At 43.5% G+C, this 288358-nt stretch overlaps 1 long non-coding RNA gene across 1 annotated transcript; it reads right to left on the bottom strand.

Annotated features, from left to right (window-relative positions):
* Positions 1-12625: 12625 nt before the first annotated feature.
* LOC128352494 (uncharacterized) lies at positions 12626-196189 on the bottom strand. Its single transcript, XR_008320449.1, has 4 exons — positions 196053-196189; positions 191880-192029; positions 135320-135484; positions 12626-13831 (listed from the first exon to the last, which is right to left on the bottom strand). It is a non-coding gene; the product is annotated as an uncharacterized LOC128352494 (long non-coding RNA).
* Between the last annotated feature and the right edge of the window lie 92169 nt (positions 196190-288358).

Raw genomic sequence — 288358 nt, forward strand, 5'->3', positions numbered from 1 at the left:
ACATTAATTATATCCCTAAATGCAGTGCTTACAGTAAGAATGAAAAATGAAGTGGTGTAGTCTTGAAGAAAGTAGAATTATTTCAAAGTAATTAAAATAAGGAACTGGTATAATTAATCCATAATCAATTATGTCCACCTTAAAAAAACAAACAAAAAAAAAAACCCAAAGGATGCTTTGAGGTCCAACTGAAAAGTTGGCACCCACCGTGCTTCACAATTACTGCCTAAACACAAGTCGATTTCTTCCCCAAATAATTTTAATTTTGAAGCAGTCAAAAGGGATGTGTTCACTTCATATACCCTTTTTACTATTTCTTTAAACTACTTTAATTTCTTCAAAATCAACTGGAGTTTTTGTGCAAGACAGCATCATTGGGCTGCAATTTTAGACAACTTTATATGAGAGTAGTGGGTATGGCTAACACAGTCAGAGGTGTTTTGCAAAGTTTTACTGCAAATCACCTGGCTAAATGGGGAAGTCACTTTTCCTTTTAAAACCAGCTCGTTTCTTCAGTCAGGTGACTGACTGCAGTGAGCACTCTTAGAATATCTCTGGCTGCATATGTTCTACTTGCCTGCTGCACATATGGCAGCCTAGGATTGTGGCCTTAATGTCTTATGTACCTCAAAGACATAAAAGGTTTGTGAAGCACCTGAAAAAGGAAAAAAATACAGTTCTTTCCTGAGAACTTTCGGGAAAAGCTCATTTTCTTTGATTGAGAAAAAGCAATTGGGTTTGAATTATACATTGATTGTAAACAGCAAATGAGCATACACCTAAAATATAAGCATAATGGAGTCACTTCAGATGATTTTTACAATGAACAGGTATTTTATGTGCTTGTTCCTTTCCTGAACTACATTTCTCTCCTGTTTTGCTGAACTAAGGGCTGCCTCACGTTAACATTTTTTTAAAAAAAAACATATACAGGGTTTCAAATTGAGGCTTTTTATAGGTATATGTGGGAGGTGTAAAATAATGTCTCAAATGTTGTCTCTTAGAATGCAATGTGTAAAGTGAGAGAATTTACAATAGATTTTGCTGCTATTGCTTTGTAAGTAGAAAAGTTTACTGCCTTCTTACTTAATCCATTTAGTTGTGTGTAAGAAAAAATTTGAGCCTCAAATACTGTTCCTTTTCTAAGTGCTAATTTTTCTCCAGGTGTGATCAAGATGGTTTATTAAGGCTGGAAAACTTTATATTTCCATTAAAAGGAGCTCTTTCTCCACTAGAAAAGCAACAATTCACAATTCTGCAAGATTTTCTTTATTTTATTCCATTTGATTATCAATTCGCATCTTATTGATAGTATGGGAAAATTACAGAAGAGCTCTTTTATGTTTTCCTCTTTTATGTTTTCATGTTTTCCTCTTTTAAACAAAAGATACTTATTACAAAAAGTATATTTTTCTCTTATAATATTTCCCCACAAAACTTCCTTTAAAAAACTCAGCTTAGTCATTCCTTCCCCCCCTCTAATTTGCTCTACAGCTCCATCTTCTCTTTCTAGAGATGTGCATGAATCGGTTTTTGTCATTCAATTCAAGCTCAGATTGAATTGCAAATACTAGAATCGATTCATCAAAATGGCTGGCCACTGCCAGTTGTTTCAATGAATCCACTCAAAAAAATTGAGTGATTTGACCATAGGGAACAATGAACAATGGGAACTCAAATCACCCAATTGTTCTCCATGGGTAAAGCGAGGATGTCTTGCCTGGCCACAGCCCCAGAAGGGCCAAGCGCATGCCTCACGACCAGGTTCAGAGTGTGTATCACACAATGGATGGATACAAAACGGAACCTGCTCGGCTGCCCTAGTTATGTTGGTGGCATTGTCAGTGACCATGAGCCCTTGCTGAGGGTTTGGCTGCCTGGACAGCCATCCCCCCACCTGGCAATCTATGTTTGCCAACAGCTCACCTGCCATGTGTTCAGTGTCCAGCACCTCCACATGCAGCACAGTCCACCTGTGTTTAATTGCATGGGAAGGTCTGGCCACGCCACCACCAGCAAATGTCCCCTCGCTCTCCTGCCCCCATCAGTATGCTGTGAGAGACAGGAAAGAATCATGCCTCCTACTGGGACTGGTCCATAGATCTGCAGTGAAGTGCACACTGGTGGCCTGTGCCTCTACGTGCAACAGCCCCGACATGGCCTCCCCGCATGATCAGTACAGGAATGACACCACCTGCCTGCTAAAAGTGGTACATGAAGGGATCCTGTAGTTGGGGGCAAGCAGTCAGAGCAGCAGGCAGAAGCTGGCATTCTCCACCAACTGGAATATAAACTACTTTGGGAACTTTTGTTGAAAAGCGGTATATAAATATTTTACATATTCATATCCGGATCTCCCCAATGGCCCAGATGATGGGATGAACCAGACTGCTTGCCCACCAACGGCAACCACCATGCAGGCAAATTCCCCCCCTGCTTGGGAGCAGGAGCAGGTGCCTTGCCACTAACCGAGGACACACCAGGCCTATTGCTGCCAGCAGGAGAAGGCACCCCCAGGTGATGCCATTGCAGGTGCTGTAGCATCCACATCTTCCCAAGATGCTTAGGGTCCTTACCCCTGCTGACCTGTACCCTGCAGTGGGTTAAGACAGCATGGTGTGGGTCACCATGGTAGAGTCCCACGCCATGCTGTTATCAGTCTGGGACCATTTTGGTTGTGGTGGTACTGGCCACAACCAATGAGAAAACACACAGACATGAAAATAATTCCAAGCAGCACCCAGTTCAAGCCAGTGAGGCTGCTGCTTAAAAGAAGAAGAAAATAAAAGCAGTTGTTGGCAACACTGCAAATTAAAAGGATTTTAAAACACAGAGAGAGTCAAATAAGCCCAGCAGGCACTGAGGCTATTCCCACGATCAGCTGAAATTGGGCTAGGGGAGTACTAGGAAGGAGGCTGGCCTTGGCCCAGATAAATGTATAATGTAGCGTAATTTAGAATTTCTGTTGGTGTTATTGGCTTTCCATTAGTTCTGAGTCAGTAAGGGCTCAAAGAAGAAGAAACAACCTGCAAGGGTTTTTGCCCCCCCCCCCCACTACATTTCCTCTGTTGGCAGCAGACAGTAGCATTCTACACTGGCTGCACTGATTGCAGATGGAAGTCGATCGTAGATGTGCCAACACAGCCTCCTGGCTTGTCACTGTTAGCTTTTCCATTGTAAGTGCAGCAAACAGTGTTGCTGCATAGGCCAAGTACAGGTTGATAAACCTCCAAAGCCAGGCATAAGAAAACATTGCCGTTAGGCAATGGTTCCAAAACTCTGTATGAATGAGGTTCTTCCCTGGAAATAGGGGCTTTATTTGCTATTGTCTACTACTGTCTGTCTTTTACAAAAAATTAGAAAGACATCCAAAGCATTTCTCAAGCATCTGTATTGTGGCTGGACACTTCCCCAACTATGATGGATACAAAAGCCACGGAAAAGGGATTGGAACATTCCTCTGTGTCAAGTTCACTTCTGCCTAGCCAGGTTTTAACCGAAATGGTTATTGTCACCACCTCTCAATGCTGGTGGATCTTGCAGAATTGAAGCAATGGCACAAATTGTCATGTGTATTGGTTTGCTTTGTGAATTTTGACACAATGGATTCACTGACCTCCAAATATCTTTCAGAATCAAATAGCATTCTCTGCTCTAAAGATTCAGACTGATAGCTTCCCTCTGGGATATGATGAAAGTCACAGGACCTTGCAGGCTGAGACCAAGTAGGTTTTAAAGGAACCCAAGGTTTTTGACTCCAAACCTGATTTGGAACTTGAGTTTCGCCGCTGGAACCTCAAGTCAGAAGCTGGCACCATGTCATCCAAAGGCAGCTGCTGTGTAAAACTGGAGTTGAGGATAGGAAGCTCCTCCCTCCTCCTTCTATGATTGCCTGCCGCAACATATGAACCCTCTGTGTGTTCAGCACTGTCCTCTGCAGACAACAGACAACATGGATGCCCAGGGGCATAGCTAGCTTATTCTTTTCCCTCCCTCATTTGTTCCCTGATCACATGGAAGTTGATTGATGCATACTCTCCCCCCACCCCACCCTGCTGCTGCTTTTGCTATTCAGACTCTACGACTAAATTACTGTTGAACCCACTGGTGTCAATAATATTGTTGAACTGACTGCTATCAATTGGCTGAGGCCAAATCCTGAAACCTGTTTAAAAATAATAAAGTACCTAACTGGTTAACAAACCAAATATATATCCAAGAGGAATATACAGTTTAGAATCTTTATACACTTTGCAGTGGAGTGGGGGGGGGTACTAAAAATGCAGAGAGAGAGAGCACGCGCAAATATTATTGTACCTACTTTTTTTTGTTTAACTTTGAGACTTTGCTAGTTGAAATCCAGAACATGGCACCATTATTTAGCCTCTGTTCGTGGCATTAATATTTAAAAGAGTGAAAAGAGTTTCTTTATCCTTTGAAAAATTCATGATGGTTCTTCTTCTATGTGAAACAAATTGTCAAAGGAGGCATTCCTAATTCGTTTATGGGCCAATTCTCACACTGCATTTCTTCTTGCTTTGTGCAGCACTTGTAACTTTCCCCAACAGTTGGTAGGTTCATGATTGACAAGAGGAAATCGTTCTTCATATAACATAAGTTTAACTTATACGATTCCTTACCACAAGAAGTGGTGATGGCCTCTAGGTTAGGACAGATTAATTCACAGAGGACAGGTCTCTCAGGGGCTATTAGCTAAGGCAGCTGGATGCAACCATGCATATAAAGAAATATAAGGATTTTTTAAATATGGCCACACATAGAAAGCAGCCTGGTGTTTCAGTCAATGACCTCTACTCCCTGAACATACTCTAATAAGAGGTAGGCAAACTTAAGCATGCTCATTTCAATGGGTTTAAGCAAGCTCTATTGTTGCCCTTCTATCCTTTCCTGCTATTGTTTTATTACATATGTTATTGTTCAGAATCAAAATGCAAGTATTTTCTTTGAAAGCCCTTGACCATGCAGTTTATTTCTTGATACCTCATGTATTGAAGCAGAGTGTTGGAGTTTCTGTGATGAGGGAAGTACGTGAAATTAAGTCTAGACCAGTGATTCTCAAACTTGGGTCCTCGGGGGTGTTATTGGACTTCAACTCCCATAATCCCCAACCAAAGGCCACTGAGGCTGGGGATTATGGGAGTTGAAGTCCAATAACACCTGAGGACCCAAGTTTGAGAATCACTGGCTAGACATTAGGAGCAGTTTCCTAACAGACCGATTAGGGATGTGCGTTTTGTTTCGGATACAAAACATTTTGTGCACAAAACAGGCCGTTTCGGCTGTTTTGCAGCCAAAACAAAACACCCAATGCTCAAAACAGAAAATTTTGTAGCCAAAACAAAATGTCCCTGTTTCAGATACAAAATGTTTTGTTGTTTCAGCTGTTTTGGAACTCCATTTTGCAATTGCAAAAAGTCTTTCTCCTTCAGTCTCCATTTTGAATTTTGACATCTGTTTGAATTTCCAGCCCACAGACTGGCCAGCAAAAGCATGGGCTGATCTGATGGCAATTGCCTCCTTATTCCTTTTAAGCAAATTTAAGGGTAAATTTTACCCTCATTGGCTAGTGGGGCAGTGTGCATTTACCCTCATTGCCTAGTGGGGCAGTGTGCATTTCATTGTTGTTGTTTTACACTGTTGTGTATAGATCAATTGCATTTTGGGCAGGAGGGATGTGGATGTGCATGACCTTTGGAAATATGCCTGATTTTTTTCCAAAGTTCTGCTGTTAATGTGTGATGTTGATGTTATTTGTGGTGGATTCGGGGCAGAAAAGGGGCTTTGGGGGCATAAGAGTGGTTCAGGTGGTAGTGCCCCAATGGCTGCCTGCTGCCACCCAGATTCCAAAGGAATTGAGAAAAGGGCTGATTTTTAAAGAATTTCTGAAGTTGACATGTCTTTGGGGCAGATTAAGGGCAGAAAGGGGGCCTGAGGGGCAAAACAGTGGGTTGGGTGGCAGTGTTCCAAGGGGTGCCTGCCACTTGCCCTATTCCAAAGGAATAGAGCAAAGGGCTGATTTCTTAGGAATAGTTGAAGTTTACGCTTCTTTAAGGTCCCCCACCCAGGGAATAAAGGAGGTTTCAGAAGACCCATAACTCCACCTGGGGGGCACTGGGGCAGCCGGGAGCGAGTGGTGGTGTAGTGTACACAGGGTGCCAACCACACCCATGGGTTGCTAACCCATGGGGTGCTGGATTATGTTGTTTCTGAGGTGTTCTGAGTATAGATTCTCTGGTAGCATATGAGATTTTCAATGACAAACCATGAATCCACTCTCATATGCTACCAGAGAATCTGAATCTACACTCAAACATCTCAGAAACAACAGAACCCAGTACCCCATGGGTTAGCAACCCATGGGGGTGATTGGCACCCTATGTGCTCTACACCACCACTCGCTCTGGGCTACCCTGGTGCCCCCCAAGTGCAGTTATGGGGCAGGAATTATGGAGGTCCATCATTCCCTATGGGGAAGAACTTTACAGATGCGCAAACTTCATTACATCTTTAAAAATCAGCCCTCTTCCCAATTCCTTTAAAATAATTCTGGCAGCTTCCTTGCCCCCACTGGGCACTACCACCCACCCTACTCTGCTTTGGGCCACCCCTCCCCCCCCAACATGAAGCTATACTTTTGCTGAAACCTCCATTCTTCCCTATGGGAAAAATCCTATACTTCAAAAATTCACCAAAAATCAGCCCTTTGCCCAATTCCTCTGAAATTTGGGTGGTAGTTTCCACCCATTGGGCACTACCACCCCCACCCACTAGTTTTTCCCTGGGGCCATTTTTCAAAATCCAAAACGTTTCAGATTCGGATTTTGCAATTTCGAACAAAGAACAAAATTGGGGTGTTTTGGATTGGCTGATTTTGAACAAAGAACAAAATGGGGGTGTTTCGGATTTGGACCAAAAACAAAACAGAAAAACAAACAAAACGCACAACCCTAAGACCGATTTGACAGCAGAATCATCTGCCTTGAACTGTAGGAGGCTCTTCTTCGCTGGACTGGCCATCTGTTAGGGATGCTATAGCAGAATCCTGCACTGAGCAAAGGGTTGTACCAGAAGACTTCCAAGGTCCACTCCAACGCAAAAATCCCATTATTGTATGAGATACAAGCTGTGCTATTCTTACAACACACACTTTTCTGCTGTGCTATGCTGCCAACACACACTTTTCTGTGTATCCATTATACTATTTAATCCCCTCCATTAATGTTTGCTTGTCTTTGACCAAAATGAACATGATTATTCTAAGAGGGAGGAGGGGCGGAGAGGTAGTATGGTAGCTAAGGATCCTGCTGGCATATTTTTCCAAATGACTCTAAATCTGCTTCCATTTGCAGCCAATTGTTCAAGGAGCAAAGAGAGCAGGTGTGCTTCTCCTTCTATGTGATGGTGCTTCAGACATCTGAAGATGGCTATCATATCTCCCCTTAGTCTTCTCTTCCCCGGGCTATACCCACCTCCTTTAACATTTGATGCATCTTACGTGTTTTTATTGGATATTTTAATGTTGTGTTGTGAACCGCCCAGAGAACAATTTGTTATGGGGCAGCTAACAAATAAATTATTATTATTCAACCTTTGGGATAGTCCAATAGCTGGGCCAGTAGATCAATAATAATAATAAAAATAATAATGAATATTGGGTTAGCTTTGGCCTGGCCTGGGCTGACATAGACACTGGCAATGCTGCAAAGAAAATGTTCCATCTCCCGTTGTTGTTCCCAATCTACCGAACCAGTCCCTGCTCTCACTTTTGCTTTTGTTCTCTTGTTTGCTTGGCCACATTTCAAAAGAGTGTCACAGGATGCTGATGCCAATCTGTACAAGAATTTCATCCAGCAGCCTCAATCAGACTCTCTAGCAGGCTCCATAGGCAACGGGGTTGGCAGCACGAGGCCTGGCTCTCGCTCTGCCACTTAATTAACTGTTGATGGACCATCTGGGCTCCTCTGTCTTTCTGCCTGCTATTTGCTTTGATTCACCTTGGGGAGTGCATCGTTCAGGCATATTTGCACGTGCATGAATAAGAGCTCCGTTGCGCTGTACAAGCCCGTCCTGATTGATTTATGGAAAACACACATGAAAACACACACACACACACAATTGCATGGGTATGTTTGGCCAAATCCTTATTATTATATATTTTAAACCTATTTGCAACTCTAAAAAAGTTAGGCTTGAAGGAAATTAAGTCTAATTTTTCAATGTACTCCTTGTTATTTTATTTTACTGCTTTTTTAAAAAATCAGATCTCTACAAAAGGAGTAATTATTATGTCATGGCTCTGTTTCTTTCTTCTTCATTTCAAGTTGATGCATATTGTTGTATTAGTGGTAAATAATAGTCCCAGCTCCCAAGGCTCTTTTGGCAGCAGCAGCAGAAGTAAAAGACTTTTAGGTTATAGGTTGGTATCCATGTTGGAAATGCCCTTGTACTCCTTGGGCAGACAGGTAGCAGGGGCTTCCTTCTGAAGCCGGAACAAATGGTTGTCACCTTGAACAGAGATGCCTGGAGGAAAGAGGTGAACAAGTTGTAGAAATCCTACTTCAGGGATCAGATGTATCTGGGGAAAATACCCCTAGAGAGGAAAATGAGCTATCCTGGTTTTCTAGGTTCAGACATTTATCCTCAGGAATAATTGCTGTGCACTCAATTCATTCTCCTTGCTGTTCCTCCTTGGCATCATGGTCCAGTAAAGATTTAGCAACCACAAACCACAACTCTGGCTGTCTCCTGATTAGGCTACAGCCTCCTTTCCCACCTCTAAGTATTTCTGGAAGCCATGCTTTAAACCAGGGCTGCTCAACTTTGGCCCTCCTGCAGATGTTGGCCTACAATTCCCATAATCCCTGGCTATTGACTGCTGTGTCTGGGGATTATGGAAGTTGTAGTCCAAAAGCAGCTGGAGGCCTGAAGTTGAGCAGCCCTGCTTAAAACACATCAACAGCAGGTGGCCTCTACATTAAGGTCATTCTAATGACCAGTCACAACAGAGTAGGAACGGGAAAATCTGGGTAGAGAGGCTTGTGTGGAGCCCCGGGACCTGCTCCTACCCTGCTGCTCCAGAGCATAGCTACCCTGTTTTTAACCTTCCATTAAACCAAAGTAAGAGAGGGAAAGCCCCATCTTACCTCAACAGCCCTGATTGTGCACATGATTGGGGCTGTTTGCAGCAGCTCCCTGCAGCCTGACTGGCTTTCACAGTTCATGTGGATGCACTGGAGACCCTTTGCTCATGTGGGGTGGGGAGGATAAGTACGTATACTCCTGCCTCTCCCCACTCAGCCTTCTCTATCTTCAGGGATTTTGGTCATGTGAATGACCTTATTGTGTTTTTTCTCCTGCCATGTGACTGGCAAGAGACTGTCACCCTCAGTGATGTGCAAGTTTTGGACATCAATGGAACCCTCTTCAGACAATATCAGCACGAGCAGTGCTCACAATTACCATGGGGAAAGCAGGGAGAAAGTCCTGCTGCCCAGCTATCACTCAGCCTCCCCCATGAAAATGTTTACAGTGCTACTTATCTGAAGGGGGAGGCACCATAAGCACATTCACTGGTGATTCTGTGAACTGCAACCTCAATTTACCACAGTCGCAGCTCACAGAATCGCCATGAACATGCTTATAGCTTCTGTGTCTTCAAACGGCACTGCAAGCGTGTCCGCCAAGCAGGGAAGTGTGTGACAACAGGATTTCTTCCCCACTTTCCCTCTGTAAGCATGAACACTGCTTGCATTGATAACGTCTGAAGAGGACTTGGATGTTGAAGCTTTGCTGGTGAGCAGATACATGAATTTCTGAATTGCTGAAAGTAAAGTAAGGAACTTATATCTACAAAATGTCTTAAGAGAGGAAGAAAGACAGCCATTTCTGAACTCACTATTAAATTTGTGACAAGACGTTTCCTGAAGCATTAATTATTGTTTGATGGCTATTTCCTTAGAATTTCAATGATCCCTAGTTTTTGAGGGCATGCTATTGAGAAATATTCCCCATCTATATATTTTCCACATTTCTTATAATACTAGAGCCATCTCATTATAAGAGAGAGAGAGAGAGAGAGAGAGAGAGAGAGAGAGAGAGAGAGAGAGAGAGAGAACGGGAACAAGAGAGAGAAGGTGGGCCAAGCCCAAAAGTTAGTGCAAGTGACCACGACTCAGGGGCGTAACTATAATAGGGCAAGAGGAGACAGTTGTCTGCCCACTGCCTTGGGGGCCTCCCAGAGGCAAGTCACATGACTGACTCCCCCAGCCACGCACCCGCCCAGGCTTCCTTCAGTTGTATTCATCCTCCGAAACTGATGTGAGTGTTAAGACCTGCAGGTACCAGAACAGCATGTCTTTCTAGTACCATTAAATGACTTGCATCGTCCACAATTTACAAAACCTTTAAAAAACTAATTTAGGATTATGTTCTATTGTGGCATATGCTTTTTGTTACCACTATTCAGCCTCATTTAAGATTTCTTTACTTCATGAGCTGAACTTCAGTGGGGGGGGGCATCTTGCCTTTGGGCCCACTCCAACCTTGCTACGTCCCTGCCACTACTTACCTGGCACTATTGGGCTAGGTGGAAGGATGGGACAAGGAGTGACTCAGCATAATGGCTGCTGTGGTAGGGGAGCAAGATGGGCCTAGAAAATTTGAGGGAACTCTTGTGAGGTCCGGCTGACCTCTCACAAGAAGGCTGGGAGGCCTTGCAAGATTATTGGCTGTGCAGTAAGATTTTTATATATGAATATATGATGAATATTTATATACCACTTTTCAACAAAACTGTTCCAAGAGGTTTACAAAGTTATAAATAAATAATGGCCAAACAGGGCCAAAGAGGACAGCATTGAGAAGGAGATGAGAGAGGTCGGGGGGGGGGGAGACTGGTACTTTCGGACAAGAGTTCCACTGAATCAATGAACATGATCTGGAGGAAGAGGATAAGGGATGTGACTAACCCCTTTCCCTCCCTACTCGAAGTGCTGGTGAAGGGGGAAATGGGGTTGTGGCAGCCCAGGCAAGCAAATCTCAGGACTCCACCACAGAGCGTGTGCATCTAGAATCCACTATCGCTGTTAGTTCACATGTGCCAACCATGAGGCCTAAGGTCTGTTCAGTGCTCTGCCGGAATGGAGGACCAAAACAGATGTGATATGGATCACTTTCTGGGACACACTCAACACTCTCCTGGAGCTGTCTCTCAGGGAAACTTGTTTACCATTATTGATAATCTCACTGAGGAAAATCCTGATAGGCTTTTGAAAAACCACTGATGTAAAGAAAATTTCTACCCTTTGGCAAGTTGGAAAATAACATGTGAAGCACCATTTTTAGACAGTTTGATAAAACTACTGAGAATCATTGCAGGTGTGTAAAGTAATGATTAGACTCCTTAGTAGAAGAGAATGTGGTATCATGTCAGCTGTTTGAGGGGCATTTTCTTATATTTTTAGCATTGAACTCACAAATAATGTTTGGTGTTGGTCCCATAGAGTAATTGGCTGACTTTCAGATGCTTTATTTTAATGGAAAGTTAACTCACTGAAAAATAAAGGACTCATCTCAGCAGAAAATTCTACTTGAATGAACAAATTCATTCCCCATGCATATTGTATTAGCTTACTACAGAATTTATATACTAAACTCTTTCAAAAATATAAATGAATAAAAGGTTAGGCAATGCAAATTGAGATTAAAATTGAAACTTCCCCATTCCCAATAGCTTAGAAATACAGCATATTAATAAGAGCATGATTATATTCTGAAGCATAAAATTATTGCAACTAAAATAAAGGTTCATAAATGGGATACATAATAAGGATCTACAGGGTACAGCTGTATTGCCATAACTTGGATGTTGTCATTAAAAGAGCTATGTAGATCTTTGCTGACAATTCACAAATTAAGTATGGCTGTAATCCTGCACACAGTTAATCAACATATGTCTCTCTAGTTCACAAGCTACTGGGCCTTATGAGATCCAAGCACACAAGCTGCTGGACCGGGTCTCATGATCCGTGAGATCTGGTTTGGGGTGGTGAGCGGGAAGAGCAGGCTAAACCTGCTCTCCCTGCTCACAAGCAGGGAAGGAGCCCCGAGCGGCGGGAATGGCTGCCCAAATGATTGCTGGCTGTGAGATGGAGCCGGTGGGGGCTGGGGAGCTCGGGGGCCATGCGGCCCCCAGAAGCCCCAGTATGCCCTGTGCAAGCATGCAGGGCATACTGGGGAGACCCCCGGAGCTGGGAGGTGGCTTTTTGCCTCCCCTCCGGGGGTCTACTCATGAGTAGGTGTGGCACAAAGCCGCGCCATGGCTACTCATTATTCTAAAAAACAGGTTTGCGCAGCGCTTGCTCCGCAAACCTGGTTTTGGGGCAGGGGTTTTTGAGTGGGTTACCCGCTCCAGAACCACCGGGCTTGCAGCCGAGCCCGGTGGTTCTGACGATCGGCAAAAATTGGGCTAGTGGAGGCTAGCCCGATTTTTGCTGATCGTCAGAATAACCCCATTGTGTGCTTGGACTGTTGCAGAGTAATTACTTATTCTCTATAAGTTGTTGTTGTTGTTTACCCATCCAGAGTAATTGAACAAGAAGCCAACTTTAACTGGGAAACAAGTTTGATATTTATTACTATCTAAACATAGGCTAAGAAAACAAAACCAAACAAAATAGAGAGGGAGAACTTCTCAGTTTGAATTCAAGGCAACAAGTAAGGAGCAGACAAACAAACCCTGACTCCACCCAAGCCAGTACAGAGAGACATTCACATAGAAAAGCATGCCCCATATAAAGAACTGTGGAAATACTTGTGGCAAATTCCCAACATGGACCTCATGACCTCCCCCACCCATTGAAAAGCAGTATATACTGTAAATATTCATCATAGTAGTAGTTTACATATGTAAGCCCTGATAGTTGCAAAGCTGTGGGGAACCTCACTGATGAGGCATAGTATAAATATTAAATAACAGGGGCTTGGCCTTCTGCCTTTGCCTAGCAACAGAAGAGTGAATTCTTTTAATTCACTCCAGCTCTTCAAGTTCATGTCACTGATCTAAGATAATCCAGATATGCACACCAATGGCCTTGGTCTAGTCCTAACCAGTAGCATAGCAAGGTTGCAGGTGACCCAAGGAAAAATCTGGCGCACTAAGTAATTTTGGTGCCCGGACCAGCCTTGCTGCAAGGCCCTTGCCCCCACTGTGAGCCCCACCAAAGCCTTCTTTGGGGGGCTTCCTGCAGCCACCCTGCTGTCAAGGGCTTGTAGCAATCTATTTCAACTGCTCAGGTGCGCTGGAGTGCCTCGCAGTTATCAAGAGCCAATGGGCTGGGCAGACAGACCCAGGGGTCACGCTGGGCACCATGGTGGGGGGGGGAGGAGGACTGCTTGGCTCACCCCCTGGCCACCACCCCTTGGCCACGCACATGGCAGCTGAAATCATGGGTAGGTGGATGGAGGTTCAGTGGGGCAGGTGCAGGGTGGCTGCAGGAGACCCCCAAAAGTAGGTTTCGGGGGGGGGGCTCATGGTGCTGGTGGTTCGTGGCAGGGGCCTTGTGGTGGGGGAGGATCAGGCACCAAAATTATCTAGGTGCTCCCCTGATGCCATCAGCAGGATGCCTGGTTTGAAAGGGCCCTCATCAAAGTCCCCTTCAGTTGGTCCCCTCCTATGTGCACCATAAGCAGCAGCAACAACGTTTCTCCTCCATGGACCCCATTTCTCTTCTCTTCTCTTCTCTTCTCTTCTCTTCTCTTCTCTTCTCTTCTCTTCTCTCTTCATGGGTCCCTTTCCTCAGCTGAATGTCAACTGGGCAAAGAGAAGCACAGAAGAGTCATGCTCTGACACTATTAGTAGCTCTTCTCTCCCCTCAACTCTAGAAATGGATGCTTCCCCCCTGGCCATTAGAAGGCCACCCCGGAACCTGGAGGCCATGGACTGGGGCCCCAAGGTCTGAGGGTAAGAGTACCTCTGGATGGCATGTCAGGAGTAGGGTTGCCAGGTACAGATGGTAAAAAAAGTCAATATTCCTCACCAAAAAAGTGGAAATAGAGAACGCTTTTTACAAAACCAAACAAAAAGTCTCCCAAAAGACTCATAAAATGTGCATAGAATTTGCATATGTTTATTAATATTATATATGCATATTTTGATAAAAAGTGGGTAATTTGAGTATAAATAAAGCTCAGCTGATGACCAGGTGAGCTGTATGTCTGCTCAGTCTGCTGTCTAGGTGCAGAGTTCTCAAGGCCCCTGCTTCTTAACCATCAATTCACCTCCTGGTTAGATTTACCATACACACTGTCCTCCTCCCCCATGGGTCACCCAGCCTGCTCTCCCCAGCCAGGCCAGGAACTTCACCTCTTGGCTTGAGCCAGCAAGCTGCCGAGCCAAACTCTTTATATACTGGTGAAGTGGTGTGTGCACGGTCTCCTACTCGCTTGCTGTTCTCTGAGACACTGGGGCTATTCTCACGACCAACAAAAATCGGGCTAGCAGAGGCTTTTTTTTGGTCATCAGAACCGGTTTTTGGTCATCAGAACCGGTTTTTGTTAGTCATCAGAACCACCGGGCTCGCAGCCGAGCCCAGTGGTTCTGGAGCGGCTAACCCGCTCAAGAACCCCTGGCAAAAAGCAGGTTTGCAGAGCGAGCGCTCCTGCAAACCTGCTTTTTGCAATCGTGAGTAGCCGCGGCGCGCCTTCGCGCTGTGCCTACTCACGAGTAGACCCCCGGCTGGGAGGCTTAAAAGCAGCCTCCCGGCTTGGGGGTCTCCCCAGTATGGCCTGCGCGCTTGCGCAGGGCATACTGGGGCTTGCTGGTACCGCGTGGCCCCCGCTCCCCCCACCTCCTGCCGGCTCTGTCTCAGAGCCAGCCATTGTGTGGGTGGCCGATCCGGCCGCCCAGGGCTCCCTGCTCACTCGTGAACAGGGAGAGCGGGCTTAGCCCGCTCTTCCCGCTCAGCGCCCTAAACCGGGTCTCACTGATTGTGAAACCTGGTCCACTAAACATTTATACATTGCTTTTCAACAGAAAGTTTCACAGTGATTTTCATAGCAAAATAAATAATAATGTGCTCCCCTGTCCCCAAAGGGCTCACAATCTAAAAAGAAGTGCAAGTTAACACCAGCATCAGCCATTGAGGAAATGTTGTGCTGGGTTTGGATAGTGCCAGTTGCTCTCCCCATGTTAAATAGAAGAGATTAACCACTTTAAAAGGTGCCTTTTTACCAAGTTAGCAGGGGAGCTGCTAATTGAGGAAAGTCAGTTTGCTAACTGCTAACTTTTCACAGAAGGAGACAGAGGAAGACGTTTGGTCCCCAAAATAGTCTCTATTCCTCCAAACACCATTTTATGGTTGTTTTTAAACTGTTGATTTGTTTGAACTTTTATATGTGTTTTATGTTAACCATGCAGAGATGAAAGTTTGGGTGGTATATAAGTTTGATGAATAAATAAATAAATAGATAAATTATGAGGAGGGAAAGGAGGGGGAGTCATTTGGTCCCCCAAATAGTCACATGTCCTCTGTAAAAGTCCCTAGCTGGCAACCCTACTCAGGAGGGTGAGGCTTTCCCCCCCATGCTAATTGAGAACACTTATCAAAAACTGGCCTAATCCACAATTTATTGCCATGTTCAAAATGTTGATTTGTATTCTTTGTCCAGAGATAATATTCACTGTCAAGCAGTCCTTCTTCTATTGGTGACCCAACAAGCCAAATGCAGCCAGTATTATGATTTGCCAGGTGCTTGTCAACCCCCTGCCTTTTCAGTCCCAGGCAGCCAGCAAAAACAGGAGGTTTGTCAACTCTCAGGTGAGCCATCCTGTGTATCTGTTGGCCTGCATTCAGCTTAGGGGGTCACAAGCTGTGCAGACTTGCAATATATACGTAAATCACCTTCCATTTAGTGAAGAGTTGAGTTGGGGTGGTGGTGTTACTGCTGAATTTGCCCATGTATCTCTCAGTCAGTGTGTGTACACTGTGCTAGTTGTAAGTAGAATACCCTACCAAAGTGCAGATTTAACTGTGCTTCTAAATATGTGCAAGTATTACTGGCAAGCCATTACTCACGGAAATTGCAGATTTACTGGAATCAAACATATTGATGCTCGAAGTGGGCATAAATATTATATGAAAGGCGGTTTCAATCAAATATTTAAAGTGAATCTAGACAGTTGTATTGTTCAAGATACTACTGAGCTTAATATGTCATTCTTTTAGTGCCTTAATCTTGACTCACCAAAACAATACCCTCTTAGAGTGAGGTTCTTCGATTAACGTGATGGTCCACAGTATCCAAATTTTTCCTGCTGAAATAGCATAAAAAGCCCCAAATCACAGGGGAGAAGCAGGAACTGTGGTGTGTCTGCATACCCGTGTCTGGCTTCAAGAAACAGGGAACTCTGAGACCAGAGGCGTATCTAGGGAAAATAGCGCCTAGGGCAAGCACTGAAATTGCACCCCCTGTCCAAACATCTGACGCCCATCTTTCAGATAACTTTACCATAATATCAGCTGAAAAATACAAGTCAAGCTTGTTAATCTTTTAATATTTCAAAAACTATTTAGCGGTGGATGTAGCCAGACCAAAAAATGCTGGAAAACTACAAATTTCAGTATGCTGGGGCTCATGAAATACCCAAATACTATGTGAAGGTGTACTTGAAAAACTAAACAGAAGTGCCTGTCTAATTCTCTACTATGCATTGTAGCATAGCTATTACATAGGTTTTAAAAATAAATGGAGAATTTGACTTTTCCCAGATACTCTGTAAATAATTAAAGGATATGCAGAGTAAACTGTGTCACTACTTGGAATATATTCTAGTATTTCAGAAAGATAGTTAAAATGAGAGAAAGAGAGCAAGAAACTCCTGGTGGGCCTTAATACTAAGAATTTCACACTGATTCAAAGACAAACTCAGCATTAATAGCCATATTATTAAGACATCACATTTAACTCACTTATCACAAGAAGCAAAGTAAGAGCAAATGAATACAATACAAGCTCATAAACTTCAGCTCAGTATTCACAAGCCCTGATTCTCTGTACTTAGTGCCAAACTAAATATGTGTACAGTGACATATAATATATATATATTTTAAAAATTGCCTGTAGCCCCTTCAGGGGGGCTTCCTAAAGGCCATGTGTGGGGTCTGCAAAGTTCCCCCCTCCCCCTGTTGGCCTCTAGGGTCTCACAGGGACCATTTGAGCATGTGCGGTGGCCATTTAAAAAAAATTTTTTTAAAAAAAAAAGCTGCTGAAAACAAAATGGCCTCTGTGCATGCTCAAATGGCCTCTGCAAGGCCTGGCATGGCCTAGGGGCTCACAGAAGCCATTTGAGCATGCACAGTGGCCTTTTTGTTTTCAGCGGCCATTTTTTAAATTTTTCAAGTGGTGCCTGGGGCACCTGCCCCGCCTGCCCCACACTAGATACACCTGTCTGAGACAGTCTAGAAGATTTTGTTTAATCAGGCCCTCTGAAAAGCCTTGAAGTATATTGATATACAGTAAGTAAAACATATCTTCAGTGCTCCTTCCAAGTTCATCCTCTCATAGTTTCTTTCTCTGTGCTCTCCCTCCTTCCTTTCCTGCATGTACATGGTGCAGGACATCTCAACTTACCCTGATGCCAAGGATATGAGCAGCTCCAATGCTGTCCAAGTAACAGAAGTACTTACGATTAGGGCTGCTGCACAGATTGCATTTTACAAATATGAGGACAGCTTCCATTAGATCTTTTTGCATCCCAAAATGGATGCAGAAATGTTGTCTGAATATTTAATGCACCCCATGATCTCTTACTTAGCCATTAGACTACCAAACTGCTTTATATTTAGAAATACCATATTTTCGTGCATAATTCCTGCACACAGCAACCGCCCGCAGCTGCCTAGAGCCCACACCTGAGAAGGATCCTTGTGAAAAGGGAATTTGAAAGCCAGCACCCAGCTGCAGGGGGCCATGCTGCTGGCTGGCAGGGGGCCTCCTCAGCCTCCTGCTGGGGGCAAGACCCCTCAGCAGATCCAGGCAGCAGCAGGAGGAAGAGGTGCAGGAACTTAAACTCATGTCCAGGCCCCACTGTCACTCTCCCCCAACCACCCACCAAGCCAGCAGCCAGAGAGACAGGATGGAGGGAGCAGTAGCAGAGGCAGTGCATGATTTCTTTTCAAAGAACCACTCTTTGTCCTTTCAAGCACCTGGTGTCAGCCTCTGTGAACCGGCAGAGGCTCACTTGGCATTCTTTGGGGAGGCTGTCCTGCCTCCACCACACAGTGAGCCTCTGTGCAGGCATCATAGAGGTGTGCTATGGGGTTGGGGGAGAAGGGGGAGCAGGGCCTGGGGAAGCACAGAGAGCAATGAAAGATAGTGGGAGAGTAACAGAGATGGCGGGGAAAGGTAGACAGACCTCATGCCACCTAATGGCACAGTGGGGAAATGACTTAACTAGCAAGCCAGAGGTTGCCGGTTCGAATCCCCCCTGGTATGTTTCCCAGACTATGGGAAACACCTATATCGGGCAGCAGTGATATAGGAAGATGCTGAAAGGCATCATCACATACTGCGTGCGAGGAGGCCATGGTAAACCCCTCCTATATTCTACCAAAGAAAACCACAGGGTTCTGTGGTCGCCAAGAGTCAACATCGACTTGACAGCACACTTTACCTTAGACAGTCCTCACCCTTTTAAGTCCCCACTTCCATTTGTAAAAAATAATATTATCTATGGGTTATTGGTGTGAATATATGGTAACAAGGACCATGAGTACAATTATCCCACAGTTACCTACAAAGAGCACTCACTTTACATTAGCTAGGGAGAGTGCATGGATACTTTTCTCCTCTACAGGAAAGCCCAGTAAACTTGTGCCTACACAGTCCCTGGGAAGTCAATCTTTGGTATTTTGTTTGTTTGATTGATTTAATTCTTCATTATGTGCCCCACCACCCATTGAGGTCACTTGAGGAGCTCCATCTCCTGTTATCACCAGCTCATCTGGTGGCCACATGGAGACGGGACTTCTCGATTGCTGCCCCAAGATTGTGGAATGCGCTCCCTGCTGAGATGCAATCCTTCCCATCTCTAACTATACTTTAAAAAACATTTGAAGACCCATCTCTTCACCCAAGCTTTTTCAGCTTTTTAAATTTGTAGGTTTTAATTTTATGCTGTTTTTAAATGGTTAAACTGTTTTAACCTTTTATATTTGTTTTAATTGTTTAAATGTCACTGTTAACCGCCCAGAGATGAACGTTTGGGCAGTATTTAAGTTAAATAAATAAATAAATAAATTTAAATTTACTTTGTTGGATCATGCTAACATTTTGGAACTAGTACCACTTATAAAGTCATTCATGAAGCTTCACGTCAGATAATGTATTACAATGTGTTTTGGATCTTCCTAGTCACCCCCAAATGGGAGCATAGGTCAAGCTGGACTTTGAATTTCAAGGGGGGAATTATGCCACATAAAGTACATAGATGATACTAAGTTGTGAAAGCTCATTAATTAATGAAGCTATCACAGTATAGTAGGATGGATTCAGAGTCGCACAAGTGTATGTCCTTTCATTGAAGAGGGCATTCTTGCTCTCTTCTATTCATTGTAACCACCTGTTCTGCCCCAAAATTTTCTCCAGAGAGTCAGAGGATCCTTTGGAAGGGTGTGGGTGTGGGAGAGGGCATAAGTCCTGCAAGGGGAGGGAGAATTTTCAGCATTCAAATGGAACCTCCTTGTACAAGTGAGAGCTTTTCTCATACAAGATGCCTCCGCCTGGTCAGATTCTCGTTAGGCTAAAGCTCTGAAACAGTGGTGTAGAATTCAATTTCACAAAGGCCCACAATATTATGGCCTTTTATTGTAGTGGTTAGATCTGAAACTGAGTCACCTTTCTATCCATGAAAACACTTCCTTTTAGCTCACAGCTTTGCATAGAGAAGGTCCTACATTCTCGGATTATGTTCTTATAGGATCTCAGTAAAGTTGGGAAGAATTTCCTAAGACCTTGGAGAGATACAGTATGTTCAAGACTTAGGAAAACCATTTCTAGTCAGAGTAGACAGTCCTGGAATATATGGATCGGATTCAAAATATGGCAGCACAAGACCATTTCAGTTGCTCCTCAGAATAGCTGTTTCAATATGGCAAGTTGTTCATGTACAGTGTACCATATGAGCAGAATGGTCCCCCCCCCCACGCTTCCTTAAAACAGTTAAAAAGAAAATGGCCTGTGGTACCATGGAGAATGGCACCTGACCAGTTATGTCACTGTACATGAGCTCACCAGGAGGAGACTACTGTCAGTAGATTGATTTAAATTGACTACAGACCTTGGAATATGGACTGACTAGGGGACTGGGAGATTAAGAGTTCTTGGTCTTAACTTCTGAGCGCTTCATTGTCTGACACTTATATACCTTAAAGAGCACCTCTCTAATATGAGCCCATCTGCCTGTGTATGTCATCTTCAAAAATGTTGCTCTTCATTCTCTTGATTCAGTAAACAAGACCATCTGTGGTGAGGAGCATGGCTTTCTTGGTGGTGGCTCCAGGATACATTACCTTCCTCAAAAAGTGCAGTTATGCACTTCCTTCCTGGTCTTCAGAAAGTTGCACATGGCCTACTGTTCAATTAAGCACCCCAGTTCTGAGAATTGCTGTCAACAGTAGGTTTGCTTGTAACTGGCTAACAATATTTTAAATCAATCAATGCATAAATAAAGTTGGGAAAAAACTATATTGCTTACAAAAGTATTTCAAGAGTACCTAATTATGTGCTGGATTGTGGCCAACATCTCAAGTTCTTATTTAGCCATTGTTTTGATAACTAGAGTGCTTGTGTATTTCACAATCTTCTCTTTTAGATAACAGAAAGTTGAATTTGCTGGTGGCAGTGGAAACTTGGAGTTTTAAAGTGGTAAAAATAGAGATAACTCTTCAACCAGCTTCATTAAAAAGTTTTATTGAGCTGCTCAGGGAAACAGCAGGAAACAAAGAGTATGAAACAGCTTTTCTAAAATAAATATTAAAACCTCCTCTCCATAGATTGGCTGGGGAAAACAAAACAAAAAAATCTTAAACTTCGATATAATTTTCTAAACTATGGCACAGCTGGAAACAGCTTTTTAAAAGCCTTTCAATAAACAGAAATGCTTTAGAGCAGGGATGGAGATAAATTTTCTTTTTTAAAAAATGATTAGAACACACAGTATGAAATAACACAGAGAAAAATTAAAGAAGACATCATGAAACAATAGTGTGTTAAACCAGCAGGTTAAAAAGGAAATTAATAGAGAACACATCAACTAGATAATAGAGAGCACATCAACTAGTTTTTTGAAGAGGGAAATCAAATCCCATAAATATTAATATTTAGGAATATTGATCTGGAAGTAACCTCTTTTCCCCTTAGCACAGATGCTTAAATGTTCCATTAATTTTCTCCTGGAAGTTGTTGTATCATTTATAACATGTTTATCCTGCCTTCTTTTGAGGAGCTAAGGATCATCAACATGCGTTTCCCCATTTTATCCTAACAACCATACTGTGAGGTAGGGTAGACTAAGACGCAGTGAACAGTCCTGGGTCACTAATCTTCAAGTCCAACACTCTACCCTGTCTACTATACCACACAGGCACAATTTAACCATAGCTCCAGGGTTCAGACAACACACACAGTTATGGTTTAGGAAGCCTGGATTTCTTTATGTGTGGCATGAGCAGGAAAGTGGGGAAAGAAATGTGCAGACTGAGCACTTCTTTGGCTCATGCTCCCAGTCCAAGATCATTTGAACCCTTGTGGGACCACTTGACACTTTTAAAAAAAATGTGTTCATACATATATCCTGACAGGTGCAAAAACTGCAGCAAACAATTTGAATACTATTAAATGTAATCTCAATTGCTTTCAAGTGACATATTTCAAAATCATATTAAGCACTGCCAATTATGTGACATCTTAATGTGTATTTAAAAAAAATAGCAGTGATTTATTACATTGCACACCAGAAATATTGATGCATTTAATATTAATATAAACTAATCCAATATTAAACAAAGACAAACTTACACTTGGTCTCACTTTCCCTGTCCTTTAATCCCACTGCACTTTACATCTCATAATGTTTTAAAGGAATGATGCCTGCCAGAATCTACTTGAAACAAAACTGTCATCAAGCTGATCTTTGTCGTCTTTTAATAGTCATGTAATCAAGCAGTCCTTACATCATGTGATGTTTGCTGAAAAGTATTGCTCCTTGCTCTACTGAAGTAGAAGCCCTCAGGTGTTTTGTTTTGTTTTTAAAAAACTAATCACATGCAGGTGTCTGGTCAATTATTGGATCAGGACCTTATTTGACTGCATTTCGAACCCCCATGGAAGAACAGGCAGACATACAAAGCAACCATTTTAAAAGAACTAGGGAAATAGGTAAAGAAACACTGTGAAAAGATAAGGCCCAACTAAATTTTAGCTGCTGTGGTTTTCCATACAAAGTACAGGGAAAGAAGATAATTTTTATTAGGAAAGTCTAAACCAGTTGGATAAAGGAATAAAATATCCCCTCATGTGCCAAGCAGTCCTGAAGATACGGCAAGCATGATTACTTTGAGGAAGCCTCATGAGGCAAAGTCTGCTTTTATTTTTTGGGAGCTTAATGAAGAGACACAGTTGGGAGAAGCTGCAGCAGATGAGTAAGGGCCCCAGGTCTGCAGATCTGGCCAGCAGGGACAGCTTCATTTGATTACTTTGCAAAGATGAAGAGTCTCAAAAATGAACTTCTAAATTTACAGAACTTATAATTGAGGATATTATCACACTATTATGTACATATAATTTACCCACTTTGAAAGAAAAGCTGCCTTTTCAGAGAAGTTTTCCCTAGGAGTATTAGCAACTTTCAAGAGACATCTTTTTGACGTCACATTTAGTCACATTTCCTTCATTGCCTAAATCAATGGTTTTCAGACTCTTTACCTACAAAACACCCTTTCCACACTACCTTCTCTGACAATGAACCTTGTGCACATTTGCCACAGAACCTTTGTGCATAGAGAATTCTGGGGCATTCTAGAGTGTCTATGTAGCTAATGTGGGGCTTCATGGTCCTTCCCAGAACTCCCCAGCTTCTGCATGTCATGTGGGAAGCTCAACAATGGAAGGTCAGCTTCATGGGAGCTTCATGGAAGCTTGTCAGCCATTCTTGGTCCTTTCTTTGAGAAACCCATGGTACGATCCACACAGTTTCAAAACCACTGGCCTAGACCATACACGTCACTTTAAATGCTCTCTCTCTCTCTCTCTCTCTCTCACACACACACACTGGCGGGTGGGGGGTAGGAGTAATGCAGATAGCCATAAATGTGTAGATAAGGAGGCTCTTCTCATGATGGAGAGAAACCGGGCTAAGGGGGACCACATGGTTTCTCCCCCATCGTGGAGATGGATTCTCCCCCATCCTGAGAACCACCAGGCTCATGGATGAGCCCAGTGGTTCAATGGCAGCTAGCCCGCCAAGGAACCCCTCCCCTAAAATGAGGTTAGCAGAGTGAATGCTCTGCTAACCGTGTTTTACTGATCGTGTGCCACCACAGCATGGCTCCGCACTGTGGCAACACATGAGAAGACTCCCGTCCGGGAGGCTACAAGCAACCTCCTGGCCTTGGGGGTCTCCCCAGGATGCCTCCTGTGCTCATGCAGGGCATCCTGGGACTTCTGGGGGCCGGGTGGCCCCTGATCCCCACTGCCCCTACCAGCTCCGTGACAGAGCTGGTAAAAGTGTGGGCGGATGATCCAGCCACCCAGGGTTAGCCTGGGGAACATCTGCAGGGAGTCCTAAGCCCGCTCTGCCCGCAGAACCCACTAAGGCTCTACACATGGATCGTGCGTAAAGCCTAAAGGTCTCATATTTTTTAAAATATCCAGGTCTTTAGCTGTGGATCTCTAGTCTATATACTGAGTTAGCAAGAAGAGTATAAGAACAAATACATTAGCTTGCCTTCAGTTCCTTTGATAGTGGACTCCTGTCTCTCAGTGTCTGCAAGCTTATTCACTAACATCTACACAAGAGATCTTCATTATTGCATTTGCCCAAATAGAAGACTGTGAATTTAAGCCAACCAAAATGCTTGACAAACAAGCAGAAGGTTGCCAGTTTGAATCCCCGCTGGTATTATATCGGGCAACAGCGATATAGGAAGATGCTGAAAGGCATCATCTCATACTGCGCGGGAGGAGACAATGGTGAACCCCTCCTGTATTCTACCAAAAGAAAACCATGGTGCTCTGTGGGCGCCAGGAGTTGAAATCGACTTGATGGCACACTTTACCTTTACCTTAAAAATATAGGTTATAGCTGTATTTATAAGAAAGAAAGAAAGAAAGAAAGAAAGAAAGAAAGAAAGAAAGAAAGAAGATTCTGAATTTAATATCACTTCCCTCACCCAACCTGTGGCATCCTTTGGACTAGACTCCCAGACCAAAGTCCAGTTCTCCACCATCTGGGGTGGGGTGTGTGTGTGTCCTGACTGGTGGCTGTGCCACGGCCAGGTGCTCCATTTTCTGCCTGCCTGCTCGATCCTCTCTGTTGCACCACGGGTTGGTGGTGGTGCTGAGGACCAAGTGTGGCTGGGCTTGCCCATGCCTGCAGAATCACTGCCCGTGAGATGTTATGCATGTGATGTGATGGATTGCTGCATTGCCAACTACAAACACACACGCGCTCCAGACCACTTATGAGCAAGAACTTCTGAAGAAAAACAACAGGTAAACTGAATTCTCATGTTATGCTGGGGGATCTGTTGCTTGATTCCAATGTTATGAGCTGTTTTATGGGTGCGTTCTTGTGGGTGGTGATGCAGTCCTGAGTTCTCATGTTATGCTGAGGGTTGGGGTGTTGAAATGTTTCTGCTAATGCATGTTTGCAGAAATATACTTGTTTTGCATCCTTACATTCTGTGAGTTCAGTTGCTGTTTGTGTCCTAAAGAACCCATGTGTTAAAAATACTGCGTGTGTCATGCTGTGTGTGTGAGTGTGAGTGTGTGTCTGTGTGTGTGTAGGTAGATTATGCTTATCTTGCAGCAAGCGGGGGTGGGGGGACAAAATGCCTTTAGGTCCAGGATACAAAATGAGCTAGGCGTATCTCTGCACACCATTTATAATGTAAAAGAACTCGGAAAAGACCTAGTCTTGGATTCAGATAAATATGGTTGTCAGACTCCGAGGGGATGAGGTGGGCTCCTAGCCCTTCTTGAACTCCAGAATGACTGGAGCACCCTGAAAAAGGTCACCCTCAGGAACAGCCAGGGGAGGAGGTTAGTTTGTCACCTGAGTCCTCCTCCTGGCTTGCTGCTTTCAGCCAGTTCCCCCTCCTGGAGAACTCCTGGCTGCCATACTCAGAAGCAGCCCCTCATCATCGGCTGCCTTGTCTTTAAATACCCGAGTGCAGAGCTGACAGGGCTTAAAACCTACTTCCAGCCCCGCCCCCTTCCTGACCTTGCTTCCTGTTTCCTGCCCCACCCAACCTAGCTGTCTCCCTGGAGCTGTTTCCTGCAGCTCTCCCTGCCTTGCGCCCTCAACCCCACTGGGATCCAACCAGCCTGGGCCCTTCTCATCCCCACTGCCCCCTAAAGGGAACAAAAGCCACACCCTTCTCCAGACTCCACAGGGCCACCCAAGCGACCAGGTAACATGCCATCCCAACAATGGTATTTTTCAAGTGGGGGCCACTTTGGCAAACAAAAAACCCCAAACAAACAAAAAACCCTTCATTGTGACAGCCGTTTCCTAATGTGTTGACTTCCTCACATTACTGTACTTTACTCAGTGCTGGGAGGACCCTTTAAGAGAGACAGAGCCCTTTCTTAAGAGCTCTAGGAGGAAAGCACTGGGAAGGGTTACACTTCCCATCACTCTGTGTATGCTTTCCAAGATAGTACATGGGCTCAAGAGGGCTCTGTTTCCCCTAAAAGAGCACCATGGTATTGTGCAAAGCACAACACTACACAGTGAATGGCAGATTATCTGGTGAAGATGACAGAATTTGATTACTACCATAGCTAAATTGGCATTATTCACAGAAAACAGCAGCATCCCCTGTCATGTGTACAGAGTTTACACACATAGCCTCTTTCAGCTATTATGGAGAAGGAGACACTCTCACTTTACTCACACCCACTTTAATGTACTTGCATTGTGACATATAAAGAGTCCTTTCACCAGTGCACCATTTACTAGGGGTGTGCACGAACAGATTTGTGCAATTTGATTGACCTCAAATTGAATTGCAAAAATTTGAATTGATTCGTCAAACCAGCCAGCCATTACTGGCCGGTTCAATGAATCAAATCAAATATTTGTGAGAAACTCATGATTCGGCTATAGGGAACAATGGGCAACTCTAATCATGTCATTGTTCCCGATGGGTATGTCCTAGAGACACCAATGTGGGTTGGGTGGTAGGACATGATATGTAGTGATGTGCATAAACCTGTTCGGAGGCCCTTTTATTGGCCTCTAAACAAGTTTGAACACAGGGCCCAGTTCAAAGTTTGAATGCAGCGGGGGTGCCTCTTTAAGTACGGGGCAGGGTGCACTTACCTGTCCTGCCACTTTCCCCCCCACCAGCGCTGATTACTGTTAAAAGACTTCAGGGCGGCAGTGTACCTCCCTGCCACCCCGTTGCCCTCCTTGGCTGGAATGCGAGGGGTGCACATGTGCCCGGTAATTTCGGCCACTTCTGGAGGGCAATGGGGTGGCAGGGAGGTATGTTGCTTTCAAACAGTAACGAGCACTGGCGGGGGGGGGGAGGTGGGAGGGGTAAGTGCACCCTCCCTCGCCCCCACTGCTTTCGAACTGCCCAGCAGCGGTTCCATGCACATCCCTAATGATAGGTGTTACATACCAGCCAACTCACCTAAGAAACGGGTAAGCAGGTGATTTTTTAAAATAAAAACTTTCCTTTAAAAATCCCACAGGATCCTATGAGGGTTTAGTTTTGGGTTTGTTTGTTGTTGTTGTTTTTTAAAAAATAGGAATCTCCCACTTGCCCTTTTCTTTTGTGGGTAGGCTGGTAGGTAGCATACATCATGCAAAACAATTATAGCAGCAATATAGCAGTGGGTTTTTTTGGTCTATCTCTTCAGGCATGAGCTGAAATTAAGCTGCAGGCTTTATCACATTTGTTTGTAACCTTTCCTTTTCCTTTTTCCTTTTCCTTTTCAAAATTTTTATACCGACTTTCCAAAAGGCTCAGGGCAGTTTACAGTAAAACACCATTAAAATCAATTAACAATTAAAACAAAAATTATAAACTGCATAAAATAATAATTAACAATTAAAACATCATGAAACACCAATTAAATAGCCAAAACAATTTTAAAACAAGTTTTAAAAAGCTGAGAAAGCTTGGTTGAAGAGATGTGTTTTCAGAAGTTTCTTAAAAATTGCCAGAGATGGGGAGGCTTGTATCTTAGTAGGGAGCGCATTCCACAATCTTGGGGCAGCATCTGAGAAGGCCCATCTCTGTGTAGCCACCAAACAAGTTGGCGGCAACTGGAGACGGACCTCCTCAAGTGACCTCAATGGGCAGTGGGGCACAAAGCGAAGAAGACGCTCTCTTAAATACCCAAAGCCTAAGTCGTTTAGGGCTTTGTAAGTTATAACTAGCACTTTGTATTTTGCCCAGAAACCTATTGGCAGCCAGTGTAGCTCCATCAACAAGGGAGTAATGTGGTCTCTCTGAGATGACCCAGACACCAACCTGGCTGCCGCATTCTGGACCAACTGAAGTTTCCGGACTACATAAAAAGGCAGCCCCTCGTAGAGCGCATTACAAAAGTCCAGTCTGGAGGTTACCAACAAATGTACCACTGTTTTGAAGTCATTGATCTCAAGAAACTGGCACAGCTGGTGTATCAGCCGAAGCTGGTAGAAAGCACCCCTGCCCACCACCTCAACCTGAGAAAATAATGAGAGGTGTGAATCTAGAAGTACTCCCAGACTGCGAACCTGTTCCTTTTGGGGAAGTGTGACCCCATCTAGAACAGAGAGATCAAAATCGTCTCTAGAGTTCTGACCCCCGCACAAGAAGTACCTCCATCTTATCTGGATTCAGCTTCAGTTTATTTTCCCTCATCCAGTCCATTACTGCTTCGAGGCAGGTATTTAGGGAGGATATGCCAACTCCTGAAGAGGTTGACATGGAGAAGTAGATCTGGGTGTCAGCTCCAAATCCCCTGATGATCTCTCCCAGCAGTTTCATGTAAATGTTAAAAAGCATATTAGAGAGTATGGAGCCTTGAGGGACACCATACTTAAGCTCTGATTTTGAAGAGCAGCAATCTCCAATCGACACCTTCTGAAATCTGTCCAAGAGGTAGGAATGGAACCACTGTAAAACAGTGCCTCCCACCCCCAACCCCCTCAGATGTTCCAGAAGGATACTATGGTCAATAGTATCGAAAACCGCTGAGAGATCCAAAAGGACCAACAGAGTCACACTTCCTCTGTCAACTGCCAATTGGAGATCATCCATCAGGCCGACCAAGGCAGTCTCCACCCCATAGCCTGCCCAAAAACCAGTTTGAAATGGGTCTAGATAATCAGTTTCCTCCAAGACCAACTGGAGCTGAAAGGCCACCACCCTCTCAATTACCTTGCCCAACCATGGGAGGTTGGAAACAGGCCTATAATTGCTTAGCTCCGAGGGATCTAATGCAGGCTTCTTTAGAAGAGGTCTAATAATTGCCTCCTTAAGACAAGGAGGCATCCTGCCCTCCCTCACAGAAGCATTTATGATTTCCGCCAGGCCGTCTACAACAACCTCCCTGCTAGATAGAACAAGCCATGTTGGACAGGGGTCAAGAGAACAAGTGGTAGGCCTCACTGCTTCCAAGAAGCTTGTCCATATCAACAGGAGTCACAAACTGTAATTGATCCAGTCGAATCGTATAAGAGGTTCAGACATCAAATTAATTGTGGAGTCTCCATCTAAGTCAGCCCGAATCAGAGAGATTTTATCTGTGAAAAATTCTTTAAACACATCACAGCAGGTTTGAGCTGCCCTGAACAAGTTGGTCCCGAAACAAACACTGAAGTCCTCCAGTACCAGAAGTCTGTGAGACTCCAACGCAAGTTCCACGACCAAGTCCGCGAGCTCAGTAAGGGATTCCGTTGGCCAGCGGGGCAATCGGTACACCAACAGAAATCCCAATCTATCCCTGGTCCCCAAACTTAAGTACACACATTCAGTATGGTCTGATACCCTAACAGGGACCCTGATAAGGGAGATGTAATCCTTATAGACCACAGCCACTCCACCTCACCGCCCACGTCCCCTCACCTGCTCCTCTACAGAATAACCTGGAGGAAGAAGCTGGGACCAGACTGGGCCACCAGCCCCCCCCCCCACCAAGTCTCAGGGATGCACATCAGGTCAGCCCCTTCATCCATAATCAAATCATGGATGACTTCAGGTTTATTTTTGACCAACCTGGCATTACAAAGGAGCAAGGTAAGGCTATGTGGGTTGCTGGCAGTGCTCCCCAAGGTCAAAGAGCTGTCAGGGCAGCTGGAAAGGGAGACGGCTATTAAATTTCTGGCTCCCCTTCCCTTGAAATGGCCTGCTGACTTGCCAACGTTACTTCTATTCCCCACCACCACCACCGGATAGCTGCCCCGCATTCCACGAAGGCGCCCCCTGTCTCCCCATCTCCAGACAAACCCAAACACATTACAACTACATCAACCAAGTCTCAATAACAAAGCTGGCACACTTACTACAACAAGTCTTCAAACAGACAAACTGAAAATAGTATGGCCCAACCCTCAACCCAACACCGAAGGCCGGCACCAAATGCCACCCCCCTTTGGCTGCCGGCTTTGGCGGCTGCCTGCACGCTGGCCGTGCTGCCTGCTGTGATGCCTGCGGCAGCCCACTTCCTTAAAAAGCCTCCATGGTCCTTCCTCTCACGAAGGATTCTGGGCAAGGCTGATGTAATCAGTCAGTTGCTGCAGGTGGTAGTAGTTCAGGTACTTGGAGGAAGGAAGGTTCCCAATCAGGCAGCAGGGCTGTGCTGTTCTTTAAACAAATCCTTGTAGTTCTTCCATTCTAAAGAACTGTCTCAAGACCTCTTGCTTTACTACTTTCTCACAAAGCTGATTTTGCTTTGCTACTTGAGGACAGGGGTGTACCTAGGTAATTTTGGTGCCTGGAACAGCCCCACCATGAGGACACCCCCTGCTTCTGCAAGCCCCCCACTTGAGGGCCCCCAAAACTACTTTTAGGGGCCTCCTGCTGTGGTGAACCTACGTGTTGCTTTTTAAAATTAAAGCCGCCATGCAGCTGAGGGGTGGCTGTCGGGGGCGGGCGGGCGTGGAGGTGAGCAGACCAGCTGAGAGAGAGAAGCCCAGGACAGACTTGCAACAATCTTTCAACTGCACAGGCACACCTCACAGTTCACAACAGTCGCTGGGCCAAAAGGACGTGCCCAACACGAAGGCAGCAGTGGGTGGGCATGGGGTGGCTCTAGGAGGCCCCACCAGATCTTGGAGGCCAGGGACTGGGTCCCCAAGGTCTGGGGCTTAGAGCGCCTCTACTTGGGGACTGAACTGCCATTCTTCCCCTAAACTGTCTAAAATGGTTCTCTTATTGTATGCCAGTTATATATTGAATTTATTAATTACATGTAATGTAATTTGTTTGTATGAGCTACTTTTCTGCTCCAAAAAAGGCCGTCAAAACAGCATACAACAATTTAAAATGAACACAATAAAAAAGAATGAATCCGTTATACATGATCTGAGTGTCCAAGAAAATGTCCCTAACTTAATAGATGTGTGACATGAATGGCTCAGCTCTCTTGTGGTGGTTGAACTACTTAGTTGAAATACTGGATCAACATCTGTGGTTCAATACTTCCAACTGTGAATTAGTGTAAGGGATAGTGAGGGATGTATTGGCAATGAGGCCGTGAAAAGCCTAAGGCAGTTTCCATTAGACAGGAAATAACAAGCCACACTATTCTGAGCTGGAATCTCTCATCCTATTATCCCTGTTCTTCCAAAGGCTCCTAAAATGTTAGCTATCTGTAATGTAATTATATGTGTCTTTGCCAGTTTATCTTTCCTTTGTGCATGCCTGGGTGTGTGTGTGTGTGTCTGTGTGTGTGCACGTGCGTGTGCTTCCATATAATTCTCTGCCAGATAAATATGATTAGTGCCTTACTATTAGAGATCTTTTTGGTACCCATTATGTATGGGGAAAAATAGCTTGCATTTTCGGGGGGGGGGGGACTTGCATTCTGCCTTCTATATTTTCTAAAACAGCACTATATATAAAATGGAGCATTTCCCCTTCCATTTTACCATAGTGTGATTTCAGCAAGAGGGGATTAGGGTCCAGTGGTATCAGATGTTTTCTGCAGACTCCTGCCTCCACCAAACATATGTTTTAAATAAAAATTAGCTTAGGTCTCACGATATTGCTTGAGTTTTGTTTTTTTTAAAAAACACCCCTTAATTCTGTTGTAATAGTTATTCTATCCAAATGTTATCTTCAAGCAATAAATGTAAAACTTAATTTAAGCTACATCAATTAGATCTGGGTTTGTGATTTTTATCTCCTAGTTATACATTAAATAGTTGATTTAAACTATACAAATTGCTTCAGATCTTGGAGGAAGGCGTGTGTGTGGTGCTGAACTTGAGAGAAAGTGGAAACCTAGTCAGTGTGTTAACTCTGGCTCTTCCCCACCCAGCATGCTATATTTGGGGGAAATGGTCCCACATGTGCTTCTTAATTATACATAGGCAGCAATATTGGGCAGATGAAAACAGGTAGAACAGCTTTACAAAATGCCAGTTCACATGTCCAATTCAGTGGATTTGACACATTATTTATTCAATCTATATTGCATTCCATTCAAAAAGCTCTGGGTTTTTTTAATTTAAATAAAAATATTTTATGTAAATATTTAAAACTTGACATTGGGGGGAAACCTGATTTCTAAAATCTGTTCTAAATATTCCTTATTTGTAAATGTCCCATGCACATCTGTGGCAATAATTCTACTACAGGATGACACCTTCTTCCCTTGGTCAAAAGCAAGAACAGTTCTCCCACAGGGTATTCAAGACAAAGGGAATTGGCATGGTCTGCTTTTACTTATTTTACTTCAGGGAAACATTTGGATATTCCTTTGAGTCCACACCATCCAATATTACTATTTTTGCTTTCAATCTGCATAGTGCTCAAAATAGTCACAGAAAAGGCTAGCTGTGGGTGGGACAAAGGAATGCGTATAGTGCATTTTTCTGAAATGGTTTATTTCTTCATCCCTCTGTCTGTTGGGAAAACAGATGGCTCGATTGGCACAAAACTTCAGTTAAAAATGATGATGTATAATTGTTTAGAAGCCTACTTACTTGAAAATAGTTTTCCCCCTTCCATTGCTGCAGCATATAGCATACTTAAAAGAAACCTGCTTGTGCATAAGAACTTGGTCACTGATGCTCCCAAGCACTAACACATGCCCCCTCCTCAGTATACATAGAGCCATTTATCAAGATCAGTGAGAAAGGGCTTGAGGGAGAGTAGGGAAGAAGGCTGCTTGCACTTACCTCCTCGCAAAGGATCCCTCTTGGTTGCCGGCAATCATGTGGATGGGTGATCCACATGATTGCTGGCAACCAGCATCAGCATGGAGGGTTGGGGGCTGAGACGCTTCATCCTAGCCCCTGGAACTCCCATAATGCACTGTGTGAGGGTGTGGTGTATTATGGATGCCGACCGGAAGCCCCGCAGTCCCCCAGCCCTGGCTGCAAGCAGGCAGGGCTGGCAGACAACTAAAAATGGGGCAAAGGGAGTGCTTGCTCCCTTAACCTCATTGTAAAGGCGGGCTGCAGAGGCAGGTTTGCCGACAGGAGCTGCACAGCTCCCAGCAGTTCTGACGATCAACCAAGACTGGGCTTGGCTTTCTTAGCCTGGTTTTTGCTGATTGTCAGAACAGCCTCATCGCTTCTGTTGCCACAGGCTCAACTTACTGCACATGCTCATTATCAGCATAACAGCTAATAGTGTCAAATACTGGAGGGACACACAGAGTTGATGTGGCAGCTGGTAGGCTATAGATTGCTCGCATGCCTCATCCCACACAGGGTTTGCTGTAGTAGCCAATGTGTTCTTTTTCTACCGTAAGAACTGCCTTGATGATAGGACCAAATATTCATCTAATCACTTTGTTCCCAACATTAGCCAACCAGGGTGCTTTCCAGAGTCCCCACTAGAACTGTGGTAAAATGCTTCGGTTTGGCACGATCGAGTTGAAAACAATCCCCAGAATCTACAATGAGAAAATTTCGCTACAACAGGAAAATTGTTTCCTACAACAGGAACATTTCCCCACAACAGGAAAACAGCTACTTTTTTCAATGGACTTACAACATTATAGGATTAAATTGCAGCACTAAAATCCAAAACAAGGCATCCGAAATGTGAACGGCACCCTGCTGACGGCCTAGGGACTGCGGTGTCACAACACATCCCCACTGCCAGGGGGCTTCATTTTAAAAAATGAAATGTAACAATTTTGCTCGCCAGCAGGATGTTTGGAGGAGCTCCTGCCACTCCTTCTCCTACTCCTCCTGTTTGGAGGAGTATCCATCACCGCAGAGGCCACCCCCGCCACTGGCGAGGCTTCATTTAAAAGGTAAAGAAAAGCATTTCATGCACCCCCAACCACTTTAAAGTTGTGAAAGGAAAGCCTTTTTAGACTTCATTTAAAAGGTAAAGAAATGCATTTCACCCCCTCCCCCACCCCAATGCTTTAACATTTTAAAAGTAAAGCCTTTTTAGGTTAGGAGATCCCCTTTACAATTATACCCGCCCCCTGAACTGGCCCATGAGCCAGTTGCATGAACTGGGGGTGGTCCAATTCAAACTTGGACTGGCACCCCCACTTTGGGGGCCAGCCTGATTCTAACTCGGACCACCCAAACCAGGTCAGCTCAATGGTGAACCTGGCTTCATATGAGCTGACTCGTACATCCCTACTCCCAAAGTGCTCTGTAAGAGAGGAAAGATGTTGCTGAGGGTCAACCATGTGTTCCCGCTGTTACAGAGTTCTTCTGGAACATGAGCAGCACTCGGAAGTATGAGCCCTCTTATGTAATGGTGTAAACACAAAGGAGGACTAGGAGAATTGTGCAAGGGCTCTCAGTGTACCCCCACAGACCCTCCTAAGGCATGAATGTGGTTAGGATGTCAGCCACTGAAATCTCTCAGGGCAAGTGTTGTGCAATTCTATGGTCATCTATTTTCACTCTCATCTTTTTCACATTCATCTCCTGGGACTTTTACACACAGCAGGCTTTACTACAATTTTACTGGGAGGCTTTACTGCAAACTCCAAGTTGTCCCCCCAAAATGACACAAATAGTTGATTCTTTTATTATCCCAGATATAAACTGGGCTACAATCTAACACACTGTGAAAAACCCGAATTGCATGTGAACTGCTTCCTAATAACTCGCAGGGACTTTGTGGTAAATCAGGCCGATATGTGAACGCATCCCCTCTATTCCAGAGATGTGAGTTAAAGGGCTTTACACTGTCTCTTGTCTCAAAGACAGTGGAGGACAGATTAGTGAGTCAGAGGGCTAGAGGGTCAAGACATTGGTCATCCCTTCTCTACTGCTCTGGCACTATCCCTATGGAATGTAGATTGCTACTCTCAGGGACTAACTTACTTACTTCCCACTTTGCACTTCCTCTCTCCCTTCTCTTCCTGTTCCTTCTACCTAGAAACATTCAAGCTCCTCTCCCTGCACCATGTGTGCAGAGATGCAGAATCCATCTGCATCCAGCTAGCTAGCTAGATTAGACATCCCATCTCCTCACTTTCCTATCTAGAATGGAGTTCTCTAATAAATGCCGTATATATTGATTTGAAACTATGAACTGGCTCCAAGTTACTTTACTCTCAGCATACACGCATGCCTAACTAAATTCCGCTGTGTTGTGCCTCTGTGCACTCTGCTATAATGAAAAAGGGTTTCTCCTACCAGAGAGAATTCCCAACAAAAGCCCCGTGTGAAAAACTTCCTGCTAACTTAATGCTGTTTAACTTCTGTGCTGCTTGAACTATACAATAAGCTTTTTGTTGATGCATTTGAAATTTTTAAAATAAACTTGTATTAACGAATTGTATCTATATTAGTACCACACTAAATGTCTGCCTGCTTCCATTTCAGGGCAAAAGAATGCCCCCTTCCCTAAATAACTCACACTGTTGAAAATGTTTGCCTATTTTCATGCCTTATCATAACCTTCTTCTCCTCCCAGTTTGCTGCAGCTTTGGTCACTTTTTTACCTTCCTTAGGACCTTGTTCTCTTTCCCTTTGTGACCTCAAGCAATGAAGGATCATATAGAGCAGGGCCAGAGGCATAGCTAGGGGAGAGGGGGGCCGTGCTCATCCCTCTCTCTGACGGCCCTCCAGAGTGAGGGAGATAATGAAGAAAATGGGGAGGGATGGAGCTGGAGGGCCCTCAGGAGCTGGGGGCCCGTGTTTTTTGAACCCTTGTGCTCAATTATAGCTACGCCCCTGAGCAGGGCTTCCCAACCAGATGTTGGGAATCAGATACTCCAGATGTTGCTGAACTACAACTCCTATCATCTCCAGCTACAATGGCTGGGGATGATGGGAGTTATAGTTCAGCAACATCTGGAGTACCACAGGGTTGGGAACCCCTGATACAGAATATGATATGAAGGCATCATGTTGTTATGTGACCATTCAGATATGGCTATGTGCCAATATCATTTAGGGCAACAAACTAATTTGGAGTGAAGATTAGTGCATCATGCATTGGTCACATGGATAATCCTAACCAATTAAGAAGGTGAGGGCAATGATGCCTTTTCAGGGCAATATTTGAATGCAGATGAATACTTTCATTCCTGTAACTGTGATACCCAAAATATAACTGAAAGGGTGTATGTGCCCTTTTATTCTGACAAAAGCAATTTGTGAAAATATACATAAATCTCATTCTGTCTCAGTCTTAACCTACATAAGTTATAGGACCCTGAATTCTGGTGTAATTAGAACAGAGGTGAAGATCTCCCTCTCAGCATTTGAGGAGTTCCCCCCTCATTTTACTGAACTCTCCCCAGACATATTTTTCTCCCCCCACCCCCACCCCCAAAATTAATTAAGGAGTTGATCCTCAAGTTTTTCTTCTGTCTGCATTCCTGAATCAGGAGAATATGTCAACTAAATGCAAGTATTGGAGCATGCCACTTTCACTCGCTTCCTTCAGTTCATTTACATTTTCCCCTCCCTCTGCATTACCACTGCGCTCACACACATTGATAAAACACTGCAAAATATTCATCTTGATGTAAGCTTACATATGACTGTATCAAGATTCTTTGGGTGCCATATTTTATTGAAGCACACAAGCACTCCTGAACATTGATTTAAAACAAAACAAAACACCCTTGATACAACTAATACAATCACATCAATACTGCTTTCTTTGGCCATGTTTTATTAATACACATAAGTGGGAAAGTATCAACAACACACACAAAAGAATAGTGTGGTCAACATAGGACGAGAATATAACGTTTCCTTTTTTTGTAGTGTTTTCTCAATGTGTCCATGGGCTGGTTTGGATGAGAAGGGCCACAACACATGATCAGGAAAGAAACTGGCCGCAACACATGATCAGTCATGCTGAGAATGTGCCCACATTGATTTCGCTACAGGATGTCCCATGCTGTCAGGGCATCCCTTAATCACATGAGGGAGGGGATCATCTGAATCACTCCTCTAAACATGCTCTAAAAGCCTATTTAAGTGGGGTTTTGGAGCATGTATAAAGGGGTGAATCAGTTGAACATCCCTTTAGTAATGAAAGGACATCCTCCAGTAAGATCAGGGTGGAGGAGCTCTCAGCACAAGCTTGTTCTGATCATGTCTTGCAGCCAGCGTCTCATTCGAACTGGCCCTATGTGCACCGTTTATGTGGGCAGGGAAGACACATAAAGGAACTGGGAGCAGCAGCAAACTGTTTACATTCAGTGTACAGAAATAATAATTAAAAAAGGATACCTAATGCATCATTTCCAGTTTGGAAACAAGACCAAGTCATTTTGAACTCAACATCAGGAGAGAAAGTCAGATGAGAAGGATGTTTTAAGCATCCTTACATTCCTTTTCATCTGGAGTTGTGGCAGCTTTGGTGATAGATGTGAAGTATTAGTTATAAGCCTGCAGGAAGCAAACATCAAAAGCTCAATTTTGCCAATTTTGCATCATGCCTTGAAGACTTTAAATGTCAGCTCTATGCACAAATTATTTTAAATGCAGTTCTGTAAATATCTTGCCCTGTGATTAGTTTGCTTTGCTGTATCTGTGTCCCATTGAACAATGAAGCCTAAAGAATGAACAGGCCCTTCAGGGAGAGATTAGCTACGTGACCATAAAATGTGAGGGAGGAAACTGGGGATACAAAGCAAACAAGGCAAGAAAAAATGGGAAGTCTTGGGTAGCTGGGAGTCTGTGGTGAAATATTAAAATATTAGAGTTTCTATAGGAAAGCAGACAGAGTGAACTGATTAACGGTAGTGGAGGAATCATACGCAAGTAATAGGTACAAAACATAGAGATCAATTTTTTAAATGTTACAACTCAATTATTTTCCTTAAGGGAAAATAAAATACACACTGGCCTAAGCCAAGAACATGAAATATAGTCCTTCTTATTTATGGATTACTGACAAAGCTCACTTGTGGAGACATATGATTTATAACATTGTGATTTATGTCACATGGAAATACATTCCATATTCCAGTATATAGCAATGTCCTTTACCAGATGATGTTGGAATGCATATGAAAGTTTGATGTAAAAATATTTGAGAATAGTCAGGAACAGGATCTCACAGGTTTGCCATTGTTTAAAGGCCACATAAAGCATAATGTCAGGTAATACAAGAGGGCTTATGCACAGTTAGCTATGTGCTAGATCTGTGGCCAAAGTACTTTCTCTTCTAAAGTACTTTCTTTTCTTTCACCCCAGAGAGAATGGGTGGTAGCAACACTTCTTAAAAAGCAATGATGCTGACAGAATAATTTGATATAGCAGTAGTTATTTAGAATTACCATTACACACACTCTCTCTCTCTCTTTTGCATCAAAGGTGCTTTGCAGTCCTTATAGAACAGCCCTATAACCACCAGGTTGTTCACAGTTGGAGATGGTGTTCCAGTGCATCGATCTTTTGCACTGATTATTTGCTAAATAATCACAAACCCCAACAGGGTTATGGGCCCAGCAGCCCAAAGGTCTGTAGCAGAGTTTTTTCTTTTTAAAGTTCAGCTAAGTGAGTGAGTGAGTGAGTGAGTGAGTGGATCTGAAGGTGAGCACTAGTGCTCTTTGCAAGCTGAATGGGAGAAATTACGAACAATGGCTATGAAGATGCAAGTGTTTTTAAAGGCAAAAGGAATGAATAAAGTCCTCACACAGAACAGGCCACAAGTTGGCGCCCCTGACCAGGAGGCATGGGATATGAATAACAGAGCAATCAGCTTAATTCTCTTAAATGTGAGTGATGATTTATTAATGCATTTCAAATATATTACGATTGCCTCGGAAGTGTGGGAGAAAATTAAAAAGCTCTTTGGGAGACTATCTACAAATGCAGCGGTCCTTCTAATTCAAAGGCTCTGCAAGTTGCAATTATAAGAGGGAGGAGACCTATCCACTCATATAAACAAAAGGCTGGAAGTCCACAGATTACTTAGGCAACATGAATCTGCTCTGAATGACAAAGTGTTAATTGGATTGATTCTAAGGCATTTGCTGCAAAATTATGCTCATGTCAAGATAGCTTTGGAAGTTTCAGAAAAAGACCTCAAACAGGATAATGTAATTGCAACTCTGGAGGACTTCAGTCTTACCAAGGCAGGAACAGATGCTACAGAGAAAACTATTACTGCTTTTTGCAGCACACACACAAAGAGTTGTTTCAACTGCACTGAATTTGGTCACTTAAAGGCTGATTGCCCAGAACTAAGAGGCATAAAAAGTGGAAGGAAATTCAAAGGTGGGAAGCCTGGTTACCATAGCTACAGAGGTGAGGAGCCTGATGGTGCAAGAGGGAGGGGGATGAGCTTTACCCACAGACCTTGTGGCCACTCTGAGAACAAAGAAAGGGACAGCCAAAATACTAAAAACTACAATGTGGGAATGAACACAGATGAGAGAAATGATTTTATTATTGATTCAGGTGCTACCCAGAATATCCTGAATTCTTCTGAGCTGTTTGTTGATTTAGACATGAATTACAAAGTTTCTGTTCTTAATGCTAATGGGAACACTGTTTATTCTTGGGGGGAAAGAGTTCCCAAAGTGATCTGTAAGCAGCCTAACGGGGAAATTAAAGAGAACTTAATCAAGGATGCCCTCTTAGTCCCTAACATGCAAAGTAACTTAATCTCTGTGGGGCATGGAGTTAATAAAGGCTACAAAGTGACTTTTTGGGACAAAGCAAATGATTTAATAATTACTGGGTATATGTATGAAGATGGACTTTTTCAATTAGACTGTGTGACTGAACAGGAAAATCTCACAGGCACATGATTACACAAGAATTGTCCTAAAATATGCAATAAAAGGTTAGGGCATCAGCAAATAGATGCAATAAAAGACTTCAAAAGAAATGGACTGATTAAGAATTTTTAAATGGAGTCATGCAAAGAAACGACCATTAGATGCCACTGTTGCTTAATTAATAAAGGAATGAGACCCAGTTTTCCTGCGAAGTCACAAAAGGAATCACTACATCCTATGGAATGAGTACACTCGGATGTCTGCGGTCTGATCCAAAGCAGCATGGCTCACATTTATTGATCACTTTTCAAGATTTACTTATGTATATCCACTGAGAGAGAAAAGCCAAGTGTTTGAGAAATTTAAAGAATATGTTGCACTTGTCAAAATAAATTTGGAAGAAAGCCCCTGCATTTAAGGTCAGACAATGGAGGGGAATCAATGTCAAATGACATGAAAACATGAAAGGAAAATGGGATTTCGCATGAAACTGGTCCTGCATTTTCACTGGAGCTTAACAGTGTGGCAGAGAGGAAAAATCACTCTCTATTAGAAATGATGAGGTGCATGTTATATGATGCTGGCTTGGCATTTAAATTCTGGTGAGAAGCAGTAATGACTGCAAACTACTTGCAAAACAGATTGCCAACCAAAGCAATAGACAAGACACCTCTCTAAACCATATCAGAGGGTTCGGATCACAAACTTATGCATATGTCCCAAAGGCCAAATGAACCAAACTCAATTATAGTTGCAAACTGGGAGTATTGGTTGGATATGCGCCTGACCAAAAGGGATACAGAATCCTTGATCCTGCAAATGGAAAGGTCAGAATTCACAATGTGGATGAAAGATAAGGGCCAACTAGAGGTGATGTACTAGAACTTGTGCCAGAAATCCAGGCGAAAGAGGAACCATGTGACTGGTCCCCCATTGAACCCAAAGAATCTGTGCCAGAGGCAGAAGCAGATTCAGAAGGGTCTCCACAGCCTGAGCCAGAACTAAGGTGCTCACAGATGTCCAACAAAGGGATTCCACCCAAAAGGTTCTCACTCATGACCAATGGAGGAGAGATACAATAACCCACCATGTGGAGAGATATAGAAAAGATGCCAGCTGATGAAATTGAGAAATTGATTCCCTGCACAAAAATGAGACTTGAAGACTTGTGGAACTACCAGCTGGAAGAAAGACCGTGGGATGCAAGTGGGTCTTCAGACTCAAAGTTTGACACACAAAGTCAAGCAAGATGCAGAAGGGGATGTACAGCACTAAAAAGCCAGGGCCAAAGGATACTCCCAAATCTATGGTGAGGACTACAATGAGACCTTTGCACCAGTTGTAAAACACACTTCCATTAGGACACTGCTCAGTGTGGCAGCATCCAGAAAGATGTAAGTTGACCATCTGGATGTAAAGACTGCCTTCCTTCATGGGGAAATTGATGAAGACATCCTTCATGGGGAAACTGATGAAGACATCGACATGCAACAGCCACCAGGCTTTGAGGTACCTGGAAAGAAGGTACAAACTACAAAAGATCATCTGTGGCTTAAAGCCAAGCAGCCAGAGCCTGGAATGAGAAGCTGAATCAACTTCTACTTAAGGAGGGGTTCACACAAGGTTCACACAGGCCCCTGCCTATATTCAAGATTCAGAGACAATAGATGGATTGACATCTTAATCATTGCATACGAAGAAAAACAAGACAGCCATGACATTGTACAGCACCTGAACAAGCAATAGAGGTGAAAGAACTCAGAAGCATCTCCTATTACCTGGGCATCCAAACAGAAAGGAAAGGGGATGAGACATTCCTTCTCAACCAAAAGCAGAAGATAAAGAATCTTCTAGAATGCCTGGGACTGACAGATGTCAATGAAGTCAGTACACCAATGGATGCAAATTTCTGGAAGCAAGATGGAGACAGTGAGCCTTTACCAGCCAACAATCAATACAGAAAGGCAGTTGGGAGGCTTCTGTATATAGCCACAGTAACAAGGCCGGTTATTGTTTCAGCAGTGGGAATCCTGAGCAGAAAAGTAAGTGCATCAATCCAAAAATTATTGGATTGCAGTCAAAAGACTGGGAAGATACCTAAAGGTTACTTCACACTACATGTCAGAGATTCCAACTAGCAGCAATCCCAGACTACTGGGATATATGGATACAGACTGGAGTGAAGACAGAAGAGCCCGCAAGTCCACAGGTGGACACCTGTTCTTGTATGGAGGTAGAGCCATGAGTTGGGCTAGCCACAAGCAGTCACTTGTTGCACTCTCATCCACAGAAGCAGAGTATGTTTCCGCAGCTGAAGCATGCCAAGAAATGGTGTGGCTACATCAGCTACTATTGGATTTTTGGATTGAGGAACCAAAGCCCACAACAATGTCTGAAAATAACCAAAGTTGTATCCAGATCTCTCAGATGGAGAAGATGAAGTCTCAAACTAAAGTATCAATATTGTTGATACATGCAAAAAAAAGGGGGTAGTCTAGTTGGAGTACTGCCCAACACATGGATTGACTAAGCCATTTCCCAGAGACAGATTCCACATGCTTTGTGAGAAGTCGTGAGCCAGTGCACAGGCAATGAGAAGGGGTGTTGGAGACAGAGTTCCAGTGCATCAACCTTTTGCAATCACTATCCTAATGACCACTAGGGGCATTGGGAGTGGAGGTAGTGAGTGAGGGTCTCCTTACCCTGTCCCTGCTTGTCTCTACTCTATGACCCCTGCTATGACTGCTCAGGTACTTCCTATAGTGAGTCAGTCCTCTTCCTTTCCTCTTAGAGAGCAGATGGAAATCTCTCTCTCTCCCTACCTATTCATTATGTAGCTGATGGATAGCATAGGTTTTTTCCTATCTCAAATGTACTTCACCAATAGATCTATTTAGCTTAGATTGTACAACAATCTCCATGAATGTCCTTTAAATAACTGCCACAACAAAACACTGCACTCTACTTTGTAACTAGTGTGGATAGCTTCTTTTGGCGCTTTGCTAAATCATCACAAATCCCAACATTCACTACATCCTCAATCAGCATTGAAGGCCATTCCAACCACTGGCCCAAAACATCAACATCATCATCATCATCATCATCATCATCATCATCATCATCATCATCATCTATTGAATGTATATACTGCCTAATATAAAAATCTCTAGGCGGTGTACAGAATTAAAAACATAACACATAACACATTTAAAATTCATAAAAAGACAAAATCCTAATAGATAAAAACAGATGGTGGATAAATAGATAAGAAAAACAGAAGGAATAGAACTGCCTAATGGAAGCAACATCAAGAACTTGGAAGAGAAAGAACATTACAAATACTTGGGCATTCTCCAGGCTGATAACATTGCACACGCTGAAGTTAAAAGAAAAATTGGAAGTGAATACATCAGGAGAGTTAGAAAAATCCTCAAGTCCAAACTCAATGGCGGGAACACCATACACGCCATAAACACCTGGGCTATACCTGTTATCAGATAGACTGCAGGAATAATAGACTGGACCCAGGCAGAGCTAGAGATGCTAGATCGTAAGACCAGGAAAATAATGGCCATCAATCATGCTCTGCACCCCCGCAGTGATGTCGATAGGCTATACCTCCCTCACAGCTCAGGTGGAAGAGGAATGCTGCAAGTCCATCAAACAGTAGAGGAGGAGAAGAGGCCTTGCAGAATATACAAAGGACAGTGAAGAAGATGCACTTCAAATGGTCAATAATGAGAAACTATTCAACACCAATGAAACAAAGTAGGCCTACAAGAAAGAACTAGTCAAGAACGGAGCAGAAAAATGGAAAAAGAAGCCACTGCATGGTCAATATTTGCACAATATAAGTGGAAAATCAGACATCACCAAGACCTGGCAATGGCTTAAGAATGGCAACTTGAAGAAAGAAACAGAGGGTTTAATACTGGCTGCGCAAGAACAGGCACTAAGAACAAATGCAATAAGAGCAAAAGTAGAAAAGTCAACAATAAACAGTAAGTGCCACCTTTGTAAAGAAGCAGATGAAACACTGGACCATCTAATCAGCTGTTGTAAAAAGATTGCACAGACTGACTACAAACAAAGGCATGACAAGGTAGCAGGGATGATACACTGGAACATCTGCAAAAAAATACAAGCTACCTGTAGCCAAAAATTGGTGGGACCATAAAACTGAAAAAGTTGTAGAAAATGAAGATGCAAAAATATTATGGGACTTCCAACTACAAACACACAAACATCTGCCACACAATACACAGATAGAACTGTAATTGAGAAGAAAGAAAAACAAGTTAAAATAATCGACATAGCAATACCAGGGGATAGCAGAATAGAAGAAAAAGAAAAGATCTACAAATCGAAATGGAAAGGCTGTGGCAGAAAAAGACCAAAATAATCCCAGTGGTAATTGGCGCCCTAGGTGCAATTCGAAAACAACCTGAAGAGCACCTCAACACCATAGGGGCCACAGAAATCACCAGCAGCCAATTACAAAAAGCAACTTTATTGGGAACAGCCTATATTTTGTGACAATATCTATAATAAACAACAGTATCGATGATAAAATGCAGCCATCCCAGGTCCTTGGGAAGGACTCGATGTCTGGATAAAACAAACCAGTCAATAACACCTGTCTGACTGTGTAACCAAGGCAGGGGCGTACCAAGGTTGGAGTGGGCCCAGAGACAAGATTTTAAAATGGGGCCCCCACCCCTAACCCACTGAAGCTCAGCTCAAGTTTTGTAAATTGTGGACGATGCGAGTCATTTAATGGTACTAGAGAAAGACATGCTGTTCTGGTAGCTCCAGGTCTTAACACTCACATCAATTTCAGAGGATTAATACAACTGAAGGAAGCCCGGGCGGGTGCGCGGCTGGGGGAGTCAGTCATGTGACTTGCCTCTGGGGGCCCCCCCAAGGCAATGGGCCCCCAGACAACTGTCTTCCCTTGCCCTATTATAGTTACGCCCCTGAAACAAGGAATAATCAGAAGCCACCCTTTCTTGGCCACAGTCTGCAGTATGGTAAGGGATGGGTGGAGACAGAAGCAACAACCTTCTTTACCTGGGGTTGAGTTCCAGATTCTGTTGATTGAACTGAGATAACTTCTATTCACAATTCAGTTTTTCAGTAATTATTGAGAAGCTTTTTAAAGAACTGCCTCTTCTATATCTCCAAAGTATAAATTAATGGTTTGGAAGGTGAAGCTAAGGGAGAATTAAGACTCCAAGCAGCTGACAGAAAAGGATAGCTGGTAAGGATTCCTTTAAAAAAACAAAAAACTATTATCCTTACATTAAGAAAAACACAAAAAATAATAAGCTACTGGTGGGGTAGACAATATAGTAAAAATATCTCTAAAATATATTAGAGAGGTGCTTCATGCGATTGCTGTGAAGTGCCTCATTGAGGTCTGTGGGGCGTGTGGGCTTAGCCTGCTCTCCCCACAGACGATTGGAGACAGATCAGCCACCCACACCACTGCCAGCTCCATCATGGAGCCGGCAGGGGTAGCAGGGATCAGGGGACAGCTGGCTCCCGGAAGTTCCAGGATGCCCTGTGCAAGCACATGGGGCATTTTGGAAAGACCCCCAGGGCTAGGAGGCTTGTTTTAGCCTCCCAGGAGGGTCCTCTCGTGTGTTGCCATGATGTAGAGCCGAGCCGTGACAGCACACAATCAACCAAACAGGGTTAGCAGAGCACTCACTTTGCTAACCTCGTTTAAGGGGAGGGGTACTTTTGGTGGTTTGCTGCCAGGAGCCACATGGCTCCCATGGCAGCAGATGACCAGGAGAAATCAGGCTAGGCTCCCTTAGCTCAATTTCTCCTGGTAGTGAGAATAGCTTCAGTATCAGATAAAAGTAGATTCATTTTAATATGAGCTATGAACTGAGGAAAAATCTCTGGTTTAGATCTTGCCTCTTCTCCGAACTCATCAGAAGACCTTCGGTCTTCTGATTTAGTCCTGTGGCCAGCCCAAAGAGTCAGATTCTGACCCAAGCGGGCACTATTGGGAGGAGCCAGGACTGTCCCTCACAAATGAAGAGGTAGGTCAAGCCAGAGATCTGATGGCTGTGTTGGATCCTCTCCTTGCCACCTCCTCCTCCTCCTTTCCCCCTGAATCTCCAGTGGAGTTCTACCATGGCAGCAGGGATGAGGGTTCTGACTGTCAGAAGCTCGCTGCTGTTGTGGCAGAACTTCATCCAACAGTTCCTGATATAGAGCAATTCTGAGCCAGCAGCTCTGTCAAACCTGATTCAACAGACAGCCCTAGTGCCCGCCCCCCCCCCGCTCAGCCTCAACCTTCATTCTGCAAATACAGGCCTAATTGTTGTTGTTGTCATGACAGTCACAAAATAATATACTTAAAGCACTTTGCATTAGGCTAGAGACGTGCTACTGGTGCTGTATCCTTAAGTTTTGGCTAAAATTGGTCTTTGCAGAAGTGGGTTTAGCTTCCTTAATCATGGCTGATAGTTTTAAATTTAAATGGAAGTCTTTGGTGTCTAATAAATTATCTGATTATGGGCTCTCTCCAGCAGGACTTATCAATTTAGGATTGGATCAGGCCAAGAAGGTTGCAAAGCAATGTATCCTTGATATGGAACTTCAAGAGGAAGTGGCGGGCATTAGAAGTGGTATCTATATAGGGAATCAATGTATCAACTTCAGACTAGCAAATTACCTCGGTGAGGTTCTTGTCCCTAAATTTAGATGCACTCTTACACTAGCACGAGTTGATGCCCTCCCCACGGCGGTATTAGAGGGTAGATTTAAAGGCATACCACCTTCCTTGAGGCTTTGTCCGTGTGGCTCCGGAGCTATAGAAACCACTTCTGACTTTATATTATATTGTGATTTTTATAGAGATATACATCAAAGATTAATTTCTCGTTTGCTGGAAAATTCCCCTGGTCATACTGATGATTTTTATCTTAACTTTCTTTTAACTAACGCCAATGTTGAGATCACCTTTGGAATGGTAACGTTTTGTTATATTATTTGTAAAATGCATGTGGATGTGCTGTAAATGTTTTATTTACTGGTCAACAACCGAAATAAACCTCTGAATTCTGAAGCACTTTGCACATTAAAAAAGCTATTTAAATATGCAGTATTAGTTTAAATGCTTAATAGTATTAAGCAGAAAACACCTTGAGGCCTGAATGGCAGAAATAACAACATTGTTCTCAATCACAGAATCATAGAGTTGGAGTCCATCTCCAATTAGTCTAATCCCCTGCAGGAAATCCAGAGCATCTCTGACTGAAAGCTTATAGGGATGTGCGAATGGGTTCAGTATCACACCCATTCAACATCAAACAGTGCCAGTTCGGTGGTTTGATACTGAACCACTCCCAAACTGAACTGGCTCATTCAGCCTGATCATTTGGACTGAACAACCCCTGGTCCAGGTTTGAGGGTTTGTTATTAAGAATATTATCATTATTATTATTTCTTGTTTACACAGTCAGACTGGTGTTATTGACTGGTTTGTTTTATCCAGACATTGAGTCCTTAACAAGGACCTGGGATGGCTGGATTTTATTAGCAATATCATTGTTGTTATTATTATAGATATTGACGTAGAATATAGGCTGTTCCCAGTAAAGTTGCTTTCTGTAATTGGCTGGTGTTGATGATGATGATGATGATGATTAGAATCGGAGGTTCTAACCTGGAGTGGTTCCGATCCTTTATTGGGGGGAGGGTCCAGAAGGTGGTGCTGCGGGACTACTGCTCAGCTCCGTGGCCACTGGCCTGCGGGGTCCCACAGGGTTTGGTCTTGTCCCCCATGCTGTTTAACATCTACATGAAACTGCTGGGAGAGGTCATCTGGGAACTTGGACTGCATTGTCAGCAATATGCAGATGACACTCAGCTCTATCTCTCCTTGTCATCTGATCCTAGGGAGGTAGTGGGTGTCCTGAATCAGGGGCTGGAGGCCATGATAGGGTGGATGTGGGCTAATAAACTGAAACTGAATCTGGACAAGATGGAGGTAATGTTGGTCAGTAGGAGAGTCAATCGGGATGAGGAGATTTTACCAGTTCTGGATGGGCTTTCACTCCCCTTGAAGGAGCAAGTACGCAGCTTGGGGGTGCTACTGGACCTGGCACTGCTTTTGGAAGCTCAGGTGGAGGCGGTGGCCAGGGGTGCTTTTGCACGGCTTCCGCTAGTGCGCCAGCTGCGTCCCTTTCTCGAGAAGGCAGATCTGGCCATGTTTACCCATGCCTTAGTCACGTCATGGCTGGATTACTGTAATGCGCTCTATGTGGGGCTGCCCATGAAGAATATTCAAAAACTGCAGCTAGTGCAAAATGTGGCAGCTAGAGTTTTATCGGGAGCTGTCCAGTGGGAGTACATCACACCCATTTTGAAAGAGCTGCACTGTCTACCAATTTGTTTCTGGGTCCAATTCAAGGTGTTGGTTTTGACCTAAACAGTTTGGGCCCTTAATGATTTGGGCCCAGGGTATTTGAGGGATGGCCTCCTCCCAAGGGTTGCTGCCTGCTTGACGAGGTCATCTGAGGGGGCTCTGCTCTGGGTGCTGAAAATGGGGGAGGCTCGGTTGTCGTGCATGCAGGACAGGGCCTTCTCTATTGCTGCCCCCAGACTCTGGAATGCTCTCCCAGTGGCTATTCGCTCCTCAGTCTCCATCACAGTGTTTTGAAAGCATGTTACATCTTGGCTTTTTACCCAGGCTTTTAGATGATTGTCTCTGCTGCTGCTTCTTTGTATTTTGTACTGTTTTTATGCTTGTGTTTTAAATTTTTAATCAGATTTGTTTTATATTTTTAGCTTAATATTTTAATTGTTTCATTTTTACAATCTTCTTTTTAAATTCTGTGTAAACTGCCTTGGGATTGTTTAATGAAAGGCTGTATATAAATTTAACAATCAATCAATCAATCAATCAATCAATCAAATTATTTTACTTTTAAAAAGAGAAATATAACTCACCACCTCCCGGTCCAGGGACTTCTGTGTGGCCGTCGGGAAGTGTTTGTGTGTGTGACTCCAGAGGTTTCCCTTCCCCTGTGATGGCCTCCATTGTTCCCAACAGCCCGGTTTGGATGGTCTTTGGCCCATTCTGGGCCTCATCTCCATGGCCGCAGCCATATTGGAGGCCGCTGCACATGCATAATGGGCCTCTGCATGGCCACCTGGCCATGGCCATGCAGAGGCCCATTCCAGGAATAAACTGGAATTATTACTTCTTGTGACCTGGAGAGTATGTTTCTATTACTGTGAACCTGAATTGCATTAGCTTTCCCCCACCAACTATGTCACTGTTTGCTATAGCTATATGCTGTCTCCAACTTCAGAGGCAGTCTTCCTCTGAATATTAGTGACTAGGAGTGGGCCAACAACAAAGAAACATAGGACACTGCCTTATACTGAGTCAGACTATTGGTCTATCAAATCCAGTGCTGTTTACTCTGACTGGCAGCAGAACCCCAGAGTTGTAGATAGGAGCTCTATCTGGAGATGCCAGTGATGGAAACTGAGACCTTCTCAGGGGCATAGCAAGGTTCTGCACGACTGGGGGACAAAGTTTAGGCATGGGGCCTCCTCATACATGCAAAATGTGTGTGCGCCCCAGAGCCCCAAGCCACACCCCCTTCATCTAACATCAAACCACCATCTGGTTAAGGTTGGACTTACAACCACTTCCTACCTCCGCAGGGGCGAGGGGCCTATTAGAATGGTCCGCCCGAAGAGGTTACTGGATCCGGTAGGATTCCAAGGATCCTTGGAGGGATTTAATTTTGGCTCTGCAGGTGATCCTGTTGATGCCCTGGTTGAAAACTGGAACAACTTGCTCACCTGGCAGTAGACACGATTGCTCCTAAGCGTCCCCTCCGACCTGCTTCAAAATTGGCCCCTTGGTATACGGAAGATCTACGGGGGCTGAAGCGGCAAGGTAGGCGACTGGAGCGTAAGTGGAGAAAAACTCGACTCGAATCCGACAGATTACGACATGGAGCACATTTAAAGATCTATGCTCAGGCGATATGTGCGGCAAAGAAGCAGTTCTTTTCTGCCCGTATTGCCTCTGCGAGTTCACGTCCAGCGGAGTTGTTCAGGGTTGTCAGGGGACTAGTATCTGCTCCCTCTCCCTTGAACCAGAATTTGGAAGCATCAGTTACCCGCTGTGGTGTGTTTAATGAATTTTTCGCAGAAAAAATCTCTCGGATTCGGGCCGACCTAGATGGAGACTCCACAATTAATCTGATGTCTGAACTGGAGGTGTCCGACAACCCCTCTTATACGATTTGGCTGGATCAATTTCAGTTTGTGACTCCTGAGGATGTGGACAAGCTGCTTGGAGCGGTGAGGCCTACCACTTGTCCTCTTGACCCTTGTCCAACATGGCTTGTTCTATCTAGCAGGGAGGCTGTTGTAGGCGGCCTGGTAGAAATCATAAATGCTTCTCTGAGGGAGGGCAGGATGCCTCCTTGTCTTAAGGAGGCAATTATTAGACCTCTTCTAAAGAAGCCTGCGTTAGATCCCTCAGAGTTGAGCAATTATAGGCCAGTTTCCAATCTCCCATGGCTGGGCAAGGTAATTGAGAGGGTGGTGGCCTCTCAGATCCAGGCGGTCTTGGAGGAAACTGATTATCTAGACCCATTTCAAACTGGTTTTCGGGCGGGCTATGGGGTGGAGACTGCCTTGGTCGGCCTGATGGATGATCTCCAATTGGCAATGGACAGAGGAAGTGTGACTCTGTTGGTCCTCTTGGATCTCTCGGCGGCTTTCGATACTATCGACCATAGTATCCTTCTGGAACGTCTGAGGGGGTTGGGGGTGGGAGGCATTGTTTTTCAGTGGTTCCGCTCCTACCTCTCGGACAGATTCCAGATAGTGTTGATTAGAGATTGTTGCTCTTCAAAATCTGAGCTTAGGTATGGTGTTCCTCAAGGCTCCATACTCTCTCCAATGCTTTTTAACATCTACATGAAACCGCTGGGAGAGATCATCAGGGGATTTGGAGCTGGGTGTTACCAGTATGCTGATGACACCCAGATCTACTTCTCCATGTCAATTTCTTCAGGAGTTGGCATATCCTCCCTAAATGCCTGCCTGGAAGCAGTAATGGGCTGGATGAGGGAGAATAAACTGAAGCTGAATCCAGATAAGACGGAGGTACTTATTGTGCGGGGTCAGAACTCTAGAGACGATTTTGATCTGCCTGTTCTAGACGGGGTCACACTTCCCCAAAAGGAACAGGTTCGCAGTCTGGGAGTACTTCTGGATCAACGTCTCTCCTTGGTTTCTCAGGCTGAGGCAGTGGCCAGGAGTGCCTTCTATCAGCTTCGGCTGATACGCCAGCTGTGCCCGTTTCTCGAGATCAGTGACCTCAAAACAGTGGTACATTTGTTGGTAACCTCCAGACTGGACTTCTGTAATGCGCTCTACGTGGGGCTTCCTTTGTACGTAGTCCGGAAACTTCAGTTGGTCCAGAATGCGGCAGCCAGGTTGGTCTCTGGGTCATCTCGGAGAGACCACATTACTCCTTTGCTGATGGAGTTACACTGGCTGCCAGTAGGTTTCTGGGCAAAATACAAAGTGCTAGTTATTACTTATAAAGCCCTAAATGGCTTAGGCCCCGGCTATCTAAGAGAGCGTCTTCTTCGCTATGAGCCCCACCTGCCGCTGAGGTCACTTGAGGAGGTCCGTCTCCAGTTGCCACCAACTCGTTTGGTGGCTACACAGAGACGGGCCTTTTCAGCTGCTGCCCCGAGATTGTGGAATGCACTCCCTGCTGAGATACGATCCTCCCCATCTCTTGCAATTTTCAGAAAACACCTGAAAACACATCTCTTCAGCCAGGCTTTCTCAGCTTTTTAAAAATTTGTTTTTAAATTGTTTGATTGTTTAATTGTAGTTTTATGATGTTTTTAATTGTTAATCATTGTTATGTTTTATAATTTTTATTTTAATTATTAACTGATTTTAAGGTGTTTTAATGTAAACCGCCCTGAGCCTTTTGGAAGGGCGGTATAAAAGTTTTAATAATAAATAATAAATAAATAATAAATAAGGGGGCAGGTCCACCTTACCCCCACAAGCCTTCCTCTCCCCATCTCATGAACTCCCTGTTCAGTGAGTCTTTCGGGAGGGTGACTGCAGCAGCACTGGCTCGACGGCACAGATTGTGGCTGGGTGCAGGGCTGGGGATGCCATCCTCTGTTTGGGGGCAGTGGAGGGTTGGGGCCAGGAAGCCCCTCCTATGGCAGCTCCAGCATGGCAGCCAGGCCTGGGGGTGTAGCAGTGGTGAGCGTCTGGGAAGAGGAATTGCCAAGGAAATAACTGTGCACCCCAGTAGCACCTGCGGCAGCCTTATGGGCCCCTTGTGCTAAGAAGATGATCTGCTACTCAACTATGGCCTCATTGTCAGGGAAGAGTGTTGTCTTCATGTCCTGCTTTTGGTCTTCCCAGAGGCATCTGCGAAGCAGGATGTTGGATAGGTCACTGGCCTGTGTTCTTATCACACTGCTGAATTATGTTCAGATTGTGACTGATTGCAATTCTAAGACCTTTTGCACAGCCCAGATATCTCCCATTCTATACCTTTGCATATGATTATTATTTTTGCTTTGTGCAGAACTCTGCATTTTGTTTCTGTTGAATTCTATTTTCTTCGTTTCAGCCCAGTTTTCCAGTCTATTAATCTAGACAAGTTGGATAGACCAATCTATTAAGGCCATTTTTAATTGTATCCCTGTCTTCTAAAGTAATAGCTATCCTTCCTAGTGTTGGGTTATCTGTTATCAGGCTTGAAATGCCATCCTGACCCCTCACAGTTCATGCTACTTTTGTGAGGTCTCATACAGTTTCCCTTATGGGAGAAAATGGAGGCAAAATATGAGTTTTGTGGTTTCTCATTTTTATCACTGCTAACATTTCACCATTCTTACTGAACAGTGAACTTACTGTTTCTTCTGTCTTTCTCTTACCTGGGAAAAAGCCTGTTTTGTTGCCCTTACCAGCCCTTGTTCTGAGCTGCAGCTTTCCTGGCGATGTCCCTACAAGTCAGGGCTACTCATCTGTATGTGTCCTTGGTGACTGTTCTTCCTTCTACTTCTTATATGTCTCCTTTTTTTTTAATTTTAAGCTTTTTGTACAGCCACATTGGGGTTTTAAAGAAGCTTTTAAATGTTTCACCTGCAATGGCCATTCTGAGAGAAGAATATTTCAGAAAGAAACTTTAGTTTTCCAAAATTAATTTCTTTTTAGTTGCTCAAAAGAGCAAACCAGTTTAGAAAACTAAATAGTGGGCAAAATTCACCATCAAGTTATTTTAAACAAGCCTCACTGAGCTGACTGAGAGCTGCACAAGAAGCTGGCACTGCCCATTTGGGATTATACCCATCTGTCTCTAAAGGATTGTATAGTAGGATAATTTCATCAGTTCTTAACTTTCCATTCAGATATACATAGTTTTAATGCAGTTCTGTGGGTGATGGTTTATCAAGAATGAATCTTGTCAGATGGAGAGTTTCAGTCTATGAGTGATATCATTACCTATTGAAAGGAAACATGTTGTGTTATATGGCGCTTTAATAGAGCACTGAGAGTGCCAAACAAAATTAATTCAAAGTGGCCTGTAGATGAATACTGTCATGTAGAATAAAACTTGATTGGAGGAAGAAGGAAGAATAAGATACAGTTTTGCAAAAAGTGTAAGTTAATACATATGGAAAAGTAAAACCCAACCCGGAATTGCTCAATAAAAAATGACATTCTTTTAAAAAAAATCAAAAAAATCAGTAGAGTTCAATAAACTGTGAGAGAGAATTTACATTCCTGGATAGAAACTGGTATCTTTGCTGGCTGTTCTGCTTGAAAATAAAATAAAAACATTGGGTTGCAGAAGTGTTGAGTCATGAATTTGGTGGGTTTCTTTCTACCATCTCTGCTGCAGTCCTTAATTAAGAGCTGGACAGCTCTGAGCCAGGGAAACAGTGACACTTTGGAGAGCGTTCAAAACCAAATTATTAGGCATCTAGAAAGATTCACTTGCGAATTGTTACTTTAAGCAAATTACACATAATTAATTTGTAATCTTCTCTAAGAAAGAAGGGCTCCTATCCGAAAGGCCATGTAACGTGTAAATGCCAAGGATGGGATAGTTAATTAGAGTGGCATGTGACATACAAATCAGCATTTGGCGGTGGCAATCAGAAAGTGACATGTTGGCAGAATTAGTGGGAGAATGTCTGGCAATTAGATCTGATAGTTACTGTAGAGATTGTTTGCCAAGTAAAATGGGAAGTTTCAGGAATGGCCAAACTGGCTTGTGAAGTTCCAGGGAAGGAATAACCTTGCCCCCAGATATATCTATAAATTATAAACATGCAATCTGAAGGCAGCTGCTTACCTATTCCCTAATCAAGTCCATTCTCCCAACTGAAGAAAAAGGGGAAAAGAGGGGAAAGAGTTTGTTGTAGTGCAAGGATTGTGAATGGCCCTTTAAACCCTGCAGAAAACAAATTGCCAGACCCTGCCTAGAATTGTTCCTGAATTGGTGAACACAAGTGACATATATCTATACCTAGATCTACATTCTGTTTGCAGATTGATCAGTGGAAATTTTATCTGCATGTCCTTAACTTTCCAATATATCAACTAAGATTTGCCCTTTGTTTCCACAGTAGTAAGGTAAAATACTGGATAACTGGTGGCAGCTTTCCCCTCTAACAGGGATTCCCAAATGTTGCTGGCTACAACTCCCAGCATCCCCAGCAGCAATAGCCTTTGCTTGGGGATTATCAGAGTTGTAGTCAACAACATCTGGGAATCCCTGTTAGAGAGAACACTGACTGGTGGTCAAGGAAAATAATCCCGGTGGCTACATGATCCTGGTGGCTACATGGTGGCAAATCCGCCTATGTAGCCTCCAATTCAGTTCAATTCCTTGATTATGATCACAGAACAGCACAGTCCTAGTTAAACGAGGTCAAGTGAGCACTCCCTTGACCTCATTTAATTGATCATGTGTCAGCTTGCAGTCATGGCGGGCACACTTGGCGGGGGAGGAACAATGGAACATAGGAAGCTGTCGTATATTGAGTCAGACCATTGGTCTATCTAGACCAGTATTGTCTACACAGACTGGCAGCGGCTTCTCCAAGGTTGCCGGCAGGAATCTCTCTCAGCCCTATCTTGGAGAAGCCAGAGAAGGAACTTGAAACCTTCTGCTCTTCCTAGAGCAGCTCCATCCCCTTGGTGGAATATCTTACAGTGCTCATTTGTGGTCTCCCATTCAAATGCAACCAGGGCGGCCCCTGCTTAGCTAGGTAGACAAGTCATGCTTGCTACCACAAGACTGGCTCTCCTCTCATAGACCAGTTCATAGACCGGGGAATCCCAGTAATGCACCACTCTCACGGTGCATTATTGGGGGTCTGGGGAGTGGGGCACCACACGGCAGTGTTTCCCTTCACCTGACCCTTGAGCGGCCAGGTAAGGCACAGGAAAGCTGCTGCTCATCTGGGTGGGCGATCCGCCCACCCAGGGAAGGGTGAGTGATAATCTGTTGGGAGGTTCAGGCAGACCCACTCTCCCCGCAGACCTCGAAGGAGCTCTTCTCTGTGATTGTGAGAAGAGCTCCAATATGTTTACATGAAGGCCATAGAATCCAAGATACAATAACAAAACTACTATTTTGTCAGAATTCCCCAGCAGCGCAACCTCTTCATTCCTCTAATATGCTACAGTACATAAAAGGGCAAAATTCATGGGAAGTTTTGTACATGGTCCTTATGAAACTCTCACTTATTTCATTGAATCATTGCAAGAGAATTTCCTGGAAGTTTATCACACCCAGCTTTTAGTTCACATTTCCTCCAGAATGGAGGTGTGCATTCACATATTGGTCAGATTTACCTCGAACTCCCTGTGAGCTATTGGGGAGCAATTCACACAAAATTCAGGTTTTTCATTGCATGTTGTAGCCCAATCCGGTGTGTGTAGCCCAACCGGTGTGTGTGTGTGTGTGTGTGAGGGGGAGGAATCCACTTTGTGCATCTGGTTTTTTGGTGTGGTTTTTTTGTGCAACTTTGAACTTGCAGTAAAGCCTCACAGTAAACCAACAGTAAAGCCTGCTGTCTAGGAAAGCTTCTGGTGGAGTGAGTGCCAGCACACATCAGTATGGATATATGCATATATAATCTTGTTCTTTGCTATAAAGAGATATTTAATGTATAGGTTGGGCAGGGTTTGTCCAAAATTAGGTTTAGGGAAAATGTATTGGTTCTTTCTCATAATGTCATTCACAGGATAAATTGTTTGCTAGAGGATGAATACACAAAAAGGAAAAAAATAATAATTGTAATTTGTATCCACCCTTCCACCCACTGTTATGGTTCATTATCTATTTCATAACACATCTGCTCTCACTCAGACCTGTTGAATTAAATGGATAGGGTTGTGGGTTTTTTTAATGGTGCAGGAGCCACACCCCCTCTCTATGCCTCTTACCTGAAGTCAGGCTTATATCGGATTTAGTTGAGAAGAAGGGTGCGTTTTTGACACAAGTGTTCGCTTCTTTTTAAATTGTAATAATCCAGTGAAAAATTATTATTTCAATAATGGATACATTCTTATTTGTAATCTTGTCTCTCTGGAGAGATCATATTGATTTTACTCTTATTCATGGATTCAGCACCAACATTTGACTAAAGCTGCGTTTGTACAATGAACAAAGTTGTTCTAGTGCCAGAAGATTGTGTGTCTGTGCGAAATCACAAGGATTTTCAGAAGTGTGCTCTTGCCCAACACATATGAGGCAAAGACATGTTTGTGCTAATGCAACACTAGCCTGGAACACAAGCTCCAGACTTAGCCCAACTTGCTAGTCAGCATCCTTGTGCAAACACAGCATTAGGAAGTTGGTGAGTGTCCATAACAGCCCCTTCTAGAGATGTGCAAAATCTATTCCCTTATTTCTATCTATATTTTCACCTTTCTGCATGTTTACATGGCATGTTCAGGGCACACATGTGAAAAATAGATGCATGGTTTTCACAGTGCAAAGCTAAATCATTGTTACAGATTGCAGGTGTGCTGCACATCTGCAGCTGGGTTAACTGTACATTGGTTTATGCATGCAGACACCACCTTTTCTCTTTTCATACTTTTCATACTTGCAGGCTGTTCAGGACACTTATCCTCAACAAATATGGTGTCTTTCCATTGGGAGTGAAAAATCATGGGTGCTCGTTGTGCCCTCAGTTGCTTTCACCTTACATGTTTAACATGTACACAAAACTTTACATATTCACCTAAGAATACAGCATGTGCACACATCGAGCAAGTCCATACCACCACAAGTACTGTTCAGGTTGACATGCCAGGCTTGCTCATACCAAATCATTATGTGTATTTTTTGCTGATGTGTAATGTATTAAGCTTCCCTAGTTGTTGAATAGTGACACTGGGAAAGTATTTGAAGGTCACTAGCCATTGAGGCATAATTTGGAATTAGCAAATAAATCAGGAATTTGTGCTCCATTATCCATTAAGGATACTGGAAGATGTAAACAGTACAAAAAGCATTTTTCCCCATCCCAAATCTAAAGCTTTAAACATCAGTTTAAAATGCATGCTAACCTCAAAACCACTCACCCCATTAAAAACTGGTTTTTAAATTGTTCAGAGGGTGTGGGAACTGGATAAATGACAACTGTGACAAAATGATTTCTTTCAAAGAGGAGTTCTAATACTCCTTAATTCTAGCTTTCCCCCGTATTAAAAAAAATTACTAAAATTCTTTGGAAACAAACTAAGGTCCAATTTGAACAAGATGCCCGGTGAACAAAAATAACTTCTGTGCAGCATTGCAGACTATGGTGCAAAAACTATGACCCTTTAGCTGGGTCACCTTGCTCATGCATATAAGTAAATAGACCAATGATCTATAGTTTTAGACCCATGATCATGGCAACATAGTACAAAGTTTATAAATACAATATTAAAAAGACATTTCATCTCTGAAAAACTTATCATTATTATGACAACCCTACCCATGTAATCTGCTGAATTTTAGATGTGTGTGCATTGTAACAAGAGCAAAAGAAATAACCTTTTCATGTAAGCCTATTTTTTTACCAAGATAAATGGTTTGTTGTTGGTTTGACCACTGAGCAGTACTAGAAAGATACAGTTCCAGATACCTGGTCTTACTTCCTGTGATTGTTTGCTTCATATGATTCTGCTGGTAAATTGTTACATACTGAGGTCATTGAGACAATCAAAAACTATGTTCGATCTGGGTTTGGGAGCTCTGTGTGTGTGTGTGTGTGTGCTCCCAATTTTCAGTTGTGTGGAAGCAAGGTAGGAGGAAAACCTGAGCAGACGCGATTGTGTGGAAGCACGGTAGGAGAAAAAGCTTCCACACAACCGAAAATTGGGAGCACACACAGCTCCTAAACCCAGGTAGAGCACAGTTTTTGGATGTGTGAATGGCCTCTTTATATCTGCTCTCTGAGTGAATTGGAGCAGATACAATGTAAATTAGTGAAGGGTTTGTTTACTGCACAGGCTGGTTCTAGTTCTGTCTATATACAGACAGTGAGGCTCTCCACATGAGCAGTGTGGAGAGCTTTACCGGGCTCTGCAGGGAGCTATCCCTGGGCGGCTGAATTTGCCACCCACATGTCTACTGGCTCCGTCACAGAGCTGGTGGGGGTGGTGGGTATTGGGGGCTGCCAGGCCCCCAGAAGTCCCTGGATGCCCTGCGCAAGTGTGCAGGGCATTCTGGGGAGACCCACGAGGCCGGGAGGCTGCTTGTTTGGGGAAAGCGGTCATGGCTTTCCTGCCATGACTGCAGGAAAGCGGGCTGGGCTCCCTTAGCCCACTTTACTGCGGTAATGAGAGTAGCCTCAATATCTTCATTAAAACCTTAAGGGTTTAGATGGCAGACAAATAGAAAAGCTCCACAGGGGAAGGTAGTGCAAATCAGTTTCAAGGCTGATAACTGGACTATGATTGGCTAGTTCTGGCTGAAGATTCAGAGGAAAGGGGGATTTTCTTGGGAACAGCACCTCAGGAGTCACACAGAAGGCGCTTAGAGGTGAATCTGAGAAGAACTGAGGGGTGGCAGGGGGAGGTGGCTCAGGGATGAGAGTGTAAGGCAGACACATTGGAGCTGACCTCTGTGGAAAGCTGAGGGAGAGTAAGTTGTATGGCTCCAATCCACAAGCCTTCAAGAAGCAGGCCCAAATCCCTGGCCTAGTCTTCAGCAACTGAGAGCTGCCACCGAATCTTCAGGGCTCAACTGTCAACCACCAGCTGAAAATCAACATCTGACTGGAAGAAGGAAAAAGCAAGGTCACTTTATTGTGGGGCTTGAGTTACAATGGCTCCAGGGAAGAAATAGAATCTGGCTTGGGGCTTCAATAGGGAATAAAACGGAGACTTGCCATTTAACCAACCCCTTCACTCTCTTCAGTATATTAATCATCCCTCCTTTTCTCATTCTGTAACATCTGAACCGTGTGTGTGTGTGTGTGTGTGTGAGAGAGAGAGAGAGAGTGGAGTTAAGCATGAGTGTGTGTGTGTGTGTGTGTGTGTGTGTGTCACACACACACTCATGCTGAACTCCAATATTCCACCAGTGACTGATTGAAATGAATTCCATGCCTTAATACCACCTACTGCAGGAGGAGTGAGACTCAAAGGTGATTTATTACGGATAACTACAGACAGGCGGTATTGGAGTAGCATTAAGTGTACAGAGGAGGGTACAAAGAAGAGACAAAGAAGCTCTCCACACTTCCCCATAAAAAAGACAAATCAGCAGTTAGTGAAGTAAGTGCTCAACCATATCCTCTCCACAAATCCACAGCCTCAGATTGAATCGATTCTTTAGGCCCATTACGACACTTTGCTCCCCAAACAGCTCACAGTTACAGCTCCAAACGTGGGTATTCATGGTTACAGCAGCAGTTGTCTGCAGAGGAACTCACTGTAACCATGAGGGAAGGTGTCTCCATGATCCACAGCCTGGTGAGATCCAGGCTGCCAATCATGAAAGCACCTTCCCTCATGGTTATGTCAAGTCCCTCTGCAGACAACCCCTGCTGTAACTAGGGATGTGCAAACAGGTTCGACGTCAACTGTTCGGGGGGTTCTCATTCATATATATATATATATATATAACTTAAGCCCTTCGGGGGAGTTGTTGGAGGTGGCCGGGGGGGGGGTCCACAGAGGTTCCCCCTCCCCCCGCTGGCCTCCCTTCAGATCCATACCGTTTGGGCCTTCTCCCTCTTGCACCACTGGCCATTTTGGAGGCTGCTGTGCCTGTGCAATTTGCCTCTGTGTGGCCTGGGTCACCTCCGCAGACCCCCCACCCGCTGCCTTCTACAACTCCCCCGAAGGGGGTAAGATAGAGATAGAGATAGATAGTGAGAGAGAGAGAGAGAGAGAGATATTGAGATTTTTTTTAAAAAAGTGTTCACAACCCCCCCCCCCAGACCAGACTGAACAGTTAAGCAGTTCAAAGTTAGTCCACCTGTGCCTCTAATGTTTATGCCTCCACCAGCTTGAACTGGGGTGGATGACATCATCAGAAACTATGCCATTGAGGTGTCCCTGTGTGTAACTCACTACAACTGCACCTAATTTGGTTAAAATCAGTTAGGCAGTCCACAGGTTAGTACACATGCACCTCAAATGTTAACGCATCCACCATCTTAGATCAGGGAGGATGACATCATCACAATCTACACCGTTGAGGTGTTGCTATGTGTCTCTACAACTGTCCCAAATTTGATTCTTATTGGTCCAGGCGTTGAGAAGTTGATGGGTGAGGACACACACACAGAGAATGTCAGATGATCTCATAAGCCTACTGGAAAGCAGGATTAAAAAAAAGAAAAGAAAGAAAAATAATGCATATGCAGGCAGAGAGATGGTAGAAGATACTCCCACCCAGCCATGATGGTGGGAGGAGTGGACTCCCACCTCCATTTGGAGCTCCTAAATGCACCGAAATTGCCTGAACAGTGTAGGAGAACTCCGATCCAAACTAGGTTTTGGAAGATCAGGTTCAGATTCACTCCAATATCATCCAAAATGGTCCAAATCAGACCATTTCCAACCTTCCCAGTCTGACCTTGTTCAGTCCTGCTGTTAAACACCTTTCATAGTAATGACTTCATTTGTTGAAGTGATATTGTATCTGCATCCTGTGTTTGCACACCAGGAATCTAAGCCTAGTTGGGAGTGATCCTAGTGAACCAACATTGCATGAATAGCAGAAGGGTCGGTTTAAATGAGACATTAAGTGCAACCCATGCTACACAGTAAGTTTTCCTTGCCTATCCAGCATAATGTTGAAATTGGGACTAATTCAGGAATGTAAATAAAAGTAAGTCACACCAATATTAATAGCAGAAGTAGAAAGGACTTTAAAATGTATATTATACTTTAGAAATATAGGATGCTGAAAGACCAGTGCATTCACTCAGGTAGTATAGACTCTAATCAAACAATCCACAATAGATTATATAACTGGAGAACCAAGACTTATAAAAATTCAAAAGGTAACGTCACATCAGTATAAATAAAAATGTTAAATAATGATGTTCTCACAGGTATGAGTTAGCTACAGAGATTAATAAGAACCCAGATGAATAACCAAAACTGCATTTCCAACCACTTTGGCTTGAAAAAATCTGGCTTCCTATCCCCAAGAGAAGCAGTGGGTTCATACTTGGTTTTAGTAGCAAAGTCCATCACATCTCTGCCTTCCATCACAGAAAGAGTCTTCCTTTGCCCAGACTTAGCCACTCAGCTAGTCACCTGACTAGGTGTCAAGGTAGATAATTTTAAACTGAAAAAGGGTTCAGTTTGGGCTCTTCTCTTAATGATGAAAAGCTTTAAGAATCTGATCACTTTTTTCTTTTCATGGTGGACTTGGAAAAGTGCGCTGAAAATGCACTGGAACACCCAATTAGTATTTAAGAACTGCTGAGTGGTATGAACCTACAAAAGGAGTACATAGGAATCTAAGAGAAGGCCCATATGAACGATACCTAGTACATTAACTATGTTAGAGCCTGTGTTGTGTTCCTTTGTTTATAAGCAAGAATGCATTTAGAGCCATTTAAATGCTGTTACCATTTCTGCATCTACATTTTAATTTTTAAAAAACCAGTTTCAGGAAGTGTAGGTTTATATAAATATATTTGTTCCTTTACTTAGCAGGATCCTGGAGATCTGAACAACAGAAGGAGGAAATCATGACATAATTTCCAATTATTTATTAATAACCAGACTACTTGAAGCATTTTATATACATTATTCATAAAAAGCCACAGGACAAAGTATTTCATAATGGCTTTTCACTGTTTTGCAAATAGTGGTAAATGTGTTTAAAAAGCTTTGACCAAGCTAAAGGCTCCTCTGCCCCATGGTATGCTGAGCACACATAATCACTAAAGCCTTGCTTAGTCTTCAGGTGATTTACTGGGAGAAGTACCTAGTAGGCATTTCCAACTTATTATAAAAAAACAAACTCTATTAGTATCAAGTGAATTGTTAAGCCTTCAGATTGAGGTGGTAGCCTAACAGTTAAGCTCCTGCTGTGATAGAGATCTAGCAGGCTGTTGGGGGTGGAGTTGTTAGTCATATTTGGAGGAAAGTCCTGGGTGAACTGAGTGACCAAGCAGAAAACAAAGCTGGGCCCATCTCCACTAACAAAACCATTTTTCACCTCTCTCTTTTCCTCACTCCCCTCCTGGGTCACAGTGCTAGCAACAGCCGCCCAGAAGAAACTGGCCAGGAGAAGCAAATACCAACAGCTGAGAGAGAACAGCCAAGAGAGCCAGCGTGGTGTAGTGGTTAGAGTGCTGGATGAGGACTGGGGAGACCCGAGTACAGTCCCCATTCAGCCATGATACTACTGTAGCTGGGTGACTCTGGGCCAGTCACTTCTCTCTCAGTTTAACCTACTTCTCAGGGTTGTTGTGAGGAGAAACTTAAATATGTAGTACACCGCTCTAGGCTCTTTGGAGGAGGAGCAGGATATAAAATGTAAAATAAATAAATAAATAAATAAATAAATAAATAAATAAATAAATAAATAAAATAGTATATATAGAATATATAAAGGACAGTGAAGAAGATGCACTTAAAATGGTCAATAATGAGAAACTATTCAACACCAATGAAACAAAGCAGGTCTACAAGAAAGAACAAGTAAAGGATCGAGCAGAAAAATGGAAAAATAAGCCACTGCATGGTCAATATTTGCACAATATACGTGGAAAATCAAACATCAACCAAAACCTGGCAGTGGCTTAAGAATGGCAACTTGAAGAAAGAAACTGAGGGTTTAATACTGGCTGCACAAGAACAGGCACTAAGAACAAATGCAATAAGAGCAAAAATAGAAAAATCAACAATAAACAGCAAGTGCCGCCTTTGTAAAGAAGCAGATGAAACCATGGACCACCTAATCAGCTGTTGTAAGAAGATCGCACAGACTGACTACAAACAAAGGCATGCCAAGGTAGCAGGGATGATACACTGGAACATCTGCAAAAAATACAAGCTATCAGTAGCCAAAGATTGGTGGGACCATAAAATGAAATGAAAAGACAGACTGTGTTACAGACTGCGTAGCATTCCGACAGTGGCTTGGCTATGCTTCCCACACAATACAGTGGGTCTGTGGCTTAAAGAAGAAAAGGAAATCCTTTACCTTTGTTTCCAATATTGTATGCTGGGCCTAGCTTATCACACACATAATATAGAGCACAGACTGGACACAGCCTTCTGTTAGGCACTCACTTTTGATAATTAACAACTCTGCCCCCAACAGCCTGCTAGATCTCCAACACAGCAGGAACATAACCTTTAGGCTACCACCACATGTTTACAGATTTTGAGATAAAGGAACACGAAACTGTCCCTGATTCTCCACTGAAGAGGCTTTATCCAGTCATCATCATACAGGATGGACTTCATAAGTCTCTCAGCCTGATTCAGAATTGGTCCTGTACTGCCAGACTGATTTTTAATTTGTGCATCCATTTCAAATTGAGGCTTTACCATACTTACAATGATGTCCTTTTCCCATTTTTAAAAATAAAAATGATTTTATGCTGCAGATATGTGGTCATCCCTCCCACCCACTGCCTGCTCTCTATTTATATTATGCCATTGCAGGTGGCAATGGAAGTGCAAAGCCCCTTCCTGATGTCTAGCTTTGTCCAGCTGCCATTTACACCCTGGAAGTCCCTCAGATTGAATTATGTGACATCATGACATAGCAGTCTTCCACAAGTATTCTGGGAACAAAACTGTGAGCCAGAGGCTGGTTCTTTTCAGTATTGCTTCTACTGCTGAAAAGAGGAGGAGGAGGAGGAGGAGGAGGAGGAGAAGAAGAAGAAGAAGAAGAAGAAGAAGAAGAAGAAGAAGAAGAAGAAGAAGAAGAAGAAGAAACCACTCACCAAAAACAACAACCCAATCTCAAAAATACCACTGTTGTATCCATCTAAGAACAATGAACTCCCTCACAATTATACACATTTCTCATTCACCCCTGAAAAATTTCCTGTTTCTTTTATCTCCACTCCTTCCCCTCATCCTTTAATTTTGCTGAAACTGGCTCTAGGAAGAGAATTTCTGGATTAGCTTTGTATCAAATATTAGATATTTTTCTTTCATCTTTCCCAATAAATCTACTCATATAACCTAATACTTTCTCTTTGTGTGTTAAAACAGTTCACCAATTTTGTTGTTTTCCTGAAGATCTTCATTAAAAACTAGGAATGTCGAAGAAATAAATCAGTTCATTCTTCATTCTCCTTCCTGGAGAGGCCTGTCACAGGTTAGGATTTTATTAAATCTTCAAAGATACCCTTCTAGGCAGATTCAAATCCTTTGGTTAAGGCAGGTTTAAGCATTTGTCAGTCATGCATTCATTCTCATTTAATCTGAGTTTCCTCTGCAGTGTTTCATGAAGTCCAAGAGCCTTTATAATAGATTTTCAGCAACATGCATTCGGTGCGCATTGGTTGCTACATGCAGTGATCTTTATTTATGTGAGTACAACTGAAGAGCAGCATGCATGTAAAGATGGACGTTGCATAGCATGAGTTGTTTAACATGCAGCTTCTGCAGGCTAAGATGGGTGGGTCAAGTACAGGGCTATACAGGACTGGTGACTCACCCAGGACTGGTGACTCACCCACACACCCTGGGGGCCCCCAAATCCTCTTTAGTCTGTTCTGGGTGGTGTGGTTGCAGCTGGCCTGCACTGCACCAGGTGGATGAGTATGATTGTGACCTGTGCCACATGCTTTAGAGACAGCGGGGTGGCGTGGGGAAAGAGATGGGAGTATGTTAAAGTGCATGTTGAAATGTATCTGCTAATGCATATTTGCATAGATAAATCTATGTTATATTCCTACATTCTTGTGAGTTGAGTTGCTGCTTGTGCCCTCAAGAACCCAGGTGTTAAAAATACTGTGAGGCTATTCTCACGGTAATACCAAATCGGGCTAATGAAGCCTAGCCCGATTTGGTATGCCCATGAGAACCACCAGGCTCGCAGCCAAGCCCAGTTTTTCTCAAGCTGGTCACCCGCTTTAATACCCATCGCCTTAGCAGAGGTTAGCGGAGCAAGTGCTCTGCTAACCCAGGTTTTTAAATCATGAGTTGCCACGGCGTGGCGTGGCTCCGCTCCGCAGCAACTGACAAGGAGTCCCCAGGTGGGGAGGCTTAATGCAGGTTCCCGGCTCGGGGGTCTCTCCAGCATGCCCTGCGTGCTTGCGCAGGACATGCTGGAACTTCCAGGGGCCATGTGGCCCCTGAACTCCCCAGCCCCTGCTGGCTCCCTAATGTAGCCAGTGGTCGTGTGGGTGGCCGGTTCGGCCACCCACAGCTGACTGATGGGTTGTCTGTGAGGAGAGCGTGCTAAGCCTGCACTCCTCGCAAACCCCATCTCGGCAGTTCCCACTGATCATGGGAACCCACTGATCATGGGAACTGATCGTGGGAACGATCAGTGGGAACTGATCGTGGGAACCACGTGTGTGTGTGTGGTGTGTGTGTGTGTGTGTGTGTGTGTGTGTGTGTGTGTGTGTGTAGGGGGATGATGCTTACTTGGGAGGGGGGGGCTCCAGTGGAGCTGGGGCCTCCAAAGGCCTTTAGGGCCAAGCTCCAAAATTACCTACGTGCACCTATGCACTGACTAGTCCATAGGAGTCAAAATTCAGGAGCAGGAACAGAGGCTGAAAAGGCTGGAGGTGATCACAAGGGCTGATATACAAGTGTAGGGAGTCAAGAGCCTGCAGGTTACTGGGTTGGGGGTTTGTAGCACAACACTCCAGGAGCAGGTGCTCTAAAGGAGCTATTGCTTCCAGTAAGGTCTCAGAGGTATGAATAGGCTAGGAAAGGGCCACACTCTTTCTTTACTGTCTGCCTGCTGTACCGCAAATCCTACTCACAAGTAGGCCTTCAAAACTGCTACCTCTCCTCCTGAGAAGACCCATCAGTAGGCAGGTATCTTGCTGCAAGATGGGCACTTCTGCATCTGGCCTGAATGGCTTCTCTGATCCAACGGCATTGGTGGGTCAGGGGGCTTGGAGTGGTCTCTCTGGGAGTCTGTAGTGTTGGAGTTCGTGTTTTTGGGACCTCAATATCTGAGGGTATCTGGGGACTCACAAGTTATTTTCTCCTCTGGGACTTTGGAGATATTAGAGGGATCTTTCTTGCTGGGTCTGGTGCAGGGACCAGTTCTTCAGAGAGCAACCAGAACTGGAGTCATTCAGGGGTTCCTGAGGTGGTGTGATGAGAGGGTCCCCATTGAGTCAGGCTCCACAGGAGTGGGGGTGTTTTCCTTGGGGTCCCTGGGCTGAGGTTCCTCATGTGATGACATCCCCTTGTCTTGTGATGGAGAACTAGAGGATTCAGTCCCTACCCTGGTGAAGGTCCTGACACAGGGTGGTACATCAAAGTTAAATAATTGTGCTATTTTTTTCATAACCACATATCCTGAGATAAATGAGAGAGAGCATAGGATCCCCTGATTTTATCATGAATAATGGGATTTCTTTCAAATCAGATAAGAATAAACTAATCCAAGTATGAATCAGTTAGCCTTTTTAATCTAGGCTTATTCCACTCTGTCTCTCTGTTCTTATGTCCCATCTTTTCAACAGCCCTTTAGTAACTTTAGTCCTTGGACTCTACCACTCTCAGGTGCCCAAATGACTTCTGCTCCCTTAAATATCTCCACCTTTATTCTCTTGCTGCTCTTCATGCCTGAAACTGCAAAATTCCTATGTAGTACTATTTGGTCAAACCATTCCTCTAAATCCATATCTTCTGTGAAGCGTTTGGCTGGTTTACTCCTTCTGAAACTGAATCTAATTAACTATAACTGTATTTGCATATTGCCCAGTATCCTTACCTTCCCCCCACCCATTCCTCTGTTGTCTCCTTAACTGAGTAAATGCGTCCCATTTATTTACATGTCCTATTTATTTCAGTAAGACTGCTTATGTGTAACCTAGTGTGGATGTGACGTTGTGATTGAAGTAGTTAGTCTCCCTAACATAAGACTTAAATTTGTATTTTTATGTACTTATATGCAGACATACACACATTCAAATTCCACTTATGAGATGGGCTACTCCAGTCACTGACTTACATCCTGATTAAGTTATTCATAAGCAGTTTACTTATCCCATTAATTCTAATAGGAGTACTCATGGTGCAATGGGGAAGTAACTTGCCTAGGGAGCAAGAGGTTGCTGGTTCAAATCCCTGCTGGTATGGGAAACATCTATATTGGTCAGCAGCGATATAGGAAGATGTTGAAAGGCATCATCTCATACTGCACGGAAGATGGCAATTGTAAACCCCTCCTGTATTCTACCAAATAAAACTACATGGCTCTGTGGTCGCCAGGAGTCAACACCAACTCGACGGCACAAATTTACCTTCACTTTACTCATTAATAATGTGTGTGTGTGCGTGTGTGTGTGTGTGTGTGTGTGTGTGTACACACAATCTTTATGGGTTACCTGAAGGTTTGTGACAGAAAGGGTAAACTTGTTAAGAAAGGTAAGAATCCCTGGAATTCGCAAGTACTGAAAAGTCTTCAAGACCCAGACCACCAAGAAATACAAGAAAAACCCTGCACACACACAATGTCTTCTCTTATGTGCCCACCTACTACCATGTCAAATCTAGCATCCTACCTTTCTTGCAACAGAGTAGGTGGGTACAGATGCCACTGAGGTTGGCCTCACAGACCTAAAGGTGATTTTGAAAGAGTTTGATCTACAGTCTCCATCGGAACAAGACAGAGCCACATGAACAAAGCTGTATTCTAAACATTTGAGGAGGCTAGTTCCAGGAAATTATGATAAAAGAAAATAGCCCATAGATAATTTACTATTGACACAAGTTTTCTGTTCGCAGTGCTCAGTCTACGTGCAGATCTACATGGCAGCAACAAGGGTTGGTTTCAGTTCAAATTGTCTGTTGCTATTGTATTTATTTATTTATTTATTTATTTATTTATTTTATTTATTTATTCGATTTCTATACTGCCCTTCCAAAAATGGCTCAGGGCAGTTTACACAGAAAAATAATAAATAAATAAGATGGATCCCTGTCCCCAAAAGGCTCACAATCCAAAAGGAAACATAAGATAGACACCAGCAACAGTCACTGGAGGTACTGTGCTGGGGGTGGATAGGGCCAGTTACTCTCCCCCTACTAAATAAAGAGAATTTAAAGAATTTTAAAGAGAGATTTTCTCTGTCAAGAGTGCTTTCTCTTTAGTATTCCAAAATGAGTTACCCTGATGTACTACAGAAAGAGAATTCCTTCCCAACTCTCCTAAGGGAGCAATCTGAAAGGGAAATGGTTTATTTGGGGTGAAACATATGCACACTTTAAAGCCTTTCCTATGCTGTATTTTGGATTTTAATGGTCCTTCCCATATTCTTTAGATATACAAGAAAAATCACTCAGTAATAAGCATCTCTAATAGAAGCAAGACAGCTCCTGGGGGACCATGGTCTTTGCTGGATTAAGATGATACTGTTCTCGGTTCTCTAGAGAAATGTTGTTCTCAAAATGAGAGCCTAGCTTCCCTGGGGATGCATCAGCTGAAAAATGAAAGGGGATTTTTCTTCCTTCCAACTTTTTTCCTTTATTGTTTTCAGTTAAAACTCAGAAGAGGCTGATCCATAGAGATTATATAGAAAGACAAGCAGCGGGGAAAATACCCCACAGGGCAGTCTTCCTTCTCCTTGCATCTATCGTTTGTTGGCAAGATTTTAGTGAAGAATATTTCATTATTCCAAGCAACCACCTTATCATTTCTTATGCCCACACATCCATTCATAAACAAAACTTTGTGTGTTTCTGGAAAGCCATGTGCCTTAAGTCAGTAGGATACAAAAGAAAAATCTGTGAGAGAATTGGAGAAATCCTGCTTTAAAAAGAGCCCCATGTGCATACAAGATTCCAGGCTTTACAGTCAGGGCTGTTACCCAGAATCTCCTTCGGAAGAGAGTGTGTGCAATCACGCACCAGCCAAACTTACCCCAAAGACCCTTCGAGATCCATGGACCTACTCCACACACAAATTGGGCTTTGTCTTGTGAATTCTAGCTTAACTCAGTGTATTTTTGGGTTTTTTTAAATGCTGGTTTTAAGCTACTTTTTCTGAAAATGGCGAAGCAGATAGGGAGAGGCACTGACATAGAATCATTAGCATGATAAGAGGGATACTCTCTTTTAAAATGCCAATATAGCTCTTTAGAAAGCTCCCCGCCGCCGCCATTGGCTAGAAGGAAAAGATGGAGGCATGCCATGTGAACTTGTATCAAAACAAAACCCGAGAGCAGAGGGGAGGGGCTGCTTCCCTCAATGCCATGAGTGTGATTCGAAGTGTCTTCGCTCAACATTTACCCCACAGCATGAAGCCATGTGTGAATAACTCCCAGGTGCTTTAAAGCCAGATCTTTTCTTATTCCAGAAGAGCCTTGTACCACTCACAACTCAACACCTTAATATTACCCATTTTCTGTACACTTTATTGTGAAGGACCACTGTGAATGTTACCATATCAGTAACCTGGCCACTTCCTTGCAAGGGCTAGCCATTCACACCTGTGTTATATCCAGTGCTAGTGATGAAACTTTGCATGTGGTATGAAAGGCTTGCTCTTCTGAAGTTAGAAGTGACAGTACAAGAGTGCAGAGGCATTGCAAGGAAGTCACCGGATAAGGAAATGTGCAGTTCACCATTAATGTATAACTGTAACTCTGCAGCCATTCCTGTGCATGATATCACCAAGTCTGTATGGATCTTCAGAATGATAGCTGCCTTTTGAAACAATGCTGGAAGGTTTTTCTAGAAACAAATGAAGCTGCCTTACAGTGAGTCACACTATTGGCCTGTCTAGGCTCAGTACTGTCAATCCTGCCTGGCAGCAATTTCCCCGGGTTTCAGATGCTAATGATTAATCTGGGTCTTTCTGCATACAATGTATTCTTTCTGTGTAGCACTAGCTGGATTAAGATGTCAAAATGATTGCTATGCCATCAGACGGCATCCTTTACTCTGCTGATGGAGTCACCATGGACAGACTATTGGGCCCCAACCGCGGCTATGTGGTCTCAGATCCCAACTAGGACACACATTCTCTGGTTGTCCTTAGGGAAGATACTACTTGATACTGCAGGTCATGGGCATCTGGAATAGGGCAAGAGGAGGCAGTCCCCTCCCCCTCCCCAATTGAGCCAGTTCCCATTTAATTCAATGGGGCATACTCCTAAAATCCTTTGCACAATTCTGTGAGGAGGAAAAGGTGCTGATAAATTATCAAAAGATGAAAATAATGGCCTTGGCCAGGAGAGTTAAGGACAATAGTTGGTATATCAATGGCAACAAAATAGACCAGGTACACTGTTTTAACTATCTAGGAATAACCTTCCATTCTTCAGGTCAGAGAGATGCACACTTAGATTGCACCTCACATGTAGCACAGAGGAGTCCCTCGGCTATTATATCCTACTATCATACCAAAGGAGGGTGATATGTCCCTGTGGTTTTGAAATTATTTGCGGCAAAAGTAGTGGTGCAGCAAATATACAGTGCACAGTTACCGTATACTTGAACCTTGACTTTACTTGAAACTTACTTGAACCTTGCCCAAATAGAGACAGTACAATCTAAGTTTCTAAGATCAATTATGCAAGCCCCTAAATGCATCTCTAATGCAGCATTAAGATTGGAATTGGGAGTCACATGAGTAGCAACTCGAGTGTCGATTACCACCCTTAACTATTGGCTGAAGGTGGTATTCTCACCAATGGGTCTGGCCAGTGAGAATACAGCTCAGAGCAACACCAATAGCAGTTACGCTCTAGGGCTTACCCAGTACTCTATGGTGTGTTCCCTGACCAAATGTAGATTACTCCAGTAGATTACACATTAGGTGCCATCGTATATTCATTGCTATTATCCCAGACCTAGCCACATTATGAGTAACATGGACTTTATGGTCTGATAAGAGAAAGAAAATATATGCTTCATCTCCTCTGCCTGGTAGGTCCTTAATCAGGGGTAAAATTAATGATTCACACAAATCCCTCCTGTATTCTACCAAAGACAACCACAGGGCTCTGTGGTTGCCAGGAGTCAACACACTTTACCTTTACAGGTGAATAATCTATCAGTATACCAGTTTAGGTACCATTTTTGCCTGGCAGCAGGGGCTCCAGTTTCCCTGGGTTGCTCATTCACTCTCTTTCACACACATCCTTCCCAATTCCCAAAAATTTGCCTTTTACAAAGCCCACTTTTTCAGAGCTTATTTATGATATACAATCAAGGAAATGAATGAAGATGGGGTTGAAGCATTACTATGGGGCCATACATACCTTAGCTTGAAGCATTACTGTTGGGCCATACAAACCTTATCTTTCCCTTTTGTAAAAACATAAACTTTAATTGTCCCAAAGCCTGGGAAGCAAAAGAAGAAATTAAGAAATGTCCGAAGGCTGTTTATTTTTTAAGGTTCTCTCATGTACGGAGATTTGATTCATGGCTTTCAAATGTTGTCGCTGGCAACGCTGACAACTTAAGAGCAGAATAAAATATTTGCATAATTTTTCAGGCAGTTCCTTGCTTATTCGCCTCAGGGAAAAAATCAGACTAGTATGAGAACCAAATATTTCCCACAACAAGATATATGTTCTCCTATGCACAATGAGGAATAGAAGTCTAGGCGAGCTTCCATATGCCACCCACAATAGTAATATTAGCTTTAATTATCAGCCTTGTTTGACAGGATGATTTCTTTCGGTTTTTCATTTGGGCATCTTTTGACTTTGTCATAATACAAAAGGAATGATTTCACCCATCATGAATTAGGATTCATGATGGGTGAAATCTTCCAACAAGGACTCCAATTGTATTCAGTCTGAAACACAAGAGCAGAGTTACAGGTGGCAACAATGTGCCACCCTTCAGCCTCATGCTGGAGGGGTGGGTCTTTGCCCTGCCCCTACCTTGTCTGGCCACAAAGTGCTGCCCTGGTTGGGCAAGGGTCCCCAGGGGATGTGGGCTCAGTAGGAGCGTGGTTTTGGCACTCACCTCCCCCACCCCCATAGTCCATAACCGAGCAGGATTTCCCTACCTTCTGCCCTAAGGTACAGAACGGGCACTGTTGGTCATCCTTTTGGGGGCCAAGTAGGAATTTTTGTCCCCCGGCTGATTTGCCATGTTAAGAAGTGTTAGGTCAAAGTGGGGCAGTTGCTGTGTGGTCTGGGTAGATGTTTAGGGTTGGTATCAGTGAGCACCCTTGGGCATTTTCAAAGGGTGGAGTGGTCCATTGGTCCTTAGAGGCTTCATGACTCAGTGGCTACAATTGGCCATGACATCTATTTCAGGGCTTCACAAACCTTAAAGACAGTGCAGCTTATGTGGTGGTGGTTGAAGCCCTAGAAGTGGCCCTGATCTTCTGGGTTGGCAAGGATGAAGAGGAAGCAGGCTTACACTGCTTCTTGCTTTGAGCCAGCATGTGTCACCCATAGGAGGCTTGGGGAAGGACAGGAAATTCTGACACCCAGCCTTTGTCGCCTACTTTCTGCGTCGGCTGAAAGCTGCCGGAGCTGACATATGGTCACTTAAATGGGGTTAAACCTTGTTTAACAGCCTGGCTTCTTAGTTGGGTTTGCCACTGAAGTGCCGCCGAGAGCCATGCAGCTCATGGTGGTTCCCAGGTCAGCCAAGCCCAGGGTTAGCTGGCCTAGCCTGGTCCTGGTTACTCTTGAGAATAGCCGTATTGTATTAGAAGCAGCAGTAGCAGCAGCTGTGAGGCAGAGTTTATAGCAGGCATCCCCAAACTGCGGCCCTCCAGATGTAGCTGAACTACAACTCCCAGCATACCCAGCCACAAAAAATTGTGTCTAGGGATGCTGGGAGTTGTAGTTCAGCAACATCTGGAGGGCCGCAGTTTGGGGATGCCTGGTTTATAGGATGAACAGGAAGTGAAGGGGTGGAATGAATAGTCTCCGAAGATTTAGGAAGTTTCCTTATTAGTTGTAGAAGCATACAAAAAAATAAAGAGAAAGCTGTTATGTATTGTAAAATCTTGTGTAATATTCACAGAGAATAACTCTAGGCAGACACATAACTCTTAAGAAAGTATTTTCTGTGAGCAACAAATACATTAAGTAAAACTAACAGAAACAACAGCCTGGCAGATTTAATTAATTTCAGTGCAGAGTGAAACCCAAGTGCAGATTCCCTAAACAACATATCTAACAATTATCCCTCCCCTCAAAAATGCTGATACTAGACAAAAGTATATACAAGATAGTGATGAACCACCAGGAGAGCGTTCAATCACATCTAATTATCTAAAGTTGTTTCAGGGAGTCTGAAGTAGTATACGTGCGGAACATTGCTGGATGAAACAGTACAAGGCACTGTATCACATGTGAAAAGCAAACTGCTGAGAGGTTGAGAATCACAGTCCTTTTAATTTATTTTCCTTCTGCAATGCACAAGTTGAATATCAGCTAGCAGATGAAACCTTTTTATTACTCGCCTATCAAGTTCACAGTACAAAAGCAGCATGAGCTGACACCCACATCAACATGTATGCACACGCAGGCATACACAGAGGTCAAAAAATAAAATGACATGAATATTTTAAAAATCCTAGTCCAACATCTGCTTCATGCTTGCTATTGTATTTTCTACCATTGCTAGTTGCTCTATTTCAAATGGCTTTGGTAATCTGAACCATAATACTACTACTGCAGATATTTATTCTTGTAAACATAATTTGTATTCTGGTTTATAATTGACCGTAGATTGCAGGCAAGAAGAAGGGATGACTGAAATGAAGAGATAGAAGTCAACAACAATGTCTAAAGTAAAACTTAAGCTTTTCTTTTGGTCCTAACATCACCAACTGAGAAGGACAAAGCAAAGGAAATGAGACAATTGCTTCCACTACAGTAATAGACACATTTGATGGAACAATATATCCTTTTCCTTGGAATTCTGACTCATTACTTAAATATTAGTTTGATTTCATGAACAAGCAGTAACACAGATCACACATTACTTTTATTCACATTTTTAGTACTATCTTCTAGAGTTGTGCGAAAAACTGGCTGGCCTGGTTCGGTTTGAGTCTGAACCTGATCTGAACAGAACCAAGCCAGTATGGTTTTGCCCCCCATCAACCCAGCCCCCTGGGTTTGGTTTGGTGGTGGGGGTTCATGTGTCATTTGTGGGGTTTTTTTTTTTAAAAGTACTTACCCCCTCTTGGGGGCTTCACTGAGGCCAGGAGTGTCAGCAGAGGTTCCCCCTGCCCCTGTGGGCCTTCCTCATGCCAGAAATCACCTGGTTCGGGCATTCATCGGCTCTTTTGGGGCCTTTCCCGCTCATGGTGGCCATTTTGGAGTCCGCTGTGCATGCACCATGGGCCTCTGAGTGGCCTGTGTCATCACCTTTCTGGCGCCAAGATTGGCACATTAACATTTTCATTATCCAAACTATCTCCTTTGTTCCAACCCCCAGAGGTCCAGGGACCTTTGGAATTTTCCAAGCATATGGAATGCTTGGAAAGGAGGCTGCATTAGGCACCTTTCACTCTCAGGACCACCTGACCCCAGTTTCATGACATCACTCCAGCCCAACTCCTCAGCAGGTATATCAGAATATGCATCGCACAGTCCTCCCCAAATCTCTAGGGATTTTTATTTTCCTTCCCCTAGTCCCACTTCCCTATCCAGTGCATGAATGACTATGAGGCTATTCACACACACATGTGCAAAACCAGGGAGCCCAGCCCAGCTTTGCACATGCTTGTGAACCAGTGGGATTGTGCCCAATCCTGGTGGCAACATGGTGACAAATCCACTGAAGTAACCTCCCCTAAAAATAGGGTTAGGAGAGCGAGTGCTCTCCGAAACCCATTTTTAAAATCAGCTGGCAGCCATGGCTGCCAGACTGTGGGGAGCCCGAGAAGGGGAGGTGGGATCCCCATGATGCATTGTGCACTCATGTGGTGCATTATGGTATTTCCAGAGGCTTGGACAAAACATCCTGGCCCTCAACCCTCCCCACTGCCTCAGTGCATGGGGAATCATCTGGTGCAGATGATTCCAGCACAGGAGGAGCGGTTGCCTGCGGGGAAGGGAAGTCTAACCTGCCTTCTCTGCAATTCCTAGAAGCCCAGCAAAGGAGAGAGGAGAAGCCAATCTGTTTCCCCTTCAGTGCTACCCATGGTGGGTTATCGAGTATGTGCTGTCGGCTCCTTCTGCTAGCACCTGCCTGCTTGTGCTTCCCCCGTGAGACTGCAGCCTGCTGCTTCTGGGCAACATCTGGGGAATGTGTGCAGGACTGGGGCCAGGAGTGGGTGACTCAGTACTTCCAGGAGTCAGTTGCCCAGCTCTGGGCTTTTATAGAAATGCTGCATGTGGCAGCGGGCCTGCCACAGAAGGGGCGACACCAAAGGGGGTCGCCCCTTTGGAGGAGCCACTTCAGGGGGATAATGAGGGCAAGGGCCAGGCTGTTTGGCTCAGGGAGCCCTCGTGGTGTATGAAGGTGGGTGGGTATTTTAATTCAGCTTCTGCCCAAAATCCTGGGTGAATTGAGATGGGAGTATCCACTGATTATGGGCCAGCTATTCCAGTGGTGGTGGGGAACAGAAGAAGTAATATTGACAGGTCAGCAGTCCGTTGCAGGGGAAGGGAGATCAGAAACTTAATTGCAGTTTCCCCTTCTGGCTGTCCTGCCAGCTCTTTGACTTTGGAAAGCAATGCCAACCACCCACAGAGCCTTGAGGTGCTCCTTTGTAATGCCATGTCAGCCCAGAATAAGCCTGAAATCATCCATGATCTGATTCTGGATGAAGGGTCTGATCTGGTATGTATTACAGAGACTTGGTTGGGTGAGGCTGTTGGCCCAGTCTGGTCCCAGCTTCTCCATCCAGGGTAATCTGTTGAGGAGCAGGGGAGGGGATGTGGGCTTGGAGGTGGAGTGGCTGTGGCCTATAAGAATATCTCCTTTGCCAGGATCCCTGTTGAAGTGTCTGACCATACTGAATGTGTGTACCAAAGTTTGGGGACCAGGGATAGACTGGGACTTCTGTGGTGTACTGATCTCCCTGCTGCCCAACAGAGTCCCTAACTGAGCTGAATAACTTTGTCTCAGGCTTGGCATTGAAGTCTCCTAGACTTGTCATGCTCAGGGACTTTAGTGTCCACTTTGGGAACAATTTGTCCGGGGTGTTCATAGCAGCCATTACAACTTTGGGCCTATCCCAAGTGGTCTTGGGAACGACGCACATTGCTGGTCACACACTTGATCTGGCCTTTCACTCTAAACAGGGTGGTGTTCCATGGGTGGGGACTCCGGTGATTTCCCCATTGTCATGGACGGACCACCATCTGGTTAAGGTTGGACTCACGACCATGTCCCACCTCTGCAGGGGTGGAGGGCCCATTAGGATGGTCCACCTGAGAAGGTTACTGGATCCAATAGGATTCAAGGAAGCCTTGGAGAGATTTAGTGTTGGCTCTGCTGGTGACCCTGTCAACACTCTGGTGGAGAATTGGAATACAACTCACCAGGGCAGTAGAAACAATTGCACCTAAGCGTCCTCTCTGACCCACTTTGAAACTGGCCCCTTGGTATATGGAAGAGCTACGGGGGCTGAAGTGGCAAGGTAGTTGACTAGAGCACAAGTGGAGGAAGACTCAACTTGAATCCAAGAGATTATTACATAGAGAGCATTTGAAGATCTATGCTCAGGCGATATGTGCGGCAAAGAAGTGATTCTTTTCCTCCCGTATTGCCTTTGCAAGTTCACATCCTGTAGAGTTGTTCAGGGTCATGAATGGGCTAATGTGCTCTCCTTCCCCCTTGAATCAGTACTTGGAACCAACAATTACTTGCTGTGACCTTTTAATGAGTTTTTTGTGGACAAAATCTCTCGTATTTGGGCCGACTTAAATTCAAACTCCACAATTATTACAGAGTCTGATGCCAAGGTGTCCAGCAGCTCCTCTTATGTAATGACCCTGGATCAGTTTCAGTTTGTGACCGCTGAGGATGTGGACAAGTTGTTCGGAATGGTGTGGCCACTTGCCCTCTTGATCCTTGCCTGACATGGCTTATAATATCTGCTTGGAAAACGGTTGCAAAAACTGTTGTAGAGATCATAAATGCTTCTCTGAGGGAGGACAGGATACCTCAATGTCTTAAGAAGGCAATCATTAGACTGCTTCGAAGAAGCCTGCCTTGGATCCCTCAGAGTTAAACAATTACAGGCGTGCCTCCAACCTTCCATGGCTGGGCAAGGTGATTGAGAAGGTGGTGGCCTCTCAGCCTCAGGCAGTCTTAGAGGAAACTGATTATCTAGATCCATTTCAAACTGGCTTTCGGGTGGGCTATGGGGTGGTGGATGGATGATGCTCCAATCAGCGTGATGGATGAGTTCCAATTGGGAATTGACAGAGGGAGTGTGACTCTGCTGGTCCTTTTGGATCTCTTGGCGGCTTTCGATACTATTGACCATAGTATCCTTCTGGAACGTCTGAGGGGATTGTGGTGGGAGGCACTGCTTTGCAGTGGTTCTGCTCCTACCTCAGGGGCAGATTCCAGATGGTGTCTCTTGGAGACTGTTCTTCAAAATCTGAGATTTCCTATGGTTTCCCTCAGGGCTCCATATTGTCTCTGATATTGTTTAAGATCTACATGAAACCACTGGGAGGCACCTTTTAATGTGGCAATTCTCTTTACTTAGCAGGGGGAGAGTAATTGGCCCTGTCCACTCCCAGCACAGTGCCTCCAGTGACTGTTGCTGGTGTCTATCTTATGTTTCTTTTTAGATTGTGAGTCCTTTGGGGACAGGGATCCATCTAACTTATTTATTATTTCTCTGTGTAAACCGCCCTGAGCCATTTTTGGGAGGGCAGTATAGAAATTGAATAAATAAATAAATAAATGTTAATTGGTTTGATGTTTCAAGTGTTTTTTCATTGTAAACTTCCCAGAGACACAAGTTTTGAGCAATATAGAAATATTTTAAATTAAAAAAATAAAAATAAAATTCACTTTGGACCGCTTCTCATTGGCCATGAGAAAGAACTCTATGTGTGGATGTACAGGTTTAGATTGCTAGGAATAGGTTAGGATGATTTAGGATTTGCCCCTTTGATTTTGGTGCTATAGGATTTTTGTTCTATTTTTATACCAGTTGGCTTCCCTGGAGTAAAAGCATGCTCCATCTCAGCCAAACCTCATGAACAGAACTGTCCATCTAGAGCATGATTCAGTTACAAAAGAGATTCTTCATATGCAATAAAGATGGTTCCTGCTTGGGAAGGACCCACTTTCCCATGAGAGTGCCTGGCCATAGAGACACACATGTGGGCTAGAGGCCTTTTCTGCCCATCCCGGTTGAGAGTACCATCCAAGCCCCATGGAAGGGTCCCTCAGCAACCATCGGCCATGGTATCCTTCTGGGTCGCCGGAGGGAGGTGGAATTGGGTGGCACTATTTTACAGTGGTTCTGTTCCTACCTCTTTGGTAGATTCCAGATGGTGTTGCTTGAAGACAGCTGCTCTGCAAAGCAAGAACTAAAGTATGGAGTTCACAAGGCTCCATACTGTCTCCAGTGCTCTTTAACATCTATATGAAACCACTGGGAGAGATCATCAGGAGTTGGGTGCATGGTGTTATCTTTTCTTTTTGCATTTTAAAATGTTATTGGTTTTTACAATATCTTAACAGTCCAATTACATTTAATTAAGTAAATATTGACTTCCCGCTTACCAGTCTGCACGGTTCATATTAGTTATACAAATCTACCATTGCTATCATAATTCAAAACACATATACTCCACATTGCAAACTCGATTTTACCCTACCCAACCTGCTGTTACTAAATTTCAAACCCTGCTGAAAGGTCCATATTGGGGGGGAAATTCTTTAAGTAAAGTAAGAATGGCTCCCAATCTTCCTTGAAACATTCCAAATTTTCATCCCTTATGAGTGCTGTAAGTTTTGCCATCACAGCGTATTCCAAAATTTTTATCAACCAATCTTCTTTTGAGGGCATTATATTATCTTTCCATTTCTGCACATATACTATTCTAGCCACTGTGGTTGCATACATAACAAATGTTAAGTTTCTTCTGGAGAACTCTCCTTGCGTTATTCCCAGCAGGAAGGATTCTGGCCTCTTAGGAAATGTCATTTTAAAAATTTTCTTCAACTCATTATATATCATATCCCAAAAAGCCTTTGCCTTCCCGCATGACCACCACATATGAAAAAAGGTTCCTTCACATTGTCCACATTGCCAACATTTGTTTGGAACATTTTTATACATTAATGCTAATTTTTAGGGTGTCAAATACCACCTGTACGTCATCTTATAATAATTTTCTTTTAAAGTATAACATGCAGTGAACTTTAAATCAGTTTTCCATAATTTTTCCCAAGCTGCCATATCTATAGTATTACCCACATCTTGAGCCCATTTTATCATAGTCGTTTTAACCACTTCATTTCTTGTCTCCTCCAAAAGCAACAACTTATACATCTTAGAGACTCATTTTTCATCATTTTCACACAATTTCTTCTCGAATCTCGACATTTGATCCTCAAATCCAACTTTAAGATCCTTCTTGTAAATTTTGATTTTACCCACACTCCCATTAGACTCCTTCTTACATAGTGATTGAGAAAGTCTTTATGCACTTTACTTTTATCATACCACAGATATGAATGCCATCCAAACCTATCAAATCCTTCCAGATCAAGTATTCTGGGATTTCTTAATGTTATCCATTCTTTTAACCATGTCAAACAAGCAGCATCAAAATACAAGCTTAAATCCGGCAGGGTAAGCCCACCTCTTTCTTTAGCATCTGTTAAATTTTTAAATTTGATTCTTGGCCTTTTCCCTTGCCAAACAAATTTGGTTATGTCCTTTTGCCATTGCTTGAAACAAGTTAACGTATTAATTATAGGAATAGTCTGGAAATGAAACAACATTTTAGGTAGAACATTCATCTTCACAACTGAAATTCTTCCCATTAAAGATAAGTTCATTCTAGTCCATCTTTGCAAATCAATTTTTACTGTATTCCATATTTTGATATAATCATTTGAAAACAAGGGTGCAGGGTGTTTTCAATATGCTGATGACACCCAAGTCTTTCTCCATATCAACCTAAACAAGAAATAACTTCCCTAAATGCCTTCCTGGAAGCAGTAATGGGCTGGATGAGGGATAACAAACTGAAGTTAAATCCAAATAAGTCAGAGGTACTGACTGGGGTGGGGGTGGGGTCAGAACCCAAAAGATGGTTTAGATCTGTCTGTTCTGGTTACTCTGCCAAAAAGCACAAGTACATAGCGTGAAAGTGCTCCAGAACTCTCTCTGGATTCTTAGGTTGAGGCTGTGGCCAGGAGCACTTTCTATCAGCTTCGGCTGATACATCAGTTACGCCCATTTCTGGAGGTAAATGACTTTAGAACAGTGGTGCATATGCTGGTTATCTCCACACTTGACTACTGTAACACAGTCTTTGTGGAGCTGCCTTTGTATGCAGTCTGGAAACTACAGTTGATACAGAATGTGGTAGCCAGTTTGGTCTCTGGAACAACCTAAAGAACCAATTTTAAAAGAACTGCACTGGCTGACAATATGTTTCAGAGAGATATATTTAGTGCTGGTTATCCTATATAATAATTCCCTAGAGTGTGCGGCCGTGCTGCCCCTGTCTTTTTCGGCAGTTCTGAGCATGTGCGGAGCGCATGCTCAGAACTGCCGAAAAAGATACGGCCAGCCAGACACGGGCGGCCATGTTGGTCAAAATTGTCTGAATTGTCAATGCCGATTCCCTCCGTGACTGCCACCGCCGACCGTCCTTCCACCCTTCTTGCTGCCAGATTCCTCCATTCCCACTCCCCCACCCACATGACTAAGGGCCAAATTGGTCCGTGAAATTCCCGCCGCCGCCGCCGCCCATCCTCCCGACCTCCTTGCTGCCCGATTGCTCCATTCCCACTCCCCCCCCCCGCCAAAATGATTAAGGGCCAAATTGGCCCATGAAATTGCCGCCGCGGTTACCGCCGCCGACCACCCACCCGCCCTCCTAGATGGCCGAATCCTCCTTACCCGGATAAATCCAAAAACAGTGAAGGAGAGAGGAGCTCGCAAACAGAGCTCCTCTCTGTGCAAAGCCTCTGCCCATACTGCCGCTATGGACGCAAAGGACGCAATAGGCGTCCTTTGCGCCCAAAGCGCCAGTTCGGGAAGAGGCTTTGCAGAGAGAGGAGCTCTGCTAGCGAGCTCCTCTCTCCTGCTCTGAATATGCAGGAATGGAAGAATCTGGCGGTTGCGAGGATGGGCGGCGGCAGTCACGGAGGGAATCGGCATTGACAATTCAGACAATTTTTGCCAACATGGCCAGACGTGTCTGGGGCAAAAACAACAACCCACAAACAGTTTCACAAGCACTTCACAAATCCCCTGTCAGCCCAACCCATGGAGCAGAAAGCAGTCACCATTCCTTCTCCCTCTCCCCGGACAACCAATCAATGAGTTGGAAAACTGACCCCCCCGCCCCAACCAGCCAAGAGCGGGAAAACAGGCTGAATAAGTAACGGCAGCGCGCAGCAGCCGTTCAGACTAACGGTCACCCCTTCATCGGAGAGCAACAGACTTTGTTGACTACTGCCTCCACATTGAGAAAACTGACCATTAAAACTCACCAAAAAAACAGGGACAAGAGAGGGAAGGGGGGGGAAAGGAGAGAGAGAGAGAGAGAGAGAGAGAGAGAGAGAGAGAGAGAGAGAGAATGAGTGTCTGCTGCCATCAATCTTTCAGGGCAGATTGACAGTGTGTGCCTGTCGTGTAACCAAAAAATATGTAACCAAAAAAATGCTCAGAACTGCCGAAAAAGACACGGGCAGCACGGCCGCACACTCTAGGGAATTATTATATAGGATGAGATAAGGGAAATCCAAATATATATATGTGGGGCACCTGAAAAGAAGCCAAGGAAAAAGAGATGAAGAACACTTAAAGGGGGGGGGGAAGGGTAGAGGAAAACAAAGACAAAGAGAGAAAGAGACAGAGAGAGAGAGAGAGAGAGAGAGTCAGGATTTAAAAAAAAAACAAAAAAACCAAGGAAACACACAAACACAAAAACATAGGAAAAGAGATGCAGAACACTTAAGGGGGGGGGAGGGCTAGCACCCATTATTATAACGGGCTTAAAATTACTAGTTACTTATAAAGCTCTCAATGGCTTCAGCAGGAGCGGCTTCTTTGTCATGAACCCTGCCACCTATTAAGATCATCCAGGGAGGTCCAGTTATGGTTTCCCCCAGCTCATTTGGTGGTGACTCAGGACAAGGACTTCTCTCTGGCTGCTTTGGAGCAAGCTCCCTGTCAAAAAAAGAGCATCTCCATCTCTGATTGCTTTTTAAAAGACCCTCAAGTCACACCTTCTTTCTCAGGCTTTTAACTGAAATTAACATTGAACTGATTGTTTTTATATTGTGAAATTGTTTTGTTATATTTGCTGTGTTTTAAATTGTGTATACTGCCTAGTGATACACATATCAAGCAGTATATAAATATGATCTTTAAAAAATGCATATCCTTACCTAGGAAGCCAGCACAAACGCTTCCTCGAGCACTAGATAACCATCTCCTGGACCTTCTCTCAGTCCGAAGCCCGGTGCCTTCCCCAAGTGTTTCAAGTATGTCACCAAGTCCAGTTCCTCCACTTTATGCTCATATCAAAGAATCTAAATCCTGTTTGTTAATAGTCTACTGTTAGTTCACATACATGAATCCACTTTGCATTATTAGCAGTTAAGGTTTTTATTAGCAAAAAGTGTTAAACTGTGGTGTTTTGACATGCGAGTACGCCGGTCACATGGGAATACCCACTTATTCCTTGTTTCCGATCTCCCTTAATAAAATTGCATTATTGGACTATTGCTGTGTCTATAATTGTCTTGAAAAATTGTCTTGAACAACTCTGCCAGCTCCCTTGATCTTGGAGAGGGAAACCCCCTCATAACACTCAGACCTCATCCTCCCTCTTTCCTAGTGCTGAGCCTGTGGCTGAATGAAACTGCAGGAAGGCAGAAAGCTGCCATTCTCTTCTCTTTTCAGTGACTCAGTCTAAGCCTTTTCTTGTCTCTCCTTGTCTCATTCACCACACAAACTCTTATTCTTCATATTACTCCTTACAAATCTTCTCAGAAGCTAATTTTCCTCTCTGGGTCTCTTTCCTACAGTAGCCATCTGGACCAAAAAATACAACTCACTCCCCATCTTGAAGAACCCTACACACAATGAGAGACTTGGGGTTACATTTTCAAATGCTTGAAGATTGCCAAATTGTGTTTCACATAGTGTAGCAAAAGCAAGAGTTATATTGCTTCTACTTTCCCAAGAGGTTTTCTAATATTTCTTCTTAATGAGGTCAAAATTCTCCATTTTGACCTCAACTCCTCTATTGTTCTCTCACTCAGTTGATTTATCAATGATTAAGAAAAGTTTAAAAATAAATCCATTGGTCACACTACAGATATAATTCCCAGCACCCAAGGGAAACATTCTTGAAAGAAAGATTAGGTTATAGATTACAGGCCTAAGAGTTACAGATATTACTATAAGATTACAGTTCTGTTTACAGAGTTTTAAGAAAGACTAGCAAATTTGTCCTGGGGCTTCTATCTCTTTTTGCATTTTAAAATTTTATTGGTCTTTACAATATCTTATTGGTTTTTACATCATCTCTATATGGGACCCTCAGCAATCATTAATGAAGTCATCGGGCCGTGATTCAGCATACTTAGGAGGAGATTCTCTTCTGAAGTGAGTGCCTTCATTTTAAGCTTGTCCTGCTGTTGTTTTAAGCTTGGCGACACAGGGTGTCCTATTTAGTAGTTTCATTGTTTTAAGTGAGTCCCAATTCATATTATGTTAATGTCATATTGGGCTGGGACAGATAATATATCCTGGGCCAATCCCATTCACATACAATGTGACAAACCCAACATATTAAACACATGAGTGTACACATTCTCCTCCCCTCTCAGTACACTGTCCTGCAGCATCCTAATCATGGGGAAAGTGGTTTGTGATTTAAATTCTACATTAAAGTTGTATTTACATTGCATGCAAAGGTGGACCACCACCCCATGTGATTATGAGGATGGTGCTCCAGGAAGGGTGGGTGGGACATACACTCTCATGCCCTGCATTATGCAAGGCAGGGTCAGGCAAGACATCTTATGATAATGTTGTTACTATTCCAATATATCCCACCCAGGGGGGAAAAAATCTAGAGAGGGAGAACCTAGAGAGGGAGAACCCTCTAGGGTTCTAGAGAGGGAGAACTAGAGAGGGAGAACCAGGGGGGGGAAATCAGAGTGAAACAAGCAATGCATTTTAAAATGGAATACAGTAACTGGCAGCCTGGTTGAGGCCTTCTCCATCCCAGTTCAAGCCTCCACAACAAGAGGAGGCCATTTTAGTGCTCTTCATGCATGTGCAGAAGCCCAAACTGGGCTGGAGAAGGCCCAAACTGGGCCTCCACCAGCCCAGGCTATTCTGGAGGAGACCGGTGGGAGTGGGGAGAGCTGCTACTGCTCCCCACTTCCCCCCTCTGCTACCACCACTGATCCTTCATGTAGGTGCCCCTGACTCCCCTCCTGTCCCCTCTAGCCCTAGGGAAGCCCCACTGGCCTTTACTGGTAAAGGAGAATCCTCACCCAATTCGCCTTTACCAGTAGACACCCAGACAGTTCTGAACCAGTCCAGTCTGAACCGGGGCCAGTCCTGTTCGAACTTGGATTGGCTCCCCCTTTGCGGGGGCCAATCCCGTTTGAACCCGGACCACTCAAATTCCCTCGGTCAAACCGCAGTTCAAACCAGACTGGTTCATGCATCCCTATCTATACACGACAAGCTACTTATTCTAGACATAGCTGCTAGAGAAAGCCAAGCTACACAAACAACAGAATCACCTGCAATTAATACTGCAGGTGGGGGTTGTGACCCCTGTATAAAACATTCTGCATGCTTATAGAAATCTGCTCTACTCCTTGCTGTTGCTTCCTGTTTACTGGCCCTCTCCAAGTGTTAACAGAGAAGAGAAAGAGCAGCAGCTTCCCTGCACCCAGCCTATGCCCTCTGAGCAGCAGAGGGAGAGGGCAATTGAATGGAGAATGGTGACAGTGGTGGGGAGGACTGGAATATCTTCAGAAGGGCATCCACCAAGGCTCTCTTACCAAAGAGCTTACCAAAACCTAGAGATGACATTGCTTCATATAAGAATGTGCTGCCATACTGTGTCTTCTATCCATATATTTGAGTACTAATGGCCAGGCTAAGGCTTGATGATGAATCTATAAAAATTATTCAGTTGATTCTGAAACTTCCAATGCACTTTTTCCCAAGACTTTTTGGGTTGTTTCACACTACTTGCTGCAGCATTCATGGGCATAACCTCTCCAAAGAGGATTCCCAGGGTCTGAAAAATGCTTGAACAGAGGAAACAAAAAGATGCCTAGGAAAATCACACAGCTGGACAGACACAACCCTTCATCTCCAAATATATTTGGGGGGTGGGATCATCCTGTTTTAAAACGGTTCTCATCCTCAATATTGAATTCATGAATATTCAAGGAGTTTTCATTATAAAATAAGGGAAGCTTAATATTTCCCTCTAGTAAAAGGCAATTTTTAGTGTTGTCCAGGGGCATTCAGTGTGTCTCTAGTTTTAAATGAATTTAAGGTAATTATTTCATCTATTTATTTATTTATTTGTTTGATTTTTAGGAACATAGGAAACTGCCATATACTGAGTCAGACCATTGGTCTATCTAGCTCAGTATTGTCTTCACAGACTGGCAGTGGCTTCTCCAAGGGTGCAGGCAGGAATCTCTCTCAGCCCTATCTTGGAAAAGCCAGGGAGGGAACTTGAAACCTTCTGCTCTTCCCAGAGCGGCTTCATCCCCTGAGGGGAATATCTTGCAGTGCTCACACATCAAGTCTCCCGTTCAGATGCAACCAGGGCAGATCCTGCTTAGCTATGGGGACAAGTCATGCTTACAACCACAAGACCAGCTCTCCTCTCCATATTTTTATACAGCCCTTCCAAAAATGGCTCAGGGCAGTTTACACAGAGAAATAACAAATATATAAGATGGAACCCTGTCCCAAAAGGGCTCACAAAAATTATATTTTTCATTTGTAGTTTTAAATGAATTGAAGGTAATTATATTTTTCATCCCAAAACTGCTAAAAACGTTCCCAATCCAGTAGGAATGTACATGCACAGACGCAAACATTCTGTGTAGATATCCCTAGCTGAATCATGCACATCAGTCCAAGCCAGAACTGGGCCTACATGTTTCCCTTTAAACAAAGCAAAATTGAAATCATGTTGATCACTAAAGGCTGAAGCACTGTGATTTCCTCCTCCTTTTGCAGATAAACTGTTTCATTCTATTTTAAAAAGAGCTACAAGCACTCCATTTCTTACCCAAGAGGTCCTCAGACCTGGGTCTCTATGTGTTGGACCACAACTTCAATTCTTCCAAGCCACAATGAAATGGGGATGGGGACTGGAGCTCAGTGGCAGAGCATCCAAGGTCCCAGGGGCAATCCCTCTCATCTGCAAGTAGGGATGAGGAAAAATTCCTGCCTGAACCCCTGGAAAGCTACTGCACTGCCAGTCAGAGTAGACAATATATAGCTAGATGGACCAATGGTCTCACTCAGTAGACATCAGCTTCCTATATTCACAATGGCTTTTGACCATTGTGGCTGGGGATGATGGGAATTGTAGTTCAACAACATTTGGACCCAGGTTTGAGAACCCCTGACTTGGGTGTTCTGTTGGAATCACAGTGTACTTGCTGCCATGAATAAGTGAGTGACTAGGTAGAATGCTGAGAATGGCATTCACCAATAAGAGGAAAATTGTGGAGAAAGAGCTAGGGAATTGCTGATTCGTATGCAGATGCTTGACCCTAAACCTTCCTGAAGTTTTATTTTCCGGCTTCCTTTTTAAAAGCATACATCAATATGTGTTCTCTTGCACTTTGAGAGAAATTTAAAATGCAGAATGTGAGCATGTATTCCTTAAAATAGACTCACCCTAACTTTTAGTGTTAACTAAACTGACCTCACATAACCTACGGTAGTTAGACTGATGTATGATTATGTCTCATATTATCCAGTTCCAAGAGTCATAACAATCTCCAATAGGAAAAAAAAGGATGTTCAGTTTGCAAATTAATTCATATAGCCTTTTCTTGAGACCTTTGCAAGAATGAGAAGGTTTTTAAAGTCATTGTTAGCTCTTTTTTTTTTAAAAGTTCACTAGTAGATACAGTAAAAGCAATATGATTTTACCTTAGCTGACAGGTTGCTGACACTATGTAAGCATTTTCATATTTTACTATATCATGGTCATAAAAAGTAGCTGTTCCAGTTATGCAGAGTTTGGTCTTGATGTTTTGTCCTCTCCCATCATCATATATTTTGCATGTTGTGTGAGACATGCATGCAAAGCTGGAGAGAAGAATGCCTACCAACCTGATCTTGAGACGTGCTGAACCAGTGGTCGTTCTAAGGATAGGTCAGGCAGCAGAACATCATTAAAAGGGTATCACAGTGCTGTTGTAGGAATATGATGGGCCACAGCAGTCAAGCCTTGAAATGTGAGTTGATGGCATTTGAGTATAAGGAGACAGTAAAACCGCATGCCTGAATATCAGTATGCTAGTAAGTGGTGATTGGTGAATTTTGGAGTAGGTGGGTTGTAGTGAGGGTACGTGTGTGCTATCTGTGGCTATTTACACGTGCACATAATATGCTGCACATCACTTCAGGATTTCCCTTGTGCCTGTGCTTGCCTTTAGATATACATCCTTCTTCCTTTGTCCTGTGAATAATCACAGCAACCCTTAGCCCACTACAGGATTGTATCTACTAAATCACCTCCTGCACTGTCCTTACTTGTGACTCTGTTCTCTGCATATAGAAATGATAAGAAATAGGGGTGTGATAGCCAGCTTGGAGCAAGTGGGATTTGACATCGAACCAGCTCGGCCCATCAGGTTTGGGGTTGAACTGGACCAGCCTTGGCCAGTCCAAGTTCAAACTGAACCAGCGAGGAGCTCTACTGGTAAAGGGGAATCTGGTGAGGATTCCCCATTACCAGTAAAAAGACAGGGGGGGTCTTCCTTAAGCCTGGGGGGCGGGCGGGAAGGGAGTCAGTTAGTACTTTCAAGTACTATCATTGGCGGGGTAGCGGTAGTCACAGGGGGCAGTGGGGGTGGCGGCATCTCCCCCCTGCCTCTGCCAGCCTCCTCCAGTATAGCCAGGTCTAGTGGTGGCCTCGTTCAGACCGCCTCAAAATAAAATGGCCCAAACTGGCCGCCACTGACCCTGACTACTCTGGGGGAGGCCAGAAGGGTGGACGGAAGCCGCTGCCCCCCACTGATGCCCCGACACCACCACCCCGTAGCCACTGATGATGATAGAACTCATGAGTACTAACTAACTTCCCTCATGCCCCCAACAGGCTTAGGGAAGCCCCCCTGCCCTTTTACTGGTAAAGGTGGATCTGGTTTCCCATTTACCAGTAGAGCTCTGACCTAGTTTGAACTGGTTCTGGGTCTGGTTCAAGTGAATCAGGTCTGGTTTAACTGAAGCAAAATGGGGCCAGATCAGTTTGAATCTGGTCAGTTTGAATCTGGTTCGGATTCAAACCGAACTGGCAAAACTGGTTTTGTGTACATCCCTAGTAGGAAAGTGCCTCTAAATGTATTTAGCGGGAGTGCAATTCCCACACTACTTTACAGCCAAGCTATGTGTCCCCCACCCATTTCGGAGTTCATATCTACCAAATTAATGGCCTACTTTCTGAAGTGAAAAGGCTTATGAATTCACCATTACTCTTTGTGTGTTTGTGAGTCCCCTTAATAACCTTTCTGTTTACAATACAATACAAGTCAAATTTAGGAGCACAATGGAGGTGGTCCTTGAGGATACTAATAGGGGAATTTTCCTTCCCCATCTTGAAAGAAAATGGTGGCCACTGAAGTGTATGCAATGCCCCTTTAGGACATATGTGTTTAAGTCCAATACAACCCAAATGCAGAAGGTTCCAAAATATCTTGATGGGGGTATTTTTCCTCATCCGCCATCCTGAATCATGATGGCAACTAATCAATGAATGAGCAGCACCCCACTAGAAATTATCATTGCAGTCCAATACAGAAACAATTTCATAACAGATAGGGCAATGTCCTAGGATAATTATCCAGATGGAGGGTCTTTTTATTAGAATCATGCTATCTTGAAAATGGATGGTGGGTGAACATTATATGTGCCTCCCCTTCCCTAATGTGTCTTTGATATGGAAAGAAAAAGCAAGTAGTGCCTATTCTTTCTACTTAGAACTACTTCTTTTTTATCTGGATTATGTGTACATTTTACCAACCTATGTCAAAGACATCTAAGCATCACCCAACCATAATTTCCCCGGGCCCAGTTCAGATTTGTAACTTGTGTCCCTTCCCTCCATCACACAAAAGGCTTGTTTGTTTTTAAGAAGTAGAGTGCCGATTAGTGTCCTTTAGTTTCTTTATGCTCTTTTGTTTAAACTCCTTAAAGTTCTGAGTGCCTCACTTTTTATTTATAACCAATATATAGCATATAAATGTATATTAAATATAAAAATCTCTTAATTTAAGTTGGAATTAAAGAGTTTTAAAAGGTTTAAAAACATTGGAAGGCTAGGTCAAACAAATAGGCTTTAAGGGCTCTCCTGAAAGCTGACAATGAATTCAAGCTATGGATTTTTGCTGGGAGTGTATTCCACAACCCAGGAACAGCTACAGAGAAGGCCCGCCTCTGAGTCACCACCAAGAATATCAGTGGTAGCTAGGGATGTGCATGAACCTGTTTGGCATTCTATTCTTAGAATGCCGAACAGGCTCAGAACCACTGCGTTTGAACTGGTTCAAATGTGGGGATGGGGGTAACTTTAAGGATGGGGGAGGGTGCACTTACACACACCCCCGCTGTGCTTCCCCTTCTAGCGCTCTGTGGGTAAATAGCCCGGTGGGGCAGCAGTGTGACTCCTTGTCCCATTGTTTTACTGACTGGAAGTGCCCTGCGCAATCATGGGGCTCATGATCAGTGAACATTTCACCCTGCCTGGCAGGATCCACAGCAGGTTGCTTGCATAAGCAAGTGTTGGGCAATGTGCCTGAAGGTCAAGTTAGGAATCTGACTGAAACTGGATGCCCCCACTCTTTTCTTTTACAAAGAGTCCTCAGCCTGCAAGCAGACCCCCTTTCCAAAAGGGTATACCAATCAGGGAGGAATTTCCTCACCTGAATGAGATAACAGTTTGAAATGCTCCTTCCAGCAGTATCATAGATATGAGGTACACTTCCCAACTTGTCAAGAATTAACAACTTGGCTGGCTAGGACTCAGTGGTGAAGTAGCTCATAGAAACTAGCAATGTGTAATCTTTCAGCTGAAGACAACCCAGTCTTGAGATAAGCAATGGAGCTTAGCTCTGTTTACCACGTACATCACATTTACAGAGCTTCCTCTTGCCATTGTTAGACAAGCTACCCTCAGAGTGATCAAATTTGAGTGACAATATATTTCTTTGTCTTTCATAAAATCTGCTACCCTCTGAGAAAGCAGAACAGCTTGGAAGCTGTCTCAGGGCATGTTTCAAGGTATATATACCTCTAGCCAAAGCACATGGCCTTGGAATTTGCTTGGATCACTATCCTATAGACTCTCATACACACAAATTGTAGTCCTTCACTCCTCGCTCTTCTTCTTCGTTTTCACGCCTGTTCCCAAAGAGGAAGCTTCCCTTGCAATGTGCAATGAACGCACCAGCTTACCTGGGAAGGATAGGTAAATTAACTTCTTGCTTTTCTAAGTCTCCTCGCCACTTCTCTCCCTTCTCTGCCCCCCTCCCCACCTCCTAAGCACTTTCCAGAGCAAGCTTAAAGTCAGGGTCTGCTCTAAGAAGCTTAGCCAACCTTATTCACTCTTAATTTGGACTTTATCTAAACTATCTTTTGTAAGAATATCTGCCAAGTTTGATTGGCTAACCAAATGTTTTGCCTTCTGTATCCCCATTTTACCATTAATAAAGCCTTTGAACTGTATTCTTGTTTCCTCATTTTTCCAATATATCAAAACTTACTCAAATTGATATTGGAACTGAAATGCTCCCCAAGCCAATCTAATTTCCCCAATTCAAACAAAAAAACATAATTGAGGGGTCTAGCTAGCACCTCAGGGAAGTTCTGGTAACACTTGCTCAATCAAATTAAAGCCCCAGTGAAAAACTAGTTGCCAACTATGGGCCCATTGTAATGGGACTGTTTAGTTTAGAGGCTGCATTTCCAAACAGCTCCTGCTTTGTTCTGACAGGTTGTCATGTCAAAAGCTCTTCTTTGTGTGTGTGTGTGGGGGGGGGGGGGAATTATCGCCACCAATATTTTCCCAATATTTTTCATAATATCAAGCCATTAACATCTGTAGGCTTGCTTTCAATAGCCATTTGGACATTATGCAGATTCCTACAGAGGTCCAGGCCAATCCTGAAGAATTGGCAACTGTAGTTTCTGAAAAGTAAGACAGGGCCTTTGGAAGACAGGAAGGAGAAATGGAGAGAGACTGAAAATGAAGGGAATAAGAGATTCTGAGGGGGTACTGCAGCTTGATACATGGCCAGTGAGGGATAGTGAACCACCAAGGTGGACCTGAAGTGAAAGAAGATCCTTAGTAGCAGATTGACTAAGGTAGCTCTGGGATGGTTGTTACGCAAGATGACTATGCTGGTAAACTATGAGAAATAAGGGGCTAATATATTAGGAACATAGGAATTTCAGGAGCTGCCTTATATAAAGTCAGACCATTATATCAAGTTAGACAATACTAAATGTATTGTCAGTGTAGACAATACATTTAGCTCAGTATTGTCTACACCTACTGTCAGGGACTCCCTAAGATTTCAAGCAGGAGTCTCTCCCAGCTCTACCTGGAAATGCCAGGGAGTGAACCTGGGATCTTTGCCTGTAAGCAGATGCTCTGCCACTGAGATACGGCACCATCCCCTAAAGAGAATATTCAACAACAGACAACATTCATATGTAGTCACCCATCCAGATGCAGGGCCGGATTAAGCTAGTGCGGGGCCTGTAGCATATGTTATAAAGGGGCCCTAAATTTTCAAAATGCACATAAAAAGCAAGCATGACAAGAAATTTCCAAGAGCCAGGGGCAGATCCAGCAGGAAATTACAGGGGGTGCAACAATAATTCCCCCCATAAAAGATCACCCCCCATATAAAAATATTGGGGCTTGGATTTTATCTCTCTCTTGCAAATGCACTATGCCAGGGGGTGTCAAACTCAAATCTTGTGGTGGGCCAGATTAGATTCTGATGCACCTCTGGGGAGCCACACATAGCCTTGCACCCACCTCACACCACCTTCTGTCTTCCTCCTCCTCTCTGCTCTTTCTCTCATTCCTTTTCTTACACACACACACACCCCTTGCCCTGCCACTTAAATTAGCAGAATTCACTACTTTTTATACTAAAAAACACTCATGGAAAGATTCGTTTATTGGGGGGGGGTATTTTTAGAAGAAATTCTGAACATACCTGCCAATACCAGATTTTGCATGGACAATCCTGCCACTCTTCCCTCTTCTCTCCCTTACAGAGGTGTTGTGAGGTACTTAAAAGATCCAGGGCTTGGGTCCACAGCATCCCCACATTTTGATAATTAAATAATTAAACCCTTCCATGCTCTCTTAAAGATATCTAACACTCCCCTCCCCACTAGTTTGATTCACCCTAAAAATTAATCTCCTTTTCCTCCTGCCATTAGATTTTTTCTGTAATCAGTATGCATACGGTTGAGAACCAGTGTGGTATTGTGATTAGTGTGTTAAGACTATGAGTGTTAAGACTCCCCATTCAGTCATGAAACTCACTGTGAGACTTTAGCTCTCTCTCTCTCACACCTCCAAACCTGCCTCACACGATTGTTGTGAGGATAAAAGTGGGGAGGAAGATCATGTACACTACCTCTTTGGAGGAAGAACAGGACGTGTGTTGATAGACAGATAGACTTTAGCCGTATACACTCCAATCCTAGGCATGTAACTTAGAAGCAAATTCAAATAGCCTTTTTTATACCTATCACAGCAGCAAGCAATCCAATTTTATCTCTTCTATTGACTACATTTCATTTAAGCAAAAGTCATATGCAGCTATAGTGTATATCTATATACTACAGAATATACACAGTGTATAATATGTGTCTATACAGTACAGAAAGAAAAGCCACCAATTTGATTTCAAATAGGACAACAGAATGTCATATATGGAGTTACCCCAGTTTCTTAGACTTTAAAGACAACCAATCATTTTCATGGGCAAGGAAGTTTTAAAAATGAGTTTCTTGTGATCTGATTTGCAAAGTCTTTTTTTGAAGTAAGTATACAAAAATAGACTTTTGGTGGGGGAGCATGTTACAAGCACAAAGCAAAACAAAACAACAATGATTCAAAGGGGAAACATGTTGAGAGAACCATTTTCTCATATATTGCTATTTAAGCCATTTTGAGAACTCTGTTGCTAAAAAGCAGCATATAAATATTTTTTAAAAGGTGAGGGGTAGGGGGGAGAAAGAAACACACAGAGACCAGATTAGAGCTATAAACAGCCATTTTGTCAGAACATTCCCCCCGCCCCCACCGATTATTTTTAAAGCTTTTATAACTTTTGTACTGACTAATTTCCTCACAAGAAGCACTGTTGGGATGGGGAGGGTTTTTCTTACAAATTTGTACAGAACAGTTTTGGCATACTTTGAAAATGATTTAAAAGAAGAAGCTTAAAACCCACTTTCTCACACACACTCACACATACACGGGGTGGGACTTCTCTCACGTGTACACACACAGTTCATGGGTGTGTGTGCGGAGAGAGAGAAACACTTGACCAAAGGGAACAAATCACACACAAACAGAACAAACAGCAAAGGGTTGGTTTATACAAAATGTTTTACTTTCCTTCTTTGAGCAAAACCAGCAGTGTCCTGGGCTCTGCAGTTACATACCAATTTCAAGCAGGGGAGGAGCACAAGACTCCAGCAGAACCAATAAGGCTGGGAGAGGGCAAGACAGAATGAATGAAGCTGTGAGGGCTGGGTAACCAGTGAGCACTAAGACCGCAATGGCTCTTTTCCCGCCTAGGGTGGATTGCCGAAGCAGAGAGGAGGAGAGATCACCAGACACAAGAGGAGATTATAGGAATAGGAGAAAAGCTTGCAATGCAAACATTTAGTGTGGGGCCCTTGAAAGTGCAGGGCCCGTAGCAAATGCTACCTTTGCTAATATGTTAATCCGGCATAGTCCAGATGCTAATGAGGGTGTACACTGCTTAGCAAAGGGAACAATTCAGGCTTGATACTACAATATCAGCTCTCCTCTCTATATTGTAGAAGCTGTTCCTGCCTACTGTTGACCATAAAAGCCTACTTAAAGACCTAGCTTATTACATTGTGTATCCAACTCTTATGTGTCACTCTCAGGTGGCTGAGCGTTTCCCAGTTTTGACTGCCATATTGAAACATCTATTGCTGTTAATCATCTGTCAGTGTCATTTCTGGAACCTACCAGTTTTGGTATGGAGGCTGCTAATGCTGGAGTGCCTTCACATGAGTGCTCCTGAATCATACTTTTACTATATTGCACTATATACTATATTGCACTACTATATAAGTGAATTGGAAGTGTACTGAACCAAAAGCAAATTCATTTTCGGGTGCTCTTTTGTGTGTGTGCATTTTTCATTGTGTTAGCTACAAAATTCAATGGAACTTACACCCAAGGAAGTGTGCGTAGCATTGCAGCCTAAGTCTATATTGAATCATGACCTTTATTTTAGAACAGCCGAGTGTCTCTACCTTCCTGTCTCGGCCATTAAGCTGTTGCTTGCATAGACTTCCAGGGTTTTAATTCTTTCCTGAAAACTAGAATATATTAATGTGCTGTCAAGATTGCGTTTGTGCAATGAATTTTACTTGTCCATACCAATGAGCATCAAATATCCGTAGAAGTATAGCGAGGGTAATGACAAACTCTGGCTGCGTGTGATGCATTGACGTTTTAATTTAGTTCTGTAATTTGTATTTGAGGAAAGATTATGGGTAGAAGTAGACTTTCAAAATAAGGTTAAGGAACACATCCTGACAGGATGCACTACTTCGCCCTGAAAGCAACCCTCATATGTATTATGAGGAATAAGGCCAAAGCTAAGAGACTCTGCCTACTTAAGACGCGCTGCTGTGCCTAATGCTAGCGCCAAATACTGATGTTCTTATGATACGTCTTTTACCAATTTAATTAGGACGAACTGACAGTTTCTGCAAAAGAACTTGTCTGAAGCAGATCAGAATGTCAGTGAGCTGTGAGAAAGTATGGTAAGTAGTTCGCATATCAGCAGTTTCATAAGTAGCATTCTTACACTTAACATGGAAGAGCAACAAAAGTCAATGCTGTGTGGCTCTCTGGAAAAGGAGTGATGGTTCCCTGAAAAGAGGGTGGTTTTCAACTTGAAAGAAATGCTTTTCAGACTAATATGATTCCACAGGAGAGCATATATCCTTTGATTGTTTAAGACAGTCCTGCACATCTTGCAATCCATCATTCTGAACTTTGTGTACCAGACACATATGGAGTAAAATAAGCTTCTTGTATCTACTGTGTGTCTAGGACTGGAAAAACAGGTAAGTTGAGTCAAGCCGCCGAAGGCCACAATACATAGAGGTTGTTCACATGACTGCTGTGTGTGATGCTGGAAAGGGCGGGGGGGGAGGCAAGATCGCACCTACCTTCCCCCACACAACCGATGGTTCCTTTGCAGTCACGCTGCTCATGCAGCCATATGATCTACACTTTGGTAAGTAGTGCAGCCATCTGGAGGCCAGCGGGGGGCAGGGGGGGGGAGCCTGGTTTCCAGATATCCCACAATGCAAAGTGCAAGAAATGCATTGCATTGTAGAAATCCTAGAGGCTGGGTCACTCCTTCCCCTGGCCTCTGTGGTTTTAATGGCTGCCAGAAGCCCAGTCATCCACACGACTGGGAGTGGGGAAGGAGGGCACTTATATCCTCCTCATTTTTCGCCTGAGTAAAGGACACAGGCTACCCTGTTAAAGAGCACTGGGATTGGACCAATCCCAGCACTACCCAGGAAGAGCAGCCCTACCCGGGAAGAGCAGTGTAAGCCCAGGTAGGGCTGCTTGTATGAATAACCCTACACAGTAACTGATGTGTTGTGCTTAGTTTGGTGGGTCAACTACAAGCTGTGCAAGTCTGATATTAAGTTATACTTACAGCAGCTTGCACACAAGGCAGAGGCATGAAGGTGTATTCTACTTGTCAATTAAAGTCTGTAAAATAATAGAATATTCTGTCTGTCCAAATCTGTAACATGGAATTTACAAATCCGTGTTACCTGGGTGTCTTCTAACAGCCTTCATGATCTCAAACAAACAGGGTTACCAATTCCCTCCAGGAATTCTGACACCTCATATCAAATATCCCTGAACATGTAAACCATCTGTGTGACAATAATGGATGACAGAGCATACATGGGCCACCAAAATAGATGGTAGGCCCATGCAACAGCAGAAATATGGCATCAATGCTGATCTGACCACAATATGGAAAAATCTAACAGGGTAGTCAATAGAGCATCTCCAACACTACTGTATTGTTATCTGTGTCAGGATAGCATTTACCCAGTAATCCTTATTGGAAGCCAGCTTGAAGAGTCTTTCCACTCTGGCTCTAGAGGACTTTAAAGGACTGCATCCCCCAAATCAAGAAATGGGTGGGTGGGTGGGTAGGGAAGCTAACCCACTGGGTCAGTGGGTGTTTCCTGAGGATTTACTGCCCCCTATCCCCCAATTGTGTGGGGGCAGTGTCGAAAAACCAGGTCAGGAAATGACTTGGGCAGAAAGTCTCTTCAAGCTGGCTCCAGACCTGGACTTTAAGCACTGCACTTACAAAGTGAGGAATGAGGGGGGCAGGTTAACCCCCAGGAAGCACCCACTGACTTCCTGGGGGTTACTTGGCTCCCACCCTCAATTGGTGGGGGGGGGTGCCATCCAGGAGAGGAGAGCTGGTCTAGGAGAGGAAAGCTGGTCTTGTAATAGCAAGCATGATTTGTCCACCCTGGTTGCATATTATGTGTGAACACTGTAAGATATCCCCCTTAGGGGATGAAGCTGCTCTGGGAAGAGCAGGAAGTTTCAAGTTCCCTCCTTGGCTTCTCCAAGATAGGGCTGAGAAAGATTCCTGCCTGCAACCTTGGAGAAGCACCTGCCAGTCTATGTAGACAATTCTGAGCTAAATGGACCTATGGTCCGATTCATTATACGGCAGCTTCCTATGTTCCTATATGTGAGATAAAGTGTCTCCAAGTTGACTTTAGGCCTAGTTTTAAAGCACTGGTTCCCAAAATTTGGGGTGGGGTGGACAAGGTAACCCCCCAGGAAATACCCACTGGTCCAGTGGGTGCTTCCTGGCATTACCTTGCCCCCACATCCTTTTTCCTCTCCCCTCAATTTCAGGGGTGCAGTCCTTAAAAAGCAGCCCTGAGATGAGTTGCAGAAAAGGTCTCTCCAAACAACAGAGCTGTCCCCTTCATCCCCATAATATTACTGTATTATCAGAAGTAGAAGGATTTTTTATAGGACAACAGGGATTTTAGTTGGAATTCCAACTATTGGGGCTTCCTGCTGTCCTATAAGAAATCCTCCTAAGAATGCCCAATAGCAGTAATATCTTTCTGATATTCCTATTGGATGGATAGCATTGCACAGCCCTAATAAACTGCAGATTGGATAATGACTAGGGATGTAAGAATCGAATCAGATACAACATAATTTGTACCCAAATCTACCTGTTTTGGATGATTTGTGGACAAAACAAATCACCCCTGTGCTAGCTGGCCAGATTTGGGTCCAAAACAAATTGCCCAGATTTCAGACCTGAAAAATTTGTAGATTCAGACCTCCATTTTTGTGGAGATCTCTCTCGCTGTCTCCATTTTGTGTCAGGAAATATTTTTGATTTTCATATTTTCCCGCCCTCCCAAGCTTCAGATTGGTGACTTACAGTGTGCAACGATTGGCTGGCAATTCCCCCTGGTTCCAGATTGGCTCGTTTCCATTCAAATCTTGTTTTGCCAGGGTGACTGACCCTGCACTGCCTAGGGAAAGGGTCAAAGAAGGGATAAGTGTGGGAGGAGTTCAAAGGAGGGACTTTCAAATGTACTTAAGGAGGCAGCCAGCCACCATTACGCCTTTCTGCCTCGTGGGAGGAGAGAAAGGGGGGGGCAGAGGAGCTTTGCTTTGCCTTGCCTGCCTGCTGCCTGGAGTGAATTCTCTGCTTTTTGTTCCTGCTTTCCTGACTGAGGAAAAGATGAGAGAATTTTTTTCACCCTCTTCCTGCTGCTTAGAGAATCACTGCCTGCACCTGCTGTCTTTGTGAATCGATTTGGGACCAAACCTATTTGTACCTGAATCTACCTGTTTTGGGAGATTTGTGGACAGAACAAATCACCCCTGTGCTAGCTGGTCAGATTCGGACCCAAAACAAATCGGGGGTGATTTGATTCGGGTACAAATTGAATTGAAAAAAATCGATTCGTGCACATCTCTAAAAATGGCATGCCTCTATTAAAGGCTGGAATACCACATAGCAGTAGTGTCTACATGACTCTACACTAAAAAAAATTCAGTCCAAGTAGTGTACCTCCATGTTCTATAGTAGCACACACATGTCTATGACAGCAAGGAAAGTTGTGAAGACACACTGAGGTATTCTCATGATCACTGGAAAGCGGACTAAGAGAGCTTAGCCTGCTTTCCAGACATTGTGAGAACCAGTGGGCTCGCAGGCGAGCCCGGTGGTTCCCTGGTAGCTAGCCCGCCAAAGTAGCCCTCCCCTTAGCGAGTGCTCTGCTAACCGGGGCTTCCTGATTGTGTATTGCCGTGGTGTGGCTCCTCAGTGCGGCCACAGACAAGAAGACCCCCAGCCAGCAGGCTGCAAGCAGTCTCCTGGGCTCGGGGGTCTCTCCAGCATGCCCCGTGTGCTTGTGTGGGGCATCCTGGAACTTATGGGGGCCATGTGGCCCCCAATCCCCACTGCCCCTGCCGGCTCTGTGACAGAGTTGGCAGTCATGTGGGTGGCCGATCTGGCCACCCAGGGCTGAAGTAGTGATCGTCTAAGCTCACTCTCCCCGCAGAACGGCTCACTGATCATGAGACTCGCCTCACTGTCTGTCTGTTTGTCTGTTTTGGCTTTATGTCCTCCTGTTCTCACAACTAGTCAGGAAAATTCTTCGTGCACTCTATAGAGAATATTAATGCAAAAACCTGAGCTCATTATGCCAGTCTTTTATGGCATAATGGAAGATGATGAGTAATTTTGCTGCTGCTGGGAACTTCTCTGCAATTCCATGAGCTATTGTTTCTGGCGAGAAACTCTTGGGTTGGGCCATTAAACTAGTTTTCTAGAATTTTTTTTGTTTCACCTTGGAGGAAGCTGGGTCTATCTCTCTGTCCATGTTTCAGCTGACAAAGAAACAAAGTGACACATTATTCTTCAAATCTAGAATGAAATACTGTACCACTCTCAAGGTATCTTTGAGCCTATATCTATTTCTGTTAGGGTGGGAAGGGGAAGCCTATACATAGGGAAGTATAGGCCAGCTAATGCTGGTGTGGCAGAGAGGCAAAGAGACTCTCTATATCAGGACTTCCACGGTTTGAATCTTGCCTTTGCCATGAATTTATTAGATGACCTTAGGCCAGCTGTTTCCTCTCAGCCGCAGCTCGCCATCTGCAATGTGAGGAGAATAATACTTACTTTAAAGGGTTGTTTTAAGAGTCACATCAAGATAATACAGGTAACGCACTTTGTACACTCAAAACATCTCTATAAGAAGTTGCTCTGGTAAGAACTGATCTGCCTATGTTCCTTTCACTATCCCTACAACTGGACTAAATTTGATCCAAATCAGTTAGGCAGTTTGCAAGTTAGCCCACTTGCACCTCAAACATTCACATGTCTGCCACCTTGAATTGGGATGGATGACATCATCACAAACTATGCCTTTGAGGTGTCCCTATGTGTCCCTATAACTGTACCCAGTTTGGTCTAAATCATTTCCTACTTGGACCTCAAACGTTTATGTATCTGTCAACTTGAATTGGAGTAGATGACATAATTACAAACTATCACTGTGGTGTCCCTAAGTCTCCCTACAGCTCTTAGGGGTGTGCAAGAACCATTCACTGCTGAATCAGTTCACCTCGAACCGAGTTGGTTTGGCGATTTGATCATGGATTGAACCAGGGGCAGTTCAGTCTGTGATCAAACCAAACCAAGCCCAGTCCAGGCGAACTAGTTTGGCAGAAAACAGATGGCTGGGCAGAGGCAGAAAGAGAGGTAGTAAAGTTCTTACCCAGCCGGTGTGGCTGCTGGTGCTACAGCTCATCTCCCCCTGGTGAAGCCCTAAGTGTGTGCTATGCCTTCTTAGGAAGCCACCTGCACAGGGATGTGAGGATGCCTTGGATGTGAGGTCATTTGCATGCCATCTGAGCATGTGTGGATGCCATTTGCGTGGCCACACAATTTGCATGGCCACACAAATGGTGTCCGTGCATGCACACAACTGGTTCAGCAGCACGTGGTTCAGCTCAAATTCAATTCAAATTTGAGCCAAACTGTAATGTTTGGTTTGTACACGCCCCTAAGAGCAACAGCAAATTTGTTTCAAATCAGTTAGTTAGCCCAGTTGCACCTCTAACATTTATTCATCTGCCGTCTTGATTTGGGGTGGATGACATCATCACAAACTATGTTGCTGAGGTGTGCCCATGTGTCCCTACAACTGTACCCAGTTTGGTTCTTATTGGTCCAGGCATTGCAAAGTTGATGGGGGAAACAAACACACATGGATACAAAGACACAGACACACACTCATGCCTCATTCACATGTAACATGGAACTCGGGGTCCAATGAACCTGCAATTCCCCCCTCTCCCCTGCATACTTGCTTGTCAAAATTTGGACTAAATGGACAGATGGAAGCGGGGGACTTCCTCCCTTCCCTCAACTCCGGTTTTAGCTAGTGCAGCTGGCAGTTTCATATTCGAGCGTACAGAAGATGGCTGCAAACCTCGGATATGAGCAGTGAAACTCACTACAACCCAGGGTTTCAATTGGAATTTGGCAAGGGAATTTGGATGGGACTGTGGTTTAATGCATTCAGACATACAGGTCTGACAACTTCTGGCTTCTTCAACTCCAGTTTCCCATTATGTATAAATGCGGCCACAAAAGGAAGGGAAGTAGGCTAAAAATGCTAAGTGGCATTATTATTCACACAGGAGTCCTCTAGCAACTGAGCCACTCTAAAGCTTATCCAGACTAATGTTAATGAGACAACACAATGGGTGGATTCACACACTTGATCTCAAGTTTGTTTGATTGGTATCTGAGGTGCACATGCTCCCATGGAGTATGTTGTGTGAACCCTGCTCTTACCAAGGATCTCAGATTGGCACCACACCAAACCAACATGAAGCCAAGATCAGTAACTTTAGAGCTGAAGTTAGCATCCGGTCAGATTGATGCGGTGCCAGTCTGAGATTCCTGGTAATGGCTGGGTTCACACAGCAATCTCCGCAGGAACACAGAAATTTCAGATTCCCACCAAACTAACATAAGATTGATTGTGTGAACCTCCCCTATGTATTTTTAAAGTGTTATTTTGAATTGTCACACTTTATAGCTGAAAGCTGGGTCAATTAAATAACTATTTAATATTTCAAATGGCCTACCGCTGGCATTGTTAGCTCTAATGATAGAAGCTGAATGAGATAATGGCCGCATTCACACGAAACTCAGAAATGCGGGTCCAATGGACTTGCAGTTCTCCCCGGTCTGGCCAAATACAGCCTCCAGTCCTGCATTTGGACATAAAAGAGGCTCCGTGGAACCCCGGCTTTGAGCAACAAAACTCACTACAGTTACAATTTGAAACCAAGGGTTCAAATTGGAGCCTCCAGAACAAAAGCTCAAGTAGCAGAAGAAATGGGACCAAAGTTGCACACGTTCTGACATAATGGTAGGGCACCTCTGGCCCCTGCAACTCTGGTTCCCCATTATGAGCAAATGCGACCAATGTTACATAACAAAAACACCATGCAACCTGTTATTGCCCTTTACCATATTTTAATTCCTGATGTGGCTTAGTACTAAAGAATGAAGCCAGTAGTGTGCGAAGTTTCCATTTAGATGCACCCTTAGTCTCAGCAATTTTGTATGCGTAGCTTGAAAGAATTAACACACACAGTGCAGTTTTCCCCTAACATATTTTTCTCCCTATGTATCCTCTCTATCTGCAATGCATTCAAATTACAGCCATTTTCTAAAAATTCTCTTGGAATTGAGCCTTTAAGATGTGCTAGATAATGCTGTTGGCTCTGTGTGCTGACTCAAGAGCTTTTACGGTCTTAATGAGAAAAGTTATTCATTTTTAAAGCTATCTTAGGTGTAAGAATACTTATTTACAGAGACAATATCTTGATTGCAGCATTTGGGAGAGCTCTTAAGACTTCACGTCGCTGATGCATTTTACTGGCTAAAGACCATGTGGTAAACAGGGAATATTTTATGTCTAAGCATTCTTCAGCTTGCTCGACTTGTATGCAGTACTGGATTGAGGGCATCAGCTCCACGGGAAAACCCCAGTCACATACAAAAACCATGAAAACTATTCTTTCTGTGGCTAGTTATGAATTTGATTGTGGTATCATAGTATTTTAGAGCTGGGAGGTATTTTGGATGTCTTTTAGTTCAACCCCCGCTCAGTGCAAAAAACTGCTACAGCATCCTTAACAGATGGCTGACCAGTGTCTGTTTGAAAGCCTCCAGCAAAGAGCCTACCACTGTATGAGGCAGAAGGTTTCACTGTCAAAGAGCTCTTAGGAAGCTCTTCCTAATGTCTAGCATAAATCTATTTCCTTGTATTTTTAACTCATTGGTTCTAGTCTTCCCCTCAGGAGCAACAGAGAATAATATTGTCTGTCACATACAAGAAGCCTGCTCCTCAGGGGCGTAACTATAATAGGGCAAGGGAAGACAGTTGTCTGGGGGCCATTGCCTTGGGGGGCCCCCCAGAGGCAAGTCACATGACTGACTCCCCCAGCCACGCACCTGCCCAGGCTTCCTTCAGTTGTATTCATCCTCCAAAATTGATGTGAGTGTTAAGACCTGGAGCTACCAGAGCGACCTAGCAGTAGTTTCTGATGTACTGCTAATTGTCCTAGTGCATTTTTACACACACAAACGTATATATATGTATACATACTTTTTGTTACCACTATTCAGCCTCATTTAAGATTTCTTTACTTTGTGAGCTGAGCTTCAGTGAGGGGGGCCCCATTTTAAAATCTTGTCTCTGGGCCCACTCCAACCTTCCTATACCCCTGCTGCTCCTTCATTCACGTGACAGCCCTTCAGATATTTGAAGTTGGCTCTCATATCTCTCCTTAATCTTCTCTTGTCTGCTCTTCTCCTGGCTAAACATACCCACGACTTACAATTCTTCCTCCTAGGACTTGGTTCCAGGCCTCTCACCATATTTGTTGTCTTCCTCTGAACCTGTTCTAGTTTATCGGTGTACTTCTTAAAGAGCATTCCAAGTGTACTTCTTAAAGAGTATTCCTCACAGTATTCCAAGTGAGGTCTGGCCAGCACTGAACAGAGTGGGCTGCTTACTTCTTGTGATTGTCCCACTCTATTCTGTGCTGGTCAGACCTCACTTGGAATACTGTGTCCAGTCCTGGATGCTGCACTTGGAATACTGATCACATTTGTATCCAGATACTCAGGGCGTCATTTCTGGAGCTATCCTGTTTTATCCTCTCAATAACCCTGTGAAGTAGGTCAGGCTATTGGCCCTTGGTAGCTGAGGAGGAATTTTCATCCATGACTTTCTGGTGCAAAAACTTTGAGTATATCGGTGGTGGCCAGTGGGGTGGCTTGCTATGCAGATACTGCCACCTGCCACTGGTGGCAATTGAGGAGGTGGGAGAATTTCTACCCTACCTTCAGGCACTGTGAGGAGGTAAGGTGTTCTTCAGTCAACATTGTAGAAATACAGAGAGCTGCTGCGTGGACAGTCATCTTGGCACAAACATGGCTGCTGATATCAGCAGGGGCAACTGTCCACCCAGCAACTGAGCACTTGCACAACTTCCTTGGGGAAAGACTGTGGCTCACTGGATGAGCATCTTCTTTGCAAGCAGATGGCCCTATTCAATCCTTTGCAGCTATAGGCAGGGCTGGGTATTACCCATCTTGAAACCTTGGAACATTGTGAACAGTACAGAGCAAGATGGAGCAATGGTCTGACTCAGTATAAGTCAGCTTCCTATGCCTGAAGGTAAGAAATTATCCTTCCTCCTTGATTGCCGTGCAGTGACAAGAGACAGTTTCACTTAGAGAACCATCTCACTCTCTGCTACTGTAAGGAATGGGGTGGGGGTGGGGAGATGGCATTCACCCTATGATTGGTTCATGGAGTTTGAATATGCCCCATGGAGGAATGATGCCTTGGTTTTGGTGTACAATGAAGTGGTTTGGGGCTTGTCAAAACTTGTAGGCGGAGACCTTTGCCTAGACTCAGAGTAAAGAACCCTGTTCAGTCAGTGGCTGAACTGGTGGCCAGGCAGAAGGGCAGATTTCAACCAGCCCTGGGGCATACATGCTCCTCCTTTCCCAATCCGAACTGTAAATAACTCCACTCCAGAATTCAAATATTTCCCTCTTCCACTTTCATGCAAAGTACTTTCCATTCAGCATTCTTCATAAACACATTGCATTTCTATTTCCTTGCCTTCTCCCTCCCTCGGCCTCAATCTCCAATATGTATTTATATAAATGAATAATTTAATATGTGTAATTTTAATTTCTATTTTGATTGTGCATGTTTTTAATTATATTGTAAACCGCTTTGGGATTATTTTAATGAAAAGTGGTATAGAAATGGAAAATAAATAAAAATTAAAATCTATTGTGTGCTTTCAGATTCAGGATCTTAGTGTTGGTTGCTTCTCTTTGTACCATGGTATTGATGTATGCATAAGCAGCTGACACGGGGGCGGGGTGGGGGAGAAAGAAAGGTAAGGGTCTTTGTGCTTGAATGGAAGGAACTTTTCTATATCACAGGTGGCGTTTTCAGGGCTGCTGCACAAAGACCCCCTGATGATGCCTGGATAGGTTGAAATTAGAATGGCCGTGACATATGCACAGGGCTGCAGCAAGCAGACATGCTTATCCTCAGCATCTTATGTTTGTGTCAGCAGAAGCTACATTGCTTGGTCAGGGGATGGATGTCTAACTTTATTAGCATACACCTGCCTTGAAGGTATAACTATCATGGCTGACAGCCATAAATATCTTCCATGAATTTGCCTCTTTTAAAGCCATCGATGGCACTGACTATCACTACATCTTACAGCAGCCAATTTGATTCAGCATCCAGATATGTATATATTGTTAAGTATTTTCATATTTTGTTTGTTAGCCACCACTAGAACCATTTATTGGCCACTTGATGGTGTCTATTTTTCAAATGGATTATCATTCCATGAGCTTCTTTGGTATTTAGAGTACTACATGGGCAGCAACCCTGCATCCCGCCCCCCCCCCCACCCAGTGGCATGGAAAACACCAAAATCTGTCCAGATATTCCACTGCTGCGGGGAACAAGTTGTAAAAGTGTTCTTGAGCTAGGAAGGATGAGTACATTGCTGGCATGGCTCAGTTCCAGGTCAGTTTTCACTTCCCCGAGTACAAGTGGAATGCCTTGAACATTGCTTCCACTGATCACTGCTTCCATTTTAGTCTCACTGGGTCATTCAGGTCCCTCTCTGGAGAGGCATGTGACTGTGGGAACGTTTTTCTATCTAAAATTCACATAATTTATACGCTGGCTACTTTGACCTGCTCAGAACCATCTAAAACATCAATACAGAGAGTATTACAGAAGAAATAAACCTCTCTCTGCGTGTACAAATATATAGTTTTTATTTCCCCCTGCATTTTATGTTGTTGTATGTTTATAATTATAGCAACAAATGAGCATTTTTGTGAATTTCCAATTTGTCTTATATTTTCTAAACAAAAATCATATCTAGGTTGATCTTTCCTCCCACTGTTTGTTTGTTTTTTACGTGCCACCAAGCCTCAAATGATTTCTTTTCTTTTTAGTAATGAGGGTTGGGTGGTTGGGTTCCCAGCCTCATCTTTCAGCCATCTGAAGGCATAAATGCATTTTAAAACACTATAAAAATTAAGTGAAAAACAAAGATCAGTCTAAATTCCTAACGACAGCCATATCATATAAAATAATAAACCCAATTCTGCCTGCAGTGTCTAAAAAAAGTAATTTTAGCCTACCAGACCTTTTTTCCCTTTTCAACTCAATGGATGCTATTTTTTCCCTGTCGAAATACAGTCCCAGTATGGCTCTTCAGAGTTGCAATTTCTGCCTGTCAATAATTTTCAGGAACTGTGTTTTATTTAGAAGAAGAAATGGAAAGCCATATCTTGCTTTCTCCACCCCGCCCCAACCAACAATATTTTATTCTATAAACATAAAAGCGTGCAATTTCTGCACTAAAATGCAGAATCACGTGTTCTTGAATCATATTAATTCCTCCAAATTATTCTGGAGGAATTAATAATGTGCAAATTGCTTCTGTTGCATAAGTTAAGTTTCGTATCTGCAGCTCAAGTCAGTCTTTAGGCTCAAACCTCTGAAATCAGAAAAGCTTTTGTCAAAACAGAAAGAGAATTCTCTTGACTATCGTTGGCTTGAAGACAGCTGGTTTTGTGACTTCCTGTAGCTTCAATGTGTGCCTGAGTTAAAAAAAAAAATTCTACCTTTGATTCATATTAATAATTTATCATCAGCCATCTGTCACTTATCATTTGCTCTACATATTATAACAATCAGGTTACTTTTGCTAATAACAAATGATGTGAATCACGACGACTACAACACAGCACGTGCATTTAAACCCTATTGATTTTGCTGGGATTTAAGCATGCATAACCATATGATGGGTTTTGGTTAAATTCTTACAGGAAGTGGTCACTTTTACAGGAAGTGGTCACAATATAAATAGGGTACTGTAATAAATCATAGGACCGGGTCTCACGATCCGTGAGTCCCGGTTTTGGGAAGTGAGCAGGAAGAGCGGGCTAAGCCCGCTCTCCCCGCTCATGAGCGGGCAGGGAGCCCTGGGCGGCCAGATCAGCCGCCCACACGATGGCCGGCCCCGAGACGGAGCCGATGGGGGCTGGGGAGCTCGGGGGCCGCGTGGCCCCTGGAAGCCCCAGTATGCCCTGCGCAAGTGCGCAGGGCATACTGGGGAGACCCCCGAGCCCGGAGGCTGCTTTTAAGCCTCCTGGCCGGGGATCTACTCCCGAGTAGCTGCGACACAGAGCTGCGCCGCAGCTACTCACAAGCAGATAGCCCGGGTTTGCCGAACGCTCGCTCTGCAAACCTGGGCTAAGGGGTGGGCTACAGGAGCGGGTTAGCCGCTCCAGAACCACCGGGCTCAGCTGCGAGCCTGGTGGTTCTTATGATCACAAAAATCGGGCTAGGATTTTCCTAGCCCGATTTTTGTGATTGTAAGAATAGCCCCATAGAATGCCAGAGTGGGGAAGGGATTTTGGTGGCCGTTTAGTCCAATGCCCTGCTCATTGCAGGAATGTACAGAATCCCTGACAGATCCAACCTCCCTTTGAAAACTTCCAGTGAGGAAGAGCCCACCACTGTGATGTCATTCACAAAATCAAAAACTATGTTCCAGCTGTGGAGCTGTATAGCAGTGTGCACAAACCCCAAAACACAGTTCGGTTCAAATTTGAATTGAACTTGGACTGAACTGCATTCTGATGAACTGGTTCCAATTCCCCTTTACCAGTAAAGGGGTAGGGGAGCAGCAAGAAAGATTGTTTAAGGTCCTTACCTGGCTCGCCACCATTCACTGCCCCCCCCAGATGAATCGCCGGCTGGATCGCTCTTTAAACACAGATGGCCCATAGAGCAGTGGCATGGTTCTGGCCTCCACGCATGGCTAGTTGCATGGTCTCTGTGCATGCATGGAAGGCAGAACCACACCACTGCCATGTGGCCGGCCTGTGTTTAAAGAGCAATCTGGCTAGCAATTCGGCTGGATATGGGGGCAGTGGGGAGTGGCAAGCAGCGAGCGGCGAGTGTGGAGCGATGAGCAGCAGCAAGCTGGGTAAGAGCCTTAAACAACCTTTATTGCTGCTTTCCAGCCATCAGCTTGCTCCTCCTCAATGTAGAACCAGTTCACTTCGAACCAGGCTTGTTCCAGTTTGGTCATGAGTAAGTTCACGTCACGATCGAACCACTGAACCAACCCAGTTCAATGTGAACTGGTTCTACGTTGAATGGTTCATGCATACCCCTAGTGCTGTGGGTGCTTCCAATTTTTGATTGTGTGGAAGCAAGGTAGGAGAAAAGCCTGGGTAGAAGTGATTGTGTGGGAGATCAATGAAGGAGGAAAAGCAACCCAGGTTTTCTTCCTAACTTGCTCCCACACAATCACTTATACCCAGGTTTCCCTCCCACTTTGCTTCCATACAACCAAAAATTGGGAGCACACACAGCTCTCAAGCCCAGATGGAACACAGTTTTTGATTGTGTGAATGACTACAAGGAGAGACAGGCTGTTGCACCATGAAACACTCTTATGGCTAAGAAATGTCTTCTAATGACTTGCCTGAATGTGATCAGTCTAATGACTGTTTTCAGTAGGGGGTGAACATTGATCAAAATTTGCAGTTTGGTTCAAATCTGGATCAAATTTGAACTGAACTGCTGGCTAGTCCTTTCTGTTTGACTGAACCAGTTTGGCAGTTTGAGGGGCTATGCTTGTAAAGAGTAATCATGTGGGGATTTCCCTTTACAAGAAAAGGGGTGGGGGGATCCTTGAAAAGTCTTCTAAAGGGCGTCCAGGGGAGCAGCAGTGAGAGGGCACCTTTAAAAGTAAATTAAAGTTCTTACCGGCCCAGCAGATGCTGACGCTTCTTGAAACCCCCCTGGCACAGTCTAAGCATGCAGCTCTCCCTCCAGCAACCCGCCCACATGGCGTTGCGGTTCTGGCCTCAGCAGATGCCCAGAATCCAGAACCACGCCACTGTGTGGGTGGTTAACTGGAGGGAGTGCCATGCACTTTTGCTGTGCCAGGGGGGATTTGAGGAATGGCAGCGGCCATCACCAGGCTGGTAAGTACATTAATCTACTTTTAAAGGTGCCCTCTCACCGCCCCCCTTGCCCTCCTTTAGAATATTTGTCAAGGATTCCCCACCCCTTTGCTTGTAAAGGGGAATCCTCACCAGATACCCAAGCATAGCCCCTTGATCCTGAACCGGTCCACCACAGACCAGGCTAAGTTTGGTTCAATCGTGGACCAAACTGCCTCCAATGCGGTTCCCAATTGAACCTGGTTCAAGGTTCTGGCCTGGTTCAAGGTGAACTGGTTCGGGATCGAATGGTTCATACACAACCCTATTTTTTCAATAGTCTGCTTCTAACAGTGGCCAATCAGATGTTGCCAGTGACCCATTAAGCTGAATGCATACTACCTGTCATATACTGTGTTCTTTCTGTTGCTTAATTAAACTGTTTTTTACAGTGGCTGCATTTGCACATAACATAATCCAATGGACCCATGGTTCTACCCCGCTCTCCTGTCCACATTCAGACAAAACAGAGACTCCATTTTGTCCTCATTCAAACAAAACTGATTCTTTGCAGCAAAGAGAGGGGAACTGGCTGTACAGGCTTCCTTCTTACTTGAAGGACACTCTCACAGCCAATCACATCTGGAGAAAGGGAGGAGCTTCCTCCCTTAACTCCAGTTTCATCAGTGCTGCATTTGGACGACATGCTTCACTGCTGGAACCCTGATTATGAACAGTGAAACAGACTATAAAGAGTTCAAATGAGAGTCTGTGAAGCACAACCTTGGGTCGCTGGATTAATGGGAGCAGAGTTGCACACATTTGGATGTACTGGTAGGGAAACCTTTAGCCACTGCAACTCCAGTTCTGCGTTACATGCAAATGTGGCTAGTCTTCGGCAGACAGCAACAACAGGAGGTTTATCAGGCCCTTGTATGTGACTGGTGGATTATACTTGATAGGTTACAAGTTGTACAACTATAAATTGGTAGTTTAAATCATTGTGTGTGGTTGATTTATATAACATGGGCACTGAAGTTTAAGCATGATATATGGCTTGTGCATTAATAAAACTTGTGAAGGGTGCCTTTCTCTCAGGAGTAAAAAAAATAAACATACCTTCTTGAGTCTTGGCATCCTTTTTGTTTTACAAAAACCTCATCCTTAGAACATTTATTAGCTATGCATCATCGTGTTTGCAAATGTGTTTGATACTCTTCCCCAGTGCTTCATATGTCTTTTCTCTCATAAAAACATGGAGTAGAATAGTGGATTTGAAATGCATACATTGAATGGAGCTGCTAAAATAATCATTTTGAAAGCTCTAATTTATTTTTTGTAGGCTTAGCATAGATAGATATGAAACACAAAACGTTTCTATGTACAATACTATAGTTTATAATTGCTTAACTCTTCTGAAAGAACTTTTTTTTAAAAAAGAATGTACTATATAAATATTTGTTCCCTCAATTCCCAATTTAAATTTAGGGTTTATCTAATTTTTAAATTATAAATTGCTGATATGTAAGCCGTCTTTAAAATGCACTACCTGGAATTTCTTTAGAATTACAGAACCAGCCTACCTTTAATCTCCATTTTATTGTGCAAGATTACTTTCTTTGACAGCTTCTGGCAATAGAGACAAATAAAAGAGCAGAGGAAAGTAGAGAAACATAAAAAGGAATTTTAAGAGGCCCATATAATTAGCTTTCCTTTAAGAACTGCTAAGGCTATCTACCTGGGTCAGCCAAATAGGAAATAAATGAGGAAGAAAATAAGTCTTTTGTTCTATAAAGAGCCAATTTTGCAGCTATTTTGCACTATTGCAGCTATTTGCACCCCTCCCCTTCACCAGTTCACCTCAAAACCCTTTGGGTTTTTCAGGTGTTTCTGTTGAATGCTCAAAAATTCTGATGGATTCTAAGCATTCAAAAGGAACACTTGAAAAACCAAAATGGGTGAAGTGTGGCCTCTTCCAGTCCGCTGTTTACCCCTTAATTTTGTGGAAAGGAGGGGTTGACAAGTGGCAAGAAGAGTGCACTATGGCTTAATTTCCTGTGGAAGATCATGGGTTTTGTAGACTCGGCCCCGTCTTGAATTGGGAGGGAAAGAAAGCTACAAATGCCATTATTCGCAGTCATAATGTCCTTTAGGGCAGGGATCCTCAACGTTGGGCCCCCAGATGTTCTTGGACTTCAAATCCCATAATCCCCAGGCCCAGTGGCCTTTGGCTGGGGATTATGGGAGTTGAAGTCCAAGAACATCTGGAGGCCCAACGTTGAGGATCCCTGCTTTAGGGAGCAGAAAATTTAAGCAAATTAATGCAATAAGCACTGACCAACATCCTGAGCCTATTCCCATGATCACTAGATAGCGGGCTAAGGGAGCCTAGTCCACTTTCTAGTGATCATGGGAACCACCGGGCTCATGGCTGATCCCGGTGGTTCCAAGGTAGCTAGCTTCCTTAATTCCCCCTCCCCTTAAACAAGGTTAACAAAGCAAGCGCTTGTTAACCTTGTTTTTTTTTAATCATGTGCCACCACTGTGCACAGTGACACATGAGTAGACTCCCGACCAGGAGGCTACAAGAGCCTCCCGGTGTCAAGGGTCCCCCCAGAATGCCCTGCATGCACGTGCGGGGCACCTTGGGACTTCTGGGGGCCAGGCGGCCCCCGATCCCCACAGCCCCCAACGGCTGCGTGACGGAGCTGGTAGTCATGTGGGCAGCCGATTCAGCTGCCTAGGGCTAGGAGTTTTATCATCTGCGGGGAGAGTGGCCCTGTGTGTTGTCCCAGTGAAGCATCTCCTCAACTAATGAAGCACCAGCAGTCCATGAGGAGTGTGCCTCAAACTAGCAGTGCTGCACTGGTGGGGGGGGGGGGCAATTTTTGCATTGGTGCAAATGTATGTAGCATCCATATGTGTGAGCAAGCACATTAACATGGTTGTCCTGTTACTTTCAGCTTTTACCAGTGCTTGTACTAGGCCGCAGAAGAGAATATAAGCCCAAGTCTATACTTTTGCCCTCTTACTGTCATTGTGGCTGACAGGCATTTCCTAGCTCAAGATGTGGCAATACTGGTAGACAGGTAGCAATTGCACAGGAAGTATTAGGCTTTACAACATAGAGGGGATGAGGGGAGAGCCGTCCACCTCGGGAGCTGAGTGCAGCCGGAAGGGGGCCGCCTCTTGCCTATAGCGTACCACATGTTCACGGGGAACCTGGTGCTAAATCATTCGTATATGACCTGATTCTGGGTGAGGGTTTTATACATAGCACAGCAGCTCCCTTGCTGCTACCTATTGAAATCCAGCCCTCGGTACAAGTGCTTTGGATGATAGAGCGAGAGAGCCAGCGAGAGCCAGTGTGATGTAGTGTTTAGAGTGCTGGACAAGGACTGGGGAGACCCGAGTTCAAATCCCCATTCAGCCATGAAACTAGCTGGGTGACTCTGGGCCAGTCACTTCTCTCTCAGCCTAACCTACTTCACAGGGTTGTTGTGAAAGAGAAACTCAAGTATGTAGTACACCGCTCTGAGCTCCTTGGAGGAAGAGCGGGATATAAATGTAATAATAATAATAATAATAATAATAATAATAACAACTATAAATGACTACAAACAGACAAACATCTGCCACACAATACACCAGATATAACTGTAGTCGAGAAGAAAGAAAAATAAGTCAAAATAATCGACATAGCAATACCAGGGGATAGCAGAATAGAAGAAAAAGAAATAGAAAAAAATCACCAAATACAAAGATCTACAAATTGAAATTGAAAGGCTGTGGCAGAAAAAGACCAAAGTAATCCCAGTGGTAATTGGCGCCCTGGGTGCAGTTCCAAAAGACCTTGAAGAGCACCTCAACACCATAGGGGCCACAGAAATCACCATCAGCCAATTACAAAAAGCAGCTTTACTGGGAACAGCCTATATCCTGCGACGCTATCTATAACAATTGACAATAAAATTCATCCATCCCAGGTCCTTGGGAAGGACTCAATGTCTGGATAAAACAAACCAGTCAATAACACCTGTCTGACTGTGTAAACAAGAAATAATAATAATATGATCTATGCAAGTGGAGACCCATGTAAACTTGCAGTTATTTTCTTGTGCATAATACCTTTTTGTGTCCACTCTCCAATACATAAATGTCATCATTCACATGTGACATTCACATGCCATTCCCCCCCACCCACAGCACTCACATACACAAGGCCAGTTCACATTATTCTACTTAGTGCAGGAAACGCATCCTAACCAAGTTCAGGTTCCATGCGCACCTCGATTTCCCAATAGTCTGTGAGTAAAACGCAAGTTAGGAGGGGAGGAAGAGATCATCTGCTAAGCAGTAGCTGGGTCAGAGGGCTCCATCCTAACCACAGCTGTACCCAGCTCTTTAACATGGTAGGAGCCCTCTGCCCTAGCTGCTGCTTAGCAGATGATCACTTCCTTCCTCTCCTACCTTGCCTTTTACTCACAGATAACCAGGAAATGGGAATGTGCCGTGCATAGTTCCCGAACTTGGGTGGGATTCGTCTCTTACACTAAGTAGAACAGGCCTCCTCAACTTAGGCCACCCAGCTGTTTTTGAACTACAACTCCCATAATCCCCAGCCACAGTGGCCAATAGCCTGGGATTATGGGAATTGTAGGCCAACATCTGCAGGAGGGCCGAAGTTGAGCAGCCCTGAAGTAGAATCATGTGAACCAGCCCTCCAGTCTAAAGGTGACCAGTACTTAGAGAGTGCTGCTACTGCCTCCACTTCTGAACCCTTCCCCACCAACAAAAACTGACCTTAGGCAGTTTTTCAGCTTGAGCGTAAGAATGTTCATAAACATTTCATAACACCCCAGCTACTGAAGCCAAAGCCAAAACTCTTACAGCCAATATCTATGGATTTTTCAAAGACTTCAGCCTGTGCTTTCCTCTGGTAGTTTTCTTTTTGTCAAGCTGATCTGATTTTCTGTAGATCTATGTTCTCTGTGGGTGAATATACTACCTCATTTATCTCCTTACAACCACAAGGTGTTGTAAAAGATTATTTAAGCCTTGCTTTGACTTCAGAAATAGATATATAGATGGCAATTATGCTGCCAAGTGAGTGGAGGAATTAACCTCAGATTTCTAAGCAGAGAAATGGTGTAAATATTTAGGATCAGGACTTCTATCTTGTGCTATCACTGCATGTCGCTCACCTTCTCATCTTGTACAAGTGTCACAGATGAAGCTAACTAAATTGGGAACCTGCCTTATGAAATGGCTGCCTGTTATTTTTTTATCACTGAGGCCAGTGCCATTCAATGAGTTCCAGTCCTGCTCCCAGTCTTGAAGCTGGTGAAGTGGGTGAGGACCGTCTGGGCACTGGGCAGATATACAGCAACAATCCTCATCTCCTCCCCAGCTCTAGGGTTCTTTTGGCTGCTATGTGGCCAAGATGTTTGGAGTGGCATTACCATGCACAGCCACAGACAAACTGGCAACCCCCTCTGCATGCTTTCCTCCTCTGTGGGGGTAAAGGGTCGTGTCCTTGACTGCTGCTTGGCTGTGTCACCTGGGGCTTCTAAGCTAAGCAGCATCTGACTGTGCAAGCTCTGAACCATGGTGTCTTTGCTGGCCCCTGCCCAGCCAAACCAGCAGCATATGGGCAGACAACCACAACTTCAGCTTGGCAACCAAAGCCAGCCAAACAGAACCATAGATCATCATAGTTGTGAAATGATGCAAATATTGGTATGTGCCAGCCACAGCAAGGTTGCCATCCTTTGTATGACAATCAATGCAGTCAGGCTCAGCTTTGCCTCTTTCAACTCATCCACCTCCCAGCAAACTCTCCACTCATCGTTCCTCAGCACTTACTGGCAAAAAAGTCAAGCAACAAGTTGCAACACATTTATACTTCCAGTGAAGGAGAAAACCTTCCAGTAAAGTTTTGCTGGCCTTCATCTCACACTTCCTTATTTTTGGAAGTGTCTTGTAAGTGCATATACATGGGTGGTGACAGAGGACAGAACTAACCTTTGGAGTCTACACATATACCGTAGGTGCAAACACTGTGATAAAGGAGTGGACAATTGGGGACACAGTGGAGACAGGGCCAGCTGCTCTGCTGGCGATTCCTCCATATGATCAGTGGACATCTGCACAGAGAAGAGGTTCCTTAGAAGCGGTGAAGGAATGACTCTTTCTCTTTATGTGTTGTTGTGGCTTGTTTTATTTGGTTTGTTCTGTGTTACCTCTAAGCTCAGCACGGGTTGAAAGATTGCAGCCTCTGATTGACAGCCAAGTCTGAGGTAGCAAGTGTGCTGCAGAGTTTTTGGAGGGAATGTAATGAAGTGTTCTGGTTGGTTGTCTCCAAGCAGAGACAGAAGGTTCTGGATGCCTGAGGTAAGACTCAACATGATTGGTTGATGTACACCTCTTTGGGGTGGGGGTGGGGAGAGCAATTGGATAAAAGAACAAAGTTGGAGCGAAGGAGAAGAGTACTGTGAGAGCTGTAAGGCTGGAAATGTAATTGAGTGGGTTCGGGCTGAAGCTGCTGGGAAAGTGGCAGTGAGAGAGCTGGGCCTACTGGAACCTGCTAGGCCTTAGTCTAGAAGGCTATTTTTGTATTTTTAAATTGTACTCTTGCCTAAAAGAAATTTCCCATTTGTTCCTGTACGGTTATTTTGTATTTTTGAAGACTTTGTTTTAGTAAAGCTATTCTTGGTCCCCCCCCCCCCAATTTTACTGGTGTCTCTGGTGTTTTGCCCCAACCTTACGCCTACTTGCCCTATTTAATTATCATACTACTGTGTTTTTGTAATTTTTGAGAGACAGAGGGTTCAGTGACTGGGAGTGGAACCTGTCAAAAAAAGCGAAACATTTTTGCTCAGCTTTGGCCAGCTAAGACCAAGCCCACACAGTAGCACTCCCACTCATCCTTGCTTTAACTGAATAGCTTCTTTTCAAAGATGCCAGATATTGGTACATTTTATTTACTCCCAAACATAGACTGTCTCTTTTTGTTTCTAGATATGAGATTAATAAAGTATGGACAAACATGATGAATTAATGCTGCATAATTTTTAAAAAATCGATTTTCATTTCAACTATAGCACTCAGTGGATCACTTTAAATCTTAATACTGCATTAATTGTACTATTGTTTGCTTCTCTTCTTATTGCATTAACCTATTTTACTCATGTAGCTTTCTTAATAGGGCCAGGTCAGATCTGATCAGAACTTCTTGGTTCCATGTAATATTCTAATTTTCTGGGATTGTGGATTTGGGGTTTTCATGAGCTGTATGCCATGATCATCACAATTATAACAAATTAAGGCTTGACTTATCTCGCTTTGCATGTAATGCGTCTGTCTCATATATCAGTTTCACCTTTTAATTTGCATTACTGAATTAATGGACTTTTGCATGATATTCTGATTTTCCGAGTTTCACCTGTATATTTCCTGTCGCAGGGAGAGGCCAATGAATGATCCCTTAGGGCAAGGCTTGTCCAGGGCTTCAGTGGTCTAGGCATGTGCTGCAATATAGCAGGCTGCCACAGAGAAAACATCTCATGATACTTGGGGTACCAGAGAAAGGAACTTGTTTATTTCTCTTGGAACTTTTAAAGTGATTGGTGCACTTAGCAAGCTGGTGCGGGTGGGGGCACTGGGAGGTGCTGGACTTAGGAGCTCCTAAGGGGTATATCTGAGCAGCACAGTGGTGAGCCTGCCGCCTTTCAGGAAACTTGTCTACTTGTCTACCAAGACCATTGGCAAATTCTGGAGTTCCTTTTAAACCTATTAGCCATTCCTTATTGAGAAGGATAGTATGAGAAGTTTCTCTGCATCATTGCTTGTCCACTCCTGCCATTATTCCTGGATCTAGACTTGTAGATTCTGCCTATATGTGTACAGAGGCACTTGACATAGATAGTTTGGAGTAGCACACTGGCGGGAAGACCCTCCCTATTAGCGGGAGGTAATTGGGGCAATTGCCCCAGGCCTCAGACATGGAGGGGGGGCACATTCACTTTGAAAAATAGTACACTCCCAACTAAGAAAAGACTCAGCGTCTGGGTCTCTCTGACTCTCAAAAAGGTCCTGTTAGTTGACTGTTGCTACTTCAAGACCAGGAGAGCTGGTCTTGTGGTAGCAAGCATGACTTGTCCCCTTAGCTAAGCAGGGTCCACACAGGTTGCATTTGAATGGGAAACTAGAAGTGTGAGCACTGCAATATATTCCCCTCAGGGGATGGAGCTGCTCTGGGAAGAGCAGAAGGTTTTTCCTTCCCTGGCTTCTCCAAGATAGGGCTGAGAGAGATTCCTGCCTGCAACCTTGAAGAAGCCGCTGCCAGTCTGTGACAACAATACTGAGCTGGGTAGACCAGTGGTCTCACTCGGTATATGGAAGCTTCCTATATTCCAAATTATTAGGTGAATGCAGAGGACCATTTTTCAAATGAGAAATGGTTTGTCTGTATACGCACCAGTAACACGAGCAAGGTGAGAAGAATGTTACCACACTTCTAGTGAAGCAGGATGGTGGGAAAGTTCTGCTCACTACATTTATTTATTTGTTTTTATTTTTACATTTTATATCCCGCTCTTCCTCCAAGGAGCCCAGAGTGGTGTACGACATACTTAGGTTTCTCCTCACAACAAACCTGTGAAGTAGGTTAGGCTGAGAGAGAAGTGACTGCACCAGAGTCACCCAGCTAGTATCATGGCTGAAAGGGGATTTGAACTCTATGTCATAGTCATAGTCCAGTACTCTAGCCACTACCCCACACTGGCACCACATCGCAGGATGTTACAGTTAACCAGCTTACCAAGTGGTTGCAGAAATGTTTAAGCTTTCTGTGGATAATATGGTTGGCTATTTCCCATGTGATAACGTGTGATGGTGCGCATGTAATAATTCAATAAGCAAATTGCCTTTATTATCCTGCCAACTGGTTAGGTGAATGTTACCACTTTCCTGCTTACCTATATTTCTGATCAGGTATGGGAGTAGGATATATTTTTCCTCAGTGTGCTACCAAGTGGTAACATATCTGCACTGTGGAAAGTTAACACCTGTTAAATGGTTGCCTGTATTCATATTGCATAGGCCTATCCACTCTACACAGTCATTGCATCTTCCCAGGGAAATCCTGGAACGGTTGTTTCATTAAGAGAGAGGAAAGAGATTTCTATCAGAATTTTCAGCACCTCAGACAATAGTTCTCAGGATAGTGTGGGAAGCTGTGGCAGTTAAACTAGTAGAACCAATATTGGTTTGTAGTATATTCTTTTTCTCTAGGAAGATAAGTCAGAAGAGCAGTCTAGGAAGTGAGATCAAAGGAGCAGATGCTGAGCTGCATTTGAGAATGCTGAAAACTGAAGAGCTTGTTGATGACAGCAATAGATGTAGCATTAGGAAAAAGTTTTTAAATTGTTAATTGTTATGTTGTTTTTTAATTTGTTTTAGCTCTTTACTGTTTTAGTGGTTTGTTTTAATTGTAAACCACCCTGAGCCATTTTGGAGGGGCGGTATACAAATCTAAATAAATAAATAAATAAATAAATAAAGCAAGCAAGCAAGCCGCACCCAGGTGCTAGCCCTGAGCAGTGGCAGGGTGTTAACACAAGGAACAACAGATCCCTCCTCCAACAGTCACCTTGGAGGAGGAGAAAGGTTGAGCCCCCACTTTTACTCCATATTGGACAATGTGGGGGAGTGATTTCCCCCATAGTTAATTTCCTTTGCCTTATTTTCAGAGTTCTTACTGCTAATTTTTCCTATTCTACGATTTGTTTGTTTGTTTGTATACTTCTACACTACCTTTAGCTAATATAGCCTAAAGGCAATTTACAGCATATTTAAAACAATAAGGGTATTCCTATGATCCTCAGGAAGGTGGCCAGATGGCTGCGTCCCAGCCTTCAGGCATCCCACAATGCACCATGTAATGAGCGCGGTAGATTGCGGGATACTCCCATGAGATAGATGCTCTAGGAACCTGTCTCTGTGTGCACGTGGGCTGAAAGCAGCCCAAGCTCACACATTATCCTGGTAGCCGGATTAAGGGCACATTTGTGCCCTTAACCTTGGCTAAAGGCCGGGCTTAGAAGTTGGGTTTGGCTGGGCAGGAGTACCGGGATCCAAATGGATCCCGGCACTCAACAAGAGCAGTCTTTATATAAAACCGCCCATCTTGTAAACTGCCCAGAGATGTAAGTTTTGGGCGGTATAAAAATATGTTAAATAAATAAATACCATATAAATTTAATTTTGAAACACTGAGACAAAATCTGAATACTATTAAACGAACAGAGAAAGCACACACACACAAAGAAGTCATGCGGTATTAGATTTTTCTCATTCCCCAAAGGCATGTCTGAATAAAATAGCTGAGGAAATGGTTGTATGGAAGTGAATGCAAGACTTAACATTTAATTCATATTGTAGCAGATTACCAGCCTTCGTCTCAGAGCAAGCCCATGTGAGGTGAAGAAAAATTCTGGATCATCATCTCAGTGCTTTCCAAGCAAAGGCTTCTCCCAAAACATTCCTGTAATTTTGGTAGGATCTAGGCTGCCACCACCCAATTATTGGCAGAGTTTAACCCCACCCCCCAGGCTTCGGTAGAATCCCAGGAAAACTCTTCTTCTTTTCCTACTGGAAAAGTATACAGAAACCTTCCACATGCAAGCTAACATGTAGCGAGAAAATTGGTAGTTCCTGAACGTATGAGGCATGTTGCACCAGAGAAACCCCCTTCAGCCCCCGCCTTTCCTGATTCAAAAATCTGCTCAGTGAGGCTTTTTAAAATTGCAAAGAACAAAAGTCGGTGGGGGGGGGGCTTTATTCAAATGCTACAGTCCACTTTGGTCTGAGGCTCTCTCAGCTTTGTTACAGATAAAAGAAATACTCAGTAGGTTACAAGAATAATTCAAAAAAATGTGTTGGGGCGGCACACTTTAAAAATCATGGTTACCCAGTTGCAAAGAACATGGATGTAGGAAAATACAAAAGCACCTTTAAAAGCTTGCAGACAGACCATCCTAGAACAGTATCAGGGATTTCCAACGCACAGAAAAATTTCTAACACAAAATCTGACTAACCAACTGTTACCCAGGCTAAATCCCCCTTTCCCTGAAAACTTACCCACCATCTGATGAGAATCAAGCTTCCTGCAATCCTGTCTTTCAAGGATCTGCAGTTCTTTGCACAACCATCCTCCATGGCCACAGGTCCTGCCCTTACCCCAGCCTGCTCCTTTCTAACAAAGAAACTATTTTCTTCTTCCCAACCGCTCTTAGGTCCCAGTCACCAGGTGTGCTGATTGGCTGATCCCTGGGGTTCACCAGTCTGTCAGTCAGGACAGAGTTCACTTCCAGTTAGCATTTTAGGGAAGAGGAGGGGCTGATCAGAGGCTGATCACTACACATACACCCTTCCTGACACCAAAAGCGTGGCCTTCCTGACACCAAAAGCATGGTGCTTCTAAGCCCAGTCTTCAGTAGCAGCTGGTGCAGGTTCCACCAGAGGGGCGGCAAGAGGCAGCTTTAAGCATAAATTCATAGGGGCTTACTTCTGTTACTGCCTCACTGCTCAGAACAGCTTTCAGTGCTGCAGTAGTATATCCTTACTTAATTTATGCTCAAAGGTGCCTCACTGCCCCACTCCCGGCAGCACCCGCACCAGCCACTACTGTTAGTCCTGTGAGGGCTACTGAGAAATCCATCACTGCTACTGTGGATCTTCCCCTGCAATGTGCAATCCACAGTCACTATATATTGGCTGAGTTATCTGGCACATATTCAGTTCATGGAGGATAACAATGAGACTCAATAGGTCTCATATGAACATGAATGTACATCCTAAACTATTCCCAGAACACTATGCATACATAATGCACAGGGTTGTATGGCAAATATTCAGAGGCTCCTCAGCAGACAAGTCACTAAAAAAACCACTGACCTTATACTAGTTCTGCGAGTAAGTGCTAATTGGCTTTAATTACTGAAGCCTTCACAAACTGTAACACCCCCACCCCCACCTCAAGTTACAATTTGGGCAGACTTCAGTAATTAAAGGCAATGGAAACATAGTGGTGACATCCAAACTAACGAAGTGTTTCTGCAAATGTGTTGCATTAGCATAAGCCTATTGTGCTAGCTAGTTTCACTAAGTTTGGAGCCTTCATTCCAGACTGGGGTTGTGCTTGTTCTTGCACAACAAGGTGTGCAACCGGTGGCACATCTCGTGTTCTGCAGGAAACTTTAGTGCAATAGCACAAGGGCATGATTTTGAGTTTCCCCATGACTCTGTGCCACTTTGTTCATTGTACAAGTCCTTTGTTAACCTGGAAGCCAGCCAGCAATATTTGCTGCTACTCACAGAGCAACATTCCTACTCAAAATGAATAAGAAAAATGGAAATGAGGACTTTAAAAAAGAAGATCTTTTTAGTTAAATCATTTAAGCCATTTGGTGGTGGTAGTGGTGGGGGGAGATGGTGCTTTGAAGGATCCTTAGAAAAATATACGATTACTCTCTGTCATGCACCATTTAACAAGGTACTGGGTTCATTAACATTTCTCTTTTTTGTTCAACTTAACGTTCAAAAGATGTTCTATTGTAACTATGCAGGCAATTAAGGACTATAATTGTAATGTGCCTATTTTCTTTAGTTAAGATTTTATTATAAAAATGGCTGGCACGTGATTCATTTTACATAAGTCACATATTTGGAGACCATCTGTTGCAATAACATTCTCTACAGGGGAAATTTATCAATGTCCAACTTTTGTTCTATTTATTAGTAGACATGCAATAGAGAATTTTAACTTTAGCAATGCATTTTGCCCAAACTATATTCTACTAAAGATCAGCTTCCCTTTGACAGTGTTCATTAATCTTATTTTAAGGTAACTTCTGTGTTTTTAGAAATAATTACAAATGCTGCAATGCATAAAATCTGGTGTTTTAAAAATATTTTGCAATGTGATCTTTGGTAAACTTATCATATCATCAATTTAATGGATTTTTATGTTATTAAGTTTGGATGCCAGATGAACATTCGTACACACTGTTGACAAGAAATACTAGCCCCCTGTCTTTGATAATCATGTCATTGGATGCTCACAAATGCTTTATTTAATTTCTAGGCTTATTTTTTTGGGGGGGGGGATTATTCTATATCAGCCTTACTGCAAATGTGGCTCGTGAAGATAGGGATTAACAATATTTTGTTACTTCTGCTGCAAAGTGAAAAAGTGAAACAGTGAGATTGTATATCCTTACTTGTTCTTAACTTTTTCCTAATTGTATAATAAAATGAAAAGTGGTGCTTCTTTTTTTGGGAAAGCTAATGGTAAATCTCCTCTTTGCCCCACAACAATAAAAACATGTGACAAGAAAACACACACAAAAAATAAATTATGGGTTTTCACCCATTTATTTAAACTTAACTATGGAGACTGCAGTGGGTCTATGCTCCACTTTCAAGCCGTATGGGCACTAAACAAGACCAAACACAGCAGTCTCCCCTTATGCCTACTGATCACACCCTGGCTCACAACATAGGATCAGAGATATTCTTATTCTTGTTCCTCTTCCCCCCGCAAAGGGGGTCATAGTTGTTCAGAGGTATCACATCCGCTACACACAAGTCATTCAATGTACCTCCCCCTTTTAAATATGTCCAAGAATGCTCACCAAATAAGATTCATCCCTAAATCTATCACTTGCCCACCTTCATCCTGACAGCTGTGATCTAGAGTTAACAAAAGGGGACAGGATGGGTAGGGAAAAAAAATGCTCCTCAACTTAGGCAAGTTGAGGTTCCTTAGCTGAGAAGCAAATAAAAATCCTACACAGACCCTAAAAGGATGACCACCACATCCTGTTCCTAGGGTAGGATGGGGGCTGCCCAACAATGCAAATGGTGAAGAGAGTGGGAGAGGACCAAAATGGCTCAGCTTCCTAACTTCTCGCTGCCTTCTAAAAAACCAACCCGCACGAGTGATGTGCAGAACCATTTCAAACTGAATCCAGTTCAGTTCAAACTGGCCTGGTTAGGGTTGAGCTCAAACTAACCCTACCTCCCAAAAAAGGTGGCCGGCCCAAGTTCAAGCTGAACCGAGCCTAGTTCGAATCAAACTGATTTGACTGGTTCAGTATGCTTGCAAAGGGGAATGTTATAAGGATTCCCCATTACAAGTAAAGAGGATTCCTTAATTAAAATGGGGTTTGAGGGGTGGGTGAGAAGGCACCTTAATGGTTCTGGTGGCTTCGCAGTGGTGGAGGCCCTTCTTGGTCCCTCCAGTGCTTCCCTCCCACACAGACACACACCACGGGCCAGTGAGTGGCCTCATTTCACATGGAGGCTGGAACTCAGCCGCCTGCTTGCCTGCAGTGTGTGGGGAGCACCAGCAGGGCCAAGAGGGGCTGCTATTGTGGAGCTGCCACCGAGGAATTGCCACTGTCATGCTGCCACCACTGGTAAGGTGCCCTCTCACCCGCCTGCCCCTCGAACCCCGTTTTACTTAGGGAATCCTCTTTGCTTGTAAAGGAGAATCCCTACCTGATGCCTCATTGTAAGCAAGGCAGCCTAACCAGTTCAACCTGGTTCAACAGTATGAACCGAACTTCCAGCCAGTTCTAACAAACTGGATTGTGGACTGGTGGTTTGGTTCAAATCTGGATCAAGTTCAAAACAAGCTGCCACGGACAGTTCCATACTCACCCCTAACCCACACCCACTGCCTCAGGTGGCAGGCAGGGTGGAGCAAGGCCACTTCTCCCAGCATGAGTCTGGGGCTGAGTTGTCATTCCCAACACAAAAACCTACTACAGTGCATACCATTTCAGGACATCTGCTTGTGGTGATAGTTCAGACCTAAGCAAGGTAGGATCCATCAAGCCAAATGTGGATCATTGACCATACATCTATCATGCAAGTAGTTGATTCCCTGAGAGTATATCCCGCCCCCCCAAGCCTCTGCTGAGCAATAGCTGAGCCATGGCTTCATTTGGTTGTTTGCATCACACATTATGCAAGCTCCTGTGGTAGCCTGTGGTGACAGTATTTTGATGATGGAAGTTATTTTGATATGTATGTTTCACTTTTTAAGCAGAGAGGTGTGGAGGCTTAAATTTGGGAATTAAATTTGTACGAAGAATACAAACCATGCCCTCTGCCACTGAGCTACGATGGACCAATGGTCTGATAAGGGAACTTCACATTTTTAAAAGGATCTGAAAATGAGGAAATCTGATTGCTGAAACATGTATGGTCTCATTAAAAATGGGGACTTTGTTTTTATTATTGTTTGTGCTAATCTTTTTGTACAACAATGTCCAGAGCTGAAAGCAGCTCAACTGTGTTTACAAAAAGAAAAAGAAAAAAGGACCATGTAACCTGTACAAGCAAACCTCGTTATCCATGGTTTCAGCACTCTTTAGTTTCACGTATCCATGGATCGGCAATAGGCACCCAAACCTCGCCATACACGAAGAGAGAAAGAAGAGGGGGTGGGTGAGGGGAAAGGAGGCGGCTGTGGCAACAGTTTGGATTGCACATGCTCAGAAAGGCCTGAAATGGGATGCAGACTGGTCCCCGTTGCTGTCTCCAGCCCTCCACCACAATCCCTGCTGCTGCGGTGTCTCTGCAGTGATTTGAAAAGGCAAAATGCGCCACCTCCTCTATGCAATCCCCGCTGTTGCTGCTGCCTCTGCTGCCATCCGTGGTGATTTTTAAGGATTGTTTTTTTAAAGGCTATTTTTGCCTGATTTTTGCCCCCTTTTTGGTCCAATTTCTTTAAAACAAACACCCACCCAAAATACAGTGTTTGGCCAATTCCCCCCACTCCCAGGAACCTAACCCTCTACGGTTCCATAGTTCCAATTACCCAGTATTGGTGGTTTCGATTTCCATGTCACCAGCCAGGAACAGAACCCCCACAAATATCCGAAGTTTTCCTGTATGAAACAGAATTGACATTTTCTTTGGACCCATTGGTGGGGGAATGATGTAAAGCATGTGATTCTCAAAGGCTTCTTTTTGTCTGCAATTATATCAAGGCATTGTTTTAATAAAAGATATTTACTCTCCATAATATATTGGCCTTTTGATATTCACCTTTGCCCACCAATTCTTCTGTCAAGCAGCTTGATTCCAGCTTTTAAGGTTTCAGCTGAGATTTTTCTTTTTTTTTAATTTCAGTGTCCTCTTGATTTATAATAAATGTTAAGTGGTAAGTGTATCTCAAATGATCCCTGTCCAAGGCCTGCTTATTTTACAAAACATTCCCTCTCCCATGATAATTTCTTCTCAAATTAAATAAACCCAATCCTTAACTAGCACCAGCTCTATAGCCCTCTTAGAATCAATGGGAACAACAGCAATTTACACCACCAGAGAGTCAGCCGGCTCACTGATTTAAAACTGTAATGATCAGCAGTGTTCAGTAATGATTGTGGGGTAAGCTTTGTAATGGTTTATTAAACCCTGCTGAGGATTTGGCTTAATTATCCTAATATTTTTCAAGGGGTCTTAAGGGGAATTTCCCCCCATCTCCTAATCCCTGCCTTCCACAGCACAGTCCGCTCCTGTATCTTATCTTATTTCTTCTATGCTTGGGGATAGAGATACAAAATGGACCCCAGCACTCAAGGTGGTGGTGTCCTATTGATTGCATAATGATCTAATATTTCAAGGTGGTACACTTTCTGTTTCTTAATTCAGCCTAACATTCTCTTTGTGTGTGTATGTATGTTTCAGACAGCTTCAGTACTTCAGCACACTGAGCAGATGTTCTCACTCAAATGACTTTTAGAGGGGTTTTTTTTTCTTGAGTGGTTATTTACAATTAATTTAGAAGCCATCAGCGTGTATGAGTTGCTGAAATTGTTCCCCTCAAAGTACATTAGCTCTGAGTACTCTGTGGTGCATTGCCCAATTATCTGAGACTAACAGAAATACTTTTAGGTCATCCACATATGTTTTGACCCTCCTTCAGATCATTAGTGAGTACATCAATAGGAACCAGTCTTTCAGCTGTGCAAGTCTTTAACTTGCTTCTGCACTGAAAATTGACCATCAATTCCTGGCTCTCTTTTTTTTTTTAACTGTTTAACTGTTCTGAAGTACAACAGAAAATAAATCACTTGACTTTATTAGAAGAGCCATGTAGTAAAAATAAGACTGTTTGAGAAGAGGAAAATCCACTATTGGTCATTTCATTGAATTATTTAAACACACTGTAAATCTAAGAAGTCATGATTTAGCAATGGAGCAAAAGGTTTAAACATTCAGCTCCGACGCAAAATAGGCTGGCTTAAAATTGGGCCAAATGTAACAATGCTGATGAAGTGGCTTGTCCTCAGGAGAAGGAGGGGAGAGGTAAGGAGAGAAGAGAAGCTAATATAGAGATACCTATTCTTTATGGTAAGGATGTCAGGCAGAGATTCTCAAACTTGGATCTTCAGTTGTTGTTGAATGAAAATTTCCATCACCCCTGCCACAGTGCCTTTTGGATTATGGGAACTGTAGATCAACAACATCTGGGGACCCAAGATTGGAAACCCCTGATATAAGCGAATAAAAATCTGATTGCATACGTGGATGGCTGATCCTAATGTTTGCTTGAGCTCCACCCATTGTACACGAAAAAGCATGTGTATCAAAAATATGATACTTTACATATGAGTGTGTATTGTGCGACTGGAGAATGCCTGGCCAAAGCTTATATCATATTGATGGCAGACCCAGCAGTGCAAGGAATTTCATCAGAACAACTGCAGGCTGTATCTATTTGCTTACAAAAATTCTGTCACCAAGTGCTTTCCAAAGTTTTGTTTTTGAAAAACAGATCTAGAAACAAAGCAAAGCAACATTTTTTAAACAAATAATGGAGCTAAGAACAGAGTTCTTGGGTGCATGCAGAAAACCTTTCCCCTTTGAGAGTACCTCCCCGCCACCGCACTGCCACCCGCACCATTCTTCAACACAGCTTATATGGGATTCCCACCCACAAGTTGACAAGGCTGAGACCTGCTTAGCTTTGACAACAAAGAGCAACATGTGCCCTTAGGCTATTGAGGCAAGGCAGCCCTTAATAACTACACACCTTTAGAAATGTGTTTGAAAAGCAGAACCATCCCCACTTGGCTTCATGCAGTTTAGAAGCAGGGCTTCTAAACCCAAGTTAAGTATTCTGTCAACCACATCTGCCCTTCTTATACACCTACTGTTATAACTGACAATCCTTCTTTGCCCAAACTGTCAGTTTTAAATCCTCTCCCATAATTTGAAAGGTCTTTTCAGGCATCCAATACTATATCATGAAAGACAAAGATATTTGACAGACATTAAATGTTGTCAGTCAGCTGGAGCGGAGAGAATCCTTGCTGGCCAAGGCTAAATAGCCCAAAACCTTTGAGCAGATGCTGCAGATATTCCAGTTATTACTATAATTTCATTTTGCAGCTGAGACCCATATAATTACCTAGTGCCTCTAAACTATATATCAGTTCCAACTGTGGCAAAGTTTTCTCGGAATCTTGAAGACACTGGGCATCACACAGGATGAGCCAGCTCATTTAACCCAAGTCACTGAGAGCAGAGGAATGTCTGGGAGGGGCACATGAAAACTCTGTCCTGACTCCATACAGTCATGTGCCATTCAAACACACTTCTCAGTTCCCAAATAAAAAGAAAGAAAGAAGCTTATGTGGAAGAGGGAAATATGCAGACTTTTTTGATATGCATGTCAGAAAGTGAGGAGAAATCCATATTCACCCCCTGTCTACAGGATGGGATAAGAAGGGCTTGGGCTGCTGAAGATTCCTCAAAGAGAGAGAATTCTGCTTCATCCTTGCCCCTCTTTCAAGCACTGCTCATATATAAGCAGGGAAGGGAAAAATCAGTGCAGCATAGGAATGCCTTGCTGACTAAGGGACACAGAGGAGTAGATGGATCCAAGAGAATGGCTTTGTTTTGTAAAGCATACTTCGGCCCCGTCATAATTTGCTGGTTTGCCCATATGTATAGCTCAGGAATAACTGGCCTAGAGTTAATTTGCTTGCCACCCATTCTTTATTTCAAAGAACAGTTCTTTATTTAGCATTAACATGTACCTGTTCTTTTTCAACTTAATGAAGAACACAGTTTGTTCTATATTTTGAGCACTCTTGAGGTAGGCCAGTCACTGGCTGCAGTGAACACACAATGAACATAAGAACAGCCCTGCTGGATCAGGCCCAAGGCCCGTCTAGTCCAGCTTCCTATATCACACAGTGGCCCACCAGATGCCGCTGGAAGCCTACAGGCAGGAATTGAGGGCAAGCCCTGCCCCTCCTGCTGTTACTCTCCTGCAAGTGGTATTCAGAGACACCCTACCTTTGAGGATGGAGGTGGCCTATAGCCCTCTGACTAGTAGCCGATGATAGACCTCTCCTCCCTGAAGTTATCCAAACCCCTCTTAAAGCCATCCAGCTTGTTGGCTGTCACCACATCCTGTGGCAGAGAATTCTACAAGTTGATTATGCGTTGTGTGAAGAAATACTTCTGTTTGCTGGTCCTAAATTTCCTGGCAATCAATTTCCTGGGATGACCCATGATTCTAGTGCTATGTGAGAGGGAGAAGAATTTCTCTCTACCACTTTCTCCACTCCATGCATGATTTTATAGACCTCTATCATGTCTCCCTGCAGTAGTCTTTTTTCTCAACTAAATAGCCCCAGGTGTTGTAGCCTTGCCTCATAAGGAAGGTGCTCTAGGCCCCTGATCATCTTGGTTGTCCTCTTCTGAAGAGGCTGACTTCATGTTGCAGGCCTCTAGGAAGCAGTCTTCTTCAGCCCTGCAGGCTGGATTACAGAGTGCATTCCAGTACTACAACTCCCATGATGAAGCTTGTTTTTGGAGCCAAAAGTTCAAGTTTGCCCCTGCAGGTGATAGGAGGAGGCAGAGCCTTGTGGAGCAGAGACCACCCAGGCCTGTGAAGGCATGGCCCATTCTACAAAATCTCTCCCTAGAGTTGAGTTGCCTAACTGTCTGTCATCTTCTTCCACTTAACCTCCAGCAAAAAATGCAGGGGGATGCAAAAATATCATGAAGAATGGGGAAAGGAGTTCTGTTAGTTGTCTAAAGCGCAAGGTAATGCTTTGAAAGCTCATTGCAATATATGCAACATAGACTCTTTAGTTTTACATGGTGGAGTGTGTGAGCTGAAACAGCATGCAGCTGAAGCAGGTCACATTCGCAACATTCAATTGAGGGGCCAAAATCAAGCCATACCCAAGTTTCTAATTAATGAAAGTTCATCAGAAGCCAATAAGGTATATCTTTTTATAATCTCTTCTTGCTTTACCAGTTAAAGTAAAAGAAATTTGAAGATCCCTCTCTGGTGACAATGCTACTCTCACTTTATGTTGAGAACATAAAAATGTTAAAAACACTAGTATTTCTTCTGTGTTTCTAATATGTGTATACTGCTGAGACTGGATGGTTGCATCAAGCTTCCTGTTTTATTTATTCATTAAAACTTTTGCATCCTGCCTTTCTAGCAAGCTAGAACATAGGAAGCTCTCTTAAATCAAGTCATACCCTTGGTCCATCTAGCTCTGTATTGTCTACACAGGCTGGCAGCAGCTTCTCCAAGACTGCAGGCAGGAGTCTCACTCAGCCTTATCTTGGAGACGCTAATGAGGACCTTCTGCATGCAAGTGCTTTTCCCAGAGCAGCCCCATTCCTTAGGGGGATATCTTTTAGCACTCACATGTAGTCTCCCATTCAAATGCAAATTACTCATGAGAAGCACCACTGAAATCACTGAGTTATCTTTACTACCTTAAAGCCCATAAATTTAAATGGAACTCAGTTATGGCTAACTTAGTCTGAATGCTACTCATGAATTCTTAGGAAAGCAGTGTATAAATATATTACAAAAATGTAATACATTACACTACTAATAAATTGTTCATGTTCTGACGGACACACATAATGTCATTTAATTAAGGTCTTACAGTGAGGCTATTCTCATGTGCCACCTAACCAAAGTCAGGGATTCCCAGCCTGGGTTAGACTTTGTGGGAGAACCACCGTGATTGGGCCCTATCCCAGTGGGGCAGTATCACCTAGACGGGCTCTTAAGTCTGGCTGTTAGCTGAGGTTAAAGGAGCAAGCACTCCCTTAACCCCGGCTACCAGCTCGTGTGCAAACACGGTCTGCCTCCAGCCTGGCGCCACACAGAGATGGACATCTGAAGTACACATCTCTCAGGGGAATCCCCCATTGCATCACACGTGTTGCACGGTACATTGTGGGGTTCCCAGAGATGGGGATGCATCACTGCGCCCTCAGGAGCTTCACGCTGCATCACACAGTGCTGCTTGTCTAGGAGCATGGTCTGTGCTCCCAGGAACATGAAATTGCTCATCTGGGGGGAAGGTGAGTTTAAGCAGCCTTCCCACCTGCTGGCTGCCTCACCTGTTCTTTATTTTGGAATTCTTCAGGTGACAAGCCTACCTGGAGCAAAGGAGCACTTAGGTAATTTTGGAGCTTGGACCTAAAGACCTTTGGAGACCATCTCCTTCCTGGAGGCCCCCTTCCCACTGCAAGTTAAATATCATCCCCCTACACACACACACAAACACACACACACACACACTGACAAACACGGTATTTTAAATACGTGGGGTATATTTATGCAAATATGCGGTAGCAGAAACATTTCAACATGCAACTTAACATATTCCCATCCTGCATTTTTTCTTTCCGCACTCCCCCCTCTGTCTCTGAAGCACCCAGCACAGGTCATCATCACACTCAGCCTCCTGGCGCAGTGCAGGCCAGCAGTGACCATACCACCCCAGACTAAAAAGGATTTGGGGGTCCCCAAGGAGGCATGAAGGCCCTAGACTTTGACCCTGAAATCCAGGGGTAAGAGCGCCAGTGGCCTGGAGAGAGGAAGGTCTCTATTCTATTTTGCTGTTTGCCTTCACTGATATGAAGGTCTCAAACAGAATCAACTTATCACCATATATTCCAACCTATATTTGCACTAGCATTTACACGTGTCCACACACAATGCAACTAAGAAAAGGCATTAAAAATACCATCACCAAGCAATCTCTGAACTGATTAGTTCCCTTCTTGTCTTGAGTGGGGTCTTCTAAGATGTGATGGTAACTTAACTAAGATCCTTCTGTGATGTATAGGGTTGCCAGGTCCAAGTGGTGAAAATAGTCAAACTCTTGTCACCAAAATAGTGAAAATTTTAACTGTCCAGAGATGATGGTTTGGGGTGTTGTACAAATTTGACAAATAAAGTAAATAAATAAATAAATAAATAGTTGGTGCTGTTCACCAAAAAACCCTCTAAAACATCTCCATATTGCATTAAAAAATTGCATGAAATGTACATATGGTAATTGGTGTAATATATGCATGCTTTGCTAAAAACAGGATAAGCAGAGTATAAATACAACTCACACACACCCTTTTCCACACAGTTCAAAAACCAGCCTTCCTCTGACTGGTAGACCACAGAACCCTTTCCACACCATTCAAACACCAGTAACCTCTGAATCACTGAATCCCATGGGGCAAATGGTGCATTTTAATTTCATTTGTGTGGTGGGGGCGGGACACAGTTCAACACTAGCCTCCCCTCCACCATGGTGCAAATGGAAGAAGCATGGTTTTCCTGACCTGGAGGGAGCTTGCTGGCTGCTCACGCAGCTGTGGAGTAGTGGAGACACATGACACAGTCAGAAGAAGTCCCTCCTTGGGGCCACTGGGCCAGTCACAGTGAGTCACGGAGAAAACAGGAAGTCAGGCTGTTCTAAAAAAAATACTTGGCAGGGGAGATGGGATGGGAATTCCCAGCACAGCAGCAGCAGCATACAAATGAACTCCTCCTGATGCCACACAGCAAATGTTACACATGAGTAATCCCATTGTTTCCAATGGACCTACTCACAGGAAACAGCTGCTGAGTGATTTGAGTCACTTGGCACTTGCAGCAAGATTGCTAGAACTCCAGAAACCCCCTCCAGCACAACAATAGTTGCATAGGTTTTATAAATAGTTGCAAATCTGGGGTAAAGGCACATCTGGGAACCCTAGTGTTGTAAAGCTGCCTTGATGGACTGTTTCAGCGGAAAGGGAGTTAGAAGTTGAATAATAAATGAACAGCAAAGAACTGTGTTTCCCTCTCCGTATTAAATGTTCATCGGTTCCTACTAGGGGGAAAAGGCTACTGCCAGACACAGTAGCCTTGTACTTGAAGGTAGCGTAATGATCAGCCTGACTTTGACCTTACATTCGTAACACCCACTCTAGAAAAGATGTCTCTTTTTTTGTTTTTTGACTGGACTGTTAAATTGGTGAAACCGAGCCATGACTGTAAGAGCACGAACATGCATGTGAACACAAGTGCACTTCTATTGCTATGAAGTCAGGAGGTGACAAAGCTCCCTTTGTTTCTGGCAAATATAATTCTTTCCTGCTTGGGTAATTGCTTAGATGTTTTTGTTTGAAATTCTATTCACATTGACACTTTGTGTATGCATGAAACTGGTTTGAGTGATGTCTATATCCATTAGTTTGTCACAGGAACTATTTTCTTCTCAAGATATGCAATGCCAGAGCAAAGGAAAAAAGTTAACGGTCCAGAAACCTGATGGTGTTTTCTTGGGGGTTAACCCCCCCCCCACACACACACACCTTTTAACCACCAGTCCACATTCCTTTCATTAACTAAGTTCCTGTAATTCCTTAAGAAACACACGTTGTGTTGTTTTAATTAGGATTTTCAGTAGGTATGGCCTTCAGAAGCAGAAATTGCACTTCTAGGATTCTCGTAGGAAAAAGAGTGGGCCAGGTTACATTTTCAAAGACCAGATGCCAAAGCTGGAAATGGCTTTATTGACTTGCAGCCAAATATGAGTGAATGTAATTCAGACAATTGAACTTAAGTGTTCATAAACATTTACTGGAGTCAGTGGATATGTGCAAGGGCTGGTTGCTAGACCAAGAAGAATAGATGTGATGGATGAAGACAAGACTACAGTATTAAACAATCAAAATACTTGAAATGAGAATTCATGGTTGTAATGTAAATCCATTGGTACTGAAAAACCCACAAGCTTCCACAGAAGCTGAGCAATTGATCTTGTGCCAAGTAATATATGTATACAGAAATTCCAAATGATATTAATTTGCATAACAACCCTAGTGCAGTACATTTACATCTTTTGTACAATGCCTCTTTATTCATTGTTATATTGTATATTGGCTTCCTGACAATTCAGTTTCAGCATCCCTAAACTCTAAATTACAGAAGCAAAACTACAATTTCTTTGGATTTCTGAATGGTGATGTGTATGGTGAATGTGAACATTACCAGAATTCAGCATTCTGAATGTAAATGTGAACATATGCATAAAGCCTCATGGCTACTTATTGATAGATGGGTAGCATTAACGGTTCTTTATTCAACATTAGTATAATTGATTTGTATGAATAATTATTTTATCCTTCCTTGGAACTGAAAACAAATATTATTATAACTTCTCCACTCACTCATCAAAAGTATAAAAACTGAAACCCTGGAACAATGTAGAAAGTGGAAATCTTTGTATAAGATATTTATTCCTCCTTTATTTTTTAAAAAAAGAATTAAAAGTTGGTCACAATAAATAACACAGCACCAGGAGGCTTTAGACACGGGGAATCTCCAAACTTACCCTGAACTCCCAGTGAGATCCTTGGACCCACTCCACACACAAGTTGTGCTTTGTGATGTGAATTTTAGCTTATCTTGAGGTTTTTATGGATTTTTAAAACGCTGGTTTTAAGCGACTTTTTCTGAAAACGCTGGAGCAAACAGGGAGAGGCGCTGACGTAGAATCATTAGCATGATCAGAGACATGGTCTCTTCAGAAATGCAGATCTCTCTCTGCAGGGAACTCCCCCCCACCCACCATTGGCTAGGAAGGAAAACACTGACGCCTGCCATGTGTACTTGCAAAAACAAAACCCAAGAGCAGAGGGGAGGGGCTGCTTCCCTCAGTACCATGAGTGTACTTGGAAGTAGCTTCCCTCAAAATTTACCCCAAAGCCTAAAGCCAAGTGTAAATCACCTCCAGGTGCTTTAGTGTTCTAACAATGACAACCAGACCAAACAAAGAAACCTAAAAATTATTAAAATACCCAACACAACTCATTACGTATATAAACTATGATATAAACATTGAATAGTATCAAGGCAACAAAATTACTATAACATTTTTATAAACCAAAATAAGTCAAATAAAGCCCCATGTGGATTCCAAATCCTATATACTAAAAGACTGCAATTTAAAATAAAATAAAATCTAAGTCTGTTAAATAGTAAGATGATCCTAAAATCCCAAATCTTTTACCTCAGTTTTACTAGATTTACTCAAATCTGATTCCCAAATTTCCTTCCCAAATAGGGAATTATATGAAATCAAGACAGAAATTATTCACAAAATGCCAAATCGCATCTCCACCCAATATGATAAATCTCAGTTCTCGGATGAAATAAATATCTTTCCCAAGTGGAGTGAAAAATGAAATCACCAAAAGGAAAAAAAAAAGAAAAGAAAAAAAGAAAATGTTCATGGGAATACATATATAAAATAATACCAAATGTTGACTCACAGCTCCACCAGATGTAATAAAATCCAGTTCTCAGATGAAATGAATGTCCTTCCCAAGTAGATTGCCAAATGGGATCACAGAAAAATCTTCATGAGAATAAATGTTTTAAATGCCAGATGCGTTTTGACGAGTCTTCTTCAGTGGCATTCCATATACATCAACTATCTAAAAACAAATACAGTACATTGCTAATTATATGCAAGCTAATTACATGGCAAAAGTTGTAATATGTAACCCAATCTGTATAAGATTTGATGGTTTTATTTGTATGTAATTGGCAGTCTAGGGCTTCCCAAGACTGGGTTAGGGTGCATGTGAGAACAGCCTCTGAGTGTCATTAAAGAGAAGATATAGTAGAGGAGAGCTGTTCTTGTGGTAGCAAGCATGATTTGTCCCCATAGCTAAGCAGGGTGCACCCTGGTTGCATATGAATGGGAGACTTGATGTGTGAGATATTCCCCTCAGGGGATGAAAGCCGCTCTGGGAAGAGCAGAAGGTTCCAATTTCCCTCCCTGGCTTCTCCAAGATAGGGCTGAGAGAGATTTCTGCCTGCAACCTTGAAGAAGCCGCTGCCAGTCTGTGAAGACAATATTGCGCTGGATAGACCAGTGGTCTACTCAGTATATGGAAGCTTCCTATGTTCCTAGTATCTCATAAGCATGACTGCAACTCAGACCGTGGTGGTACACAGAGCAGGGCTTCCAAAAGTGACCCAAGTGATCACGAGTATTTATGCCAGCTGTACAGTTGCACATCTCCACTGACTGCAGCTGGTCTCGATGACTCCCTTTATACATTCCACTGTCATGGCCCACAGTGTCACAGTTGCTGCTAACAGTAGCTATTCTGAGTCAGGTGCTGAGGCGGTTGGACCAGCCCCAGCCCTGAATCTTGCCACCAGGCCAGAAACTGAGAGAAAGCCCAGGAGTTGGAGTCTCCTTGGGGCCTAAGTCCATGGCCTTTTCCATGCAATCACATCCCCTGGTATTTCCATGCTGGCACTGGCAACTAGCAGCAGATTTTGCTAGCAAAAATCAACTAGCAACTAGCTCAGCAACATGTTTGCTCTTTAAGGCTTCCACTCTACAGTCAGGCAGAGTCCAGGAGGGCTAGTCTGGGCTCAGTGATACTTAAAGAGTCAGTCTGCTTCTGGCTGTGATGAATCAATGTGAAACCTTCGATCTCTCCAAAGTCCTGTGGACTGGCCTCATCTTGCCTGTGCTTCGCTTCATGGGCAACCAGGACAGGGCAACCTTTAGTGTTGCAGTCCCTGACTCTGTCTCAGTAAAAATATGTGCACGAAACAGATTTTGCATTTTGTTTTAAGCTTGAAGCAAAGCGCAGATGGCCGAAATGTTTCATTGAAACAGTGGGTGAACTGGCTTTTTTTTACAGAACCAATTCAAAATGTTTTGAGTGTTTTTAGCCATAGGAAACAATGGGGGAACTTATAACACACCATTGTTCCCTATGGTTAGCTCCTAGGGGCACCAAAGGGGGTTGGGTGATAGGGAATGATGGGTACTATCTACCATCCAACCTTCAAAATAATTGGGCAAGCAGGTGCTTTTAAACAATTTTATAACCTTTTCCCCAAACCCCCATAGGATCAGAAGCCAGTATCAGAAAACCAATCAGCAAGGAGAAAACAGGCCTCCAAAATGGTACTCAAAATGGTAAAACATTTCAAATCTAAATGGGATTGTTTTGTTCCAAGCTTGAAACAGGCCCTTTCTTTAAAAGGCATTTTGTTTCCAGCTCAAAACATTTGAAATGCCCTTTTGAGTCAAAACATTTTGACATCAAAATGTTTTTCACATCCTTACTCAGTAGTTGCTTCCTGTACTTCGACCAAGCATGGTTGCCGTATCTCACAAGTCATGCTTAATCCCTCCCAAAATGTGTCACTTGCACAGAGGAATCACTGAAATATTTCAGATCAGGGACACAGATTATGGGATTTTAAAATGAATTTGTAACAAAGTATATTGTAAGAAAAGAAAAGAAAATGAAGCAATATGTTGTACCTCTAAAATGTCTAGTCAAACTATCAGCCAGATTTCTAGAATGGGCTACATAGAGACAGTAGGCACTGGACGGGGACGGGGACACACACACACACACACACACACACACACACACACACGGTTGGAAACGGGGCTGAGGGGAAAGAAAGGAGGAGAAAAGCACTCCCTAAATGATGGCATTGGATAGGATAATGAGCCTTACCTAATGGCACAGATGCCTCAAATCCATGTTGAGAATGTCTCTATGGGCACACTTGTTTTTGTTTTTTTTTAAATGATATTATTTTAAGTGAGTTGCATCCCTTTTTTGTTTTTGTTTTGACAATTGCTTTTTACATTTCCAACATCATTCCCTAGACATAATTTGCACTTGGATGAGGTTTTAATTTTTATACCTATTTATTTTTTGCAGACCAGAGCATCATTTCTTAAAGTGACAAAAAATGATTAATAAAAGCATGCTTTTAAATGTCATCAGTTGCGACTTTTCACAAGTGATTAGCAACAAGAAGAATCGAAAGTTCTTGATATTGGACAGAAAAAAAATCTATATTTTGTATTAAGCAACATCAACATTTCAGAGATGCCACAATATTCAGCACTCAGTGCCGAATATTTGCTTTCACTGTTAATATGAACTACGAAGTGTCCAATATGTCAAGCTTCTCTATTTTAAAGCTCAAGAAATGGGAAAATAATTATAGGGTTTAAATATATTTATGTGTATATGTGCACATATACACTAGAGGTGTAATCAAGAAAAAAAACAAGAATGCTTTAACATTTCACTGGCATTAACAGATCATACGTTCTTAATTCTCGTTGATTTCAATTGAACAGTGTGGTTAAGTTTCTCTGGATTGCTTCCAAATTGTATACCCACATGGCAGTCATTTCAAGAATGACAGATACCTTGTTGATAAGATTTTGCCAGCAATGACTTAGAAGTTCTTCAGCAGAATATCCAACTGCTGTCACTTAGCAGCTCATCTGGAGCACAGCTGCTAAAGCTGCCTCCTTCCTGTCTGCCCTTAGGTAATTAAAAGACCTTAAAGGGGAAGGGATTCAGGGGTGTGCAGCCAGGCAGTGTTGGCACCCAATTGCCAACAATCAGGGAGTGATAGAAGATGAAAAAGAGATAGAGAGCAGTGACTAGCTATGTAGTTGCAAATTCAGAAGTGCAGGCACTCTCCATGACAGCCCCCATGGCCGTGCCCACCCCAACATCCAAAGACGCCGAGAAGTACCAGCACTCCATCCCTGTGCATCTCCGCTCCACTACACCCCTGGCAGTGACCTAGTGAGAACTAGGTGATTTACAGAAAATATGCTCCCCCAAAGCAATATTAGGTGTATGTGTCCATTTTGTTTAAAAAAAAATTAAAAACCAAAAAGAATGGGATCTATTTGCTTCATTTGAGATTACTAAAGAAATAAATGCCAGAAGTGCAATGAATTCAGATTGGTCATATATTCATTCACGTAATTCATTTTCTCCTAGTAGCCCAACCACATTGGTCAGATGGAGGTTAAAAGGAATGGGGGAAGGGAGATTGGTCAGTTGACAATGGCAATGCTCAGCTCAAGCACATTTGCAGACTGGGCATTTGTAGACTCCTCGGTTGATCCTGTTCTTTGTTATTGAGCAAAACCAGTTTTAATTTTGTGATTTCCTTAGTTTTCATTATCATAAACTTAGCATTCCTTTATTTATTCACTAATTAAAATCATATTTGTGTTCACTATTATTTCATACATTTTCATTATGCCCATTTGTTTTGTTTTCTCATTGCTTCTAATGGGAGATCCATCTACTCTTCTGCTACCTGTAACTCCTGTTTTCCATCCAATTGGCATGAACTTTTTAGTACCTGCCAAATTTCAGAAGGACAGAAAAAGGGGTCCTTACTTTATAGGCAGTTTTAAAAGGTAGGGCAACATAATATGAAGTGGGTTGAAAATACTTAAAGGAACTGAAAGAGAAGAGTGGCTGAAATCCATCCTATTGCACACGTCAAAGCCATATTATTATTGCACATAATAGAAGAACCCTAATGCAATTAAATTTTATGTAAGCTATTCTGTGGATCCAAAGGCAGAAAATGAATAAAATAAATGAATAAATAGATCAATAATCTCTCTCCCCCACACACAAAAAAAAAAATGGCAAAAGAAGATTCCCATGCAATATTTAGGCTGCAGTTTTACATGTTGTGGCATGATGCCCAGGTATCTCTCTCTATTCAATCTCAATCAGGGGAGGTGGTTGAGGAGCTTGACCGTTGCCTAATGGGACCAATAAATTGAAACTGAATAAGGCAGGGGTGCTATGTGTCAAGGGTTCTTGAGTCCATGAAGTGGAGAGATATCATATTCTTGAGGGGGTGGTAGTACCCCAGAAGGAACAGGTGCATAGCTTGGGGGTACTCCTGGATTCGTTGCTGTCACTGGAGGACCATGTGGCAGTGGTGGCCAGGAGTGCCTATTTTCAACTCAGGCTTGTCTGCCAGCTATGGACCTTTCTGAACAGAGATAGCCTGGCCACAGTGATCCATGCCCTTGCAACCTCCAGACTGGAGGTAATGTGCTTTATGTGGGGCTGCCCCTGAAGATGGTTCGGAGGCTGTGACTAGTGCAGAATGCAGCAGCAAGACTGCTGATGGACACTTCTGGCCAGATGCACATCATGCCTGTCTTATAGGAACGGCACTGGTTGCCAATTTGCCACCGAGCACAATTAAAGGTTTTAACATTGACTTATAAAGCCCTGAGCGTCCTGGCTCCCAAATACCTGAAGGAACGCCTTCTCTCATATAGATCTGTAGGAGAGGCCCTCTTGGTCTAGACATTGTTAGCAATTAAAGGGGTAGGGGCACATGAGAGGGCTTTCTCTGTGGTGGCCCCTAGGTTGTGGAATGCCCTCCCCTCTGAGGTGCGCCAAGCTCCAACGTTGTGCACATTCAGGAGAATGGTGAAGACGCATCTCTTTACCCTGGCTTTTGATTAGAAATGTGGTGGTTCTTCCTCTCTCAGGCACTCTATTATTATTATTTTTTTTTAAATTGATTTTATGATGTTGTATTTGAATTATGTTTTATATTGGTTTTATTGTGACCCACTCAGAGACCTTTGGGTATAGGGCAGGCTAGAAAAATAAATAAATAAATAAGCAAGGTGTGGCATAACCACTGATAGAAACAACTACAACAACATACCCTCTCCTCCTTTATTGGGGGGGAGGGGTGTTGGTTGGTTCTGAGCATCCTGTATTTTGGCAGGTCTGTTCAAATAAATTATGGCTATTTTAGACAGCCCTCCAGACTTTGTAGTGCTGCTCACAGCCAATGGAGGACCCACTTTTGCGCTCTCTCGCCCTCTTTCTCTCTCTCTCTCTCTCTCAGACTATCTTCAATAGCTAGTGTACTACTCCTTTCTTCCTTGCCTGACATGTATTCTCACCCCCCTTCCCATGCAAATTGAGGACAGTGTGGTACATGAAAAAACATTGCCCCCAGTACATGGCTACATTTGCTTGTGGTAGCATTCTTACAATGTGAAATCTGATTGGCTATTAGACATTGTGAAATCTTCAAAACCGCAGTGTGATTCTTGATTGTCTGGGCTCATATTGTGAGGAAGGAGGAGGCCTGGTGAATGACAAAACAAAAAACAAAACAAAACACTGAAGCAGTTGCCCAGCAAACACTGAGTAAATATGAACTGAATACGCTTAAAGGGATCTGTAAAGGGAACATTTTAACCCACAAGCATCCCCCCACCCCACATACACCATTTTTATGCTGAAAATGTTCAAATTTGACAGAGTCCTTCTCTAAATGGAGGCATTTGCATAGACAAATGTCTCAGGCCCACCACATGGGAGAGGCCCAGGGTTGACACCTGTCCCCCTTGCCTGGCCCCAAACCTTTAAATCTTTTCTTTCTCCATGTGACGAGGATGGGAGTGATGAAAGTTTGGTGTTTTACCCCCACTCCTCCTCTAACCTGGCACTTTCCCCACCCCTCCTCCCATCATTGTGAGGAGGAGGAGAGGAGGAAGTCTGCTGCTTTCCCCATTTTCAGTCTTCCTCTCTCACTGTGACGAGAGGAGGAGTGGGTGCAAGTCTGTCACTTTCCCTGCCTTTTCATCCTCACCATGGTAAAAGGAGGCAGAGGCAGGTGCCTGGAGTGCGCCCTTCAGGGCACCACTGGTTTTGACACCTTTGCTTCCTGCTTCCACTGCAATGGGCAGCAAGAAGAGAAAGATGCCAAAATGCCTGGCAGCCATTGCCAAAAACTTTCACCACCTCCTCGTCTTGTTTCTCTCACTACCTGCTGTGGTTCTTGGAAGCAGTAGGCCACTGGCTGTTGCACGATGAAATGTCAATGCTCTTTGGTTCTCAGTGTATGATATGGCACAACAGAGCAGCATTTCTGGCACCAGGGCAATCTAACAGGGTGGCCCTGCAAGCAGATGTGGCACCTCTCTGCAACTTGCTGTCCAGATATGAAAGAGGAAGACTGTACTTGTTGTTGGATTCTGAGGGAGATTGGGAGGAAGGACAGTAGGAGCCTTGATCTTGATGCTCTGATTTGCAAACAAAGACATCAATCAAAATTGATTTCTCTCCTTATGTGTATTGCACTTTTAAGAACACAAAATGCTGGAACTAGAAAAAATATGAAATAAGAAAAATATGTGGGATGCAGCTAAAGAGTAATATTATACATTTGAATGGTATTTGTAGCCTTTGCTTTTGTGAAATGTGTTTTGCACCCCACCCACTTTCCAGCAGGATAGCTGCCTCTCTTTACTTATATACAGCAATATTAAAATAGTGGGTGTTCGGCGCTAAAATAAGTTATTGGCAACAAGAACAGTTGTTGCAAATCGAAACAAATAATTTGGAATAAAAAATATTCAGACTTTCCAGAAATAAGTCTTGCTTCTCAGCAATCTGCTCTTTTTGGCTAAAAACAAAGGTATTGATGCCATAATAACATATCACCCTTGATAAAAAGAGCTCATTTAAAAGAATTAAAGAAATGATTGCTGGAGATAAAAATTATACTTTAGAAATAAGCTGCCTGTGTGACTAATGAAAGCCCTGCCATGTTAATGATTGCAACAGGCTTTATCTGTGAGCTTGAATTTATGTACATTTATACTGCTTTTCTAAAACAATTTTACGCAAAGTAAAAAGTGGCTTATGAAATGCCATAGCTATCTGTCCACACACACACACACACACACACACACACACACACACACACACACACACTCCAGATAAAGAGGAGGATGGAGTGGTGAAAGCTTGGTTTTTTTACATCCCACTCCTCCTCCAACCTTCCACATTTTACAAACTCTCCTCCTATCATTGTGACACATACACACATTTCACACATATCTCTCTCTCTCTCTCTCTCTCTCTCTCTCTCTCTCTCTCTCACACACACACACACACACACACACACACACACACACACACACACACTCCATGAGGTGAGGTGGGGTGCAGAAGATGATTGGGTCACCAGCAGAGCCCTCCCCTGCTGTCTCAGGTGCCTTCCTGTGCCCCCTGCTGCCCAGCTCCTTCATAGCAACTCCAAAATTGTCTTCTTCCACCTTCTCCCTCTTCACAGTGGTGCCACCATTATCATGCTCTCCGCCATGTGCATTGACATTATGCATATGGGATCTTGTGAGGAGTTCTAGTGTCAGTTAAAGATGATGTTTCCTGAATTTAATCATTGTTATTTTGGCTGATCAGCATTGTGGCTTGTTTTCAGATATTGTTTATACTTTTCTGCTATTTATACTATTTTTATACTTTAAACTTTCTTTCTTTCTTTCTTTCTTTCTTTCTTTCTTTCTTTCTTTCTTTCTTTAGCACATTTGTATACGACCCAAAATGCAAGTCTCTGAGTGGTTTACAACAAAACAATAAAAACAACTGACAAAAAGATTAAAACATTTCAACAATTAAAATTTAAAATGCGGAAACAATTAAAAACACAAAACAATTAAAACACAATTAAAACAATTTTATTTTGATTATATTTTGCTGCTCACTTGGTACAAATTAGATTAGTTCACACAATCATTAATTGGGTAGGACAAGCATCCTACTCAAATTTTGGAGCTATGCACGCTCCCATTTTGTGATTATGTTTGAGTAAAAAGCAAGGTAGCAAGACTCAAGAGCCTTTTAAACTTCTGTGCTTTAGGTTTAGGCTCACACAGTGCTACTTTGCTGGATTATAGTGCTGGACAATGTAAAAATGCAGCATGTTCACATTTAAAGCTGTCTGCATTTGGGGTAATACCACTGTAGTGCATTTCAGGGCATACTAACCTCTAAATTGTAGCTACTGTTGCTAACAGTAACACTTAGAAATTTGTATATAACCTCTTAAAATGCCAATACTGAATAATAGTTTATGCTAGTCATAATTCAAAGAGATTATCTGCTCCAAATAAATACAGTATTGGAGTTTCTTGCTCTCCAGACGTGAAAGGAAGTGAGCGGATATGTATTCCCATTGTTTTAGAGATTATTATTCTGGGGTAATATTCTCTTGAAGTGGCAATGCTTCTTTTATGTCAAATGATTGGGTTAGACACTAGGGCTTATTTTCAGGCCTCAGCTATTATGTGTGCAGTTGAGGTAGGAGAGGAGCAAACACTGGTATGCATAAACATTTACACATATTTAGGTTGTCTATCAACTGTACAATCAAATTAAAGAACTGAAGTCCCCAAACTAAGCAGCTTCAATGGGTTCTGAAACTGTCAACTCTGATTGTGCACACCCTGCTATTAGCACACTTGAAAGTCAGACCCAGGTGTGAGCATTCTTAACAGACATTTGCCACCTGCAAATATTGAATGCAAATATATGCAGAGGCATTTCTTCACATGAAATTGAGAACATTGGCTGAAATTGTTTCCTTTATGCTTTTGGCCATCAGAGCAAGCAATTTCTGTTTAACTGCCTTAAAAAAACCTCCCTTGGATAACTAAACCATCTTTTTCTTTGTTTTGTCTTACTATATAATGGCAGCAAAATCATACCAAGTGGTTTTGTAAAGCTTGTGAATCTGGAATAAGAACATGAGAAAAGCCCTACTAGATCAAACCCAATAGCCATGTAGTCCAGCATCTTGTTTCCAACACTGGTCAGGCAGATGTCGCCAGAAAGCCCTCAACAGGGCAGGAAAGGAATGGCCTTCCCCTGTGGTGTCTCCATCATTCTGAGCAACACTGCCTCTGAACTTGGGGGTACAATTTGTCTGTTGTTAACTCTCATCGATAAACCACCAAACCTCCAGTCTGCACAAAATCACACCAGAAAATATAACAGGGTGTTGGAGTGCGCTTTTAAAATATTTAAATATTTCTTACATAGACTTGTATTCCACTTTTCAAAATCTTGAAGTGGATTACAAAAATGATTTTTAAAACCATTAAAAACACACAACAACATTAAAAAAAAAAAGCAGCCAGCAGCTCAAGAAACAGTTATTAAAAATATTTGGACGTCACTCCCACATCATTACCACAGCAGTTGGAGGGGTTGAGTAGGTGATGTCGAGACTCCCCAGTGATCTAAGTGCTCTCAGCAGTGGGAGAACCTGGGGCCTATGGGCTATTATGCAGTAAGAAGGGAGAGCCATAAGCCTGAACCCATCTGTCTTGGTGCCTCTGTGCCCTGCACGTAGGGCAATACATCAAAGCCCGATGACATCAGGCTGAGAGAAGTTGGCCAGAGTGAAGTGGCGGAAGCACAACAGCTATGCTGCCAGGGAAGTGGGCATCAGCACAGGGAATGAGGATGGAGGCACTGGGAGAATAGAGGAAGGGCTCAGGGACCTCAGACTAATGGGGTTTTAGTAAAGGATCAGGGTGGATTGAAGGGTGAAGCAGGGCCAGACTGTGAGAACTGCTCCTCTCTGTTTAAGTCAGTGGTGGCCAGTGATGAGGAGGACAGGCCAGAAGGTGAGCCTGTGTCCTACAGGGAGAAGCCAGGCCAAGTGGTACAAAAATTCATACAGAGTGTGCAGAACTCCTTCTGAGATCTGGAGCCCTGCTAGTAGGGACAGGAAAAGAGTGACCACCTGTGAGGAGGGGACACCACAAGAAGTGATAATCCATGGCAGATAAAAATAACACGGAAATGCTTTTGAAACAAAAATGTTTTTACTTTGTGTCTAAAGGTGGCAGACAAGAAGCCATTAGGCAAGAGGCCAGATAGCTCTCTCCTGGGATGAATTTCAGAAGAGGATCACCACCAAAAACCCTTTCATCCTGCCAAAGAGGTTCCATCCCTGGTGCTGGTGGTGGTAGTAGTAGTAGTACCTGTCAAACAAACTACAGTCAAGGGCAGGCCAGAGAGATAGGACTCTGTGGCAGATTACAGTGATTGGGCAGTAATTGAGTGTAGATGTTACCAGTGCAAATATAATTGTGGTCAGATCAGAATTTTCCAGATAGGAAAAGCAGCTGAAGTTGGAAAAAGTATCTGCGTATCCTGGGATAGATCCATATTTAGAAACACTCTTGAACTGCAAACTTGATCTTTCAGAGGGAATACAACTTTGTCCAGAACAGATCAAACTCCATTTAGAAAATCATGAAGGGGTCACAGCTCACAGTAGTTCCATCCTACCTGGATTCAGCTTCAGTTTATTTGCCCTCATCCATACAAAATCTGACTTCATACACAGGTTCAGGGTTTCCACTGCCTCCCGAGTATTAGACAGTTGAATGCAAGATAGAGTTATGTGTTCAACCCAAATCTTTGAACTATCCCACTTAGAAAATACATCTTCATTTCATGCAGATGTTAAACAGCATAGGGGACAAGATGGGACTGTCATACACCCAGTCGATATGGGACTAGGGGTGTGCAATTCTCCAAAATTGGCCTGGTAGACAACCATGGAACCTCCAATTCCTCAATTGCATCAGAGGTAAGGGGGAGGTCTCGGTGGAGTAACAAGATTTTATCCGCAAAAAAGCCCTTAAAAACCTCACAGCCAATGCCCAATTCTCTAACTTCATGATCTGTACCAGAAAAATTTGTCAGAGATCGAACTATCTCAAATACTTTAGCTGGCCATAAGCTTGATGATGCGATGGTGGCCCCCCAAAACTCTTTTTTCACGTCCCTCACCACTACCTCATAGGACCTCATAAATGATCTATAAGATGTTCTCATCACTTCATCTTGGGTTCTCTTCCAGCCCCGCTCTAATTGTCTGAGACGCCGTTTCATCTCCCTCAACTCCAGGGTATACTGCAGGCCACTTCCAGCTGTAGAGGGGAAAGGGGCGGCAGGAAGGTACACTGCTACACCAAAGGCTTTTACCGATCCTGAGCACTGGTGGGGGGAAAGTGGGGGGAGGGGTAAAGCGACCCTCCCCCACCCTTAAAGTGAACCTTCCCACCTTCGAACATCGAAACCCACACACAGTGTTCGAACCTGTTCAGAGGACCGTAAAAGGGCCTCTGAACAGGTTCGAGCACATCCCTATTGATGGCATCGAACACTGCCAAGAGATCTAGAAGAACCAGCAGCGTCACACTCCCTTGGTTGGTTCCCCCAGAAAAGGTCATCCATCCGGCCGATCAAGGCAGTCTTAACCCCATAGCCAGCTCTAAAGCCAGTTTGAAATGGGTCTAGATAATCAGTTTCCTCCAAAGCTGCCTGGAGCTGGTTAGCCACCACTCTCTCAATCACCTTGCCCAACCAAGGGAGACTGGAGATTGGCCTGTAACTACCCATCGCTAAAGGGTCCAGGGAAGGCTTCTTAAGGTGCAGTCTAACCATTGCCTCCTTCAGACAAAGAGGCACCCTACCATCCCTCAACAATGTATTTATGATATTGCTAGGCCACCTCCAACAATCTCCCTGCTAGATAGAAGCAGCCTAGTTAGACAAGGATCCAGAACACAAGTGGTAGGCCGCACCACCCCAAGTAGCTTGCCAACATCCTCAGGAGTCACAGATGGAAACTGATCCAACCTAATACTGCAAGAAGGATTGCTCGACACCTCCTCCATAGACCTTGCAGAAATAGTGGAGTCCAATTCAGCCCAAATACAGATCTTGTTCGCAAAGAACCCATTAAAAGTGTCACAGCAGAACGATTTGAAGTAGAAGGACCAGAGACTAAACTCCTCACAACCCAGGATAGCTCTGCTGAGCACAAACCTGGAGTCGCAATGCACGCAGATCAAAATCTCTTTTTTGCTGCATGCACCACTATCGCATAAGTATTAAATGGGTCGCATGTGGCATCCTGTCAGAGTTGAACCAAGTCCTCCTCCACTTGTGTTCTAGTTGCCTACCCAACCGCTTCAGCCCCCACAACTCCTCAGTATACCAAGGGGCCATTTTTGAAGCAGGTCAGAAGGGATGCTTAGGAGCAATCATGGCTACTGACCTTTTGAGTTTCATCTCCCAAGTTCCCACCAGGGCATCGACAGAATTACCACCAACATCAAAATCCTCCAAGGCCTTTTGAACTCCTACTTGGTCCAGCAGCCTCTTTTGATGGACAATCCTAGGTCCACCACCCCTGCAAGGGTGGATTGTGGCTGTGAAGCCAACCTTAACCAGTTAGTGGTCTGTCCATGAAAATGGGGAAACTACTGGATACCCAACCCACAGAAACCCCCCCGATCAGAACAAAAGACCAAATCGAGTGTGTGACCGGCAACATGAGTTGGTTCAATAACTAATTGGGATAGGCTCATAGTTTTCATGGCCGCTGTGAACTCCTGAGCTGCACCACACAAGCCAGCCCCAAAGTGGATGTTGAAGTCCCCCAGCACCAAAAGTCTAGGAGACTCCAACACCAACTCCACTACCAGCTCCGTCAGCTCAGTTAGGGAGTCAGTTGGGCAGCGGGGTGGACGGTACACCAACAGAATCCCCAATCTATCCCTAGTCCTGAAATTCAAAAATATGCACTCAATACAAGTCAATTGTCTCACAGGGGCACTGGTAAGGAAGATGGTATTCTTATGGACCACAGACACTCCCCACACACACCCGCCCACTTCCCCTAGCCTGCTCCACAAACAGAGTAACCTGGAGGGAGAAGCTGAGCCCATACTGGACCACTCGCCTCCCCCAACCAGGTCTCAGTTATACATGCCAGGTCAGGTCCCTCATCTACGATCAAATTGTGGACAATTTCGGTTTTATTCTGAACTTACCTGGCATTGAAGAGGAGCAAGGCCTGACTCTGTGGGTAGCTGGAGCTCCTCCTCAAGGTCTGAGAGTTGACAAAGCAGTTGGAAGTGGAAACAGTTACTAAATTACTGATTTCCCTTCCCCTGTAATGGCCAGCTGCTCTGCCAGTGCCAATTCTTCTGTTCCCCACCACAACAGTGATAGCTGCCTCAGAACAGCCTGGCACACCCCCAGCACCATCCCGCTCAAGAGAGCCCAAACACATCTCTGCAAAAAGGCCTGGCACAACCCAGCCCTCAGTCCCACCCTTGAAGACCCGACCCCAAAGGCCAGATCCATTTGGTGGCTGCCTACAGGCAGACCAACGGCCACGCCACTGGCTACGCCTTTGACAAGCCTCCTTGTTTTTAAGCCTGCAAGCCCCAAAAGCCACTCCTTCCACAAGTAGCTCCCAGGAACAAGCAGTTCTTGAATGTTTTTGCTGATTCTCCTGGCACTGCCATACATTTCAGGTATTTATTTTCCACTATATATCCAATAACTTGAATAAAAACAAATAAGACAAGATAGAAAGGCATAGAGTACAAGATATGTTAAGATATGTTAATAAGTTACACAGAAATATGCATTCTTCAGATGAATTCCAATAACAAGAGGAAAAACTTCTTGCAAAGTCAAACATACACAACAGTAGTGTGTTTTCTCTATATTTAATTTGTGGAAAGTAACTCATATGGAAATAATGGAAGAATAACTGGTTCATGTGGTCATATTTCATTGGATTTATTATTGTGATCTTATGTAGCTTTTGGATCAGAATTGATATAATTTTAGATTATTTGTTTTTATTCAAGTTATTGGATATATAGTGGAAAATATATAGACCCATTTCAAACTGGCTTCCAAGTGGGCTATGGGGGGGGGAGACTGCCTTGTTCGGCCTGATGATTGATCTCCAGTTGAGAATCGACAGAGGAAGTGTGACTCTGTTGGTCCTTTTGGACCTCTCGGAAGCTTTTGATACTATCGACCATAATATCCTTCTGGAACCTCTGAGGGTGTTGGGGATGGGAGGCACTGTTTTACAGTGGTTCCGCTCCTACCTCTTAGACAGATTCCAGATGGTGTCAATTGGAGATTGTTGCTCTTCAAAATCTGAGCTTAAGTATGGTGTCCCTCAAGGCTCCATACTCTTTCCAATGCTTTTCAACATCTACATGAAACCACTGGGAGAGATCATCAGGGGATTTGGAGTGGGATGTTATCAGTATATTGATGACACCCAGATCTATTTCTCTATGTCAACTTCTTGCGCCCGTTTCTTGAGATCAATGACCTCAAAACAGTGGTACATTTGTTGGTAACCTCCAGACTTGACTTCTGTAATGCGCTCTATGTGAGGCTGCCTTTGTACATAGTCTGGAAACTTCAGTTGGTGCAGAATGCGGCAGCCAGGTTGGTCTCTGGGTCATCTCGGAGAGACCACATTACTCCCTTGTTGATGGAGCTACACTGGCTGTCAATAGGTTTCCGGGCAGAATACAAAGTGCTAGTTATAACTGATAAAGCCCTAAATGGCTTAGGCCCTGGGTTTTTAAGAGAACATCATCTTTGGTATGTGCCCCACTGCCCATTGAAGTCACTTGAGGAGGTCCGTCTCTAGGAGAGGAGGTCCACCAGCTCATCTAGGAGGTCCGCCAGCTCATCTGGTGGTCACACGGAGACGGGCCTTCTCGATTGCGCTCCCTGCTGAGATACAATCCTCCTCATCTCTGACTATTTTTAAAAAACGTCTGAAGACCCAACTCTTCACCCAAGCTTTTTCAGCTTTTTAAATTTGTAGGTTTTAATTTTACGCTGTTTTTAAATTGTTAAACTGTTTTAACCTTTTATATTTGTTTTAATTGTTTTTATTGTTTTTATGTCATTGTTAACCACCCAGAGATGAAAGTTTGGGTGGTATATAAGTTAAATAAATAAATAAAAATACCTAGTTTTCACATTTAAGATACATTATGATTTAAGTAACAGCATACAGAGCATAGGTTGTTTTGATACTCCAGTTGGTTTCTTTACCTACCACAATTCCTTATTGAATGGTACTGCCATACATTTCAAACATTAAATTCAGATGAAGGCAAATGCAATAACTGCACAACACAAAGTGAGAAATGTACAGTTGGAATTGTGCCAACTACTTAGAGAGGAGCTCTTAAGACTACAGCATGCTGACTTTATAGAGCCTGTTGATTCATCAGAATGGGTCCCCCATTGTTCTTGTGAGCAAATCACGCTTTGAATGTCCATAGGTTTAAGAGATGTGAACTCCATCATGGTAGTCGATTGTCACCCATTACCCAGTATCAATGAAATGCTGCTTTCTCTGAAGGAGACCTCAGTGTTCACAACTTTGGACTTGTCTTCGGCCTATCATCAAATTCCTTTGCTCAAACGTTCAAACGTTCTCAGAAATACACAGCCTTCATTACCCCAGAGGGTCTTTTTCAATATAAAAATTGCCCATTGGATTAGCCTCTGCAGCTTCAGTATTTCAAAGAATGATGCACACAACTGTTGGGACTATGGATGGAATCACTTATTTTCAGGATGACATTTTAGTGTTTGGCAAAACCTGATGCTAAACATGATGCTAACCTGATGCTAATGTGATGCTAAACTGGCAGAAGCCTTAAGAAAACTTCAACAACACAGACTTACTATCTCTGCAGAGAAATGTCTGTTTTGTACACAAACAGTGAAATATTTGGGATGCACGATGTCTCAGAGTGCTGTACATCCCAAAACAGACTTGGTGAAAGCTACTCGGGAAGCACCAGAGCAACACAACAAGGATGCACTTTGCTCATTTTTAGGACTCTGTACGTATTATTCTAAATTCGTTAGACAATTTGCTTCAAAAGTTGCTCAATTGCATCTTCTTTTCAAAAAGAATGCAGCATTTAACTGGGATTCATCCTGCAAGGCTAGTTTTCAGACTATCAAATTGGCCATTGCTGAAAACCCTGCTCTCACTTCTTTTGACACCAACAGGCACAATATTGTAACTGCTGATGCTTCTGAATATGGTTTGTCTCTTCTCAATGATCTGGTGCTGAGAACTGATGGTTTGGTGGTGCCAACCTCCTTCAAGCACAAGTGATACAAATCGCCTGTGAAGGTCACCTGGGCATGAGCTTGACTCAAAGGTGAATCAGAGAAACCTTTTGGTGGCCAGGTATGGACAAACACATTGAATATGTGTTCTAGCACTGTAAGGCTTGTGCTGTATCTGACAAGTCATAGAAGATTTTTGCCACCCCCTTGTCTCCAGTGGAGTACCCCAATGGTCCTTGGGGAAAAAACTTGCGCCCTGATTATAATTGGGCCTTTTGATAACCAACCCACAAACCAAAGATTTGTTATATTGATGGTGGATTACTACTACTACTACTACTACTACTACTATTTTATTTATTTATTTTTGCATTTTTATACCGCCTTTCGTTAAAATATAGCCCCAAGGCGGTTTACAAAAGTTAAAAACATACAATAAAAACACAATAAAAACAACATGCTAAGAGTATAAAAACATATAAAAACAGACATAAAACAATACAACAAATAAAAACACCCAGAAGCAGCAGTAAAAACGATTATGTAAAAGCCTGGGTAAAAAGCCAAGTCTTTACAAGCTTTCTAAAAGCCATGATGGAGTCCGAGGAACGAATGGCCACTGGGAGAGCATTCCAGAGTCTACTACTACTACTACTACTATTATTATTATTATTATTATTTTATTATTATTATTATTACATTTATATCCCGCTCTTCCTCCAAGGAGCCCAGAGCGGTGTACTACATACTTGAGTTTCTCTTTCACAACAACCCTGTGAGGTAGGTTAGGCTGAGAAAGGAGTGACTGGCCCAGCTAGTTTCATGGCTGAAGGGGGATTTGAACTCGGGTCTCCCCGGTCCTAGTCCATCACTCTAACCACTACACCACGAAGTTTCATTTGTTGACAACATTACTACAAACAAGGTGATCCAATTCATGGCTGCAGATTTTGTGAGTGAAGGTCTTCAGTTCTTCCTAAAGAACTAGGGACCAACAATGGGACACAGCTTACTCATTTGAAATGGAGCAGTATTTGCATAACCATGAGATAAAACACAATATTCTTTCTTTGTACCATCCTCAAGGGAATGGTTTAGTGGAAAGAATGAACAGATTAGTGGAGGCAAGTTTACAACAGACTACTTACCCAACAACAATCCTGGAAAGAGGCATCTGTGAAACTCAATTTGCATATCACACTATTCCTCATTCCACTACAGAAAAAGCACCCTTTGAACTGCTGAGAGGATGCAAAGCTGCCACCAAACCTACACCACCACCACCACAACAACAACTGATAGAGCTTTCCATGCCATCTCAACCTGAGGATGCAGAGTGAGGTAAGGGAGATTGGGTAAGAGAGAAGCAACAAAAAGGTTACCACTTATGCTGCAAACTGCCTAGAGACTTCGGTAGTGGGCGGTATACAGATTTGTTAAATAAATAAATGTACACAAATGTACATAAATAAATATACAAATTGTATGTGGATCAGAAACAGGGTGTAGAACAGCAAATTATTCGGGGGGGGGGGGCGTTGTTCAAGTTGGCTGCCTTATAAAGTGAGAAAGGGATGTTCCTGATATTCTGGGCCAAAACAAATAATCAGAATCTGAGGAGATTCTGTCATATTGGTTGATGGAATTAAATGGGACATTTCAAGACTTTCCAGCATGCATACTATAAGAAAAGAGGGAAGTTAGTCTGGTCCTGAGAGAGGAACTGGAGAGGACTTTGTTCTGCTTCCTCATAGAGAAGGCTGATGGTGAGGTGTCTTGCTCCTCACAGAGGAGGCTGATGAAAGTGATGGATAATCCTCTTTACCAGAAAGAATATCACTAAAAGCTGCTGTGCCAGAGAATCCAAGAATCAGGAGAAGTGTGTGTGATAGGAGACCACTTTTAAGACTTGAAGACTTTGTCACTGAATTTTAAATAAATCCAGTTCTGGTTGTTATAAAGGGGAGGGATGTATTGTATTCTATGCAGTGTCTTTTATGTTCTGTTGTTCAAATTACAGGGGGACAATCACATTTTTTAATACTCTCCTAAGTGAAGAAAATGCCTGCAAACAGGAAATCAGAAAAGCTGGTAATGAAGTGGCATAGGATAGTTTCCCCTAACGTTCCCCCCCCACCCCACAGAGTTTTGTTTTCCAAAATGCGGAACATCCAAACTGTTATCTCCTACCTATAGCCTGTCCATTCCCCACCTACAGTCCATTTTACCACCTCAGCATTCTACCAACTCCTTCTCCTCGACATATAGACCATGTCTCAGTGGTGTTTGCACAGAATTCCCCACAACCTAGCAGATTGTGGCTTAGTTTTGATAAGACAAAACACTAGGAAAAAACCCTCCTGTTTATACCAAACTGCTATTAATATAAGTAATTTGACTTCCGTAAAGCTCACGGATATGGTTCACCCATCTGAGAAACTAGCATTTTCTCTATGTTCCAACCCTGGGTTATAGGCCTTTTCAGATCAAAAGAAATTTACACATACAAACTGTTTTTTAAGGGTCGGTTCAATTTTGGGTCTGTCAACCATGACAGAATGTCACTTTAATCTGTCCTTACAAAAGTCTGGATTCACAGGCAGTATGTTCAGGTTGCTGACACATTATGCATTTTATTTCTTCAAACTGTACTGATAACATTAAAAGAAAACACTATAAAAAGGATGGTTATCATCTTCCTGCAGTCACATATGGAGTGAAAAGAATTCACTATTTTCCAGCAAGTAACATTTCTTGGAGAAAAGAATAGTTCTAACACACCAAAGCCACTACAATGTAGAGAGCCTTGTTTCTTTGGTTTCCTAATCTGCCTGTACCAATTCATTCCATAAAACCTGGTACAGAGCTTCTCTATAAAATGCACACTCTCAAAACCTTAATGCAATGAGTAGCTGTAAATGGATGTTGTTGTTTTATATAAGCATATGAATTGATTTATACAATGTTTTATATTGCTATCTAATGAGTGGCAAAATTTATAATTTTAATGGTAATTCTGGCAATGTTCCAGGCATTATAAACTTTTACAAGTTTTCTGCTTTGTTATTTTGATTCCCTTCCCTTGATATACGAGAGCTTTCAAGCCCTTTGAACTATTTTAAAAATGCCTGCTCATACTGGAGACTGATATATAGGCTTCTACATTTCAATTATGTTGCAGAATTATATAACTAATGAGCGACCAAACTATCTGAAGATAATGATTCAAACCTGAGAAGAGTATGTGTATGGAATGCTTTTAATAATGATTTTTTCTTTTAAGGAATAAATGTAATGGGATTGCTTTTATCTGAATCTGATGGTGGGTTCTTCTCTAAATGATTTTGTTTTACATCATCTTTCTGATGTTTTATATAGCTGTTCCAGTACAAACAGGTTTCTTAAATTCATGAGGCATTAAAACATAGCACTAGAAAATATAATGTATACACAGTAGGATTAGAAATAAAAGCAAAACCAATAAGGTATTACAATTTTTCCTAAAACCTGATAGAGCTTGATCCTGTGAGGTAAACACAGATGACTTGATCCAGCAAAATCTTACAGCTGTGGAAGTTTGAATGAACACTAAGAGAGCCTCTGACTGAACGGACTGCCTCATTCATATCTTCTGAGGCTTCAAGTCTGTGTGCACACTTTGCTTTGTAGGTACAGCTCAGTCTGTTAGCTCTGCTGAGACCAGATGCACAAGAGATGTGTGGTGCTACAGTAAATGGGCTGAGTTGTATGCTGGTAACATGATGCAGCAAACATGTGATTGTTTCATTGTCATGTCAAACACAGATACACATAGCTCACAATGTGCCAACTGAGTGATCTGCACTGGATGTAAATCAATGACCGACTTAACTATTAACTACCTTTGCCACTGAACTTGACAGGGTGAACTATATTACCTTAGACCTAGTTGTTTCCTACTGATGTGGTGATGGCTACCGTATGCTTGCAGAATACATCAATCAATTATCCATGATGATTAAACCGTGGCTCCTTGAAAGGGGAAGTATATCTTTGAATTCCATAAAGGCAAAAGAGGATGGGCTTCAGCTGCATATCTGGTTGCTGCTGACAGAAACAAGATGGTGAACTAGGTGGATTGATCCAGCACACCACGTTTTGTGTCTTTATAATTGCAGATAGCATTTTTAAAAGGGGGTTTCAGATTCCCTTTGGACATGCTATTCTATGCCAGCAGCAATTTTATCCACATAACTACATTAAACAAGGGGGAAATCACCAAGTTCAGACGTAACAGGAAACCAGAGGTCACTTCTCCTCTGGTTTCGTTGGACACACATTCAAACTTGGGAAACTGGAGTTGAAGGCAAGAAGGGACCCATGGTTCTGTGTTATGTATGAAGGTGGCCACTGTGGCACAGTCAAAAGAGACAACGTTTTGCACTCCTTTCCAAGTACTACCAAGAGTTATTTCTAAAATATATGTAGAGTGTTTTTGTTTTTTTGAAGAATATTATATGACCTCGCTGTGTTTCCATATTACATATTACTGGCCCATTTTGTTCTCTTTGAAGTTTCAGAGGTCTCTTAAAATAAGACAGGCTGCCTAATATCTAATCTGCATTTGAGAGAGAAAGCACCAAAAGAAGACAAAACTGCAGAAATGTTGGACCTCAAAAGTTATTAGTCCCCCAATACATATAAGACACAGCATTATATTATTCCTGAGGAAACTGATTGAAGAGTAAATGCAAATTGTGTTATCAAGGGCTTTACATTTATATAAAAATCGTTGGGCTTTTCAAATGACCCACTAAACAAAGAAAAGATGCAAGCCACTGGGGCACAGTTAATAGATTTAGAGCAAGCACCAAAATGGAAAGCGTGACGCGGTGCACCAGTCAGACGCATAAAGCCACAAAACACCATGTAGCTTAATTAACATTACAAAAAATAGCTTCCCATATTTTAGGGAATAATAATGGCAGGGTTTTTACAAAGGCTGAAGTGATTAAAACAACCAGCGCTGGGCCATTTGTTGCAAGTGCAGACTAATAAGGTCTGGTAGGAAAAGACATTACACTCTCCAATTATAGAACAAGCTGCCTCTTTCTGTCGCAGGGAAGCACTCTCAGTGGGCCTTTAAATTTCCTCTAAAGGCTTGCTTCTTCTCCACAGTCCTCCCTTAGGTTTTTTCTTTTTATAGGAAGCTGCTGTTCACATTATTGTACAGTGCCATCGGAAATAAAGTGAGTTTTGCTGCTGAGGAGTTTCTGTGCCATAGAAGGCTGTGGAAAGATTTTATATTTCCTCCCATACTGAATAATCATAATGAAGCCAATATATAGCATACAACAGTATACAGAGTAGCTAATTTAGCCACAGTATTGACAGTTTAGCTGTACATTATGCAGGCCCTCTTTTACATGGCAGGTTGGATTGCAGGCTCCTTTGGGAAAAGGCATTTTAAAAGGAATTTCCCCTGGGAGGGAGGATGAATCCAAAAGGGCACCTTTATATCATGAAGGGGTATCTTTAACATACTTTTAAAAAGATACATTTATTTCAATAATTAAATATCATGATACATGTTTTTAATAGGCAACTATTGTGATTTAGAAAAATTTAACATTTATATGGCTTATGTTGCCACATCATCCACTCCACTGATTTGCCTAACTTCTCCATGACTGCAGACTTGGAGCTTACTGCAACAGCAACCTGAAACAGCAAGAAAAAATCCGTACAAAATATGGACTTTTCAGAAATGCAAACACATTAGCAGCTCATTCTTCTGTTAGGGTAAAGTCGGATCCAGTTCTGATGCAGTCAAAATGGCTTCCAAAGCCCTGGGAGCTTCTCCCTTTGTCCTTCAGCTAAGTTCAGCATATTTGAGAAGCCATCTAGGTTGGAAAAATGTTCATTTGCCTAGGGCAGGGCTGCTCAACTTTGGCCCTCCTGCAGATGTTGGCCTACAATTCCCATAATCCCTGGCTATTGGCCACTGTGGCTCTTGATTATGGGAGTTGTAGTTCAAAAACAGCTGGGGGGCCTAAGTTGAGCAGGCCTGGCCTAGGGCATGAAATTTAGTTTTTTGTAAAGAAGAGACTGGGTGAACTAATTTTCTCAGCTACATTCTGTTGCCTGTAAATTAACATCAGCACTGAGTCCCATTCTTATTTGGATTGCTGCCCCCGACTGGCTGCAGGAGAAGAAACAAACACAATTGGCTGTTGTGGACTTCTTCTGCAAAGGCACAGAAAATGCCAACTAAGGAACTACAGAACTCTGGAAAATGTACTTTAGTTCTTGAGAGATCATACCCCATAGGAAGGCACACTACTCTTAACTCTCAAACAAGTCCTAGAGTTTTGAGTAGAAGTCCTCTATACCTGCCAACATGTCCCTATTTTCCCATTCAGGTAAACATGGCAGGTATGGTGCTCTCTTGCTCTGTTCTAAAACAACATGCAACAAAAATGGTATTGAAATGGCATGTACATCACACATGATGATCAGGAACAAATGAGAAACACATTCCCCACTCCTGGTTGCCCTGCAGAGCATCATTTCCTCACAGCTCATATATGTGAGAGGGAGATCTTCCCAATCAAAGCCTACTACTTTGCACTCTAAATATTGTTTTGAATTGGATCACTGGTACTTAGATGAGCTATCAGGAGTCCTAACAAAGGGCAATACATGCTGTCTTGCTTGTGCATTTGCTAATGTAACACCACTAAGGTACAGAAGTGTCCCATTTCCTTTTGACCCTTTATCTCATTCCAGGCGTGAATACCGGCATACTATCTCCATTTGGACCACTGGCTTTCTTACGCTATCGGAGCGTTTGATGAAGTTGGCAATGACAAGAAATTCTTTCTCATTTTCTTTCATGTGCTCAACAGGCTCAGATCTGTTGCTTTGGCTGTTTCATGTATTCCGACACGTTCATTAATCACTGAGCAAGACACTTCCCTGCTTATGTTTCCACTTTACTCCAAAGAGCACCCAGAGAGAAATATCACAAGAATGCAGGATTGTGGAGAAGAAAACAGAGATATGTCCACACTTAGTGTCTCCTTACAGTAAGTTTGTTCTGGACAATTTTAGTCTTGAGCAGGAAAGTTAAAATAATAATCATGAAGAGTACAACCCCACCACCCACCAATTATTTAAGCTCTGGTTCTCCACTGATAATAAGTATGCAAAATATGTGCATTATATTAGGCCAGGAATTTAAATGTCTTTCACAGAGGCAGCAAGTACCACCAAACAGCAGGATGTTCTTATTCTCTCAGTCAACTAAAGCCAAATGTGACCCACATGTGAAATATTGTGGTCAGTCCATCTGCAAGATACTTATTGCATCAGTGTCCTCTCTATGACTTATACTTTTTCTGCTCCTCTACCTCTTAAAGAAGAAGATGTTGGGAGATTTAATTATGCCTTGACTAAAAGTCAGTAGGTTAGTCCAGTAAAAAGTGTGAGAGTAGGCCAGGGTTGATGTCTGAGGGTGGGCCAGGGTTGAGTACCACATGACTCAAATAAGTAGCAATAGCAATAGCAATAGCACTTACATTTATATACCGCTCTATAACCGGAGCTCTCCAAGCAGTTTACAATGATTTAGCATATTGCCCCCAACATTCAGGGTACTCATTTTACCGACCTCGGAAGGATGGAAGGCTGAGTCAACCTTGAGCCCCTGGTCAGGATCAAACTTGTAACCTTCTGGTTACAGGGCGGCAGTTTTACCACTGCGCCACCAGGGGCCAGTAGGGACCAGAAGCAGACTGTGTAGACAGAACTGTGTTGGGGTTGCGTATCAAGTGAGACAGTCAAGCAGAGTGACAGAGGCAGTACAAAGCAAGACAAGATGTGGAACAATGGAGTTTGTGATGCTCCTCTGAGAGTTACTCACACTGTCATGCTGGCTTGGAGGCATGTTTTATAGGGCCCAGGAGTCAACTGATCATGTCCAATCTGGGTCAGCTAACAATCCAACATTGTCCTTGCTCGGTGAAGTTTTACTTGGGCAGGCATTAATTCTATATTGTGGTTACAGCTGAAAAACTTTGATAGTGTGGATGTCTTACCATATCATTAGCCTCATATGGTTGCTAAGATTTCTTTGCCATTGGCAGAGCTAGCCCAAACAATGTGGGTAATACTTCACACAAGTGGCAAACTGCACAAAGGGGCATTCATGTAGTTCAGTTTTCCAGTGGCAATTATACCTCTCTGAAGTAATGTTGGCAGTGGGTCAAAGCTGCAGAAGAGCGGTTAATGTTCTCACTTGAAGCGATCAACATAGGATTTTAGGGCAATAACTAGAAGTTACATTTGATCAATAACTAGAGCAAAGAGGGGTTAATTAATAACAAGGGCATCGACTCAGATAATTGATTTTTTTTCTTTTTTATTGTTCTCTCTAGAATAGGAGGACTTTTAGGTCTAAATACTGATGCAGGCTACTATGTTTTAATTATATGTCTGCTTATATTATGGTATCAGAAATGTGGTGAATGTTGACTTTTACTTGTAATTGTTAAGATTTCATGAGGCCTACAGAGAAAATAGCAGTAAATATCAAAGCCAACAAAGTGCCTTCATTAAATGTCCAAATGGCACACCCATGTCATCATAAGGAACATGTATCATGCCAAAGGTATCTGTGTCAAATCAAAAAGTCTATATTTCATTTCATTTATCCTGGTTAAATGCTGGTTGACTGGAGTGGTTTCTTGGATTGCTCTGAAATTCTGGGATCTCACCATCAACTCCACAGCAACTCATTAATCCTGATTAGGTTTTATCCAGAACAGTTGTGATTGTGAGAACTCAGTCTCTAAGTTACAAACTAAAAGACTTAAATCTGATCAAATTATACAACATATTTACACTTCTGTACCAAAATTCCACAACATTAAAAAAGCAATAGTTAACATTACACTCAGCACAGTTCATCCTCCCTTAATATCTCAGACCTTGTTCTACATGAACAGAATCTGCTCATTAGCACTAGCTATCACCAGGAGTGTGCACCACTAATGTGGATCATAACCAGGGCAATGACTGCAGAAGCAGCTCCAGCAACAACTTCTGTGAGGGATTTAATATACCCCCTCCCCCAAAAAACATCAAGAAGGTATGGCATATGTTCTTTCATTTTCAAAATATATTTTCACTTGAATAAGCATGCAATTCTTCTTTTAAGCGTGCTTACTGGGGAGTAAATCCTATTGAACCCAGCCAGACTTCTGAATAAACATGCTTAGGATTGCTCTGTTGAAGTATATTTTGAAACAGCTGTCATATGGTTGCAAGGGAATACATTTTGCAGGCTAAAAATGAAGAGGACTTTGTAGAAACCTCTTTCGGCAACATTGCTGAGGATAACTGTGTTTCTTTGTCTAAAATAATAGATAGCAAATGCATATGTGTGCCATATAATAAATCCAGATCAAAACCTAGGAAACAGTTATGCCTATCTGTATACATTTCTGTGTACTTCTTTAAAGGCCAGAAAAGTCTCAGAAGCCAGGAAGACAGAGGAATCATTAAAGCGTGCCTTTGGTGCAATGTGGCATACTTCCTGAGAATATTTAATGGAAATATTGTAATGTGTTAGTGGTAAATTTGAAGTGGCACACACAGTATGGGTTTAGAATGTTTATATAGTCCCTGATTGATTCTCATGGAGCTCAAACTAATTAGAAATAAGGTTTATGTGAGGTGAGCAGTGAAGCAGTGATACGGTGATACTGCAAATTCTACTCCTGCCTCTGGCAGGGAAAAATTATTTGTACCTTCACCACTCTGGAATAGTTGATAATTTCTGCTTATTTAACTAACTGGAATAAATCATTCAGCAAATGTATTTGGCTTTCACAAGATTGCCAATACAAGAATTGTTATTAGGCGTGGAGATAAGTATTGTACTTTCTTTTCCTCTATTTTAACACCAATGTAAAAGGGCTCTCATTTAAAGCCTACCGCCTTGCAAGAGAGAATCATGCACAAAACTTTATTTGGCTGGAGGCAGACAATGGTTTTTAAGAGAGTTGATAGTGATATAATAGAACCATTGTTGTCCATGGTGTGGATGCATTCATTTGTTTTAACCTATTAGTTGGTCAAGCAGGGTTTGCAGGTTTTTGAAGTGCTATGGAAAAAAATGTGCAAAATCTGTGTGACCTGTAGGCTAAATGTGTGCGTCACAAGCAACAAACCTTGAGTCTTGCTCTTTCCCCACATCTCTTAGTGATCTCTTCAGTCTGCAGAAAGCAAAACTCAAAGGCCGTAGATAGATCTAACACTGGTATGATAGATCTAACACTGCCAGCACTGTGCACACTCACACTCGGACAGATCCTTTAGGTCCAGTAGCAGAGCCAGCTGAATGGCGGCCTGTGTTCCACCCCGCCCAGTGGCCCCGCCAATGATGCCCCTGCGTGTGATGTCACGTGCATGGGAGCATGGCTTGGGCTCCAGAGAGCACTGAGCGAGCTCTCCCCCTCTCATTCCAGGCAGCGTTTGCTGCCTGACAGCATTTATTTCCCTTCCTCTCCCTCCAGTGAGGAAGAGGAAGGAAAATAAATGCTGTCAGGCAGCAAATGCTGCCTGGAATGAGAGGGGGAGAGCTCACTCAGGCTATCTCAAGCCCAGGCCATGACCCTGTGTGTCAATGTCACACAAAAAGGGGGCATGGCCTGGGCTTGTGATAGCCCGAGCGAGCTCTCCCCCTCTTATTCCAGGCAGCATTTGCTGCCTGTCAGCATTTATTTTCCTTCCTCTCCCTTGCTGGAGGGAGAGGAAGGGAAATAAACACTATCAGGCAGCAAAAACTGCCTGGAAATGAGACGGGGAGGACTGGGGTGGGCCTTCTGGCAATTGGGCCATGCCCCCTTTGTGTGTGACATCATGTACAATGGGGGCTCCAGTGGCCCTTTTCATTGGCGGTCCAGGTTCTTTGAACCCGTTCGGTCAATGGTGGCTCCACCCTGTTTAGGTCCACATTAGTTTGTGGTTAGAATGTGCCATCAGCAAGACATCCAACCAGTTCTTGAAATGTGGGGGAAAGAGACAGGGGTTCATTTGGGATTGAGAAAATCAGTCAGAGCAATTAGCTGTGGCAGTTTTAGAAATACAAAAGGCAATGGCAAGGATCCAGATGAAGCACCATTGAAATAAGTGAGACAGGTTAATCATGACTAACTTAAGTCCCACTAATTGCAATGGGACATAGTCATGACTAACTTAGATTGGATCCTACCCAATGACTTTTATATTAAAACTAATTTGATATATGCTGGAAAGTGTTAGCAATATAGAGGCATTTTATTGGGATAAATTCTGGATTTGGTGGGTTGCAAGTTGTCCAGGCCTGGTCTAAATTAGCAGAAGATCAGAGACCCAGGTACAAAATAGATGCACTTAACAAATCTTAAGGTTTGTGAGTGCAAAATTTGGCACATGTTCTTTTAAAGCACTCCAAAATTAAGGTCCTGCTCCTTTCCTGGTCCTCTCTTCAGAGCATTTTAAAGAGGCACTCCATGGATTATATTTCCAGTAACCTTTCACATTTGATGGAGCATGCATGTACTTTGTGCTGGAGTGACCCTAACAGAGTATTAAATTAAACAGCCCTTACAGTGTCAAATTTGCTGTGTATTCAGAGACCAGAGAAACAGCAGACATTTCCCTAGTAAAACCTGGCATTTTTGGTATGGTGGTTCTGCGTGAACTACTTTAAAGCTTCAGGTCACTTGAGATTTGCTTTGAGGTTTCTGATCAAACAAACCACAGGACTGAAGACTAAACTCTTCCTAAACGGCTTAAGTTTTGCCTGATTATAGGTCAGGATTCTACGAAACCACAGCATTTCCATCCAAAACCATCGACTACCTCGGTTCACTTGAAACAGCCCGGGTTCACTGGAAAGATTTGTGAACCTTGACCAGTCTTCTGGCAAAGCACAGCAGAATGGAACGCTTATGCAACTTCCTCTCAGTCTTCCATTCCTCTGTATTTGTATCAAACAGGTTTCATCTGGAATTTGGCTTCATTAAAGAAGCAGGGATGTGCATGGGCCAAATAGTCTGAGGGGATGGAAGAGAGAGAGGAAATTGGCAGGAGGCTAGTCAAGGTTCACAAACCTCCTTGGTTGTCATCCCATCTGAAACAAAGCCTAAGGAAGTTTGCATTTGCTTGCCCTGTCCTTGTTGCACAAGAGGACCGAGACTGCAAGAGATTGTACAACTGTGAGCATCTGCTCACCTACACAAGCTTTGTGAGTGTGTGTGTACGTGCGTGCACGTGCACTAATCCAACAATTGGTGCAGCGTTAGGCTGGATGTCAGCCATTGTGTTTGATATTAATATGTTTCCATACACACAGGGTTAAAGCATTTATATTTCAATTCAGGGTGTTCAAAGTACTTCACATTCATTTTCTCATTGATACAATAGTTACTCTATAAGATATTATTATCTTCAGATTGCATATAGAAGGCTGAGGAGGAGAGAGAGTTAGCAACTTGCCTGAAGCCATCTAGTGAGTTGATGGCAAAGAAGAGATTTTGAACAGAGACTTCTTGGTTCCTTGTTGCACTGCATATTGCTGAAGGATGTATGGTTGCCAATTCTGACTGAAGCTATTCCTGGAGATCTTTTTTCCCAATATTTTTCTCAATGTAAATCAAGGCTCTAATATAATCTCTGATACTTCTTTCAGTAAGTGTTGGGATACCATGTTACCTGGTCGCTTGGGTGGCGCTGTGGAGTTTGGAGAAGGGCGTGGCATCCCTCCTCTAAGGCTTTTGTTCCCTTTAGGGGGTAGTGGGGATAAGAAGGGCATAGGCTGGTTCGATCCCAGTGGGGTTGAGAGAGAGAGGCAGGGAGAGCTTCAGGAAACAGCTCTAGGGAGACAGCTAGGTTGGGTGGGGCAGGAAGCAAGTTCAGGAAGGGGGCGGTGCTGGAAGGAGACTTTAAGCCCTGTCAGCTCTGCACTGGGTTATTTAAAGACAAGACAGCTGATGAGGAGGAGCTGCTTCTGCATATGGGAACCAGACATTCTGCTGAATGTAGCAAGCCATGAGGAAGACTCAGGTGACAAGCTAATTTCCTCCCCTGGCTGTTCCTGAGGCTGACATTTTGGGGGGTGCTCCAGTCATTCTGGAGTTCAAGAAGGTCTAGGAGCCCACCTCGCCCCCTGGGAATCTGACAGTAAGTTACCTGGAGATTGTTGCCAATACCTGGAGACTCCAGACCCATCTTAGTCAGTGGCAAACCTAGCTGTATGTGAACAAATGCACATAAACAAATACATGTAAACAAAATGGCATCCTGGTTAAGTATGGGGTGACACTACAAAGGCCTTCTTCCTTATTCTAGCCTCTGCCTTTTCAGAATTTTATATATTTGTTCATTTTAATTTATATACTGCTCTTCAATGGAATTTATCAGGGTGACTGACAGGATATGAAAAAATAATATATTTTAATTTCTACCATATTAGAATAATATGGTAAAAACCTAAACAAGAATTCAATGTTTTAAAACAGTGGAATAAAAGCAGTGGTGAAAATAACAAAAACCCATTAGATGTTTTACAATTGTCTTTGTCTAGCACTCAAAAGGCATAGGTGTCAGGTGAACCTCACTGGGAAGGGGATTCCACAAATGAAACACCATAACTGAAAATCCCTTTCCTGAGTGTCTGCCCTGCCTCTGATAGCAAATATAGTGAACAGGCAGGTTGGTATCCATTGGGGTATTATTTAAGTTACACAGGTCTGAAGTTGTGTAGGCCTTTAAAGGCAAGCACCAGAACCTTGAATCATGCTCAGAAAGTTACCAGAAAGGAGCCTGTTGAGTCCTCTAAGTGCTAATAAGCTGATCTGCTAAGTGCTGTTAGGACGTGACCATCACCTTTGTCCCAGGCAGCCTTGTTTTACAGTATTTAGCTGCAGTTCTGGAACCATCCTCAAAGGCAGGAGTATTGGACATAACATGTGAATAGGGATATAGTGACTGGTCCTCAATATGCATCATAGCTGGGCAGGGATTTGAACTTGACCCTCTCTCAGCAGTGCCCAAATTACATGGAGGCTGAGATGGCCCAACCTCACAGCCAGCCTTGGTGGCATTCTTCTTAGCAATCACATTTTGAAGGCTACAGGAGGCTGTGATTTAGCTAAAATTGGTATGAACCAAGCAGTGGGGCTTGTGGATTTCATTATATGCTCCTCCACCTTTCCCCTCTGAATTCAAGCACTGTCCTGAAGACCTAGTCCAACATTTATTAATTATAAGTACATCATATAATCTTTGGGGCTGCGGTGTTGATGCTATTAGGAGCAGCACATGCATGGTGAAAGAAGATGGATGTAGATCGCTAGGTGGGGATGGCCTTCCAGTGTAATTAGAGTAATCGTGCATAATAATATCCATTTTAAAAAACTCAAGATGGTAGTTCTTGGGCCACACTTCAAGGGAAGTATTTAAACCATTAAAAGAATGCAGAGTTTTGTGAAGTGCCTTGACCAAGCAAAACTACAAGATTCAGTCAGAGACCTGAGCTGTATAAGCATTTGATCAATTCTTACTGGCAGCCTTTAATCTAACAATTCTAAGGATTATTGGATGGGAAAGACATAAGAAGGCATCTTGTCAGCCCAAATGCTAATGGTATGGTATCTGGGAACCTCCTTGCTTTAACCTTGTCTGTTATTGTGATAAGATGGTTTCATTATGAAAATGATGGTTTTACAGGACCAGGCAGAAGATGTGGAATTTCTGCTTGATTAGTTCCACACCTCTCTTGTACTCTTCATTAAAATAAGAGCAAGATGATTACTCCTGTGCTGTGAAATGTAAGATTATCAGATAAAGGTAAAGTCTAAATGATCAGTGAGTTTCAGAGATGAATTGTATAGCTTAATATTTTTTTTGAAATCATGAATAATATTCTGTTTCTGAAACAGCTAGCAATTGCAAGCTTTTGCGGTATCTTAACATCTCTCTCTGATTCACTTCATCTTGTCTTCATTCATGACACGTTATAGTGGCATAGCTCATTCCATGCAGTCTATTGATATCACTTATGACTATTTAAGTCAATCAGCTTTTGTATTCTGGAATATCACACTTGGTTATCCCAAACCAGTTCAGACACTTAGTCTGCAAACCAGGTGACTACATCTGGAGTGGACTTGCAGTCTGGTGGAGAATGTGTGGACTTAATGAGCACTATATTATTATTATTATTATTATTATTATTTATTTATTTATTTATTTATTTATTTATTTCTTGTTTACAGAGTCAGATAGGTGTTATTGACTGGTTTGTTTTATCCAGACATCGAGTCCTTCCCATGGACCTGGGACGGCTGAATTTTATCATCAATACTGTTGGTTATTATAGATATCGTCGCAAAATATAGGCTGTTCCCAGTAAAGTTGCTTTTTGTAATTGGCTGATGGTGATTTCTGTGGCCCCTATGGTGTTGAGGTGCTCTTCAAGGTCTTTTGGAACTGCACCCAGGGCACCAATCACCACTGGGATTATTTTAGTCTTTTTCTGCCATGGAATAAAACTTTAAAACACTGCTCCCACACCCCAGTAAGACATGAGACACAAGTGTATGGCAATGAAGGGCCATAATTTATTAATCAAATCAGAGGCAGATGTTAGATGGGATTGGTGCTCCACCCCCACAGTGAGGTAACTAAAGACAGGCCCAATCAGGGCGTGCCTTGCCTAATAAGCACTGGCAATGCACCTTGGCTCCAGACAGCCCCCATTGCTCTAAAGCAGAGGCTGCCCTTCTTAGACAACCTAAGGCCAGGTCTCTGCCCTTAGCAGCACCCCCCAGAAGCCACCAAGCTTTCCGAAGGATGTTACCCGACAGAGTAGAGTGTGAAAGGTCAAAATTCCATGAGCCTCCAAGTCTCTAGAGAACAGACCTGCCCATCCAACAGCCAAACGCTTACCTGAAGGTGCTCACTGAAATTCAGCTGTTACTTCCCACCGCACTGTTCCTGCCACAGTGGGGTTTAGCCTAACTTAACCCCACACACTGCCCGCCAGCCATGCAGTACAGCAGCCAATCACCTGCTCAGATCTTCCAAAAAGATTTGTGTGCTACTGGTGACAAGTGGACCCCATCACCACCATACAACTCAGCAGATGAAAACACAATGTCTGGATGTTCAAAGCACACACCCCTTAAGGATTAAAGTAACTGGGTAAGAGCAAAATTAACCTTTCTATGTGCTATATCAATCCTCCCTGGCCTCGCTGCCCTCCTCCAAACCCTGTGTTGCAGCAGTTCGGAACAGATCATGACCAAACCCAAGAACCACCTCAGGACCAACTGTATGTCCTCCTGGGCCCTATGAATAAGAGACAGCCGTGACTGTGTAACTAAGTCATTCCCCCCAAGGTGAAGCAGCAAAATGTCAGGCGGAGGGTTAACCTCCAAATATTCCCATAACACGGGGAAAAATTGGGAAAATACCATACTTCTTCAGCCGATCTATGAGATCAAAGCCCACTTCCCCAGTCCTGTTGTGTTCCAGGCTCACCCCCAAACACCATCTTGAGGGACCAGAATACAATGGAGTGCCCCAGGATGAAGACTTGGGCTCACTCAGCCAGATTTGCCACTCCTGCAAGGAAAAAACAACACTAATAACAGTATTCCAGAATCTTATTGCATGTAGCAATTATTGCATGTAGCAATGTATGTTATTGCACATTGGGACGAAAAACCCCAACTTCAAGTATATGCTGATGGGATCCGAGCTGTCGGTGACGGACCAGGAGAGGGATCTTGGGGTTGTGGTGGACAGCTCGTTGAAAGTGTCGACTCAATGTGCGGCAGCTGTGAAAAAGGCCAATTCCATGCTAGGGATCATTAGAAAGGGGATTGAAAATAAAATGGCTAACATTATTATGCCCTTATACAAAACTATGGTGCGACCACACTTGGAGTACTGTGTACAGTTCTGGTCACCACATCTTAAAAAGGACATTGTTGAACTGGAGAAGGTACAGAAGAGGGCAACCAAGATGATCAGGGGCCTAGAGCACCTTTCTTATGAGGCAAGACTACAACACCTGGGGCTTTTTAGTTTAGAAAAAAGATGACTGCGGGGAGACCTGATAGAGGTCTATAAAATCATGCATGGAGTGGAGAAAGTGGAGAGAGAGAAATTCTTTTCCCTCTCACACAACACTAGAACCAGGGGTCACTCCATGAAATTGATTGCCAGGAGGTCTAGGACCAACAAACAGAAGTACTTTTTCACACAGCGCGTGATCCACTTGTAGAACTCTCTGCCACAGGATGTGGTGACAGCCAACAACCTGGATGGCTTTAAGAGGGGTTTGGATGACTTCATGGAGGAGAGGTCTATCAATGGCTACTAGTCGGAGGGCTGTGGGCCACCTCCAGCCTCAAAGGCAGGATGCCTCTGAGTACCAGTTGCAGGGGAGTAATGGCAGGTGAGAGGGCATGCCCTCAACTCCTGTCTGTGGCTTCCAGAGGCATCTGGTGGGCCACTGTGCGAAACAGGATGCTGGACTAGATGGGCCTTGGGCCTGATCCAGCAGGGCTGTTCTTATGTTCTTATGTAGCATTAGTAAATGCCTGAACGACATCAGATGCAGTACTAGGGAGGGAGCAATAACTAGGGGAACAACAGACGATAGAATAACAGATACAATATAACGGATTGAGAACAGAATAGATATACAATATAACTAGGGAAGATACAATAGGCCCAGAGAATGTTAATACTGATATATTATGGGGCAGAGGGCTGGAGGTCAGGCTTCTGGTTTTTAAAAATACCCCAGCCCCACCCCCGCAAAAAAAAAATTGGAATGGGAATAAAGACAGAATGGTTTTTCTAAAACGCTACCCTTAACCACCTAGTAGTACTAGCTAATAGGGATGTGCGAAACATTTTGTACATGAAACGAAATTTGGAAATCTAATTATGAAGATCTTTGTTTCCACACCGAAATGACCCTGCTTTGGAACTGAAAGTTTTGTTTTTCAGAAAATGTTTCATACCTCTGTTTTGCAATCGAGTGAAGTCTTTCTCCTCAGTCTCCATTTTTGAGTTGTAATGTCTGTCTGAATTTCCCGCCCTTTAGGCTTGCTGATTGGCAGGCAAAAGCAGGGCCAGATGCATGGCAGAGCAGCAGGGATTTTCTGGAGCGTCATGGAGCTTTGGGTGGGTGGTGAGGTGGCAGTGACGGGCACGGCCACAGTGGGATGAGGAAGTGGCGGTGGCGGGCCCTGGCAGAGGCGGCAGGTGGGCAAAAATGGCGGGGAGGGAGGGAGCCCGGCAGGGAGATAAAGTGCTGCCGGGGGTGGGGAGGGGAAGCTGCTGGTGGTGGGAAGAGGACAGGGACCTCCAGACAGACGGGGAATGTACTGGGGTGGAAGGAAGGTGGAAGTGGCAGGGAGAGATTAACCTTATCAATTCATTTTCAGATTTGGATCAATTTGGATTCAAAAACCAAAAATGGGGCTTTTCGGGAAGCTTGATTTCGGCCCCTAACTGAATGGGGGGGGTCATATTCAGCCCGAATCAGGGGGGAAAACCCAAAATGCACACCCCTACTAGCTAACGGAGATCCCTCCCACACAGAATCCCTGTTTAAACTACTTCTAAACTAAAGAACACACAACCTTTTAAATCCAATTGCAACCCAAAACCTCCCTCCAAACAGGAAAAAACCTCAAGAATACAGAATTCCAGAGGGGTGCCTGTGTGAAAATGGGGTACACTCACTCAGTCTAGGGCTTGACCCATGTTGTGTGTCCACTGTTGTCTACTTGTGTGGTCTGGTCTGGTCTCTTAGTCTACTCTTTCTTCTTCAATCTCCTTCTTGACTTCTTCTCCTTCTTCAGTCTTCAGATTTGGGGGAGGGGCCTGGGGGGCTGGGGCAAAAGCCTGGAAAATCTGGGGCGGGGGGTTGTGGCTGGCCAGGTGGTGGCCAGTGGCTACAGGGGCTTGGGCTTGTGGCTGGCACACAGCAGGCACAGGCAGGCAGTGATTCTCTCAATGGTGTGGAAAAAGAATTCTTCTCAGGATTCAACAAAAAAATAAAAAAGCAATGCAGCAGAGATAAATTAATTTTAATCCATTCCCAGCCTGCTAGCCACGCTAGGAGCCACTAGCCAGCAGGGGCAGGCTGGGTGGGCAGGCTGGGCTCAGGCTGGCAAGGCAGAAGGCAATAGGCAGCATAGGGGCAAGGTAAGTTCTCTCTCTCTCCTCCTGAGGCAGAACAAAGCAGAATGGTGCTGCCACCTCTTTAAATCTGAATGAATGAACGAATCCCTCCTTGAGCTCCCTCCCACCCTTGCCCCTTCTTCGACCCTCCCCCTGGCCAATGTGGGGTCAGTCAGGAGTGGCAAGAGCCAAAGGAGCCAATCAGGAGCAAGGAGACTTTTGTCAGCAGATCAGCCCATGCTTTCATTCACTGCTCTGAAGGCGGGAAATTCAAATAAAAGTCAAACACAAAATGGAGACTACAGTGCAATTGCCACAAAATGGAGGTCCGAAACAACAAAACTTTTGTAGCCGAAACAGGGACGATTTGTTTTATATACAAAACTTTTGGACTTGGCCATCAGGTGTTTCATTTTGGCTACAAAACACCCCAAACGGGCTTTTTCGGGCACAAAACGTTTTGTACCCTAAATGTTTCACACATCCCTAGTTGTTAATACTCCCAAAGATACATTCACTCTTTTGTATATAGAAAGAAAGCTTAAAGAGTGATGACATTGTTGTGGGTAAGCTGAGGGGCTTCCCTTCCCACCTTTGTTCGGGTCTCTTGGTTAGGTAAGTTGCCAGACACCAGTATCAGAGTTTCAAATCAAACTTTATTGTAGTAACACAGAGCTCGAAAGGTAGGCAGCCGCGCCGAGAATCTAGGGCAACCTCCTTAGATAGCATGCTGTTTACAACTTATTCTTGCACCTGCGCACTTTAGCACAACTGGTTCCTATGTCCATGTATGGTTATGCACTTGGTCCTACAAGCCTTGATTTGCTGAGATAGCTCTTATTGTACCATTCCTATACACGTGTCTTATTCCTGCCCCATCAAAAAAGGGCAGGCCTGTTTCTTGCGATTTTCTAAGTTACTGCATATTGGCGTGTCAGCATCTTTAGCTATAGCCAGGTTTCATATCTGCTCAGCAAAACAGTCACCCTCTTTTGGAGCATTTTGCGGTCGAGCCATATCCTGTCTCAGAGAGACAGACAGCGACTGTAACTCATCCTGTTACAAGAGACTAATGTACACTTAATATCACATCAACTTAGGTTGGGGCAGGAAAATATTTTTAGCTTGAGCATGTTTTTAAGAGTGATCACAAATCCCATCAGCACAGGAGGCTATCATGTATCCCATTATCCTCCAACAACATGATGTATATCCCTGCTAAGTGAGCAAAAGGATACCCTTTAAAGTGGTGATTCTCTTATATCTAGCAGGGAGAGAGCAATTGTTCCTGTCCAGCTCCAGAAGAGCATCCCTCCAGTGGCTGTTGCGGCTGCCTACTTTGTTTCTTTTTAGCTTTTGAGTCCTTTGGTGACAGGAAACATCTTATATATTTATTTTTCTATGTAAACTATTTTATGAATGTTTGTTGAAAAGCAGTATATAAATATTTGTAGTAATAGTATATAGTGTGTGAAATTTTAGTTTGATTGATTGTCTGCAATCTAATTTAGTTGAAAATGTAAGCATGGAACAATTTCCGGGTCTTTCTTGTGCTCATAGATCCCTGTAGCTAGGTTATAAAAATATCTGTGTGACACCATATAAGGTGTTTTCTAAATTTATACAACAGTGAGCCTTCTGTATTGTGAAACCACTCATGTTTCCATGTTCAATATAGTAAAATGTGTTTGTGGGAGTTAATGGCAAGGAGATTTCTTTTCCTCCCTCTGATCTCATTTTTATTGTATTTGTGAATGAATGAGAACTTTCCTCATATTGCTTATAAACATAACACAGGTAAGACTACACTGAATCACCTTTTGCAGGGGCAGCAATATGCAATCTTCAGTTTCCCAGAATGGTTCATCAGAATTTGCTTCATGTCATAAAGAATTCTATATAGCTAAAGTTAAGCATAGTGCTGCAACTGCACCCACAAAAGTTGATCCAGCCAGTATCATACATGCAGTGCATTTGTTGTTGTTTTTGTTTATTAGGAACAATTGTACTAGTCTGAGATGAACTGGAATTCAGTCCTACAGTTCTGAGATGAATTGGAATATAAGGCAATCTGGAATATTGCCTTCTATTCCTTCCTTCCTTCCTTCCTTCCTTCCTTCCTTCCTTCCTTCCTTCCTTCCTTCCTTCCTTCTACAGCATAGGCGGTATAGTTAAGATCACTTAGAGTAGTTATTTATAACTTTTTATCTACCATGTCAAGCTCAGAGTAATTTATGGATTATTTCTTCCCTGTCTCTGTGTAACAAAACCCACAAAGCTTTGCCCTTGGCCCCATGGGTTGCCAACTCTGACTTGTAGCTGTTCCTGTAAGTGTTTCCCCCATTCCTCCCACACACACCCCCAATATCAAGCCATTAACATCTCCAGGAATGCTCTCAATAGTCACCTGGAGAATGGTGCCAGGCCAGTCCTGGAGGTTGAGAACCTTAGGGCCCATGCCTGGTTTGCTAGATTCTCTCCTCTGCTCCACCTAAGCACTTGTGCACAGGAGTGTTTCTGTTTTACAGCTGGGAATTGTTGGTGAATACTGTTGAGGTGAACATCAGCTTCTTCACGCAAGAAGGATGGGGTGCCCTGAGAGGTGCGAATCCCAACATCCTTTCAAAATGTCCCAACATGGTGCTGGATTATCCTTTAATCACATGAGATGAGCATTCATCTAAATCACCCCCCTACACAAGTTTCATGGGGGTTGGGAGTGCATATAGAAAGGTGAATCAGAAGAACACCCCCTCACATGATTAAAGGATGCCAAACAACATATCAGGATGTTCTGTTGTCAGAAGTGTAGAAAGCTCGCTGGAGGACAAGCTGCCACCGGCGACCCCTACCCCTTTGTAAATGCATTAGTGCACCCAAACCACACACCTTGTGTCAACATCATATGCAGGGGCATGGCCAGTATCAGAAACCTCTCTCCCGATCCTCCCCAGGCAGCGCTTCATTCAAGCACTGGCTGGGAGCTTCCTTTTCTGTCTTGTGAGATTGGGAGAGGGGTTGAGCAGCCCACTTCTTGACACTGGTCACACTCTCTGTGTCTGAATGAAATGGGGAGGTTTGGGAGAGGGGTCTGTGTCTGAATGACTGGGATGGTTTGGAAAAGGGGCTGAGCAGCCCCTCCTCCTGATACTGGCCATGCCCACTGCATCTGACGTTGATGCAGGGTGTGTGGCCAGTATTGGGAAGAAGGGCCACTTGGCCCCTCTCCCAATCCTTCCCAGTCAGTGCTTCATTCAAGCACTGACTGCCTGGGGGTTTCTTTTTGTGCCTTGGAGAGTGAGGAGTGGGTTCCATGGTGCCCCTCACAACCTCAGAGACCTAGGGACATTTGTACCTCCATGTTCAATGGTGGCTACACCTCTGCCTGTAGTGATGTCAGGATGGGCATCCTCTGAAATGATCCCCGTCCTGCTTCCTTTAAGAAGCCAGACTATCTGAATCAGTTCATAGTTCAGTTCTGACTACCTTTTGAAAGCCTTGGAATCATTTTGGTGACTAACAAAAGCAACAGAATCTTGATTTGTTTTCATGGGACCTTAAAGATATTGGAACAATGCTAATAATGTTTTACTCCAAAGGCCATAGCCTTTGCACAGATCTTTAAAATTGAGCATAAAGGTGGAGGGAGTCTCTGCTATCTACAGACACCATAAGGCCTTTCTTTACAAAAACAAAACTAAAAATAAGCCCTGATATTATTTACCTGAGGGACAGTTATCCTCTGTCAGGTCGATAATTTCATTTCAAGAGCGAAATTAATCCATTTGTTTCCTCTTAAGGGTTTGAATCAAGCTTGAACCTTTGAAATGCTAAGCAACATGTGCAAAAGTAATTGCAATGCAGCTACATTTTGATTATGCAGAAATAATTTTTAAATGGCCAGGTCTTCAAGATTATAATTTTTTTTTTAATGTATATGACTTCTTCCTTTGTTAACAAGATTGGGAAATCAGGCAGATGGTGTGTGTGTGTGTGTGTGTGTGTGTGTGTGTGTGTGTGTGTGTGTGTGTGTACATTACTATCCCTGCATTAAACAAATCTCTGGATCAAGTAATGGTTCTTAATGTTGTGCTGGGTCAGGACCATGTTAAGAATCCCCATCTCAAGCAAGGGCTCTTCCAGACACCAATACATTTCAACTTGAGTGCAAATCATGCCAAAAAATGGAACAGGAAATCCACACTGTGTTCAAGGATGTCGTGTAATATTCATGGTGCCTTCTGCTGGCAGTCTGTGGCAATCTGTGAAACAACTATTTTTTTCAAATTAGAATAAAAGGAGTTTGAAAAACTTGGTTGTTTCCCAGATTGCCGTAGATTGCTAGCAGATGGCACCAAGAATGAATGTGACATCCTTGGATGTAATGTGCATTTATTGTTTGTTTTTCATCATAACTTGTGCTGAAGTTGGAATATATCACCATCTAGACCCTTTTCAAACTGGCTTTCAGGCAGATTATGGGGTGGAGACTGCTTTGGTCAGCCTGATGGATGAACTCCAAAGGGGCACTGAGACAGAGAGAGGCTATTATCATGATGGGGGAAAACCAAGCACAGCCTGGTTTTTCCCCATTGTGAGAACCAGCGGGCTTACAGGTGAGCCCAGTGGTTCTCTGGCGGCTAGCCTGCCAAAGTAGCCCTCCCCTTAGCCCAGGTTAGTGGAGCGAGCACTCCGCTAACCTGAGTTTTCTGATCGTGTGCCACCACAGCGCGGCTCTGTGTCATGGCGAAGCATGAGGAGACCCCTGCTGGGAGGCTGCAAGCAGGTTCAGAGGTTTCTCTAGGATGCCCGGCGCGCTTGCGCGAGGCATCCTGAAACTTCTGGGGCCGCACAGCCCCTGATCCCCGCCGCCCTTATCGGCTCCATGATGGAGCCGGCAGTCATGTGGGCATCCAATCTGGCCACCCAGCTACAAGTGGCTGCTCATCTGCAGAGAGAGCGGGCTAAGCCCACTCTCCCCACAGAACCCCCTCCGGCGCTCTTTGTGTGACTCTATTGTGCCTTTTGGATTTCTCAGCTGCTTTCGATACCATTAACCATTGCCTGTGGGGACTGGGTGTAGGGGGTACTGATTTGCAGTGGTTCTTTTTATACCTCTCAGGCAGATTTAAGAAGGTATTACTTGGAGACTGCTGCTTTACAAAGCAAACACTTTTGTATGGTGTCCTTGAGGGCTCCATTTTATCTCGAATACTTTTTAACATCTACATGAAACCACTAGAAGAGATCATCAGGGGATTTGGTGCAGGGTGTGATCAGTATGCTGATGATACTTAAATCTACTTCTTCATGTCACCTTCAGCAGGCAATGACATAACATCCCTAAATGCCTGCCTTGAGGCAGTAATGGGCAGGATGAGGGCTAACAAACTGAGAATGAATCCAAACCAGATACAATTGCTCACTTTAGGATGCCGCTGTACGGGAAATGGGATAGATCTGCCTGTTCTGGATGGGGTTAAACTTCCCCAGAAGGAACAGGTTTACAGTTTGGGAGTACTTCTGGACCCAACCCTCTCTCTGATACCTCAGGTGGAAGCGGTGGCCAGGAGTTTTTTATCAGCTTTGACTGGTTCACCAACTGCACCCTTTCCTAGAAGTGAGTGACCTTAAGACAGTGGTGAATATGCTGGTAACCTCCTGGCTTGTCTACTGTAATGCATTCTATGTGGGACTGCCTTTGTACATTGTCCAGAAGCTGCAATTGGTGCAGAATGCTGCTGCCAGATTGGTCTCTGGGATGTCTTGTAAAGACCATATTACTCCAATTCTAAAAGATCTGCACTGGCTACCAATAGGTTTCTGGGCAAAATACAAAGTGCTGGTTATTAATTATAAAGCCCTTAATGGCTTGGGCCCATGGTATTTAAAAGAATACCTTCTTCATTATGAACCCTGCTGCCTAAGAATCTTCCTGGAACTTCAGTTCTGCAGTGCCAACATTACATCCATACACTGGCACTGCAATCTGCCTGTTTCCCAACTAGAGTGAGGGAGCAGGCTCCTCCCTTGCTCCAGCTGCTATTGGCTGTGCAGGCTGTCCTTCATGAAAGAAGGAAGCCCACACAGCCAGTAGTCAGCCCCTCCTCTCTGTAGTCAGCGAGACTGCAGAGAAGGAGATCTCTGTTTCATCCTAATGAGAATTTGAAATCTGGGAGATGGGGGTGAAGAACCGCAGGTCCATTGGACCCATGGTTCTGTGATATATCCAAAGGCAGCCAAAGACATATAACAGGGAAGGAAAGCTGGTCTTGTGGTAGCAAGCATGAATTGTTCCCTTTACTAAGCAGGGTCCACCCTGGTTACATTTGTCTGGGAGACATGTGTGAGCACTATAAGATATTTCCCTTAGGGTATGGGGCCACTCTAAAAAGAAGACCTGTATGCTCGCATGTATAAGGTTCTAAGCTCCCTCCCTGGAATCTCCAAGGTAGGGCTGAGAGAGACTCCTGCCTGCAACCTTGGAGAAGCCACTGCCAGTCTGTGCAGACAATGGTACAGTGGTATATGGCAGCTGCCTATGTTCTTAACCCCTTTGTTAGCAAATGCCCATGGAAACCTGATGTGGTCATTTGTTACTAACTTGTTGTGAAGCAGAATCAACAGTGTTGTAGCTGAAAGGAGTAGTCAGGAAGAAGAACACTGTTTGGTTGGTTTGTTTTACTTGGTAGTAATAACTTTTAATTTGAAACTTTTAAAATGTGATTTTAGCTTGATCTTTTGTTTAATTTCTAATTTTTATTTTATTTTATTTTATATTGCCTCTATTTGATTAATGCTGTGACCCAGTACTGGAGGAGCAGGGTATAAATATTTCAAATAAATAAATATTTCTGTTGCTGAACCAACATCAAAATCAACATTCTTCTAGCCTGACAGTGTCTTCTGGTTAGAACAATGTTGTTTCTGCCACACAGCAGCAGAAACAACATTGTCCTAACTGGAACGTGTCTGCCATGTTCTTTTCCCCATGGCTCACACAGCATTATGTGTGATGCTACATGGGACATTGCATTTTGGGGATGAAAATATGATAAGTCTAGATGGGTGCCTGCCATCTAGACTACTGCTGCTTCTCCCACTAACTCAGCTGTAGAAAGAACAGTGTCCTAGCCAGCAGGTGCCAGAATTTTTCTACGGCTGAGCCAGCAACAGAAAAAAAACATTTTTTTTTCTGGCAGGTGCCCACCACTTTTATTTTCCATCATGTCAGGCATCAGTGGTGCACCTCCTTGTGTGTCTCTGCATTTGCCCGAGAATACTTAATACTGACACCAGGCCAGGCTTGAGGAAAACTCACTTCAAATCACTTACAATTTTACTTTAGGGGAAATCTGGTGGCAACCTTAGGGATGTGTAGAAACACTCGGAGAGATTTTGCTAAGTTTATGAAAATCTTTTTCACTTCTCTCAAACTTCTTTACATGATTCACTTGAGGATAAGCCTAAAATTTTGCTTTGAATTTTTATTTAGGTAAAATCTATTGCCAACTTAGGCAGAGATAAATAACCTTATTGAAAGTGTTTTTTTGGTTTATGTTGAAATTCTTCAAATTTGATATTAGGCAACATTTTGGTAGCAAAGAGAATCAAAGCATACGTTCTTTGTTTCCTACACACTTTGATACTGAGCCCAAATTCACATAATGGAGTCACCGTTCCCTCTGCATTTGGACATTCAGTAAGCTGTCTCTCTGCAGTCAGCGAGACCGCAGTGAGGCAGAGGAGCTGGCTGTGCGGACTTCCTTCTTGACAAAACGATAGTCCACACAGCCAATTGGGCTGGAGTGAGGTAGGAGCTCCCTCTCTCAACTCTGGTTCCATGGAACCAAAACTGCAGTGCCAGTATTCGGATGTAACACTGGTGCCGCAGAACCAGATTTAAGGGCGACGACTGAAGGGGTGGAGATTGGGAAGGGAAACCATGAGTCCCTTTTTGTCCTTAACTCTGGTTTCCTCAATTTGCACATGTGGCCTGGGAAACCTGAGGTAAAGGGACCTCTGGTTTCCTATTACATCCAAATTCAGTCTGAATTTTGATGAATTTTAAGAATTTTGATGCATAAATTTTGATACTTTTGAATCTGCAGTTAAGATTTGGCTCACCAAAGTACAGATATGTTTACAGATGCTGGACATAAAACCAAACTACAGGAGGACCCAACAAGAACCCACCACCATATAATAGCCTAAAAACTTGAATTTAAAAAATATGCATGGAGCATTAAAAACTATCTCATTCATAAATGGTGGAAGTATGCAAAACCTCCAAATACCATGAAATAGAAAGGTAATATAAAGATAAATATTTAATAAAAACTCTTTTTAACACATTAATGTGGACAACGTATATAAAAATGTAAGAACACGTAACAATAGGATATAGAGCAACAGATGTGAAAAGTGAGAATTAACAATCTGCCTTGCTGCTGAGAACCCCAAAATAAATATGCAACTTGCAAGCCAGTCCTCCATAAGTCAAACTTCTAGGTATCTGGAAGTCCAACATGAACAGAAGGAGGATCCAGTTCTCCTTAAATCAGATGAAGATGTAAATTCTGTATCTTATGGGGCGTTAACAGCAATTGCAGGTCATCTATAAGGAATGTCCTTCCTTTTCTACCATATCCAAATGCGTTTCGGCTTATAATGGGCCCAGGTGCGTAACAATGATCGGGCAAGGGGAGACAGTTGTCTGGGGGCCCCACTGCCTGGAGGGGCCCCCCAGAGGCACCTCACGTGACTCCCCATTGCCCCCTGCCCAGCCCCAAGGCCCCTCAGCCACTTGCCCTGTTTGCCGTCTCTCCAGCTTGTTCTCCTGGCCGGCAATCCAGGCAGCAGACAAGCTGCAAAGAGCTCCTTTTCTCCCGCCTCTCAGCTGATCGGCGGGTGGGTGGGGCTTCCAGGGAGGCCTCCTGTAGGCTTCTGTGAAGCCTGAACTCCAGCAGGGCCCAAGCCAGCCAGGAAGGAGGAGGCAGCCAGAGTGGCCACCACTGGTCTCTGCAGCAGAAGACCCCTTGCTGCCCTGCCGAACCCAGCATTTGCCAGGTAGAGTGTGAACTCCTTTTTGTGGTTATCTTCCCCGCCCCCCGCCCCCGATATATAGGCATCTGCTTGCCATAGGGCTTTGATATGGGGGGGAGGGACTGAGAAGTCTCTGAATATTTATTTTTAAACAGCTTGGAAAATTTGCTGGCTTAAAAAAAACTATCTAAAAAGTCCTATAAGTGGTTTGTTTCATGGCAGAAAATTACAAAAACTTCTGGAAGAAACAGTATTATATTTATTTTATTCATTCATTTATAAATGCACTTATGTTCAAGTTGTTTTGCAACCCAGAAGGTCTGAGTGAGAACTGTGAAGCATGTGTGGTGCTTTTATTTTATTTTATTTTTCTTTTGTGTGAACTGCTCCCCAATAACTTGCAGGGACTTCAGGGTAAATCTGGCCAATGTGTGAATGCAGCACCTCCATTCCAGAGGAGATGTGTGTTAAAGGGCTTTAAAAGCCTTGTGTGAAAAACCTCCTGGAATCAAACTTGACTGAATTGGTTCAGAATTCTGAGAAAACAAACATAGGCTCACCCTGCATGGTTGAAAGTCTCCTTTGCTAATCTGCAGCAAGGGGTCCATTTTAATCATTCATCTTTCTAGTGTGTTCTAGGCATTAAAAGTAAAACAAATGTATAGTACTCAATGTATATCACTATATATTGTGAAGTGTGCATGTGTGTATTCAGTGAAATGTATTTCCAGGCAGCATACTCATTTTGGAATATCAGGCTTAAATCCTTGGGGGCCTGGGGTGTGTGGAGGCCCTGGACTTTGAATGGGGGGGGCCATTTTAAAATCTCATCTCTGGGCCCACTCCAACCTTGCTACGCCCCTGAATGGGCCTTCCTCAGTGGCATTATTATAAAGGGATTGTTCTGGTTCCCCAAGTAGCAGCTATGCTCTCATGTGGAGCCAGATGTTTGATTTGCAATTACCAACCTTTCAAACTTTCTTTGTTATAGATTTAGATATCATGCCAGCATGGCCATTTGCTCGTGTCCTCCAGTTTCAAACCAAACTCCACCAGTAGAGGCCGAAAAATAAAAGCTGCTTGTCACTCTTATTTGACTATAAATTCCTGACAGGGGCTAAAAGGAGAAACACTACTTTGTGCTGTGGAAGAGGAAGAGGAAGAATGAGAAGCAGGAAAGGAGGTGGCTTTTCCAGACTATGGATGGACTGATTCAATTCACCTCCCTCATGGGAATTCTACCAGGAAATGTTCTCTCATAAAATACAACTGCCATATGCTAAGTGAAACCACATCAGAAGTGCCAGAATTTTCTTACAGAATGTTATATCTCTGTTGAAATGCAGGAGCTGGTGAGGACAGAGTGATCAGCCTTTCTTACAAACTGAAATATTTGGTCTTAGTCTACGAAATTCATTCATTCATTCGATTTCTATACCGCCCTTCCAAAAATGGCTCAGGGCGGTTTACACAGAGAAATAATAAATAAATAAATAAGAAGATGGATCCCTGTCCCCAAAGGGCTCACAATCTAAAAGATGGACACCAGCAATTACATTACCAGACACCAGCAATTACAATTACCAGAAATTACACTGAAACACTTTGGTTGGTTTATACTATTACAAGGACACAATTACCTGGAAGCATTTAGATATATACCTACTTCTACATACTGTATTTGGTAACATTTAGCAGGAATTTCATGAATGTAGCACTTCTGCAAATCCAACAAATTGCAAAACTTGTCTTTGAAAAAGAATGGTCCCTAAAGCTGCAAGCTTTACTTGGAAGTAAATGCCATGGAAGTCACTAGGAGTTATCTCCTAGTAAACCTGGAAGGGATTTCATATATGGGGGAAAGTGTATCAGTGGCATTGCATCAGATCCTTAGTCCCTCCAAAACTGTCCTGTAAAGTTTTGCTTCAATCAACAAAAGTCTAATGGAGCAAGAACCTGTCTGTCTGCTGCATCACAATCTGGATTCAATGAATCAGCATTGCCAACCAATTAAATAACTGTTAGCTGATTAACTGTTTGCCTTTTAACAAATTCATTCATGTACTGCATTTGAAAAATTTGCATATTATCAAAACATTAGTAATTTGCAATTAGTTCTCATTAATTATTATAGGGAAAGGGCATCCTGAATATTTTTTCTCTCATTGTCTGTTACAGTAACATATAAAATCCAAAATACTTTTAGAAAAATAAATGTGTGTCTTAAACTTTCAACTCCCCATTAAAATTTTACCTTCACCCAATTAATCAAATATAACAGGAGCAGATTAATCAATGAAGTAAATTAAAGTTTGCAGCCCTCTTCTGTAAATGCATCTTGGTGGAATTTCTTTCTTTCTTTCTTTCTTTCTTTCTTTCTTTCTTTCTTTCTTTCTTTCTTTCAGTTTTTAGCAATGTATTGTTGGAGGGGGTGGGGAGAGGTTTAGCTCACCCCAGTTATAGCAAGCAAGCATGTGTGAGAATAGCAAGCTCATTAAAGAGTAGCTTGAGACAGACGTTTAAGACTTATTGGGGAAGTTACATACTTGGATAGAAAAGCCTGTCTCCCTGTGCTTTCTATATCCATAGTGCAGAGCAGAGGGAGAGAGAGAAAGAAGCTGCATGGCTAATGGAGTCTGCAGCAGCGAGGAAAGTAAGAGACAGTGCAGAACCAGAACCTTTATTATGGTCATTGACCAGTAGCTAGAGGCAGTCTGGGAGCAAGAAAAGTAGAGTGATAGGCCATGAGATTATCAGTCTACCAATCACAGAAAGCCAGATCAGACAGAGTGACAAGAGGGAAATAAAGAGGAAGGCCCTTCCTCACTGGCGCTACTCCAAATGCCCCTAGTGATCACTAGAATAAAAGGTGCTAGGAGTCGATCGATGCTGCTGGAATTTCATCTTCATGTATTACTCTGGGTTTAAGTAATTCTGGGGAAAGATTAGTCCTGAATGTGAGCCCAATTGGAAGGCTGGCTGGCTGGTATTGCAAACCAGGTGCGGTGATTTGAGAAGATCCTTTATCTGTCTTCTGTATGTTAGTTACACAGGATGGTATCATTCCCCTGCTAACTGAGCAACTGTCCCTATCCATCAACAGCACAGCATCCCTCCAGTGGCTGTTGCTGGTGTCCATCTTATATTTCTTTTTTAGTTTGTGAACCCTTTGGGGACAGGAAGGGCGCCCCCCCCCATAAGCCACATTGGGAATTTTTGTAGAAAAGCAGTATATAAATATTCATCATATCATGTAGCCTGCCCATCCATTAGACAGATCTCTCTCTCTCTCTCTCTCTCTCTCTCTCTCTCTCTCTCTCTCTCTCTCTCTCTCTCTCTCTCAGTGAAAATCCAAGAAAACCCTATACTTCTAAAGAGTTCTAGAATAACCTATACTGGTGTGAATATGTGTGCATGGGGGGAATTTTAGTGACCTCCCCTTCCCCCTGAATTCTCTGTGTTACCCAAAAACATGTCACTGAGAGTTGCATGACCCTCAGGTACATAATTCCAGGTGGCACAGAGTGCTTCCTGTGGGAGGGGAGGTTGTTGAAATTTGCCCCCAACTGCTGTGCCAGCAGTGGAGTGGAGTGAATTGAATTTTTCAGAAGCAGTGTTGCTTCTCACATTGCACCAGTGTTTCAGTAGTCAGGATGTCAGCCTATGAAAAGTGCACACACAATGGTCCACTTCATTAGTGCTACATGAATGAGTCTTGGCGAGCTATGGGCTCAACATTCCCACCTCTTGTCTCCTCTGTCTTGCACAAAATATTCATTCATTCATTCATTCATTCATTCATTCATTCAATTTAACATATTTGTATACCACCCACTAATGAAGTCTCTAAGTTATTTACAGCAATAAAACCAATAAATCTTTACAATTAAAACACAAAAAACCAAATTAAAATACCCATTAAACCTACCAAAAAGCTAAAAAGCTTGGCTGAAGAGATGCGTCTTTAGTTCTTTCCTAAAAGCCATAGTGAATGCTACTGCTTTTAATTTTAAATAACAGTTCTGAGTTATGTACAACCTCAGGAAACTGGTTTGTTCAAACTCCAGTATGTAAAAACAAATGAGAATTGAATCTCGGTTTAATATCCTGGTTTTTAAACTAATTAATGTTATAATAAACCACAGTTAGCTGAGTTCATACATAATGGAAACTATGGCCACATTTGCACATAATGTAGAACAGCAGTTGAATGTTCCAGCAATTATGCGGACGTTACATCTGAATGCGGGGAAATCCAGTTTGGTGCAGTGACAAAATCAAGGATTCCGTTTTGAAACTACAGTCTGAATCCTCACGCTGTAGTAAGTTTTGTCACCACAACCTGAGGTTGGGCACAGCCTGAGGTACGTCCAAATGTGGAACTGCAGGCTGCGTCCCCTGGAACCAGAGTTGAAGGAGGAAGCTCCTGCCTCTATTCTGGTGTGATTGACTGTGTGGGCTGTCCATGCAGTGCGGCTGTGTGGGCTGTTCCTTCAGTCAAGAAGGAAACTTGCACAGCCAGTCCCCTTTCCCCTCTGCAGTCTCACTGACTGCAGAGAGGACACTCTCAGTTACCTCTGAATTTGGAAGGGAGAGTAGGGGGATAGGGGTGCGGTTTTGCATTACGTGTGAATGTGGCCTATGCTTTAGAAAAAAACAGCTTTCATTCCCCTCTTGTGCTGAGTTCCAAAATGGGAAGTGGGGGAGGAATAGCCCCTTGAAGCATTTGCAGGAGAGAATCACCAAGCACAGAAGGGATTAAACTCCCTTGTGACAGAACCACTGGTCTTAGAACATGCTGGTATGAAAATAAATATTTGCCCAGATAATGTGTAGTTTAACCCTTAGTATTATATTGTACTCTTCCTCAATTCACAGAGCACTTCACATACCTTATCTCACTAATCCTTCAATAAGCCTGTAAAGTTATTATCCCTATATTACAGATGGGGGATCTAGGGCTAACAGAGTATGCTGCCATGCAATGGATTAAAAAGTTAAACAAAAAAAAATATAGAATTTCTGCTTCTTAATAGCAATAAGGGTTTGCACAAGAAATGCCTGTTGTTGCTCTGGCTGTATAAAAACAGAGTCAAACTTATCTTGGCACACATGTAAAAGATGGTAACCTACAGTCCTTCTAGATTGTAAGTCTATCAGCAGAGCCTGTTTTATTTAATTTCTGAATACAATCCAGTAATTTTAGCTGGATTATAAATTTATTATCATTATTATTCTTGTTGCTGATGATGTAAGAATGTCTTAGGGAGGTTTGCCATTTGGTGATCATTATCACTCTCATTTTTAAAAGATGTTTGCTTTCCATTAGAGTTATTGGGATTATCCTGCTTCTGTTCTTTATTTTATATTCTGTGGCCAACACAAATAAATCTGAACATGCTTCAGATTAAATATATGGCAGCACAATGGTTGGGGGCGGGGCGGAGTGTTTGTCAAAAGAGTTGCACCAGAGTTGTCACTGGAGGGGTGGGATAGATCCTCAAGGATGCTAGCAGTTGGGTGACAAAGGAAAATGATAACATCTAGGGATCAGCTGAGCTGAAAAAGGAGTCTTCTCTTTGCAACCACACACATGGTTGCCTTCATAACCTTTTGCATATAGATAAAGCCTATTTAAAGACTTCAAAATTAAGACTCTCTGCCCCAACTTGCTCTTTCATGCAAGAGTAGTGAAGACGCCAACCTGAGGTTCTCCAGCTATCGATGGACTACTAGAAATTGCAGCTGAGGATGATGGGAGTTGTAGTCCAACAACAGCTGGAGAGCCTCAGGTTGGCCACTTCTGAGCTACTGTATCCTTAAATAAGTGAACACCTTGGAGTAAATAGTTATTAAGCTTACTCCTATATTGTAGTCCCACTCTGGTTCATTTTCTATGATAATAAATTATGGTAGGATAAGGACAGGATGGTGGGGATTACTATCAGTTACCAGGGTCTCCTCTCACTAGTAGTGTGCATGGTTCGGTTCGGGCACACTGTTACAGACCTCCGGACCGGTTCGGCAGTCCGGAGGTTCAGATGGGCAGGGGCATGCACTCCAGCGTCAGAGACGAGCGCGCACTCCGAGCAGGGTGCATACGCGCCGCTAGCGCTAGTCTCTTTTAACCCTTAAGGATCAACGACGGGGGCAGGGGTGGCAGGGAGGAACTCTGCCGCCCCAAGAAGATGTTTAAAATGACCAGCGCTGGAGGGGGAAGAGTGGCGGGGGGGGTAAGTACTACCACCCCTCGCTTAAAGTAACAGTCCCCCCCGTGCCAGACCGGGGGGGACTCCGGACCATGCACACCCCTACCTCTCACCACCCCCCTGAAACTACTGCCCTCTCTGCCCCTTCCAAGCACAACCATGAGCACAATACAGTAAATTGGTGAGAAGTATGGTTCCCTGGGTCCTGGTTTTGACATTTGTCTGCACAGGACAGAGTCAAATATATGCAAAGATTCTCCTCATGATTTGGAATCCTGATTTCTGTACATGTAAAAACGGTTCTAGGACTGGTATTTTGTAAAATTCCACCGATTCCCCCCACCCCACCCCCCCGCTTATCTTCATATTGGCCCTTGGCAAACCACCACTTTATAACCTGTGACCACTGAGCCTGTTAATGTAATGATAATGGCTCACAAGTTATGTTGTGATTAGTAGGCCTATTATATTTGATAGAAATGCCATAAAAATATGCAATTAGCTGAAAAGAAGGGTTTTCCGTGTTTGATGTTTTCTGAAAAACAAATGTCCTCTGGTGAAATCACTACAAATAAACTGACAAACTGTTGGGCAGTGGAGGCTCTTTGTTTTACACTGTCTTTGTTTAAACCCCCTCATAATTCATCCAAAGAAATGCCCTTCTCGGTAATTAGTTACCTTTAATGTCTTCATTTTCATTTAAATGCTCAGTGATCAGGATAATTAGAATTAATTTGGCATTGTCATGTTATGTTAATGAAGCTTCTGCCACTTATCTCTAGCATCCTGCAGGCACAATGTTATCTGAGAATTATAGAACTCCTTCCACTTTATCTGTCCATTTATACTCTTTGGTTAAAAAGTGATAACAGTAAAGAACTGGCAAGATTCCAGTTTAAATTTATGCAATTCCAGATGAAGAATTGAAACTGTGCGTCAGCTCATTCAGCTTATAAATGTCTTCACAGAGTGTATGAGAATTGATTTGCATTCATCTGGGTACGTTCCACCCCCCCACCTCCCCATGGCACGTTGTATCTTTTAGTTACAGGACCACAGGCAGAATAAGCGGTTTCATTGCTTTCCTTGCAGCATGTTTCAGTCTGAGCAGGCCACAAACTGTGCACATCTCACTGGTAGAGCTGATGCATGTCTATAACACCCCCACTTAAAGATTCTCAGTGATCAGGGCTGGAAAAGTCCTCTGCCTAAGTCTATGGGGAGCCACTGCCAGCCAGAGAAGGCAATACTGACCTAAAATGGTCTTGCCTGCTATAAACCTCCTTACGTCACCCTAGATATATGAACACGACCCGTTTACCCAGTCACGTGGTGATAAGTTCTTCATGCATGAACTTCTTTCCCACCAGTTATGGTCACTCCTGAAAATACTGCCTTGTAGTGAGTTGTCATTGCACACAAGTTTTAAACCACCAAACTGTCCACCAGTAATAGTAATAATCACCATGTCTTGTTTACACACTAACCGTTCTTATATATGATGCTTGAAGGTCACTCTTTACAATGTGTTACATATATTTTGGTGGGCTCTTTAGTGTCACTGCCATACACTGGCCTCCCATGTTTCATCTAGTCTTTTTGTTCCCTGAGGTTCAGGCCTGACCTTAGGGTGGGGCAACTGGGGTGGTAGCCCCGGGCCCCGCGTTTGGAGTGGCTCTGCTGTGCCAGCGAGTGGCGGGCAGCCTCGCCGACTGCCCGCATGCTTGGCTCCTGGCAGCACTGCACGCGGCAGCCACTGCAACTGCCCGCTGCCACCATGTGTGTTTGCCGGAGGGGGGGAAGCAAGCCCCACGCTCCCTGCTCCTGACACAGGGGGCGTGGCTTCACTCTGAAATGGGGCCACATGCTCCGTTTCGGAGCAAATACCGGCAGCGCTGTGCTCGCTTCGTGGCCGGGAGCTGTTCTCCCGGCAGGGAGAGCAGGTCCTGGCCACACTGCATAGGGAGTGCTGGCCGGCATTTGCTCTGAAATGAGGTGCACGGCTCCATTTCGGAGTGAGGCCACGTCCACTGCTGCATCTGACGTCAGATGCTGTTGACATCACAGGCAAGGGGCGGGCCCCTTCGCCTCGAACCCCCCAAGGGACGGTGCTGCTGAGGTTACATCCCACAAGTTCCCCTTGGGTGTCTCAGTTAGGGAGGAAAAGGAGTTCTGTCACCTTTGCTCTTTGCCAGCTTGTGCTCATAGCATGCACCCTCCTCCCTCTTGGGGAGCCTAGGGCTGTGTCTCTGTCTCCTCCTCAGCACTATCTTGCACTGCCCTAAATATGCCCTTGCAATCACCACATCCTTCCATAACACCCCCTCCCACTGCCTTCCCCCACCCTTCCTTCCAACCATTTCTTTCATTCAAGCCATTTGTGTACCTTCCACCACCCCCCTCTTGTCAGCAGTGCTAACAGCATTACAGAGCTTTCCTCCTCCATTGCTCCATTGCTTAGCCACAACATCAGCATGCCATTAAACATCAGCATGCCATTCTCCTGCTGCTCTCTCATTGCCAGCATTCATAGGAACATAGGAAGCTGCCATATACTGAGTCTACACAGACTGCAGCAGCTTCTCCAAGGTTGCAGGCAGGAGTCTCTCTCAGCCCTATCCTGGAGATGCCAGGAAGGGAACTTGGGACCCTCTGCATGCAAGCATGCAGGTGCTCTTCCCAGAGTGGCCCCATCCCCTAAGGGGAATATCTTACAGTGCTCACATGTAGTCTCCCATTCAAATGTAAACCAGAGGGCCCTGCTTAGCAAAGGGGACAATTCATGCTTGCTACCACAAGACCAGCTTTCCTTCCTTAGACCAGCACTCCTCCCGGAGTTGTGTCTTGCCTGCAGGAGAGTTGGGTGTGGCTGTTGGGTGTGGTTTTGTCAGAGCCATGCTCTTCTTGTATACTGCTAGGGGTAGGAAGCCTGCTTGACCTTATCCAAGCCCAAGTTTCTCCATGGGTGGTACTATTCTCAATAAGAAGGGGGTGACACTCCCTAGTCAGCCACTGTTACTCCCTACATTGCTCGAAATAAAGTATGGGTCCCAGAACATGGTCTGAGGGCACACAATACAGACACATGCTGAAGCTAATCAGGTCTTGGTGTGGTCAGTGTTTGGATGGGAGATGCATTTATGCCGCTTTGGGGATGGGGCCATAGGTCAATGATAGGGATGTGCATGAACCAGAACTTAAGGTTTGGTTCAAATTTTATACACACACACACACACACACACACACACACACACACACACACTTACATATATTATATTTATTTATTTACATAAATTGAATTCAAACTGAACTGAGTGCTGCCAAACCAGTTCAGTTGAACTGATTGGCTGGTCCAGTTTGTTTGAGTGAACTGGTTTGAAAGTTTGGCTATACTTGTAATGGGGAATCTGGTGAGGATTCCCCTTTTCAAGTAAAGGGGTGGGGATGAAGAACTCTACAAAGGGGTGGGGTGGGGAGAGAAAAGCAACGTGAAGTACTTCTTACCATCTGGCATGGCTGCCAGCACCAGCGCCACCGCTCACCCCCTCCCTGGCACTACCCAAGTACACGGAGGTCTGTATTTACCAAGCTGCCTGCACAGCTGTGGCAGAGTTTCAGCCTCCATTCATGCCCAGAGGCAACAGAAATAGCTTCAAGGCATGCACGGAGGCTGAAACCATGCCACTGCTCCACAGGTAAATATGGTAAATATGGACCTCTGTGCACTTGGGTAGCACTAGGGAGACAGCGAGCGATGGCCAGTAAGGAATACTGTACATTATTTTTCTCACTGCCCCCCACCTCCTTTCAATGTAGGACTGGTCTGCTTGAAACGGATTTGGTTCGGTTAGATTGCAGACCGAACCAACCCCAGTTCGGTCTGTGATTGAACTGCTGAACCAGCCCAGTTTGATACAAACCAGTTCTTCATCGAATGGATCATTCACATCCCTAGTCAGTGGTAGAACATCTGCTTTTCACACAGAAGGTCTCAGGTTCAAACCCTTGCATCCGTAGGCAGGGCTGGGAAATATGCCTGCCTCAGACCTTGGAAAAGCTGCTGCCAGTCAGTGTAGACCAGGGCTGCACAACTTTGGCCTCCATCAGTTGTTGGACTACAACTCCCAACCTTCCCAGCCAATGTGCCCAGTAGAATTATAGTCCAAAATCTGCAGGAGGGCCAAAGTTGTACAGACATGGTGTAGAAAATACTAAGCTAGATGTACCAATGGTCCGAATTGGTATAAGCTTCTTCTGCTCCTCTGATAACAATGGTTAATTTCTAACCACACTTGTGTGAAAGATTCACCCTTCACCCCTCTCAATCCCAAATAGAGCAGGCAGAATAAATAAACTCTGCATATTCACAGGCACACACTCCTTGTTTCTAAGGTTGGTGTTCTACCCTTCTTTTAGGTGTCACATTTAGGATGCAAATCCATTGAATTCAGTAATGATTATGTTCAAAGAATGAGGGGTGCACCCTTTTCCCCATTCTCGAAATATGTCCATGAGTGTTTGTGGACTTACATGTCTGAGACAGAATCTTCTAACAAATGTGCATATTTTTTAATTCAGATTTTGAAATTTTGATCTTGGGACTCACTAAAGTCTTTTTTGGGGGGGGTGGGGAAGGAAATTAGTTGAGGATTATCAAGAAAGAGTAAATGCATGCTGAAAGTAGATGATCTATTGTGACTCCAAAATAGAAACATTATTCAGTGTTAATGGAAACCTTTCAGCCTTCTCATAGTGAACAATTTGAATTCTTCAATAATTATATATTAACTTCAAGTGGGCTTTGTGCCTGTTGTTTTTTCTTTTTTCTAACTGCAAGATGGAAGTCATCTTTCACCGCAATAGAAACAAAGTCAATCAAAATCAGCTGCAGCCTACTTAAAGTTGTTTGGGAGGTCTTGCCTCAACCAGGAAAGCAAACATTGGGTATTTTCAAAGCAGGTCTACTGGGACAAGCCAGCTTTCGTCAATAACTTCAAGAAAGATGTTTTCTTCCATGGAGGACATTTCTTTTTGGTTTCCAAAAATGACAGAACTAATGTCAAGGTTTTTCATTAAGGATGCACAATATTTTTAGTGGCAACATTAATAAATACCATGGTTCATAATTAAGAGCAGAGATATTTGATGCTTGATAAGATAAAATCTACATCCTCCTCTCTGCCCTCTTACCCTTCTCACTGAAGTATAACTTTCAGAAGTAACCACTATTGCCTGTAATAGAGCAAGTCTAATACAAGGAGAGGAGAGCAAGGAGATGAGAGCTGGTCTTGTGGTAGCAAGCATGACTTGTCCCCATAGCTAAGCAGGGTCTGCCCTGGTTGCATATGAATGGGAGACTTGATGTGTGAGATATTCCCCTCAGGGGATGAAGCCGCTCTGGGAAGAGCAGAAGGTTTCAGGTTCCCTCCCTGGCTTCTCCAAGACAGGGCTGAGAGAGATTCCTGCCTGCAACCTTGGAGAAGCTGCTGCCAGTCTGTGAAGACAATACTGAGCTAGATAGACCAATGGTCTGACTCAGTATATGGCAGTTTCCTATGTTTCCTATGTCTGGATATTTCCAAGTTCAACCAGCCATTTCAGTAGAGTAGATTTTTTTTTTGCCTCCCCCAATAATTCCCCCCCCCAATAATATTTTTTTGCCTCCCCCAGTTTTGCCTCACACAATAATGTGAATACTGTATTCACCTTATTCTGGCTTAACCTACCATTGTTGAGTCTGTGTGGACCCTTGCCTGTCCTGGCTCCTGCTGCTGCTTCCTCCTTCCTGGATTAGTAACATGGGTTATGCCACCTAACCAGGCATGTTAGGAGGAGGATGTCAGAATGCTACATAATCCATCTGATTGTTGGCATCACTGAGAACAAATGAGAGAAACTAAGAATGAATGCAATATAAATGAATACGTGAAATGAATACAAGTGCAAAGGCAGAGGTGTTCTGGCATTACCAAAAATGGTCATTAAAAACCCAATTTTTCATTCGTATTCAGCTCTATTCAGTACAAATAAATTTCATAATAAACATTGAATTTAGCCATACACTATTAGCTGACACACCTCTTTTTTCCATTTGCATTACTGCCCTTTCAAAAGTGCCGCCATTTATCATTGGAGGAGACAGGCTAATATTTTCAAAGGGTTTACAATACATTATGTTCATTTGCATGTTGGCAACTGGCTTTGAGCGAATTCAAAGTGCTTCTTCATACATGACCCCAGTTATGTGTGAAATGCCCTAGGATGTAGGTCCATTTTCAGTCCTTGGACCATAGCAGTGAATTCTAAATAAGAAAACAATAACAGACTCAATCGACAAATTTAAATTGTAGTTCTTTTCGATTATGTGTCATTTCCCTTGATCTTAACCAATTTTCAGTTTTAACAAAAGGCCCCAGATATTTTACCAGATGTGTATTCACTTCTGGTTGCACTGTATATTTTTAAATGAAGATGGTTTTTACAGGAAGGAGTTTAATTTCAATATCATGCAAGTGTGATGTTTATTTCACATAAATAAATATATTTATTTCACACCACAGTGTGGTGGGAAAAGGTTAAAATATATTGAGACTGCAGATTTTGTGAAGAAACAAAGTGTTCATTAACATAACCATTACAAAAACGATACCTTTCTGGCTGAGGATGGATAAGCATTAGATTTGTTGTGATGGTGGATGTGATGGTGCAGCATTACCAATAAAAATGCTGGCTGAATCCCCACTAACCATCTGCCCATGTGCTCGGAAGAAACGTACCTGCTGTTGAGAGCTAGAGTTGTGCAAGATTGGGTTTGGAAGGTCAGAAATGCTCCGATTTGGGTCATTTCAGAGGGAATCAGAAATAATCCAAACCCAGCCTAGGAAGCCTATTTTGGTTCAGAGTTCTCCAACACTGGGGATTTGGGGAGCATTTTGGAATTCCCAATGGCAGCAGCACTCTACGCCTCCACTATACCCTGATCATGTTGGGGGGGCGGGGGAAGCCATCTTCTGGCATCTATCTTGCCTTGCCTACCCACCCATGCATTTATTTTTATTTTTTTTAGTTCTAAGTCCATTATTTTACACACAGTTTACAAAATAACCAAGAAGATTCCCTGGTGTTACATCACATTCTTGAATGTGATAATTCCATAATTTACTGTGAGTACAATTTCTGGGGTACTTCTGGGACTGGAGTCCAATCTCCAATTTCTGGGACTGGAGTCCAATCTCCTCCAAAATGTGCAATCGTGCACAACCTTATTGAGAGTTTCCCAAGTTCTTCAGCAGTTATTATGATGTAAACTGCCCTGAGCCATTTTATATAGATAAAATAAAATAAAAAAATAAATATGGGGGTGGGCACAATCTTCACAGCACTACCATCAGGGACATATATATATTTTTAATTGCACAAAGCACTCCTGGGAGAAGGGTAGATCAGCTAAAATTTTGGTGAGATCATTCAAAAACGTAGTGAAGTGGTTAGAGTGTTGGATTAGGACCGCAGAGGCCAGAATTCAAAGCCCCATTCAGCTAGGAAACTCACTGGGTGGCTCTGGGCTCATCACTTATCTCTTAGCCTAACCTACCTCAAAGGGTTGTTGTGAGGATAAACATAAATAATGTATACCACTTCTCAGAGGAATAGCACTATTTTTTAAAAAGTAAAAATAAATAATATTGGCTTTCCTTGTATGATAACTGCTACACAGTTCAGAAAGCTCTCCACAGCAGAGATACTTTTTTCCAGTGTGCAGATGCATCTAATGCAAGGTTAGTGGGGATGATGGCCACTTTTAAAATTTCAGTGCAAGCTTTTCTTCCATGGATATGTGCTGATTTATTGTGGGTAGCTTTGAAAAATTGTCCTGTCCATGTTTAGAGAGGATTAATTCTCTAATTAACCTTCCCACCCTCTCTCACTAAATTATAGGCACAGGCATTGCCTCAGAATTGGGAGAGGAGGGAAGTATATTCACTCCACTGCAGCAGGAGAAAAGGTCTGTGTGCATCTCTGGGAGTCCACCAGGCCAACAAACCCCATCCCTGCTGATCTTCTCATCTTTGGCATCCCCTTGCTTTAAATAAAGCCCTACATTTAGGACACACTTCGCCCCTTCCAGCTTGCTCCTTCTTCCCCGGCCAGGCAAGTGGATTGGCCACCCAATCTCTGGCCTTGCAAGGGGCCTTTTCTCCAGCTGCACCCCCTTCACTAGCATTTCCACACAAGGCTGCAGCTGTGAAGCTGATATCATCACTATTCCATCTCCACCATTCTGCTGCCTCTTGGGCTGCACCTGCCCATCCCCCAGCAGCGGTTGCCCGCCTCTCCAAGCCCTTCCTGATTTCTGAAAGGTAATTACTGGGGTTGTCCTTGCGACTGGAGCGACTTCTCTCAGCACACCACCGTTTGACTGGGTAAACGACTCTGTCTCATGGAGGGGGGTAGGAAACCCTGGCATGTCCTTCTGGCTGAAACAGGTTGGCACATTGATCAATTGACATCCATTATTTGATGATGATAAGATACTGTCAAAAATTCCATGAAACAAAAAATCCACTATGTAGTGCCAGCTTACCTACTTATTTTATTTTTCTGTCTTTTTTAAAGCAAGGGCAGGAGAGAGGGATGCTTACCCCCTAGCTGTACAGCAACTGGGGCAAACCTAACAACATAGCACAGTTATATCTGCACTTCTGTAGGCTTCTCCAAACAGGTGCAGAAACACAATTAGATATCAATCAGCAGTGGCAAAAATCACTTCCTAGGGTTTCCCACAACTCTATCTTGTTTGTTGCAAAAATGAAGGAATACAAATTTCGTAACTGTGGGCTGACCCTAAGAGTGAAACAACACCTGTGGAAACTTTACCTTGTGTACAAAATTCATTACAATTTTGTAAAAAGCTAATTGAATGACCAAAATTGTCAACTAATTTTTGGAAGTTTTTACTAAAGCAGCTTGGGGCCATTCACTACCGAGTGGGTGGGTCGGGGGAAGGATTTCAAAAGCCTGCCTTCTCCCCAGACAATCGCTGGTTACTCGGTGGGAGTGCGGAGCACATAGGGTTGCCAACTGTCCCTCATTATGCAGGATTTCCCTCATTTCAGAAATGAAATGTTGGTCCCTATAGCATTTGTCCCTCATTTATTCAATAGCATATAATTAAATTACATATATGTCAATGATACTCATGCTCTTGATTACCACTGCATACACCTCCTAGCCCTGCCCACCCCCCAGCCAACTCCCACAAACTTGTGTCCCTCATTCTGGAATTTATGGCAATTCTGGAAATGAAATGTTGGCAACCCTAGACGAGCGCACTCCCACACGACCTGCCCTGCTCTGTGCAGTGTGGAGCAGGGCAGATTGATCTGAGGCTGAGAATAATTGTCTCGGCCTCTATGAATCACACAATGTACCACGTGACATGCACAATGCTTTGGGGGATTCCCCCAGGAGGCCAGTACTGTAAGCACCCATCTCTGTGTCCGCTGGGACTAAACATAGCCCCAAAGAACACATGAGCAGTTAGCTTGGGTTAAGGGAGCACACACTAGGTGGCACTGCCCCATTGGCAACAGACCCAATCCCAGTTGTTCTCATGTACAGTCTAACCTGGGCAGGACATCCTCATGCTTTTGTAGAGCAAGTATAAAACCACTGCTCATTAAATTATGTATCCTGTTTGTTTTTCTAATAGTCTTTAAAAGTCCTTGCCCATTATTGGGCAATATTTGATGGGTCAATTGACCACACTTTTTTTGATTGGCTGTCAGACTCCCAGGGGATGAGGTGGGCTCCTGGCCCTTCTTGAACCTCAGAATGACTGGGTAAGCACAGAAAAGGTCAGCCTCAGGAACAGCCGGGGGAGAAAGTTAGTTTGTCACCTGAGTCCTTCTCCTGCCTTGCTGCACTCAGCCAATTCCCTGTCCTGGAGAACTCCTGGCTCCCTTACTCAGAAGCAGCCTCTCATCATTGACTGCCTTGTCTTTAAATGCCCAGTGCAGAGCTGACAGGGCTTAAAGCCTACTCCCAGCCCTGCCCCCTTCCTGACTTTGCTTCCTGTTTCCTGTCCCATGCAACCTAGCTGTTGCCCTGGAGCTATTTCCTGCAGCTCTCCCTGCATTTTCTTCTCAATCCCACTGGGATCCGACCAGCCTGGATCCTTCTCAATCCTGCCACCCCCTGAAGGCAATGAAAGCCCCACAAGAGGGATGCCACGTCCTTCTCCAGATTCCACAGGGCCGCACAGGCAACCAGGTAACATGGCATCCTGACACTGGCCCAGTGTTCAGTCCTTCAGAGGGTGGGCTGTAGCATGGGTTTCTTTAATAAGATTTGGACGTAGTAATTGTAAAAAGTACCCTCTCGTGCTCTTCATTGTGGTTAGAGATGCCTTGCCAACATTGCTCTTGCTGTAGCACATAATCTTTTGCATGCACTAAACACAGTTCTTCTCAGGGCTGACCCTACTACCATTAAGCAGAGTCAGGAAGCTGATTGGGGGATATCAATAAAGGGCAGAACATTGTCGTTAAAAAGGGTACCATTAAAGGACACCACACTGCAAAATATGTAGTGTCTTACAATATTTTTATCACTATGGGGAAAGGGGGAGAGAAGGCCATTTGGGTTTTCAGATGCAGTCATGTCTTGGGCAGACTCCAGCTCTCGTTCTGCTAATGACGCCTTAATCAGGAATTGGTGATAACAAAGCTTAGAGTTTTCCACAGCTAGGAGCAGAAATGGTAACAGAGAAAATGTACATTTCAACAGTCAGTAAGCTTAAATGACTGAATACTGGAAAGCAAAATGTATCCTGAAGTGGGACCTAGAGCTTAGCCTTGAATGAGATAGGAAGTGACTACATGTATTTGTCCTTTGTTTCCCCCTTTCTCATGTCCACATCCAGAATAGAACTTGGCCTGTCACCTCTCATCTACTTAATTTCTTTAATAGCTCTTGTGAAGGCCTTTGTCTCAGGCCTTTTGAACCTCACAATAAATTATATTAAACCTTTATCCTCTTCTCACTAGTACATGCAGAGTAAAGTATTATGTCTTCTACCAATATTTGCAAAAATGTGATTGTTTCCTTCCTGGATAGCTGGCAATATGGCTGAAATGCTCTTGAATTACTGTTGAGCCCCAATGTTTACTGGATGGTCTCGGGCCCTGCCTTTCAGACAGGGCTAGGATGAATTAGTTACACTTTAAAAAAAATTTATTTAACATATTTCTATACCACCCAAACTCACCTCTCTGGGTGGTTTACAACAGAAAGGTTAAAACATTAGTTAAAACAGAATAAATGATAGCAGAAAAGATTGACACATTACAACTACTTAAAATTTTAAAATATTTTAAAAACAATTTTAAAACTATTAAAACACTACTTAAGTAAAAGCCTGGGTGAACAGATGCATCTTTAAAGACTTTTTAAAAGTTCTCAGAGATGGGGAGTATTTAAGCGGGGAGCGCATTCCAAAGCTTCAGGGCAGCAGCAGAGAAGATACATCCCTGAGTGGCCACCAGATGAGCTGGTGGCAACTGCAGATGGACCTCTCCTGATGATCTCAATGGGCAATGGGGTTCATAACGAAGAAGACGGTTTCTTAAACACCCAGGGCCCAAGCCGTTTAGGTTATAACCAGCACCTTGTATATTGCCTGGAAACTTATTGGCTGCCAGTGTAGCTCTTTCAGTGAAGGAGTAACATGATCTCTCCGAGATGACCCAGAGACCAACCTGGCAGCCTCATTCTGGACCAATTGTAGTTTCCGGACAACATACAAGGGCAGCCCCACATAGAGCGCATTACAGTAATCCAGTTTGGAGGTTACCAGCATATGTACCACTGTCCTGAGGTCGTTTATCTCAAGAAATGGATATCGCTGGCGTATCAGCCAAAGGTGATAGAAGGCACTTCTGGCCACTGCCTCAACCTGAGACACCAGGGAGAGGCTTGGATCCAGAAGCAACCCCAGATTGCGTACCTGTTCCTTCTGGGGAATTGTGACCACATCCAGAACAGGCAGATCAAACTAATCATCTCCCGAATTTCGACCCCACACAATGAGTACCTCTGTCTTAACTGGATTCAGTTTCAGTTTGTTATCCCTCATCCAGCCCATCACCACCTCATTGTAAAGCACCTTTTACAGTTAAATGGTTAATGAACTATTTATTGATTTGTATTTATTTTAAGATTTATATCCCATCAAACATGGTTCCAAAAAGCCTCTGGGAGCTAACCTGAAGTAAAAACAGTTAATAACCACTTGCTTGTTCACTGATATATTTATACAAAATTTGCCTTTCCTTTCCTAATACTAATCTTTCCTTTCCTAATAATCTTTCCTTTCCTTTCCTAATACTAATCTTTCCTAATAAAAAGTGATTTTAAAAAATGAAGAAGCTAATCTTCAAAGGCCTAAATAGCAGGGCATATCTATGGTAGGGCAGGCAGGACACATGCCCCAGGCACCACTTGAAGGGGGGCACCATTTTTAAAAATGAATTTTTTTTTAATGGCCACCGAAAACAAAATGGCCACCACGCATGCTCTATGAGGCCCTAGGCCATGCCAGGCCTCACAGAGACCATTTGAGCATGTGCAGTGGCCATTTTGTTTGTGGAGGCCATTTTAAAAAAATATTTTAAAAAATGGCTACCACACATGCTCAAATGGTCCCTGCGAGACCCTAGGCCTTGCCAGTTCTCACAGGGGCCATTTGAACATGTGTGGCAGCCTCCAAAATGGCCACCACATGGATCTTTGCAGGCCCAAACACGCCCGAAAATCAACCCGGGACAGGCTGGGGCGGTGAATTAAGAGACCGGTGGGTGGAGGGGGAATCTTTGCTGACCCCTCCCCCCACAGCCTTTAGAAAGTCCCCCGAAGGGGCTACAGATTTAAAAAAAATTAATATAATATACTGTAATACACTGTACAGTTTGGCACTACGTACAGAGGATCAGGGCTTGTGAATACTGAGCTAAAGCTTATGAGCTAGGATTGTATTCATTTGCTCTTACTTTACTTCTTGTGATAAGTGAGTTAAATGTGATGTCTTAATAATATGGCTACTAATGGTGAGTTTGTCTTTGAATCAGTGTGACGTCCTTAGTATTAAGGTCCACTGGGAGTTTCTTGCTCTCTTTCTCTCATTTTAACTCTCTTTCTGAAATACTAGAATATATTCCAAGCAGTGACACAGTTTACTCTGCATATCCTTTAATTATTTACAGAGTATCTGGGAAAAGCCAAATTGTCCATTTATTTTTAAAACTTATGTAATAGTGATGCTACAATGCATAGTAGAGAATTAGACAGGCACTTCTGTTTAGTTTTCCAAGTACACCTCCACATAGTATTTGGGTATTTCATGAGCCCCAGCATACTGAAATTTGTAGTTTTCCAGCATTTTTTTGTCTGGCTACGTCCACTGCTAAATAGTTTTTGAAATATTAAAAGATTAACAAGCTTGACTTGTATTTTTCAGCTGATATTATGGTAAAGTTATCTGAAAGATGGGTGTCAGATGTTTGGACAGGGGGCACAATTTCAGTGCTTGCCCTAGGCGCTATTTTCCTTAGATACGCCTCTGCTAAGCAGCCAGATACCTCTTTTACCTTATGAGCCCAATTTCAGGTTGGCATCTGTGGCTGCATCCTCCTGCCCTCAAATATTAATTTAGTTGACACATGAGGCCTTGCTTTCCCAGCTATTGCCTTGAAGCTTTGGAACCGCTTTCCATGGGAGCTTTGACTGGCTGCTTATATCATTGCCTTCTGACATTACATTAAGACTTGTTTTGAGGGCTTTGAGGACAGAAAGTTAATAATTCTGTTTCTGTATCATCTCCCTTTGGATTTTTTTTATGTTGCCTTCTCACCACCTAATGGCGCAGCGGGGAAGTAACCTGCCTCGAGAGCAGGAGGCTGTTGGTTCGAATCTCCACTGGTGTGTTTTCCAGAATATGGGAAACTCCTATATCAGGCAACAGCGATATAGAAAGGTACTGAAAGGCATCATCTCACACTGCGCGGGAGATGGCAATGATAAACCTACTAAGGTTCTACTAACAAAACCACATGGCTCTGTGGTTGTCAGGAGTTGACACCAACTTGACAGCATAACCTTACCTTTCCTTTCCTTCTCTCTGCTGCTCTGGTTTCACACTTTTATCAGTGGCTGGCATTCAGCACCACTGACATACTGTGGTATGATACTTCAGCCTAGTAACACTGCATGCATGAAAGTTGTGCAAATGCAAAAAAGGATTAAATGACATTATACTAGAGTAAGCCCATTGCTTTTCAAGGGCTTACCCTTGTGCAAAATTTGCACAATGTTAGTATTTGTGCAGCTTTTGTGCCTGCAGTGGTACTAGGTTGAAGTACCATTGTGCAATAAATTTTATTTACTGAACTGTTTAAGTTAGGAAATTTGTTTAGCCACTCTGGATTTTTTTAAAGCATAATTTTTTTTAAGCATATAAATATTTTAAGACATCTTTTTAAAAAATTTGTCCATGTGTCTTTTGTGAATAACATTTAAAATTGTATTGTACATAGTGGGCTGCCCATGGATATAGACAATTCCAAAATCTGGGATTACAGTGTCTGGAAAAAGTTCTAAAGCAATTGCAGAAATCACTCCTAAGAAGCAGGGGTTGTAACTATAGAGAGCCTGATTGCCAAAGGACATTTTCTGTATCAATGTGTTCTTGGAGTATGCAGGGACCATCATGTAGAGACGAAACGGAACATATGAACCAGCCCATAATGGCTATGTACATTAGCGGGTGGAGCTTATATAAATTAACCCATAAATTATTTCATCATTTTAGCAATCATCTTATGATAAATAGGAATGCTCCAACAGTAGCCACTGAATGCACAAGGGCTCCAGCTCTCCCCATCCCAAGCTACTGGCAGAAAGCCAGAAAGAAATAATAAACTATATTGTTCTGTCCAGTGCTAAAAAAATAAAAAATAAAAGAATTTACTGAAGTATTAAATCAAATTAACGAGGCTGCTATAAATCTGATTTCTTAATGGTCCAATTCCCTTCCCCATGTTCTGAAGCTTAACAATACAGATGTTGTATTTTTATCCCTTCCAAATTGTGTTCAATGATCTCAGCTTTAGAAAGGATAGTGAGAAGAGAGGAGTCTTTGATCAATGTAGCATTCAAAATTAAGAACCTCTTTGTGAGAGTCAATTTGACAGATGCATTTTTAGCTGTTTTGCAATGCTATTCTTTTTTTGATCATGCAAACCAGAAGGATATGTATGATTTTTCCCAGCTAGGACACTGAGCATAGATTCTTATTAAAACAAACAAATGTAGGAGTGAAGATTATTTTGTGATTAATTACCAGTGCAAGATTTAATCTCTTTGCATTACAGTACAAACACTTTGGGGAAGACAAGAGACATTTCTTTTTATGACAGTGTACATCACAACACTTACGAAAGCCATCAATTTCATTTAAGATTATATGTAGAACATGGTTTTATATAAATGTGTGTATAAATATGTGGTTACTCTGTGAGCCTGCAGGACAGAGAATGTTTATGTAATAATCCCCATCCCTACAGAAAATTAGTGTGGATCAAGGAAGCACCCTGCCCATTCCCCTCTATACAACTGCAGCAGCCCAAAGAAAGCACTTGGACATTTCCCATCAGCCCAGAAACATCTGTGTGAGAACAACACATGGGTGGTTATAATTATGAATGGACTATATGAGTGGTACATGCTACAGAAAATGTCCTGTAATGTGCTAATAGTGTGTGTGCATGTGCGAATGGGGAGAATTAGTAAGAATTGTTTGTGTGAATATGAAAACTACAGAGCATGTGTCTGTGATGGAGAGAATGAGTGTCTGCAGGTGTGTGCAGAGAAGTCATAACAATTAAATCTGTGAATATTCACACATCTGCACTTTTACACGTGTTATATGCTTATGGCCAAACAAAAGTTGGAATGAATGAGTCTTCTGCTACTACTGCTACTCCAAATACAATGAATCACTTTAAAGACAGTAGGCATTGGCTGACACACTGTACAATGGCACATCAGCCTAGTAATGCTGCATGCACAAGTTGAGCAAATGCAAAATTTGTGCAAATGTTACACTACTGTAAGCCCATTATTTCCAATGGACGCACTCTCATGCAACTCATTTGCACAAATGAGTTACACAAGTGTGAGCCCATTTGCACAACTTGTGTATATGCAGTATTTTAAAGCTGATATACAGTTGAGTCAACCAGTCATAATGAAAAACAAACAAACAAACCCAAAATCAAGACCAGCCCATTAAAGCAAAAGGTTATCAGGGCTTTTACATATACTTATCCATCGCAGGGAGCATAAGCAAGCAAACTACTTGCCTGGAAGAAATTATTATTGCCTCAGGCAAGTGAGCAAATACCTGAATGCTGGATTTAATTTGAATAAAGATTTAATAATAAGCATTAGATGTTTGAACAATCATGTAAGAACCATCCGTATGTGGTATGTTTGTCCATAAGCTCTGTCTTTTCATTAGTCTATCAACAGGACTTTTGAACAGACATATCTTGCACTGACACTTTGCACTGACACTGATCTTCTGGGGCACCCAGCCGCACCCAGTTTATTCTACGTTTTTAGTAACTTTATATTGCATTATATTGTAGCATTATATTGTTGACACATAAGCATACTTATAGGCTGCATTCAGCCACAGCAAGGAGTGCTGTTGAACAGCATCTTTCTTTCTTTGCACCTCTTTGGAACACTGTACTGATCCTGCTAGTACTAACAAAGCAAGAAAGAGAGATCTACAGATTAGCACTGGTTTGCTGAGCAGCCCTCAATCTGATCCCCAGATGAGGTTGCAATCTGGGATAAGGCTGAAAAATTGTAGAGAGCGAAATCAAGTCATTGGTTCCTACTCAGGCTTCCAAGAGCAACTTCTTTCAAACCTGAAAATTCATATATTAATAGCATGCCATTGATTGATTGATTAAGTGCCATCAAGTCAGTGTCGAATCTTAGCAACCACATAGATTCTCTCCAGTATGATCTGTCTCAACCTGGCCTTTAAGATCTCTCAGTGGTGCATTCATTGTTGTCGTAATCGAGTCCATCCAGCTTGCTGCTGGTCATCTTCTTCTCTTTCCTTCAACTTTCCTCAGGATTATGGACTTCTCAATGGAGCTGGGTTTTCGCATAATATGTCCGAAGTAGGATAGTTTGAGCCTGGTCATTTGTGCTGTAAATTCTGGATTGGTTTTTTTCTATGACCCATTTGTTTTCCTGGCTGTCCATGGTATCCTCAAAAGTCTTCTCCAGCACCAAAGTTCAAAAGTGTCAATACTTTTCCTATTTTGCTTCTTCAAAGTTCAGCTTTCACAACCATAGAGTGCCACATGAAGAACCATTGTCTGAACGATTCTAATCTTTATAGGTATAGACACGTCACAGCATCTAAATATCCTTTCCAAGACCTTCATTGCAACCCTGCCAAGTGCTAGTCTGCGGCATATTTCTTGGCTGCTTAAAGGAACAAACACAAAATGGACATAGCCCACTGTAGTCAGGCCTCTGCATGGTTCTGCTTGTGCCCACCCTGCTATCTACTGCCTGCTACCCCTTCCCTCAAGCAAAAAGGTCTCACCTTGGGAACAGCCACACACACACCCTCCATCTGGAAGGATCTGACATTCTCCCTGGCTAATACCCATACTAAGGAAGCATGAGTGCATGCAACAAGAGGATCAGAATTACCAAATTTCCAGATGAACAGCACCAGAGCGCGAGTAGGTTGTGATTTTTGACCACTTCCCCTTCCCCAGGAAGCCCTCAGTGCCATATGAGGGTTACCTGGGGAAGGGGAGATCATCAATAATTGCTCTTGCTGACACACTGGTGCTATTAGTCTGGAAGCATTGTTATTCTGATTCTCTCCCTGCAACACTTCCTCAGTCAGGATGGCATCCAGTAGCTGTCCCTTAGGACTACATGTTATTTATTTTATTTATTTATTTAACACACTTGTATACTGCCCAAAACTTATTTCTCTGGGCGGTTCACTATCATCTATCATCTCCAGTTGGAGCCAAGATTCTGACATCAGTTCCAGCCAATGAGTATAGGTTCAGCTCATGGTGTTAGCTGACTGCTGCCCTTGGTGCTCAGTGTGCCCTTGTGTTCCTCCACTTTCAGTCATAGATGCCATCTCAATTTGCTTTTAAAAACATCATTTTTTTAAAATGCAGTATCTTGTGTCATTGAGTTCAGTCGGCAAAATAAGTTTCTATAGGCATTTGCAAAATTGGATTGGGAGTGTCAAGCTAAATGCCTGCCTACAGACAGTAATGGGCTGAATACAGGATAACATACTGAAGGTGAATCCAAGCAAGACGGATGTGCTTATTGTAGGGGCTCAGAGTTTGAGGGATGAGTTGGATCTTCCTGTGCTGGATGGGGTTACACTCCTCCGGAAGGAGCAGGTGCGAAGCTTGGGAGTACTCCTGGACCCAGGCCTCACCTGGTATCTCAGGTGGAGGCCATGGCCAGGAGTGCTTTCTATCAGCTTTGGCTGATTCGATAGCTGCGTCCATTCCTTGAAGAGGATGACCTCATTTCTGTGGTGCATCAGCTGCTGGTAACCTCCAGGCTTGACTTTTCCAATGCACTCTACATGGAGCTGCCTTTGTATGTAGTTCAGAAATTTCAGTTAGTTCAGAATGCGGCAGCCAGATTGGTCTCTGGAGCAACCCAGCGAGACCATATTATGCCTGTTTTGAAACTATTACACTGGCTGCCAATGTGTTTCCGGGCCAAATACGAAGTGCTGATTATTACCTTTAGAGCCCTGAGTGGCTTAAGTCTGAATTATCTTAGAAAGTGCCTTCTCCTGCATGATCCCCACCGCACGTTAAGGTCATCTGAGGAGGTCCCTCTCCAGTTACCAGTGGTTCATCTCGTGGTGACTCAAAGGTGGGCCTTCTCTGTAGCTTCTCCTGGCCTGTGGAATGGACTCCTGGCAGAAATCCATAATCTGATTTCATTATTGGCCTTCAGGAGAGCCCTTAAAACCTATCTGTTTGGTCTGGCCTTCCAGGGTTTTAAAACTGTTGTAAAATATCCGGCCTGGTTCTCCATGGTTTTTAACTGTTCAAATGTTTTAACTGTTCATTGGTTTTATGCTGTTTTTATAGTTTTGATTTTAATTGTTATTGTTAATTGATTGAAATTGTTTTTATTTTGATGTAAACTGCCCTGAGCCAATTTTGGAAGGGCGGTATATAAATGTAAGTGTCAATGTAAATAAATAAGCAAGCAAGCAAGCAGGTTCGACATTGCCCATGTTAGAAGGGGTCAGAGATATTCCTGATCCAAACATGGAAGTCGATTTTGGTTCTGATTGCTCCGATACCGTTCAGGGAAAATCAGAGCATTTTGAAGCTCCAAATAGTGGTGTGAATTGATTCTTTTCTCTTTTTTAAATTATTGCGGCTGGGGTAAGAAAACCATCTTCTGCCCTCTATCTGAGCCCCTGGTGACGCAGTGGTAAAACTGTCGCCCTGTAACCAGAAGGTTGCAAGTTCAATCCTGACCAGGGGCTCAAGGTTGACTCATCCTTCCATCCTTCCGAGGTCGGTAAAATGAGTACCCAGAATGTTGGGGGCAATATGCTAAATCATTGTAAACCACTTAGAGAGCTTCCAGCTATAGAGCGGTATATAAATGTAAGTGCTATTGCTATCTGCCTGCCTAGCTGCCCATGCAGTTATTTCTCTCTCTTTTTGGTAATATTTTACTTACAATTCTGAAAATGAAGTGGTCGATTTCTGGGTCCCCCCTGAGATTCTCTGATGTTATATCACTCCCCCTGTGATTCTTGGATGTCTCAACTTTTCTTCCGCAATTCTCAGTGAATAATTTCTGGGTTACTTTTTCAAAAATTAATTAAGTATCAAAGGATAGCCAAATTGACCTGTAATTAAATATACAAATATATAGGCTTGTGGTGCTGGGGAACTTCAATGTCCACTTTGGGACCAGTATTACCGGGGCAGCTCAGGAGTTCATAGTGGCCATACAAACTATGGGCCTATCCCAAGGGATCTCAGGACCGACTCATATTGCTGGTCACACACTTGATCTGGTCTTTCACTCTGATTAGGGTGGTGTTCCATGGGTGGGGACTCCTATGATTTCCCCATTGTCATGGATGGACCACCATCTGGTTAAGGTTGGACTCACAGTCACACCTCACCTTCGCAGTGGCGAGGAGCCCATTAGAATGGTCTGCCCAAGAAAGTTATTGGATCCAGTAGGGTTCCAAGAAGACTTGGAGGGATTTGGTGTTGGCTCTGCTGGTGATCCTGTTGATGCCCTGGAGGAGAATTGGAACAGCAAATTCACCAGGGCAGTAGACATGAGCTCTCCTAAGCATCCTCTCGGATCTGCTTCAAAATTGGCCCCTTGGTATACGGAAGAACTGCAGGGGCTGAAGTGGAGAGGTAGATGACTGGAGTGCAAGTGAAGGAAGACTCGACAGAGGAAGTGTGACCTCTCGGTGGCTTTCAATACTATTGACCATAGTATCCTTATGGAGCATCTGAGGGTGTTGGGGGTGGGAGGCACTGTTTTACAATGGTTCCTCTCCTACCTCTCAGATAGATTCCAGATGGTGTCGATTGGAGACTGTTGCTCTTCAAAATCTGAGCTTAAGTATGGTGTCCCTCAAGGCTTCATACTTTCTCCAATCCTTTTTAACATCTACATGAAATCGCTGGGAGAGATTATCAGGAGATTTGGTACAGGGTGTTATCAGTATGCTGATGACACCCAAATCTTTTCCTCCATGTCAACATCATCAGGAGAAGGCACAACCGCCCTAAATGACTGCCTGAAGGCAGTGATGGGCTGGATGAGAGATAGCAAGCTGAGGCTGATTCCAGATAAGACGGAGGTACTTACTGTGTGGGATCAGAATTCGGGAGATGATTTTCATCTGCCAGTTCTGGATGGGGTCATACTTCCCCAGAAGGAACAGGTATGCTGTCTGGGGATGCTTCTGGACACAGATCTCTCCCTGATGTCCCAGGTTGAGGCTAGGGATTTGTACAAAACCGGTTTGCCTAGTTCGGTTTGAATTTGAACCAGCTTCGAACTGGGGTGGGCAAGTTCAGTTTTGGTTTTGCTTGAACTCCCCTTTGGTTCAGTTGAAATTCAAACCCAGTTTGAACTGGTTCTAAAAGGTTCTACATAGGGTATAATGGGGACTCAAACTGGACCATTATACTCTATGTAGAGCACCTAGGGTCATAAAGGTGGGGTGGGTGGTAGGCACCGAGTGGTGCCAACCACCCACCAAACCCCAAGGCAATCTGAGACTCTTGCGATTATTGGCGAATGTTTGAAGATGGTTCAATCTGTTTATTCCTCCCATAGGGAATAATGGGGATTTGAGGATGCCCCATCCCCCCTTTGGGGTGGAGGTGCCAGGGTACTCCAAAGTGGGTCTGAGGGCATGACAGGGCTGGCCTCAACTCCCCCCGGCACCCCCAATTTGATAGGAGTTTACGGCAGGGTTTGAAATTTAGTAAAAAACTGCAGGTTGGGTAGATTAACTGTGTTTGTAAGGGTTTAAATTTATGTTTTGAATTATTATTATAGCAAGGGTAATCTCTATAGCCGATGATTCACGAAGAGATGTGTGCGGGAAGTCCATTTTTTTGTATATTGTAATGAATGACAATATTACTATTGTTAAAATCAATAAAAATTGAATTTGGAAAAAAATGTCAAAAAATCATTTAAAATTGTAGGATTGCTTTGGGGTTTGGGTAGTAGTTGGCACCCATGGGACTGTTCCTTTCAGGGGAGTTCAGCCCTGTTCTATCCGGAAGAAGGCCTGAACCCCCCCGGAGCATAACGTGACAACATGCCAGTACACCAATGCCAATTGACAATCACATGATTACTTCACACTTCTTTCTTGGAGCATTAGTGGCTGGCGTAAAAAAAAGGATGGATCCTGATTTTGTGAACTTCCCCATCTCATACAACTTTTAAGAAGGCAGTCAAGACACATTTGTTCACCCAGGCCTTTAATTAGATACAGTTTTAATTGTGTTTTTAATAGTTTTAATGTTTTAAATTTTAAATTTTAAAATGTTTTCATTAAAACATTTATCATATACATTGTATGATATCAGAATGCATCAAACAAAAATCCATTATCTGTAGCAAATAATTGTAGACCTATTGAATTCCTGCCTGGCAGTTTACCATAGCAGTGGCATTTTGGGAAAGCACAGTGCCTTGCAGAAATTCATCAGGTGCGTCTCTAGAAAATGATGGGGAAACTACACTTGGTGAATTTCTGCCTGACCAAATCCCTCAACAACCCAACCTTGAGATTTAAGACCAAGGCAAACTGTGGATACATAGACCTAATTTGTAAAACCAGCATAATATGTGAGACTGTACAAAGGCTGATATCCCAGCCAATGAAGTATGGGTGCTACGTAAAAAGCATTAATGCTGCAGCTGAATTCCTGACTTAAGCAGCACCAGCGCTCACATGTGGTGAGGATAAATTTTGACAAATTCCCCTTCCCCGGAAGCTCATTTTGCCACCCAAAAATACATACATGAGCTGTGTGACTCTCAAGGACATGTTTTTGGGTGACACAAAGTGTTTATGGGTGAAGGGGAGATAACTGAAATTCCCTCCCTTCCTGTACACTGGTCTGTGTTAGCTGAACACATCAGCAACACTGGTGCTTCTCACATAGCACTTGTGTTTCATTATTCAGCATGCTGGCTGTTTCTTTACTGCTTACATGGCATTGAAGTTAGAGGAATTTAACTTGAAAGTTCCGTGTTTTTAGAACATGAGTAAAAGCTAACTTAAGTGGCGCAGTGGGGAAATGCTTGACTAACAAGCAGAAGGTTGCTGGTTTAAATCCCTGCTGGTACTGTATTGGACAGCAGCGATATAGGAAGATGCTGAAAGGTATCATCTCATACTGCATGGGAGGAGGCAATGGTAAACACCTCCTGTATTCTACCAAAGACAACCACAGGGCTCTGTGGGTGCCAGGAGTTGAATTGACTTGTCGGCAGACTTTACCTTTAAAACATACCTTAGTTCTCATCTTTAACTGAAGGTGTGTAGGGGTGTGCATGTGTGTAAAATCATGATCTAAATGGTTGTAGTGACCTTTTATTTTTTTCGGGTAGAGAAAATTAGTGATACCTTGTATAGATTTAATCAATGGATTTCACTTCTTAATTTAGTTGAGATACTATTCTCTCTTTCCCCCCTCTCCCAGTGCCTCCCATTTAGTGTTGTGATCCCAGTTTAAACAGAAATAAGAGATTGTCTAGTGAAAAATGCTTCTATTGATTTTTTTAATACCCTAACTATCTGTTCTAAATTTTTCTTTTAGCTATTTTCCCCACCCAAGCTCCAGTCACTGATATTAAGCTTAGTTCATGTTTCATCCTTCTGATGTTTTCGCTCCAGGCCTGTGAAAATTAATTTTTTTCCCCAATTTCCCATCACTGAAAAGCTTAGGGGAAGTTGTTCAGACATAAAATATGTAAATAAATAGAAAGAACCACCTTCAAAGGCTAACATTAAAAAATCTATAATGAAATTTCCAATATGATGAACTACGCCTACCTGTCTAAAAGGCAGTTCTTCCGCTGAACATTATGCCTTTACATAAAGCAAGCCATAGATAGAATGGTATTTTCAAGACCCTTCTGCAATGGCCATAATTTTCTTCCTTTAGGACTGAGTTTACTTGGCCTGGAACAAGAGTTTAAGCTGGCTGTAGAACTGCCATCTGAATAGCAGTTCTGTATGTGTGTAAAAGCAAAATATAACAGCAGTCTCTGTAACACTTTGCTTTTACACACACACACCAGTGAGAGCAAGATAAGATGATGACATAATAACACAGCTAAATCAGCTGATATGAGGAAAAGATGGAGAACTTGACCCAAGAATGCTGTTTTGTCGGCACACCCATATCTTCCATAACATCATTTCACTTTTTAATAGGATTCAGTATGGGAGATTTCTTATACATTTTATTTGTTTGTTTTTCACATTTCCGAGTTGCTCAGAGAGTAATGCATGGAATTATACCATTTTCTCCTTATAACAAATTACCTGTGAGGTAGGTTTGGTTGGGAGACAGTGACTGGCCCGAGGTCAACCAGTGAGCTTTATTGGGATGTGAAGCCAGGTCTTCTTGGCCAAAGTACAATACTCCATTTGTTGCAAAACAATTTAGTCCTTTTTCCTTTGTCTCTGTGCCAGACAATGATTTCCTAAAACAATGTTGGTTCCAGACCTTTTTGACCACTATATAAAAGGAACAGTGATATATGATGGTGGAGAGCTGACTTGACAGTAGTACATGTGGAAAGGATCTCGTTGTCTTATTGTACCACAAGTTGACCATGAACCAGCAATATGATCTGGCAGCTAGAAAAGCTAATGCAGTCTTGGGCTATATGAGCAGGGGCATAGTGCTGAGGTCATGAGAAGCGATCGTTCCATTCTATTCTGCACTGGTTAGACCTCACATGTAATATTGTGTCCAGTCCAGTGCTGGGAGCAACATTTTAAAGAGAACATTAACTGGTTCAGAGGAGAGCAACCAAGATGGTGAGGGATCTGGAAACCAAGGCTTATGAAGAATGGTTAAAGAAATGAAGTATGTTTAGCTGGCAGAAGAGAAGACGAAGGGCAGAAAAGAGAATCATCTTCAAATATCTGAAGGGCTACCACAAAGAAGAAGGAACAAACTTATTCTCTGTTGCTCCTGAGGACAACTAGACTTGATGGGTTGAAGATACAAGGAAGCATCTAATGGGGAACTATTAGATAATTGTAAAATACAAAAAGGAACTAGACAAGGCTGTCCACTCTCTCCATTACTTTTTATATTAGTACTGGAAGTGCTTTGTAGAAGTATTAGAGAAGATGATCAAATACAAGGCCCAAAAGTTGGGAAACAGGAGTATAAACTTAGAGCCTTTGCGGATGATGTAGTGTTCTTTCTAGAAAATCCATTAGAGAAGATCGGAAGACTCTTGGAAAAAATACAACAATTTGGCCAACTGGCCGGGTTTTATATAAATAAGATTAAAACAAAGGTGTTGACAAAAAATATGGATCAGAAATCTAAAGACAGACTTTTTGAAATAAGTGAGCTGAAAGTCGAGAAGAAAATTAAATACTTGGGTGTCTGGTTGACAAACAAAAACTCTTTGTTGTTTTCAAATAATCATATTAAAATATGGAATACAGTAAAAACTGACTTGCAAAGATGGACTAGAATGAACTTATCTTTAATGGGAAGAATTTCAGTTGTGAAGATGAATGTTTTACCTAAAATGCTCTTTCTTTTTCAGACTATCCCTATAATCAACACCTTAACTTGTTTCAAGCAATGGCAAAAGGACATAACCAAATTTGTTTGGCAAGGGGAAAGACCAAGAATTAAATTTAAAAATTTAACAGATGCTAAAGAAAGAGGTGGTCTTACCCTGCCAGATTTAAGGTTGTATTTTGATGTTGTTTGACATGGTTAAAAGAATGGATAACATTAAGAAATCCCAGAATACTTGATCTGGAAGGATTTGATAGAAGGTTTGGATGGCATTCATATCTGTGGTATGATAAAACTAAAGTGCATAAAGATTTTCTTAATCACTATGTGAGAAGGAGTCTAATGAGAGTGTGGGTAAAATATAAAAAATGGTTGGAATTTAAAACTCCATGTTTCAAAGAAAAGGGCTGTAAGTTAAAAAAACCTAACTGAAGTACAAAATCTGGTTAGTAACTGGTTTCAGTACCATCAGTTAAATGAAATTTATAAGAAGGATCTTAAAGTTGGATTTGAGGATCAAATGTTGAGATTTGAGAAGGAGCTGTGTGAAAATGATGAAAAATTAGTTTCTGAGATGTATAAGCTGCTGCTTCTGGAGGAGACAAGAGATGAAGTGGTTAAAACGACTATGATAAAATGAGCTCAAGATCTGGGTCACAATATAGATATGGCAGCTTGGGAAAAATTATGGAAAATGGATTTAAAGTTTACCGCATGTTATACCTTAAAAGAAAATTATTATAAGATGATGTACAGGTGGTATTTGACACCCAAAAAATTAGCATTAATGTATAAAAATGTTCCAAACAAATGCTTGAAATGTGGACACTGTGAGGGAACTTTTTTTCATATGTGGTGGTCTTGTGGGAAGGCAAAGGCTTTCTGGGATATGATATATAATGAGTTGAAGAAAATTTTTAACATGACATTTCCTAAGAAACCAGAATCCTTCCTGCTGGGAATAACGCAAGGAGAGTTTTCCAGAAGGAATTTAACAATCTTTATGTATGCAACCATGGCGGCTAGAATAGTATATGTGCAGAAATGGAATAACAATGAAATGCCCTCAAAAGAAGATTGGCTGATAAAAACTTTGGAATATGCTGAGATGGCAAAACTTACAGTACTGATAAGGGATGAAAACCTGGAATGTTTTAAAGAAGATTGGAAACAATTCTTACTATACTTAAAGAAGTATTTTTCTAATATTGATTTTTCAGCAGGGTTTGAAATTTAGTAATAATAGCAGGTTGAGTAGAGTAAAATCGAGTTTGTAAGGTATAGGATATATGTTTTGAATTACTATAGCAATGGTTGAACTGTATAATTAATGATTCGCACAGATTGGCGAGCGGGAAGTCAACATTTGTTTAATTGGATGTAATGAGATTGTTATATTGTAAAAACCAATAAACATTTTAAAAGCGGGGGGGGGGGGAGAAAATACAAGGAGGCATCTTCAAACAATACATTAGGAGAAATTTCCTGACTGTGAGAGTCATTGAACAATGGAGCCGTCTGCCTCATATAGTGGTGAGTTTTCCTGAATTGGAGGTTCCCGAACAGAGGCTGGACAGCCATCTGTCAGGGATGTTGTAGCAGTTTCTGGCTCTGAGCAGAGGGTTGACTTCCAGTGAATTCCAAAATTCTATAATTCTTGGATTTCATCATGATGGGTTTTTTTACAGAAATGAATTGCTTCCCCATGAAGCATTAGACTTTGGGGCCATCCATAAAGGCTGAATTTGGACATAATAGGAAACTGGAGGTCCCTTCACTTCCGGTTTCCAAAGCTGCATGTCTGAATTTAGCAAACCTGAGTTAAAGGTGAAAAGGAAGCTGCGGTTTCCCTCCCCAAACTCCACTCTGAACCTTTGGTCAGGTTGGAGTTTCACCACCCTTAACTTGGATTTTGTGGCACCAGTGTTACATCTGAACGCTGACACTGCAGTTTCAGCCCTATGGGACCGGAGATGAGGGAGGAAGTTCCTCCCTCACTCTGGCCCAATTGGCTATATGGGCTGTCCTTCTGCCGGGAAACCTGCACAGCCAGCTCTTCCACCTCTCTGCAGTCTCACTGACTTCAAAGAGACTGTTCTCCTGAACATCCAAATTCAGATGCGACAGAGGGTGCGGAACCATGGGTCCATTGGACCCACAGTTCCACGTTATATGTGAATTTGGCCACTGTGTATACATTTCATGTAATGCATGAAAAGAGAAGAGGAAACACATTCATGACAAAGGAAAATTTGGATACTGATTAAACTGAGTCCACGTGTGACAAGGGAGTAGTTTTAAAATATCTTTTAAAAGTGTACAATACCTTATGGATGTTCCCTTTATTCATTTTAACTCTGATACTGCCTCTAGAAATACACTGCCGTGCTTACATTTAATACAGTGATCACTTTATCTTTTTGCTCATATAACCCAGAGGAGTTTTTAAAAAGCAGTAATGTGTATAAAACAGAAATATAAGCTTTGAGCAACTAATTCAGAATCTTTAAAAATGTTTGCGAAGGTGTTAATTATAATTTGCAGATTAAAAATTGTTAATACCGCAAGTAATAAGTAAAGTATGTATCTAAAAGACAAAAATATTTTATTGGTCCTTTCTTAGATGCACTTATTTTTCAATAACTCATCTGTCACAAACATTAATACCTGAACAGATGCTCATCATCGAAAAAGGGGCCTCAGTTGGTAGCACAGGGAAGTGTTTTGGACTCCTTTTCCTACTGGGATACTTTGGATTAATATTGGCATAAGAATCAAATTTAGTCTTGTGCCAGTTAAATATGCATAACCAGCTGTGATTTTTTTTTTTACTACAGCATATGAAAAAAAGTTTTTTTCCTTGCGATATAGGTGTTAATTGGTGTCTTTGTATCTTGTTAATTAACTTCTTGTAACACCTTTTTCTCCTTCTTTATTCTGAATTTAATGAGCTCCCTTGTTGTACTATATTTTTAAATATAATTAGCTAAAACAAAAAGAAACCCTTTTTTAAAGGAGAGGAAGAGGGAGAGGGAGAAAGAACAGCCCTGAAAAGCAAGCTTAACAGATTTAACAATCACAATAGTGAAGAGGGATTTAAAAATAAATATGATCTTTAGTTCGCAATGAGAACCCCGATATTAACACATAAACATGTACAAATATTATTTTCATTTGACACATACAAACAAGTGCAGGTAGCTTCAAGAGTGAGACATTAAAGACCGCCCATCATGTTATGTACAATAAAGCAGCTGGTGGAATGATACAAACATCAGAAACCTTTACACTATTGCAGTAAAATGAAAACTCTCTTTTGTTAATTACAACTTTCCCTATCTGTCCCCCCGCCCTGGAGATAAATTGCCTTCTATTAATTGCTTGCATTTTAAAATCATAGCCTAATAATTATTATTTGTCTGTGCTGTTAACTGTACAGTTCCAGTGGCACTAGCAACAATCCAGAAAGGGAAATGCCATTTCCAAATACAGCATCCCTTGCCAGATTGAAAATGATTCATATAGGCTGGATACCAGCGCATATTGGTTGATGTACATGTGCATTTATATTTTGGTATGTCACTCTGGGGTTTTGTCACATCCTGACATCTGGGATGTTGTTCTGCAAGCTCCTGCAAGTTGGAGAAGCAACTCACCAATTTTATGAATAAATGATACATAATTTGGATGTGATATATTTGACCCCCCCGACGCACACAAACACACACACTCACACTGCTGGAAATGGATGGGATAATGCATGTTCATCCACAATGAAATGCAGGTAGGAATGTTTGCTGACATTCAGTGCAGTGTTAGGTCTCTGTAATGCTGCACTGCAGAGCTGCTGCACACTTCAAAGGCAGCATTGTTGTGCTGTGCAAAATGGGCAATTGCACAAGCAGCACTTCTGCAAGTTTCCCCATTTGGGACAATGGGGAAGCAGAAGCACAACCTCTTCTTTTGCACACCCCTGATGCTGCCTTTGGCCAAGATGGAGATGTAACACTGTGCTGAATGTCAGCCATGTGTTCCCAACTATTGCACTATATCTGGGTTGACAGATGTTATGAAGTTATCACCGTGCAGCTTTTTGATCTACTGACTTATTGACCGACTGCTTAAATACTGACATGTGGTGAGATCAAACCAGAGTGTGTGTATTGCAGGAGGCATGACACTGATTTTGCCATCATTCTGTGATGTCTTAGCATTCAAAATGACTAGTTGCCATTTTAAAAAATACCTTGTGGTGGCTTCAACATATTCATTTAATCCTCCTAACCCACTCGATATCATGACTAAATTGTCTTCTTAAATTGGGCAAACCTTTGAAACCTGTCCAGCTCTTCCCAGTGGATAGCCAAGATTCAAAGAAGCATGCACAGGATGGATCTATCATGCCTCAGGTGGCTGTCAATGGCTGAGATGCTGGTAGGATGCAGGAGTCCTGGAGGGACACAACACCCAAAAAGTTTTGAGGGAAGCATAGGTAGTAAAGGGGTCAGGACCTTGGACAGTTACAAGCAGCAGAAGATGAGAGCTGTGTACAACAGGGTAAGTGGGATGCTGTCCCAGTGGATGCTCGGAGTTGACTGCTGGAGGATGAAGCAGAACTATGTTCTCAGGTCATGGTGGGGGTGCTGGATCTGCTTTCCTTTGTTTCCATGGCATGGAGGGGGGCTGGAGGCATGGGGTCACCCAGAGTCAGGGTTGTAGGGTCTTCCCAATCTGTCTCATTCTCTGCACTGGTGGCCTCACCCTCTGATTGTGGGGGTGATAGTGGTTGCCAGATCCAGGGCCATGACAGGAACTGCATGCAGACTGAAAGCTCTCTTTTCCTATTTTGCCGCAGCAGTTCCAACTGCAGAAGAGAATGGGACACTTCTTAAACTGTAGAGCAGATTGTTTGTTTGATGGAAGGCAGGGGTGAGGGGAACAGTCACAGAAAAATCAAGAAGTAAATATCTAGCTTTGTGTGCAGTTTTTTTCCAGGCTCTGCATGTCCTTTCTCTGGATCCTGGATGATATCTTTGCATTGCTTGATCGATATATTCCTGCACCAAGCCCAGAGGAGCACCCTCAGTGTAGTGCTTTTATGCCAAGCTGTCTAACCCATATCAAATGTTGAAATTTCATATGACTGAAAAACTGTACCCAAAAGTGATATAAAAATGTATACAGTCCATACATTTTGCTCCATTCTCACTGTACACATGCACACAGAATCCAAGACAAAGTTCCATTCTATGCCCACTTACTTTAAGCTCATTGAGACTCGTAAGCTCAGTGAGACTTTTTGACAGTGTATGGAAAGAAAGGGTCTGCAAGTGTATCATGTTCAGATTTTAGCGTGTTCAGAGCTGTGCATATGCCATCATTCAACAGAAGTACAGAAAAACAAAAGACTATTGTTTCAGCCCCAGACTTCAGCTTCATGGAAGTTACCAGCAGCAAAGCTGCCAGTGTTCACATATCCTGTGAACACCATGCACGGGGACACTGCCACCCGCCACCACCTCTGCTGCTGCAGATTGGCCACCTGCCCACCTGGCCTCTCCGGACCCACCATTTTTGTTGGCTTCTGCCACCATTGACCAACCACCTGCCCACCCAGTCTTGGTGGGCACTGAAAATGTTGTCCACCCGCTTGACCTCCACAGGCCATCCTGAATTCCACTATTGCTGGCTGTGATATCACTATACTGCATGGCAGCTGGTGACTATGGCATTCAGAAGTGGAAGTGGAAGTGTGGGTGTTGTTCAGAGGCATGGTGGCAGCAACATTTTTCAGGGCCCATCAAGACCAGGCAGGCGAGTGGCTGGTAAGTCATGAAACAGCAGCCGTAAAACATGGTGAGGCATCTGCTGCTGCTGAGCTAGCGGGCAGGTGGCCAGCCTGGGGTGGTGGCAGCAGAAGCAGATGGTGAGTCAAGTCCTGCCAGAGTGGGGCTGTGGCAGTGTGGGCCCAAAAGCTTGGATGCAGGCCACTACCAGCCTCACTATGCCACTGAAAGTTACATTTTCATTGAAGAAGAAGAAGTTGTTGTTATTGTTGTATGATTGTGAAGATAGGCATGAAAGTAATCACAAGGAAATATCAAAGGCTGAAGGGGTGGCGGAATAAGATGTCTAGTGGGCAAGAGGTGAGGGAAATTACAGTGCATGCGTTGATCTTTCTAACCATTTGCCATGACTAGAAGAAGCAGAACAAATTATGCCCAATAAGAGAAGTCATGTCATTCTGCTAAACAGCGATAATTCATATTGGTCACATAACTCAGCTTTTCTTGTGTCACAGAACACACATTCTGGCCTACCTTGGTGCAGAATGTAGGTTGACTTTAGCACAAAGTACACATTCTGGAGCTCTGCCTTTTTTGTTCTTGTACTTATGGCTGGCCCAGCCCGATATTTAAGGTTCTTCAGTGAAGTAGTTTTCAGTATTGGGTCTTCTGATTCAACACAATCAACACAGTCAAGCTACTGTATATAGGGTCTGTGCCAACCTTTGGACTGATCTCCACTCAGCCAAGGAGCAAGCTGGTTGATCAACCAAATAAGTGGTGATGATGGAGCTGATTAATTATGTATTCAATTTTTATTTTGCCTTTTATCTGAAAAAGAACCCCCTGGATGGCTTATATATGACACAGCTTTCATATGCAATCAAATGCCTTTTAAAACAATTAAAACATAACAAACCAACACAGAAACAGAGAGTGGGAGGATAAAGGCACAATCAGAGCTATGGGCATAATTATAAGGTAGCAGCAATCAGTGATGCTCAGCCTGTCTCCTCTGCAGCTTTCTGGAATTGAAAACATTTTAACTGTGTTTGGAAGACTTCAAGAGAGTAGTAGGAGTGTGCACAAGATCGGCTAGCCCAGTTGGGTTCGAGTCTAAAATGGACCTGAACTGGACCGGGCCAGTTTGGTCTGGCACTCCCAACCCCACCCCCACTATTCAGTGTCTGTGGGGGTGTTCCACAAACTATTTTTTAAAAAGAAATTACTTACCCTCCCCTACCGTGGAGGTACCCCCTCCCCCGCTGGCCTCCATTATGATGCAAATCACCCCATTTAGGCAGTCTTTGGCTCATTCAGGGCCTCACCTCTGTTTCAGTGGCCATTTTGGAGGCTGCCATGCACGCCCACACAATGCCCAGACCCGGCTACACAGAGGCCAATAGGGCATAAAAGGCAAAATCCAAAATAGCCAGCACAATGGGGGTGAGGCCCGGAACGGACTGAAGATCGCCCGAATGGGATGATTTGCAGCATAATGGAGGTTGGCAGGGGGAGGTGGAACCTCCGTAGACCACCCCCCATGGCCTTGGAGAAGCCCCCTGGAAGGGGTAGGTACTTAAAAATGGTTTTAATCGTTTGCACTTGGCTCATCCTAAAGTCTAAGCCTTGTTGCCTCCCAGCTTTGTCATTTCTTTCAATGTTTACCTAGGCTTTCTTTTCTGATCTTTGTAATCTCATGAATAATGAAAGCTTTTTTCTTCCTGGCTGGCCACTGACATAGATGAATGGGCTATTTGTGTGCCATATGCTAATACAGCTGGATGGAAACCAATAGTAGTCTCTGTGTTGACACCCTTCAGATGCTTCTTTCTGTCCACTGATTTCCATAATCTTTTATTTGTTTACACAATTCTGGGTCTCTCAACTCCCATTATAATAAACTCTGAGCCCTTTCTCATGATCATGAGAAAGGGCTCCGAGGGGCAAGGGGAGGAAGCCTTCAAAAGCTTACCTCCCCCACAGATGATCTATTTCTCTTTGATAGGTGCACAAATTAGCAGCCAGATGATCGTCTGCCACGGCTGGCAGCAGGGAGATTTTGGGCAGGGAGGCGCTCGGAACTCCCATAATGCATTATGTGAGTGTGTGATGCATTATGGGGATCCCCCAGTTCCAGCAGGGAGCCCTACAGTTTCCCAGCCGGGGCTGGCAGCCGATCAAGAAAATGAGGTTAGGGGAGCCCTTAACCTCATTTTGAAGGCAGGCTCCAGAGTGGGTTTGCCACCGCGCTGCCGTCAGAGGCTGTGGGGCTCCAAGGCGTTCTCATGTGCCAGCAAAAATGGGCTAATACTCTTCATTAGGCCAGTTTTGCCTGTGATTGAGAATAGCCCCTCTATGTATCTTTCGATCTATCTATCCATCCAATTTTTATACCGCCCTTTCTAAAGTGGCTCAGGGTGATTTACATTAAAATAAAAACACATAATAAAACAAAATCAGAAAACATTTAAGCCAGATTAAAATTACAATTAAAACTAAATATTATTAAAATAATATCTAAGAAAATGAGTCTTTAAGGCTCTCCTGAAGTCCTTGAAGGTAGATAATCCTCTTATATCGAATAAATCAAATAAATATATAAATATGGGGAGCGTGTTCCACAACCTAGAAGCAACAACTAAGGCTGCCACCAGATCCCAGGTTGCCACCAGATGAAACATGAAAAACAAAAAATGGCCAGTGAAAAATTTGAGATGTAACAATTCAGGCCACAGTGCCATTACTCAGTGGCAGCACTACACACTGCAAGAAACACTGGCTGTCTCACAGAACAGCATCCTCATGGTGAGATCACTATAATTTACCCTGTGCCCTGACATTACTACACTGGCCAGGTTCAGTCGTAACATGAAACTGGAGGTCCTTCCACTTCTGGTTTTGCTAACCAAACATCTAAAAGTGACAAACTGCAGTTAAAAGAGAGGAAAATATGGACCTATGGTTTCCCTCCCCAAACTCCATGTGTTACCTTCAGTAATCTCTAAGTTTCATTGTCCCGACCTCTGATTTGGTAGGGCCAGCATTACATCCGAAAGCTGGCTCCACTGTTAGCCTTGTCTCAAACTAGAGTTGAAGCAGGAAGCTCCTCCCTCACTCTGGCTCTTATTGGCTGTGTGGGCTGTCCTTCAGGAAAGAAGTAAGCCTGCACAGCCAGGTCCCCCTCATCTCTGCAGTCTTGCTGACTGCAGAGAGGCCCCTCTCCCAACATCCAAATGCAGACAAGGGTGCGACCGCGAGTTCATTGGACCCACGGTTCTGTGATATGTCTGAATCTGGCCTTTGTGTGTTTCTCTGCTCCTACTCTGAATCATCAGCAGCCTGTGGTAGGGTCAGAGAAACACAAAGCACATCTGATATCAGGACATGGGGTAAATTTATAAGGGATGTGAAAACAGGTTTGGGGGTTCAACGGTTTGGGGGTCACTCGGTTCCATCTGGATCAGTTCCAAACCCCACCCCCCAGCAGTTCCTGGTTTTTTCCATATATTTCCTTGGGGTGGCGGGGGTGGTGGTCCATGGCTGCCATATATGTGCAGATGGCCTCTGCGAGGCCTGGCATGGTCCAGGGCCAAACGTAGAGATAACTCTGAAGAACAACTAAAAAAAAATGGCCACCACACATGTACAAATGGCCGTGGGCCATGCCAGGTCTCACAGAGGCCATTTGTGCATGCACAGCAGCCACCACTTTGGCCGCCGTGCCATTTTAGGGAGCCCTGAACAGGCCAAAAAATGGGCCAAAAAGGCCCAAGGGAGGCATTTTGAAGGCCGGTGGAGGGAGGGGGTACCTCCACGGACCGTCCCCTCACACCACCCCAAGGAACTCCCCTGGAGGGGAGAAAAGGTGAAAAAAATGCACAGCCCCCCAGGACCAAACCGAACCATGTGTGTGGGTGGGTGGTTTGAGGGCTGCTGGACCTAACTGGCCCTGCCAGGTTCAAGGCCAGTCTGGACTCGAACTGAACCGGGCCAGCCGGTTCCATGCACACCCCTAAAATTTTCACTGTTGCAGGTGGAGAAAACTTCACATAGAGCAGAGCTGCTATCTCCAGTGGGAGCTCCATGTCCCTTGTAATTTGTAGTTCTGCTATCCAAGAAGTTAATCTGTGGGTCCTATTGCCACTAGGTTCTGCCACTGAAAACTAGGCTTAGCAAAGGGATATGACATGTTTAATGATAGGAGGCTGTTATTGTTACATTTTTAGTCTGCCCTTTCTCCAAGGAGTTTGGAGCAATATACATAGTCCTTTTCCCTCTCTATTTTATCTTCACAATAACCTGTGGGATCGATTAAGCTGAGAGAGTAACTGGTCCAAGGTTAATAAATTTCATGGATGAACGGGATTTGAACCCAGATCTCCCCAGTCCTAGATACACCACACTGGCCTCTTGCAGCTACCTAGATTTATAGTCTTCTGCATCAAGAAGTTAAGATTGCCCTCAAAGCAACATCATCAAAGGTTATATAAAGAATGCTACGTCCCATCACTATGAAGAGGAAACTCTAATGTCATGCTAAACTCAGCCCACCAGTCATGTTTCCTGGCCAGCCTGATGAGCAAGAGGAACGCCTTTGTTTTTGCCTCCCCAAGCAGATGCTATAACATGGAAGTGTATTAAGCTTTTCCATACATGCCTGCTGTTCAGCTGGTACTTCGCAGGTTGTGCAAGCGTGCTGTAATGGCTCTTGTGATGTGCACTGTTCATAAATGTACATTATAGTACCACTTAGACAACAAGAGGACACTTACAGCCATGTAAACACAACACTGTCACAAAACCTCTGATTGTTGGTGGCTCTCCTTATATATACTCCAGCGAAGGTCAAGCATGCTTCACTTCCATAGGCATCAATTGCTCTTGAGCATACAAGCACTCCAATAGCATTGATTTCGAAAGGGCTCATCTTTCCTTGGATGTAGCCCCATTTTAGTATTGCGGAGCTTTTTCTTTCTGATTCTTGGATCCAGTGGGTCGTCATTCCAGCAAAGGACTTCATAGGATGGGTGCAGCATAATATTTGGGCTTATAATCTTGCCAGCCATTACAATAGACGATGCTTCTGTCACCATGCATGTTGTCCTTTTAGTCACTTGCTCCTGCACTGGAGAGAGAGAGAGAGAGAGAGAGAGAGAGAGAGAGAGAGAGAACGAACATGGGGCTCTGATCTTTCTGCCCCATAGGAGAAAGAGTGGCACAATGGTGGTTCCAATACCTTAAATTGATAACTTTGAATCAAAATAGTAATTGGCAAGCTGGGGATTCTGCCTAGGCTTGGATGCAATATGCTGCTGCTTCTTGTGGCAAGTCACTGTAATGCAACAGTCCTGGAGTCCTTAGAGCCCTAGCCTGGTCCTACCCCATGAGACAAGACATTGATGCTCTCCACACGAGCAGTATGGAGAACCTTACCAGGCTCTGCAGGGAGAGCGAGCTTAGCTTGCTCTTCCCACAGACAATCAGTTGTTTTTTGCTGGGTGGCCAGATCAGCCACCTATATGACTACCAGCTTTGGGGTTGCAGGGATTGGGGGCCACCTGGCCCCTGGAAGTCCCAGGATGCCCTGTGCGAGTACGTGGGGCATCCTGGGGAGACCCCCGAGACCCGTTGTCTTGTTTTAGCCTCCCAGCAGGAGTCTCCTCGCAAGTCACAGCACAGCCTCACTGTGGTGACTCATGACTGAGAAAACGGGATTAGCAGAGTGCTCACTCCGCTAACCCAGTTTAAGGGGAGGGCTTCTTTGGTGGGCTAGCCACCAAAGAACCATCGGGCTCACTCACAAGCCTGGTGGTTCTCACAAGGGGGAAAACTTGGGCTGGGCTCCTTTAGTCCGGCTTTCCCCAATTGTGAGAATAGCCTCATTGGCTCTCTTTCAGAACAGGAAGAGTGTAAGAGCATAACAACTTCCTGCCTTGAAATCAGTCTTTTCTTACTGGTGTTTTTGTCCTGGCCCCTACTGGCTCGACCTCTGAAATGTTCCTGACCTTCAGGTACTAGTTCATCCCTTGCTTCCTGACTGTCTGCTCAACTTGGCCTCTGGCATGTTCCTAACCTCCAGCTATCAGTTTGTCCCTTGACTCCTGGCCACCCAGCTTGACCTTTGGTTCATCTACCTTGCTCTCCCATCCGGGCCTTTAGTCCTGCACCCTCCAGGCTACCTGCCAACAATCCAGCTGTGATATCCTGCATGAATACTAGCCCTAGGTTAGAAACCCCAGCTTTTTTTCTGCTTTAAAAACCAAGAAGACCACCACCACCACTTTTGGCAAGCTCTCTTGTGGTAAGCTTCCCCCCCCCCAACTCCAGTTTTCACAAGAATGTTCATTCCTGCTGAAATTGCTTTCCCATGTCCATGCCCCCCCCCACCCCCCCAGTCATAGTGGAGAGTTTGAGACAACCTTTATTAAAACACTCCCTGGACATACATGCTAGAGAGAGGTCTAGCCTAGCGGTGTCTCTGAAGTGTTAGTTGTTAATGTGCAAGGAGTGTTTTTATGTGGGGAGCATTAAAACATTCAGTCTCCCACCTGCAGTTTGAAATGGGACAGTCCAGCACCATTTGCATTATTTGATACTGATGATCATATGTTTGGTCTCACACTCCACATCCATTGCAGCTATGAAGTGGTATGGAATCTAGGTGTCATGAGTTCCTTTTCCCCCCCTCCCAGTGCTTGATCCAAAATGTAACCAAATATCCTAGCCCCCCCATTCCATAAAAATACAGTAACTCCGCTGGAAATTTGCTATCAGAACTGACATCATTTACTGAAATGAATGGGAATTCCTATTCCTGAAGTAGCTTGGTACACACCTAAAAGTGTATATAGAATTCTGGATTAATGGCCCTTTTTTAAAAAACTTCAAAATATTGGTCACTTTTGTTGAAAATAGGTGTTTTTTCCTATTTTCATGATGTTTTGATGTCTACATACATGATCATCAGTATTCAGATATTCAGACTTTTATTCAGTTACTAGTGTCTCTTTAAAAATATGTTTTAGAACCTATCTGCCAAAGTCCTTGCCAAGCAGAAGCTGTTGAATCTTATGAGAATTGTCTCCTTTTATATAACTACTAATTCTCATTACCATTTTTATCATGAGCACTTGGTGATTTTTTTTTGGCCACTTTCAGTTCTCATTATAGTCCCAAGATTGTCATGAGAATGGATTCATTTTCGACAATTTTTCTCATTTAGAATCTTTCTTTTTTTCACGAACATGGATTTACTCAGTACTACTTTCTGCTACTATTTGGCAGAGAATTAGAACACGATGGATTGGGCTTCAGAAATGTGATACTTTGAACTCATCTTGAAAGCTGTAACAAGAACAGAACTGCAACTGAATGAATATACCCATCCAGAAACTGAAAGGCTGCAGTGAAAAATATATTGATATAGTTATGTCAATTATCCTCGGAGAAGATTTTAAATATCTTGCTATTATACCTGAGCACCACAAAGCTAACTACATTTGTGTCTAAGCTCCAGTTTCATTTTTACTATTATTACTATAAGAATAGAGAGAACAGAAGGCTCTGCTGTGGAATACAGGTACATCCAGACCTGTAGTTCTGATGCATTTCATTTTAGATTTGTATTCCCTGTCCAGGTACTAGACCTTTGATGTTTCTTGTACTTATGTGATCTTTCCTCCAGAAGCACAGATTTGTACTTCATTTTTTGGTAACACTAAATCTATATTCGGTGCTAAGCTGTACGAGGTGGAAGCAGCAAAGATAGTGAAGTCGCTGGGCAGTTACTGGTTCATCAGCTGCCTGTTGTGGTGGCGCTGGGCTGTGAGATAAGCTTCTGCTTACGTATCTACTATTGGCTGAGTGTAAAGTGTCAAGCTGCTCAATCTGGCAGCAAGGCCCAGATACAGTCCTCTTTTTACCACAGGACATCTCATCATCTGGAGCAAATGACTGCTAATAGCAAACTGCTGACCTGATCCTTGCTGCTCTGCAGCACCACCCTGATAATGGCTAAAAGGTGTATTGTAGTTCTTAAGTCCAGCCTGACTTGGTGACTGGGGGAGCCAATGGGGCGCTGCTGCCTCAGGGGTGTTTCTCCAGCCTATAGAACATATTTAGGGGTGTGGCTAGGGGAAAGGAGTCCTGTGTTCTCCCCTCTCTCCCCAGCAGCTCCTCGAAGTGAGGGTGATAATGAAGAAAATGAGGGGTGGACCTGGGGGCCCTCAAGAGCTGGAGGGCACGAACCCATCTGCTCAGTTATAGCTATATTCCTGAACCTATCAGTCAGCCCTGAACCTATCAGGCAGGTAACTGACTGCTGTACAGATTCCCACACTTCGTAATGATTTCTGTCTTTTTGCGACTGACCACCTGCCTGTCTATGTTGAATTACATCATACCTCTGAGACTTTGGATCTACAGTTACTATGTCAGGATTTGACCTCTTGCATGTCTTCAACTATGCTATTCACCTCTGGTTCCATTGACTATCATCTCTGGAAACTGATCTGTGCCTGTTTCTTCCCCCTCCAACTGACAACCAGTACTTTATAGACCTAGAATTTTACACCAAACCTATTTGACCCTAGAAAGGAGCAGGGTGAGCAGAAGATCCTAGAAAATATAGAGCAATTATAGTGCCACTACTGTGGGATGGAGGGAGAGGAAAGTCTATTTTCCTGTCAAAGGGGACACTAGCTTAAGTCTCAGTGCCTATCGTTTTAGAAATGGAATCTTATTATTATTATTATTACATTTATATCCCGCTCTTCCTCCAAGGAGCCCAGAGTGGTGTACTACATACTTGAGTTTCTCCTCACAACAACCCTGTGAAGTAGGTTAGGCTGAGAGAAAAGTGACTGGCCCAGAGTCACCCAGCTAGTTTCATGGCTGAATGGGGATTTGAACTCGGGTCTCCCCGGTCCTAGTCCAGCACTCTAACCACTACACCACGAGATTAATCTGGGCCAGGGAGCTGGAAAAAGTTAATAAAAAGGGAGAAAGTGATTCACAAGCCAGTTGTAGCAGCAGCAACTCTTCTCTTCCATTGGATATAAGAATGCTGCCAGCCTAAAGAAGCTTTAGTGTGGGGCCCATTTTCCCCAGTTTTCAAAGTCAGGATCCCAGCCAGTTCTCCATCAAGAGAGGCATAGATGATGACCAAGATCCACCATTCCTGCTTGTTTGCAGAGGCAAGGCTAGTGGCTGCAGGAATGCAAAAATGGAGAAGATGCTCTTACAGTTGTCTTGAAGAAGCAGTGGCAGGTTATAGCCTTTGCGGCCATCCTATGTATGTGCATGCTGAACTAGGCCTACACCTCTCTGCTAGTGGTGTAACAAGCTCTGAAGGGACTTGTGTGCAAAAATTGAACATGGGTCCCATTGGATAATTATAAACTCAATTTCTGAATGGCTGGACAGAAAACTCTGAAATTTCACTTGATGTTCCTACATCACAATGGCATCAAGTGTGCAGACCTTCAAGGATATTGGTTCCCTCACTGATTCTTAATTATTATTTTTTTATGTTTTAAAAACTGTTTAAAAGTGTCATAAGTGCTTTGTTTCTCCCACTCTGTCATTCAGGCCTCATTGGGCGGAAAGTACCCCTTGCCTTAATATAAAAGGAGTAGTATTCCATATTTTTGGACCCCATGTTAGAACTCAAGAATGTCTGGGCAGAAAGTTCTCAAAATTCATGTGGTGGTAGCACAGGATGGTATCATTAAATGTGAGGATGTTCAAGGAGATCAGTCAATGTGTTGATTGTTAATGATGTTTCTAAAAACATTTTAAAAACCTTTAAAAATTATTGAAAATTAACAGTTGGACTGATCTCCTTGAATGTTCACATCTTTGTCGCTATCATCCTGTAGGAACCATGAGAATTTTCAGAGCATTCTGCCCAACCATTTGGGAGTTGCTAATATGTTTGACTTTCCCATTGATCTCTATGGGGAAATTATGATTTCAGTTGGAAATTTGGTCATGGCTCTCCCTAGTGGTGGCCCATGTTCATTGCACAAGTTTGCTCAGTTGTAGATCGGTTCCTCCCCTCAGCTTGGTATGCAAGCCGTGTATGGTCAAAGTGCAGATACATGTCCATTACAAACTCTTTTTTCCTTTTTTCTGGGGTAGGGGGCATTTACTGAACATATGAAGGTGCCTTATGTAAAATCAGACCACTGTCCATTTAGCTCAGTATCATCTACACTGACTGGCAGAAGCTTTCCTGGATGTCAGAGGAGTCTTTCTTTATTGGCCTTACCTGCAGACGCCAGGGATTTGAACCTCAGACCTTCTACATGCAAAGCATGTGCAACCACTGAGATATTACAGAGACTTAAATGCTCTCCGAAAATTGGGATTTCCCCAGAACTACAATTTCCTTGGAATACTGATTAGAAAATTGTTGCCATCCTGATCAAAACAGGTCTGTAAGAGTCTATATTGTTAGCTTCGCTCCTTTAACTATACTTCAAAAAGAGAGTCTATTCAAAAATAGCAGGGCTTTTGAAAAGCTCATTCAATGAGCTTCATTCAGACTTCATTCATAGAATCTTTATGCCGATGATTCCAGCTGCATACATAGAGTGACTCCAAACTTAGGCCAGTATAATGTATGTCCTCAGGAAAAAATAGTAAAGAAGAAGGTCAAGTGAACCATCGAATCTTCAGTTCTAATGTTTCCTTTTCACAGTAAGAGCTTCCCTTGAGCTCAAACAATGGCAGTCCAAATGCAGATGAGCCAAAAGAATAATTGGTGCTCATACCCGCCCCCCCCCCCCCCGCCGCCGCCATTTCCGCCAAGCAGGTAGGCCCCTGAAGCAGCCAAGGACTCATCAGGAGCCATAAAAAACTTAAGGAGTGCTTTGCAAGGAGCTCTCTCTCCCTGTCAGGTAATTATGTATGGCTCTTTCTGCCAGCTGACATTTAGAGGCAAACATGCTTTTCACTAGCTCACAAGGATACTTTGATGAAATCAGGCACGCATACCTTCAAGAATAATTTTGTTTTGTTTTCTCTTCTTTTAAGATTGCAGACAATTTCTATGGGAGCCAAACCCTCCAGTGGTTTTACTTACTCTCTGTAAGCTCTTTAATAGTTTCACAAGAGTAATTGGATTACATAAATGGTTTTCAGTAATATCAAATGAATTAATGGATGTCATCAAGCAATATTTTCATTCCTTGCTCGAGGCAAACTCCAAGCATAAAACTCAAAAATAGAAGATAATATGAAATGCAGGCTGTAACATTTGAAGATGTCTTCTCTGTCTCTTCCATCTAGAAAGACATCTGTTTAATTATATTTTTTCTTATCACTGAGTTCACTCCCATGGTACTTAACTTAGGACCAACTGCATGCTACATAGAAGATCTGTGACTGGACCTAAAAATGAATTTTATTTTGAAAATGTGAAACTGTTCTACCCTAGCCCTATTCAGCTATTAAGCTGTACATGCATACAGGTGTACAGCTGTATACCTGTAACATGTTTTGTACACATGTACATGTTTTGGTATGAATGACTGTACATGAGTTCATTTAAAATCTGAATATCTCAAAGGGAGGTTATTGACAGGAAATGTACCACCATGCATGTGTTGAACATGTGTCAGTCAATGTTCGTGTGTACTCTGTACACATTCTACATGCATTGAGCATAAGAAGAGATCAATAGGGCTTCTGGTCCATCAAGGTCAATGTTGTCTATACTGACAGATCCAGACTGTTGAAGTCTGTGCAAAAATAGCACCTATGGTGCAGTGGGACTGCCTTTGCAGCTACATCAGTTCCCTTGCACACACATGTTTGAGCAACGGGGCACTTTTTTGTGTGTGGACACTTTTCCTGGAGTTCTCTCCTGCACTCCCCAAGCCCTCTGTTACAGCAGAAATATGCCACTGAGGGCGGAAATGTTTCTTCTGTTTCAGAGGGGCTTGGGGAGCACAGGAGAAAACTGCAGAAGATGTGCCCGCTAGCTGCATTGCGCAAAAATACGTGTGTAAGGGAACTGATGGCGTTGTGGGCCAGTACCACAGCATGCTCGGAGGTGCTGTCATTTGGATGTCAGTCACTGACTAGCCGTGGGTCTCTTGGGTTTCAGAACGGATCTTTCCCAGCCCTCCCTGGCTTGAACCTGAGACCTTCTGCATGCACACCATGTGCTCTGCCACACCACTGTGCTGTGTTCCTTTCCCTAATTTTGCATAAAAGCAGCTCTGAGGAGATAATTTGAATTTGGAGCTATAACACTTCCAAACAAAGCTGCTCCATATATCTGCCTTAACTAATAACCATTAATAGACCTATCCTACATGAACTTGTGCAGCCTTCTTAAAACAATTTGCTAAGTAGCCATTCTTAAGCTAGCAGCCAACGTCACATCTTACAGCAGTTAATACTACCTGTTAATTAAGTGTTATGTGAGGTAGTTCCTTTTATCTGTGACTGAACAGGATAGAAACCTGCACTGAAAATTCTGGGAAGCAACCTTATCCTTTGGGACTTTCTTATAAGGAATGGTAGGTTGTGATTGTAAGACAATAAGATTATGCACACGACGGGGTGGGCGGGTAGCCGGGGGGGAAGGCTGCACCAAACTTACCTTCCCTCCAGATGATCCTCCCATGGTGGTGCAAAGCAAGGATTGCACTCCCAAATGACTCTGGAGTCTGGGACGATGCATCCCGGCCCCCATGTATCCCACAATGAACCGTGTGATGAGAGTGGTGCATTGGGGAATACCCCCATGTGACTGACGCTCTAGGTGCTTGGTATGTCCACTCAGGCTGCAAGCAGCCTGCACAATCAGACAACCTCAGAACCAGGGTTAAGGGTGTGCTTGCACCTTTAACCTCAGTATAAGGCATGGGTAAAAAGCTGGGTCAGGTGGATGGGCAATGCCAGAATCCACGCACTGCACTTGAGCAGCCTAACCCAGGCTTGGCTGCCCTAGCCTGGGTTACGCTGCTCATGAGAACAGCCTTATTATGTCGTTACTGTTCCTCTTTCTGTATAAGTAAAAGATTAAGATTGCAATCCTGCGCTCAGTTAACAACACAACAATTATTTATATGCCACTTTTCAACAAATGCTTCCAAAGTGGTTTACATAGAGAAATAATAAATAAATAAGATGGATCCCTGTCCCTGAAAGGCTCACAATCTAAAAAGAAAAGAATAAGCCACTGGAGGGGTACCGTGCTTGGGGTAGATAGGGTCACTTGCTCTCCCCCTGCTAAATAAAGAGAATCACCATGTTAAAAAGGAGCCTCTTTGCCCAGTTATCAGGGGTAGTTACTTGCATTCTATTGACTTCACTGGTCTGGATCCAAGGATTCATATAACTACTTCTGCATATGCAAGTGAGATTTGGACCAGTATTTCTCAAACACCAGCTCCCCATGTGGCACAGTAAACCTTTCCAAACTGAGAGCAATTTCATTAGCAGTTTGAGATATAGCATAAGGGAGGTGTCTGTTAGTAGGTGGGATACTAATAGCAGTAGTGTTGGCTGTTCAATAGAAAAACATAGGGATGCTTCCAAAATTCTCCCTATCCAAATTTCTTTCCAGAATGCTGGGCTCCAACTTACCTGGCTTTCTTTCTGCATCAGCAGTCATGCCTTTTTAATCTGCCGTTCTTCTGGTACGCAGCTTGGAAGTACTACTGGACCCGGCTCTGCTTTTGGAAGCTCAGGTGGAGGTGGTGGCCAGGGGTGCCCTTGCACAGCTTCAGCTAGTGCGCCAGCTGCGTCTTGAGAAGGCAGATCTGGCCACAGTTACCCATGCCTTAGTCACGTCACGGCTGGATTCCTGTAATGCGCTCTATGTGGGGCTGCCCTTGAAGAATATCTGGAAACTGCAGCTAGTGCAAAATGCAGCAGCTAGGGTTTTATCCGGAGCTGCCGGGTGGGAGCACATCACACCCATTCTGAAAGAGTTGCACTGGCTGCCAGTTCGTTTCCAGGTCCAATTCAAGGTGCTGGTTTTGACCTTTAAAGCCCTTAATGATTTGAGCCTGGGGTACCTGAGGGACTGCCTGCACCCAAGGGTTGCTGCCCGCTTGACAAGGTCATCTGAGGGGGCTCTGCTCTTGGTGCCGACAATGAGGGAGGCTAGGTTGTCGTGCACACGGGACAGGGCCTTCTCTGTTGCTGCCCCCAGACTCTGGAATGCTCTCTCAGTGGGTATCCACTCCTCAGTCTCCATCACAGTTTTTAGAAAGCATGTCAAATTGTGGCTTTTTACCCAGGCTTTTATATGATTGTCTTCACTGCTGCTTCTTGTATTTTGTACTGTTTTTATGCTTGTGTTTTAATTTTTAAAAAATGAGATTTGTTTTTATACTTTTAAGCTCAATATTTCAGTGTGTCTTTTTTATAATTGTGTTTTTAAATTTTATTGTGAGCTGCCTTGGGATTTTCTTAATGAAAGGCGGGGTATAAATTTAACAATTAAAAAATCCAGAATTTGCACAGAACCCATAGACAAAATGCATGTAGTAGTTTACTTTAGTTCAGTTTACTTTAGTTCTCTCCAGTCTCTATGTCCAACCCCCTGCTACCTACTGAGTATTTTGCAGTATTATTGATGAATATGTGCATGATTTATTTTGATAGCAGGCATGGCACAGAGTGAATGTTCGCAGTTTGCTTGTTTTTAATTCTTTCAGTCAGGGATGCTTTTTCTGGCTACTTATACCCTGGAGTGCTCCTGTTCATTAACTAGAGTATACTACATTGTATTTATGTAACTCTCCACTTCTCTGCATAGAAAAAGCATTGTGTGTTTTATTTTTCCCAAGCCACAAGTGCCCGGGCTGTATATATGTTCTCTTAGACCCCTTTGACACCTTGTAATAAGAATGTCTGTGAATGAGAAGTGCCAGAACTCTACTAGTTTTGAAAAGGCACCAGTCCTCCGTAAACATCTAGGGCTTCTGCTACTGGCCCCAAGGGATGTCACTGATAGTATCCACCTCGCCGTTTTTGTGAGAGAAGCTACTTCTGCTATAATTATCACCTGTCCTAAAGGAAGACCAGGCTTCTTTTCATGCCTCTAATTGCACTAGAGTGCTTGTGAACATATAATGATGCCTGCTACTGAGAACATCTAGCCTTGGTCCATCTGACTCAGTGTTGTCTGCACTGCCTGGCAGAGAATCTCCAGGTTTCAGAGAGGAGCATTTCCAAGTGCACTGGAGTGATTATGAGAAATACAACATGAAGTGCAGTAGGGAAAAGGGGAATTACAGCAGTAAGAAGGTGCAAACCAGAAAGCATGCAACTGTTTGTTGATAAACGTTTGTGACAATAACAAAGTGCATGGCATGCATGGTGATACATTCTTGTACTTGTACAAGCTATAGAATGCACAACTCACTTTGTGTCATCGCATCACAGCACTTATGCATTTTGGTAGAGGTGCAAACCTAAATGAATTTAATGCAGTAAAATAATACTGGGGAACTTCTGTCAAGAGCACAGTGTGTTGTGCATCTGCCAAATCTGGAATTATTAGGTACATTCTCCATGCAGAATGGAAGAAGGGCAGAGCAAAATCCATAGCAGAGGAAAGCCAGAAAACAATAACAGGCAGGAACTGGGGAAATCTGCTCAAGAAAACATCACAAATTCTACTGGGAACATGCCAAGTCTCGCTCCCATCTCGGGCGATCCTTGGATCCTTGGCACTGCGAGCAGAGTTGGACACTCAAACCGGATCTGACTCCTGCTCCCCAGTAACGTCTAGCAAAATAAAATGTGTAATATACCACGCTGTAAATTTCCTTGCCACATAAACAGCTGCCAGTAAAGTGAAGCATGAAATTTACAGTACAGTGACATCAAGCCATATTTTTCAAAACATTAGATCTTACTTCGGGGTGCGGGTGTGGGGATGAAAGGAGATGAAGATGCAAAGATTTGGCAGCAGCCTCATTTCTCCCATAATGCCTAGTTCCAGCCTATGTAATACATTGCTCACACCATAGGTTGGGCTGATATCTATAGCACTGAACTGCTTGCAGAAGGACTTTATGCTAGTGCAAACTGTTGCACGCGCTACTAGCACTAAGTCTGGATTTTTTCATTCCACACAGTGTTGGGTTATCACAAGCATGCTTATGGTTGTACAACAGTTGCCTAACTGTGGCATGTCTCATTTATTTCAGTGGGAAATTTTGCACAAGAGCACTATAGCACAAGAGAGCTCTTGTGCAATCCGTTTTTAGTATAACTAAGCTAGCTTTTTGCACTACTGCAAAGTTCACTCATTGCACAAGTGGTTTGTTGCTCTGCATGTCAACCAACAAAACAAAATTCCAGAGAATGTCACAATAGATTAATCAAAATAGTCTTTCCACATCCAATGTTGAATTGGGTAAGATAAAGTGTGCCATCAAGTTGATTTCGACTCCTAGTGCCCACAGAGCCCTGTGGTTTTCTTTGGTAGAATACAGGAGGGGTTTACCATTGCCTTCTCCCACGCAGTATGATATGATGCCTTGCAGCATCTTCATATACCACGGCTGCCCAATATGGTAGCAGCGGGGATTCGAACCAGCAACCTTCTGCTTGTTAGTCAAGCATTTCCCTGTTGAGCCACTTAAGGTGACAATGTTGAACTACCAAAGACATATTTGTTACCATAGTATCTCCAAAAGTCCCTGCAAGGCTGCCATTTATCTCAGAAGTGTCTATAATTTCATTCTGTCTTTATGTATTACAAGGGGCACTACAATATTTTTGAAAATAAAGGAGGTTCTAGATATTCATCCAATAATGTTATAAATAATATTGTCAAAAGATTTTAAAGACGTAGACTTCTTTGCAGAGATAATAAGAGTGGGGAAAAGCTGACTGAAGAAACAGAAATGTTCAATGAGGTATCTCAAATCCAGTTAGTCCAGGTAATTTTCCCAGGCTGTATTCTGAAAATTGACAAGACAGGCCTGTTATTAAAGCCAAGTGAATTATTCATAATAAATAATTTATTCATCTCATCTGTGCCTTTCTCTATCTTTTTTTTTTAGCAGAGTGTCAGCAAACAGCTATTTCCATAGATTTATTAGTTGTAATTATTCAATTATGTTTGTATTCTTCTATAAGGATTGATATTCAAATGTTGTAGTTTAGCTAGAAATGGTCAAAGTAAATGACAACGGATTGCTCTATTAACATAGCTAGATTGTTGTAACAGTGAAATGTCTCTAATCAATTATCATGCAAAGTAAAGCTCACTGTCAATGGGATTCATGAATATTCAAACACATTTGGATGGTCAGCAGTTTGGTCATATTTTCTTATGAACCTAAAGTGTGTGATGAATGCTTAATTGTGTTAATTGTGTTAACATCACGCTGGCTTCACTGACACCACTTTTCTGAGATAGGTTCATGCATAACCAAGATAACGCATAAGTGATCCAAATGTGGGTGAAGGCCGATTGTATGGTCTTTCCCATGAAATCATACTATATCAACCTCTTCTACTTATTTGTGTCATCTATATATTATTCCAATCACATGGCAGCTGTGTATGGAAAAGCAGCTCCTACACAGCTGGGGTAACACTGATGTTGAGGAAAGAATATAATTTTGCAAGATGGGACTGATTTGATGGAGATATTCAGACATGAGAATATGTATATACAGTGGGCAGCCAGTCAACTCTGATAAAGTTAACTGGGGGCGGTGTCAATCAAGTTGACCTTGATTGACAGACTGGAGACCCTAGGTCATGACCCAATCAGTTAACCTGTTGGGCGGGACTAGAGGGCTCCAGAGGGGTTTCTGGGAAGAAGAAGCATTGCCCAGGTGAGGAAGGAGCAATGGAGTCTTGACAAGTCCTTGCAGGGTGACTTCTGCAAGTCCCTGGGCCAGAGATTGCAAGCAGCTGGTCTCACCTAGGTCCAGGTGAGGTCCAAGGGAAGGAAGTTGAGGCTTATGGCTTTGAAGATTAGACTTAGGAGAAAGTGTTTTAGTAAGACTTGTGTTAGAATTTATTTTTCTTGTGTGTGTGTTGCTTTGTATACTTAAGAATCTGTTTGTAACTACCTATCTTCAACCCTAATCTAGGGACTGATTACATCAAGTGCTGCCTAAACACGTAACATCTGGGTGTTTTGAATCCTCTTGTAACCACTAAGCTAATATTATTTGCAAAAGCTATGCCTGAAATCCTGAACTGGATTATTCTTTTTTTATATGTAATAAAGTAATAAATTGTTTTCTTTGTTTTACAAACCCTCTCAGAGTGTTTGACTGACTCTGGGAGGGGGAAGGTGGAAACCTCTAGTTCACATGCTCTCAACAGGATAACAAAGCCAGCTACTCTCCACTTAAACATATATAAGTAGAACCATGTTTTTTATATTTGCCTGCTATAAAAGTAAAGACGGGATGGGAAAGCCTAGTTTTCCTATAGTCAGAGGTAACTCTCTGTTAGCTAAGGAATGCATGGTGGCAGCAAAACAATCTATCAGAGAGCCTTCTTTTCTTTTTAATAAAGTTTAAACCCAGTCAGCTCTCCAGGCAACAGGGAGGGGTGATTCAGTGATAATTCCTTTCATGTGGAATTGGTACATCGTCCAGAAACTTACTTTGTACATAGTCCGGAAACTTCAGTTGGTTCAGAGTGCGGCAGTCAGGCTGGTCTCTGGGTCATCTTGGAGAGACCACATTACTCCTTTGTTGATGGAGTTACACTGGCTGCCGATAGGTTTCCGGGCAAAATACAAAGGGCTATTTGTATTTTCCTGGGTATTTAAGAGAGCATCTTCTTCGCTACAAACCCCACCATTTTAATTTTTATATGTGTTGTTATATGTTGAACTGTTTTAACTTTTATGTGAATTTTAATTGTTGTTAGCCACCCAGAGATGTAAGTTTGGACGGGGTATAAATTTGATAGATAAATAAATAAATAAATAAATAAAATGTGAGCTGGCTGGGTCTGTTCCTTACTGTATGAAAAGCTCCATCAAATCAGTCCCATCTTGCTAAATTACATTCTTTCCTTAACATCAGTGTCAGGCCTTAGTTGAACTTTGAGTCAAGAGTCAACTGAGGTCTGGTTCTGAGGTAGGCTAATAAGAACTCATTTCTTATTAGCCATAGAGGCCAGAGAAAGAAGACATGGCCATGGATGAGTGGGAGATCAAGTTCTGAATCAGGTGGATGAGGGTTGAAAGCCCCAAGATGGAAAACACGATCAGAGGTATGGGCTGATGGTCAGTTACTGAATGAGGCAAGACAAGACAAGGTAGCTACTACGGTAGTTGCTCAGTTTGAGGAACCAAGTCTGCAGCAACTATTATATAAAGCCAGCTAGGTACCTGTTGGTTCTTTAAGACAGGGATTCTCAATGTTGGCTCCCCAGCTGTTATTGGACTTCAACTCCCATAATCCCCATCCTAAAGACACTGGGGCTGGGGATTATGGGAGTTGAAGTCCAACAACAGCTGGGGACCCAACATTGAAAATCCCTGCTTTAAGATACTTGGACTGAAGAGCTGTAATACCTTTTCTAACCAGAGCAGCAGAGATCCAGCCAATAACTCCCTCTGCCTAAGGGCTGCTGTACTGAACCTGAGGCCTTCTGAATGCAAAACAGATGCTTTACCACTGAGCTACAGCCCCATCCTCAGATATAGCATAAATGGATCTCCCATCCAAGCACTGACCGCACCAAGACTTGCTTAGCTTCAGCAAGATGGCTATATCATGCAACCTTAGACCACATTCTGGGACACCGCAATGGTCTGCAACAGGGTTGTAACTACCATTAGGCAAGGGGAGGCAGCTGCCTGGGGGCCCCCATGCCTCGAGGGGCCCCCCAGAGGCAAGTCACATGTGAAGTGAGTGTGTGTGTATCAGCAAGGGGCCCATTTTAAAATTTTGTCTCTGGGCCCACTCCAGCCTCGTTGCGCCCCTGGTCTGCAATGCCTCCTGGTCACTCAGCTTCCAGTTCAGCTCATTTCTCCCACAACCAGGAGGGCAAGCTGAAGAGGGACCAAAGGTAATCAAGCTCCAAAGCTAAACATAGCCACACTATGGAAGTATTCATCATGCCCTAAATGAGTCTATTTCTTCATTTCTCCATCTCTGGAGTAATTTCTCACTATCTGAACAGTCCCAAAGCATGATCTGTGGTTTCTTGTTCTTTTACTGATCAGTTTATACTAGTTTTCATCAAAATACAATTTGGCTCAAGATAGGCAGGCAATTATTTAGTTTTATCATGTTATAACTTATTTGGATTTTTATCTGACTTCATTTTTTGTTAACAACAAAGACACAGGTATGTTTAAACAGAGATGAGATCAAACAATTGACCGCAAGCAAAAAGGAAAGAGAAGAAACAAATTGATACCAGCAAGCAGTCTGAGACACCAACTAGTTGCAAAACAAGAGGTTAGAGTTGAAGTTAAAGAGGGCATAAGCCCACAGGCAATTGAGATAGAATAAAGCTACAGGAAATAGGGAATAAAAACCATATTCCAAACAATAAACAGAGAGAAAAGAGAAGCTAAATGGCAGGCATGAGCTAATACAGGAGAAGAGAAGAACAAAACATTAGAAAATTATCTGCTGATTAATGACCTTAAACCTACCTTTGATTAATGACTGAACAAGAAAAAAGTAAATGCCATGGGATTGGTGTAATGCATAAAGAACCAACAGCTAATATACAGCCCCAGTGTATGTCAGGCCTTAGGTGCTGGCTTCCTACCTGAAATCACTCTGTAATGAATATCTCTCACTCTGCAGCAGTGTTTGGCCCAGAGAGACCCCTTTGTTCACTTCTTTCCCTTTCAGAGAATTGTTTGCTACCTATCATTGCTTAGATCTTTGTCTTGGATCAGTTTTGCCTAATGGCACTTCCCATGGGCAAAAATTCTTGTAAAATCACTGTATTAGATTTTTGTCAAAAATAGGAAATAGTGGTTGACTTATTGGCCAAATTCAGACATAACACGGTCGGAGGTTGGCGAACCCCCGGTTTCAATTTTAAACGGTAAATGCCACCACAGACATTCATCAAACTGTGGCCCGTCAACCTCCAGTTCCAGGAGAGGGGAGCCTCTCCCTGCTGCTCAGCTGCCAAGGTCAATCCCAGCAAGTTCCATGGCCAGACTGTGGGCAAAGCGTCAGTACATCAGCAGAGCAGTGGCAATTGGCTACGATCTCGAAGGAGGTGTGCCGAGCATGATTGTGCATTTCAGAGTTGTCTTCCCAACGTCAGCATGGAAAGGGCATTTAAATCCCTTTAAATACCATGCCATGCCAGTGCCTCTTCAGACAGTGATGGCACTGCCACCCCTCAAAGAGCCCTGCACCCAAATAGTTCCACACAAGCACAATGGGCAGGGGCTGGGGGGCACTATTTTCCTGTTACTCAGGGAAGGGAAGGGAACATGAAGACTTCCTAGGCAAGGATATGAGGATATGTATATGTGGGAGGGCAATGGATCGGTGGCGGGGTGTGTGTGTGTGTCTGTCCAGCTGTGACCTAGGATGGTGTTGTGAGTGATCACCCCATCAAAGCAGTCCATGAAGACCAAACTACACTCCTGCTCCACTGGCAGCTTTAGAGGAACAACATATTGCTTCATTTTAAGAACATAAGAACAGCACTGCTGGTTCAGGCCCAAGGCCCATCTAGTCCAGCATCTTGTTTCAAACAGTGGCACACCAGATGCTTCTGGAAGCCAAAAGGCCCGGAGTTGAAGGCATGCCCTCTCTCCTGCTGTTACTCCCCTGCAACTGGTACTTGGAGGCATCCTGCCTTTGAGGCTGGAGGTGGCCTATAACCCTCCAACCAGTAGCCAATGATAGACCTCTCCTCCATGAAGTTATCCAAACCCTTCTTAAAGCCATCCAGGTTGTTGGCTGCCACCACATCTTGTGGCAGAGAATTCCACAAGTTGATTATGTGTTGTGTGAAAAAGTACTTCTGTTTGTCAGTCCTAAATTTCCTGGCATTCATTTTAATGAGATAGCCCCTGGTTCTAGTGTCATGTGAGAGGGAAAAGAATTTCTCTCTATCCACTTTCTCCATACCATGCATGATTTTATAGACCTCTATCATGTCTCCTCACACTAAACTAAACTAAATAGCCCCAGGTGTTGTAGCCTAGCCTCATAAGAAAGGTGCTCTAGGCCCTTGATCATCTTGGTTGCCCTCCTCTGTACTTTTTTCAAGTTCTACAATGTCCTTTTTAGATGTAGTGACCAGAATTGTATGCAGTACTCCAGGTGTGACCACACCATAGTTTTGTATAAGGGCGTTATAATATTAGCCGTTTTATTTTCAATCCCCTTCCTAATGATCCCTAGCATGGAATTGGCCTTTTTCACAACTGCCACACATTGAGTCAACACCAAGACCCCAATCCTGATCAGTCACTGACAACTCAGATCCCATCAGCGTATACTTGAAGTTGGATTTTTTTGTCCCAGTGTACCTACCCTCTGTTTCCTGTCCTTCATCCAGTTACCAATCAACACATGTACTTGTCCCCTTATCCCATGACTGCTACATTTTTTCAAGAGTCTTTGATGAGGAACTTTGTCGAAAGCTTTTTGGAAGTCCAGGTATACTATGTAAACCGGATCACCTTTATCAACATACTTGTTGACACTCTCAAAGAACTCCAAAAGGTTCTTTTAAAAAGGTTCTTTTGAAAAGAAAAGGTGTAACACGTTTTTGGAAATTGGTGTTACATTGGCTACTTTCCAGTCCTCCACTACAGAGCCTGGTTGTAGGGATAAGATATATATATTTTTGCGAGCAGGTCAGCAGTTTCACATATGAGTTCTTTAAGGACTCTTGGATGGATGCCATCTGACCTTTGCGATTTGCTAATTTTTTAATTTTTCCAGAGAGTTTATAACATAATATCTTGTCACTTCTATCTAACTCAGTTCTTTAGCTTCCATCCCCGAAAAGCCTGGTTCATGAACAGGTATATGCTCAGTATCCTCTGTTGTGAAGATGGATGCCAAGAGCTTCTCTGCAACCTCCATATCCTCCTTAATAATCTTTTTCACTCCCTCATTCTCTAATGGTCCAACCACCTCCCTGGCAGGTTTCCTGCTTCTGATATATTTAAAGAAGTTCTTGTTATTCCCCTTGATACTTTTAGCTAAATGTTCCGCAATCTCTCTTTTCGCCTCCCTTATTGTCACCTTGCATTTCTTTTGCCAGAGTTTGTGTTCCTTCCTGTTTTCTTCATTTGAAAAGGCCTTCCAATTTCAGAAGGAAGTCTTTTTCTCCTTTATGGCTTTCTTGATGTTACCTGTTAGCCATGCTGGCATCCTCCTGGACTTAGTGATACCTTTCCTCCTTTTGGGTATACTTTCTAACTGTCAGCGTTTTGATCCAGAGGGCGATAGCATGTCCTCAGTAGCACATTTCGTTTCAGGCCTTGGATTGTCACCCACAGGGTTTCTGTGTTGGACTCCAGTCCTCCTAGGTTTTCTACCTTGTTAGATTCTATCCCTTCTTTAACATACATTGCTACTCCACCTCCAAGGCGCCCCTCCTTGTCCTTTCTATAGAGTTTATATCCAGGGATAACAGTGTCCCACTGGTACTCACTGTTTCACCATGTTTCTGTTATACCCACAATATCTATTTCTTTGTTAGCAACCAAGCACTCCAGCTCACCCATCTTTTCTTGGAGGCTTCTGGCATTGGCATATAAGCACCTATATGTTGAATCTCTTATCTGGTGACTCTTGACTTGACTCTTTGCCCAGCTAGCACAGCCTTCTGTCTGCTCTTTATGTAGTTCCTCTGTCCCCTTCTGTTTTATCTGAATCTTCTGAATCGTCACACATTTGCGAGATGTGAGATGGCATTTGCTGAACTGGATACTGTCCAGCTCCTGTTGGCTATTCCCTAGGCACCATTTTAAAAGCTGCTCTGCAAACTTTTTGATTTTGAGTGCCAGCACTCTGGTTCCCTCTTGGTTCAAGTGCAGCCTGTCCCTTTTGTACAGGCTGTGCTTGCCCCAAAATGTGTTGCCCCAGTGCCTAACAAATCTAAACCTCTCCTCCTGTGGCACCACCGTTTCATCCACGCATTGAGACTCCTCAGCCCTGCCTGTCCCGCTGAACCTGTGCATGGAAGAGGTAACATTTCTGAGAATGATACCTTGGGGGTCCTGGACTTCAATATGCTACCTACCCTGCTTATGTTGCCACCTAGAGGATTTGTGCTTGTAGGCACATGCCCATATGGGCAGAGTCTGGCAGGGAGCATGCTTTGACAGCTACTTGGCAGCAGTCAGCAAAACAGGTAGAGCAGTCACTAGGGTACCTGTCACTATTCCCTCTAAGGTGAGCGTGTGCATGTACACATTCGAATCCAGTCCCCCCCCCAGAGGATTCCATCAGCCCAGCAGTCTTGCTGCACTCCAATGGCTGCTGAAAATGCTAGCAGTCTTTCCACTTTGGCCCCAGCAAGAGCCAGCTGAAATGGAGAGGCTTGCAAAATCAGTGCTATGTCCCTTCAAAGGCCCAGGCAGGAGAGATCATTCCAGCAGCTGGAGGCTCCTGGAGCCCAGGGAGGGCTGCAAGTCATTTGGAGAAGCGTGCACGCTCTTGCAGTTTCAGGTCTTATACCTCGGTGGCTCAGGAAGGAGTGTAGCTAGAGGGAGTGTGTGTGTGTGTGTGTGTGTGTGTGTGTGTGTGTGTGTGTGTGTGTGTGAAAGAGAGAGAGAGAGAGAGAGAGAGAGAGAGAGAGAGAGAGAGAGAGAGTTACGTGTGCCCACAGCCTTAATACTGCTACCCAGAACAAAACTCTTTCCACTCACTGATGATAAAAATTAGCGGGAGCACTGGTACCCGTCCCCACAGTTTTCCTCCCTAGAGCAACTTAGCTCGATATAGAGCCCTGATGGTGTCTGTAGGAAAAGGGGATGTTTTGTCATCACACATGATTAGTGATTTTGCTTGGCAATTCTCTCCCCTCACCTCTGATGGTTCTTCTCATGACTTGTGAGGGGATGCCCCCATGGCCTGGCACTCTTTTGAGCAAGCGCAGCCCACCCTGGGTTGGCATCCATCATTATCACAGGTGTTGATTGCTCCTTTGACCGGAGCACTGCTGGCCCAGGTGAACAGCCCTGCTCATGAATAAGCCCTGAAGGGGAAGGGACCAGGCCCCGCTTCCCTAACATTTTGGGAGGGGGAGGACTTGGCTGATCAATAATCCCTGGTTGGGGCTGCCTTTTACACCCAACCCCAGGCACACACCCCAACCAAATGCTCTTCTCCCAGCACTGTGATGGAGTGCCCTGATTATGTTGCCACCTGGAGTATTTGTGCTTGTGAACATACATCATTGTTGCTTCAGTCTTGGGGAGCAAAGCCGTCCCCCTTCCCTCCTGCTAGCCAGGTGGGTGGAACAAGGGACAGAGTGGGAAGAGAGAATGCCCCTGTGTAACTGTGCCACTTGAGAAACTGACAAGTCAGGGGTGGGACGTGGCAGTATCCCTGTTGCTGGGCAACTCCTAGCCAGGTTGGTGACAGGAGGGACAGGGCTAGTGCGTGGAGAGGCGACCAATGAGAAGCACCGCAGGCATGGAAGTCACAATCCCAGGTGCGTTTGTGCCGCCATCTCTAGGATTGGGGTTTGAACATCGGCATGAAACTGCTGTTATGGTGGCATCTAGGGTTGGCCGTAATGCTTCTGCAGCCAACCCAGAGGTTTGGCAGCAAACCTTTGTGCAAACTGAAGGTTCAAATTAGAGTTTGGCAAGGCAAACTGCAGGTTGCTTTCAGGTCGAAATTGCGGTTTTACGGATTTGGAAATAATGGAGTTTCAACCCCTGCCCTGTTTAACTCTGGTTTGATGTTACATCTGAATTCAATCAGTTTGGAGCATGTCACCCATTCCGGAGGGATGTGTGCATGCTGCTTGGCCATCCTCATTCCCAATAGGACTAGGTCACAACACTGATTAAGCACAGCTTAGGAGGCATGGAAGATCTCCCACTTCCACAAATAGTGATGATGGGCTTTTGATTGGCTTGGAAGAAGTGTATGTGTGTTCCTCTTTGATGGGCTGCATACTGCATAGCATATCAGTCAAGATTCCTAAATGTTATAAATAATCATGTATTAGAATACATGGCACAACAAAATTGTGTAGTGGTAGTGTTTCAAATCAAACCTTGCTATTTTATGGTGCCTGAAATTATGTTTTTAACCTGAGCTATAGTAATTAGTGTTTTCCTCCCATGGATATATTTTTAAGTGATAATCCACCAGCTATAAAACCCACCTGGAGGGGATCAGCATCTCATTGCAGGTTGAAGCTGGAGTCTCAGTGGGTCATCATGGTGGCATTGGGTTATAATCAGTGGTGAGGTCATATCACTGCCATTGAACCAACCAGATGTGTATTTGATACAGGTGAGAATACACATCCAGATCTGTGATACACATCAATTGTGCATGACTAAAGTTGTGGTAGTACTAATGCCAATCATAGATACCCAGATACACTTTCTTGTGTTCTTCAGCAACCTTTTCCTTTTGTTTCTCAAGTACTAGTAATGATGTGTGTCATGCATGGATTAAGTATCTAGTGGAATATTCATATAAGATGTAAGTTAGTCTCTTTCCTCATGTGTGTTGTTTTTGTGATTGAACTTGTTAAGCTATCCAGCCAGTAAAGCTGTCCAGTGCAGTAATAAATATTATCAGGTGGTCCTTCAGCTTTTCCTTTGAATAGTAAATTGTCAGTAACCAGCATTATCCCCATTTGCAAAATCTATTCAGCTAATGTTTATGAAGAAATACACAGGCAAAATTCATGCTTTAAAAGGCTGGATTTGCCGTGAATAATATTCATGATGAATAATTTTGCCAGCACTCTACTGTAAAGTAAAGGGGGAAAATCTTATATCCCACTTCCAGTTCCTCAGTGTAAAAGTGTGACTGACTGAGAAGTGGCAGTCAGTGTTCATGCAAAATGTATTTGCATAGTAGCAAGGATGAACTGTGAGTGTTGGAAAGTAGTTGTTGACACGGCCGTTGCCATCACTGTGGATGCTGCTATCCCCACCAGTGGTGGCTTCTTTTAGAAGGTATAGACTAACGTTTTCCTATCTCTCCCCCCTACACACACACACACACACACACACACACACACACACACACACACACACACACACTTACTATAGGCAAGGCCCTTTTTTTGTTCTTGCCCTTTACCAGTTCCTTGCTGGATTCCTCTTTACAATAATACCCCTCAAACCCTCAGCCGGCTTGCAAGTCAGGGCTTCGAGCTGGGGGGTGGCTCAGCCCGGACTTGGACTGGCTCCCCCTGGTTCAGTTCAAGAGCGAGCCCTCAAGCCGAGCCAGCTTGCACATCCCTAGCAGATATGTGGGTTTTGCACTGCAGTTCCAAGCATTGTTACTCTTTGTCCACTGTAATCTTAATTGTGCGCCTTGTTCCCCATTCAAATACACAAACATCTTCTTCATAAATACAATGCAGATCTGGTTATGATCAGCCCACAATTTGGCCCTGATTCAGTGCAAATCATGAACAAATAATGGCTCCTGATCTGGATGTGCATTCCCACCTGTATCAAATACGTATCTGGTTAATGGAAGCCAAATAGGCAGGTATGTACTGTATGTATGTGGCTCCGGCCATGGGGAGAGGAGGGAGTTTTAAAGCATAATTGTTTTTCTTTGGAAAGACCTAGGTTTTGAAGAGCCATACCTCACTTGGAGGCTTTGGGTGGTGGTGTCAGCCTTTCTGTTTCCAGTGTGTCTTGCATGGTAACACCACTGCTTATAATTAGGGATGTGCCTGGTCCGGCGCAGTCCGGACCGGCACCAAAGGGGGGCCTTTCTTTAAGGGTGGGGAGGGCTTACTTACCCCTCCCACCTCTTTGCTCCCTCCAGCACCCATATTTTACCGAGTAATTGGGGCGCTGGAAACCAGCCGCCCCCGCAGCCCCCCCCCCGCGAGCAGATTAGGGCCAAAGCTACTACTGCCGCCGTCGCCCGCCTGCCCGCCCTCCCTCCCAGCCGCCTGCCCGAGTCCTCACCAGATGTTGTTTTTTTAAAAGAGAGGAGCTCGCGAACAGAGCTCCTCTCTCAGCAAAGTCCTGGACGCTACGGAGGCTTTGTGCACGCGCCGCAAAGGATGCCTGGGAGTTCCGCTGGAGACCCGGTCTACCCGCCGGGACAAGGCCAGGTAGACCGGGCCTCCGGCAATCGGATTAAATGTGGTCGGATTAAATGTGATCGGATTAAATGTGGTTAAATGATCGGATTAAATACAGGCAGACCGACAGCCACACCGATGGCTATACTTCCTTGTTTATAAGGCTGCAAGCCCTGAGAAGCTGCTCCTCCCAAAGTAGCTTCCTGCCAAGCAACAGGTGTTACAAACAATCTGGGAGGCAGGCAGCCAGCTATGCACCCAGCAGTAGCTTTCTTGGTTCTGAACTGGTGTTAAAGCTGTGATTAAGTGGTTGAGCTTGGAAACAAGTCTAGATAAGATGGATATGAGCTTGGTAGGAAATGACCTTGGCCTGAGGGAATGAGCCTTCTTGTGATTGATGGCAACCCTGAGTGACCCTACTTGACCAAGTGAAAAGTCTGGGTTTTATTATGGCCATTTGAGCTGACCATCAGAATTCCTTCTGATATTTTCCAAAGGGGCCAGGATAGATTATGAAGTTGTTCACATGTCAGGGGGTGGGGGGCAGGCAGGGAGAGAAACTGGTTAAATTCACCTTCTCTCTCGATGCGTACTGGTCTGTGCTCCCCGATGATCCACACTGTGTGCCACAGTACAGAGCCCTGCAGGCTGGGATGACACATCCTGGCCTTTGGATATCCCACAATGCACCATGTGACATGCACAATGCATTGGGGGATTCCCTCAGGAGACAGTAACTCTAGGCACCCATCTCTGTGTCCGCTGAGGCTGAACATAGCCCTAGAGGACACATGATCCCAGAGCCCAGGTTAAGGGCTTGCTAAGAATCGGGTTAAAAAGAGGGGCTAGGCGACGTTGGGGTAATGGGATCAGGCCTGATCCCGGCAGTTCTCACACGCAGCCTAACCCAGGCTGGGCTTCCCTAGGCTGGGTTAGGGTGCGCAGGAGAATAGCCTCTCTAAAACATTCCTTCCACATTTAATCCTCACATCCTATGAGGGAGGCTGCTAGCCAGCACCTTACCTAAGTACAGCCAGTGAGTTTTATATCTGAGCAAGAATTTGTATTTGGTTCTCCAACACGTATGCTTCATTTTAGTAGTAGTAGTAGTAGTAGTAGTAGTAGTAGTAACAGATAGACTTAATGGTTAAAAAGAAATCTTTATCTACTCCTATCAGTGGACATGAAACGACAGTTTAGATGGCCTAGACTCTGTTCATCAGTGAGACTTGTGAAAATGACTCTGAAGTAGGTTGACAAACTCCAGCTCTGTGGTTCTTTGTGTAACGTCTGCTTGCGAAAGTACATGCACTGCTGTGTGCCATTTGGTAAAGACATCCTCAGAGCATGTACATCAGCGGCCTTTCAGGCTTACCTTTTATCATGACCCAGGATGTGTCCCGAACTCTCACGATGAAAGTTGAGATGCCTCTGCCCTTGACCCTTTCCCAAAGTTGCCTATCCTTCAGCTAGGTTGGTGCGAAACTGAGCTTTCCTTGGGAGGGGACTGACTGTGCTGCAGACTCTAATGTAATGTTCAGCATGAGATCAATAACTCATGGTTTCCTTCTGAATGTGGTTGTGTTTCTTTTGTATATGAAGCCAAGCCTGGGGCACAACTGGTTACTGCATCGGAATAATTGAATGCTGGGGGAGTAATGTGACTGATAAACACAATCTATACTTTATCTCTACCATACCTCCCCTGACACTTTTCTTTTCTTTTAACAAAGCAAACCCCCCCGGAAAAATGTTCACTGCTGCATGCTGTGCAGCATGATGTCTTTTAACATTAGCACACATTCATCTCTTGTGAAAAACTTTCTGCTTAACATCTTCTATAGCAATTGTGAACATGATGTTCCCCACTGGAAATACTTTCAACATTTCTGCACCCTTACTTGCATGGGCTGATTCACTGAGACGAGAGGCAAAAGCCTAACCACCAAAGGATTGCATCAACTTCAATACAGTCTGAAGTCCTGATTGTATGATACCCAAAGACCCATTGTTATGTAACCTGGTTGAGGGGTTGGTAGAGAAAGATCCTAAGAGTAAATGAGGTAAAAGGGCCCATTAGGGGTGTGGACATGATATGGTCATATGCACCTATATACTTCTTTCATCCTTACACAAAATGAGTCCTTGCCCTCTGCCCACAATCAAGGCAACTGATGTTTTTTACTGATGTCTTTTACTGAGCAGTGAGCCAGTCTTCTGATAGCAAGCATGAATTATCCCCTTTGCTAAGCAGGGTCTGCCTTGGTTTTGCACTTGAATAGGAGACTACATGTGAGCACTGTAAGATATTCCCCTTAGAGGATGGGGCCATTCCAGGAAGAGCAGAATGTTCCAAGTTCCCTCGCTGGCATCTCCAACTTAGGGTGAGAGAAACTCCTGCCTGTTACCTTGGAGATGCCACTGCCAGTCTGTGTAGACAATAATGAGCTAGATGGACCAATGGTCTGACTTGGTATATGGCAGCTCCCTATGTTCCTAGGTAGACAGACACAGTGAGGAGCAATGCAAAGATATACAACTCACCTTTAGACCTGTTCCACATCAATATCAGGTAGCAGGAAGGAGAAGTCATAAGAAATCATAATTTGGTAATGGAAAGAAAGGCAGAATGCATACTTCCACCAATAATTTTGCTCACATGTGCATATTAATAACATCGTATACCAACTTACATGTGTCAATGAGCAATAACAGGTCAAACTGAACAGGCATAATTCTTATATTAGCCCATGCCATCCTCAGTGCAATTTTTCTTTAGTGGAGGCAGTTAGAACATTCATTTGCCAGAATGTTGACTCGAGTAATCAAACTATGCACATGTATGAACTTTTTTAGACACCATTGTTCCATTTGATTAATCTGGGGTTAGTTGACTAAAAAGAATTCATTTGCATATCAACCCTAGATAAATATATTGAAGGCATAAAACTGCATTATGCAAAAAAGAAGAAGACAAAAATATAGAAGACCTTACTAATGTAAAGGTTAAATAAAGGTACTGAAATAAATGAGCATACAGGTGTAGATGGCTGGCAGAGTCAAATTTAAAAGGTGCTTTTGGAGTAGTAAGGTTGAAGCTCTTTGATATTTGTCGAATACAAATAGACTTTAGACAAACCAAATTCACTAGATAATCCTGACCACTGTGAAAGTATTGTTTCGCCAATCTGTGCTTTTGGCATTTGTCCAAGGTCACTTGGTAGACAAACTCAAACACTCATCAAGAGACGTTCAAAATGAGGGATCTATATATAGCCAGTGTGTGCATATCTAGAGGCTTAAAAGTGAATATTTGTAATACCTTAAAGCAATGGTTAGCATCTTTCATCAAGGTAAGCTCTGGTGTTTGCCTTTTCTATAGCTTTCAAATCACTCCTAGAATAACACTTCAGTTAAATCCATATTCATGCTGAGAGTGATAAGCTACAGACTTTATTTTGTTTTAAAGTGCATCACACATTAGAAGTGTCTTTTCATGCATCAGTGCTCTAGATCAGCTTTACATGTTTACCATCATCTAATTTCATTGTCCACACTGCAGTTGATGCACACAGTTTCTCATGGAATCATAGAATAAACTACTGTGCTACTGCTACTCAAGCAGGCTGTGCCTTACTTGTAGAGTTTGCCCTTCCAAAGTAGGAAGAGTGAAGAGGAGGAAATTTCCCACTGTTCTCACTAACTACCAGGCAGGCGGGTGGGTGGGTGGGCAGATGGCGTTGCAAACCTTGCCTTCCCCCAGACAAGCATTCTTATGCTGGTGGGAGCTTGGAGCACGCTCCCACACGATCAGCACTGCTCCATGAAGCACGGAGCAGCATGGATCACTCTGAGGCTGGGACTTATTATCCTGGCCTCCAATATCCCACAGTGCACTGCATGCCAAGCACAGCGCACTGGGGGATTCCCCCAGGAGACGAGCACTCTGGGCGCCCTTCTCTTTGTTAGCGTGAGCTGACACACAAGATCCTGGTAACCGGATTATGGGAACATTTGGACCCCTAACCTAGGCTAAGAGCTGGGCTTCAGAACTGGGTTTGGCACTGCAGTACCACCGGGATCCAGGCAGATCCAGGCAGTTCTCTCAGGCAGCCAAGCCCAGGTGTGGCTGCCTAAGCCTGAGCTTGGCTGCTCATGAGAACAGCCTCAACAAGATCTTTACATATAGGAAATAAGCATGAAAGAGCTTAGGCTGAGCTAGAACCTTCTCCTGATGCCTAAGTCCTTTTCACACAATGTGGCATGTACAATGAATGAATAGTGCAGTATTACAGCTGCTGGTAAGGATGTACACAAAACTGGTTTTTCTGGTTTGGTTTGAATCCAAACCAGATTCGGACCAGATTGGACCTTTTTGATTTTGCCCTCCTCCAGACCAGGGACCAGCTCAGCTCAGATTAGAGTTGGTTTGGACCCGATTCTAGAGGGGTGGTGATGGGAAGGTTTCCCTAAGTGTTAGATTATTTAGTAACAATCAAAGGACTTACTTCCAGCAGTTCCGGCAGCCATTGGCAGTGCTGTGGCAGCTGCAGGGGGCTGCAACAGCTCTCTCTATCCCCGCCGGCCTCCCCCCAAGTCTCCTGGACCTACTTTGGCCCATTTTGGGCCTGTTTTGGCCTTCTGCATGCATGCAGTGGCCATGTTTTTGGCATCCGTGCATGCGTATAGGCCATTTGTGTGACCACAGCACCCACTGTGGCTGCAGGTGGGAGTAAGTTCTTCAATTTTGCTAAATAATAAAACTCTTAGGGAAGCCGCTCCAACTGGGCCCAAACCAGCCCAAATGGTTCGGCTTGGCCTTGGACCAAACTGGACTCGGTTTGGTCCAAGGTCAAGCTTTTAAATTGAAATGGTTCAAGTGCGAACCAGCTCGATTTCAAGCTAGTTTGCATGTACGAATGGAAATACGATGGATATTTGTATACCGCTTTTCAACAAAAGTCCCCAATGGGCTCACAGTCTAAAAAAGATAATAAGATAGACTTCAGCAGCAGCCACTGGAGGAATGCTGTGCTAGAGATGGATAGGTCCAGTTGCTCTCCCTCTGTTAAATAAAGATAATCATCACTTTTAAAAGTTGCCTCTTTGCTCAGTTAGCAGGGGACTAGCTGCTAACATCCCTAGTTGCTGGCCTCCTGCTTGTTTGTGCATTCAATAAGCCTTGTAACCATATATCATAACACTGGTGATGATCACACACCATGCTGACCTGATGGGGCACCTAATGCCAGTGTTTCCCTTCCATCAGAGTTGCTGTGCACATATCTAGCCCTGGCAGAGTTGCACAAGAGCACAGTTGTGCAACGATTCAGAAATGTGCACACGTACGTGCACAAAGGAGCTTCAGTAGTTTCCAGTGGAAACTCTATTATGCACACCACAGAAGAAATTAATGATGGCAAAGGTTAAATAAAGGTACTGAAATAAATGAGCATACAGAAGTAGATGGCTGCCAGAGTCAAATTTAAAAGGTGTTTTTGGAGTAGGAAGGTTGAAGCTTTTTGATATTTGTCAAATACAAATAGACTTTACATGAACCAAATTTATCATCCTGGTGGATTTTGGCAGCAAACTGGGTGAATTTCATACTCCCTCTGAAGCTTCAGTGCATGTGGGGTGGGAGACACAAGTTTGTAGCCTGCGAGCAAGAATGCCAGGTTAACAGGCTGGTTTCAGTTCTTCTGTAGTCCTTATACCAAAATAAGCCCAAAGGGAGCCAAACTTCACACACTTCCCCTTAACACATGATTGGTTCAGCCTTTCAAAATGGCCTGCACTGAGGCTCTAGAGCTCCTTGATATAGTTAACAATAGTCTGGTGACAGTGATTAAGAAATAATACTTGCAGGCAGATCAGTGCTCTAAAGGCTTGCATTGAATGTGTATTCCCATGTGCATGCAGGAGGTAAAGACAGTTGAGAAAGAGAAACCCTTACAATGGGGTATACGCTTAAAAAAGAAAAAGTTCTGAGAAGTATGAGAGAGACCTGATGTGTGAGAGTAATTCGCCATACCTCAGACTTGGGTCCACAGCAATCAAGGTATCATGTGTCACAAGCAGAATGGACACGAGAACTATACAGAAGGGCCATTCATATTTAAAGAATGATTTCAGTCTCCCCAAATGTGATGCTAAGTATTCCACTTATGTAAAATATCAGTGGTGTGAGGGACAAAATCCTGAGAATGTTCTATGAGTTAATGCTCTATCAGTCTAACTGTGGCAGCTTGGCTGGTATTTGAAGATGGTTATATCTTCAACTTTACAGGCATTATCACATGGGATCACACACACACACAACTTCCTGGAAATTGCTTTAGTAAAACATATGCAGGTGACTCAGTGAACTAAGCTCTTCTGCACACTAAAAGGGAAGGGTCAACACAACAGGATGAGTGGCCTAACAGGTTGACTTCAAAAATGGTGTTCAGTGACCTTGGTCACACCAGACATTTGCCAAACCCTTTGTGCCTAACAAAAACATTACTTTTGAAGATTTTATATTATCTATGATGTCAACCTTTTCTGCATTTTCTCCATCCTGTGATGAGGCTCTGCACATTGTATTTACCTTTTCTCCCATTTCCAAAGTTTGGAGTCATTCCAGATTCAAACATGAAATGATTTACCAGACAATAAAATGACAGATTCCAGATTTCACTCTAGTAAATCATCCTTTTGGGCTCTTTGATTTTTTGCCCTCTCTCAAGTTGATCCTGTTTAGAACTGGTTGAGCTCTTTGCTGGATTTATGAAACTTTATAGCTGGTGCATGCCAGCTCCTCTCTACTTCGTACAAATTTGTCTCCTACCCAAATGGAGTGTTTGCAAAAATCATTGTGACAAAATCAGTTATGGTAAACATCACGAACTGACAGAACTGGCCTACAAATAAGATAAGAAGCAGACACATGTTAAATCATCCAACAGTAAAGGGGATACTTTATGGAAATGAACTCGCAAGATAATAATTTGAATTTGACAAGGTGATAATTAAAGTCCCTAGATAGACTCCTTCCACATCTGTATGCCTTTCAGTAAAGTTGGTTAGCATATTAACTACTGCTGGGGAATGCTAAAATATATTCATGGGATGTTAAGCTGTATATTATTATGCATTTCAATTTGTATAATAAATGTAACAAAACGCAGTGCATACAGTATTACAGAAGAGGCACTAATCTCTATTATAGACATATTTTAAAAGCGCATTGATACCATACCAAGCCCTCAGATGCCAATTTTTATCCTGAGAAATTCACTGGCAGGAGGAAAAAGAAGATAAATTTCAAGTGCGTGCAAAATATTTAGGCTGAGAAATTTTGATAGCTGTAGCTGGAAGTGTTGTGTATTGCAGTTAATGAAACATAACCATTGATACATGTTTTTATTGCCAGTACCTTGTAACTACTGAAAAAGCACCACAGATTTGCAGCTTATTAGAAGAAATAAATGTCAACGATCATGAGTCCAAAGTAGGACACCACTGAATATTCTCTGATATCAATATTTGCTTTGATTGATTGATTGATTAAGTGCCATCAATAGCAATAGCAATAGCACTTACATTTATATACCGCTCTATAGCCGAAGCTCTCTAAGCGGTTTACAATGATTTAGCATATTGCCCCCAACATTCTGGGTACTCATTTTACCGACCTCGGAAGGATGGAAGGCTGAGTCAACCTTGAGCCCCTGGTCAGGATCGAACTTGTAACCTTCTGGTTACAGGGCAGCAGTTTTACCACTGCGCCACCAGGGGCTCATCAAGTCAATGTCAACTCTTAGCGACCACATAGATAGATTCTCTCCAGGATGATCTGTCTTCAGTTTGGCCTTTAAGCTCTCTCAGTGGTGCATTCATTGCTGTTGTGATTGAGTCCATCCACCTTGCTGGTGGTGGTCCTCTTCTTCTCTTTCCTTCAACTTTTCCCAGCATTATGGACTTCTCAAGTGAACTGGGTTTTCACATAATGTGTCCAAAGTATGACAGTTTGAGCCTGGTCATTTGTGCCTCAAGTGAAAATTCTGGATTGATTTGTTCTATGCAGGGGCGTAGCAAGTTTGGAGCAGGCCCAAAGACAAGATTTTAAAATGCCCCCCCCCCCCCACTAAAGCTCAGCTCGTGAAGTAAAGAATTCTTAAATGAGGCTGAATAGTGGTAACAAAAAGCATAGTAATATATATAGACCTATGTGCCACAATAGAACATCTTCCTAAATTATTTTTCAAAAGGTTTTGTAAATTGTGGATGATGCAAGTCATTTAATGGTACTAGAGAAAGACATGCTGTTCTGGTAGCTCCAGGTCTTAACACTCGCATCAATTTCGGAGGATGAATACAACTGAAAGGAAGCCCGAGCAGGTGCGCGGCTGGGGGAGTCAGTCATGTGACTTGCCTCTGGGGGACCCCAAAGGCAGTGGGCCCACAGACAACTGTCTCCCCTTGCCCTATTATAGTTACACTCCTGGTTCTATGATCCATTTGTTTGTTGGATACCTGGCTGTCTATGGTATCCTCAAAAGTCTTCTCCAGCACCAAAGTTCAAAAGCGTCAATACTTTTTCTGTCTTTCTTCTTCAAAGTCCAGCTTTTGCATCCATAGAGTGTCACGGGAAAAACCATTGTCTGTACAATTCTAATCTTTGTAGGTATAGACACATCACAGCATCTAAATATCCTTTCCAAGGCCTTCATTGCAATTTATTGCGATTTATTCATTGCAATTTATTTGCTTAGGAAGTAGCAAATATATATCACCAAATGAAGAATATATGTCACCAAATAATCATATGGTCTGTTTGCCATCATTTTGTTGCCCTCATTTTTGCTTCTTGCAAACTCTCTTTTCCTTAATTTTGGCTCTCAGCTGTACTTATCCATACTGCTGTTTAATATGATCACATGATGGGATGCCACAGTCACTTCTGAGTAAACTGTATCTTTGCTGTGACTATGTTGTCTCTGCCTTCCCCCACCTATGAAATCCATGTTGTGAACCTGAATTTGATTCACATGGGATGCCAGAGCCACATTGTTTGTATTATTTGTATAATTATTTGTAAACATTTTATCTATCACATACTTGTCACATATTTCCCTATATGGTGATGTACACATGGATTTACACTTCTGTGTATTTGTTGCCTTTTGGAAACAAGTGAACAAGAAAGAGTACCCTCCTCCCCAAATATATACCAGTGGCAACCACGTGGCTGCTGGTGGCACCTTGGCAGCAAACCCACCAAAGAAGCCTGCCCGAGCACTCCCTTAACTCAGGCTAAACAACCGTGTGTTGGTGCTGTGCAGCGTACATGGCACCAAGACAGGAGCAGGCTCTCGGCCAGCACTGGGGGATCCCCAAAATGCACCACACACATGCATGGTGCTTAATGGGATTTCTGGAAGCTGGAATGACGTCTCAGCCCCTGACCTTCCACACTGCCGGAGAAAGCTGGTGACCATCTAGACATGCAATCCACACACCCAGCAAGGACTGACAGACTGTCTCTGGGGAAGGTAAGTTTGAGGAACCTTCCCTACCACCCTCCCGGTAGCCCTCTCATGTAATTGTGAGAAAGCACTCAATAAATAGCATATGATCATAAAAATAACACAGAGACTATATAAATCCTATAGAACGAGGCCCCTCACACAATCAAAAACTGTGTTCTCCCCGGGGTTGGGAACTGTGTGTGCTCCCATTTTTTGGTTGTGTGGAAGCAAGGTAGGAGGAAAACCTGAGTAGAAGTGATTGTGTGGAAGGAAGGTAGGCGGAAAAGCTACCCAGGTTTCCCTCCTACCTTGCTTCCACACAACCAAAAATTGAGAACACACTCAGCTCCCAAACCCAGGTAGAACACAGTTTTTGATTGTGTGAATGACCTCAATTTTTTACTGAGTGAATGAATGAATATTCATTGAATATTAAACTGGAATCACTTTTCCACAGTCAAAGTGGCCACACTTAAAAAGTACAGTTATATAACTGTACTTAAAAAGTCCAGTTATATTTACTTATGGACATGAATCCCTCCCTGACACAAGTAGACCAATATAGTAGAGGGATCCCCTTTGTCCCTGGAAGTACATTGCCCACATATTGGAAGAAGACAATATACAGAATCACATACCTGTCCTAGGGGCTATTCACACAACCTACTGGGTGGGGATCGGTGGGGGGGAAGGCTTCACAAACCTTGCATTCCCTCACCCCCGGACAATCATTCTGTGCTTGGTGGGAGTATGGAGCATGGTCCCATGCAATCTGCACTGCTCCGTGCAACAAAGAGCAGGGCAGATTGCTCTAAGGCCAGGACTTGTTATCCCGACCTCTGGGTATCCCACGGTGCACTGAGCATGGTGCACTGGGGTATTCCCCCATGGGTGGGCAGTTTAGGCACGCATCTCTGTGTCAGCATGAGCTACAAGTAGCCAGCACTGACACATGAACTTGACAGCTGGGTTAAGGGTGGGTTTGTGCCCTTAACCTCATCCAAGAGCTGTGCTTCGGTGCTGGGTTTGGAGCTGTAGTACTGCTGGGATCCCCGTGGATCCTGGCGGTTCTCAGGGGCAGCCAAGCCCAGACTAAACCTGGGCTTGGCTGTGCACAAGAACAGCCTCCTAGAGTAAAAGGGAAGTTGTCATGGGCTGCATTGTGAGAAGAGAAAATAGCAGATTAAATTTCATGGTTATTGCAGTGCAATCTGGAGCGGAGAGAAAGAACCATTGTACTTTGCATTGGTCAATGGAGTAATGCTGGCTGACATCCTGCTACTGTTACAACAACAACTTCGGACATTTATATACTATTTTCCCACATCCTGAGTAATGGTGCATGTGTGCTTTTTATAACCATGTGCACACAGCTTTGGCCCCCATGGTAGTCCTTGCGCTTCCCAAACCCCGTTGCTCTTCTGTAAGAGCACAGCTATATTTGGTGCTCTCATACTCTGGAACAGAGGAGAGTGAAGGTCAGGGCATGTTTCCACTGTAACAGAGTGTGGGAGATCTAAAAATAGTCCCAAATGTCTGGGAGCGCAGTCTGCAATGGACCAGCAGTCATCTGGGGGTCAGCTGAGTTTAACCAGCCTTCTTCCCCCCGACTAACCACCAGTCTCAGGGCTGTCCTTAGAGAGCCCTGGTGGGGTGCGGGGCCCAGGGCAAATCAGCCAGTGTGAGGCCCCCTACCAGTTAATTCTAATGGGGGTTAAAGGAGTGGGGCCCAAGGCAATTGCCCTGCTTGCCATGCCCTAAGGACAGCCCTGGCCACACAGTCATGTGAACAAGCTCAGAGACTAGCCTAGGGTCTAGCATTGCATGCACACAGTGGTTAGAAACACACATGTAGCATTAGTCAATATTCTGCCACTGATTCACTGTTTCATCAGAATGGAAGAAATGCTATCTTCTTCTGTTCACTTGGATATATGGATAATTTCCATATATCACAGTTTTCTTTATCACTTACTAGTTATAAATATATATATATTTATACGTACATGTATATATCTATATCAAATATGTTTAATACGTTAGACTGTACTGCTCATTAATCTTTTTTATTGCTTTCCCCTGAGTTTCATCTCTCTTCCATCTTAATCAGATCCAGAAGCCAGCAAAATGTGTTTTCTTATAACTCTGGCACTAGATTATTTGATAATGTTACATATTTTACAACAAAACTAGGCACTGAATGTGATTTTAAACATGATGAGGTCATTTACATGATCAAAAACTCTTCTACCCAGCTTTGGGAGCAGTGTGTGCTCCCAATTCTCAGCTGTGTGGAAGCAAGGTAAGAGAAAAACCTGTGATTTTTCACAATCACACAAGCAGAGGCGCTCTTACATCTGGACTTTGGGGCCAAGGTCCAGGGCCTCCATATCCTCTGGGGTCCCCCAAATCATCTTTAGTCTGTCCTGGGTGGTGTGGTTTGTGCTCTCAAGAACCTAAGTGTTATATAATGATGCTGAACTTGCAGCGGGATGGCCTACAATGACCTTTAGCTCCAAACTCCAAAATTACCTGTGTGCACCTCTGAACACAATTGATTCTGTGGAAGCAAGGTAGGACGACAGGAGCTGGACAGAATCCGGTTCAGCAAATACGGTCCTTTAAAGTGTGAGGGTGCAGAGGATTCAGATAAAACAGAAGGGGACAGAGCAGATCCACATAAAGAGCAGACAGAAGGCTGTGCCAGCTGGTCAAAGAGTCAAAAGAAAGATAGCATACACCAGGTAATAGATTCAGCATATAGGAGCTTATATGCCAATCCCAGAAGCCTCCAAGCCAAGATGGGTAAGCTGGAGTGCTTGGTTGCTAACACAGAAACAGATATAGTGGGCATAACAGAAACATGGTGGAACAGTGAGAACCAGTAGGACACTGTTATCCCTGGATATAAACTCTATAGAAAGGACAGGGAGGGGCACCTTGGAGGTGGAGTAGCACTGTATGTTAAAGAAGGGATAGAATCTAACAAGGTAGAAAACCTAGGTGGACAGGAGTCCTCTACAGAAACCCTGTGGGTGACAATACAAGGCCTGAAAGGAAATGTGCTACTGGGGACGTGCTATCGCCCTCCGGATCAAAATTTTGACAGTGACTGGGAGTTGCAGGAGGAAATCAGGGAGGCATCAGGGAGAGGCAGGGCAGTAATAATGGGTGACTTCGAATTACCAACACATAGACTGGGTAAATTCACAGTCAGGTAATGACAAAGAGGTCAAATTTCTAGACACGGTGGAGGACAGTGCCCTGGAACAGTTGGTCTTGGAACCAACGAGAGAGAAGGCGACCTTGGACTTAATCCTGAGTGGCACCCAGGACCTGGTGCGTGATGTCAGTGTCACTGACACTTTAAGCAACAGTGACCATAGTGCGATCAAATTCAGCATACATGTGGGGAGAGAATCACCAAGGAAGTCTAACACAGACACTTTGAATTTCAGAAGAGGAAACTTCTCCAAAATGAAGAGTATGGTGAAAAGAAAGCTGAAAGGGAAAATCAGGAGAGACACTTTGCTCTAGAATGCATGGAGTTTACTCAAAACCAAAATACTAAAAGCCCAGTTAGAAAGTATACCCAAAAGGAGGAAAGGTACCACTAAGTCCAGGAGGATGCCAGCATGGCTAACAGGTAACGTCAAGAAAGCCATAAAGGAGAAGAAGACTTCCATCTGAAATTGGAAGGCCTGTCCAAATGAAGAGAACAGAAAGGAACACAAACTCTGGCAAAAGAAATGCAAGGTGATGATAAGGGAGACAAAAAGAGAGTTTGAGGAGCATTTATCTAAAAGCATCAAGGGAAATAACAAAAACTTCTTTAAATATATCAGATGCAGGAAACCTGCCAGGGAGGTGGTAGGACCATTAGACAATGAAGGAGTGAAAGGGATTATTATTAAAGAGGATATGGAGGTTGCAGAGAAGCTAAGTTAGTTTTTTGCGTTCCTCTTCACGGCAGAGGATACTGAGCATATACCTGTTCCTGAACCAGGCTTTTTGGGGATGGAGGCTAAAGAACTGACAAGAAGTGATGTTCTAAACTGTCTGGAAAAACTGAAAACTAGCCAATCGTGAGGGTCAGATGGCATTCATCCAAGAGTCCTCAAAGAACTCAAATGTGAAATTGCTGACCTCCTTGCTAAAATATATAACTTATCCCTGCAACCAGGCTCTGTACTGGAGGACTGGAAAGTAGCCAATGTAACACCGATTTTCAAAAAGGGATCCTGGGGTGATCCGGGAAATTACAGGCTGGTTAGCATAATGTCCATTCCAGGCAAATTGATGGAAAGCATCCTCAAGGATAAGATTGTAAAGCACACAGAACAGGTCCTGCTGGAGAGAACCAGCATGGCTTCTGCAAAAGGAACTCTTGCCTCACAAAGCTTTTCAAGTTCTTTGAGAGTGTCAACAAGTGTGTGGATCAAGGTGATCCAGTTGACATAGTATACCCGGACTTCCAAAAAGTTTCAGACAAAGATCCTCATCAAAGATTCCTGAGAGAACCTAGCAGTCATGGCATAAGGGGAAAAGTACATGTGTGAATTGCTAACTGGTTGAAGGACAGAAAACAGAGGGTAGGTATAAATGTAGTGTTTTCACAATGGAGGGTAGTAAGGAGTGGGGTTCCCCCAGGGATTTGTACTGGGACCAGTGCTTTTTAATTTATTCATAATGATCTAGAAGTAGGGGTAAGCAGCAAGGTGGCCAGATTTGCAGATGATACCAAACTCTTTCGGGTAGTGAAATCCAAAACAGATTGTGAAGAGCTCCAAAAGGAACTCTCCAAACTGGGTGAATGGGCGACAAAATGGCAAATGTGGTTGAATGTTGGCAAGTGTAAAGTGATGCACATTGGGACAAAAAACCCCAATCAAGTATATGATGATGGTATCTGAGTTGTCAGAGACTGACCAGGAAAGGGATCTTGGGGTCGTGGTGGACAGCTCATTGAAAGTATTAACTCAATGTGCAACAGCTGTGAAAAAGGCCAATTCCATGTTGGGGATCATTATTTGTTTGTTTGTTTGTTTGTTTGTTTTATTATTAGATTTGTATACTACCCTTCCAAAAATGGCTCAGGGCTGTTTACATAGAGAATAATTAATAAATAAGATGGATCCCTGTCCCCAAAGGGCTCAAAATCTAAAATGAAACATAAGATAGACACAAGCAACAGTCACTGGAGGTACTGTGCTGGGGGTGGATAGGGCCAGTTACTCTCCACCTGCTAAATAAAGAGAATCACCACATTAAAAGGTGCCTCTTCGCCAAGTTAGCAGGGACATTAGGAAGGAGATTGAAAATAAAACTGCTAATATTATTATGCCATTACAATACTATGGCGCGGCCACACCTGGAGTACTGCATACAATTCTCGTCACCACATCTAAAAAAGGACATTGTAGAACTGGAAAAGGTGCAGAACAAGGCAATCAAGATGATCAGAGGTCCAGAGCACCTTGAGACAAGGCTACAACACCTGGGGCTATTTAGCTTAGAAAAAAGATGACTGCAGGAAGACATGATAGATCATGCATGGTGTGGTGATAGTGGATAGAGAGAAATTCTTCTCCCTCTCACATAACCCTAGTACCAGGGGTCATCCCATGAAATTGATTGTCAGGAAATTTAAAAGCAGCAAATTGAGGTTTTCACACAATGCATAATCAACTTGTGTAATTCTCTGCCACAAGATGTGGTGATAGCCTGGATGGCTTTAAGAGGGGTTTGGATAACTTCATGGAGGAGAGGTCTATGGTACTAGTTGGAGGGCTATAGGCTACCTCTAGCCTCAAAGGCAGGATGCCTCTGAGTACCAGTTGCAGGGAATTAACCGCAGAAGAGAGGGCACGCCCTCAACTACTGCCTGTAGGCTTCCAGCGGCATCTGGTGGGCCACTGTGTGAAACAGGATGCTGGACTAGATGGGCGTTGGGCCTGATCTAGCAGGACTGTTCTTATGTTCTTACTAGTATTTTTAAGCCCGTTATGATAACGGGCGCTAGCTTTCTATCCCGTCTTTTCTGTCTCTCTCTCTCTCTTTCTGTCTCTTTTCCCCCCCTTGTCCCCTCTCTCTTTTTGTTTTTTGTTTTGTTGTTGTCTCTGTTTTTGTTCTTCCTTATTTTGCTTTTACTTTTTTTTGGGGGGGGGGTGGATGAATAACGGCCAAAATGGCCCATGAGAAGGTGGCCGCCCCCGCCTATTGCCCTCCCGCGCACCCAGCTGCTGGAGCCCACCTTACCCGCTCCAGCCCGAAGGAGAAGAGAGGAACTCAGAAACAGAGCTATTCTCTGTGTTAAGCTGCTGCCCATACTGTCGCAATGGACGCAATAGGCATCCTTTGCGTCCATAGCGGCAGTTTGAGCAGTGACTTAGCACAGAGAGGAGCTCTGCTCGTGAGCTCCTCTCTTTTCCCTCGGGCTGGAGCGGGTAAGGTGGTCTTCGACAGCTGGGAGGGCGATAGGCGGGGGCGGCGACCTTCTCATGGGCCATTTTGGCCCTTAATCTTTTTTGGGGGGGAGCGGGGAAGGTGATTTTGGGCAGCTGGGAGGGCGGGTGAGCAGGCGGCGGCGGCTGTGAGCGGGCGGGGGCCTCGTTGGCGGCTTCGCCGCCACCTCGCCCAGCTTCATTTTGGGCAGCTGGGAGGGCGGGTGAGCAGGCGGGGGCGACGGCTGTGAGCGGGCGGGGGCCTCGTTGGCGGCTTCGCCGCCACCTCGCCCAGCTTCCCTGTCCCCCGTCTCGGTCTTCCCCCGCCGCCATTGCCCTCGCCTTTTTCAGGGCGGCCGCTTCTGGTTGTCTCGGCCTCCTCTCGCCGTGCCTCGGCCACTTTCCCCTGCCGCCACACACTGGCTAATGGCCGCCTGTGGCTGTGGGACACTGGTGTCTGAGGTCCTGTGTCCCTTGGGCTCTTCTGGGCCTGCGCTTCGCGCAGGCCCAGAACAGCCCAGGGAGGCAGGGACGCAGATCCCCAACATTCCAAAGCCACGGCCACTCACTTAGCCTTTTATTATATAGGATTTTCTTATGATGAAAATCTGGGTAAAAGTGATTGTGTGGAAGCAAGATAGGAGGGGGTAGGCTTGACCAAATCACCTTCCTCCCAGACAATAACTAAAATGTTGCTGGGAGTGTGAATTATGCTCCCAGTCCATCCACGATGTGTGGCGCAGCACAGAGATCTGGAGGCAGGGATACCGTGTGTCATCGTCTGGATCCCACACTGTGCGGTACATTGTGGAATTCCCCAGGAAAAGGGTGCTCTAGGCTCCTGTCTCTGTGTCTGCTGGAGCTGAATGCCGCCCCAGCAGACACACGATCCCAGAGCCTGGATTAAGGGCTCACCCAAGCCTTTAATTCCAGCTTCTTTCTTTCTTTCTTTCTTTCTTTCTTTCTTTCTTTCTTTCTTTCTTTCTTTCTTTCTTTCTGTCTATCTATTTGTTTATCTATCTATCTAGATGTAGATGTATAGATATATGCTATGTATATACTTTGCCCCCCGCCTTCCATTTATTTTCATTCAGTTCTATTTGAGGGATCTATTTGAATATGAATGAACAGCCTAACCATTAAAGATAGAAGCAATTACAAGAACAACATCATAATCTCTTATTTTCAAAAGTCTAATGCTATCATTCAAGATCTAATAGAAAAGGTATATTTTTTACTTTTTGCATAATGCTATCATTCAGGATCTAATAGAAAATGTATATTTTTACTTTTTGTATATGCACATTGAGATTAACTCACAGGTATGCTAGAGCATTCAACGTAGGTCTAAACAATACAATAAATATTTATACTCTTGAAATACAACTTATGCTAAATTCATGTAAATTAACAATTGTCAGATATTGTACACATCAACCCCATTATAGGTTAACCTAAACAGTTCAGTCCATAGTGTGCAGCCCCATAAGTGGATTGTAGGAGCAAGGAAACCAAAGGTACAGAACAGCCTCCATATAACCCCCTAGGAAATAACCCAAGAAACCATGAGACAGAGCAGGTTCAGCAAGGGGCAGGGCAGGGTCAGCATCAGGTGGTCAGCATTGTTGGGAGGCTCAGGTACTGTTGATCCCTGAGACCACCTCTGTGCCCATAGCCTTTGTGTGGTGGTGATGGTAACAGAGCCATGAATTCGGGAAGAGGAAGTAAGTAGGTAGATGCTAGGTACCCAGGCAGGAAGAAGTCCATGGAAGTCACTTTTCTAAGGGTTTACGGAAAGCAGCCCTGAAAGAAGCCTCACAACATCCAGGGTGGTCTAAACTGGAGGTAGATTAGTTCTGAGTCCTAAAATTTAGTGACCCATTAGACTTTGAGCATGAAGGTTTATTCACTTAGTATTCCTAAGAAAAAAGATTAATGGGAACACACCCACCCAGTCCATCCTCTTGTGTCTAGTTATCCTGGCATCAACAACTGCAGGAGGAGGATCTAAAAGAAAACTTTCAGGACCATAGGCTGATGAAAGAGCCTTTCAAACCTTGATGAGCCCAAACCTAAGAACCAGAGAACATTCGAGATTTCTAAGCCCTGATGACATCAATGGAGGTGTAGGTTGGATGTGAATAGCTTTCCCCAAGGGGTGTATGGACCGTGGAGCAAGGGGGGATGATTGTCCCCTGACCTCCAGGGTCTGGGGGGCCACCAAGGCATCCCCTTGCCCTCGGCCAGGGTACCTCCTTGCCCTCTTCCACACCCAGCTGGCGAATGAAGCACTTGCCAGCTGGGAGTGTGAGGCATGCCCCTCTTCTCCCCAGCTAGGGTTTCACTGAAACACTGGCTATGCTAGGGGAGAAAGCCCAGACAGACAGCATTTCACTTACTGAGGAGGGATGGGAACTCTGACTGAGGAGGGATGGGAGAGGGTCCAAATGGACCCTCTCCTAGGTAGTGGCCCTGCCCCCTAGGTCTGATGTCAGATGCAAGCGGTGGGGCCGATGCCAAGGACAGGGCCCATCAGACTCGGCAGAACTTCCCTTCCCCAGTCAGTGGTTCATGGAATTGCTGACTGGGAGCTTCTTTCCCTGCCTCCTCAAGAAGGCAGGGAAAGGAGTTTCCAGTCAGCGATTACATGAACCACTGACTGGGGAAGGGAAGCTCTGCTGGGGCTGATGGGCCCCGACCTCGACATTGGCCTCACCCCCTTGCATCTGATGTCTTACACAGGGGTGTGTGGCTTGGGATGCACATGCACTTCATGCACATGAGTGTAAACCCTAGGGGGCGGCCAAGCTCCATATGCCCCTGCTTGTCCTGTTAAGTTTAACAAGACACACAGTAGGTCTGCTCCACACAGACAGCAAAATGAGGTTTTAGAGCAGACAATGTAATTTTAGATTACAGGTGGTATGGTGCTGTTTTTGATTGCTTGCCCACGTATCACATCAGGGAGAAAGATTCAATGATAGCCCACACTTCGCTGTACAGTACTAGTTTTCTAACTGCAAGGAATATTTTATATAGAGGCATATTAAACATGTGGACCTGCATTCAGAGTCCGAAATGATATAGTTTACCACCTCAGGAATCTTCCATCTTACAACTACCCCATTCTGCGGCAAGTGTAGACCAGTGTATCTCAACGATTTTTTAGCCATGGACCAGTATATTCTTTGTTCGCAGTTTCCTGGACCAGCAGTTAGTACAGGGGTCACCCTCTTCGCCGCCACCCCCTACCCCCAGTGATGCCATGTGCAAAGGGAGTGGGGCCCAGGGACCACGGAGCTCATTTCTAGGCAGGCAGCCCTCACTGCTAGATAATGTTCATTTCACTCCCTCAACATTAACATTATTCAGCAGCTACGGCTGCCTGGAAATGAGCTTTGGAGAGCTCTTGGCATGACCCCCGCTGGCCCGAAATTGGTTTGTTTTTTGCAGGGGTGATTTTTATTAGTGATGCCTCACAGACCAACACCTCACAGACCAACACCATGGACCAGCACCGGTCCGTGGGCCGGTGGTTGAGAAACACTCATGTAGACAAGAGCCCTCTTTGGACATTTTCTAGAAGTTACTCTCCTCATGAAGAGCATCTAAAATTGGGCCAGAAGTCCCCATCATGGATGTGGCATTCACCTCTTCAGATGAATGCCATAAGTGGAGCGCTAAGAGGCATAACTGACAGGGCTGGGTTGAGACTTCCAGCTCTATTTTAGAAGCTCTACACAAATAGAGTGGCATTTAGATAATGTCCAAAGAGGTCTGAGGTCTTTAGCAAAACTAGCGTTAACTGGATCATGTTCCAACTTCAGTCTTTAAAAAGGTTAAGAAATAACTTCTGCTGAATTCAGTGTTGCTGGCATGCTAGGGATATGAACTAGGCAGGGATTGGGCTGGCGTGCTAATGTTGTATGAGCAGTGGTGGGAGGCCTGATTTTAATGTGAAGATAGCCACTTGGAAAGCCACAGAACTAAGCAATTAAACCCGCCTGTGTCATGTTTAAATCAGGCCTCAGGCTCAGCCACTCAGTCTCCTAATGCCCATCTTGCTAGATGTATTATGTAATGAATTCCTCATTGGCTGATTTCTCTCTCTCTCTCTTTGAGAAGTGTAAAACTGAGCTAAATGCTGAACAGGCCCAGTGTCAGTATGCAGCAGTCTTTGACAGCTCCTGAGACCCCAATGCAGTACCTTCCACAGACCACTATTGCCTTTTTGTTGGCTTTGCAGGGAAAACTGTGCCAAACACCAATTTTGCTCGATAGTGGCCCCAACATAACATTATTCTTGAGCATTACAGAAGGAGATGCCAATCCCTCTGGAGGGATTGGGAGGGAGGCAATTGCCAGTATGAGGCACTATTTTCACAATGCCCTAGACTGACAGACCACACAGGGTACCGTGCGTGGTTGCAGCATTGCCCGTCCCCATGTGTGTGTAAACAGTGATGACAGTGTTGTGGAACAGGGCAGTCCCACTTTCATTAAGTTGCACAAATGCAGTTGCAAGACACGACACCCATTGGAAACCATAGGTGTTGTGTCATGCAATTGTATTTGCATAACTTCACCATTGAATGAAATTGCCCTGTTCTGCAAGACTGTTGGTGGTGTTTGCACACACAAAGGGGCATGGGTGGTGTTGCCACTGCCCACATTACCCCATGCAGTATGTCAGCCATTACATCAGGGGGAAATGGCAGTTGCCAGTCAGTGGCCACTGAGAGGAACTAAGGAACTGATTACTGCAGTGGCGAAAAGAAAAGAAAGGTAAGCTGCTGCCAAAGTAAGCCTTAAAGTAAGTAAAGTAAACCATAAGGAGGGGGCACGCATGTAGGAAGGGGCCCACCAGAGGGCATGTGCCGAGGAGCCCCCAAACCTTGAGCTGACTGATGCTGAACACAGTGGCTGTGAGTCTAATTTGACTTCCCAGAGCAGGGAACTGCACAGATGCTACTGTGTGGATGGACCTCTGTGGATGCACCCATTACACAGATGGTCAGTACTGCCAGTGTGCACCACCTGTGTGGAGGAGGAGGAGGAGGAGACTGTTGCTACCAGTGGTATGCATGGTCCTGATTCAGCTGCAGCTGCCTGCTGCGAGGAGCCCACAGCGCCTTTTGCATGTGTGCTTCTCAGTCCCCACAGGCACCAACTGCTTCCCCACAGAGGTTCTCCTCTTCTGCATCAGGGATCGTGGTGGCAGCTTTCTTACATTTAGCAGGGGGGAGAGCAGAGCAACCATCCCTGTTCATCCCAGCACAGTATTCCTCCAGTGGCTATGGTTTGTGCTCCTTGTAGATGGGGAGCCTTTTTGAGACAGAGAACTATTTTCTTATTCATTTTATTAGATAAACTGTTTTGTGACCTTGTGGGTGGGTGTTGGTTTTTTTGGGTTGAAAAGTATTATATAAATATATTTCATAAAAAAGAAATATCCATTCATCATTATAGAGTGCTAGCTGGGCTTACTATTGTATTGTTTAATTATATGTCTCAATAAAAGAAGGATATGAAAGTCCTTCATAATTTGCCTCTCAGCTGGGACTATTTACAGTGTTGTCTGTCTGACACATATAGATTAATGGGATCATTTGAAAGGTCAGCCACCAAGCCTGAGGATCCTACAGAGAAGAACCCGACAATAACAATTGCCAGGTGTTCTTTTGGAAATTGGCCCGCTATCACTTACTGGGCAGTAGCCTGCAGATCACAGCAACAGAAAGCCTTACAGCACAATAAACAGGCTGCAGGATGAGGCAAGAACATTTGACAGTGTTTGATTGCTACTGTAGTCTTGATTACTACATAGCATGAAAATAACATTCTCAACAAATTAGAAAGGTTATAGATGTATTAAAAAGTGATGTGCATTTTACTGTCTTGAAGCCATGTTTTAGAGGAGAGCAATATAAACTATGCACTATGTACAATGTTGCACAAAATACGAAGTCACCTAAAACTTTTATTTAAATGAATAATTATTTTACATATCTCTACAAATTTTGGATTAAAGGTGGATATCTTTAACATTTAATAGTTTCTAGCAATAGTTGGTCTGCAATCTGATGTTCTCTAAGAACAATAACAATTATTGTTTTTGTTGGACATAATCAGGAGTGCAGTTTGCAAATTGTAAGAAGTTAATACAAGATACATGAAGATAACCACTTTTAATCGAAGATTTAGAAAAATATTTATAAGAGTCCAGGGAATGGTGGATTTTCTTTGGACTTTGTACAAAAAGAGCATTTCCTCAGATTGTTTCTCTAAGTATAACCCTCCAAATGTATTTCCCTGAATTGTGTGTTCTCTCTCTCTCTCTCTCTCTCTCTCTCGCTCTCTCTCTCTCTCTGTAATTGGACTTACCACAAGAGAAAGTGAAGGCCTCTAGTTTAGAGCCAAACTACACAATATACTAAACTTTGGACTGGGAGTGCTGTGCTTGCTTTTTCAAGTTAAATAACAGCTGAGGCCTGATCTAGATTGAGACCACGGTGTGGGGCAAAGCCCCCTTTGCCCCACACCGTGGTCTCAATCTAGATCAGGCCTCAATCTAGATCAGGCCTCAGCTTTAATCCTGGTCCAGACCCCCCTCATCATAGTTGTAGTTCAGAAACTACAACTGGTCCAGAATCTGGCAGCCAGGCTGGTCTCTGGGAGAACATGAAGGGACCATATAACACTGATTCTGAAGGAATTGTACTGGCTGCCAATGTGTATCCAAGCCAAATACAATGCCTCCTACTAAGATCATTTGGGGAGCTCTAATGACAGTTGCCACCAGCTCATCTGGTGGTGATTCGGGGCTGGGCCTTCTCTATGGCTGCCCCAGGGCTTTGGAATGCACTCCCTGTCAAAATAAGAGCTTCTCCATCACTTTGCTTTTCAAAAGACCCTTTATGCACACCTGTTTTCTCAGACTTTTAATTAAAATTAACTTTGAACTGTTTAATTGTTTTTATCTTGTGAAATTATTTTAATTGTTTCCCTCTGTGAATTGTTCTTATTTTTATTCTGGCCACATGTGTATGTAACATGAAACCAGAGGTGAAGGGACCTCCGGTTTCGGAAATTGTATGTCCAAATATGGGTAACTGCAGTTTCGCCAAGAAATGGAATGGCAGTTTCCCTCCCTGAACTGTGTTCTGTACCTTTGTAGTAAGGTTTGTAGGAAGGTCCCCTGCCTGGACTTCCAATTCCACAGTGCCAGTGTTACTTTCATCCAAACACTGGCACCACAGACTCCCTTTCTGCAACTGGAGTTGAGAGACGAAGCTCCTCCCTTGTTCCACCTGCTGGAAGGGCTGCCAGGGCTGCCCTTCAGTGAAGAAGGAAGCCCCAGCAGCCAGTTCACCCTCCTCTCTGCAGTCAATGAGACTGCAGAGAGTGAGCTCTCCTGAATGCCTGAATTCAGACAGGAAAGCAGGAGTGGTGGAGCACTGAACTGTGGGTCCATTGGACCCGCAGTTCTGCATTATGTCTTAAGGTGCCTTCTGCAAAAGTGTTAATTACTTGTTTTTGTTTTTATATTGTAATTTAGATTGCATGCACTGCCTATAAATGTATATTGGGGGTTGGGGGTGGGAGGCACTGCTTTGCAGTGGTTCTGCTCCTACCTCTCAGGCAGGTTCCAGATGGTGTCCCTTGGAAACTGCTGTTCTTCAAAATCTGAACTTTTGTATGGTGTCCCTCAGGGCTCCGTATTGTCTCCGATGTTGTTTAACATCTACATGAAACCGCTGGGAGAGGTCATCAGGATATTTGGTGCAGGGTGCTATCAGTATGCTGATGACACCCAAATCTATTTCTCCATGTCAGCATCATCAGGAGAGGGCATAACCTCCCTAAATGCCTGCCTGGAGTCGGAAATGGGCTGGATGAGGGATAACAAACAGAGACTGAATCCAGATAAGATGGAGGTACTCATTGTGTGGGGTCGGAACTCGAGAGACAATTTTGATCTGCCTGTTCTGGATGGGGTCACACTTCCCCAGAAGGAACAGGTATGCAATCTAGGGGTGCTTCTGGATCCAAGACTCTCCTTGGTGTCCCAGGTTGAGACAGCGGCCAGAAGTGCCTTCTATCAGCCTCGGCTGATATGCCAGAGATATCCATTTCTTGAGATAAACTACTTCAGGACAATGGTACATCTGCTGGTAACCTCTAGACTGGATTACTGCAATGTGCTCTATGTGGGGCTGCCATAGTATGTCGTCTGGAAACTACAGTTGGTCCAGATTGCGGCAACCAGGCTGGGTCATCTAGGAGAGACCATATTACTCTCATATTAAAGGAGTTACATTGGCTGCCAATATGTTTCCGGGCAAAATACAAGGTGTTGGTCATAACCTATAAAGCCCTAAACAGCTTGGGCCCTGGGTTTTTAAGAGAACATCTTCTTCGTTATGAACCCCACCACCCATTGAGATCATCAGTAGAGGTCCATCTGCATTTGCCACCGGCTCGTCTGGTGGCTACTCAGGGACGGGCCTTCTCCGTTGCTGTCCCGAGGCTTTGGAATGCGCTCGCTAGTGAAATAAGAGCCTCCCCATCTCTGGCATCTTTTAAAAAGTCTCTAAAGATGCATTTCTTCACCCAGACTTTTAACAGATATTGTTTTGATTGTTTTAATGTTGTTTTTTGAATATTGTTTTAACATTTTAAATTGTTTTAAATTTCTTGCTTTTAAATTTTTGTTTTTTGTTTTTAATTAATGTTTTACTTTTCATCTTGCTGTAAGCCGCCCAGAGATTTAAGTTTTGGGTGGTGTAAAAATTATGATAAATAAATAAATTAATAGAAAGATAGATAGATAGATAGATAGATAGAGAGAGAGAGAGAGAGAGAGAGTGGTATATACATATGACAAACAAACAAATAAATCATCATGGCTTCTACTTTCCCTAGGAGGAAAGCTGCATTAGTGCCAATGCAGCTTCCCTCCTGGAACAAATAGCAAACTACAAGACTCCTTACCTGGATCAGCCTCCACAGCATTTATTAAATTTGTAAAAATCAATCCTGCTAGCCACAGTCAGGGGCAGGGATTGCCCTTGCATGAGGGAGGTGAGTAGCCACCTTAGGCAGCAGATCACTGAGCTCCAGCAGGATGGCAAGATACTCCACTTCTGCCACCAGAGCAACTCTTCTGAACTAATGATCTGACTTTGTGAAGGTCTGCAAAGAGCACCTCTCCTCCTTTGCACTCATTGCAAAGCTTGCAAGAAGAAAAGGCAAGGTTGCTGGCCAACTTCTCTCCTCCCTATTGCCATGACACTTTCAAAGCCCAGAAGGATCAATTTTGAAAGGATGCTGACCCCTGCCAGGAATATGGGGAAAGGTAGCATTTGGCATTTCACCTCAGATACCACAATAGACTGGGACACCCTTGGTCACAGGATTAATGTAATGTGTAGATTTGCACTTGGATGGCTTTTTAAGAGGGTTACACATATTCATGGAGCATAGCTCTTCCATGATAGCTAAATGTGACCTCCAGAGAAGTCTACCACTGAATACCAGATGCTGGTGATAAACAACTGGGAAAGGCTGTTGTCTTCATGCCTTGCTTGTAGGCTTCCCAGATAAGCTTCTGATTGGCCACTGTGGGAAACAGGAGGTTGGATTACATGAGCACTTGGTTTGGTCCAGCAAGGCTCTGCTTATTTTAATATGACCCACTGATGCTGATGTTAAAAAGAAAAATATAGGGAGAGGACGAGTAAAAACAAAGCTCTCCTTTACTAATAATGCCTAGATAAACTATACCTCAGTAAATCTTTTTCTTTCGTGTCTCACACAGTGCTTACATTACGAGATTGATACATGACACTCTAATTAGTGGTTATGCCTGGCATTTTGCCCGTAATTGCCATTAGTTGCACTATCCAAGAAATCCTGCTATTCTTCATGACAAAGAATCATTTCCTCTAATAACAGGGATACAGAGATATTAAAATATATTCACTTTGATTATAAATTTTGCTGCTGCACTCTAGGAAACTGTTGGTGTCAAAGGCAAAGCTATACAGTCAGATTAAATAGTTGATCAAAGAACCAGCAAGTGACAAAAATGTTCAGAGCAGTATTTATACATTTAGGGGCAAACCCCGCAACAACTAAGATTAAATAATTGCATTTATCCATTTAAGGTCCTTTGTGGGGGAGAGCATTGTGCAAGTATTTCATACACTTCCAGCATTTTATTGCTGGTTTTAAAAAAATACAAGTATATTATAAATGGTTGATGGAGGGGGGAAGCCATAATTGCAGGACTGGCCTTGAGTCTTAATAAAGGAAGTGTTTAATGCAATAAGACATTCTAACAAAAGTATTGCTTGATGATTCTGAAGCAGCGAGTTCCAGAAGTAGTCATTTTTGGGGTCACTTTCCTTAAGGGGACAAATACTGTAGATGTATGGTTTTTTTGTTATAGAAGTTTATTTAGAATTATGCATATGGAGAGTGGGGGCAAAGAAGAAGCTAAGCAGAATGTGCTAGTCTCCAAAGCATTCACTATCAGTCCCCAGATATCATGACCTTGAGCCACTTCCCACCCCCAACTATGCTGCCAGCTGCAAAACTCAGACTTCTGTCTCTGCTGGCAACATTTAGCTGGCCAAATTGTCTTTTTCCTGCCCACACTCCTTATATTGAGAAGCAGGGTCAATTCTGCTATTAAATCCTCCAAGTAGCCCTAAGGTGGGATGTGCTCAGCTCAGCAGCTAGAAGCTCTTAGTCCTCAAAAGCCATCAATGCTAATTTAAGCAAACATCTTCTAATCATCAGTGCCTATTAAAGAAACATCTTTAGCCATTAGCTGTACAAAAGCCTAAAGAAAAGGTCATCTCTCTTTGCACTCTCATAATAATATCAGGATGCAAAAAGCACAGAGAAATGGCAGTCATAGTTCTTAATTTCTAAGGAAAAAAGTATCAGTGGACTTGCTTCCCATTTGTTAAAGCACCTCAGTTTTTCCTTAAGTACAGATGCTTAGGGTGATTGATAAGTTCACTAGCTTCTAAGCTCCTACACATCCATTAGTTCTGCTTTTTCTTTCTCCTCTGTTAAGAATCAGGAACTGTCAAACTGAAATAGCAAGATCAGCTAATGCCTTGCTAAATACAAATAGTGCTCCCAAAGGGAGCATAAAGCTTTCTGTATCTGAAAGAAATGGCTTCTAAAATGTTGCCTATTGACACTGGTCATTCCACTCACATTACAGGCTATTCCAGCATAGTTAACCTGTACTTGAAATTGTTATACACAGATTATTTTTGAAGCCTCATATCCATAAATTGGTCATTTTTCTAGATGCAACAGGAATACTATTAAAATAATACACTAACTAGCCGACCCCGCACAGAGCATCTGTGCACTCTTTGGGGCCGGCAGTTACCTTTCCCCCCTTCTACCCCAGTCTCTGCTTCCTCCCCACTGCCATTTCGGCCCCCCCTTTCTTCCCCCCCTCCTGGGCCTTGCCTCTGCGGCCGGGCCGGGCCCACCACCTCTGGCCTTCACGGCCAGGCCACCAGGGCAACCAATCCTCCTGGGTGCACCTCAGCCAATCAGGTGAGTCCGCCGCCCAGCCAATCAGCTGGGCTCTGGGACGCACATTCCAAGGCATACCCAGGAGAATTAATATAATAGATTGAAAGTGGTGAGTGTGTGTGTGTGTGTGTGTGTATACACACACACACACACAGGGCAGCAGGGCTTCATGGCTGGTACTCACGAAGCCTGCTCCCCATCTTATCTCATCGCCCTCCTGGCTGCTTCTGAGAACAAAGACCCCCTTCACTTCTTGCCACCAGGCCCTCTAGGTCTCAGTCACCATGTGCTGAGTGGCTGATCCCCAGAGGTCACTGCCTGACATACAGGACAGGGTTAACTTCTGGTTCACTCTTTAGGATAAGGGAGGGGCCGATTGCTACAATGCTAAACCAAGGAACCAACAAATCCCTGTGAAGTAGGTGAGGCTGGGTGTCTCAGTTCTGGAGGCCAAGCAAGCACTGAGTAAGCAGAGGAGTATGCAAGCAAATAGCAGATAAGGGCAGTTTGAGGGCAGCTTATTCTTTATTCAGGCAACAAACTGCTAAGCCAGAGCAAAGTCAGAGGCTTTTAGGGCCAGGCTTGTCCCTTTGTACTTGACAGCTGCAGTACTGCCTTCTGGCCAGTTGCACTGGAACTGTAGCCGGCTGAAAGCTTAGGCTGGCAGCTCTTTCTTCTGGTGGCACAAGTATTAAAGTGTCTGGGTCTGGTTTGAGACAGTTTGAGACCCCAGCACCTTACTGCAGGGCTGGAAAGAGTTAGGGCTTTTGTGAACTAATTCCGCCCCCCCCACCAGAGCCTTGGGTGCTACCAGCACATGCACGTGCGTGCGCAAACACATACACTCACAATCACCCCTGGGGAAGCAGGGTCAGTCACAAAATGGCAGCTTGTACAAGAAATTGCCAAAAATGCTGCACACTGGCAGAATAAAGGATTTGAACATCAAAACCCCTGAATTCCAGGAAATTTTACTGCAGGGCAGGAGAGAAACAAGAGAGGTTGCTTTGAGGGGGCAGAAACTGGAGAGAAATTAATGGGAAAGAAAATAAAGCATGCATAGAGATATTAAAAATGGCCTGATCAGTGCACACTCAGTCACCTAATCACATTCATCATACTGACTGGAAGAGAAAGGAAGGAGAAGCAGGCCCCAAAGCCTGGAGAGATACTTTGGATAAGTCCGGGAGCTGCCAATATCTCCTGAGCTAATGCCCACACCTGTCTTAGTGATTTGCCCCAAGCTACCTATTAGTTTGTTCATTTATGGGATTTCGATCCCACCTTTCAGGCAAGGCTCCAGGCAGCTAAGTACATTAAAAACACAACAGGTATACTGATATCAAAACTGTAACAATAAAAACAAGCAGCATAAAAACAAAAACCAGGAAAACACTGTACCTTCAAAAGCCATATAAAAAAGTGTTTGATGCCAGAATGAACAGAGGCTTGGTGCCAGGCATATATCTCTAGGGAGCACATTCACAAATTGGGTGCCATGACAGAAAATGCCACTTCACAGGGTCACACCCAACATTCCTCAGGTGGTGTATTATTATTATTATTATTACATTTATATTCTGCTCTTCCTCCAAGGAGCCCAGAGCGGTGTACTACATACTTGAGTTTCTATTTCACAACAACCCTGTGAAGTAGGTTAGGCTGAGAGAGAAGTGACTGGCCCAGAGTCACCCAGCTAGTTTCATGGCTGAATGGAGATTTGAACTTGTGTCTCCCTGGTCCAAGTCCAGAACTCTAACCACTACACCACGGTGGCTCTGTAGGAACCTGGAGAAGGAACTTCTGTGTAGGAACCTGGAGAACGACCTCTGAGGCTGATCTAAACAAGCAGGTTACTATGGTTGTCCTTGAGGTACCCTGGCCCTAAGCTGTGTAAGGCTATAACAGTAAGAACCAGCCTGGATGTGTAAATAGCCTAGGGCAGGGTTTCTTAACCTTGGGCCCTCAGATGTTGTTGGACTGCAACTCCCATAATCCCCAAGCAAAAGCCATTGCATCTGAGGATTCTGGGAGTTGTAGTCCAACAATATCTGCGGGGCCCAAGGTTAACAAACCCTGGCCTAGGGATTTAAATAGCCTAGGGTGTTAAATAGCCTCTTTAACACCAGGGAGATCTGCTATATACTCCTGGTCCCAGTCAGTGTCTCAGGCATCACATGCCATACTTACAATATCTGAACAATCTTCATGGCCATATCACAGCATGTCATGATAATCCAACAAGGATGTTATCAGTTTTCTGGCTCAGTCGTGATATGAACCCAGGTTTCCCTTCTCTAAATCCAGTACTCTGTTTACTACACCATTAGTTAAATGATGCAAAAATATAGCTATAGAGATTAAAGATCAGCAGTATTGGAAGATGTCCTGAAGACCAATGTTTTTATTTCAGTCCGACCTTATACTTCTTTCTAAGGTTAATTTCCAAGTATACTACACGTATCACTTAAATAAATATATGTTGAAGAAGAATCAATGCATAGAATTAGACAATTACCCAACAAATAGCCACTTAGAAGCCCTAGACCGTAAAATAGGGTATAAAGTAGAAATAAATAAATAAATGGTGCCAGACAAGAAGTCAATTTGTGGGAAGGAGCTGCATTTACAACACAAATACTTCACTGTTTCTTTTAAGATATTTGTATAAATTATTACTGGCTTAGCTATATTGTTAATGCCATAGGACATTAATGTCATCACTGCATGGAATAAGTGTGGGTCCATCTGTAATGAAAAACCTGCCACTAAAACTAATAGTCATTATAATCTGGGTATTTGAAAATAGCTTGCTGAAGATTCTCTGTAGCTACAACTGACCATCTGGACCAGATAATGTTTTCTTATCTCTGGTTTTAGTCAAATATGTTTTTGAGTCTTCTTGTTTGCATTTTAATTAATTTGTCATTAGCCATTTCCAGTTAGTGTTTTCCCCACTCTATTACTTAGCTTTCCATTTCTAACTTTTTCCTGTTTAAGTTAAACCAGCACTCAGGAATCAGCTTAGAACAATACACAACTACTTTTAAAACAAGGGGGGGGGCAACAAAAACATGACTTCAGACAGAGTTTCACTTCCACTGGAAAGTCTAGATATGCAGGATGAGGTACTGTTGGACACAAATTTGTCCCTAGATGCCCAAGTTACTGCCATACAAGGAGAGCCTTCTACCAGCTTTGTCTGATTTGTCAATTGCAACCCTGTCTGAAGAGATGCCCTGTACATCCAGGCATTTACATCCATGTACATCCAGACTATGCTACTGCAATGTGCTCTGTTTGGGGATACCTCTGAAGAGAGACGGTTCAAAAGATGATAAGAACATAAGAACAGCGCTGCTGGACAGGCCAAGGCCCATCCAGTCCAGCATTGTGTTTCACACAGTGGCCCACCAGATGCTTCAACTGATGTAGAATGCGGCTGGCTGAATATCAGGGGCGGGTGGGGGGCAGCTATTCAGAGACGTATTCTGCAGCAGCTCTGGCCCCAATTCAAAGTATTACTTTAAGACAGTATTTGTAGAGCAGATAGAGAATCCTAGACATTAAATAAATAAATAAAATTGTAAAAGGAAACAAAATCTATCAAACTGCAAGTGAATTAACTTATTTAGTCAAGTACATATTAGATCTAAAAAGTCAAGCTGGTTCACTCAAAATAAATTTCACATAAAACAAGATTCACAAAGCCATTTGTGTAGTAATTAGGCCTGTGCAATACTGTATTTCCAGCATCAGAAATGGCCTGATATCAGAGATATTGGGGAAGGTATAATGGAAATAATTCTAATCCAATCTTTAGAAGGCTATATCTGATCAGAAATGGGGAAAATATCAGAAATAATGTCAGAATATCAGAGTACAAAAGGTGGAAATACAAAATGGGGTCCACTTCCCTTGTGATTTTTGGATGTGACATAGCTTCCCCTGTGATTCTTGGATGTTACACCACTTTTTGCTGTGATTCTCTGATGTAGGTACAATTTCTGGGTTACTTAAAAATCATTTTAAAATCAATGAATGGGCCATTTTAATTGAAATTAAACATACAGAGTCCTGCTTTCCTATGTGTGTGCCAAATTTCAGAACTATCTGCCCAGCTATTTCTCTCTCTCTGTGATGTTTTTATTTCCTCCATAGACTTCTATGAGGATTTTCACAGATATAGTATTTCTGATTGAAAATCCAATAACAATAACAATAACAATACTGATATTTTGAAGGGTTAAAAGACCCAATAGCAACACCTATCAGATCAAATTATCTCTGATCCAATATTTCTGATTGTGCATAGGCCTAATGGTAATCCATCATCTGGAACTGACAAGTGGTTGGATTCTTGCAAGTTTACTTGGGAGTATTCTAGTCTTTCTAACATTTCATAGCAATGCATTGTACTTAGTTTTCTTGGAGAATCATTCTTCTATAAGAGGTGATCGGAACACTCCTTTATAAAGACTCCTGAACATAACAGATTTGGTGTAGGTTTGAGTTTGATATCCTTTAAATGCAATACTCCCTGGAGAGGTTTGGATCTATATACTGCATCACAAAAATGGACTGGGATCAACCTCAAGACAGAGTTTGCAATAAATGTAGAGAAACAATTTCTAATCACATAATTTAATAGCAAGCAAGTGAATAGAAGCATTTTCTTCTGAATCCTTCCCTCCTCCAAAACAGAAAATCCTCTTAGTACCTTCCATTTTTGTTGTAGATCATGTGGGGACATAAAGCTTCTATGTCCTGTTCCTGCTGTGATTGCCCTGGTGGGGACATAAGGGGGACCCAGGCATTGCAATATGAGGTCTAGAAGCTGATGTATGGGCCACATGTAAACGTGGAAAGGCCACCATGATTGATAGAAATGTTAGTGCTAAACACTTGAGTCTTTGTAGCATGTTTACCCAAGAGCATGATATATTCTTGCACAGCATGATTTTTTATTTTTTTTGCAAGGCATATGTTATGACGAGCCTACATTTGTAATTTGATTTCACAGTAACAGGCCCTTTGGGAAGTGAGTATTTGTTCTAACTTGACTGCTTTCCTGCCTGAATCTATGTAACTCAGCCACACATAGAACTGCCACCCTTCAACTCTAACAAAGTTTCTTCACTTTCAGCATTGAATGTAAAAGGTCAAAGCACTGAACTAGGACAGGTTAATCTTACTAATATTGCAGCCCCATTTAGCATTGAAAAGACAGAGATAAAAGGAACAAAAAGTGGGAGTGACAGCTCTTAGTTACCACAACAGCTATTGTCTGCAATAGTTTACCTTTAGGGATGTGAGGACTGGCTCAAAATCAAGCCAGTTTGCAATTGAGCCAGCTCAGCTCAAAGGCCCGCCCTTGAACTAAACCGGGGGAAGGGGTGGTCACAGTGAGAGTTGAGCCAAGCCCCCACCTCATGAGCCGGCTTGACAGTATACTTGTAAAGGGGAATCCAGCAAGGATTCCCCTTTACAAGTAAAGGGCTGTGGTGGTGGGATGGGGGAGGCAAGGGAAAATATTGCAGGCTGTCCTTTACTTTGAAAAATCAAGCTGCTGCATGCAGATGGCGCCCCTGCCCCCCGGCCAGAGGATGGCAGCAGAGACAGGGGCTCCTTCCACCCTCCCATCCTACAAGCCTCCCAAATGACAGCCTAGGCCAGCTGCAAGCCATTTCAGTCCTTCCTGCACACCCACACATGCATGTGCAGAGGCACAAAGTGGGCAGTAGCTGGGCTGGGCTGTCATCTAGGAAGCCGGCGGGAGAGTGAAAAGGAGCCCCATCTCCACCTCCTCCATCCTGGGGATGGCGGCGGCTCCTTTCCACCTTCCTGCTGGTCTCCCAAATGAGGCCAAACTGGGCAATCTGGCCAAACTTGGCCTCCTTTCCATCTACGAATTATGTGAGGAAGAAATTTGTTCCAAATCTCTGTGCTTAATCTAGGGTGTTTAAAGTTCAATCCCAACTTTCTTTCAGATTATTTGAAAAGTGAATGTTCCAGAATTCTACATCCTCCCACTTACGACAATTAACAATTAAGCCCTGAAGTTCTTGAAGTGGTGTTAAGCCCTGAAGTTCTTGAAGTGGTGTAGGTTTTCCTACAAAGGGACCATTTAGTCTCCTCACTTTCCAATTATGGATAATTATTGGGGAGGCACCTTCCCCCAGTTGCCCCTCTTGGTGAGATTTGTCAATTATCTCAAGTGTGGTAGATATTTGAGTTGTTTTTGTTTTAGATAATGCTCTATTCTGAATGGTTGTTTATATGTCTTGTTTATATGTTGGTTTAACTGGTATGGGCAAAGGGGAGTACTCCTATATTCGTAACTGTAGTTACCATTGAATCATTAGATCCTAAACTTGGAAGAGGATAATCCAACATCTTTTTTCATTAAGGATGGAGTGTCCAGGCCCGTGTTTATCTCACTTCCCATCTGGGAAAGCTTTAAAGTCGTAAAGCTGGTTACTAGTTGGAATTAAGAGGCAGGATAGGAGCCATCCACCTTCTCTTGTGGGTGAAAGGTTTTATCCTTTTTGTCCGAGAATCTCTGAGGTTGTCCCTTAATCTAATATTCTGAGCACAGTAAAGTGGTGGAGCAGCAATCAGAGCTCCTGATTTAATCAGCATATTACTGTGAGAGTAGTCTGAAAGCCTGAAATTGTTTGGTCTAATCTATTTATCTTCTCGAATATTTGCTCAACTAAAATAGAAGTCATCAAATACTGATCACCTAATATACCACAAAAATCATTATTAAGCAGGAACTATTCTTAACAGATTGTTTTTCTCCATTGTATCCAGTGGGCAAAGATTTAGACACATCACCGGCAATATCGCCAAATAAATTAGGTGACAGAAATCCAAATACGGAAGAGCAGTTTCTAATTACCTTAGCCCTGAGTGAAGGAAGATAAAAAAGCAACCTTGTTTACTCTCAGAGTTGTTGTCAGGCCACTCATTGTTTCTGTAATCTAGCTCCTGACTATTCAAGTCCCCTAACCAAGAATACTTTGGTTAGTCTCTAAAATACCATAGGACTTATCGGTTGCTGCAGCAGCAAAAGATTAATACTCTTCAACATACAATCTCACAGGACGCACTGGTGATACCTGGGGTGTGTCTGTTTGAGCTGTATTCACACATTCACACATACTGCTTAAGATGTAGTCACTGCATTCCTGGGAAGAGAATCCATGCTGCTGTTGTATACATGATAATATTAGTATCACATGGGCTAATTGCATGGGCTGATCCTGGACAGACCAAGAAGAAGGGCTGCTGAACAGGTAATAAATCTCTAAACAGGACTGAGACACAACATTAGCTTATTCAGATATTAAGATCATGCACATGATGCACATATTAAGATCATGTGCATGACAACCAAGTGTGGGTGGGGAGGGCACAGGGGGGAGGCAAGATTGAGATTACCTTCCCCCAGACAATCCCGCCTGACATGTGGGATGCACTGCTCTCATGCCCACACAATCTGCGCTCCTCCCAGCATCATGGATCTCTGGAGGCCAGGATAATGACTCCCGGGTTCTAGGGAATCCCTAAATGCACAGTGCAAACAGCATGGTGCACTTCAGGATTCCTGCATGAGTCAAGTGCTCTAGGACCTCGACTCTGTGTATGCTCAGGCTGAAGTAATATGCATGGGTAAAAACTTCAGGCCAATGGGAGGCAGTGCTGGGATTGCCTCGGCCCCGGCACTGCACATGAGCAGCCCAGTCCAGGTATGAGGGTATATGTTGTATGAGGGTACAGATACATGTACACTCATACATGATTTCTGTACCTTTGTTCAATATAATGGGACTGTTCACACGAGCAGCCCTAACCCCACTTGCACAGCTCTACCTACCTGGGTAGGGCTGATAGTGTGGAGCACTGGGATCAGGCCCAGTCCCAGCACTGCCCTGACGGGTGGCCCTAGTTTTATCCCTGGGCTTTTTCTAAAGTAGAAGGGCATGAGTGCACCCTTCCACCCCAGTCCCCGGTCATGTAGCTGCTTGGGCTGCCTGCAGCGCAAACAGCCACAGAGCTGGGCAGCTAGAGTGCCGGATGATGGGGAAATCCCCCAATAACCACATTCCTTCCACAGTGCATTGTGGGATGTGGGAGGCCATAGCCTGCTTTCTCCATGCCCCTTCACTGCGGCCTTGTGTGGGCGTGCAGTGATGGGAAGCATGGGAGCAGTGCTAGTCATGTGGGGGAAGGCAGGAAGGCTCCTGCTTCCCCCCCCCCCGCCCCAGCCCTCCCCAGGCTGGTTAAGTTTGGGTCATGAGAACGACCTTAATGTGTAAATAACTGTCCCTGTGTATAGATCTGTACCTGTGTACTCTGTGTACTCATTGAGTGAATGTTCAGTATTATGTCTGAATAGGACTATTGGTTATCCATAGTTGGGAAGCTGCTGACATGGCGTGGGCCTGCAATGCCATAATGACTAAGAACCTTGTGTATAATGCCTTGAGCTGGCTAAGTTATGAGATGTGCATATCTATTTTCAGCTCCTTTAATAATTTTGCACCCAAAGTTACATATTGCTTTTTAGCCTACTTTCCACATGGAAAGTACCTTTATAAGATCACCTTACTCTCCATGTGTATGTGCCCCCTCAACAACTTCATAACACCTGCACCACCTTTGTTCTTTCAAGTGCAGCAGCAATTAGAAAAATGTTGGACCCAGTGCTTCACACGCCCGTGGTGTAATCTTGTTAGCTAATGAATTCGCCTTTATACTTTTGTATTTGAGGTGCCCAACCTGCTGCTGGAGGCTGCTTGAGGCTTAGCCTTTAAGAATGCTCCTAAATCTTTGTGCGAGGAGTCCAAGTTCCATGTTCCTGAGTGCCTGAGTCTGAGCAGAGTTCTTTGGTCCTGACATGTGACAATCATGCTTTGAGACTTGAGATTTTAAAACCCATCTTTCTTCTGCAACGAAGACTTGTAGCCTCCTGGCTTACTAACATTTAGGATAGAACATAAGTAGAATGCATGCGCAGCAGGTGAACTCTCCTCGGGAGGGGGGGGCAGTGGGCAGCTTCTTTAAGGTAAACGGAGCTGGTACTCCATGCTGCCCAGCAGCCCCTGTGGTGGGGAATCGCCTCCACCACTCACCTGGCCGCTGGCGGGGGCTCACCTCCGCGGGAGCGAGGTGAGTGCCGGAGGCGATTTCCCACCGCGGGCGCTGCTGGGCGGCACGGAGCACCAGCTCCGTTTACCTTAAAGAAGCCACCACCACCCCCGGAGGAGAGTTCACCAGCCGCGCCTGAGTAGAATGTGTATGCTTTCAATATTATTTTTATTTAGCTTGTAAAGCTCTGTTTCTTGATCTTTAGCAAGATAAACTAGATGTTTTACCTTTTTACCATAATCCAGGATGGTGCCGAGCTTTTTACCATGCCCCTCCTACCTGTGACTGCTTTGGCTGTTTTGCTATGCAAAGGCTCTGGGATTTGGGGGTGGGATGTTCAGGTTGCTCTCAGGCAGCCAGGCTGCCCAGAAACAGCTGGTGGTAGCAGCAAAAAACCCTGTTGGAGGAAACTCTGGATGTAAAGGCTTGAAAACTAAGGCTTTACATGCCCGGACCTCCATCACAGTTACCATCTTAAAGTTTCAGGGCTTGTTGACTGCTGCTTCACTCAGGTACTGCTCCACTATTTTCAATGGATGTGTGCCAAAGCTAAACACACCATCAGTGGCATCTACCCTCAGGTGACCTTGGAATGAGTACATTTTTTCCATGGCTAGGAGGCTTTCTTGATGAGCATCTATCCCTGGAACTGGCACATTTCCACTTAAAACACTGGAGCAGTGTCAAACAGCAGTCTCTGAGAACCCTAGGATTTCTGTCAAAGAAGCTTAGGGGGAAATAAACAGCTAACATATTGTTGTGCATATATAGATTTTTTTTAAAAAGGAAAAACACAAATGAAAACTTCCCAAATGGAATCATATACAAAAAAAGAATAAGCTTCTGAAGATTGTCACAGTGATGGTTGATTTAATAACCACCCTCAGTTATGCAAGTAGTTCTTAATTCTGCTTAGCTTTGTAAAAATAGACCACAACTTTGGAGTTAGTAAAACTCCTCACCTGAAGATGTTTACACATTTCTAGAGAGCTCCAAAAAGATCATATATCCTTAGATGTCAGAAATATTACTTTCTGAATCCATTTCAAGCAATATATGCTCTTTCTTCTCCCCCTTACTTCTCTGCTTGTACTTCTAAAGTCACTAGAAAGAATGTATTTTTATTGATCCTTCTGTCAAAAGTGAAACTTCGCCTGTGAGAGTTCTGTATCTTTGGAAACAAGTCCCACGTAGAACAAATAGGGGCAACTTATATAGAACCTGAAATGCATCTTTGTTTATTTGCATTTGTATTTGAGCATTTGCTTTGTGTTTGCTGATGTTGCCTGAATTGGGAAAATTCCAAATTGGAGAATTAAGTTTCTGTGGGATATATATTTATTTAAGAAATTCTTTTCTTCTTTTTGTTTCCTGGTGGCTATCGCTAGTGCTACCCTGCACTTATCTTTATTGCAATTCACACACACACAGGCACACACACAAAACCATCTTTCAGGCAACTGATCAGGATTGGTTCATTCTATGTTCTATGTTATTGTGCAAGATGTTTCTATGGTGAGTGATTTAATTTCTCTAGTTTTGTGGCTTTCTCATGCTGTGCCCTTACAATAGCATTGATGCAGATTGTTGAAAGAGAGAGCCTTAAGCCAGGTGGAGTAAATTAAGATGAGGTAGGACCTAACAAGCAAATGTAGAAACAAAAAAGAAAAGAAAAGAAAGAAAAACCAGTTGGCAGTCAATGAACATTGCAACATAAATATATATTTGATGACAGATTATGTCATGTTAAAAAAAAAAGGTGAAAGCAAACAAAAGCTGCGCTGTAAAAAAAGCCAGGTTCAGTGTTAGGGTTAGGAAAACTGTTGGGTTAGAATGATGTCAATTGCTGAAAATCATTTCTGAGGGCTAGGTTTGGGGCAGTGGAAATCATCCTAACCCCAAACTGGAACCCTAAATCTAACCCAAGCTTATGGACCTAAAATGTTACAACCTTTTATGTGCTGTGAAACACAAAGTGCAAAATGTGGAAACTAGTTTTCAAAAACCCAGCGTTCTCGGGATCAGCTACGTCTATATTTCCTCTTTCCACCTCATGTATGCAGAGAGGGAATTGATATTTCAGGTATGCTATGCAGACATGTAGCAATTTCCGACAACACCTGAGAGAGGCACAAGTGCATTGTGTCTAATTTTGTAAGCTCCGAAGTCTGGTTTGAATTCAGCTCGGATTTGAACCATGCCACTGGAATTGGTCCCATACCCACCCCTAGAAAGTGAAAAATCGGCCTTTTTGTAAACCGGGAAATATATTTTGCTGTGCCAGGACTGGAGAGGCAGAATATTCTAAGCATAAAATCCCAACATGAAACAATATCTGGTTACCTAGGAGAGTGACACACGGGCATTCCCTGAAATCTTTTGCTATGACACTTGCCAGATCTTTTGTTCTAGCTGAAGATCCTTTTTATTTATTTATTTATTAAGACATTTTTATACCGCCCAAAACTTACGTCTCTGGGCGGTTTACAACAGAATAAAAACAAAGTAAAACATTTGTTAAGACAAAGATTGGGGGGGGACACACACACATACAACAATTTAAAAAATTTAAAATAATATTTTAAAACAGCATTAAAACTATTAAAACAACAGTAATTAAAAGCCCATGTGAGGAAATGTGTTTTTAAAGACTTTTTCAAAGCTGTCAGAGATGGGGAGGCTCTTATTTCACTAGGGAGCGCATTCCAAAGCCTCGGGGCAGCAGCGGAGAAAGCCCGTCTCTGAGTGGCCACCAGGCGAGCTGGTGGCAGCTGCAGACGGACCTCTCCAGCAGATCTCAGTGGGCGGTGGGGTTCATGCAGAAGAAGGCATTCCCTTAAATAACCAGGGCCCAAACTGTTTAGGGCTTTTTAGGTTATAACCAGCACCTTGTATTTTGCCCGGAAACATATTGGCAACCAGTGTAGCACCTTCAATACAGGAGTTATATGGTCTCTCCGAGATGACCCAGAGATCAGCCTGGCTGCCGCATTCTGGACCAGCTGTAGTTTCCGGACTACGTACAAGGGCAGCCCCACATAGAGCGCATTACAGTAATCCAGTCTGGATGTTACCAGCAGATGTACCACTGTTTTGAGGTCATTCACCTCAAGAAACGGACGCATCTGGTGTATCAGCCATAGCTGATAGAAGGCACTTCTGGCCACCACCTCAACCTGGGACACCAGGGAGAGGCTCGGATCCAGAAGCACCCCTAGACTGCATACCTGTTCCTTCTGGGGAAGTGTGACCCCATCCAGAACAAGCAGATCATAATCATCTCTCGAATTCCGACCCCGCACAATGAGTATCTCCGTCTTATCTGGATTCAATCTCTGTTTGTTATCCCTCATCCAGCCCATCATCCACTCCAGGCAGGCATTTAGGGAGGTTATGCCCTCTCCTGATGATGCTGACATGGAGAAATAGATTTGGGTGTCATCAGCATACTGGTAGCACCCTGCACCAAATCTCCTGATGATCTCTCCCAGTGGTTTCATGTAGATATTAAACAACATTGGAGACAATATGGAGTCCTGGGGAACACCATACAAAAGTTCAGATTTTGAAGAACAGCAGTCTCCAAGGGACACCATCTGGAACCTGCCCGAGAGGTAGGAGCAGAACCACTGCAAAGCAGTGCCTCCAACTCCCAACCCCCTCAAACGCTCCAGAAGGATACTATGGTCGATAGTATCGAAAGCTGCTGAGAGGTCCAGAAGGACCAACAGAGTCATACTTCCTCTGTCAGTTGCCAATTGGAGATCATCCATCAGGCTGACCAAAGCAGTCTTTTTGCTTTTTAGTCTTTTAATGCAACAGGAAATGAGGAGAGAAGTGGATGGGACAAGTGCAGGGCCAAAATTATGGGGCCAGGCAGGAACTGCACAATACTGGCTTGACCACCCATTCTCCAATGCCACCTCTCAACCCTTTGGTTGCCACACAGCAAGTACTGCCTCCTGACACACCCATTAGTCATGTTTCCCTATGCATTGGATGATTTAAAAGCTAAAATGGTCTCTGGGTTGCCCATCTAACAAACTTATTTGCCCTAGTTTTTAAAAGGTGAACATGGGAAATAATTTACAGATGGTGGCTGACATTCTGAATAATAAAGCATGGATCAATAATTTAGGATTGACTAAGGCTGCTGACCCTGATGGGTTGGCGTCATGCCAACCCAACGTTGCAAACAATTTTCAGGTTCTAACTACTGGAAATCAGAAGTGCAAATGGCTTGCAAACCTCCTGATTCCCAGTCATGTGTGCTGTGAGAACCTGCCCCTGGAGAGTTTAATGGCTTGTTATTGTGAAAAAAGAATACTGGAGGGGGAAATCCTATGACAGGTTCAGTCAGAGTTGGCAAACCTTTTCTTGGCACTCCTATTAGTGCCAGTGTGATCTGAGCTACTATTTCAATTCCACCCCAATGTCCCTGATGTAGTATCATTATGGGAATTTAAATGAGAGGAGGAATATCAATGCTGCTGCCTGCTGCTGCCATCTGATAAGCCATGCACATGTACTCACCAGTGTAGGAGGAGGTCCACTGAAGGACACTTTGCCCAGGAGTGGTGGGCCCATGGAAGGGCATTTTGCCCAGGCCTCACTCACACTTGAAGCCAGCCCTCATGGCAAGTCCTAAAGTGTCTTATAGAGTTTCCTATACAATCTCTCTCTTTCTTTTTCTCTTTATCTTTCTCTTTCTCTGTCTCTGTCTGTTTGTGTGTATGTACACACACATACACACACACACACACACACTCTTTTGGTAAGAGGAGAGAGCAGCAAAAATCACTCCCCCCCTTGCCCTCCATGCATGTTTGGATGCTCAGCAACTTGCTGGCTGAGCTCCAAGATAGCATTTGTGCAGGCACGCTAGTCTGTTCTGCCCTCCTAGTGCTATACACAATGTAAGTATGAGAAGTCTTCAGAATTATGACACAATTGGCTCTTGAAAACTGTGTCTTAAGTTGACACATCTTATCTCGGAATCTGCTGTTTTCACTGCGCAGCCACTGAGCCCAGAGAAGGAGTGGAAGCAGCAGCAGCAGCGGTGGTGGTGGTATTATCATGGATGGGTAAGTCAACCAGTTTTTCCACAGCCTGAGATGCAGCAAGAGCTGCCACCAGGATTGCTAGTCTCAATGACAATGTGAGCCTGAACATCCATGGTCATATGTGTCCCCTGTAACCTATGCACCAGCAGCCATCTAGCAGAGCCTCCTCTTCTGTGATGAGTGTTGTAAAGAGGAAACACAGATGTTAGGTTGAAAAAGGTGGCAGTTTAGAAACATCTTAAATGCGATTTGTCTTGAGTGTCTTAAGGCAAGGACTGCCTGTAATGTATTTTTAGTCACTTCCCTACAGAATATACTAAAAGTGACATACAAATAAAAAAATACACACCCTAATAAACACAATAATACACTTGAATAATGAGGAAACTAAGTGCACATAACAGAGACAAACAGCAATTCTGTGCTCTTGAAACTTTGTCTACACATACTTGAGATTCTGAATTTCAAAACAAGTTCTATCCTTTACCATGCTAATAGTCACCAAGTTTAGGAGCAAGGGAGTTCACATTTCTGGGATCTGCTTTGCTGGACAAAAATAATAAAGAGAATAATGATTGCAAAAGGCTGCAAAAATGTGTAAGCTGTGAAAATATAGATGCATTTTTTAGTTGATGTATGTAAATAGAAGCAAGAGAGACAAGATTGTGAAACAACACAAAGGGAAAGGTTAAAAAAAAGAAATACATCTTTCAATAGAGGAATGGGTCTGTTTGCTTGGAGGATTACAATTATTTACACCTCATCCTGAAGGCATTCACTTGGTGTAAAGCCAGGCTGAACTGTTAAGTCTATGATACAACAGGATACATGACAGAAACCTAAGTAAGAGCAAATTAGAGATCTGCAGGGTATTGCAGAAGCGTAAATCCAAAAGGATACCAAGAACCTTTTGCAATGTAAAGTGTTGAGGGGTTTTATGAGGTTCCCAATGAAAGGTGTAGAATATGCATTGCAATCGGGAGCTCTTCTCCCAACTCTGCAATCCCAGGGAGCTCTGAGAAT

Source organism: Hemicordylus capensis, chromosome 3 (assembly GCF_027244095.1).
Source record: "Hemicordylus capensis ecotype Gifberg chromosome 3, rHemCap1.1.pri, whole genome shotgun sequence".
NCBI classification, from domain to species: domain Eukaryota; kingdom Metazoa; phylum Chordata; class Lepidosauria; order Squamata; family Cordylidae; genus Hemicordylus; species Hemicordylus capensis.